The following is a 285,526-nucleotide window of genomic DNA, read 5'->3' as shown; positions in this document are numbered from 1 at the left end:
TTTTGTGCAATGCCTTCAAGGCCTACAGAAACGTACCCACAATTTGTGGACCGCCTAACTACAGTGGTTACCAGCGCCAAGGAGCACATTCTCAGGCAGCTGGTATTTTAACAATCAGCATATGAAAATGCAAGTAAAGACTGTAAAAGGGCAATGACCTCTGATCAGAGATTTGGGAGGCATCTGATTTTATGAAGGTGTGTCAAGATGCAGGAAGTACTAGGTCGGTCATGCTCAAGCAATGCTTACGGCTGCATTGAAAGGAACGCTTAGCAGTTAAATGTTTTCATTGTGGAAAAGCAGGATAGACATTTTCAGAAAGAATTTCGAGCTCAATTAAAGAGGAAATCATCCCTAGCAACAGGATCATCTCCAGGACCGAGGCATAACCCTGGTTTGTGTCCTCGATGTCAGAGAGGAAATCACTGGGCTAATCAATATCGGTGTAAGTATCCCCAAAACGGCTCTCCACTAACAACTCTGGTGTCGGGAAACGGGAGTCGGGGCCTGCCCAGCCCCCTCAACCAATGAGGGCATTTGTGGCTCAAACTGATCTTAAGATAGGAAAGCATTGCCAGGAAGAAAGGGGAACATCAGGATTTGGAAGTTCGGGGACTTCTCAGGTCTTTTGGACTCAGGAAGTCACAACGGAAGTCTACAAATAACCATTAAGTTTAACGGAAAAAATATAAGGAGTTTAACAGATACTGGAACTGATGTCTCTTGTTATAATAATTGGCCTCCCACATGGCCTTTAATTACCCCCAAAATGAAGTTGAGGGGATTAGGAGTTAAGACTGACTACAGTCCAAAGTCAGCAGATGCTTTCCTGGGTGGACCAGGAGGAAAAATAGGTTATTTTAAACCTTACGTTGCTGATATACCCTATACCTGTCACTTTATGGGGAAGAGACCTCCTGCCTGCTGTTTGAGACTTAAATGGACAACTGAGGATGTCTGTAGTGGCGATTCTAATGATTCTTCCCCTGGATGGAAAACTAATGAAAAAAATTGGATACCAAAAACAGGTTTAGGAAAAAATAATCGAGGCATAAAAGAACCTAGAAACTTGCCCATTAAGCTTGGTAAACATGGAATGGGTTCGATGAGGACTTTTAATAGAGGCCATTGAAAATTCTCGCTAGCCCAGGCACATCCTATACAGTGAATTAATGATCCAATTTGGATAGATCAGTGGCCCATAACTCAGGAGAAATTGACTAAAATACATGAGCTAATAGCTCAGCAATTGCAAAGCAGGACATATTGAGGAAAGTAATAGCCCATGGAATACTCCTGTTTTTATTCTTCCTAAAAAATCAGGTAAATGGAGACTCTTACGTGATTTAAGAGAAATAAAGCAATGTACGCTATGGGAGCCTTACAACCAGGCTTGCCTTCTCCTACTGCAATTCCCTTAGATTGGGCCGGCCTTGTTATAGATTTAAGACTTTTTTCACCATACCATGAGCCCCTCTAGATAAATGTTGATTTGCTTTCTGTTTCTGCTTTAAATAACGAGGGGCCTATGAAACATATCAATGGAAAGTATTGCCACGAGGCATGAACAACAGCCCTATCACGTGCCAAAACTTTGTGGACTGAGCCCCAATTCCTGTTAGACTTAAACATCCTGAAGCACCTATTTTTCATTACATGGATATTCTCTCTGCTCCAAAAGAACAAGTTTTTAACGTCTTGCTAGATCCTGAAGTGTACCTTAAAGGGGCTCATTATAGCCCCAGATAAAAATCAAAAGACCCATTTCAATATTTAGGAACTTTGATAGAAGACCCTACTTTCAGCCACAGAAAAATGCAAGTTTGCAGGGACCAACTGAATACATTAAATGACTTTCAAAAACTATTGGGAGATATTAATTCGCTACCACCTTATTTAGGAATTACTACGAGTCAATTAACTCACCTTTTAGAAACACTGAAGGGCAATCCTGACCTTACCTCCCCCACAAGAGTATTAAGACAAGCTTCGCTTACTTTAAATGTTTTCACCTGCAATGAATAAGGAATAACGCCCATGGAACGCCATGGCCAGTGTATTCCTGGTACCTCGCCATTAGTATACTGGAAACATCTGAGGAAAATATATGGCAAGGCCCTGGTCCTTTAATAACTTAGGAAGAGGTTATGCTTGTATCTTTCCAGAAACAGAGGGAGGCTACACCTTTTTGGATTCCCAGCAGGTGAGTGAAACAGTGGCACGGAGAAGACCAACTGTCACACACGACTTCTGACGAAGGACCCTGGGAGTCTGGGGTCGACATGCTGTTACATTAGACATTCTGGCTTTACAAAAGGATGCGTCATTATCGCAGTCCAGTTTATAAGCTAGGTTTCCCCCAATAAATGAAAACCACAAAAATTAGAACAGGGCCCACAAACTCCATTCCCTCATCTTACTTGGCCTTTAATGTCTCAGGGAAGAGGCTTCTTTTACACAGTTGTACCTTAAGTTTGTTTCTGAAGCGGATTGTTGGAATATCTACAGGTAATATCAGATGTCCCATGATAACCAGGAAGTGTATATATATACACTCTGGAAAAGTATTTAAAGGGTTGTCTCCAGCCTAGATAAAAAGTTTCTTATCAGGAGTTCTTAAGCACCATATGAAGCAGTGAAGAAAATTAACTCTTAAGTTTATATTTCTCACTTAAGGGCCTCTGTATTGGACTGGTCTAGAGAGAGAACTACTGAACTTATAACTCGCCCTAAAACAAGGCTCTAATAAGAAAAACACCAATGCATGGACAAAAAGACAACATCAGAAGTAGTCCACTGTCCCAAGATTGTCACACCTGAACTCGTATGGTTACTTGTTTTACTTCTGATTTACCCTGGTGGGTTTCTCCCCTGCAAGGCTGCTCCTATTGTTGACATTACTAGGTGGGGTCCGTCCCCTCACCTGGCTAATACCTGCTCTGATCTGGACCAAAGATACATTTCCATCTAATGTTAACGGGATGAAAGCTCTTAAATTTTTAATTATGAGCTTACTAATACTGCTATCTATATTTTATTCGGTTTGCACAAAATTGCTATTTCTTGCATTGCTGAATGGCTGATAAAATGATACACAGTCCCATCTGAGGTTCCATAGGATCTCCAGATATGGGAAAATGCAACAAGAGGGAATATTTTCCTGGACCATAAGACTACAAAGACGTGGTGCAGAGACTTTTGATCACCGCTACTAAGGTCTAGTCCAGTAACAGCCACATTGAGCTGCCTATCAGCAAAATCTTTGCCAGATCCAGGAATATCCATTCCTAGGGCCGTGGGACAAAATGGTCGAGTATATGACCATGGGCAAGCACTATGAACTGAAGTTGGCACTTGGCCTCAGCCTCTGCATGGAGTCAAACATGAGCCACTGCAGCTGCCGACCCGCAGAGCCCCAAGTGGGAACTCAGGGTGGAAACCAGGAGTGAGACGCTCTGGAAACACTGACGGAACAGGCCTTCAGAGTTATATACAGGAAATACATTCTATACAATATTCTATAAACAGCTGCACTATGTCCTAAGGATACCCCCCCATATCACCTAGAGGATAACCGCATTATTGCCCATGCCTGTTCCTGCCCACGAATCTCGTCACCTTCCTTAATCCCACTAATCTCATTACCTTTCTTAATAAAAACCACATGGGCTAAAGTCTAGGCCCTTTGTTCTATGGAACAGAGTGCCTCCTGGTCCCCCAGTTTCTAAATGTCAGAGTCCTCTGTGTTTTGTGATGCCGCACCGTCCCTCTCCCAGGATTCCATTTCCCTGCCACGCTGGATGCGACATTGGGGAGCGTTTGATAAAATTGGAATCAGAGGAGATTGTTCTCGATACTTACACATATGGCAGTAAACATAGTGTTATGTATCTAAAAATGTTCCTAGTAAGAGAACTCACTTTTTGTCACACAATCACCAGAGGGAATAAAGCAGTTTCTATGGTTCATTCCTTGCGTTAGCTGGAAGCAGGTCAGAAATGGGGGCACAGCAGCACTTATATTTTCCTTCAAAGGACAGTCTAGTTCGAAAGCCCACAATGGTCAAAGCGGACATAGCTCACAGGCATTTTCTAAGGATGGCTTTGGCTTTTTTTTTCCTTTAATACCATGGAGTATATCCACAGTACATGAACAGCAAAACTGAATTGCCTGACAATTCAGACAAGGTGGCTATTTTGTCAAATCCACTCACTGCCCCTTAGCAGTGATCAATTTCAAAATTCATGATAGATGAAAACCATGATGCTTAATCAAGCCCTTTGTTGTTATATCCAAAGGGCTTCATGCCAACTGAGTGAAGGGAGAAGATCTACATCCATCATTGAAGTTCATTCAGAAAGTCCGGCCACTTAGAGGACCCCGAGAGCATGGTTAAGCTGCAGGTTTGCTTTAACCGCCCCACCACCCAAAGGCTCCAGCCCAGCCTACAGCAGTGCTGCCACTTGACTAGAGACCAGCAGGGGACGCTTGAGACAAGTTCGGGTCCTCTGGCCACGCCTATAGACTCCTTTCCTCTGGGAGAGCAAGGGGCTCGATCCTCTTGGCCAACAGCTCCCTCCAGCCGGAGAACCTCACATGAGGACCAGCACCCACTTCTCTGCAAGCTCAGACTGCACTTTACAAGCAAGAATCAGTCTAGAAGAGTGAGCTCAGACTCAAAAGGGGGCGATAACACCTTGGAGATGCTCTGGGCTCCGGGAGGGGCACAAGCCCAGGGGTTAAGGATGCTCCCCATTTAGTGCTAGGGTGGAGGGGGGGCCGTTGGCAGTGCACCCCTGCCCCATTCTGCACGGCCACTCAGGTGAGCACACAGCTTGTACTGGAGGCTGACCTTCGAAGGGCAGGATTGGATGTCCAACTTCCCCCTTACCAGCAGGTGCTCCAGACACTTGTACCAAGTTATCAGAAATGCCCCCCCCCCCCGGCTCATACAGCCCTTTCTGGGTACAGGTCCAACCACAGGTGGCCACTCATGACACTGAGACCCAGTCACTCCAGGGCAGGACACCCCCACCAGTGCAGACACTGCTATGCTTTCATATCCTTGCACTTTTAATAAATTGAAGGTTTAATAAATTGAAGGTGCATTTTAATAAATTGAAGGTTTTGACAACCCTGTGCAAACCTATCACATTGTTCCAACAATGTGCACTCACTGCATGTCACACAATCCTCGCAATATTTCCAACTTTTCCATTTTTGCATTTGCCGCGGCGATGTGTGGTCAGCGAGCTTTGGTGTTGCTATAGTAACTGCTGGGGGCATGAACCACACCCATATAAACAAATGCATGACTGCTTCACCAACTGGCCCTTCTACCCTCCTTCCCCACCTCGTGCCTCCTTCTCTGAGACAACACTGAAATTAAGCCAGTCAATAACCCTAGGCTGTCCTCTAAGTGGTCAGTGAAAGCAAGAGTCACATGTCTCACTTTCAGTCAAAAGCTAGCTAGAAATTAAGCTTCGTGAGGAAGGCAGGTTGAAAGCCGAGACAGGTGGAAAACAAGACCTGCAGCTGTTAAGTTGTAAGTAGAGTAAAAGCTCTCAAAAGTGCTACACAAACACACCAAGTTCAACAGCCTCACACTGAGGACACAGAGCGCTTTAGTGTCTGGATGGGAAGGTCAACCAGCCACGAACACTCCCCTTCAGCCAAAGCCTAATCCAGAGCAAGGCTGCAACTCTCTCCAATATCAAGTTGGAGAGGTGAGAAAGCAGCATAAAGAAGTTTGAACCAAAAGGCAGAGGGTATTTCGTGCAGGTTAAGGAAAGAGCCGTCTCCATTACCCAAGGGCAGGGGGAGGGAAGGTGCCGAGGGGCAGGCTGCAGCACATCACTCAGAAAATCAAGGTAGGATGATGGCTAATGGAGGGGCCACACTGAACGTGCAGAGAACAGCCCCACACTGGAGACTCATAGCTGAACACAAGCCAACGCCCAGCTTCAAAGGACAGGCTGAGAGTCTTGCTCCCTAGCTGCTTTAGCCTCGGGACAAGGTCAGTTACACCAATCTCAAATTCCTAGCCCCTGAATTAGGCTACACTGATTCTGCCTGTTCTCCATAAACAGCAAAAGCTCTAACGACAGCACATGAACAAGCTTTCCTGGGTTGATTGTAAACTTACTGTTGAGGTTTCTTGCTCAGAAAGATTCAAGAGATTCTTGCCCACTGAATGCACCTGGTCACTCTGGGGCTCTGACGAAGATGTCCAGAGACTCAGGTTGTTCCCATGCCTAACCCATCAGCCATTCGGTAGCCATGGATCAAGAAGAAGTCACCTTCACTTTCAAGACATTTCAGAGGGCTCTAGCTGCCAGGGAGCCATTCATCTGGATCTGGGCCAAGTGAATTCAAACTTTCTGGAAAGGAGTCACCTTTCTAGATGCCATGAAGAACATTGCTGTTCATGGGAAGAGGCCAAAAATTCCAATCCTCAGATGACTGAAGGGTTTCAAGACTTTGTAGAGGAAGTAACTACAGATGTGATAGAAATGGGGAGAGAAGCAGGGGGAGAGGTGGAGCCTGCAGACATGGCCAAGCTGCTGCAATTGCCTGATAAAACTAATGCATGAGGTGGTGCTTCTTGGGGATGAGCAGAGATCCACCCCCAGCGGAGATGCCATGAAAACTACAGAAATTCAGTTAATGCAGCAGCAGGGTTTCAGAGGATGTTCAGAGTTCTGTGGGCAATAAACCTATCAGACAGCTTTGCACCTTACAGAGACAGAGTGAAAAGTCAAGCACAGTGGCAAACTTCATTGTCTTGGAGACACAGCCGCAGCCACCCCAACCTTCAGCGACCACCACTCATCACGGAGGAAAAGACCTTCCAACCAGCAGATTACAACTCACTGAAGGATCAGGCGAAGGTCAGCAGTGTTTAGCAATGAGGTATTGATGGCACCTGCCATGTAGACCTGCCATTGCACAGACTACAGTGTAACCTCGAACTTTTATATGCTTTGGGAAACCAAAAAAATTCATGCGACACTAATTTGCTTTACTTTAGTGATCTGAATGGAACCTGCAGAATCTCTGGGTATGACTGATGCTTTAGAACTGGCCCCCCTCCCAGGATTCCTAGAAGAATGGAAACAAGTTCCCTGGTAGTCCAGAAGTTAGGACTCGGGGGCTTTCACCACTGCAGCCCCAGTTCAACCCCTGTTCTGGGAGCCGGGATCCAACATCAAGCTGTTCCACGCTATAGCTTAAAAAAGTAAACAGCAGTCAGTCCAAAGAACTCCTACAAGCATGATAAAAGCACTTAAGTCTTGATTCTGAAAGGTGGGATCAAAACTTAATATTTCTATTCTTACTGATCACTAGACAGACCCCTCTAACCCCAGTGATTTAAGACGCCTAGAGAGATGCCGGAATCCAAGGGTAAGCACATGGCGAACCAGCCAATGCTCAGGGCTGCCTGCCTAAGCAAGGTGGGCACATTCCTAAGGGCTGTGACACACAGGAAATCTCGTGAGACAAGATGCTCCCAGAGAGATCCTACATACTTGGTTCTCTGCCAAAACGTCACTGGCTTCAAGATCTGAGATTACTTTAGAGCTGATCTGCCTGTTATGAGTTCATATTTGAGGAAAGATGATTGAGCCTTCTGTTCTGTTGACTTAACAGCCAATGACTGACAACCCACGCAGAAAGGCTCTCAACCGTCAGAATGGGCAGTGGCACTTCCTGATCCAGATGGTAATGAAGCAGATGCGACTTCCCAGGTGCTCGGGTTCAAGTATGAAACTGCAAGGAGTTGACTTTGTCCTCTAGTGGCGGGGGGGGTATTCCCCAAGGACCTCAGGAAAACATAGAACCACTTCAGACCTGACAGTTATTCAGAGCCCTAAACACATGATTACCCTTTGACCCAGCAATTCCTGTGAAACTGCTTAAATCCATCCATGTTACAGGGTCTCATAACTACACCACCTTTCGCCGCTAATATTCACAAAAGCAAGATCCATCAAAAGGTAGAGAAATAAGACCTGCTGACATGCAAGCAATGGTCTGTTAGGAGAAATGAATGAATGTGACATTGTCACAACGTGCTAAAATTTGAAGTTATTCTAAGAGAAATAAGCCAACGAGACAAATGCTTCACAATCAAATTACATGAAATAAGAACAGGCAAGTCAGGGACAAAAAACATTAGAGGTTGCCAGAGGCTGGGGAAGGGGCATTGGGAGTCATCGCTTCATCGTGGCAGAGCTTAAGTTATGAACAAGTTCTCAAATTACACTGGCACTACTGTCACCAATCCTACACTTAAGGAGTGGTCCAGATGGCAAATTTTATATGTATTTGACCACTCAAGCTTTTAGGGGAAAGAAACAGCAGCTCGCCACTCCAAGATGAGATTGGATTGTTAAAAAAGCTCTCCTGTTACAAGACCTAATGCTTCTGTCCCCCTCAAGTTCATAGGTTGAATCCCTAAACCCTCAGTGTGATAGCATTTGGAGGTGCAGCCTCAGGGAGGGAGGCTTCGATGAAGTCATGAAGGCAGAGCCCCATGATGGGATCGGTGCCCTTTTGAGGTGAAGGAGGGGCCAGGGTTCATGCTCTTCACCAGGCAAGGGCACAGAACGGAGGCTGCTGTCTGAGCTCAAGAAAGGGCCCTTCAAACACCCACCAAACCTGCTGGCCCCTGGACTCCCAAGCCTCCGGAATTGAGAAACAGGTCTGTTTCAGCCACCCAGTTCAAAATATACAGGAAAGCTAAGAAATTTCCCCAGGAGTTAGGCTCTGACATGTAAAGAGCTTGGAAGTCACCTCATCCATCATAGCAAGAAGGAGCATTGAACGAACTGCAAATAAGTTCGATCCAAAGATCAGGTCACAGGCCCAACCACTGGCAGAATGCTGACTTCAATTACAGGGGACATTCAGAAGAATCAAAAGGAAACTAAGTGTCCTCAACAGACACAACAGAAAGCAAGGGGTGCCAAGCGTACACCATGTCTTTTTCAGGCACTGGAAAGGAGGAATGTTGACACATTCAGCAACGTGGGCAAATCTCCACGTGAAGCAGACCCAAGGACCCACGGGGTCTTGGCTCCACTTGTGCCAGAACCGGCGAGCACCCGCCGTCGCCGTGTTGCTCTTTTGTATGTCCTTACAGTCACGCATCCCACCACGAGGACATAGGTCCAGGAGCTCAAGAGGCAGCAAGGGCCCAGCCATCTAGAAAGCGCTGTCAGCTAACAGCTCAAAAGGCATCTCCCTGGTAAGCCAAGGTAGCCAGTTAGCATCATTGAACTAGAACTTGTTTCACAGACTGAGCTGCCTTCACTGATCAAGCTCACAACATACACGTCCTTCCAGCATCACATAGCCTGAGTAACTAGAGACCCCCCTTTTACCACCCTGATAAAGCACCTGACACTGGACTCTTTAGGATATGGGCCCAAGATGTCTTACAAGAACTTGGGGTCAACTAGTTGACTAATTCAAGCTCCCGCCAGTTAAGACTGGCTGCTAGGACCATCAGCACTCTAAACTGGGCATGCCTGAGTGTCCAAAGGATGGCTTTTTGATGTCAGGGCCAAAACCTCCTTCAGATCAATCCAGCTACCATTTTCCAAACACAGGCCCCATGAAGCAGCCTGCAGCTTAGCTGTGGCTCCGCAGAGCCGCGATTGCCTATTTCCAACCATTCCCTACACTGCCCAGGCCTCAGGCCACCCTGCTTCTTTATCCCATAAATACCCTGAGCTGCTTCCCCCTTGGGGTGGGGGGGATTTAAAGAATTCCTGGGCTCAGCTGCTTCATGAGTAACCCTTTCTCTGCTGTAAAGGTCTGCATTTCAGCGTTTGGCTTGCTGGGTGTCAGGCTGAGGAACCCGCTTGGTAACACCTGTGTATCAGGCCCCGAGTCCCCATCTGAAGCAGCTTCCTGCCCCCCCTCTTCTCAGTAACTCCCACCCTCCATTTAACAAGGGGGCCACATTCCCCTCAAAAATACCTGGAAAGCTGAGGGAACTGGACCCTTGACCAACGTGCTTCTGACAGACGAGAGGCACTTGTTTCTGGCACACAGGGGCCCCGGGGGCAGTCCTGCCCAACAAGGGGCCTAACGAGCCCATCCCCCCACTGCCAGCACAAGCACAGTCCTGCCTGAACACCTCAGGTTAGGCTGCTCGCTCCAGTGTTTGGTGGGAGAGGAAGGAGCTGCAAAAACCCCGTTCCCTGAGTCATCCTTGGTGAGCTCACAAGATGGCAGCTAAGGTCCAGAGTCATCCTGAAGCAACAGAACCCCTGGAACCACCAAGTCCGTGAAAGCCAGGCAGATACAAAACCCTCTGGCAAGCAAGCCCCATTTGCTCCCCAGGCAACATCCAGAAACTTCTCAGGTGAGGCCGCCACCCTGTCCACAGCCTGAACAATGACTCAAGGCCACCAATAGCCTAAGGTCTGGCATGTGAACGAAGAAACTCCTGTGGACATCTAGAGACCACTGCTGTCTCCCCAAAGTGACTAATCCTGCAGCTGGTAAGGGCGAGACAGGGTTTAGGCATCTCCACAAAGGAGGCGGGAACGTCAGCACCTCCGAGGATGCGCAGAGGTCAGGGGAAAGCAAACAATGAACACAAAGCCTAGTGGGCCGAGTCACAGGCGCCAACAGAACTAAGCACCCTCGAAGGTCACATGGCAAAATAGTCAGTGAAGGACCACTCACTGATGACAATAAAAATGCAGCTGTCACCAAAAAGATGACATTCCCCCTCCTAAACCCGAGAGCTCACTGAGGCAGCCCAGCAAGGGAAGTGATACCTGCTGAGTCCCAAACCACCCGTGGATCCAGGACTATCTGATTACAGGTTGAGCCATTTGGCCCCTCTGAGGACTGGATCTACCACGCCCTTTTCCCCACCTCTCATCTGTCACAGCATCTCAAGGGAGGACGACGACAGAGTCTACATCCATCAAGAACAGAAGTTGGGTCAGGGAGGGTCACGAATCCAGCAGCAACCAAGCCAGACACTAGGTGGTCACCCACAAACCAGCAGCTCCATTCCACTCACGGCGACTCCACCCACCTCAGCCTTCAAGTGCCCCAGGGTCAAGCACATTTCACCCATCCTCAAGGGTTAACATGCATGTTGATTTGATCAGAGGAACAAGGACCCCCCCCCCCGCTAGTGACATTAATCATTGGCTTTAGTCGCCTTGGCACAAGGTAAGGTTCAAGAACAAGATGGCACAGTAGTGAACGGGCTCAGGCTCACCTCTCACGAAAATGCCATAAGCCACAACTGCTGCTCAACCAAAGACTGGAAACTACCAGAGAAAATATTCCACACCCAAAGAAGCCACATCAAGACAGGAGGAGCTGCGCTTTCGCCATATAAGCAACCCCACGCCTGCCAGGTGGGAGACCCACAGACTGGAAAAGTATCAGAGGCTCTCCCACGGGAGTGACAATTCCTAACCCCAGGTCAGGTTCCCCAGCCTGGGGCTGGCATTAGGAGGAGCTGCCCCCGGTGCATTTGCTATTGAAGTTCCAGCAGGGCTTCAGCTCCGTGGGACTGGGGGAACCAGACTCTTCTCTTGGAGGGCGCACACACACTGGGGCCCAGGGCAAAGCAGGACTCACGCCTATAGAATCTGGGCCGGACCTCCATGCAGGTCTTAGAGGGTCTCCTGGGGAGGCTGTGGGCTCACTGTGGGGTCGGCACACGGGAGGCAGAGACCCCAGGGAACAAACATCGGTGTGAGCGCCCCCCACCCCCCTTCACAGCCTGCAGGCTCCAGTACTTAGAAGCCAGACAGCAAGGCGGGAACATGGCCCCCTCTAAACACACCCCTTGACACAACCCAGCTCCACCCACCAGAAGGCAGGCCCCTCCCATCAGGAAGCCTGATCAAACCCCTAGGATTCACTTCACCCAACAAGAAGCAGGTAGAAGCAAGAGGGGCTACAAGCCTACAGCCTAGAGAAAGGAGACCAGACACAGAAGGCTGGAAAAAAGTGAAACGGCAGAGAAATATGCTCCAGCCAAAGGAACACGACAAAATCCCAGAGTAAGAGGCGACAGACAGGTAGCCCCCATGAAAGACCTCAGAGTAATAATGATAGTAAAGGTTGACTCAAGACCCTGGAGAACGCAGGCATCGGGCACAGAGAAGAGCCAGCTTACAGAGGCAACATTATCCAAACACCCAACAGCCCTGAAACTCAACATTACACACGAAGGGAAACTTCATGTCGTCTACACAGCAGAAACACTGCTATCAGTGCACCGTCCCAGCCCTCACAAGGCTTCCCGTCCGGCAGGGACTACAGCTGAGTAGGGCCAACTTAGACATCAGGTGACCAACAGCAAGTCCTACAAGTTCAAGTCATGTCTGTCATCCAAGTGCAGATCACCAGCTCCAGGGAGGGCCCTACGTCCCCAGGGCCCCCACCGCAGCCCCCTCCCCTGGATCCTGGCTGTATGCCAACCTTTCTCCAAGCCCCACCCCCAGGTTTGCTTCGTACCCAAAGTTGGGAAAAAAGACCTATGAAATTCCGAAAGACTAAAAGGTCATTGGGTACCACATCATGGCAACGAAGAGGCAGAGGCATTCAGAGTGACGTCATCGGATTCCCACGTCAGGCCTTGACTCCCGTCACCTGGTTTCCTCCCCCAGGGCGGGCGTTCTCTGCCTCCTGAGGGCTTTGCTGGGAGCCTTTTGTGGTTGGTAGGAAAAGCCAGACCCCACTTACAAACATCTTCAGCAAGCTGGCCGCTTCCTCACATCTTCCTGGGAGAGACCAGCTCAGCCTGGACCACAAGGGGGGCCCGGTCAGGACCCCAACCTCTGCATGCCCAGGGCAAAGGCTTCTGGGTTTAAAAAGATAAGATTCCCCCGTTCAAGCGGTCCCCTTTGTCTTAACTGACCTCACGTTCCAAGGTCCTGAAGAGAAGACGGTGGTAGGGGGTGAAGAATTTCATCACCAGGTGACTGCCACCAACACCACCCTATTACCCTGAGTACCTCTACCCAAGAAGGTGCCCGAGGTCCCCATATAAGTCCCAAGTCAGGACTGCCATGCATGAGGGCAATCACCACCAAAAGCCTCATGAACTTACAACCCCCATTTTTCTAGGTGGTCCAGGAAGCCCCCCCACCCCCGCCCCGACTGCAGCCCGTTCCCAGCTCCAGGGCAAGGCCGCTGGAATTTGCGAGCATCTTGCTTGGTACGTTCCAAGGCTGAGCTGTGTCATTTTGGCCTGCCAGGCACCTAGAGGACACCGTTTGTCCTGGGATCGGGTTCCCAGGGCACATAAGATGAAGAGCTGAGAAGGCCACGCCTGAGTCTCCTCCCCACTTTCAGCCTGTTACCAGGTGGTCAGCAGGATTCAGACCTTCCCTCTGGTCTGTTTAAGGGGAAACAGGGCAACCCCCGCCATAGCCCAGAACCAAGCAAACACGTTTAGCGAATCCCCTCCCCATCCACCCGCTGTGCAAACCCCAGCACAGGCTCACAGCTCCAGCCTCCGCCTCATCCCCAGGGACTACTCAGACATGGGCACCACCCCCAGGGCTCCTGTGCCCACCTGCCTTCAGTCAGGCTGTATCCTCACCCCCACCTACTCTCAAGCCTCTTTAGACCCCAGCAAGGAAACCCTGCTCTGATCTTGAGCTCTGCTTTGTGCAGGCAGTGTGGGTAAGGAAGGTAAAGCCCTGTTTCACACCTAGCTGGAGCCTTGCCCCTCAGGACTCCAAAGCCCCAGCTGTTCTGAGCCCACATATCCCAGAAGGTCAAAGCCAGCCATTGCGTGAGATGCTGACTTCAGCCAACACAGGCACCAGTCCTCCTGCCTCTGCAGCAAAGGAAGACAGCAGAGGACACCAGTTCACAGCCACCCAGGAAGCACGTTCTTACCCAGACTGGCCTCCAGCTTCAATGAATCAGTAGACCCCAAGCACTTGGTGGAAGACTCCATACCAGCCTGGGGCCTGAGCGTTTTCTGCTGAGCTTTGCCATTACAAGGCGGGTTCCTCTAGATTTCAATAGCTTCCTAAGGGCCCTGCCCTCCAGAAACCGCAGGGACAAGGGGTGAAGGTGGGACTCAGGCACCAACGCTCCACCGCATGACAGGAAAAGCCCCGACTACGCAAGGTGACAGGAGCAGCATTCCTAGGCCAGCCAGGGATCCAACACCAAAGCAAGCTAGAGCCGGAAGCCAGGGACAGCCCTCAAGCAGTAGTCTGGGGAGTGTTCCCTGCCCATTAAGCCTCAAAAGATTTGCTTGCCTCCATCTGCAGGCCTTGACTCCTAAAGCACTCTGCACTCCAAAGCCACCCCCACCACCTCCCGGGAATCTTGACAGGTGCCAGTTCGTGGGGAGCCACACGCCTCCCCTGAACTCAAGACTCTTCCAGCGGTTACAGACCAACTCTTCCCCTGACCACGCCCCCCCCGCCCCCATTGAGTACTCCCGTCTCATCACAAACCCTTGCCAGCGTGGAGTCCGTCTCCAACACCAGGCCCTAGCAGTCCTTATTACAGTTTAGAGGAATCAGCCTTTTAGCCGAGAGCTCTTGGGCACACAGCCGTGTCTGGAACGTAGTAAAGATGTAATGGATTCAGAGTCAACATCGATTTTGCCACATACCTGAAGAGCAATCTGACAGTAGATAAACATGCTTTATAAACCTCACCTGAGTCTCAAAACACTCATCTACCACTTATGTTAGATAGTTGGCGAGCAAGGTGAGAAACTAGCTAGCAAGACCTTGTGTCACCGCACATCCGTGAGGCTGAAGCTCGTTTGTGTTCCACACTCAATAACGGGTGCATCGGAAGCAGACAGAGCAGCCTCCTATCCAGAGCCACTTGAAAGCCAGGTACCTCAATTCTTTTGAGCTAACCTAGAACTGAATAGGCAAAACCAAGTCTACCTCCACTGAGCTGCGGGCACAAGTAATTTAGAGCAACTACTGACTGATTCAAAGCAGTTGATTCTTGACACTCTTCCTCGCTATTATGTCAAAGTAACTTTAGTCCTGTTAGCGATCTGATTCCCATCGCGGGGCAATTTTTTTTTTTTTTTTTTTAAAACAGACAAGTTCCCCACTTCCCTTAAGTCTGAGCTCATCTACTGACACTCAAGTTTCTCACTTCCGATCCCCCCCAGCACTATTAGCTCAAGCCAGTTCCCTTTATACTGAGCCTGACTTGGTTCATCATCATTAATGACTCAGCCGTAGAGAGCTGATTTGCTACCTCATCAGCTTTACAGGAGGTTAACTTCGGGACTCCGAGTCCTCTTTAAGGTTAAAGATAGTTCGTCTTATCCAGGTTGAGATGTTAAGATGGCTGGACCTTCTAAATTCAGACTGTTTGAATCAAGTGAGGACAATGCAAGACGATACATTTATTCTCAGAACCATATCCAGGGCCCACCCCTCAGGGCACCCAAGAACCGGTTCTTCCAGCTGCTGGGACTTGTGTCTAAGACCACAGACCTGCGTGGTGCCCCCAACAACATTGCAACCCTGAAAAATTATCCGTGTCAGGACCCTGGACCCACACATACATCCCCCCACCATAGCTGGGGCTCCTACCCAGACCCAAGGGACAAAAATCTTTGTCACGGTAGAATGGAAGACGCTGCATGACGTCACCTACCCCCGTGCAAGTCACCGCCCAACTGCAACTCGAAGAAAGTCACCGTGTTTAACATGTGGTATTTTAGCTAAGTTTTAAGCATTACCAAAAGACACCCGCAAGCTGTTCTACTCCTGTTGTACGCAGGGGCCCTGAGGGCTCAGTCTGCACCTGCAAAGCATGCAGTCAGAGCAACCTTCTGGTGGCCTAGCTTGTCAGTGACTAGCCCTACCCCCCAGTTGTCTAGAAACTGGATGCCCCCAGACTCCTTCCCTCATCCCACATTCCATGATTTCTTCAAGGACCCTGCCTCAGACTGTAGCCTGGTTGGGGGTCTTCCAAGGTAAGACATTCCCGAGTGGGTGGCAAACAGTGTAAATGCTACTGTCACCATCAGTGGCATCTGCAAGCTTCAATCCTTCCTTCCAGGGGGGTCTCAGGGCTGGGAGGATGACAGGCCCAAGTCTTATACCTACTGTCATGGATGCCACCATCACACATTCAGGTCCTGACCCCCAGGAACCATAGGTTAAGACCGACCCTATTTGAAAAAAAGGGCCACTGCCAATGTAGTTAGTGACCAGCCAAGCAAGCTTCCAGGAGCTGGGAGAGGCATGGAACAGCCACAGCCTTCAGAAGGATCAACTCTGTCAAATGCTTTGATCTTAGACTTATAGCCTCCAAGACAACTGTTTAAGCCATTCACAGTTTGTGGTACACCATTACAGCAGCCCCAGCAAACAAATGCACCCTTTCTGGCCACACACACCTGGATAGCACCAGGGTCCTTGGTTTGGAATAAGGGGGAGTCATCTGGCCAATCGGAGGAACAGAAACCACCAGTTCTCAGTACACAGGCAGAACCCAAGGGCTCAGCTAGGGCTGACCAGTGCCCTGGGCTGATGTACCAGTCACTCCTCTCCCACCTGTGAGGATGGAGAAAACTGCTCAGCTCATCCCTCTCCCACAGATGCAAAAGGGCAAGAAGAGCCCTCTGGGCCAAGACACCCCTGGCATCCATCCTGTTTTCTGTGTTTTGGGAAAGGAGCTCTGCCTTGTCACATCTTGAGAGGCTGACTAGAGAGAAGACCAATATGGCAAGAAGTAGGTTTGGGATGGTCAGTAGTGATACCCCTGAGAAGTCAGGGGCCCTAGTCTGGAGTAGGCACCAGCAGAAGCCAGGATGGATTTCTAGAATGAATGCTTCAAGCACTGGGAGACCCTCGATTATCCAGCAGCTGAAGCTAGTTCTGCAGAGCAGGGCCTTGAACACCCCCATACTCAATTGCGGAGATCCAGGATTCTCCCACACCCGGCCAAACTAGAGTACGAGCCAAGCCCCCTTGACCCAAGACTCCATGTCATCAGCATGACCCCTCAGACTGGACACTCCACAGTAAACCTAAGACATTAAGAGATCATGCAGCCAAGTGCCCTCTGCTGGGGGCAGCCAGGACACACCCGTGCCTGGAGCCCAGGTCACACCTGACAGCCAGAGATCACCAGGTCCATCTTCAGAAGCATCAGGAGTGAGGCAGAAGCACTACAGTTCTGGCTATTAGTGCTTTAACTGAAGTGAAACTGACATCCTTGAACTTGCCCAAGAGTTCCTAGATTCTTCCATTTCCTGGAATAAGAAGTAACTGCCCATTCAAGAACTACGAAGATTGACAGACATTGGTCTGCCTTTCCCATCCATGTGTCAAGAGTACCAGCTTGGGCTCTGGAGAAGGGAGACGGAGCTTGATTTCAAAATCACAGAAAGTGCCTAAGCGCAAGGGCAGACGCCCGCTGTTGTAGAAACGGAACCAGGGAGGCTTGAAGTGAAGGCAGGTGACCCACACCATGCTAGGTCTCAGGCGACAGAGAAAGGCAAGACAAGTGCCTGCATTGGTTCTATGTGACTCATGGCAATTTTGCGCAAAAGCAAGAGGGGCTGGGGAATCAATCAAGTGACCATCACCCTGGAAAAGAGCAAGTGAAGCAGGACATAGGTTAACCCTCACCTGGACCTTAGAAGGATCAGATAATGGAAGCTGCCTATGAAGTAATGGCTTAAATATGACAGGTCAGTAAACTCGAGAGAGGGTAACTTCTCTCAACAATGTTTTCATTAAGTCTCGTCCGAAGCTATGGTGACACCAAGTTCTTAGAGGGGTATCCACTGGGCAGAACCTCACAGGGGGAAAGTCACTGATACCCAAGGCTCCACAGCTTGCAAGAACTGAAAACGTATAGCACGGGTCACAGGCGTTAAGATAGTCATCTGTTTGCAAAGCCCCGAGCCCGTGAAATACCGTGTGTTTTCAATTGAGCAGCCCGAGGAGGGACCCACTGAAAAGCTCGCGTACAGGGTTTGAGATAATTTTCATGTTCTTGCCTTGAGAACCCATTTTTAACACGTACAGGTTTAGGATGGCAGGTCCAAGATTGTGCCTTCATCTTCTGACAAAGGCGTAGAGGACGAAAGCAGGGCTTTGGCTGTGACAGCCCAGCCCTCAAGAGTTCCCCCTTCTCGGGGAGCAGGCCAACATTGCGCCCTGGGTTTCCAAGACAGGAGGTGGGTACCTTGTGGTTAAGTCTGCCCCACGTGCTGTTTCCCACCCCCATTCACAGCTAATTGGGCTACAGATGTGAAACCGAGAATTAGATCCAGTAAATTCTAACTGGCTTGCCTAATAAATAGTAAATAACTTCAACCTGTCTTCATGGATTAAGCTTGCTCAATTGTTGTTGCAAATTCATCTCCCTCCAAGCTTCACGAGGCTTATGAGATTCCATTAACTGCCCCTCTGGAAATAACACATAGGTCACTCCAATAAAGAACTGCTTAGGTTCTTTTTCAGAACTTGGATTCGTTCCTGCCGCCTAGCTCAAAACCAGCCAAGACCACCGACCATTCAAAACTGGGCCTCCATGAGACAACAGAGAGCCCCAAAACACCAACCTTTAAGGTCACACACGTTGCTGCCATTTCCCCAGGAAGCATGTGCTCAGATACATGCCCAACAGTGACCACCTCAGCTTTTCCTGCCTCCAATCACCCTATACTCTTCACCCTAAACATCCCAAGGCCCTCGCCCTTCAAGGAGTTCAATTTGAGACTTGTCCTGTCTTCGCACCCGCTGCCTCCTGAATAAGCTTTTTCTCTACAACAAACGTCGGCATTTCAGCATTTGGCTGGTTGGGCACAACAAGCCAGTGAGAACGGGTTTCCAACACATGGACTCTCAATGCAACCCTGGGATCAATTTTCTGGGCATTTGGAGATGAGGGTCTGTGCAGACTGGAGGTGAGGGCAGCAAGGCTGCCTTAAGGGAGGAGAGAGAGCGGGGAACACTTTTAGAGATGCTTCTTGAGTGGGGCTTGAGGACCCACAGGGAAGGACCCAGAAAAGAGAAGGTTGCTCGAGGGAGCAGCACCAGTGACGGGGAGGGAGGTCCCCCACCCCACATCTCCCCCCCGCCCCAAAGGGGTGAGCTAGTCCAACCCTGAGTTCCTGGAGGGTGAGGGCCCACTTCGCCCCGCCGCTCACTTCAGCACCTGGCCCAGTACTCACTCCACCAGGACAGAGACCCCTGTCCTCGGAGCCTGGACATGAGAACATGAGGGTAGAAAAAGTAGGAAGCTCAGCACACTTGTTCTAATTGTGCCCATTTCTACCCAAAGCTACTGAGAACAGAGCCTCATGTGCTGCGTACACCCCCAGTTTTTATGGAAGAGGCAGGGAGGGCTTCCCACAGGGCCACACACACCTCTGGAGCCCTCGTTTCCCCCACCATCCTGTCGGCAGAACCGGAGGCGCAGAGGTTAAGGCTTTGTCTGCACACCCAGAGCCTAAGGGTTTCCTCCGAGTTACACGATTCAAGTCAGAGGCCCGTTGCCCCCAAAAGTACTTGCTATGGCCACACCTGCGGCACAGGAGGTTCCCCAGCTAGGGGTCGAATCGGAGCTACAGCTGCCGGCCTACACCACAGTCACAGCCCCGCAGGATCCGAGCCGCGTCTGCAACCTACACCACAGCTCACAGCAACACCGGATCTTTTTACCCACTGAGCGAGGCCAAGGATCGAACCCGCATTTTCACAGATACTAGTCGGATTCATTACCCCTGAGCCACAAAAGGGAACTTCCAAGCGTATGTCTTTAAGAGGCTCTATCTTACATGCTGTGGCCTTCAGAGCACAGGCAGGTGCTGCTCCTGGGGCTCATTCTCCCCAGAACGCAGATCAGCTTGCCGTAGCTTGTCTGGCGGGTCCTTCACTCAGTATTGAAAAAACATGGTCCCTGTTCACACTTTCAGTGGGGGCAGGGGAAGCAAGCAGGATTAATCCAGCAGGCGTAGCAGTGGACATTAAGTACTGCCTTTGGAGAGTTTAAGCCTTCAGGATAAGTCCTGGGGTATCAGGGAAGACCCGGAAATACGCAGGTGCCCAAGGCAGGCACTGGGCAGAGTTGAAAGACCCCAAGAAAAAGCAGCCTGATGAGGCCTGCGGAGGATGTTCGTCTCCATCTTAATAGCAGCGCGTGAGGGGCGGGGGGGCGGGTCCCAGATTTGGTGGAAGATTCAGTGTGGGGGGGGTGCATCCAGGTCACTGTGGGAAGAGACACCGCAGGGGAAGGGAAGGCCTGGCATTTGGTCTCAAGTCTGGCTTTTTTGTCCCAGTAGGCATCTCTGGGACATTCCCAAGGTTCCCAGAGGCAGTTACAGAAGTGTGTGGGGCTCAGAAATGGGTGAGCTGACATAGCAGTGAGTCTCCGGGGTGCGGTGTTTTCAGGGTCCCCACCAGAGACCAAGGGCAGCTGTTACGCGGTTATATTAACAAAGGTGTGGGTGGGGAGGAGAACCCGAGGAAAGCGAGAAAACAGCCCATCACAGCTGACACTGCTCAAGCATCACTGAGCCTTTACAGCTGAGACAAACCAGTGGTCACTCTAAAGATAAGCACATTTAACGCCCGCCCAAACTCCCCAGCCAAGGTCATGTCCGCAGACACAGTCATTTTTCTAGGAAAGGCCAGCCTCCCCACCTAAACTCTTAAGCCCCTAGACCAACAGAACTTTCTCCTATGCTAAGAGAGCCTAGCACCCTTGGAACTTGGTGGGTGAAAAGTTTTTCATCTTCAAGGAGTCCAAGTCTTCTCTACCCAGAACCACAGGGTTACCAGCTTATAAGGGCTTGAGGCCGATTCCTTAGTGTTATTTCCAAGCCAGTGCTCCCACTGCATAAATGCCTTAGGGGGGGTGAACTTAAGTCATCACACCTGTTCGTTCTTAATTTTTCCCCAAAAGGGCATTAAATTCCGGCATCTCAGAATAGATACAGCCCCCACCTGTTGTAGACCACTCGTTTTGCGTTTTTTTGGAATTCTCATCCTTACGTACACTTATTTTTAGGGTCCTTCAGTTCATAAAGTTACCTTCACATCTGTTGTTTCTCAACTAAAGGTCACACAGGAGATAGGGGGTTGACTTATTGGAGCGCTGACCCTGTGCTGGGGACAGTCTTGACAAAGGAGACTCAGGAATGCACTTGCAAGGGAGAGGGGATTACAATTAATTTAAAATAAGGTGGCTCAGGATGGGGAGACTTTCACTGAAAGAGGGATGCGAACATTTAAATGCTTTTTAAGAGAAAACGCCAGCTAGTGAGCAGGTCAGAGGCGCCCTGGGGCACCCCTGGTGTATCAAGGAAGTCAGGGAGGAAGAGTTGAAAGCAGAGCAGTCTCCACGGAATCCTGAGACCTACCCACATAGGCCATTTTTATGACTTTCGCTTGAACTTTGAGATGCTTTAAGCTGAGAAACATCTTTCAATGGTTTTTTTAAAAAAGACACTCAAAGACTGCAGTCTGGAGAGCAAACTGCAGTGAAGGGGGAGGGGCAGACACAAAAGCCTAGAGACCAGATGGGAGACACCTGTGTTAACTCAGGTGCGAGTTCAGGGTGCGGCAGGACCATTAAGCAGAGGATTTGGAAATAGAATTTAGAGGATTTTTTAGTAGAGAAAAAAGCCAAGATTCACCCAGAGGTTTTCGAGCTTGGGCCTCGGGTCCTTTACAGTTTGAAGATAGAAGGATGCAGTTTGAGAACAGAGCCCAGAAGTATTTCCCAGTAATTACAGAAACAAAGCCAAAGGTCCGCCCGAAGTTTTCTAGCTTGGGCATTTTATCCCCTTCCCCAGAGACAGGCACTACCTCTTCCCACTGAAGAGTGGGTCTAAAACAACGTCTCAAAACCCTTGTTTTTTTCTCCCCTTCAACAAATAAGCCGCTGCCTCCATCTCACAAGCGCAAGTTCCCTTTTTTTCTGCTCTCACTAGGAAACAAGCCCTAGTTTTCTTAGGACCCACATCCTTTTTGCTCTTCTTGGATTCCTGGCTTTCTAAAATTAAGTTTTAAGAGTTTGGGCCCAGTTTGGCCCATTCCTAAAGTTCCTCCGGCCCGTTGCTTTTTTCAAGGAAGCGCGACTCCCAACTAGGCAAGCTTTGAAAAGAGAAGAAAAAAAAGCACGCCCCTATGTTCGCAAAAAACCCCAAGTGGGCACCTCGCAGAGGCAGCAAAGGGCAGGCGTTCACTAGGCCCAAAGGCCGGGGGGCTCTAAGAACGCCCGCTACGCAAACACAGGCAAAAAAAAAAACGATTAGGAGCTCCGCTGCTTTCACCGTCGCCAAAAAAGTTCAGCACGGAGTGCCTTCAAGCAGCCCCCTTCCCAGAGCAGCCCACCCTTCCACCCTTACTTCCCACTCCTCCCAACCCAAGAAGCACTTCCCCAGCCCACCCATTCCCGGGAGCATTCTGACGCCAAGCCCGGCCCGCGCCGCTTTTTCACGGGATTGTGAGCCTACGTCACTTCCGGAGGCGGGGCGTCCTGGGCGGGGCCCGAGCGGGGGGAGGGGCGCGGCCAGGTCCGCGCAGGCTCGCCGGGGCCGCAGCCGCAGAGCTGAGCGCTTGACTATATATGGTCAAAGCTGGGGGCGAGCCGCGCGCGGGGCCGCGCTTCCGGGTTCGGCGCGTCCGCAGCGGCAGCGCGCAGGGCAGGGCGCGAGCCGGCCTCTGAGCCCCGGCCTCGGACCGCCCCCTCCGCGCCCGGCACGCCCGGCGCCGCCTTTCGGCCCCTGTCCCCGGCTCGGCCTCTGCCAGGTCTGACTCGCGGCGCGCGCGGCCCGGAGGCTCTCGGCGAGCGCGGCGCGGTAACAAGTGGGCAAGGATGCCGTACGAGATCAGTAAGTGCGGCGGCCCGGTGCCCCCGGGTGGGCGCCCGCCCTGCCTGGCCCCTTTGGCCATCCGCGCGGCGCGGGGCGCGGGCAGCCTGGCGGGGTCCCCGGGCGCGGGGGAGGGGTGGGCGCTCAGGCCGGTGAGCGCCCCGCCGCCCTCGGGGGCTCGGGGCCGCGATCCCCCGCCGGGGGGACGCCCCAAAGTTGGCGATGCGGTCCGGGCCCGGCCAACCCCCGCACCCCTGAAAGGGCCTGGTGGGGAGTGCGGACCAGGAAGTCGCGCCGTCTCTGCACTCCTTCAAAGTGGCGGCTGCCCCTCTGGGTGGAGGCAACAGGTGACCGGCTGAGACCGGTCCGGGGCCCCTCTCCTTCTCCCCCATCCCTCCCTCCCCTCCGTCCTCAGCCCGGCGGGCGGCCGAGGCCGGGGCTGCCCCTCATGTGCCCTGCTGTGTGTGTGTGTCTCCGCAGAGAAGGTGTTCGCCAGCCTCCCCCAGGTGGAGAGGGGTGTCTCCAAAATCATCGGCGGCGACCCCAAGGGCAACAATTTTCTTTACACCAATGGAAAGTGCGTCATCCTAAGGAACATCGACGTGAGTGCCTACCCCCTTCCCCCCACCGGGCGCCGGTTCCTTCCCTGGGCGCAGCTCTCTGGTTAAGGTTAATTCCCCTTCCCCTTCCCCCCCTCACCTCCGCCCAGTGGCCTGGGGAGAGGACGCCACGCCCCCTCGGCCTTGGGACCACACCTCGGAAGCCCAGGAAGGCAATTTCACGTTTCTCCGGGGTCCTTTCTTCGCTGGGGATGCTGAGGCTCAGATCAGTTCAGTTTATGAGAATAGGGGCTCTGGTTGTAAGGGTCAGGCAGACCCGGGCAGCTGCTGCTTGACCTTGGGGTGGTTGGCGCCTTGGGCCTCTGAGGCTCAGTTTCCTCATCTGTTAAATGGAGATGGGGGATGAGCCCCCCGCCCCCACTTTCCCTGGGCCCCCCTGAGTGAGAGGATGCGACCCTCCAGCCCAGCAGGGCTGGCTCACTCCCACCACTTGGTAAATGGCACTTAGGTTTAATCATTTAACATCTAAGGCCTCCCCTTGTGGGGGAGCCCAGACTCACACGGAGGCCTCTGCACTCCAGCCTGATCGTCCCCCTGCAGATGTGAGCCCCCAGGGCAAAAATCAGGAAGTAGTTTATTCCCCTGAATCATTTGCATGTACCCAGGCAGAGAATGCTTCTAGAACCCATTCCCTGGGAACTCCTCGAAAATTTCCGTTACTTCTCTGTAATTATTGAAATGACCCAGTCTGCTTGTCCGTCTCTCTGCGGCTGGAATTGCACACTGCAATCTTTCTTTCGCCTCAGCCTGAGTGGAGTGGGGGATGGATGCGGGAGGTGCCTGCATGACTGGGAGTGGGGGGGGGGGTTCCTGCACTCGGGGTGGGGCCTTGTGCACAGTGTGTGGGTGGATGATTTGACTGGTGATGCAGCTAAGGAGTGTCAACTGAAATTCAGGAGTGTTGGGTGAGTTTACCCTGGGAGCGGGGGTTGGGGGTGTCGCTTTTGAGACATCTTGCTCTCGGGAGGGAGTGAGGGTGCCCTGGGGCCTTGGTTTCCTTGTCTGAGAAGAGAGGCCTCTGTGTGGTCCTGGGTGTTGCTGGCTCTGCCCGGTCTCGGGTTCTGCCAGCCGGTCCCCCGGGAGCCGGAGCTGCGGCTGGCCGTTTCTGCCCTGCTTGGGATCCTGGGCACCTCACTTGATGGGGTGGGTGGGTGTGAATGTACTTTGAAGGTGCTAAGCGCGCCTCTGCTCGACAGGGATTCCTAGAAAGCTGATCCTGCCCTGCTCAGAACTGGGGGAAACACCGCTGGGAACTTCGATCATAAAAATCTGAAGGCCTCCAGAGAGGCTCTGAGATCATGAGAAAATAAAAGTGGAGGGGGTCCAGGCAGACACTCACTTGCAGTTTGTCGAGTAAAATGGGCAAGAGCATCAGCGGGATGGATACCTGGGTTTGCCCCTAAAGAGGCGCGCGGGTCCCGGCGGGCTACACTCACAGGTGGGAGACTGCACATGAAGACCCACTGTGTGTGTGGTACCCTGAAAGGTTCTTAACAGCCAGCATCTCCTTCCACCCCACAGTGGGCCCGTTGCTCAGAACGGGGGTCAGTGAGGTGAAGGCGGCCAGTGACTGGAGCTGCTTCCGGTGGAGACGCTGTTTACAGCCGCAGACAAGCACCCTCTTTGCAGGAGGTGTTCCCTGACTTGTGGCACCCATTCTCCCTGTTCTTCTGAGCTTCTCATTTTTATGGGCACCCCAGAGTTTTCCATTCTCTTCTGAGGCCCTTTCCCATGTATTTGTAAGTTTCCGCGGGGCCAGGACGGCCCGGGGATGCGGCTCGTGCCTTCCTCCCTGTTCTGCGCGCACATCGGGCCTTTGGGCTTCTGTTTGATGGGGGGGACCTTGAGTGGGGGTGATTTTTATTAGGGCAGCGTGCGCCTGGGAAGAAGACAGGGATTTCGGGGGCGCTGAGGAAACAGGAAGGGAGGTGTTCTGGTGGGTCAGGGGCTAGAGAAGAGAGGGAGGTGGGGACCAGCTCCCAGGATGTCCGCCAGATGTCTGCTTGGCAGCTCGTACTGAACGTGCCCGAGCCGCGTTGGGGGGTCCCCACGTGGTCTTCCCCAGAGGTGCCGCGGCGCCACCGTTGCCCCTGCTGTGCAGGCCCCAGCCTGGAACTTCTTCCTCCCCTTCTCCTCCGCCCCGGGTTAGTTCTTCCGTAAACCCTGCTGGTCGTGTTGGGAGACCTCAGAATCAGATTTTCACCACTTTCTACCCTCCTCCACGCTGCCCTGCACTCTCGCCTGGGTGGCAAAGACACAATGCCCAGCGGCTCTTCCTACTTCCACCCTGGGCTCCTCGGTCTGCCCCGCACCGAGGCTGGGCTGGTTATGTTAAAATAGGAGACGGCGTGGCGCCTACACTCCCCCGACAAGGCCCACGGGCCTCCCCGTCCAGCCTTGCAGCCCCAACCTCCCCCGCTGCCCGCCTTCTCCCACCGGCTCCAGGCACCCTTGCTTGCGTGCTCTCCGCACCGCATTGGGGTCTCAGGACGCAGGAATTGCTGTGGCCTTTTCTGGATATTTTTTCCTCAACTAACTGCATGGCTCGCTACCCTTTTGGCTTTAGGTTTCTGTGGCGATGTGGTCGAGGGGCAGGGCCCCCCTAAATGGTGCTCCATCCTGGCCTCGTCTCCCCCTCGGTGCGGACCCTGTGTGGGGAGCCGGCCGGCCGGCAGCCACTGCAACCTGCGCCCGGGCCTAGCACAGCGTCTGGTACATAGTAGGTGCTCAGGACGTCACTTGTGGATTGAAAAGCCTTGAAAGCCTCCAGGCTGTGTGCATGGAGATCACAGGCAGCCACTGAGGGCTTTTCTGTGTGGAGTAAGAAAGCCTCAGCCCCGTTCAGGCTTCTGGACCTAAATTTTGTTTGGTCCACGTCTTTTCACCCCGAGCAGGCATCAGACCTTGCTGACGTCCCACGGCTGTCATTCCTTTTGTTGCTTTTAAAGTTGTTTTGTGCACGCAGCATAAGGGCACTCAAGCTTGTAGCCAAGAGTGTTTCTTATCATTTTTTTTTTTTTCAACACATCCAATTGCCACACCTCGGAGAGGAAGTCCTCTGCGGTGATGGGGCCTCCAGAAAGGAGTGTTCCAGAGAGGGGACCTGATACACTCCTACCTCGAGGCCTGCATCGCCCTGCCCTCCGCCCGCTGTGGGGTCTGGAAAGGTTACCCCGTGGATGTGAAGGAGCCTCTTAGGATTCTAAACTGCCCGGGGTCACCTCCCTGTAACACAGCCTTGGCCGGTGAGCCTCCCGGCAGAGGCCCCTCCGCTTCCAGAAGCAGCCGACAGATTGGCTACAAGGGCAGGTTTGGGGCTTGCTTTTTATCATATCCAGGCCCTAGGTTCCAGAACTAAAATAGGTATATTTGAAAAAATATATATACATATATAAAGTTAGATTCCAGGGAGTGCAGTGTTTGTAGCAGGTTGACACTGCTGTGCGTCCAAGCACAGGGTCAGGGGACTCATCTTGAACGGGCTGTGGACCAGGTCGGGGAATGTTGAACTTGAGTGCGGGCGATCTGCCGCCAGTCAGGCGCAGCAGGGCCACCTGCGCATCCCCTCCATGTGGGGGTGGGGGTGTGTATGGGAAGGGACAGATGGCCGGAGAAGGACTGACCTTGTCCCTTCTGTCCTATCGCATGTGCCTCCGATTCTCGTGTGCCTGGGATGGCCACCGGCCCTGCAGGGAACACAGACACAGGCCCTGCCTTGAGTGGGAGGGAAACGGGCGCCAGGGTGGCAGAAGGAAGTGGAGTGTCCCATCACTGCCTGGACGGAGAACAAGCAGGCAGCACAGGCATGGGGTCCAGGGCCAGGAAGGACCTGGGGTCTGACCCTTGCCACGTGAGATGCTGGGTCTCTGAAGGCCCCAGAGTTGCACAGGGCCCTGGTCCTGGGGACTGGCCTGTCACGTGGCTGTCAGTCCAGTGACCCTTAGGTGCTTTGGCTGTGACATCAGTGTCCCCACCGTTAACAATCATAGAGGGCATCCCCTGATGTCAGGGAAGGTGACACTCGGACATGACTGTTGTTGAGAAGAAGAGACGTGTCATTACCCTGAGGGGTGGGTGGTGCTGATTGCCTGGGGCCCAGGGAAGAGACCAGTCAGATGCAGCCAGGGTTGCGAGAGGGTCCTGCACGGGTGGTGAAGTTTCCAGGCTGGAGCATTGGGGTGGGGGCAGGGTCAGGGCTTGGGTGCCGGGGATCAGGCAGCCCTGTGACAGCCTGGCCCTGTCCTGGGGCCACCTGAGCCATGTAAAGGTTCAGCCGATGTGGTCAGGTCAGCAGAGAAGCTGTTCCGTGTCTGCGGTGTGAGGCAGGAGATCAGTTCGGAAGCTGCTCAAAGATTGATGCATCATCAGCAGGTACAAGCAGCCCTCCCATCTTGGCATTTCCCACATGCATTCCCGGTCTTGCCGAGCCCTGCTTGTCCCCGTGGTGCCAAGATTAAATCAGTGGTTCTCTGTGAGGCGGTTTTGCCCCCACCCCCACCCTCACCCTGCTGAGGGATGTTTGGCAATGTCTGAAGACATTTTTGTGCTACTGGTATCTAGTGGGTAGAGGTCAGAGATGTTGCCAAACATCCCACAATGCACAGGACTGTCCAGCAGCAGAGAGTTTCCCAGCCCCCAATGTCACTGAAGAACCCAGTCGGTAGCCTTCTAACACACCAGGTCAGTGCTTTGAGTGGAGAGAGTCTTGAGTGCTTTGGGAACGAGAAGGAGGAACCGGCTGTGCTGCAGAGCCACAGGGAAGGCTTCTGGAGAAAGGGCACTTTTGAGTGGGGTTTTGGAGGGTGAGTAAGAGTTCTTCAGGAAGAGGATTGAGATTGCAGAGATGGTCAGACTCTAGACAGGGAATACACGTGCCCAGAGCTGAAAGTTCAGCTCGTGTCCTCTTAGCTCTGGACTCAGTGTCCTTTTGGAACATTCCTTCCCCTCCTGGGGGCAGGATAGCAAAGCTGTCTTTGAGGGGAAAGAAGAAGAGGTCGCAGCCTCATGCTTGGGCCCAGGGGCGAGGTGGGCCTGTTCCTGGTCACACTGCAAGCTGCCCCAGCCTCCTGATCCCTGCCCGGTTCCCCGCCCCGCGCTTTTTTACTGGTGGTACGTAGACCCCTGTGTTGGAAAGGCCTTCAAACTTGTTCTCCAGAGTCTGGGGTGGCACCTCCCTGGCCGTGGTTAGTGATGCGCCCGTGGACCTGGGTCCCCAGCTTTGGTCGGCATGCTCATAGCTTCACCCACAGGCCTTAGCTCTGCCCTCTGGAGTCTTACCCTGAAGGGTGGCCCCTCTGCCCCAGACTCACGTGCACATCCCGGGCCTGCATCCCGGGAGCGCCCCTGCTCCCTCGTCAGCGCGCGGCCCTGGGCCCTGCCTCTAGCAGCTGGGCTGGCCTTGGCCGAGCACATTTTGCGTGGGCCTGTACTGGCCTCCTTTGGTTCACTTCCCACATCTGTAAGGATGGAGAGAGTCGGGGGCTGGTCAGCGTGAACCAGTTCACAAGTGTCTGTAGAGGGTCGCCCGGGCCGTGACAATTTCTGTGCCGCCTCCGCCGTCACGACCGCCCTGTTGGGCGGATACTCTCTCTTTTTAGCGACAAGGACCCCAACGCCCCGAGGGGTGTTGGGATTTGAACCTGAGTGGTCACCACCACTGTCTCCTCTCACGACTCCTCAGAAGGGCCTGGGCAGCCCTGGGCAGGCAGAGGGAAGAGGGCACACAGGAAGGGAGGCGGCCGGGTCCTGGGTGCGGGGGCGCTGGTGTGCCCAGCGTCATGTGGGGAGCCCCGCAGACCCCTGTTCTAGGGCTTGGTTTGCTTGGGGGCGGGGGGAGCTAAGCTGGGAGACAGGTGCAGAGTCGTTCTGGGAGTGGCCTCTCCTGCCACCACGGTTGAACCCCTGGCCCCACCTGGTTCCCAGGCAGGTAGCTGTGGCAAACCTCTGTTCCCTGAGTTAAGGACTCGGGCTACCAAGGCTACCAGTCGTAGCAAGAGAGTAAAACTGAGAATAAAGGCTCTTAGCTGAGTCCAGGTCCCAGCCCCGCCACGTACCAGCCGGGTGGCCTTGGGCACGTCACCCCGTGTCTCTGCCCCATTTCTTCGCCTGTACAGTGGGGTGCTGAGGTTATCTTTAGGGGCTGTCGTGAGGTTTCAGAGCGAATCAACAGACGCCGCCCGCAGGGTGACTGAGAGTGGTCGTCAGCATCTATGGTTGTGCCTCCATAATCGGCCGCCAGGGTCCCCCATGCCCTGGTCCTTTGGGGTGTTCAGGGGCTGCTGTGGCGAATCAGACCTGGGCCCTGCCCTCTGTGGGGTCTACTTAGTGAGAAGCTTAGTGGGCAAAAGAATGACACGCAGTCCCAGGCAGGGAGTACTAAGGGCCGTGGGGTGGGAGGTTAGGGAAGGTAGCGTGGGCTTTCTGGGCCAGGAGGGATCTCTTCCGGGTTGGGGCATCAGGGAAGGCTTCTTGGAGGAGGTGGCCTTTTGCCGGAGTGATAGAGGTAATGAGGAGAAGGTTATCTGGGACGGAGGCCAGTAAGGGAAGAATGTCACAGCTAGTGCTTTGGTGGAGGAGGGACCGGGCGGAATGAAGTGGCCTTTGGATCAGAGGTTAGGGCTGCGTCCCTCTGGGTGAGAGGGCACCTTGAAGGGCAGAGCTCACCTGTTCCCGCCTGGGTGGCTGATTGCCCGGAATGGATGCGGGGAGGTTTTTGGAGGACTGAATGGACTGTACTTGGGGCCACCTCACTGTCCCCTGAGGCAGGGTGATCAGGCTTAGCCTCTGGGTTCCGGCCTGCAGGTCTGGGAACTAGAGGTTTTGAGGTTTGTGGGGCTGCTTTGCAGCCGGGTGACTCTGCAGTCCCCTGATTTGGGCCCTAGTCGCCAGTGTCCAGAGGGCCCTGCAGGTTGCATTTGCTCTGTGGGCCCAGCCACCAGCGCCTGCTTCCAGGAACTGGGTATGTGTGGGAAGCCAGTGCTCCGGACACCTAATCGTCCCGAAGGTCATGCTCGCTTCGCCTGAAGTTTGGAGGCAGCCCAGCGCCTTCTGGAGGCTGCAGGGGACCGCGGGGGCCTCCCGCAGTGCGTGTCCCGCAGCCACACTGGGCGGGCGGCCTTCCCCACCACCCCACATGACCCTCGGGTTCTCAGGGGCCAGGCCTGCCTTGGCAAAGCTGCCCAGCCCTGTAACCTCACCTGTACAGTGCGGTGGTGACCTCTGACCCCCTCTGCCCCAGTACCTGAGCCTGGGAGGACAAAGGAATGTGAAAGAGTCGGGGAGGGGGGTCACCCCCTTCTGTGTGGTAGCCTGTTTTGAGAGGGGGGAGAGCAGAAAGCTGTCCAGGGAGGTCACTTAGTTCCCTGGTCTGGGGAGGGGGCTTCACACACATGGGGGAGCTGGGGACGCCGCCTCCATGGGCCCTGGGCACCTGCAGTGCTGGGCCCTGAGCAGGCCTCTGAACGATGCCGTCAGACCTGCGACCTGAGACGGTGGATCCACGGGAGGCAGAGGGATCAGCTCAGATGATAGTGTCACAGTCCAGGAAGAGCTGGAAGGAGTCTGGCCGGGAGCAAAAAGGTGGGGTTGGGAGCTACTTGAGAAGACAGGACAGGGTGGGACAAGCCTGGGGTCACAGGTGGGGGGCAGGGCTGGGATAGGCCTGGGGTTGCAGGTGGGGGCAGGGCTGGGACAGGCCTGGGGTTGCAGGTGGGGGCAGGGCTGGGACAGGCCTGGGGTTGCAGGTGGGGGTAGGGCTGGGACAGGCCTGGGGTCACGGGTGGGGGCAGGGCTGGGACAGGCCAGGGTAGAGAGTGACAGGCAGGGTGGCATGAGCCCCAGGTCTCAGAAAGACAACGGGAGGTTTTTGCGAGCCCTCTTAGCCTCTGCCCACATCCGCTAGGCGCCCACAGGCCTCGAATGCCAGGGCTTCCTCCTGATTTCTGCCTGAAGTCCCTTGTTCCCTGCTGGAGGCTGGGCAGGAAGGAAGTCCTGGGAGGGGCTCCCCAGCTTCACACCCTCGGCCGGACCTCCCAGCCCCTTTTGAAGGTCTCCCCGCTGTGCCCGGAGTTGGCTTCCTTCCTTTCTGTCTCGTTCCCCTTCCTGATAAACCTCACACCCCACCTGTTCTCTGGAGACCACAGGAGCGGGAGGGGGCAGTGGGAGAGCTGCCGCCTGCTGGAGGGTCTCAGTGCCTGTGCTGAGCCTGGCCTGCACGGGCTCAGTGGGGACGGGGCGGTGTCATTTCTGTGCGGAGCAGTGGGCGGATGGATGTGTTCTGTTCATTGTGTTCAGCCTGGAGCACCTGCCCTCAGCTGTGTTGCGGGTACGGACCGGTGCTGTGTGACCTGCCCAGGAGCCGCGGGGACGAGCCCTGGGCTTCACTCACCCCGATCTTTTAGGGCAGAACCTCCTCCCTGTGCCACTGCTTGTTCATCTTCCAACCCCCACCCTTCATCCCACTCCCAACCGGCCAGGGCCCAGGGAGCCCACCCTTTCAGGGCAGTGCCAGCTGTACATCCAGCCTGGGCATTAGTTGCGCTCCAGATGGCTCTCTTGTCCATGGTCCCCTCAGTCAGCCTTGCTGTAGATGCCTGGACACGGGCCTTGGCGGCCGTGGCCTGGCCACCACCGCTTTTACCAGCTTCTTTGCACGAGGCTGGTCTGTGTTAGAACATCTGGATGCGAAGGACCAGCCTGGGACGGAACGGGTCAGATGAGGTGCGTGTTAGTGGACACCGGGCAGTGCTGTTTCGCGGAGGGGTCATTGAGACACGAGGACATCTACTTAAGTGCACAACTGGAGTTTTGACACACATACGCCATCCCGTGACCACCACGGGAAATCACACGACAGAACATTCCATTCCGGTCCTTCCCAGAGCGCCCTCTAGACCACTCGCGGTCCAGGGGCTTCTCCACTGCCCCGGGCCCTGGCGGCCCGACCTGCTCCCTGTGCCTGTGGGCTCGCCTCTCTAGGCTCATCACAGAGGACCCCTGCGGATCGGTCTCTGGCGACTCGGCGTAAGGCTTCTGAGGCTCCCGCCTGGGCTCGAGTCGTATCCACCAGTCCAACAGCACGGTTTGTTTCTCCAGGCAAGGGGCGGGGTGGACTTGTGGGGGCTGTCTGAACCTTCATGCTTGTGTGCCCTTTTGTGGACACGCGCCTTTATTTCTCTTGGGCAAATACCTAGGAGTGGGTAGCTGGGTTTGTGTATATGTTTGACTTTATAAATAAGCAGCCAAACTAGTTTCCGGCTCTGTCGTCGTGGTAAGCATTGCACACTGTACCCCACCCCCCGTCCTTGCCAACCCTTGATGCTCTAGGCCTTTAATTGTATCAGGTCTAGTGGGGATGTGGTGGTTTCCGTCGTGGTCCTGATTGGCATTTCCCAAAGGCTAATGACACTGAGCGCCTTTTCATGTGCTCGTTTGCCATTCACAGTTTCTTTAGATGCTTGATACGTTTCTAATTTCATTTAGCGAATGTTTATTCCGCCGTGGATTGATTGATGTGTTAGGTCCTAGGGGCAAGAGGACCGTGTGAACTTTTTAGTTCCCCCCAAAACATTTATTGAGCATCTGTTATTTGCTAACCATTGTGATGGCCAGAGAGATAAATGCACCTGAAGCAGGTCAAAGGAAAGTTGGAGGAGAGGGACAAAAAGGTCAGGGACGGAGTTCCCTTGTGGTGCAGCAGGTTAAGGATCCCACCTTGTCACTGCAGCTGCTCAGGTTGCTGCTATGGCGCAGGTTCCATCCCTGGCCTGGGAACTTTCACATGCCACAGGCCTGGCCAAAAAAGGAAGAAGGCCGGGGAGTACGGTGTGTGTCATAACTGCCTTGGGGACGTGTTAAATGCTTTGGAAGCGCAGGAGAGAGCCGTGGCCATCACGGGCGGCTTGGCGCAGATGGCCCGGTTAGGCCTGCTAAGTGGGTGTTAGCAGCAGAGAGAGGTGTTGCTGGCGAGGGCACAGCACTGCCGGAGACAGGGGGCTTCCAGGAGTGGCGGGAGGGTAGCTGACCGGCTAGAACTTAGGGCGCTTCTCTGGGCTTAGTGTGGTGGGATGGGGGGGGTGGCCTGTAGGCTGAGAAGCATCCATCTGACCTTGTCGAGGGGTGTAGGGAAGCAGGGAGGGGAGACCCAGGGTGGCTGGAAGAGCAGGGGCTGTACGAGTCGGGTAGATGTGCCTAGAGCAGCCTCTCTGGGACCTGCGGTGTGCACAGCTGCCTCTTTGCAGAGGGCTCCTGTTCCCTGCAAAGCAGGGATGAGGCGGCCGGGTCTCCCCTCCCTCCTGGAGGAAGGCTTAGCCTCGGAGACAGATCCAGAGCTTCTCGGCGTGTGCTTCGGGTTGTGTGTGTGTGTGGGAGGTGCGAGTGGGGGAGCACCAGGATCTGCTTTGAGTACGTTAGCCGTGAAAACGTAATTGCTGGGGAGTAAAGTGCTCCCAGACAGATGCCGGCCCCGTTCTTGCTGCAGAGTCCAGCCAGCCCTGGAGCCGCGCCACGGGAGGGAGTTTCCCAAACCAGGGATTTCAGCGAGGAGGCTCCCCCCTGCCGGCCCCCCTCTGTTCTCGCACCTCCAGCCCAGAGGCTCTGGTTAAGGTCAGACAGTGCCTGGTAGCCTGGGGTAGGGCTGGCTCTGAGCAGGGGGACTGGCTCTGGGGACCTGGGAATTGATGGCTCTGAGAATGCCGCAGCAACTGGCAGCTTCCCACAGTGCAAGAAAGTCATAGGTTTTTTTTTTCCTAATGAAACTTTAATTTCCTATATCTCTGACACAAATGCTTGCTTGTGCTCTGGCAAGTACAGAAAAGCAGACGAAAGAAAATGAGCTCAGATTTTACAAAAGAGTTAAAATTATCTAGGATTCTGTCACCCAGGCAGGTATGTGGACCTCTGGGATTGTCTTTCTGGAGCTCTTGACCTCAGTGTGTGTGTGTGTGTATGATTTTCCCACTGCGACCCGTGACTCCGGGAGCAGGAAGTAGCGTGACTGCCCCAGTCGATTGGCGCGCCCTGTGTTCACTGCGCTCTCCTCCCGCAGAACCCGGCCGTGGCTGACATCTACACGGAGCACGCCCATCAGGTGGTGGTGGCCAAGTACGCGCCCAGCGGCTTCTACATCGCCTCTGGAGGTACCCTCTGCTCGCTGGTTCCTGGGTGCGGGTGGTGAGGCCCCACCCCCCAGTGCTGGAGCCCAGCTGGGTGCCTGGCTTGGGGTGGGGAGGGAGGAGGGAGGAAGAGGGTCAGGGAGGATGGGGTGGCAGGTGGAAACCAGTGTGGCGAGTTTCAGTTGGGGCAGACCAGGAAAGTAGAAGCCACCAAAAAGCCACTTTCCAGACCTCTGTACCTGGCAGTGTCCCAGCTGGTTCCACCTGGGAGGTCAGCAGACCTGCTCCTATGACGTTGACCAGAGGCCTCTGCTGGTGGCTGGATCATGATGCATAGTATCCCGGTGTGTGTGTGTGTGTGTGTCTCTGTCTGTGTCTGACTTGCAGCTGTCTTCTGTCACCTTTCTTGCTCTCCTTTCCCTGTACCACGCCCAATGCCAGCCTCGGGCAAGCTCTGGCCCTGCTCCAGCCAGCCAGCTTTCCTGTGGCTCAGTGGGAGGCAGGGCAGCAGGAGGAGGTGGAGATCTTCGTGTTGATTCGTCTCATTCTTTGAGGTGGATCTTCTACTGTTTACAGATGAGAGAGGGAGGCACAGAAGTGAGTGGCTCACCCCATGCCTCCCACTCATTCATTCATACACTCAGCCCATGCCTGTTGGCTGCCTCGCCCGCACCCAGCCTGGTCTCGGCCCCAGCAAGAGCCAGGTGGATGCGGACGAGCTGCTGTGGGCTGTCAGCCACCCTGGAGAGTGACCGAAATGAGCCAGTTGCTGGAGGGACTACCGGCCAGTGGGGGGTGGGGCCCCCTCACACAGGTGGCCATTCGTCCACACTGCCCTGGCTTCCTGCGTGGCAGGCACGCAGGCCTGTCCCTAAAAGGGTCACCCCCGACTAGCTGTGCAGCCCTCCTTCAGTAACTTACCTTCCTAGGCCTTCAGTTTCTTTTCTGTAAACTGGGGCTGCTCGTACCTACCGAATGGTGTGGGCAGAACCCAGGGCAGCAGTGCGTGTAAAGTGCCTGGGGCGGCCCTGGCACTGGGGCACCCCAGGGCACGCGGTGTCTGTCACAGTGCCTGAGCACACCGGGCCACAGGCATGCGAGCTGACGGCTGAGGCCGGCTGCCTGCAGTTGTGTGCAGAGGACTCGGCCAGGAGCCGGCACGTCATGGGCACTTAATGATTTTTAAGTTTAAACCTGCTCTGACTCCATGTGTATATATCTTGTGATTTATTTCAGCCCCAGGATTCCCCCACTCCTGCCCCCCTCAAAAGGCCTCTTACTTAAAGCCCTACAATCTGGCCCTGCTGCCTTTTTAAACCTGTGTCTCTTCAGGAGAGAAATGTGGTTGGCGCAGCTTCCCTGCCTGGCGCTTTGAGCCGCCGCCCAGCTGCTGAATCATTCTCGGGCCCAGGCCTGCCCTCCAGTCCCCGGAGGTCGTTAACCAGACAGGCCTCAGCGGTCTTCAGACTCTGATGCAGAATCAATGCAGAGGGCTGGCGCAGAGACCGTTGCAAAGGACGGTCACATACGGAAAGGACCCGTCTGACGTGTCCCCCTCTACACTGAGGGAGGTTTGGGCTGCAGGCAGGGCCGTGGGCGGTGTGTTTTATGTTTCTAGCAAGCTGGTCCTTTGAATGGAGTGAAGACAACAAGAGATTGACTGCAGAGATTAGGGCCTTGGGCTAGAAATGGAAATAGTTTGGTGTGTAGGGTCTGGGGCGGAGCAGGTGCCGTCCTCTCTGGCTAAGTGGGTTACCTGGCACTCGGGCTGACGGCGTGAGGGTGGGGTTCCAGGACCTGGGGAAGCCTGCACCCCCTCCTAGAGCTGCAGGTATCAGATCCCTGTAGGTCTGGCTGGTCCACGTTCTGCTAAATGATGGAACCTTCCAGAAGGCCCGGGTAAGGAGCCCACGCCCCAGACAGAACGATAGTCTCTGCCCTCAGAGACCCTCCGTCCTGTGTGATGGTTTTGGGGAGCCATTTCCCTCCCGATCTCTAGCTTTCTAGGGGATCTCCCCAGGCCGTGGGGTGGGGGTTCCTGGGTAGGGGCTCCTGTGCCCCGAGGACAAGGCTGTGGGCTTGCTCAGGTGGGGAACGTGGGAGCAGAGCAGGTGTGAGCAGAGGCCTCCAAGGCACCAAAAGGCCCGCTGGCTCCCCGACCCCCGCACCCAGGAAGCTGGTGTGCGCTGGGCACCAAGGTGTGGGGGCAGGCTCACCACGACGGCCGTTGCCCTGATGCAGCTCACCGTCTGTGGAAGGGGGGACGTGTGTTCCCCGTGTGGAAGGGGGTCTTGCGGGGGGAGAGAGCTCCTTCCCACTGTCACATCTGTCCCCTTGCACTGTCCTACTGTGGTACTTTTCATCATGGTCCTGTGTCCACCAAGTGCATGGGTGTGGGTGTGTGTGTGTGAGCGAGCCCTGGCAGATGCCTGGTCTGTGCTGCACCCCCAGCACCTGGCACGGGGCCTGTTATCCAGGGGCACGTGATCAGGGCTGCCCACATCAGATGGGACCTGAGTGCCCAGTCCCCAGCCCCGCTGTCACTTTCCAACTCCTGGTCCCCAGCCCCGCTGTCTCTTTCCCCAGCCGGGCCAATGGGAGGAGGCTGAGGGTCTGGGCAGGCGGCGGTGGGAGAATGAGACTGTGATGCCAGGCCTGGAGCAGGGCCTGTGTCAAGGGAGGGGCAGGCAGGTCTCCTGCTGAGCCCAGGGAATCGGGCAGTGGCCCCTCTGGGCTGTGGGGTGGGTGTCACACTGGCCTTGTGCCGCAGATGCTGTTTTCTCTATGACTCTGGGCAGCGCCCTGGGCTGGCCTTAGCCCGGGACCATGCAGCCCAGCGTGTGTGTGCGTGTGAGCACACACACGGGGGCTCAAGGGTCCTTCCTGCCCACGCACGGCTCCTTTTCCAGCTCCAGCCTTGGCCACTTCCTCTTCCTTCCTGCTGGGCCATTGGTTCAGCCAAGGAGCTTCACTAGCTCGGGGGTCCACTTTGGAACCCGCCTCAGGCCACGTGCCAGGCGGTCTGGCTGGACCTTGTCCAGAGACCAGGCCCTGGGACCCCCCTCTTGTGTGCCATTCAGAGGGAGGCTAGTGTCCCCCTCATCTGGCCATAGCTGGATACGAACCCGCGTGGTTGCCCACAGGGAAGGGCCTCTGCAGAGGTTGAGGTAACTCATTGACTAGTTAAAACTAACTCACTGCAAGTATGTAGGTGTCCCAGGGGCTTGTCTGAGACTTTGCATGTTGACTCATTTTGCCATCACAACGGCCCTCTGGTGGCCGGGCAGCCCCCCCGTTGCAGAGGTGTCGTCAGTGGTGTTTGAGGCCCGGAGGCCCTGGCTGCAGCTGGGCCTGAACGGGAGGAGAAAGCTGTTCCCTCTGGAACAGGCTATGGTGCTGTAGTTTGCGTTCAGTGCCCAGGCGGCGGGGTCCTGGAAACCACGTGAGCTTTGCTGTGGGGGACTTGCCCCGACCCACGCCTCGAGCGTTGGTGTGAAATGGTCCACTCTCCTGCTCATTTGGGAAGGGGTGTGCTGGGCTTGGAGCTGGGAAGTTAGGGACAGGATGGTGGCAGGGAGGAAGGGGGTGTTACCTAATCACTGTCCCGCTGCAGAGGCTGCAGTGACAGCAGGCCTGGCATCAAGCTCTGTCTGTCGAATGACTCCTTCCAAAACCCACCTGTCTCCCAACTCCCTGTCAGGGCTGCTGACTGCCTGAGACGTGGAGGGGGAGTCTGGCGGGGGCACGGGGCCTGCAGACCCCGGTGGGGCAGCTGTGCAGGGCACAGGCTGCCCAGGTGCCCACGTTTCTGCGGGTTACTGCAGCCCCTGTCCCCTACGGCACCGCTAGTGTTGTCACACTTTGCAAATGAAGACCAAGTGTTTGGGAAGCTGCCCGGGGCCATTCGATCCCCTCCCAGGAAAGGAACACCACATCGTAAAGCAAACCACTTCCTGGGAGCTCGCCACCTCGTGTCCGTGGGCTTCGAGACACCCCGGGGTGGGGGGTGTGTCATCCCTGTGACGGCTGGGCAGCTGCACAGGCCCCGACTGGTCCTCACGACGCCGCAGACTGGTTGACAGCAGCTGGCTGTGGTCTACGACGGATGCACACGCTGCCTCCTACAGCCGGGCCGGCTCCAGGGCCTGGGGACCCCGGGCGGTGCCCCGTGGGTGTGCCTTGTGCCCACGCGGCCCCAGCCTGGTAGTGAACGCGGCTCTCACAGCCCCGCTGCGTCCGCAGATGTATCTGGGAAGCTGAGGATCTGGGACACCACGCAGAAGGAGCACCTCTTGAAGTACGAGTACCAGCCTTTCGCTGGGAAGATCAAGGACATTGCTTGGACGGAAGACAGTAAGAGGATCGCAGTGGTCGGGGAAGGACGGGAGAAGTGAGTCTGGCCTCGGCCCCTCCCGCCCGTGTCCCTTGCTTTGCTGGCTTTGCTGTTCCTGGGCACCCCGGTGGGAGGGCGCGGTGACAGCGGTGCGGCTTGGACTGGTGTGTGTGCTGGGCCTCCTTCATGCTTGGCTTCAGCGACACGCGTGCCAGCCCCCCAGGGTTTGTGTCCCGGCCTGGGCACCTCCTCTGATCTGACACCCTTGACCCTTTGTCCCCTGGAGCCCCAGCCACGTGCCCACATTCCAGGCAGCAGGAAAGGGAGGAGGTGAAGGCGACGGGGGTCCTAAGAGCATTTTTGGAGTCCCTCCCAGCATCTATCTACCCTGTGGCCACACCTGTCACAAGGGAGGCTGGACACACCCCACAGTCACCTTACTAAGGAGGAGGGGGAGGAGAGGCGGCCCTCAGGGGCTGCTGCACTCAGGGGCCCAGTGACCCGCAGGGTCAGTACCACAACCCGGGTGTCTTAGTCCAAGTGCAGTCCGAGTTCCCTCCCTATCACCTCTGCTACCATCAAGCACTTGAACTTGGCCGGCGCTGTCTTGGGCTCCCTTATGCAGAAGCTCCTCTTCGTGGGTGTTCTGATGGGTGTTCCTTCCGCCAAAGCCTTCCAAGTCACTCCTGTTGGTCTTAATTCCTTTTTCATTCAATCACAAGTAGTAACTCAAACAAATACCTTTGCACTGACTGCCAGCTGAGAGCAAGGCAGCGTCTGCTTTCTAGCAGCTGGTGTGTTTCCTGGTCCCTCCACCCCGGTAAGACTGTTGCAGAATTAATAAAGCCTTGGAGCTGCCCCCCGGCGGCTGCTCTCAAGGCACCTTCACGTGGGGGGCTCGTCAGGCCCGGGCGCAAGGCACAGACCTCCAGTTCCTTCCCAGAGGCACTTGCGGCCACTCCTGCTTGTCCTCCGACCCTTTAGAGGAGTCCTGGGTGCCGCCTGTGGTCTGTTCCCTCGGGGGGCGTGTAAGAAGCACCGCTGTGAGCGTGCCGCCGTCCCGCGCCGCTGCCCTCTGAGCGCCGGCCCCGCAGCTGCCCGTCTCGGGGCCCCTCGGGACTGATGTTTCCTCCCTGACTCCTCTCTCCCGGGAAGGTTCGGCGCCGTCTTCCTGTGGGACAGCGGCTCCTCTGTGGGCGAGATCACGGGGCACAACAAAGTCATCAACAGCGTGGACATCAAGCAGAGCCGGCCATACCGCCTGGCGACTGGCAGCGACGACAACTGCGCCGCGTTCTTTGAGGGGCCACCGTTCAAGTTCAAGTTCACAATTGGAGTAAGTGGGCTTAGCTCTGGAGGGTGGTGTTTGGTTTATATGTGAAGCCAGCGGCGTCTAGACCTGCTAGATGCTGGTGGCACATAGCGTTAATGCCGGCATGGTTGGGTTCCAGGTTCCAGTACGCAGCGAAAGGGGAGGGTGCCTCTCACGCTGTGTGATCAGGCGAGCGTCCTGGCTAGAGGTGCCTTGTATGAAAGGGAAGCCCAGGCCCAACGGCAGCCTGCCCTCTGGCTGTGCCAGCTTGAGACCTGCGGAGCCACCAGGGTGGCAGAGGAAGTGGGCTTGCAGAGCTGTCTGGATTTGTCCCCTCTGCCGCCACCCCAGGCGAGGTGGTAAAGGCGGGGTCTCTCCTGTGACATGGCACACAGTGAGAAGAACTAGGTGCTTTGCCTGTGGGTGTGTGCTCTGAATGCCCCCTTGGGATGTCTCAGGCCTTCGGGACATGAGTCCCAGCCCTGCCTGTGCTCCCTGACTGGAACAAGGGCCTGAGCCTCTAAGCCTCACTTCCCATCTGCAGGGTGGGCACGAGAGCCTGCGAACCGAGGCTTTGAGCCACACAGTCGGGATGCTCATTACCTGCCCCAAAGGCCTGAGGCTGGAGGGTGCCTGGCAGGGGACGGCCTTGGGAGGGGGGTCCTGAGCCTGCTCCTCCCAGTTCCTCTTGTGGGAACACTGGAAAGGCAGCTGGCGGTGGAAGAGGAGGAGGTGGCCATGGCCGCGCTGGGCTGCAGTACGGAGAGCACACGGCGCTTTACGGCTGGCCTTGTCCTCTGGAGGTGGCTGAGCTGGGATTGCCCGAGGTCTGGGGATGTGTCCTCAGAGCCCGAGTGGCTCTCTGAAGAGTCCTGTTACCTTTGATGACTACGCTGAGTCATAAAGAGCAGGCGGGGCGTAGCTGGAGGGGCAGCAACGGTCCTCGGCGGGTCCCCAGGGACAGGCCTTGGGCAGTGGAAGCATTTGGAGACACATCTCTCTGCTCGGGTACAGAGCTGGCTGGGTACAGAGCTGGCTGGCAAGAGGCTTCTGCGCCCCAGGGGTGGGCGGGGGTTACAGCCTGGGGTCCTCCTGACGCCCTGCCCCTCCCAGAGGCCGGCTCCCCGGGGAGGTGGTGGCAGCGCTTTGTTGGAGGCTGTGGTTTTCTAGTGGGATGAGATACCACGGGCCTGGGGTGAGTCACACTGAGTCAGATCACCTCCCTGCTGCGCTGCGCCCAGGGAGGAAGGGGGGAGGTTTCCGTGGCAGCAGGAAGCTGTCCTGGCTCATCTCCATGCTCTGTCCCCACTCCCCGTGTCCCCATACATGTTCTTATGGTGTCACTGGGCCGTGACCTGGGCTGTGGATGGGCAGGGTTCCTCTCCCTGGCCCGGGAGCATCGCTTGCTCTTTGCAGCTGTGGGTTAAACCCCGGAGCAGCTCGGGGGTGGGAGAGCGGAGCCAAGACTCGGTCCAGAGTTGGCTCCACCCTATGCTCTACCACCTGCCAGCCTTCCCCATGTGCCTGCTCGGGGACTCGGCCCAAGATTCTTCCTCTTTCCATGTTCCTTTCTATCCTGAGAGCGCTGTCCTCACCCTGCGGCCCATCCGGCACCCATCTCCAGACTGGGCCCATGGCTCGTCCAGGCCTTCCAGTGTAAAGACGTAACAAAGATCAGAAGGGACTGAGGACCAGGAATGGGGACATTGGGTGGCAGCCCGGCACTGCAGCTGGCTCCTGGCACCTCTGGGACCCCTGGGAAACAGGACAAGGATGCCCTCGCAGCCCCTCAGAGTGAGAGGACAGGAGAGGTGCTGGCGGACGCATGAGGGCTGCTGTTGGAAAAGATTCTAACAGACTCGGGTGGCCTCCAGCAGGAAGGACAGGGGAACAACTGTGGATCTCTCACACCCACTTAAATGCCTTGTAAGGCGGTGACAACCTGAGGTCAGCTGTGACTGTTCCGTCTGTATCTGCCCTCAGCCCTCACGGCCCCAGAGGAGGCTGTAACGGGCAGGGCTGCCCACCCCGTCTGGGTTCCAGCTCCTGCCACCTTCCTCTTGACCACCTTATCAAGGGCCCTGGGGTCAGGAGCACAGAGGGGTCAAGTTCAAGTTGCTGCTCGAAAAGGAGTAAGTTGTGTCCTGAATTTCAGTACACGCTGGAACAACTCCGAAGAAGCCCGGAGCCCCGTGGAAGGAAAGTGCTATCGCAGACCCGATGTGTGGTCGTCCATATGCAGGTTGGGCTGTACGTGCCCCCTGCTGTCCTGAGTGCGGGGGTCCCATCGCTTTTCCTTTTGTTCGTGAGTTACTCGTTTAAACCAGCTTCTCATGTTGGCAGAGCAAGTGTGTAGGCAAAGCTGAGTCATGGCCCAGCTTTGGCCAGGCTGTCCTGGTTCCCACCCGGGTCCTTGGTCCAGCTTGGGTCCTTGTTTGCCTGAACTTGAAATGGGCTGAGAGGCTTTGGGAACACGGGGTGGAGGAAGCTTTCCCCTGGTATCGCCCCAGCCCACCCAGGGAAGCGACTCCAGGGCCGGGGGGCTGGGCTGTGGAGCAGAGGCTGCAGGCAGCAGGGTCCACAGTGTTCTGTGCCCAGGGGTTTGGGTTCCCCTTTGAGGCCCAAAGGGAGCAGGTGAGACCTGGCCTGTTCCTGCCTCTCCCGCTTCCTGCCGAGCACATCCCTGTGCACGAGACATCAGATGTGTGGTGACAGGCCCCATTAAGCGCCTACAGCTTACCTATCTGTCTGCACCTGGTCATGGCCTTGGACAAGCTTCCATGCCTCTCCAGCCTCTGCTTCCTCCTCTGTCCAGTGAGCAGGTTGGTTGCCCGGACAACCATGGACACTCCTGCCGGCACCTCAGGGCAGTGACTGCTGTCCGTCAGAGAGTGTGTGTCCCCAGTGTAATGACTGCTCAGAGCAGCAAGTGCCAGGGCCTCGTTCATCCCAGGCCTGTGTCCACTGTCCAGGGGAGAGTGTGTCTCCAGCGTAATGACTGCTCAGAGCAGCAAGTGCCAGGGCCTCATTCACCTGTTTGTCAGGCTATGGCCGTGTGATCTGGAAACTGCCTGCCACCTCTCCCCAAGCCTCTGAGAGCAGGTGAGCACACCTGGCCTTCCCTCCATCCAGCTATGCTGCGTGGTGTGGCACCTGTGTGTCTCACATCACCCTAAAGGGGGGAGGGAGCTCATCTGGAGATCTGCCTTCGCTGTTACTACAAGTATCGCCTTCCTAGAACAGTAAAATTCAAGCTCTAGTTCATATGCAAGGATTTCTGGTTTTTTCCTGTTTCCTATTTCCTTACTCATGCCGGGGCAGAAAGCAGAAGCTTGAGGTCACGTCTGTATCAGGTGCCCACCTTGTCCTGGCCGCAGGCTGCCACACAGATGGCCTGGCCTCGTCCTTAGCCACCTTCCCCCACCATGTCAGCTGTTCCGAGAGCCGTGCAGGTCAGCACCGCAGGTAGGGGTGGTGGTGCAGGAAGTCAGTAGCGAGGGGCACCATCCCTGTTTACTCCTGAGCCGATGGCAGCAGAGTGACCTGGCTGAGCTCAGCGGATGCTCCGCGGACCGAGGAGGCTAGAAGAAGCCTGTTATCCCTCCATCAGGTCCTCTTTCTCTGGAGGAAAGTGCTGGACAGATGTGTCCAGAGTGATGGGGGCGGGGGGGTCCTTAGTGCTTCCTGCCGGGCGGGAGTGCTGCCCCTCCAGGCGCTTTGCGGGAGGACCTCACAGAGTGAGGGGGTGGTGTGGACTGAAGGGGGCGAGGCCAGGTTTCGGGTCAAGGTGGAAACCCGCTTCGGGAGCGCTGGCCGTGGAGGCCCTGCTGCCCTCAGGGGGCGGGGTGGGCACGCTCCCTGAACCAGGTTCCCCTGCGAGCCCGTGAGGAGGGAAGCAGGCAGGTGGGCTCAGGGCGTTTCAGCCGAGGGTGGGGATCCCGCACGCAGGGCGCAGCGGAGCTCCTGGAGCAGCGGGGGCCTTCGGGGACACCTGAGCCGGCCGGCTGGCTGGCCAGGCCACGGAGCCCAGTGGCTCTCTGTCCCTGCGGGAGACGGACTCGGGTGCATTACCTGATTATTAGCTAATTGCTCCCTTCTCAGATTTCTCAGTGGTGAGGGGATGTGATGGGAGCGTCATGGTGATGATGGGTCGTGGTGGGAGGAAATGACAGGGTGGGGGAGGTGGTGACCCTGAGAGGTTCCAGGAAGGTGCCCTGACGCCATCCCCGCCAGAGCTGCTTCCCGCCAGAGCTGTGGGGCATGTTAGCTGTGACAGGCCAGACCCGGGGGGCCCGGTGGGAGCAGCGCTCAGACCCACAGCGTGGTGCTGCCCTCCGAGGTGGCTGGGAGGGAGGGGGCGGGAGCCCCGCGTAGTCATCTGAACCCCCAGACCCGCTCCTCCTCTGTACTCTGGCCTCTCTCTCCCTGCGGAGTGGGCTATTTTTAGCCCTCACTTTTTTGGTTAATGGGCTGCTCCTGGTTCCTCCCTTTAAATGGGCTATTTCAAGAGCAGACATCAGCCTCCTGCTCACTTGGGCTCCTGGCTCGAGTTGCAGGACAAGTTGGCAGGGAGGATCTTCTAAAGCCATGGCGCCCGGTGCCCGGGGGTGTCTGCCCATCCAGCCTGCACCCCGTTGTTCCAGGCCTGGGGAGGGGCACCTTCACCCAGCGGGGAGACAGACTACACGTCCACACGTGTGATGCCACCTGGAGCGTCAGTGGGATGGCTCCGGCCGCAGAGATGGGGGCCTGGTGTCTGTGCTGCCTCTGCCCCCCACCGCTGGGTCCATGCCTGTTCTCTCAGGCAGCCACTTAGCTGGGGCTCGAGTTGAGCGCAGGGTGGCCAAGGGGCTCTGGTTCACAGCGTGTTCCTCGCACCCCCACCAGAGCCAGCTCTTCCGCCCTGTCATCTGCTCCGCTGCGCCGAGCTCCTGGCATCCTGGTTCCTGGGGGGCCTGGCCGGGGCTCGGTCAGTCCCAGGGGCCCCCGGGGGGAGCCAGCCCCAGCCCTCGCCTCGCCCTCCTCACTGCAGAGGAGACCAGAGCAGCAGGGACCGGTGAGTGGTAGAGGTCAGGACAAGAGGACCAGGCCTTCGGGCAGATGTCTGGGACTTGAGCCAGGGTTTTGTCACCTAAGAGCTCTTCCTTTGACCTCATCTGGGAGCCGTGCTGGCTTGCCCGTCCTCCCCTCCCCACAGAGCAGTTCTGGGGGATAGAGAGGGGCCCTTCCACCACCAGCTCTGAACCCCAGCAGGGCCCTCAGTGTGCAGCTGGCCCCTGACAGCCATGGGGACGGCAGGACAGCGGCAGTGGCCTGAGGAGTTAAGGATCTGACCTCCGGGAGGCTCCCTGGCCAGCCTGCCTGCTTCCTGTCCAGGCCCACAGCCAGCAGGGTCCGGGCAGCTCCGGGCGAGAAACTGGAGCCCTGGGTTCTCACGAGCCAGCCGCTCTGGGCCTGCTTGTCTCCTGGGGCGGGGGGTGGAGGGGTTGCTGGGGGCTCCCGGGGCCTTGGAGAGGGAGGATGACAGGGGAGCGGCAGCCATGGAGGGGAGGAGTCGGGGGCGGGGGGGGGGGGGCTGAGAGACCCCGGTTTGGAAAGTTGTTTGGCATCACTTTGGTTCACTTGGGCGGACTGCGCGCCTGCTGGACACGGCCGTCCTCCTCCTCCGCGGACCTGGAAACAGCAGAGCCTTAGAGGAGGATGGGGAAGGTCCCGTGTGGGCCAGTGGTTAGGGCTCGGTGCTTTCACTGCTGCAGCCCGAGTTCAATCCCTGGCCTGGGAACTGAGCCACTTCAAGCCGCTGCAGCTCTCCACCAAAAAAGAAAAAAGAAAGAAAAGGAAGCCGAGGATGAGGGCACACAGGACACTGAAAAGGCAAAGCCAGTCCTTCCTTCGCGCTGGAGCGTAACCAGCCTCTGCGTCTGCCGAGTCCACACCGCCCTCTTCCCACAGGGACACCGGTGGGCTTGGGGCAGGGCCCTCCCTCGGGACCCCCTCTTAGCCTGACTACCCCTGCAATGACCCTCTTGCCAAACAAGGTCACGTTCACAGGTCCCCAGGATTTCAGCCTATCTTTTCAGGGCACAGTTCAGCCTCTTAACGTTACACAGTCAGACATGTGCAGCTGCTTCTGCCCCAGCAGCTCGTGTTTTAAGCTGGTCAGTGATACCAGGGCGGGGGGTGGGCGCAGGTGATAGCACCCAGCGGAAGGGCTTTCCCTGCAGGTCGGTCCCACTCAGTTCACCCCGCCCCCAGAAGAGTTGAGAGGTAAATGCCTGCCGGCAGGTGGGATAGGACAGGGGCTGGGCTTCGTGTTGGTGGCTTGTGGGGTTTTCACAGGATCATGCTCTGATGCAAAGCCTTGTTGACTGAGGAAGGAATGGGTTCGTTTACTTCTCAGGTGATGGAATCACCCTGGAGGTCATGTCTCCTCGTTCACTCAGACCCTTACTCCCCAAAGGTCATGGCCACTGTGTGATTTCTTTAAAATCTCAGTTCAGGGAGTTCCCGTTGTGGATCAGTGGTAATGAGCCCAGCTAGTATCCATGAGGATGCGGGTTCAGTCCCTGGCCTTGCTCAGTGGGTTAAGGATCCGGCGTTGCTTTGAGCCGTGGTGTAGGTCGAAGACTCGGCTGGGATCCGGTGTTGCTGTGTCATAGGCCGGCAGCTCCGATTCGACCCCTAGCCTGGGGACTTCCTTATGCCACGGCTGTGGCCCTAAAAAAGAAAACAGAAAACTTCAGGTCATTCAGCAAATGCCCACTGAGTGCCTTCTGTGTGCTGGGCCCAGGCCAGGACTCAGGGACGAGGCCTCACGGTCCCAGCCTCGCTAAGCATAAGGGTTCTGGGCTGGAGCCCCTCCGGGTCCAGAGGGAGGCGGGGGCCGTCCGTGTCTGTGGAGATCATGGCGCACGTCACAGCGGAGGGAGGCCTTCCCGGCCGAACCAGACCTCCCAGTGAGTCTCCCTGGGGCTCGTCCTAAGCCCTGAAGTCTTCCGAGGATGGGTGTCCACACCAGTCGTGGTCGTGGGCTGCCTGGTTCACAGCATGTGCCTAAACCACCTGTCATCAGTGGGTAACTGTCCGCTTCCCACAGGACCACAGCCGCTTCGTCAACTGTGTGCGATTCTCTCCTGACGGGAACAGATTTGCCACGGCCAGCGCCGACGGCCAGGTGAGGGCTGGGGCCGGGCGGGGGCCGTGGAGGTGGGGGCCCAGCTCGTCCTCGGCCACTGCTCAGAACAGACTCCCTGAGGCTGGGCTCCATCCGCAGGATGTAGAAATCTTTCTCCTTCGCCTTCCCCAGATGCACCTGTTCATGGGCTGTGTCATCAAAGCACCAGGCCCGTCTCAGTCTCTCTCCTTTTCGAGGAGCTCAAAACGCAGTCTCTTCGCACCTTTTTAGATGAGTTCTTTTTGCGAGAGTGCTGGTTGCCAGCCCTCTTGATGGAGCAGGGGTGGTAGGACGAGCTTGTTCATTGCGCCGACTGCTGAGAGTGCCCTCACGCACACGTGGTGCACATCTGTGTGTATTTCTTGAAAGATCTACATCTATGACGGGAAGACGGGAGAGAAGGTGTGCTCGCTGGGAGGAAGCAAGGCTCACGACGGCGGCATCTATGCTGTGAGTATGGATCTGCCACACGTGCGCGGGCTACGCTTGGAAGCTTGAGCTGTGAGGGCTTAGACGTCGGGGGCAGCGAGCGCTTCAAGTCCACGTGGAACAGGGCGACATGGTCTGGGCTGGCCGGTGGCCAGGACACTCAGCCTGTCCTTGCCCTGGCATCTCCCACCCACTGCTCAGAAATGGGGGCCGTGGACAGGCTGCTTTTGGGGTCTCTTTCCCCTCTGGGGTGCTCTGACACGTGCTTGCCTCTTCACTTGCTTAGATCAGCTGGAGTCCTGATAGCACTCACTTGCTCTCCGCTTCCGGAGACAAAACCTCTAAAGTTTGGGACGTCAATGTCAACTCTGTGGTCAACACGTTTACCATGGGCTCCAACGTCCTGGACCAGCAGCTGGGCTGCTTGTGGCAGAAGGACCACCTCCTCAGCATCTCCCTGTCCGGCTACATCAATTACCTGGACAAGAACAACCCCAGCAAACCCCTGCGGGTCATCAAGGTAAGGCCGTGCTGCCCAGCGGCTCTGCCTGCAGGGGTGGCCGGAAGAGAGGCATGCGCCCTGCCGGGAGGGGGGGAAGCCGAGGTGAGGCCAGGCCCGCTGGAACAGCAGGATGCTGATGGCTTTGGGGATGTGGCTTTAGCAGAGGTGGGAGGCCAGGTGCCAAGTTCCCCTTAAGCGGCTGTAAAAGCTGGACAGTCAGGCCTGGGGTTCAGACCAGTGGGCCTCGCCCCTGCCTTCAGGGTCACTTGTCCCAAGGGGATCGGTCTCCTTCTGTTAGGAGCCCATGACAGGCTGTGTCTGCTCATGAGGCAGGACCAGGAAGATGCTGAGCCCCAAGCTGGAGCATGTGGTTGGACCTCACTGCAGACGTGGGGGCCAGCAGGCCTTGGAGCTGGGCCTTCCTGTGTGAGGAATGGGCGGCAGGGAGGCTCTGGTTCTGTGTGGTTAGGTCGCGAGGCATCAGGGAGCGGTGGGGAGTGGGAGGAAATGAACTTGCAGAAGTAGGTGGAGCCTGAGCAGCAGAGGCCTGAGATTTGCACAGCAGGAAGTGGTTGGAGGGCTAGGACCCCGCCCCTGCCTCTTGTCCGTGTCCCCAGCATGGCTCACTCAAGCCAGCTGAGCACCAGGGTCTGTCCTGAGTGTCCCCTCCAGATGGGGGTCAACCCTCCTTCGGCCCTAGGATGTGGGTGTCTCACGAAGTTGCAGCCAGACCAGGATCCTTTGTCATGGGGCCCTGCCCTGGCATCGTCCATTACAGACCTTCTGGGGGATGGTCAGAAGTGGGGGGTGGTATGGGCCTCACCTGCCCTGGCACTTCCCGTTGCAGACCTGCAGGGGATGGGGTGGGGGGAGCCTGGGATGGGCCTTACCTGCCCTGGCGCCCTGGGCGGGTGACTCTCTCCACGGACTCTGAGCCATGCTTTCAAGGCAGGGGTTTCCAAAGCTGGGCTCCATCCCGCACCCCACTCTGAGCCCCCTGGGACCAAACCCGCAAGCTGCTCACTCAGCTGCTTCAGGGCTGTGCAGACCCCACAGGCGGGTGTGGAGCCGGAGCTCTGGGTAGAGGACCCACTGTCGGCAGCACCCGGGACTCTGGACCTCTAGTGGCTAGTCCCCTCCCTGCTTCTGTGAACCGTGGGCCCCTGAGCCTGACCCCGCGACCCTGCTTCACCCCCAGGTGGGGGCTCGCCCTTCGTGGGAGGCCTGAGTGGCGTTTCCTCCTTGGGCGGCCTTGGCTTGGACCGGGCGCTCTGCGGGGGTTCCAGAGGGTGCCTTGGAGGGAGGGGCGCAAAGGTCAAGGGTTTGTCAGGGCTGAGTCAGCAGGGGGTGGTGTCTCAGGCACCTCAGGCTGCGCGGCCTTGAAGGCTCTGCCTCTCCATCCCAGGGCCGCGGGGCTGGAGAGAGCGGTTGACGGTCCCAGGCAGGGTGGCGCGTCCTCAGTTCACCTGCCCGCCTGTCTCCCGCAGGGTCACAGCAAATCCATCCAGTGCCTGACGGTGCATAAAAACGGCGGCAAGTCGTACATCTACTCTGGGAGCCACGACGGACACATTAATATCCTTTGACTCACGGCGCTGGCACCAGGGCCCCTGGCAGGAGAGGCGGGAGTTTCCTGTTCCCACGGTGCCAAAGGCAAGGCCAGCCAGGCGGCAGCTGCGGGGCCTTGGACCAGACCGACCTGACCACTGAGAGGTGCCCAGTCCACCCTCAGCTCCAGGCTGCGGCCTTGACCCCGTGGGGTCACTTCTTGGTGTGCGGCCTAGAGCGGCGGCTGAAATTCCCTGAACTTGAGCTGCTTCTCCCTGTATGTGACCTAGGCTACGCTTGTCCCTGTCAGGCGCAGCAGAAGTGACGTGTTAGAGTCCCCTTGATTTAAAAACGGGAAAAGAGAAGTTCAGGTGGCAGCAGAGCTGGGCAGGAACTAAGCCTCCCTCCCTCCCCCAGTGAGGAACCTTGCCGTCCCTTCCCAGAGGTCCCGGCAGCCCTCACAGCCCCTTCTGGTGTGTGTTGGAGGCCTGCGGCCAGTGGCCCCTCCTCCCAGTCTGAGGGTCCCCGCAGGTGGCCTGGCTGCCTCTGCCCCTGAGGACACTGGTGCAGGCGAGGCCTGCCCTGCAGACTGGCTCCTGGTCTACTGGCTGCCAGGCCTCCGGGAGGCTCCCTCAGACCCTGTGCTTCTCCTGCCCCTGCAGGCCCACCTTCTGTCCACAGGGCTTGGTCCCTGGGAAGTGTCCCCCCCACGCCCCAAGGGAGGAGCACAGATGAGGCGCCCTCGCCCCATTAAATGGAAGCAGGTGGAGGGCACAGCAGGGGTCTTGCCTGGCCCCACTCCCTCCTCCCCGCTCGTCCCCAGCCGGGTGTCAGTGCACCACAGCCTTAGCCTGCTAGGGTATCGACGGCTGGGGCTTCTTCACCAGACGGCGGGAGGTACACGGGGCTTCCCCCAGCACAGCAGCCCTCGTTGGAAATGAGATTCGCGTTTGTTGGTGAAAAAGGAGAGTCTCTTAACTTAAAACACACCTCACCCCTGAGTGGCCACAAACCGGCCCCGTGCAGGCTGGTCAGCTCTGGGCCACTTACCTAGTGGCACCTGGGTGACCATCGGCTGGGCACCAGGGCACAGCCAGCCTCTTACAGACGGTCGTGGGCTAGAAAGCGTGGGGGGCGCAGGGAGCCCTGGCTCGAGTGTGGTCCTGGAAGATGCGGCCTCCTGAGCTGACACCCCCAGAGGTGTCGCTCCACAGTTGCAGGTCAGCACGGTCCTGTGATGGGCCCAGTTGGGCAGGTGGACTGTCCCTGACTGGGCGTGTGGGGCTGTCCATGGCCCGCCAGCTTGTGTCAGCCTCTTGCTGGTTCCACAGAATGTCTGCTCCCTAGAGCTCAGACTTAGACGTGCGTGAGGAGCCCCTCAGGCCCAGTGGCCACTTCCTGCCCCCAGTGCGTGGCCCGGGTCGAGGGGCTGGCCATGGCCTCCCCGGGGTCCCCCACCGCCTCCAGGACGCCAGGCTCTTCCTTAACCCCTGCCCACATTACTGGGATTCGGAGACGGGGGAGAACGACTCCTTCGCCGGGAAGGGCCACACGAACCAGGTGTCCAGGATGACCGTGGACGAGTCGGGGCAGCTGGTGAGCTGCAGCATGGACGACACAGTGCGGTACACCAGCCTCTCGCTGCGGGACTACAGGTGAGCTGCGGGCCGGGGCCAGCCGCGCCTGCCCTGTCGCCTTCCTGCTCGCCACCGACGGCCTCCTCCGGGCTCCTCTCCACCCACCCCTTTCCCTGAGCGCTCACCCCCCACACCAGGCCCTAGGCGGGGAGCTGGGCTCCAGGCGGCCTGCACGGCCCTGGGGCTGACCTCACCCCCTCCTCATCTCTGTTCCCGGTGGGGAAGGCAGGGCCGGCGGGGCCGTGGCAGGTGCTCTGCACAGCAGACTGATGCACATGGCTGTTCGGGGTGGGGTGCAGCTGAGTAAAGGCGGTGCCATCATGATGGGCTCTTGGGCCCTGGACCCACGTTGCTGGAGCTGGGACAGTACCCGTGTCTTCAGCACTGGGCGCGGTGGAGACGGACGAGTCCTGAGTGGTGGATGTTCTTAGCACCTGCCGTACCTCGCACACCCCGCCTCCCTCTGCTCTGTATAGACACCCCCACATCCCGCCGGCCGTCTCACTGGACGCCCTGGGCTCCTGGAGGACACCTTGGGGACCCTCATGCTTGGTCATCTGTGGGCCTCACCTACTCCATGTAGCCTAGGTGTTGGAAGGTCAGCCTCGCCATAAGTGCACGAGCCGCCCCAGAACCAGGTGTCTGGGCACTGGCCTCTTCCTTTTTTTTTTTCTTTTTTTTTTGTCTTTTCTGTCCTTTTAGGGCTGCATCCATGGCATATGGAGGTTCCCTAGGGGTCAAATCAGCTGTAGCCGCCGGCCTACGCCACAGGCACAGCAACACCCAGTCCAAGCCGAGTCTGCGGACTACACCACAGATCCTTAACCCACTGAGCAAGGCCAGGGATCGAACCCGCAACTTCATGGTTCCTAGGTCAGATAACGTTTCTGTTGCACCACAATGGATGCCGTTTTTGTAGTGTTTTGTTGTTTTGTTTTGTTTTTTTTTTGTGGGTGCCAACATCTTAATGCAGCCCTGCAATGACGCCCTGGCGTTAGCACCCCAGGGGCTGGACCTGCCCTGAGGCCTGGCCGATGAGAGGACCCACAGCCTGGTCACTCTGTCACAGGAGCCCAGTCACTCAGGATTTTCCCCATTTTACCATTTTCAAGAAGTGTTTTTTGCATGTGCACATTTTTCTAGATGTGTTTTCACAGTTTTAGCCAAAAGTGAACACAGCACAATCTTCACCCTTTAAAAGTATTGAATTTTTTTTTAAATTTCCCTGCGGAGAAAACTGGTTGTGTCCGTGGGAGGGTGGAGCCAGAGCCAGTCCTGCCTGTACCTGGGGATGCCAGGGTCTGGCCACGCACATGCAGACAGACGGCCAGGCAGGATGGTGCTGGAGGCGGTCCCGTCCCGGATGCGTGGGGACGCGAAGGGCTCCCTTCCCTTCCTCTCGCCACCTCCCTCCCCTCGTCCCAGCCCCCGTTGGACCCCTCATCTCTCTCTCCCAGGGTCCCGGGTCCGTCTTCACCCATCCCGTGTTTGAGCAGAGGCTCCTTCTGTAGATAATGCGGCAGGGTTGCCTTCCATGGCCCGAGTCGCAGTGGTTCTGAGTGTCTGCTCCGCCCTCCTCCCCTGCAGCCTGAAATAACGGCTCCCTTCTCTCCACAGCGGGCAGGGGGTCGTGAAACTGGAGGTTCAGCCGAAGTGCGTGGCCGTGGGGCCCGGGGGCTACACCGTGGTCGTGTGCATCGGGCAGGTACGACTGGGTTTGGAGGAAACGGGGCGGTGGGGGGGAGCAGGTGCGAGCCGACACTGCGCAGCCTCTGGCCCCCACGCCCCTCAACCCCCTTCCTACTGAGCCCTGTTGGCACGCTGCCAGGGGAGTCACACATGGGCACTGCATCCTCAACTGTCCTATCAGTCAGGCATGAGTCCTCCCCCAACACCTGGCAGGTGAGGAAGCTGAGGCACAGAGAGCAAGATGCCCGGGGTCTCTGCCTGGGGAAGAATGGAGCTGGGATTTGAACCTGGGCCAGATGCCTGCATGTCCCTAACCCCTGAGGCCCACAAGAGGCACAGCCACGGCGGCTGTGTCCTCACTCAAGTGAAATCCCAGTCCTGCAGCCTCGGAGCTGTGTGGCTTCAGGCATGTTCCTCACCCTCTCTGAGTGAGGACAGTTTTCTCACCGCAGCTCACAGGGAGGATCATGAGGGCGTGTGTGTCGAGCCCCTCGTGCCGTCTCCACGAGCAAGGGGGCTGAGGGCGACCCTGCCGCCACGTGGCGACGGGGAGGGCAGCACCCAGGCCGGGAGGGGCTTTGCTGTTCCGGCTCTGCACCCGGGTCCCCTTCATGGCAGGGAGGTCTCTATACACTGACCCTGGCATTTCTGGAACAAAGCGCCCCGACTGAGACCCAAGCCTGACCCACTTTATCCAGGATCCTGCTCTGACGCCACCTGTCAGCGGGCCCGGCGTCCCAGCCTGCAGATCTGGGGAGGCCCCTGTCAGCCCGAGTGACAGACCCGCCACAGAGAGCTGTCATTTGGCTCCACTGCCTGCCCCCCCCCCATTCCCTGAGCTTAATTGCTTCAGGGAGAGTGATTCCTGTGTGTCCCAGATAACGCAGACTTCTTGCCAAGCAATTACCACGGGCGGCCTGGATGGTCAGCGGGGTGCACGAGCAGTCGGGCTGGCAGACCCCAGTGAGGGGCGGGGCCGCATGGAAGCCCATCTTCTAGCAGGACAGGCAGGGGTGCCGCTGCTCCGTGGGGTGGGCCTGCCTGAGCACCTGGCCTCTGTAGGCGAGACAGAGCCTGGGCCCCGCGGCCCTGGCTCCGCCTCCTCCCGGCCGCAGGCATGGGTTTGCTGTCTGGATCTGTGTGGGGACAGGCCTTCCTCGAGGCTCACGCCCAGGGCTCCACCCAGGACGAATGGGCAAGTACAGCTCCCCAGGAGTCGGGGGCCCTCGGGGCGGGATGTGACCGCTCTTCTGTGATGTGCTGTCACTCCCCGGGTTCTCTAGGGCATCCTGACCCCCACTCCAGGTAGGGGCTTTGGTTGCACTCCCCATTGCTGCTCTTAGGGCCCGCAGAACATGCTAGAAGGGGTCAGAGAGCAGCCACATCCAAGTCTTACCTCCTGGGCAAGTTTGGACAAAGGCCCTCAGCCTTTCCCGCCCGCCAGGTGTAGGGGCCGAGTGCACTTCCTGAATCGGGCAGTGATGAAGCAAAACCTTCCTTGGGGTGTTTTCAGTGAGGGGGGCCACTGCCCACCCATCGGGTGCCCTTCTGCCTCCCCCACCCGTGGCACTCCCCCAGGGTGGGGGAGGGGCTGCCTACCCTTGGTGGGACAGCTGGTGACTTGTGCAGGGATGTGACAGATGAAGCCAGAGCTGTCACAGAGGGGGCCACGCTTCTGGGGTCAGTCCAGCGGTTAGACCCAGGAGGGGCTGCGACGTGAGGGTGGCATGGGGGAGGGTCTCCCTGGACTGTGCGCCAGAGGGCGGAAGGCACAGTGTGGTGACCAGGACAGGGGTTTGGGGTCCCGTGGCTCAGGCCTGAGTCCTCGCTTAACTGCTCAGAGCTGTGAGGCTTTGGGCTCGTGGATGACCCTTCGCACCTCTTTGCCTCCCGTAGGCTGGGAGGTGACCCTGCCACCCCAGGGACATACCACACTTAGCAGGACTCACGTGCGCTGAACCCTAGCTGCTGCTGTGTTTGCTTCCATTAGGCCAACTGTGTACCTGCAGCCCTGAGCCGGCTTCAGGAAGTCTGGCCACGGCCAGGTTCTTAACCCCGGGAGGCTCAGGACAGCTCATCCACTATGTGTGTCCTTCCTGTCCCCTCCCCATCACCCCGCCCCCACCCTGGGCCAGCAGGTGGCTGAGTCAGGACCAAGCCCTGTCTGTCACCAGAGCCCTTCAGCAGGGCCTGGCCACCCAGGTGCTCGGCCCCGCCTGAGGACACTGTCCTTCCCAGCCAAGTGGGAGGGAGTCAAGGCTGGTGCTGGGGTGGGGCGCAGGGGAGGGGCAGTGGGTCCCTCCCGGCCACTTTGCTCTGCGTCATCTTGTCCTGAGCTCAGGCGGAGGCTGGCAGGGAGCAGGGAGCCCCGGTGCCACATGTACCTCTGGAGTCTGGGCCAGGTTTTCTCTAGATGGGGCACGAGCACTGTCTCCCCGGGCTTTGGGGACTCACATTGACTTCATTAGCTGTTTGACTCACTGTGGGTCAGAGTTGCAAAGGGTGTTTCTTTGCACCTGAGAAGCCAGAACTTAGAAGTGTAGCCTGTCCTGTTTGTTTCTCGTGTCAGCTCCAAGCCTCGTCACTTCCAGGTGTTGTGGCTCCTTGACGCGGTGAGAGCTCTGCTCAGCGGGGCTCGTTGGTTGCGCGTGCCGTGTAGCTGGAGGGACTCAAGTCCAGGTGTCAGCTTCCCGAGAATCCGCGCTGGTTGTGACAGCGGCACCATTGGTGGAGCGATGACAGTGACGGTGATGCTCACGGCCCGTGCTCGTGGCAGCACCGTGAAGAGGAAGGCCACTGTCCCTGTCGATTGATGAGGGACGAAACACCATAGGGTCTCAGGCCAGGGCCAACCCCACTAAGTGTGGCTGGAGCCCTGCCAGGCCTGGCACTGGCCCTCCGCCGGAAGGTCGAGGACAGCACAGGGCCTCTGCCGCTCTAACGGGTGTCGTGTGCCCTAGATCGTCCTGCTGAAGGACCAGAGGAAGTGCTTCAGTATCGACAACCCCGGCTACGAGCCCGAAGTGGTGGCGGTGCACCCCGGTGGCGAGACGGTGGCTGTTGGGGGCGCAGTAAGTTCTTGTCCCCACACCTTCTGCCTGGGGGATCTGGGAAATTTGGGAGATGCTCTGAGGGTGCAGGGCTGCCCCCCGGGCAGGAGGGAGGTGGGAACAATGGAGCCCACCCCTCCCCCAGGCTGCTGGTCCCTGGTGACACAGCAGCGTCCTGGCACCGGAGGGTACAGGGCAGGGAGGTGTTGGCACTGTGGGCCGTTGGGGGGCCCAGGGGTGCAACACGTAAGAAAGGAGCTGTGTTCCAAGCTGGGCTCATCCTGAGTAGGTGGGGGGCTGGAGAGTCCTCACACCCAACCAAAGGGGTTCATGGTTTCCCTTGGGGTGCCTGGGTCCTGGGCGGCTCCTCTGTCATCTGCTCTTCCTGGCCCCTGAGGAGAGGGGCCTGGACACCACGAGAATGGGACGTTTGCCAGGATATGGGCTGGACGGAGCAGGAGAGGAGCCTGTGCCTTTGGGGACCTGCTGGTCGGGGGAGGGCTGTGGGGCCAGGGGACGGTCCGATCAGGGGCCCCCACTGAAGACGAGCTTGTGTACAGGTGCTTCTCCGAGTTTGGCCTGTCGTCACCTACAGCGGAACCTTCTGGAATATTTGTGGAAAAGGCAGACTCCCGAGCACCCCATCATGCAGTCAGAACTGGGGGTGCCAGGGATCCCACGTTTTTATTGCAGTTAACTCTCATGTGCTTTTAGAGTAATTAAGGTGACTTAATGTAATTCTTCCCACTGCCAAGGCAGCCAGGAGAGCTGCTGCAGGCTTGTCGCAGGTGCCCTCCGCTGCCGTGGGGACGAGGCAGCAGCTCTCCTGGCACAGGGACCAGCATGTGGACAGAGGGCCGAGGTGGGGCAGCCGCTGGGGGAAATGCACTGCTTCTTCCTGATACCCTGGCCCGTCTCGAGAGAGAAGGGAGTCAGGAGTGTGTGTCTGCATGCGTGTGTGCGCGTGCACGCATGCGCATGCAAGCCCTTGTGTACACGTGTGTGCCGGGGGTGACCCGCTGCCCCCTGTCCTCCTGCAGGACGGGAACGTCCGCCTCTACTCCATCCTGGGCTCCACGCTGAAGGACGAGGGCAAGCTCCTGGAGGCCAAGGGCCCCGTGACCGACGTGGCCTATTCCCACGACGGCGCCTTCCTCGCCGTGTGTGACGCCAGCAAAGTGGTCACGGTTTTCAGCGTTGCTGACGGCTACTCGGTGAGTGGGCGGCCGCCTTCTGTCCCCACGCCGGGCAGAAGAGCAGAGGGTGCGAGGGGCCCTGGCCGCTCCCCTTGTCATCACTGACCGGGCGGATACACAAGACACGTGGCTTTGGTGCTCCCAGAGCAAGAAATGTGACTTCTTCCCGCTCAGAGGGCTTAGTTAGGCGGGACCTTTTTTTCCTTGAGTCTCATGGCCATTTAAAGTCCTGTAAAGTGTGAGCACCAGTGGCCTTATGCTCGGGGGTGGGGGGTGGGGGGGTGCATTGCCAAGCCCCTGGACACCCATGCCACTCCGGCAGGACAGCTGAGGACACTAGCATGTGAGGTGAGAGGGTGTCCTGTTTGTCACCAGCAAACTGCCCTGTTTCACAAGTGAGACTGCGCTTTGGAGGGATTCAGTCACCTGCTGGGTGTGAGGAGCTGGTGTGACTGGACCTCAGGGCAAAGGGAGGGTCGTCCAGCCCCGGCTCCCACCGAGCCGGCCTGCCCGCCCCACTTCCGACACTGCGGATGGTTTGGACGTCTGCAGCGGAGGCGAGAACCTGTCACCTGGACTGTACCCTTACCATTCCACTGTGTCCTGCTCATCTCCTGAGCCCATGTTTTGTGCATTTAAGGTACATTACAGGCATCTGTGCATTTCCCCAGGAAGTCCTCAGCTTACATGTTATTAGCTAGTTGAGTAGTTTCTCAGTTTTATCTTTGACTGTAAAATTTACATATAGGAGTTCCAGCTGTGGCTCAGCAGGAACAAATCTGACGAGAACCCATGAGGACGCAGGTTCGATCCTTGGCCTCGCTCAGTGGGTTAAGGTCTGGTGTTGCCAAAAGCTGTGATGTAGGTCGCAGACACGGCTCGGATCTGGTGTGGCTGTGGCGTAGGCCAGCAGCTACAGCTGATTGGACCCCTAGCCTGGGAACCTCCATATGCCACAGTGCCGCCCTAAAAAGCCAAAAAAAAAAAAAGTACATATAATGAAAAATAAAGGTGAATGTACTTGCACTGCGCTCATGCCTGCAGCCCACACCTCCCTCGTCATAAAAAACTACCTCCCGGGAGGTGGTTCCCTTCCACCTCGGTACCGCATTTATCAAAGTCTCTTTATCACATTTTAAGTAATTTCATTTGCACGTAGCAAGTCGTGTTCACAGTGTGCTAAATCATCTGCAGAGTAGGATCAACAAGAGGTGCAAGAGGCAAACATGAAAAAGAAAGTCACGGTCAACCTCCAGATGCAGATGGGGTGCCCTGAAGTAAAAGCATCGCTAAGGCCCACCTGCCTGCAGGCCCCCTGCCCGGCGGCAGCCCTCCTCCCCCAGCACCGCACCGAGCGCCTTCCCCGCCTGCATCTCTGTCTGTCCCCTCGCCAGGCCGAGAGCCATGCGCAGGCAAGGGCACATCTAGCCCGTGTGATACCCGCGAGGAGGGCAGCCCCCGGCCCGGGTCCTGGGGGCGTGGTGGCTGCTGCTTGATCTTGGGCTGCACCTTTCTGTGCCTTGGAGCAGCGGGCACCCAGGGGGTGTTTCGAGGAGTCAGAGAGCTGGTGAGAGTTTCAGAAGCCTGGCAGAGAGACGGCGATGCCTGAGCACCGGCCCTTTCCTGTCACCGTGACGGTTGGGTGAGGTGCCGCCCGCTGACTCCGCCCTGAACCCTGACCTGCCACCTGTTTTCAATCTGCACCCAGGAGAACAACGTCTTCTATGGACACCACGCCAAGATCGTCTGCCTGGCCTGGTCCCCAGACAACGAGCACTTTGCCTCGGGCGGCATGGACATGATGGTGTACGTGTGGACCCTCAGTGACCCCGAGACCAGGGTCAAGATCCAAGGTGACTGGCGCCCCTGCCTCGGCTCCCCAGACAGCGTGGGGCGGGAGTGACCCTTGGAGGCCTGGCTCTCCAGCAGACATTGGCTCTGCTGGGCCCCGTGGACGTGCAGAGGGCGGCCCGTGTGCCCAGAGTGAGAGCTGGTGGGCTGCATGGTGGGGGGCGAACACCGAGAGGAGGGGTTTTCCTGGCAACTCCTTCATCTTAGCTGTTTCCGGCTCTACCCCACAACGCCCCAGACCAGGCAGCCCCTAAAGCGCAGGAATCTGCTCACAGTTCTCAGGCTGAAGTCCAGGATCGGTGCCAGCATGGCCGCGGGAGGGTCGTCCCCTTGCAGGTCACAGACACTCATCGGGTGTCCTCACGTGATGGCAGGGGCCACTTGTCTCAGAGCACTAAGCTAGGCTTGGGACCTAGGCTCCTCCCAGAGCCCCCCCCCCTTACCCATCGCCTTGGACATTAGACTTCAAGCTTAGGAATTTCGGGGAACACAAACATTCAGACCACGGCACCTGCCTTCCCCACCCACCCCACCCCCTTCAGTCTAAACTCATGACCAGGTTCTTGCTCCAGGACCACGGTGTCCAGTAGAAGTGTAACGTGACCCACATGTGGACTGGACACTGTGCTAGCGTTTAAAACAAATGGAAAATTGTTCTTAGTAATACATGTTATTTAACCCGGCGTATTTGCACATGTGGCAGTAGCTCACTTCAGGGGCTCTGTAGGTGACTCATGACCCTGGGTGGGATCACGCCCATCCGGGGTGGATCTCAGCTCCTCCCGTCCCTGTGTCACCACCTGCCACCACCTCACCTGGGCACAGGTCCCTTCTCCTGAGTTCTCTCCCAGCAGGCAGCCTTTTGTGTTGAATACGAATTTAACAATAGCTCTCTGTCGGGCCCCCCAGAACTTGTTCCCTTGTTTTGGGGGTGGGGACCAGCAAGCTGAGGATGCAGCAGGAGCTCCACAGATGGGATGAGAGTCCAGGTCCCTGTCTAGGCTCTGGGGTCACAGGTCACTGGATGTCACAAGCAAGCCTTAGGTTGGGCTGTTGTGTGCACAGGCCCCCAGCCTGGTCTTTCTCACCCTTTTATTCATTGTCGCCCCATTAATACCACAGATATACGGGGTACTGTTTGTGGGTTGTCAGTAGGTTGCTTTATGGGTAGAAAAAAAGAGTTTCACACACACACGCAACCCGGGAGGGGGCGGCTGTGGTCGTCAGGGCTGCTGGTACCTGGCAGCTGCAGCCAGGATGCTGCTAATGGCTGAGTGTCGCTTGAGGGGCGGGGGGCGAGAACAACTGCTCCCCCTCCATCGCCCGGACTCTCGCCTCTAAGAAGAAGGAAGGGGGTCTGGCTGACCAGGATCCCGGTGGGATTCCCCGGGCCCTGCGGATGCTCTTGAGCCGGGTTTCGTCTCCTGGGAAGGTGGGGTTTGCTCAGAGCGCCTGCTTTCTCCCCAGATGCGCACCGGCTCCACCACGTGAGCAGCCTGGCCTGGCTGGACGAGCACACGCTGGTCACGACCTCCCACGACGCCTCTGTCAAAGAGTGGACAATCTCCTACTGAGGAGCCCTCCTCGGAGGACCCAATCAGGGACTCGGTTGATCGCAGCTCAGTCACTCCTCTCTCTCTCTGCCCCGCCCCGCCCCGCCCCTGGGGGAGGGGCCTCACCTCGTGGCCGCCCCGGTCCCGCCCCCGGGGGAGGGGTCTCACCTCGTGGCTGCTTCGGCCCCGCCCCCGGAGGGAGGCCCGCCTCCTGCCCGCCCTGGCCCGCAGGGTGACCCAGTCTGTACACGTCCTTCTGAAAGCTTTAGACGGTGACAGTTTGCACATGGAAAATAAAGTGAGCACTTCAACAACGTGTGGCGCGTGACTCAAACCCACTGCCCGGCCCGCGCGGAACATTCCAGAGGCAGAGCCTCCAAAGCACACAGACCCGCCGGTGGCTCCGGGAGGTCGTCCCAGCCGCCCTCCCCACCTGCAGGGCCTTTCTGGTTCCGTACCTGCGAAGAGAGGGGCCGGCAGGGCAGAGCTGTAGCGCAGGCGGCGCCTGGTTCCGGGCTGATGGGCGCCCGGAACCCATGTTTCACTGTCAGTTTTTGTGCTTGATTTTAAGAATGGATTCGTGGGATTTGTGTTTTGTTGTTGGTCTTTTTCCTAAATGTATCCCAACTGATGCCTGTGAGTGTTTACGGCGCTGCCTCCGGGCCTTTAGATCCCTCGCTAGCCAGTCAGGGAGGCGTCCCCATCACCATTTTGCCCTCCTGCCTTGATGTTTTCCTGTCTTTTTTTTCCCCCCCTCTGCCCCCAAGAGCAAAGATTAATTTAAAGGCAAAGATGGAATCACTGTAAACTAACCTGTCCTCATATATACCTTCCTTTTCTTTTCCAGTGCAGAAATTAAAAGTAAGTATAAAGCTCGGTGTTTTGGAGTTTCTTTGCATGTGTCGGAATCACTGGTTATGCTGGCTGAGAGCAGCCACTCCCCTTGCACTTGTGAATACACTTCAAGCACTTTAAGACATTAGATGGAGAAGTGTTAAGAATCTTTTCACTGTGGGTCTCTGACTTTGTGTGATGGGAACACGTGGAGGGTGGGCCCCTGAGGCTTGGGTTTCTCCCCAGCCTGCAGCCTCGGAGGATGTTTGGGGAAGGCAGGGGACTCCAGAATCCCCCCAAATCCCGGCCCTAATCACTGTGTGACCTCGGCCACCTCTCTTCTCTTCTCTGCTCACTCCTACCTTTGTAAACTGAAAACATTGGACCAGGTGAGATCTAGCTCCAGCCTGACTCTCAAGTTTCTGTGTGGCAGCTTGTGTGACCTGGCAGAGACTGCCTTCAAAAGTGAGGTGTAGCGTGCATTTCAGTGTGGAAAAACTCAATTCCCAAGCAACCAAATCAATAACAGAAAGATGAACTTTTTCTCGGCCAGAAGGACAGCATCCATCATAAAGATTCTGTAAATTTTCAGTCCTAATAAAACGTCTTCCCCTTCTGTTCTCATGATTCTTCTACGTTTCATGTATAAAAAGGAGCTGGAAAAGGAAAGAATTGCCTGTCACTCCGTAATAACTAAAACTCAGGCCACCATAGGACACAAAGTTCCTAGGTGTGCTCCGACTGGGGACAGGCACCTTTCACATCAGTAAGGAAATAATTCCGTAAACTGGATAAAAGTGGGTCACACTCTGAAAGCGTAGGATTGCCTGCCTTGTCGTTACACCAAATCCAAGATCTAAAAGTAGATCCACGTTTGGAATTTTAAACCATGTTGCATATAGACAGAAAACACGCAAGCTCATGATAGTCAAGCAGTGTAAGAAGCAGAAATGTCAAGGAGAAAATACTGGTACACTGGACTTGTGAAATCTGCCTTGAAGAGGGAAAATTAACCCACCAAAACATTGAAAACATGGCAAATGGCACCAGTACTTTTAACATAGGTTCGATGCTTGGTGAATTACATGTCCACACATGGGGACGTTTTCAAAAGAGATGACCAAAAACTACAAATGAGGCATGTAGACTGACCTGAGTGAGGACAAAAGGCACCAGGCTCAGAAGTTAAAACGAGGCTTTCTTTAGCAGAAGGAGGGGAGGGGAGTGCCCGCCAGCCAGGTGGGGCCACCTTTTTACAACAGACCTTGAGTACAGCCAAGACCCCACTGACTGAAGGAGGGAGACGTTTGGACTTCAACAAGAAATCTGAACGTGAAAATAAAAAGCCAGAGGTGGGTGCAGTTTGTTGGCCACCCGTGTTCACAGCCTAAGCCCAAGATCAGGTTTCTCGTTTGGGGAGGAGGAGAAGCTGCACCTGCAGGTGTGCCCCACCCGGGGCCTGGCCTCAGGGCTCCACATATGGCAGGGGTGATAGATTCGTGCACCAGTGTCATCTCTTGCAGACCAGCTCTGGTCGTCACTGTGTTAGAAGGACTCCAGGGAGTTCCCGTCGTGGCACAGTGGTTAACGAATCCGACTAGGAACCATGAGGTTGCGGGTTCGATCCCTGGTCTTGCTCGGTGGGTTAAGGATCCGGCATTGCCGTGAGCTGTGGTGGAGGTTGCAGACGCAGCTCGGATCCCACGTTGCTGTGGCTCTGGTGTAGGCCAGTGGCTACAGCTCCGATTGGACCCCTGGCCTGGGAACCTCCATATGCAACAGGAGCGGCCCTAGAAAAGGCCAAAAAAAAAAAAAAAAAAAGGACTCCAGGACTTTGCTAGGCTGCCCTGGAACTGCCTTGATCGGAAGTGGATCAGCAATGCCCGGCAAAGACCATGCCCAGGCGGGGGGCACACACCTTTCCTGCTCCCTGCCAGCTCGAGGCTGAGCAGACTTGTCCTCGACCCTAGAGAGGCAAGGTGGGGAGAAGCTGGGCTAAGTCAGCATCTGGGATTCTGCCCGGCTCGGCCAATTGACCCTGGGACCTCAGGGCAGGTCACCATCCTCGCCACGCCTCCCTCTTAGTTGGAAAGATGAAGTTCCACTCAAAGACCGTTGGCTCCCTTGGGCCTCTGTTTCCATCGGAGCACGGCCCTGCTTAAAGGACCGTGTAGGCAACATGTGTCTGAAAAATAGGATCCGTTTTTGGAAAGTGCATGCATGTGGCTCCACGTGCTGACTGAGGATGTGCTGGAACCGAGTCTCTGCTGAAGGTTACTTCCAAGGTTACTGCCCATCACTGGTCTCTGCTTTAATACCATCATACTGATCACCAAACCAACCGGCTGCTGGGCATGAAAATACTTCTCGAGATGACTCCTGCACCAGAAAAGGGATCTCTCGGGTCCCACCTTAAATGAACATGTCGTGTGTGTGTGTGTGTGTGTGTGTGTGTGTGTGTGTGTGAAAGAGAGAGACCCTGAGCCTATCAGAGCTTCATGTTTCTCCCTGGAATCTCAGCCCTGGGTGGCCCCTTGTGATATAAGCCAGAGCAGTGACAAGAGTCTCTTAACACTCTTGAAAATTATTAAAGATCCCAAAGAGGATTTGGTTATGTGAATTGTATCCATCAATAATACGTACTATTCTAAAAATTGAAAACCAAGGGGAAAAATTGTTTTTAATGTATGTATCTGAAATTAACGATTATAAACCCATTATATGTGAGTACATCTTTAAAGAAAATAATTATATTTTCTGAAACCTAAAAATAAAAATAGTAGGAGTGACATTGCTTTTGCTGTTTTTTTTTTTTTTACTTTCCCCAGGGCTGCACCCACAAGCATATGCAAGTTCCTAGGCTAGGGGTTAAGTCGGAGCTGCAGCTGTCAGCCTACATCACAGCCACAGCAACTCGGGATCTGAGCTGCATCTGCAACCTACACCACAGCTCACAGCAACACCAGACCCTTTAACCCACTGAGCAGGGCCAGGGATTGAACCCGCATCCTCATGGATACTAGTCAGTTCTGCTGAGCCACAGCAGGAACTCAGTAAATCGAATGATTTTTAAAAGTAATAATTTCACATTTTATTACAGAATAAAAACAAACATCAAATTTCCCCAGATTATTTAAGTCCAGAAATACAACTTCTAATTTTTAACTTTCAACTTCTTTTTTGAGAGGAAAAAGTTTCCCCAGGAAGAAAAGTAACACTTTTCTGATCTAATCCACAGCATTGAAAAAGCAATTTAATAAAACTAAAATTGGAGTTCCCGTTATGGCTCAGTGGTAAAGAACCCGACTAGCATCCGTGAGGATGTGGGTTCAATCCCTGGCCTCACTCAGTGGGTTAAGGATCCAGCGTTGACGTGCACTGCAGTGCAGGCTGCAGATGTGGCTCAGATCCTGCTTTGCTGTGACCGTGGTGCAGGCCGGCAGCCACAGCTCTGACTCGACCCCTAGCCTGGGAACTTCCATGTGCCACAAGTGGGGCCCTAAAAAGACAAAAATAAATAAACAAATAAAATAGAGTAGCAACGATGTACGTGCCTTTTCTTTTTTTAATTTTATGGGAGTTTCGTTGACATACACTGTCGTGTTGGTTTCAGGTGTACAAGTGAATCAGTTACACATATACCTACATCCACTCCTTTTCAGATTCTGTTCCCCTATAGGTTATCACACCGTACTGAGGAGAGTTCCCTGCGCTATAGAGTAGGGCCTCATTTCTTGCGATTTTATATATGGTAGTGTGTATACGTCATTGCCAACTGCCTTTATTCCCCCCACCCCGCCCCCACATTTCCCCTCTGGTAACCATTAGCTTGGTTTCAAAACCTTTGAGTCTGTTTCTGTTTCAACATACGTGACTTTTACTTATTGAGGTGTAAGTGGGGGGCCACCCAATTAGCATCCTGCTCTTACCTGACGAGGTCAAGTCCTTGTCACCAAACGTGTTCTTGCTAAGGGACTCCCAATGTATTCGTTCAGTGTCAATTCATTCTTTCTTTCTTTTTTTTTTTTTTTTTTTTTGTCTTTTTGCCCGCTGCCACAGCATATGGAGGTTCCCAGGCTAGGGGTCGAATCAGAGCTGTCGTCACTGGCCTATGCCAGAGCCACAGCAACACGGGATCCGAGCTGCATCTGGGCCTACACCACAGCTCACGGCAACGCTAGATCCTTAACCCACTGAGCAAGGCCAGGGATCGAACCTGCAACCTCAGGGTTCCTAGTCGGATTCGTTAACCACTGAGCCATGACGGGAACTCCCATTCTTTCTTTATCATCATATCAATAACGAAAACCAGTGCTTTTGTTAATTATTATTATTCATAAAAATTAATCCAGATCATATGATTGATTCTTAATTATTAGTCAACTAATGAATTTTGAAAGGAAAACAAGAACTTTGGAAGCAATTGGTGGAATAGATCCTGAGACTTAAGACACCCTGTGCCAAGGAGAGAGCCAGGTACGAGGAGCCAGGGAGCCAGGACTAGCCCAGTGACCCTAAATCAGGCCTTTTAATTCAGCTTCTGTAGCAGCATTTTGCTGTTGTATATATGAAGCTCATACAATGATCATTCTGTTCCCTGACTTATAAAGAGAGAGAGGAGTTCCCATCGTGGCACAGCGGAAACGAATCCGACTAGGAACCATGAGGTTGCAGGTTCAATCCCTGGCCTCGCTCAGTGGATTAAGGATTCAGCATTGCCGTGAGCTGCTGTGGTGTAGATTGCAGACTCGGCTCAGATCTGGCGTTGCTGTGGCTCTGGTGTAGGCCGACAGCTGTAGCTCCAATTTGACCCCTGGCCTGGGAACCTCCATATTCTGTGGGTGTGACCCTAAAAAAAAAAAATCTAAAAATAAATTAAAAATACAAGGAGAGGGAGAGGAAGATGAGAACGTCTTTGCCCATCACGCGAGGGTCTGACACGTGAGGAGCCATCACGATCCTGACAGAGGACGCTCGATGGTCCTCACAGGCCCAGTGGGTGGGTCGGCGTTATCCTTCCAGGTGGGGAGGCAGTGATGGGCATCTAGGTTTGAAGGGACTCATAACGCAGAGTGATGGAGGCGGTGGCTGTGTTCCCTGCTGGGCATCCCCGAGGGCGAGGGCGGCTCTCACTACTCCTGCCCGAGGCAGGACTGACGTCAAAGGGTCCCCCAGTCGGCAGACGGAAGGGACCTCGGACCTTGCCTTGAGGGGCTTGGGGGACCACAGTTGGACAAATGAAGCTTGAAGCCAGCAGATAAGGGCTGAGCTTCTCACCCCAATGTCATTTGTGGTTCATGAAGTCAGGTCAAGCAGTGCGCCCCAAATAACCTAAGCTTTTGACGGAGGTTCCCAGGCTAGGGGTTGAATTGGAGCTGCAGCTGTCAGCCTACACCACAGCCACAGCAACTGGGGTTCCGAGCCTCGTCTGCTGTGTCCTTAACCCTCTGCGCAAGGCCAGGAATCAAACCCACGTCCTCATGGATCCTAGTTGGGTTTGTTACCGCTGAGCCACGACAGGAACTAGTGATGATTCTTTAATTTCTCCCTCCCCCACCTTCTTTCCTTTCCATCGGAGCATCCAGTTCATTTATGGAAACAGCATCGACAATATTTGAAAATTGCAAAAACGCCTCATCCCAATGAACTCAGTACTTGGTTTTGGCCAAATTAAATGGCCACCAACCACAGGCTTGGGCCTGAGAGGAAAGTTGCCTTTATCTCTGTCTCAGCCACAGCACGTGACTGACTTTGGTTGGCCCGTCCTAGAGAAACGCCATCCGTTTCTTCACTTTCTGACAAACAGATGTGCCCATTATTTGGCTTTGGTTGAATAACTTGCAAAAATCTCCTCTAAGTGGCACCTGTCCATTTCCGGTTTTCAGACCCGCTTTTCACCAGAATGAATTTGTAGCAGGCACGTCAGCACCAGCCCCCCCCCTCCCCCCGGGGGTGGGGGTGGGACACGTCCTCCCTGGACTCCGTCAGCTTTAGCACCAAGAACAACTGGCACAGGGCCAGTCTTCCGCTTCATGGCCGTGATCTATTCTGCGCATCACGGGAGGCTTGGCAGCGTCCCTGGCCTCTGCACACCAGATGCCAGGCACAGCCCGGCCCCAGGTGAGAAGCCAAAGTGTCTCCAGACATGCCAGATTCAGACAAGAGGGTCCCTTTTTGTTTTGGAAGAGCTGGGGTTTGCGGCTACGTAAAAGAGCTGGCCAACGCTGTGACCTTAAAAAGAACATGCGTCAGATGTATGGTTTCCTCGCTTCATTCTTTCAAAGTCCACGCCTGCCCTCGTTTCCTCACCCCTGTATTCACCTGCCTAGTCACTGATCGTCTGCGACGTACCAGGCAACACACTCAGCCTTGAGATAAGACAGATGCGGTTTGTTTTGTTTCGCTGCATTTGCAGAGTGGATCGAGGTGGGAAGTCAAGGGGGCAGAATTTAAACTAGCAAATCCAGGGCGGGAGGGACCTGAGACCCAGCTGGGGTGGGTGGGGTGGGCGGGGAATCTAGCCCACCCTTCAGGCTTCAGGAAATTCTGAATCTACAAAAGCTTAGTTCCTTTCCCGACATCTCCCAGCCTTTCTCCCTGCTCTTGCTGGTCTAGGAGCCCATGGCTGTAGTGCTTGGCTCAGAACAGCAGAGAGCAGCTTGAGCTCATGGCTGGCGGAGGCGGAGCCTGGAGGCCCAGGACCAGGGGAAGGAAAGCTGGCTCCTGGCAAAGGGACCCTGGAAGTTGAGCCTGACCAACGCTCCATCACCACCCGCCTTCCAGCCTCCGCCAGCAGGAAGCCCCAATTCCTGGCCTCCTGACCTCAGAGGAGCTGTGTTGAAATGGCCGGAATTGATCCAAAAGGATGGTGGGCATTTGTTACCAGACCCAACCCATTTGGTCCCAGCAAGAGGAATACTGTCTCTTTCTTTTCTTTTTTGTTTTTTGTCTTTTTAGGGCCATGCCCGTGGCATATGGAGGCTCCCAGGCTAAGGGTCGAATCAGAGTTGCAGTTGCCAGCCACAGCCACAGCCACGCCAGATCCGAGCCCTGTGTGTGAAGGACACCACAGCTCATGGCAACCCGTGAGCAAGACCAGGGATTGAACCTGTATCCTCATGGATACCAGTCTAGTCAGATTCGTTACCGCTGGTCCACAACGGGAACTCCTTTCTTTTTTCTCTTTTTTTTATGGCCATATCCACAGCATATGAGATTCCTAGGCTAGGGATCGAATCGGAGCTGCAGCTGTCAGCCTACACCACAGCCACAGCAATGCCAGATCCAAGCCACATCTGCGAACTACACCACAGCTCATGGCAACGCGGGATCCTTAACCCACTGAGAACGGCCAGGGATCAAACCTGCGTCCTCGTGAATGCTGGTCAGATTTGTTTCTGCTGAGCCACAATGGGAACTCCAAGAATGCCATCTCTTTCATCTCCTGCAAATTATTCCTTTTTTTTTTTTCTTTTTAATGGCTGCAGTGACTTGAGCCACTGCATAGACAACATCAGATCATTAACCTGCTGCACCACAGTGGAAACTCCAAGCCTTTCCCTTATCAAAAGTATGGACTGGCTGCCAGGAGGGAGGAAACCCGCTTGCAGTTTTCTTGTTGAAGATGAGAGAAGAGACGGGCACCGCCCCGGGCACTGCCCTGGGCACAATCAGGGTCCCAAGCTGATCATCCCCTTTTACCAGCAAAAGAGTGGACGTGATTCTAGCGCCTGGTTGGAGGGTGGGGCTTGGTTGATGAGTTAGAGTGATGGCCTCTCACCTTCCCAACCCCATCAAGACTTCCTTGTTCTCAGCTTCTTTCTCCAGAGCAAAAGAGTAAATTGCAAAGATTTGTCCCCAAGTGGTGCTCAGGAATGGTGTTAATTTATTTAATTTCTCAGGCTGCCCTCCTCCCCGAATCACGTGGCTGCCATCTCAATGTAAGCAAGCTCATCCCGGCTTGTAACCCAAGGAAGGGAGAGCTAAAGGGAATAGGTTTGCTTGCAAGATGGGGCTTTCAGCGAAGACGTTTTTCTCAAAATGTGATCCACCAGCTGCATCGAGAACTCCTTATAGGAGTTCGCATGGTAGCTCAGCGGTAACGAACCCAACTGGTAAAACATGAGGTTGCAGGCTTGATCCCTGGCCTCATTCAGTGGGCTAAGGATCCGGCATTGCCATGAGGTGTGGTGTGGGTTGAAGACGCGGCTCAGATGCCTCATTGCTGTGGCTGTGGTGTAGGCTGGCAGGTTCAGCTCCAATTTGACCCCTAGCCTGGAAACGTCCATCTACCACGGGTGTGGCCCTAAAAAGACGAAAAAAGAAAAAAGAAATTCCGTATAAAAGTATGGGTTCCGGAGTTCCTGTCATGGCTCAGTGGTTAACAAATCCGACTAGGAACCATGAGGTTGTGGGTTCGATCCCTGGCCTCGCTTAGTGGGTTAAGGATCTGGCATTGCCGTGAGCTGTGGTGTGGGTTGCAGACGCGGCTCGGATCCTGCGTTGCTGTGGCTCTGGCATAGGTCGGCGTCTTCAGCTCTGATTCGACCCCTAGCCTGGGAACCTCCATATGCCAAGGAAGCAGCCCCAGAAAAGGCAAAAAGACAAAAAAAAAAAAAAAAAAAAAAAGAAAGAAAAGTATGGGTTCCACTGCGTGGCAGTGTCTACCAGAATTAAGCACATACCTACCCTGCAGCCTGCAATCCCAAACCCAAGTTCATACAAGAGAAAAGAGCATGCGTGTCCAACAAGAACATTTGAGCAGCGCTAGTCAAGGAGCCCCAAACTGGGATCAACTCAGAGGCCCATCAACAGGATAAACCGTGGGTCACAGACACAGCTGGAATCTTGCGTTGCTGTGGCTGTGATGTAGGCCAGCAGCTACAGCTCTGATTCAACCCCTAGCCTGGGAACCTCCAAATGCAGTGGGTGCAGCCTTAAAAAGAAAAAGAAAAAAAAAAAAAAGATTAACAGGATACATTGTGGTCTATCCATATTCAGCAATAAAAGTCAACACACTCCCAATACAGACGACAATGTGGGATTCATCTCTTAAAATGATGCTGAAACAGGAAAATCTTAGATGCAAAAGAGCAAATCCTATGTGGTTCCCTTTATAGGAAGTTCAAACGCAGACTGATCTGTGCTGATGGAAGTTAGAACAATGGTTACCTGCCATGGAGGTGGTGGTTACTGATTGGAAAAGGGCATTGGGGTACGGAATCTGTTCCGTATCTTGATATGAATAGTGGTTATACAGGTATGTGTGTATATATATATAGGTACACACACACACACTCACATATGTACCTAGATGGAGTTTATATACGGCAGGCTATGGTGCACACATTCACCACATGCACATACGTATATACATATGCATTGACCCTTATGCTTAAGACTTACACAATTTATTATGTTTCTCACACATACACACACACACACACACACACACATTTCCAGCCTCATTCCAGATCTCAGAATCTCTCAGTATGGGTGCCTAGGAATCTGCATTTTGCATCCGTGGTGGTATTGGTGCCCACTGAAGATTGGCTGCCAGTGGTGTAGCGAAAGTAGGGGAGGTGCCTTGTCCCCCAAAGGCCACCCCAGCCCATTTCCCACCTGCACTGGAACTTTAGATTTTTACTGTCACTAGGGAGTAAGATCGGGCCCTTGGAGCCTGTAAACAAGACTGTCACTGTCTCTACGCCAGACAGAAGCTGCCCTTTCCTAGAAGTTCAGACAGTCAACCCTTCTCTACTTTTTCTAAAATTCAAAATTAAAACCTCTGCTTCCATCCTTCTACTTCTAAGTGGACAAATATAAATATGTATTTTGGAGTTCCCGTCGTGGCGCAGTGGTTAACGAATCCGACTAGGAACCACGAGGTTGTGGGTTCGATCCGAAGTGGCTCGGATCCGGCGTTGCTGTGTCTCTGGTGTAGGCCGGCAGCTCCAGCTCCGATTGGACCCCTAGCCTGGGAATGTCCATATGCTGCAGATGCGGCCCAAGAAATGGCAAAAAGACAAAAAAAAAAAAAAAAAAAAGAAGAAGATGGAACCCCAGTAGACCAGCGAGCTGGACCCAGCACTTGGAGGCGGTCCCGCCCCCATCCTCCACTGTTCCCTCCCCTTGTCCTTGGAATGTCTGCTCTGTTGCCTTCCCTGATCCCAGAAGCGGCTCCAAGCCCACAGCCTTGCAGTAGAAATGTGGAGCTGAGCTTATCCAAACTGCGTGTGCGACTGAATCCGGTTCAGGCCTCTTTGTAAACTTTTAAGATTCTAGCTGGCAGGTACAGAAATCTATTCATCTTGTAGCCACCCGAGACAAGCCCCCTAAGTACATTTCCCCGCTAATAAGGACATAAGTACATTTTCCTGCTAATAATACACCTGCCACCTATCCATCTGAGTGACCTGCTTCTTTCTTAGGCCTCTCCCTGTCCTCCGCGTTTGGCGGGTATTTCAGACCCCATCTTCTCACCAGAGCAAATGTCTTGATGAACCTGCTTTAACATCAGCCTTTGCATTGAGGACGGTTCCTCTGGGTAGATGATTTAAAATGAACAACCAGAACAAAGACCATGCCCCCTTTTAAGGCACAGGATCCATCTGGCCAAACTGATCTCCCAAAACATTCCATTCATTTACGTTCCTCTCTGCCATGAGCAAGGGCCGTCTCATTCCGCTCTTGCCAACTTTGGGTACCATAACTGGTCCTGACTCCAGAACCAACTGGGCCAGTGAGGCACCACAATTCAACTGGCATCAGGGAGGATGATCCCTTTTTTTTTTTTTTTTTTTTTTTTGCTTTTTAGGGCGACACCTGCGGCATACGGAGGTTCCTAGGCTGGGGTGGAATCCCATTAAGCAGCTGGCCTACACCACAGCCACAGCAACACAGGATCCGAGTCGCATCTGTGACCTACACCACAACTCACGGCAACGCCAAACCCTTAACCCACTGAGTGAGGCCAGGGATCAAACCCACAGCCTCATGGTTCCTAGTCAGAGCTGTTTCCTCTGCGCCACAACAGAAACTCCTTCTTCTTTTTTTTAAATCATTTTTAATCTATTGATTCCTTTAGTTTTTCCATCTAATTTCTTAGTCTTGGAAATGTCAGTGTGAGCTCTTGGTGTGTATTAAGAAGCTGTTTTACATTTTGCCATATCCCATGTGTCTAGAGGTAGGTCACAGGTTCTATCCACTTCACATAAACACATAAAAGCCAGATCATGGGGCTTCCTTAAGAGTCTGCCCAGGTGGTCACATGGGTGCTCATTCAGTTATTTTTTTAATTGTATGTGTATAGAGACAGATATAATTGTGCATGTGTGTGTGTATATAAAAGATACATAGGGAGAAGATATTTCTAAAACTACTCTTCACAATTATAAAGACTTTTTTAGGGAGTTCCCGTTGTGGCTCAGCAGGTTAAAAATCTGGCTAGAGTCCATGAGGACTTGGGTTTGATTCTTGGCCTTGCTCAGTGGCCTTGCTTAAGTTGCAGACCTGGCTAGGCTCTGGCATTGCTGTGGCTGTGGTGCAGGCCGGCGACTATGGCTCCTATTCGACCCCTAGCCTGGGAACTTCCATATGCCACAGGCTCTGCCCTAAAAAGAAAATAAAAAAAAAAAACCTTTTTTTTTTTAAACTTTGAAGCAATGTTTCCTTATAAATTAGTTTGGATCTGAGCATGCCCAGGTACAGGCAAGCAAAAAGCATCTCACTGCTTAGGTGGCTGCATCTGAAATGAAATCTGAAACTCACTCAAGGACCCTGGAAGACTGAGTCCTTATTTCTGAGATTTAAGAAGGCACTTTATGTATTGCACTCTGAAACTTGAATTTGTTTAGAAATGATTTCGACGCCGAATTTTGATGTGAAAAAAGGAAGGAATGGTCTTTAAAAATAAAACCAATTTGCAAAAAATGGACATTTTTACACCTACCATCTGCACAGACCGTCTCAGCAAAGGCTAAATGAATGTTCTTTCATCGCCTCGATAAAGTCTGGTAGTGGTGAGCATACAGGCACCTCACCTTTCTTACCAGATGTGTTCCTAGGTATTCCATGTTTTCTTCCTGTGGTGAACGGGCCCTTTGTTTTTATATGTGATTTTCACTGACCGTTGCAATTCACCAGGAACATACCTGGGTTTTGGATAAGCCCCACGTCCTTGCCCAACAACCACATTAATTCTGAGAATTTGAAGTTCCATCTTCTTAGGTGTTCCAGGGTACACAATGGGGACGTGTGGAACCTGGCATTTTTTGTTTCCTTCTTCCCTGTGGCCGTAACCCTGATTCACATCTTTTGAAGCAAGTTCCTTGAAAGCTTGAACCTTCTGAGTCAGATAAATCTCGGAGGATTTGCTTCTGCCTGGGGAGAGCTGCTCAAGCGCTTGCCACCCTGTGATTCTTTTGCTCCTTTGAAACCTGGTACCACCACCAAATCGTCTTCCTAGGCCTGCCGTGAAGATTAGAGAATGCCTGCTTGCGTCCCGGAGGCCGAGACGTGTTCACCAGAGCATGAGGATCATTGCTGTCTTTTATAGCGTAGCGGGAACTTAACAATGACACAGCGGGGACACCCAGGTTGTTAATACCAAGCTGGGTGATGAGAGCAACATATACTGGCGTATGACACAGGTTACCGCCTCTGGAGACTGTGCTGGGTGTTTTCCAAGCATCTTCTTACTTAACCAACAGCCTCGGGGAGGTAAAGCGACCATACCAGCTCCTTATAACAAATTCCCTTGAAGGGAAGCAGGACTCAAACCCAGTGCACCCTGCCACAAAGCCTGCGCTCATCTCCGCTGGACCATCCTGGAACAGTGTGTGTGTGTGTGTGTGTGTGTGTGTACAGATCAGACATTCATTCAGCCCAGAGCCCCCAACCCTTGGTTGCACATTAGGAATATCAGGATTTCTAACAACACATCGATGGCTGAGCCCCACCTGGGACCAACCGGATTGGACTTTCCAAGGGCAGTTCTGACATCAGCATCTTCTCAAGGCTCTGCAGGTGATGTAATGGCCAGGGCTGAGGACCACCGACAGCCCCAAATCGCAGATAACACGGACACTTCAAGCAGTAATTGTGGAAGCCTGGCTGCCATTTCCGGGTGCACTAAAGTGTATCTTTCCTCTCTTTGCCGTGAATGAATTCATCCACTGCTGCCTCTTATGATTAACTTTTTGTGTCAAATTGGCTGGACCTCAAGTGCCCAGATATTCGGTCAAACATTATTTGGGGAGTTCCTGTTGTGGTGTGGCGGAAACGAATCCGACTAGTATTCATGAGGACGCGGGTTCGATCCCTGGCCTCGCTCAGTGGGTTAAGAATCTGGCGTTGCCAGGAGCTGTGGTGTAGGTCGCAGATGCAGCTTGGATCCTGTGTTGCTGTGGCTGTGGTGTAGGCCAGTGACCGTAGCTCTGATTCAACCCCTAGCCTGGGAACTTCCATATGCCATGGGTGTAGCCCTAAAAAAGAAAAAAAAAATTATCCTTGATTTTTCTGGAGGTAAGATGAACATTTAAAGCATCGGACTTTGAGTAAACTTACCCCTCTGTCATATGGGTGACCCGTAAGAAAGAAAAGACTGGCCCCTCTGTGTAAGAGGGAATTCTGCAGCAGGCTGCCTTGGAACTTAGACGGCAGATCTGCCCTGGTCTCCAGCCTGCCCTGTGCACTCGGATTTATACCCCACGGACCACAGGAGCCCATGCCTTCTGCACATACACACGTCCTGTTGGTTCTGCTTTCCTGGGGTGTCCAGATACGCCATCATGATGAAAATTGGCCTCCTATTCAACACAACCGTAAATAAAGCATCTCACTTCCCTTCTTCTCTGGAAAACCATAACCAGAGGGTGAGAGTTAGAGAAGCAAAGAATTTTCAGCCTGAGGCAGAATAATTCAGATTGCTTGGTTTCAATCTCAATAAAGTCACAGAGATGAAAATAGCCCTGGGGTGATTGATTTTGCCCCACAGGGGACATTTAAGATTGTCTGGGGACAATTTTGGTTGTCATAACGGGATGGGGGGTGAGGGATTGAGATGGGGTTCAAGGTTGCTCCTGGCATCAAGTGGGCAGAGGAGCCAGGGAGGCTGCTAAACACCCAACAATGCACAGAATGATCCAGCCTAAAATTTACCAGCGCCGAGGCTGAGAAACGCTGGGTTAGGATGGCTCAACACATGGTCATTAAGGAAATTAACTTTTCCCCCCAAGCAAAGGAGGAGGACGGCCCTCAAATCAGGAAGGAGCCCTAAGGGGGCAATGGGAATCTCTTGACAGACGGGAAAAACAGGCTGTGGGAAAATATTACCCAAAAGCCGAAGGCACATAGGGAAAATTCTGAAGAGCCAGCTCCACCTCGGAGGTAGGACAAAGAAGCCAGCCTGAGGGAACGTCACAGGCGTGATGTGTGGCTTGAAGTGGTCCTAAGGCATCATGAACCCAGAAGGTCTCGCTCGGGAAGATCTGGCACCTAGTCCTCGCGTGAGACCAGAGGGGGTGAGTACCTGTCTTGCGTTTGGGGGCTGCAGCTGCTGTTGTTCTAAATATCAGAAGCAATCTGTTAAGCATGCCAGGGGGCCCCAGGGGGGAGAGCTCGGATGCCAGATTTGCCGTCTCTCTTCTGCCAAAAGCCATCTTTGGTACTGACTGTGAGATGCGCGTGACTTCAATTTTAAGTTCTCCGAACGGAGGCTACATCCAGAGGGCGACAGCAGGGTGTGATGTCCTGCCCACAAGGCCAGATAGAGTCAGTTCATGCCTAAGTGGGAAAGGCAAACGAGGTAACAAACAAATGGGATTTCAGTCTGTACAACGAGGGCATCAGAACATTGAAGGTTGTGTGAATCCAGGGGGGGTGACATGGTCACATCGCCAAAAGAGGTTAAGGGTCCTTTAAAAACTCCAGCTGTTCTGCCCTCCTGCATGCCTTACATCCCAAAGGATGTTTCCAGGACGACGGTAAAAAAACAAAGAAAACCATGGCTCAGCAGAAATCAATCCGACTAGGAAACATGAGGTTGCCAGTTCGATTCCAGGCCTTGCTCAGTGGGTTAGGGATCTGGCGTTGCCGTGAGCTGTGGTGTAGGTCGAAGATGCGGCTCGGATCCAGGGTTGCTGTGGCTGTGGTGGAGGCCGGCAGCTGTATCTCCTATTCGACCCCTAGCCCGGGAACCTCCATATGCCGCGGGTGCAGCCCAAACAGAAAAAAAAAAAAAAAAAAAAAAAAAAAACACACAAAAAAGCAAAAAACAAAGCAAAACAGAAAGGCAGGGCTGTGTTGAGACAAATGTATCTTAACCTCAGGGAAACAAACATGCACGTGACTGAGGCGGAGAAGCTGGTTGGATGACACTGGTGGGGCGGTGAATATCCCCATGGGGTCTTTAATGAGACTCGCGGGTCCCCTGGGCATAGGAATAGAGGGCACGGAAGAGGAGAGTTGCTCTGCTCCATCGGACGGACATGAATCAAGCCTGGGCAGCCAGTCCTCAGACAGACCCAGAGAAACTGCAGGGACCGGGAATCAGAGGGACTTCAGATGCTGTTCACTTAAACTTTAATTCATTCAGCCAATAGCCATGAGTCCTCTATTTCCCACGGCTGTGGTAACAGATTATCATAAACTTGGTGGCTTAAACACCAACTTAGCTGATAATTTTGGAGGTCAGAAGTCTGACACCTGTGTCTTGGGCTACAATTAGGATGAGAGCAGGGTTGCGTGCCTTTCTTTCTTTTCTTTTTTTTATTAATTAATTAATTTATTTATTTTGTCTTTTTGCTATTTCTTTGGGCCGCTCCCGCGGCTGCGTGCCTTTCTAAAGTCTCTAGGGGGAAATGGGAAATCCACGCCTTGCCTTTTGTTGTTGTTGTTGTTGTTGTTTGTTTTTCAGGACCGCACCTATGGCATATGGAAGTCCCCAAGCTGGGGTCAAATCCGAGCGAGCTATAGCTGCCGGCCTACACCACAGCCACAGCAACGCCGGGTCCCCAGTCCACTGAGCAAGGCCAGGGATTGTACCCGCATCCTCATGGATACTAGTGGGATTCATTTACCCTGTGCCACAACGGAAACTCCAATTTTTTTTTCTTTTTCAGCCACACCCTAGGCATATGGATATTCCCAAGCTAGAGATTAAATCCAAAGCACAGCTTCAGCCTGTGCCATAATTATAGCAATGCTGGATCCTTAACCCACTGTACCACAGAGGGCACTCCCATTCCTTGCCTTTTATGGCTCCTTAAGGTCGCCGGCACACCTTGGCTCATGGCCTCTTCAGCATCTTCAGAGCCAGCAATGGTGGGTCAAACCCACCTCCTCTCTCTGATGCTCCCTCTTCTATTTCCCTTTTCCACTTTTAAGGACCTTTGTGATTCCATCAGGACCACCTTAGATGATCCAAGATACTCTTATTTTAAGATCACTTTTTAGCCGCATTCGTTCCATCTACAACCTTAATTGCCCTGTGCCATGTGACTTAACATAGTCACAGATTCAGGGGCTCACAAATAGATGTCAGTGGTGGGGAGAGAATTACTGTTCGTCTCACCAGTTCCTAGGCTGTGCTTGGTACTGTGCTAAATGTAGCTGGGACAAATCAGAAGTGTCTCTGAAAGTATAGCATCCGAGCTGAGACCTGAGCGTTGGGGAGGAAGCTCCAATCTGGGGCCAAGTTCCAGGTGGAGGGGAATCAAGTGCAGAGGCCCTGAGGCACATTCAGGGAATGGGGAGAAGCCAGCCGTGCTGCTGGAGAAGGGTGGAAACAGGAAGAGCAGAGGGAGAGGAGGTTGAAGACAAAGGCAGTTCTACCACTGGAACATGACAATGGTTTGGGTTTAATTACAAGCAAAATGGGAAACCACTGGAGGGCTTGAGGCAGAGTACCAGCGTGCTCTGATGGACATGCTAAATGATCAATCTGTTGAAGGCAACTGGATTGCAGGGGAGAGAGGCTGAGGCATGAGCAGCCACTGGGGAGATACTGCAGGGATGCGGGCAAGAGGTGGTGATGGCTCCATGAGGGGGAGGGATGAGAACGGGCAGCTGTGCGGTCCGTTTCTGCAGTAGAGCCCATAGGGTAGATCAGGTGTCAGGTGAGAGAGATAAGGGATCATGGGAGGCTGGGCTTGTAAGCTTCTGTGGTCCCGTCTGCACCACCGACTGGGATTGATGGTGAGGCTGGAGGAGAATGCGTTTGGGGAAAAAAAAAAAAAAACGCAAAAAACAATGACATGTTTTGGCCACAAGTTCTCTTTAAAGGAAGGGGGCTAATGATCTCATTTGTGCCAATATTTTAGATTCCACGTATGAGTGATAACATATAGTATTTGTCTTTCTCTTTCTGACTTCACTTAGTGTGAGAATCTCTAGTTCCATCACGTAGCTGCAAATGGTATTATTTTGTTCTTTTTTTATGGCTGCTTAGTATTCTACTAGTATTCTTTTTATGAGATAGTAGATAACTATCTCATAAAAAGCTATTTTTAAAATAAGTTAATTTCATTACTTAGTATTGAAAAGTATTGACAGTAGTTAATTAAGTAAAAGTATTTCAAGTCACGTGTTAGCAGAGCACATCTGAACACATGACCCCGAATGAAACTATCCGCATGGTTTCCATAAGATTATCTGGCAAAGAGTATAGGCTGCTTTGCATAACATCAGGAGACAATTCAAAAGTGGCAAATCACTGTAAGCACTTATTTTCAAATAAAATTTAATTTCCAATCTCACATGTTTCCATGATTTAAAAAACTCAAAGGAGAAAAAAATAGAAAATGAGGAGGAAACAAAACCAACACATTCCTGGAAAGTATTATTGTGACTATTTTCCCATATATTCTACCTAAATTTGTCAGGGATGGTTTATAACTTCGGGTTTATTTATCAAGCACCTTGGCTGCACCCCCTGAGTAAAATGGATCCCCTCACTGCAAACCACAGCATCCATCCGTCACAGTCACTCCCCTGCAGAAACTGATGAAGGGAAGACTCCATTCTTGGCCCAGAAGAAAAGGGCACGTCGCTAATGGCTTTTATTCAAATTATTCAGACATCTGTAACTTCTACGATCCTCTGCCCGCCTTCCCCACTGGCCTGCGTCTCCTGGGTCTTGACGAACTTCTCTCTGCCTCTTTTTTGACGTCCTTGGGAGCCAAGCAAAGGGAAGGCTTGTATTTGGAACAATTTGTCTGGTTTACAGTTCTAGCAGAGGTTTCACCAACGACTCAGGGTGGAAGCATTGGGTTAGTTGATTTCTCTTGGTCTAAAAAAAGCCAAAAACTGAGTCATGGTGGGAAGCAGAGGATCTAAGGGGCTGACACCTCACCAAAGGGAGAAAGCATCAGTGCTGCTTTGATCCTGCGGCGCACTCGAAAACCTGGGTCCTAGCACAGGGAGCCGTTTCCAAACCCTTGGGACAGACCACGACGGAAGAGAACATGAGAAAATGGCTCACTTTGCTGTACAGTGGAAAGTGGCACAACATTGTAAATCAACTGTAATTTTTAAAAAATTTTAAAGAGAGAACACAGAGAAAAAGAAAAGGAAAAACATGGGTCGGTGATGCCATGAAGTCAAGGTTTCACTCCTAAGCTCTGTCTTGGAGGAGGGACTTAAGGCACAAAGGAAGGACAAATTGAAGTCCATTTCACCTCTGGAAAGGACGTACTGAACTGAGATTTGTCCGTGGCCACCAGCCACCGTCAGATACTGGATGTCAAGCAGCCTACGGCTTAAAATGCTTTCCGGAGGCTCCTAACCAACACCACGCAATCCATCCCAGGGGGTCGGAGCCTGGCAACCATCTTCCTCTCTGGATTCTTCCAACTCTGAATATCCGAAAGGCCAGAAAGACAGCAGGAGGTGGCTGGCCTAGGAGAACCTTCCTGACCCCTGCTTCTATAAAATTCAGAGGGGAGTGTGGCTCTGCAGTGTCACCACCGTGATGGAGCAAGAGTATAGCAACTGTCCTTTAGTTTCTCTCAGATCTGGGGGCAGCCTGGGCTGGCGCGAGATTGAAGACAAGCCGTGCCGATTCCCAGCTGTGCGACCTCAGACGAGTGATGTGACTTCTCTGAGTCCACTTCCCTCCACCATAACCTGGGAATGACAGTGCTGCTGTGTCCTAGGAGTACAGGACACGACACTGAAAGAACTTGTCCAGAGAGGACAAGTATTTAAAGGTCTCTCTTCTGCCTCAGGGAGTGAGCAGGAACCCTGGAAATCGGGTTAGGGTGAGGTGCTGTTTCTCTCTGTCTCTTCACCTGGCACTTGGTACTGATGGGCTTACTCAAGGATCGATTTTGAAGAGGCGTGAAAACAAACAAATAATTACCATAAAATCCTGATCAGTGTCAGTTCTCCAAAAGAGAAGCTGATTGCATCGACTCATCCCAGTCCGTTGGCTGGGTGTCCACTCTGGGAGTGAAGCCTCCTCGAGTCCAGGGGGAAAGTGAACTCGCCTGAAGCTGCCCCTGAAGGCAGCATATTGGATAATTTGGATCTGCGGCAAATCCGAAAACAATGCATGTCCACCGGTCAGGTGAAGAGAGTGGGCGAAGGGCACGCCTGGCTGGGAGAGGCGGGTGAAGAGTGTGGGCAGGAATGCCACAGCTTCCTGTGTCATGGGAATGGCGGTGGGGGTGGGGAGAATGAGAAAACAGAGGGCGTGCTGGCCCAGTGCTGCCAGGACCGCCTCTCCTGAAGGCGCGTCCTTCTTTCCTCCCTTCCTCCCTCCCTCCTTTCCTCCTCTCTCTCCTTCTTGCCTTACTGTCTTCCTCTAAATAGAGACGTAATCTAGAGGCAGCTGAGAGCCATCGAAGGCTGTTGAGCAGAGACAAGCTGATGCCGTTTGCTTCCGAGAAAGATTACCCTGGAGGATACCGCAGAGACTCAGATGGGAGGCTGGAGACTGTCGATGGGACAGCCGGGCAGCAGGCTGATGTCCAGGAGAGGACAGGGAGAGGGCATGGCACAGAAGAATGGCAGCAGAGATGCAGAAAGCCCAGGTAGAGTCATCTTCAGAGGTGGGCCCCCTCGATGTGGGGACCCAGGAGACGGAGGAAGGCAGGTTAGCTAGCTCTTATCCAGCTGGAACAGCAGGGTGTTTGATACTTTATTCGTGGAGACAGAGGTGGAGGAGGAGAAAGTGTCATCTTCATGGTACTGCCTTTGCGTCCCTCCCAGTTCCACCTGCCCTTGCCCTTGGCTGTTGATCACTGATGGACAATCATCCATTCATTCCCTCATTCAGCCACGCGCCCCCTGCCCTTCCCCAAAGCTGTCATTGCTCGGGGAGGAGGGTGCTCTATGAGTGACCCTTGCAGTTGTCTGGGGAAGGTTCGTAGGAAAATACACCTGCTGAGAACCATTCAGAGGGACGTTCCAGGCAGTTGCTGCTCTGGGCATTACGTCAGAGATCTCATGAGCCCACAAGAACCTTCGAGAACAGGGGCAGCACACTCTGAGCCACAGGCTAAATCTGGCCCACCACCCGTCTTTGTAAATAAAGTTTTATTGTAACACAGGCACGCTCATCTGTGTCCGTATTCATCATCTCAGGCTGCTCTCATGCTGCAATGGTAGAGCTAAAGGGTAGCAGCCCATTACACAGTCAACGAAGCTGAACACCCTCTGATCCCACAGAGACAGCATTCCTCAGCCAGGCTCCTCTCTCTGGTGCCATGAAGGGGTGTTTCATAGTGAGTGGGCGCCCTGGGGCTTCTTTGCCTAAAAGCCCCCTGGGCCTAAGAATAAAAGTCAGCATTCTTAGCATGTCCACCAAGCCTTTCTTTGGAGAGAGACATCCTCCAGTTATTTGGGTGAAACACGCATGGGAAACATCAACAGACATCAAGAGAAGCTCCTTAAGTCTATGCTAAGGGAAGACTCCAGATGATGGAGGAATCCTTTGCTCCTTGCCTGGCGGCACACCCTCCTCTGGGCTCTTTATGTGACGTGCGGTCACCCCTCACACACACTCCACAAATAGACAACCACGCAAGGGACTGACCAGGGGTTATTAAAGGTTTAGGGAGAAGAATGAAAGCAGAGAAAGCGGCCCCAGGTCCCAAGGGCTGTTTTTCAGAGGATATGGCTGGAAAACCTTGTCAGGATCTGACCTACACCTGTAAAACCCCCTCCCTCCCCTCTCCCTTCCCTCCCCTCCCCCTCCCTCCCCCATCTTGCCTTTGTTTAAAATGCTTTTTTGTCCATTGCGGAGGGGTTTTTTTTGCATTCATTTTGACTTTTAGAAGTATTGAATTCAATATATTTCTCTTGATGCCTGAGGTTTTCAGTAGATCCTACGCGTTCGCTCCCAGGGCATGTGCCTCACTTTCCTTCCCCTGGTTCCAGCTCTGGGAGAAGGAACCTCAAGGAGGCTGGTGGGGAAGACTTGGAAGCCACAGGAGAAGGTTTATCAAGAAGCAGCTCATACTACGGGATGAACGTCAAAAATGCCGTGATAGGGATTTCCCGTGGTGGCGAAGGGGAAACAAATCCAACTAGGATCCATGAGGATGCGAGTTCGATCCCTGGCCTGGCTCAGTGGGTCGGGGATCCGCCACTGCCATGAGCTATGGTGTGGGTCACAGATGCGGCTCAGATCCCACGTTGCTGTGGCTGTGGTATAGGCCAGCAGCGGCAGCTCCGATTCAACTCCTACCCTGGGAACTTCAATATGCTGCAGGTGCCGCTCTAAAAAGAAAAAAAAAATGCCATGAGAAGTGAAAGAAGCCAGATTCAAAAGGTCATGAACTGTGTGAACCCGTTTATATGGAACTTCCAGAAAAGGCAAATCTGTACTCTGTCGAGACAGCTTAGATTAGAGGCTGGCGGGGCTGGGGAACGGATGTGAAGAGGTGGGGCCTGTAAGTGGCCACGAGGATTCTTTTCGGGCGTGATGGTATATTCCAGAATTACACTGTGGCTGCAGAACCTGAACACTATGTAATCATACTTTTTTTTTTTTTTTTTTTTGGTCTTTTTGCCATTTCTTGAGCCGCTCCCACAGCATATGGAGGTTCCCAGGCTAGGGGTCGAATCGGAGCTGTAGCCACTTGCCTACGCCAGAGCCACAGCAACGCGGGATCCGAGCCACTTCTGCAACCTACACCACAGCTCACGGCAAGGCCGGATCCTTAACCCACTGAACAAGGCCAGGGACTGAACCTGCAACCTCATGGTTCCTAGTCGGATTCGTTAACCACTGATCCAAGACGGGAACTCCTCCAATCATACATTTTTTTAAAAAAGTACATTTTGGGGTACCTAAATTACATTGCGACAAATTTGTTTTTTTCTTTTTTATTAAAGTATATTTGATTTACAATGTTGTGTCAATTTCACAAAGCTCTTTTTTTAAAGGGGAAAAAGAGGCCAAATAACATGAAAATCAAGAATTAAGCATTGAATGAATAAATGAATGATTGAATGGCTCCACGGATAGGCAGGGTCCCTAAAGTAGAGAATGCCAGGATGCAGGAGCAGAACTGAGTTAGGAGGCTCAGGTGCTTCCTTAAGTCAGAGGAGGGAGTTGTGTGTATGCAACCTCGTAAACAGCCCCGGGAGTGAGTGTAAACTGGTTTCAACTTTCTGGAACCTGAAACATCAGTGTTCATTAGGAGACCTAAAAATATGCCTTGTCGTCTGTTCTTGTGTGTTGCACTTTAATCCCATTTCTTGACATCTATTTTCAGCAAAGAATCCCAATGATAGAGGAACGATTTGCCCACATAGGTCTATTCCAGAGCTGTTTGTAATATTGAAAAAAGGAAATCACCCACCCTACACGATCAGCTGGTTAAAGGACTTATGGGCACTGAAAAACAGATAATTATACAGCCTACAAAAGATGTTAATGATGAAGGGAATACTCTGGAATGAAGGGAATATTCTGGAATGAAGGGAATATTCTGGATGTAGGGAATATTCTGGAATGAAGGGAATATTCTGGATGTAGGGAATATTCTGGAATGAAGGGAATATTTTGGAATGTAAACTGGCGAAGCAGGATGACAGTGTAAACAGAGTATGAAAACAACCCCGTGGAATTAAATGTACAAAATATTAACAGAGTAACAGTGACGACCTGGTTCATGGGTCCTTCTCCCTCTGGGTCAACACGGGGAGAAGACATTTTCATAAAGTATCTTTTGTAATCTTGACACAAAGCTTGTGAGTTCGGTAGCACTTTTCAGTTTTACAGGTGGAGGAAGACATTAAGCCCGAGGTTGAAGGAAACATCTACAGGGTCATGCAATTTGCAAGGGGTGGAACCCAAATTTGCCAGCTCTCGTCCCTGTGCTCCTAAGAGCACAATTTATTATAAAAATTGTAAAAAGGGAAACGTGCAGATTCGCTGGGATGTCTGGTCTGGTAGTAGCAGCTAGCAGTTATCCCCGGTGTTGTCCCAAGATCATGCCTAAGACTGTCACAGGGAGAGTCTTCCAGAGAAGGCAGGAATCCCTCCCAGCAGGCGAGGCGGGGTTCGCTGTTGTTAGTCCCATTTCACAGCGGCAGACACTGAGGTCTGGAAAGGAACAAGGATGGTTCAGGGCCAGGAGGGGGCTGGGACACCAGGCTGGGGGCTGGGCGGACCCCGGGCTGAACTCCTGACAGCTCACACTCCCCAGGAGGGTGGGGATGTGCTAAGGCAGGTGTGCGAAGGACGTAGCTGGGCCGCAGGTCGAGTCGCGAGAGAGGCGGTGCACGGGCTCAAAGCCCCGCGACTTGGTGGCACAGCAGAGAAAGCCCAGCCCGGGGCGAGGATACGGTTCAGAGGGTCAGTCACCTCTCAGAGGGGCCGGGCCTTGGACCTCAGAAATCTGCTCACCAGCAGTGTTCTTCAGGGGGTGAGGCCCAGGTGATAAAAAGCAGATGATAAATAGCAGGAAAAGGGCCTGCACGGGCCCCGGGTTCAGGAATTCAGGGATGCGTTGGTTGGTTTTAGTGCTGAGGCTGATGGTGGAGTCCGTCCAAATCCGAGCCCTCCCAGGTCCCTATAGGTCAAAGGTCAGCAGCAACCTTGGCGCTTCCCTTGGTCCTGACCCCAAGTCCAGGTACAAAGAAACCCCTCTTCTGAGAACGAGTGGCTGTAACCCGCTAAAAGCTGGCTTGGTGGAGGGAGCTGGCTCAGGCGCACTCTGTGTCTTTCCTGCTGTGTGACCTTGGGCTGGCAGCCTCCCCTCTCTGGGCCTCGATTTCCCTGCCTGTGATTGAGTATGTCTGGTGGCAGATGCTATGGCACGTGCTGTGCTCATACCGGCTCAATCCTCATCACACTCCTGTGAGGCTTGTCTTCATCCCTGTTTACGGATCAGCAGGCTGAAGCCCCAGGAGATTTGTCTGAAGTCATAGGCAGCAGGGAGAGAGGCGGGATCGGCGTGGGCCGTCAGGTCCCCCCCCAGTCCTGGGCTCGGGCTGCTCCTGGACTGAGGCTGCGGGCTCGTGACAATGAAGGCGCCAAAATGGCCAGGTGACTGGCCCTGGCCATGTTCTCCCACCACCGAAGGCAAAAGTCAGGCAGTTTCACTGGGTCTGGGCTGCACCCAGGAGACACTACCCTGCCAGGGGTATGGAATGTTCCAGTTCATCGGACAGAAGGGAACCAGCGACTCCTGTGGATATGTTTCACTTAAAAATGTTATTTAATCAAATGGCTTAAACTTGGAAAAAATACGCTAAATATATATATATTCCAGTGGGTTCATCACTGCCCCTCTCTCTTGTGAGTCCATGACTCCTGCAGTTTGTCATCCTTCCTGCCTGTGTGTCCCCAGGGGGACCAGGAGAAAGCCTGGGGAGTGTCAGGACTGGCCGCAACGGGGCAGATGGGGGCTGAGCAAGGGGTACGCGGTGGAAGACATCCTTGGGCAGCGGAGGGGGGGGGATCAGGGAAGAGAATGAGATCCCAGGGATGGAGCAGGAGAGAGCCATGGGGAGGGGGCCTGAGGAGGGAGGGGGGCTCTGTAGGGAGGCAGGGCTTGGGGGGATGTGGGCCCTCAGGTTCAAGAACAGGAGGTTCCTGCAGCTCTTCCAGGGAATCGCTTGGATTTCAGATGGCAGCACAGGGGCGGCAGCCTCGAGAGAGCAGGGGCAGTTAGCTAGACCAGCCCAGGTCGGCTGGCACGCGGGAGGTGTCGGTGTTGATGGATGGACTGATTGACCACTTGAGTAGAGGGCATAGGACAGAGGCGTTGACAGTTCCAGCAGAGAAGGGCCGTCTTTGGATGACCCACAAGGAAGACTCGGCCGCTCCGAGACAGAGAAGGATCTGACCATCTAGGGGCTTTTCCAAACGCATATTTTAAGAATGACAAATTTTTAGAGGAACCCAGAGCCAGCCTTGGGAATACTTGGTCCAGAAGCATGCCCCAAATAAAACCTAACTCCTGTTTATAATTTCCCTTTTCAGTTCTCATCACTGCTCCCTTGTGATTAAAAAAATGAATCAGGAGTTCCTGTCGTGGCTCAGTGGTTAACGAATCCGACTAGTATCCATGAGGATTCGGGTTCTATCTCTGGCCTCACTCAGTGGGTTAAGGATTCAGTGTTGCCATGAGCTGTGGTGTAGGTCGCAGACACGGCTCAGATCCCACATTGCTATGGCTGTGGTGGGTGTAGGCTGCCAGTTGTGGGCTCCGATTAGACCCCTCGCCTGGGAACCTCCATGTGCCGCGGGTGAGGCCCTAAAAAGACAAAAGACAAAAAAATAAAAAATAAAAAGAATCAACGCTCACCATTTTGAATTCCTCCCTGAGTCACCAGGCTCAAGCAGGCTTGGGGCCAGCTGCCCAGACAGAGTCCGAGGGAGAGGAAGGTCATTAATGCTACTGGGTCGCCGTGAACCAACTTAGGATGGAGGCAGCTTTGGGCAGTGGTGCAGGTAGATGGCAGGGGAGCTGGGCAAGTGCATGCAGGCCTGGGGTCTGTGGCAGCAGCTGGTGCGAGCAGGCGGCACGGTGTTTCCCACCAAGCGCCTGGGTCCCACTGAATGTTGTAGCATTGTACTGTTGTGGTATCATGTTATCGTATTGTGCTATTTTGTGTGTTGTGTTGTAATATTGCATGTGTTATGCTGTGGTATTATACTTGTGGTACTATATCCGCAAGCTCGCTGGGTTTACTGAGGGTTTCTTGGAGAAGGCGAGAACTGGGTTGAGTTGAGAGATGAGTGTGGAGCAGGAGGCAAGCATGGTTTGCAAGCACACAGCATCTTCTGGGAAGCAGGCCGAGGCGGGGGGAGCAGTCCGGGGCTGGGTGGATGGGTCTCTGGCAGCGCTAGCTTGGGGCGGAGTGCCAGGACTGGTGGACAGGGCGGGCTGACACAACAAAACATCTAACTTGCTTGTCCCACCTGTCGCGAAACAAACCATCTTCGTTCATTCCAGTTATATCTCCTAACATCACAGACTCAAGGCACCACCACAAGCCACGGAAAGCAGAAATTGGGTTTTCACGGAGAAAGGACAAGACGAGGAGGCTGAGTTAGCCATTCAGAGGCTCTTTGGCCCTCGAAGGGGGTGGAGAGAGAAATACGCGTGATAGAAAACGAAGGGAAGGGGCTGGGTTTGGCTGGCTGCCGGTCCCTCCACGCCTGCCCTCACCGCATCGCCTCTCACTGTAGCCCTCGACCTGCAAACAGGTTCCCCTTCCCTTTCTGGAAACGAAGGTCATTGATCAGCAGGGTTACATAACTTGCCCAGGGTCACACAGCTAAGTCGTCAGGATCCGAGCTGCTCCGTGTACCTCTGAAGCCAAAGGCGCTGTGTTCCATTGTCTTCCTGGTGACTTGCTGGGAGCGTGAAGGAGGGTGGCTGGTGCCTGTCCAGCACCATCTGAGGGCAGGACAGGCTTCAGCGGTGACAGCAGCTAAGCCAGGTCTCCTGCTTCCATGTGCCACGCCGTGTGCTTGGGATTCGGCACCAGTGGTCTCCTCTGGTCCCCGGAACCACTTCACAAGTGGTCCACCACTCCTCGCCTCACCCTGGCCCAAGCCTCCATCGCCTCTTGCATGGACCAAAGTGGGTCTTCCTGCTTCGGCTTGGTCACGATCCTCCCATCGTCCCCTGGCACTAAGAGCCCAGCTCCATGCGGCTGCCCGGGAGGCTTTGTAAAGAGCCGGCTTCATCCTCCTCCTTAGCCCCCACCCAGATTTAGAAACCTTCCAGACTGGTCATCGGATGTAACCTTGACTCCCTAACCCCAACCCCCCGGCTCCAGCTCCAGCCACACTGGTCTCTCAATGCCCCCACACAAGCCCCTTCCTGCCTGATGCTTCTTTCGCCTGGATCCACCTGCTAACCACACGTCCACACACATCCAGTTAATTCCCACGCTTCTGTCTGGGTCAGAATCCCCCCACACTGTCTCTCATGCCACCCTCACCACTCTCTTAAGTTTTCCATATTTGTACCTAAACACCCATCCAAGAGCACAGCTGTCTCATGCCTGAGTCATCGCTATGTCGAAGGGCCAAGAGGGCAGGGATTTTCTCGGCCGTGTTCAGCTCTGGGTCCATGATGCTTTGAACAGGGTGGGCCTGATGTGGGGTTAGTTGCTCAGTACATGGTATTGAATGAATGAATGAATGAATGTGTGAATTAATGAATGCAAGATTGAGTACCTCAAAAAACCACACCTCCTCTCTGGCGCCCTGTTCTGCCTGGGTTAGAGAATGCTGGAACATTCCATCCATGTCTGTGACCCCCTCCCCCATCCACAGCAAGGTCCTAGGAGACTGGTGCTAAGCCTTATTGATCACAGCATCCGCTGTGCTCAGAATCTCGAATGACATCAGCCTCGGGACACGTGGCCTCGTCCGCCTCTGCCTCTGCCAACCAGCCATGTCCCTCTGAGCCCTTTCTGTCCTCCTTTCTCCAAGGAAATTCTGCACTGTGATTCCTCTGATCCCACCCCGGCTGGGACTGATGTGCTAGGATTTCACAATCAGAAGCATTCTCTGTTGTTTTTAGGGGGAAAAAACACATTAATTTGGAAAATCCCTTTCAGCTGCCACCTATGCCCATCAACACGGGGCTTGCCCGCCCCCTGGAAGAGTCAGTTGTCAATACAGCTGCCGGGGTCTGCCCTCCTCACCCGCCTTGGGGAACACGAAACACATCTCATTGCTCTTGAGCTGATGAGGGGATGTGGAACTAATTAGACTGGATCAGTAAACAAGGCAGCCTGTTTTCAAACTGAGCACAGTTTCCTGTAATTAGGCTTTGCTAGGACTAAAGGGCAGACACCAGCCCAAGAGCCACGCAAACAACGGAAATGAAGACAAATCTAATCTTTCTGAGACTGATTCAAGCTTGGCTTCTCTGATAGGAGTGAACACTTGATTCCTTTTTGCTAATCGTCTAACAAACCAGAGGGACTTCATGATGCTGCACGCTGCGGTGGAGGTCGCAGACGCGGCTCGGATCCAGTGTTGCTGTGGCTGTGGTGTAGGCTGGCAGCTGCAGCTCTGATTTGACCCCCTAACCTGGGAACTTCCATTTGCCCCAGGTACAGCCCTAAAAAGAAAAAACAAGGGTTCTTGCTGGCTGATCAGAAGGATGAAACTCGAGAGTTTGTGGGTCTAGCACAGAACAGATCCCTAATAACAGCAAGCGGTGGCTTGTCATAGGGGTGGCTTGTCGTGGGGCAAACATAGTGCATCCTGACCTTGGCTTGTGCACCAGCGTCCAGCGTTGCCATGGAACCCAGGCCCCTCCACTTCAGTCACCCTCTTCCGTGCCTTTATCACCATCCTTTCAAGTCAGTTCAGCTTTCCTTCACACCCAGAGAGCTTGCCCTCTGGGCGCCCAGGGGAGTTAAACTCTTGTGTCTTTGGTGTTTTTGTGTGTGTGTGTGTGTGTGTGTCTTTTTAGGGCCACACCTGCAGCATATGGAAGTTCCCAGGCTAGAGGTCAAAGTGGAGCTGCAGCTGCCAGCCTACACCACAGCCACAGCCATATGGGATCCAAGCTGCATCTACAACCTACACCACAGCTCATGGCAACACCGGATCCCTGACACACTGAGCAAGGCCAGGGATCAAACCTGCATCTGCATGGGTACTAGTCGGGTTCACGACTGCTGAGCCACAATGGAAACTTCCAGTGTGTGTGTGTGTGTGTGTGTGTGTGTGTGTGTGATTATAACACACAGCCCTGTCCTCCACCTGGCTGGACCTCTCCTTCCCTTCAGGTCTTGGCTCAGATGTCACTTTTGCAGTGATGCCTTTTTAAAAGTTGCTATCTTGTCATCCCCCCATGACACTTCCATCTCTCTTCTTTTATTTTTCAATTTTTTATTTTTTGTCTTTTGTCTTCTTAGGGCCACACCTGCAGCACATGGAGGTTCACAGCCTAGGAGTCTAATTGGAGCTGTAACTGCTGGCCTCTGCCACAGCCACAGCAACACCAGATCTGAGCCATGTCTTCGACCTACTCCACAGCTCATGGCAATGCGGGATCCTCAACCCACCGAGTGAGGCCCAGGATCAAACCGGCAACCTCATGGTTCCCAGTTGGATTCATTTCCGCTGTGCCACAACAGGAATTCCCCACCTCCCTTCTTTAATTTTTTCCATAGCATCTATCACTTTCCAGTATCCTGCATCACTAACTTAGGGGTTTTAATTACGATCTGTCGCCCTCTCTGGATGGCAGCTCCATAAGGACAGGAGTTTTTGCTGTGTTTTTTCATTGCTCCGCCCCAGTGCCTGGCCTGGTGCCTGGACCAAAGAGCATACCGGGTGCATGTTGGCCAAATGCATGGACAGACGGACAGGTTCCGCACTGTTCCACCACCTGCTGCGTGTCTATCTCCCTCCCGTGAGTGCCAGACGCCCCAGAGGGACGCCATCTGATTCATTTCCTTATCTCCAGTGACTCACGAAGGGCCTGGGTTTTTGAGTCTTGGGAAATGAATGAATGAGTGGACAGGTGGATGTCTTTGCCAGAGGAGAGCTTGCTTGGCGACACGCAGTGAGTAAGTGTCCACGTGGAACCTCACCTGTGCTGCTCTGGAGGGAAGAAGCCCCGCCCCCGCCCTCCAGAGGCGACAGGATGTTTCCAGCCCAGGAGCAAGCTCAGGCTGTAAAATTGGGGCAGAGTGTTCCAGCCCCAGGCCTGAGCCCAACAGTGACTGGTCGTGGGGGCGGGGGGTCAGCCTTGATTCTGCCCCTCCCCCCAGGAGCTCTTGGCTTCCCTGGACCTTGTCACCTCCGTCCCACGGAGGACGTGTCTCGGTTCCGCTTGTGAAACCATCCTCAGCGGGCACGTCTCAGCAAACAGAGAGGGGAAGGGCTCCCACGTCTGCTCCCCGCTCCCCGCACCTTCTTGGTGCAGCGGCACTTGGATCTGCTGTTCTGTTTCTTCCTCCCCTGTCCCCGTGCCCTGGCCCAAGCTTTGCAGATGCGGAAAGGCAGCCACCCGCCTTGGAAGCTTAAGGTGTAGGGGGCTCGCCCTCCCACATCCGCTGCTGGTTCTCCACACTTGGAATTGTCACAAAGCCACAGAAGTGACCTCCCGCTGGCTGGCAGCGGGGCGAACGAGGAAGGAGCTGGTGCTCACAGCTGAGGCTCTTGCTCAGCGAGGAGGCCCCGACCCCACCACTGGCTGGAAAGCCCCCCAGCATCCTCTCCCCTGGTACAGGGCCTTGGGTCCTGGCGACTTTTCTTTTCTTTCTTTCTTTTTTTTTTTTTTTTTTTTTTTTTGTCTTTTTGCTATTTCTTTGGGCCGCTCCTGTGGCATATGGAGGTTCCCAGGCTAGGGGTCGAATCGGAGCTGTAGCCACTGGCCTATGCCAGAGCCACAGCAATGCGGCATCCGAGCCGTGTGTGCACCCTACACCACAGCTCACGGCAACGCCGGATCCTTAACCCACTGAGCAAGGGCAGGGACTGAACCTGCAACCTCATGGTTCCTAGTCGGATTCGTTAACCACTGCGCCACGACGGGAACTCCTGGCGACTTTTCTTGAGACAGAAGAAAAGGCCGGGAAGGCGGGGCCAGCAGCTGGGGCTCCAAGGTCAAGGGACTCCAGGCATCTGTCTGGAAGGAAGATCCAGTGACCTTAACCTCCGTGGTAAGATCCCATGGAGGAGACAGGCTCAGCGCTCTGCTGACACACAATTCAGAGGAAGCCAGGGATTCTGGTCGCTTTTATTTTCCTGCCCATTTCTGCTTCCATGAAAGTTGACTTCACCCATTCAAGGAAACAAAATGATTTGCTCCATCTGTTTATCCATTCATTCTTTTCAGGACCCTAGCGAGCGCTGTCCTTCCATTCATTCTTCTGCTAATGAATTCATTAGCGAGTTCATTAATGAAGAATGTTCACTGAGCCCCCACCCACCCTCTGTGCTCCGAACACTACTCTAAACGCTGGACACATCAGCAAATGCCAAGGCTGGCAGGGCTAGGGTTTCAGGAGGAAACAGATCCACCCCAGATGGCAAAGGGAGGACTTCAGAGAGACGTGGGCAGAGGGGAAGAACAAACAGGCATGCCCAGGCTCCCCGTGGCAGCGGGGTGCCGTTACGGTTATCTGGAGCTGGGGGCAGGGGAGGGGCAGTGTTCGGGGGCAGGGGAGCTGCTTAGAAGCCCCGGAGGCGGGGGAGGGGGCGGGGGGGCTGTAATGGGGAGGATGCAGCTGTCCCCAGAGCCTTTGAATCAGGGGTAGCAGGGAAGAAACGCCCACCCCTTTCTCTTCCCACCCCTTCTCTCCTGCTGGGCTGGGAGGCATTGCAAGAGAGCAAGCTAGCATTGTCCTCCAGGGCCAGCCTCTCAGGGCGGGAGCAGAGAAGGTGGCGGACGGGAGCTGGGGGGCAAGGAGAGTGACCAGTACCAAGACGAAACCCCAGCTCTCCGGGCTATAGGTTCTAGCTGGAGGTCATGGACCCACCACCAGGTAAATAGTCATCAGGAGGTGATGGGTGCCGTTCCCAAGGTAAATGGGTGGGATGGATGGAACTGACTGTGTTGATTAGCTATGGGGGTTGCATTTAATATCAGAAAGTAGGGGTCTGCTCCAGGGGGTCCTATTTGACTAGAGACCAAAGGGAAGTGAGGAGTGAGACCGCTGGGTGTCTGAAGGGGGATGTTTTGAGCAGAGAAACAGCAGGTGCCAAGGCAAGCAAGCCCTAGACTTGCTTGAGGACACCGAGGGTCCAGGCAGACATCGTGGCGGGGTGAAGGGGAAGAAAGAATGGGGCAGGGGTCAGGTATGAGTCAGTCAGTGTCCAGGCTGGTGGACCCTGTAAAGAGCTGAGGACATGACTCTGAGAGGGTCAGGAGGTGATGAGAGAAGTGGTCAGACGCTGGAGAGATCTCAGGGGCAAGGTGGCATGTGAACAGCAGGTGGAATGGTGGTGCCATTTACCTGGAAGGGGAGACTGTAGGGGAGCAGGTGCAGAAGGACAGAGTGAGTTTGAGATGCGGCTTATTCATTCAAATGGAGAAGCCGAGTGCAGCCCAGGGCTTCATTTGGTCACCTTGAGGCTGAGGTTCCACTTGGTATCCAAGCGGTAATGTCACGTGTTCTGGATGGGAACATGTGACACAGGTCAAGGCTGCAGATGTAAAACCTGGGAATCGCTAGTATAGAGGTGGGATGGGAGACGCCTGGGGGGCAGAAGCAGAGAGAAAAGGGCAAGGAGGAAGTGGAGGCCCCAGAGAAGCATGTGGGGGGCGGCCAGTGAGGTGGGAAGAACCCGGAAAGCTCAGGGACGGGGCTCAGCGACGCTCTGCAGGTCTCAGGGGGAGCCGAGCTGACTGTTTCTGGTCCACAGCCCTTCCTTTGCCGTCTAAACATCTGCTGCATCTCCTGAGAGTCACAAAGTCATTAAGACATGCTCAGGGTCACCAAAGGCTGCTACTTTCTTGGTCAAACCTGGTCATGCAGAATAAGAAACTGTGAGAATCAATATTTATCTTGGACCCTCTCAATTTCATGAATGATGGACCTAATAGATGTTAAAAAATAGGTACCCTTTACGAGTCTCTGCTAAGTATTGCGTGTTATGTCCACACACTGCCGTTGATCCCTACACGTGTTGTTACAGGACATGCTTTCTATGGTACAGATAAGAAGGCTGAGCTCAGAGAGGTTAATCAAGTTGCTTCAGGTCACACAGCTGGTTGGCAGCAGAGTCAGGGCTTGAAGCTGGGTCACTGTGGATGCCAAAGCCTTGGCCTTCCAGCTCGAACCAAACTGATGAGCAGAGGGGAGAGTCTGAATGTAGAACATTCTACCCCGCTTAAAAAAAGGCAGGTTGAAATTTTAAATTTATTTCAAAACAGTAACTAAACTAAGGCATAGGTCTGACCATGCAGCCCTTCTGAAGGGCTTCTGAGGGTTAGAGCAATAGCGCCAGGAGGGCTCCCATCAGACCCAAAATGATGCCAACTGAACTTGTGATGGGCAGAGATAGTCTCTTAATTTTCATGTTATTTAAAAATTTTATTGAAGCATAGTTGATTTACAATGTGTTAATTTCTGCTCTATAGCAAAGTGGGATTTGTCTATACATATACATATATATATATATATATATACATATATATATATAATTTCTTTCATATTCTTTTCCATTATGGTTTATCACAGGATTCTGAGTATAGTTCCCTGTGCTATGTAGGACCTTGTTGTTTGTACAACTTACATGTAATAGTTTGTATCTGCTAATCCGAAACTCCCAGTCCTTCCCACCCCCCTCCCTCCCCCTTGGCGACTACAAGTCTGTCCTCTGTGTCTGTGAGCCTGTTTCTGTTGCATAAATAGGTTCATTTGTGTCATATTTTAGATTCCACATGTGAGTGATATCACACGGTGTCTCTGTCTGGCTTACTTTACTTGCTATTGATAGGGATGCAGTGGGATAGTTACACAGGCAGTTGTAGGTGTCCCAACAAGGGACCGTCGATGCAGAGGGAAACCCAGGGAACTTGGGGGCATCACTGTAAGTTGATAACTGCTCAAGAGGACCATCAGAACGAGGCAGGCTTGCTCGACTCGTGGAGGCTGAGATCGGCCTCATTGGGTGGGGGATGGGGTGGGGCTGCGTTCAAGTTCAGACCAAGGGCAGGAGTTTGAGGACCACCCTTCTGCTGACTTCAATAAGCCCCTTGACAGTCCTAATTGGACCTTATGGGATCAAATACTCTCTCACTGGATACCAAGGAGGAGCTACTACTCGAGGAAAGAGGAAGAGGAGGGAGTTCCCACTGTGGCGCAGTGGTTAACGAATCCGACTAGGAACCATGAGGTGGAGGGTTCGATCCCTGGCCTTGCTCAGGGGGTTAAGGATCCGGCGTTGCCGTGAGCTACGGTGTAGGTTGCAGACGCGGCTTGGATCCCGAGTTGCCGTGGCTCTGGCGTAGGCTGGCAGCTACAGCTCTGATTAAACCCCTAGCCTGGGAACTTTCATATGCCGTGGGAGAAAAGGCAAAAAGACAAAAAAAAGAAAAAAAAAAGAAGAGGTGGTCTTTTCCCACCCCACCTCCCCTTGGATGATAAAACTAGCCCACCTGATCCTAAGAGCTGAGCCTCCTTACCTGCCCGCTTGCATCTCTCACAAGCTTCTATCTTAAATCTACTTCTCGTCTATCGCTTTATCTCTCACTGAATAACTGCTGCGTGGAGGCATAAAGAACCCGAACCCCAGTAAGTCCGGATACCAGCTGAATGAGCCTAATTTAAAAATTGTGGGTTCAAGTCCCAGGCTGGGTTCGGGCTGGGTTCAGGCTGTGAGCAGTCGGCTTCACTGTGACCATCTCTAGGTCCAGCCACGTCGCTGCAAATGGCATTATTTCCTTTTAAAAAAATGACTAATCATCCATTTTTCTTTATCCTTTCATATTTACCACCTTTTCTTTATCCTTTCATCTTACACAGCCTCTTTAAACCTTGCTGATTTTTTTTTTAAACATTCTTTAACCTAATTTCTGGATTTTATAAAAAGCAAGAAGCAGGAGGAACAAAGAAGGCATGGTCAGGGCATCAGAGGGAAAAAAAGGGGAAAACAAGCCACCGTGTTGGCAGGAAGACGGGAAGGGGGAGTTTCTAGAAGGACTCAGAAGGAAAAGGAGTGGTCCCCTTCACCAAAGCTGCTGGCAGGTTACAGGAAAATGACTACTGACTTTGGATGATTAAGAGGTGCGGCGGATCAAATACCCCGCGGCAAGAACTGGGGCGAGAAGGGGAAGTGTGGGAGAGCATTTCTGTAACAGGACCTCAGCACCTCGGAAAGGGGCTGCGAGCAGGAGGTCATGGGGTCAAAGGGAGGTTTTTCATTTTTATGTTTTTTCAACTGGGATGAAATTCACTTCACATAAAATGAACCATTTTAAAGTGAACATTTCAGTGGTGTTTATTACATTCTCAATATTGCACAGCTGCCACGTCTATCTAGATCGATCCAAAACATTTTCATCACCCCCAAAGCAGCCCCCTGACCCATGAACCGTTGCTCCCCCGACACCTCCTCCCCCAGCCCCTGGAAACCACTAATCTGCTTCTGTCTCTATGGATTCGCTACTTCTGACCATTTCATTGAAGTGGAATCAGCTTTTTTTTCACTTAGCAGAAGGGCTTCAAGGTTCTACATTGTAACATATATCCGAACTTCATTTCTTTCTTGGAATAACATCCCATTGTATGGAGAGACCACAATTGCTTCTCCCTTCAGTTGCTGATGGATATTTAGACTGTTGCCACCTTTGAGCTATTGTGACTAGCTCTGCTGTGAGCATTCCCCTTTCAAGGTGCCTTTAAGCACCTGTTTCCGATTCTTTGGGGGACAGACCCAGGCTTGGAATTGCTGGGTCATAGGTCAATTCTGTTTACTTTTTTGAGAAACTGTCAAACCATTTTCCACCAAGGCTAAATCAGTTTGCATTCCCACCAGCCACGTAGGGGGGCTCCGATTTCTTCGCATCCTTGCCAACACTTAGCTTTGGTTTTGGTTTTTAATTGGTGATATTAAGACATTTTTGGTACATGGCCTGCAGGGGCCTAAGAGAGGGGAGAAATTGATGCTGAAATGGGGTAACTGCTGCAAGGAAGGAGATCCTTGAGAAGGTGAGAGGGATGTGCCCACAAGACCCACGGGGGCGGGGGGAGGGGCGGTCCTCCCAGTGAGAGGTCTGTCTGGATCCCCGCCTCCCAAAAAGAAAAGAGAGAAAGGTGTGTGACATCAAGGCCCCAGACCCCGCCTGACGGCCTTGCCCACAGCCCAGCAGTGAACCGTGTCCAGGCAGACAGAAGGGGTGGTCTCACTTTAAAAGCCTCAGTTCTTGGAGTTCCCGCTGAGGCACAGTGGTAACTAACCTGACTAGTGTCCATGAGGACTCGGGCTCAATCCCTGGCCTCAATCAGTGAGTTAAGGACCTGGCGTTGCCACGAGCTGTGGGGTAGTTCTCAGACTCAGCTCAGATCTGGTGCTGCGGTGGCTCTGGTGTAGGCCGGCAGCTGCAGCTCCGATTCGACACTCAGCCTGGGAAGTTCCATGTGCCACGGGTGCAGCCCTAAAAAGAAAAGAACAGAAAAAAGTCTCAATTCTCATGCCCAAGCCCCAGGGCTTTGGGCAGGTGGGGTGACCTCTGCAACCCCAGCACACTCAGCCATAGAATGGAGGTGACAAGATCAAGATAACCTGCCTTAGGGTTTGATGAGGTTGTACATAACCAGAGGCCGGCACATAGTAGGTGCTTTACTAAAAGTAGCTCCCTTCCAGGGGCTCATCTTTCTGACTAGACTGTGAATTAGCTGATAGGGTTCCCCTTCTTTGCAGCCTTCTCAGTACCTAGCACGGTGTTGGCCCCACAGTAGATGCTCCACAAACATTTATAAAAAAATAAAGGAAGGATCGAGAATGGAATGAGCAATACAGAGATTTCTCCGCAGTAACAGCAACAGCAAATATTTACCAGGGGCTCACCCCATGGCCGGCCATTCCAAAGGCATATACCAGGGAGGGGCCAGTGGCAATGGAAATGGGTTTGGCCACCGTGGAAAACAGTGTGACAAGTCTCGAAAAAATAAACCTAGAATTACCATTGGCACAGTACTTCCACTCTGAGGCATACCCCCGGATGTCGCATTAGATCTGCATGTGACCTTGAGATGTGCATTCTCTTATCCCCACTTTGCAGAGGAGTGACCTGTCCCCCGAGGCATGGGATTTGAGGTCTGACCTCAAATCCCGGGATCTTAGTCACCGTCTTATGCTGTCATCACGTAGACACTGCTGAGCCAGTGGTGGGATAATCCTGACTCCCAGGAATGATTTATAGCAATGAAAAAAGACATCAAAAAATGTCTGGGGACATCAAGGGAGTTGGGGGGGGGAGTTCTTTGGGGGAAGGGGGGTGGGTGCCAGCTGGGTAATTGAAAAGCCTGGGAAGCATTCCCACTGCTCCGAGACAGCCTCCCGCTGTTACCATAAACATTCTGTGATGCCAGTCTGGGCAAACGGTGGGCGATCAACATCGTGTTATTGATGGCAAGCTCAGCTTATTAAAAATATGCCCAGGAGTCCCCGTCGTGGCTCAGCGGTAAAGAACCCGACTAGTACTCATCAAGATGTGGGTTCGATCCCTGGCCTTGCTCCGTGGGTTAAGGATCTGGCGTTGCTGTGAGCTGTGGTGTAGGTCACAGATGAGGCTTGGATCCCGTGTTGCTGTGGCTGTGGCAGGCACCTACAGCTCCAATTCAATCCCTAGGGGACATCTGTATACCACGGATGTGGCCCTAAAAAGACCAAAAAAAAAAAAGCCCAGCTGTGGGTCAGCAAGTTCTGGCCAGAAAGTCAAAGGCAGGGGTGCCCTGGCTGAGCCCCTGGGTGGCGGCTCCCTTCAAGCAAATAGCTTAGGACCAACCTTCCCTGGAGAGCCGCATGTCCCAAAGCACAGCAGAAGCCACCCAGGCACAGAAATGTCACCTTTCTAGCCTGCAGGCTGTGGGGCCATCGAAGGTCAGGAGGACAGCGTGGCCATTCATGTAACAGCAATGACCATGACCTTGTGCATGGCATTTCCCGACAGACGGCTCTCGTGTACTTCTCAACGGGGCGATTTTATTCCACCATCGACAGAGCAGCAAGCATTAACCCCTCATCCTGCCCCTCCGGGCTTCGGACTCAATCGGCCTGCATCCGTCTGTGTTTTGTGTCTGTCCTGACTCCTGCATGTCAGACGCTGACCGTCCTCACGGCCGCCGGGGGCAGGTGGGTCCTACGCTCTTTGCTTGAAGGCAGCTGACACCCAGGGGCTTGGCCAGGGCACCCCTGCCTTCGACTCCCGGGCCAGCACTTGCTGACCCACCTCTTGGCATGTTTTTAATACGCCAAGCCAGTCATCAATAGCCTGATGTTAATCATTCATCGCTGGTCAATCAGGCAAAACGGAGTATATACGGTCACACCTGGATGCCGTTTCATTATTACCCCTGTTTTATTTCCCAATTTCCCAGGCTTCTATCTGATTGTATCAGGAGGAGTTCTATTTATGAAGCACCTTCTGTTGGCTCTTTAGACAGGAAAGGCCGAGGAAGCTCCAGAGATGCAGGTAAAATCACATTTGCAGACTTGGGTCGGCTTGGGGACCATTGCAGGAGTTACCGAGACTTGCAGAGCAGCTGGGAGCAAGGGATTTGAAAATTGAGGGATGTGAAAATGAATTTGGTGAGGATTAAATGAGCAAATGCACGTGGCATGATTAGCATGGCATCTGACAGATGTTTATATAAAAAGGCAATTGATTATGAGTGATTATGTCTGCAGTTATTGCTCCGACGGCTGCTAATACGCTTTCTCCCTTCCTCCTTCTCGCCCTCCTTTTCTTTCTCTTTCTTTCTCTATCTTCCCTCCTTCTTTTCTCTCTCTTTCTTTCTTTCCTTCCTTCTTTCGTTCTCAGTTTCTATCTTTCTAGCTACCCTGTTCTCCACATTCCTTTTCAATATCTGGCGTTAAGTCGGCTTTAGCCCCATGCCAAAGTCAGTAGAGAATTAACCTTGAAAATTAAGAATAAATTTACTACCGAATGGTGGTCAGAGAACTGGGGCCAGGGCATGGGTGGCATTTCCTGCTCCGAGCTTTCAGCCAGCGACTTTCTGGGCCCCCCAGACTTTGCTCAGTGGGGCCACATCTCAGAGTGGACAGGACACAAAGCTGTGGCTCTAGACAGTTCAGGGAGGTGGTCTCTGCTTGCGGGAGCCAGTTTGGGAGAAGACGTCTACCTTCGCCTTTGCCGAACTTTGTGTTGCGTCCTTCCACCCCACGCAGGCTCACAAGCCTGGGACTGACCTCAAGAAGTCTGGGCTAGCTCAGATCCAACTTCTGTGACAGGTTGGGTGGGAGAAGATCCTTCTCTGAGCCCTGAGTGCTGTACTTGTAACTTGGCCAGTTATAGCATCCGACACATGGTACCTGTGAAGGTTTTATTATAAGAAGCAGCAGCAGTAGCACAGAGGAGGTGATTTTAAAACATTTACTCTCAGCTACAGCGTAAGTGGGCTACTCTGATTGTCAAGAGCAGAGTCCTGCTGCTTGTGGCACGTGAGCCCCTGGGGCCTTGGGATGTGGCTATTCTCCATTGGCAACAGCAGCAATCTGACCTTTTCAGCCACATGGGGGCCCCCTAGTGAAGTGTTAGATTTGAATATTAGTATCGTTACCCCAGGTCAAAAAGACAGGAGCCAGCATTTTTTAGAACTCATGCATCATGCTTGTAGTTATGTTGTTTATTATTTTACGTAAGACTTGGGAATTATTTTGAGGCAGTGTGCTTCTCAAGCCAAACACCAAATGAATCCTCTTCCTTCCTCCTGTGAACCAGTTCTAAGATACCATCCATTCCATGAGGCCCTTACAGAGAAGAGGCGCCTTCTCTGTGCTTTGCAGAGGCCGCTGCCCAGGAGTCTGTGGTGAGGCCCCTGGCTCTGATTCTTTAGCATTTACAATGTGCTTTGCATATATCGACTCATTTAACCCTTACAACAGCTCTACGAGGCAGGTCCTGTTAACATTCCCAACTTGATCTAAAGAAAGAGGGGTCCGGGAGTTCCCATTGTGGCACAGCGGTAACGAACCTGACTGGTATCCATGAGGATGTGCGTTCAATCCCCGGCCTTGCTCAGTGGGTTAAGGATCCGGCATTGCCGTGACCTGTGGTATGGGTCACAGATGCAGCTTGGATTGGGCGTTGCTGTGGCTGTGGTGTAGGCTGGCAGCTGTAGCTCTGATTTGATCCCTAGCCTGAGAACTTCCCTATTTTGCAGGTGTGTCCCTAAAAAAAAGAGAGAGAGAGAGAGAGGCCCAGAGAGGTTAAGGAGGTTAAGTAACTTTTCCCCAGTCACACAGCTAGTGAGCTCTAGAGCTGGGATTTGAACACATAACTCCTTGATGCCTGGGGTGCAAACCATTTGCACTTGGCTTTGCACTGCACGGGGGCAGCTTCTCCCGTGACGGGATGTCTCAGGGGCGTGAGGACATTCTCAGCTCCGTGGTGGGCTCCGCAGGAGCGGATCACAGTCTCAGGCCACCGCGCCCCTGGGCAGTGGGTCCTGATGGACGGACAGTAGAAGGTCAGATCTGGCTGTGACCGGGAAAGCCGCACACCTTACATCCACACGCATCCTCCAGGGACCAGCAATAGTCCCCATTCACGACCCCTGGGAAGAAAGCACACGTATCTCCTCATTCTTGGTCTTGGGCACAACCCACTTCTCTCAACACAGAGGATTTATTCAACCCTCCTTTTGGGTCTGTTCTCCCACCCTGTGTCCCTGTCCCCTCCCCTTAGCTGTGTCCCACAGGAGTATTTAACACATGGCACGATGAGTTAATGTCCTCTTCTACCACCGGAGACTGTCCTTGATCCTTGCTCCTCGTCCGGGACGGTCCATCAACTCTGACCTTGAGTTCTAGGTGGTTCCTGCTTTGGATAGGCAACGCTCATCCTCAAACGGCAGCCCTCTGACCATGGCTTGAATCCCGTCCTCTCCCGGCTGTTCTGCCTTCTAAGCCCCCAGTGGCAGCTTACAGTCTCTCTCCACTGCCTCATCACACCCGACACTCACCCTCTGTCCCTCCCTTTGCACACCCAGAGCTCTGTCCCCCGCTGGTGTCTGAGCCCATCTCCTGCTGCTCCCGGCCAGTCCTGGGCCAGGCCGGTCATAGGCCCTGGGAGTGGCCTGTGTGCTCTTCCCAATTTGTCCCTCCTCCCAGAATGTGGGCTCCATGAGGGCAGGGCAAGAGATTGCACCCCCACAACGTAGACACTAGGCCCTTATAAATAATTGTAATTGTTGACTAAATAATTTAAAGTATGGACATGTTATTTTTCATTTAATTTTAAGTTAAAAAAACACATGGATGGGATTCCCGTTGTGGCTCAGCGGTAGCAAACCCAGTGAGTATCCATGAGGACACGGGTTCGATCCTTGGCCTCACTCAGTGGGTTAAGGATCCGGCATTACCGTGAGCTGTGGTGTAGGTCGCAGATGCGGCTCAGATCCTAAGTTGCTGTGGCTGTGGTGCAGGCTGGCAGCTACAGCTCCGATTCGACCCCTAGCCTGGGAACCTCCATATGACCTGGGTATGACCCTAAAAAGACAAAAAAAAAAAAAAGCCCCATGGTTGGAGTTCCTTCTCTGATGTAGTGGGTTTAGAATCCAGTTGTAGCAGCTCGGATTGCTGTTGGAGCTGTGAGTTCAATCCTCAGCACAGTGGGTTAAAGGATCCAGTGCTGCCACAGCTGTGGCATAGGTCTCATAAGCTGCGGCTCGAATTCAACCTTTGGCCAGAAAAAAAACACACAAAACAAAAAACACATGGACGGGAGTTCCCTTTATGGCTCAGCGATTAACGAACCCGACCAGTATCCATGAGGTTGCAGGTTCGATCCCTGGCCTTGCTCAGTGGGTTAAGGATCCGGCATTGCCGTGAGCTGTGGTGTAGGTCACAGACGTGGCTCGGATCCTGCATTGCTGTGGCTGTGGCGTAAGCCAGCAGCTGTAGCTCCCATTTGACCCTGAGCCTGGGAACTTCCATATGCCACAGGTGTGGCCCTAAAAAAAGCAAAAAAAAAAAAAAACCCAAAAACCTCCGAGGGAGGTGGTGTTGAGGTGAGGAGGGGCCGAGAAGGAGCCGAGGCTAGAAGCCGAGGTGCATGGGAAGGGGCCTGTGAAGGTGACGTGTGTATGGTGAGGCACCGGCGGCTGATGGTGACATTGGTTGATGATGACACTGTCTAGGGTGACCTTCCAGACTTGACGGGGGGGGGGAGGGGGGTCTCCATTCCAAAGGTCATTTCTCAACAAAGAGGCATTGATGCCGAAGGTGATAATGTCACTGACCTTCAGGCCACACTGAAACCCATCTCCCATTACACCTGCCCCCTCCTCCAGGAAGTCCTCCGCACCTGGAAAGCCTCTCTCCTTCCTCGGGGCTCCCTGGACCCCGCTCTTTAAACCACATCCCAAACCCATAGCCAGACAGCGCCTGCCCTGTGCCAGACCTCACATGGGTCTCTCGTTTGCTTCTGGCTACACCATAGTGGAGATAGCATCACGCCCATTTTACAGGTCAGGAACGGAGGCTCCAAGAAGGCCGAACCCATGTGTCCAAGGCTACATAGCCAGTTTGCAGTGCAGCCCATCCCACACCTTGGCCCATCCGTGCCTCATCTCCCATGATGGGTGTGGAGGCAACCAGGACTCGGAAGACACGTCCGTGTTGGTAGCACACCCGTGCTTGGCAGGACAAAGCTCAACACACCTGTACCTACAGATTCCCGGGGGGAATGGGAGGTGGCAGGCTGAGCGTCACCGTCTCCATCTCACAGGTGTGAAATGGAGGTCCAGGGAGGCCCGGCCACCTGCCACCCCAGGGACACGGCAGAACGAGGCAGCGGTTCCCCCCAGTGGACACAGCATCTTATTCTTGGTGCTCGTACTAGGCTGAGTCAGGGCTCCACTGTCTAGGCACCCGGTGTGATGAAGAGAGGCTGTCGTCATTGCAGACTTTCTTCCCAAATGAACTGCCCTTTTTTCTGACCCTTTCCTGGTAGAAGATTCTCATCTTGGAGTTCGGGTTGTGGCTCAGCCGGTTACGAACCTGATTAGCATCCATGAGGATGTGGGTTCGATCCCTGGCCCCGATCAGGGGGTTAAGGATCTGGTGCTGCCGTGAGCTGTGGTGTGGGTGGCAGACGCAGCTTGGATCCCACATTGCTGTGGCTGTGGCTGTGGCTGTGGCATAGGTCCACAGCCATAACTCCAGCTTGACACTTAGCCTGGAAACTTCCACATGCCGTGGGTGCGGCCCCAAAAAGGGAAAGAGAGAAAGAAGGGAAGGAGGGGAGGAGGGAGGGAGGAAGAAAGAAGGAAAAAAAGAAAGTTAGTTTGATTCTCATCTGTCCACTCTGACCTCGTGGTCTCAGAACGTCACTCAGAGGCGATTCTGAGTTCAGTTCCAGAAGCAGCTACTGGGCCCTTTCCCAGAGCCAGGCCCTGGGGATTCGAAACGGCTTGGGACACAGCCTCTGGGCTGCTCGGTCAGTGGAGGCTGGGGGCGGATTGGCAGGCAGCCAGCTCCACCAGTAAGAGGAACCCCTCAGGCCAGGCTGCCTCCAGGCTGCAGGACAGAAAGGGAAGTTGACGTCGCACAAGTTTCGCTCTGCTGCCCTGTGTCCAGTCCTGGGTGCTGGCAGAGCCCCGGGACCAGGGCAGCTGCTGGCAGTCTGTCCCCACCCCCCACCCCAGCCTCCAGTCTACACCCGCCCTGCCTTCTGCCCTCAGAGCCCAGATGATTCAGCAGGACTTGGGTCAGGGAAGTGGGGGCGGGAGGAACAGCCAGGGGCAGCTCGGACAGGGCCTCAAGTTCATGCTCAGTGTCCGCTACGTGCCCCGAGGCCACGCTGGGCTGGGGGGCAGGGCCTTTAGCGCTTTTTGACTTGGGGTCCCTGCAGCTCAGGGCGGCCCCAGACGCCCGGGACCCCCCTGCCTGCAGCTGCACATTTGCGTGGACCGCCTGGGCCCTGGCACCTTTTGAGTTTTCAAGCTCAGTGGGGAACATGGAACCATTTTATTTTTTTTAATAATGGTTTTTATTTTTTCCATTATAGCTGGTTTACAGTGTTCTGTCAATTTTCTGCTGCACAGCAAGCTGACCCAGTAGCACATACACACATATATTCTTTTTTCTCACATCATCAAGCTCCATCCCAAGTGACCAGATATAGTTCCCAGCGCTACACAGCAGGATCCCATTGCTTATCCATTTCAAAGGCAATAGTTTGCATCCATTAACCCCAAATTCCCAGTCCCTCCCCCTCCTTCCCCCTCCCCCTTAGCAACCACAAGTCTGTTCTCCAAGTCCACGAGTTTTCTTTTCTGTGGAAAGATTCATTTGTGCCCTGTATTAGATTCCAGATACAAGTGATATCATATGGTATTTGTCCTTCTCTTTCTGATTTACTTCATTTAGTTTGAGAGTCTCTAGTTCCATCCATGCTGCTGCAAATGGCATTCTTTCATTCTTTTTTATGGCCGAGTAGTATTCCATTGTGTATGTGGCCCACATCTTCTTAATCCAGCCATCTGTCGAGGACATTTAGGTTGTTTCCAGGGAACATGGGACAATTTTAAATGAGGGGGACAGGTCGCCTCATCAACTGTGAGCTTTAGCAAGATCGAGGGAGACCAGGTACATGCATGGAAGGGCCTGGGACACGGAGTGGGTGGAGCAAGAAATGAGACGAGGGGGGCTCACTCCCCCTCCGCTGCCCCTCCCACACTTTAGGCTCCAACCTACTCAGTTACTTTGCATCCTCACACACCCCAGGGTGTCCATGCCTGCGCCCTCCTCTGCCTGCATATTCTCCAGACTTAGTCCCCTCCTAAGAGTTTGCACAGGAATCGCCTCCTCCAGAAAGTCTTCCGGGATCAGCCCCAGGTTGGCTCCGTGCCTCCTCTGGGTTCCCCCAGGAATCCTCAGCCACCACATGTGATGTTGTAATCAAGACCTTCCTCGTTACAATTCTGCTCCAGACCCGCCTCTGTGTAGCACGCTGGCCAACTGGCTGCAAATTGTTTCCAGAAACAGCCAATTCTCTAAGCTGCCTCCCGGCATGATTAATATGCAGAAGGAGTATTGCTCTGAGTGATTCATGTACTTGGTAAATAACTAGCCTAATTATTCAGGCTTGACTTTTTCTCTTGGAAGTGCTGGGTCCCCTCTGAGCAGCTACCTCTCCCTGTTGTGCGTCAGGGGACTGCTTCTCGTTTGATAATCCACGATCCCAGCGCTTCTGCTGTCATCTGCAGCTTTTATTTCAACATGCGCTTCCCCTTAAAGTCAGGGTGCTGGTTCCCGGTCTCTTTTATGTGAACCTGAGGCCGCCCCAGCCTTCTAGGGTTCCCGCATCTCCCAGGCACGCCTTTGCTCTGCCAGCCTCTGCACCTGCTCTCTGCCTCCGGAGGGCAAGTGGCCAAAGCAACCTGTCCTAGACCTGAGTTAAGGCTTCTCCAACATCCGGGCCATTCGGCCAGGCAGCGAGTTAATCCTCACGGTGTGTGTGAGGGGGTCTCACCCCTTATTGCTCTCCCTGAGCCAGCCTGGCTGAATGAGCAGGGCAGAGGAATGACCAGCGGCAGATTCATTTTCTTCCAAACCCACCTCTTTCCACTGGTTCTAGCGCTGCAGGGCATCTGTGCCCCTGCCAACATGCTGCCCGGGCTGAGCATTTTCTATGCAAGCCTCAGAATAAGCTGGCAAGACAATCTGGGTGGGCTCAATCTCCCATTTTGCACTTGTAAACGTGGTAGCTCAGAGAAGCAAAGTGATTTGCCTAAGGACACACAGCTAAAAAGGGGTGGAGTCAGGGTCGGAGCCCCGCCAGGCTTCTCCTGGACTCAGTAGCCTTTCTGTCTGTCCCAGTCCTGAGGGACAGTTGCCCTAGGTTCATGCCAGCTGCTCCCCTCCCAGCACACTGGCCTTAAGAGGGAAGATAAAAAGTAGCCAAAGGAAGAATCCATACTCAGGGCAGGGATTCCTGAGAATTCCAGTTGCTGTGATGACTTGGAAATGGGAAGAAATGCCTCGCCTGTTTCCTGTTCAGACAAGACAAAATTGCCACATTTCCTGTTTCGGGTGCCCGCCCACCCGGGGACTCTGCCTCCTCATTCAGGGAGCTGTGCCAGCAGAGCCCGGGCTGGAGGTGCCGCTGACCCCACCAGCCGCAGGGAGGGCCAGCAGGCAGGTCGCCAGGACACAGGATATGGACTCCCGGGAACTGAGCTCAGCTCTCCTTATGCATGGCCTGAGCCACCCCAGGCCACCTGAGGGTCGCCGCCACCGCCGGAGCAGCAGGTCGCCGGGTGTGAGGAGAAGAAAGGTAAAAACGGGCCTCTATCCCTGCTAAGGAGGGCTCTCTATCCCGCCAGAAAGGCCTCTGGTGCTGAGTCCTGGCGCTGTCCCTGTGACGCTTTAACTCAAGCCGCTGCGTCCCGGGCAGGACAGCATCTTCTGGCCTCACACCTGTGCCCCTGCAACAGGGCCACCGCACAGAACTGCTTGCCCTGGCCGGGTGGTGTCCCCTCCTTCCCCGCCCCCACTAAGAGACACCCTCTGCCCTTGGGACAGCTGTGAGAGGTGGCGGGCACAGGTGGGCCACGGGGAGCGGGGGCTCTGGCGAGACGGCCCCCACCTGCTCTTCTCTGCCCTCTGATGGGCACAGACAAGGGAAGAGTCACCGGGGCCGGGAGCGTGGGAAGCACAGGGGACGAGCACCTCCCGGGGTCAGGAGGAGGGACTCTCAGCCAAGTCCCAGAGCATGAGAATAAAGACACAGGGTGATGGAGAGTGGGCATTTTGCCCAAAATGTGATTCAGTGCCATCGACGCATCGCATTTAGTTCAAACTCCTCTTACTGCAGAAACACATTCTGACCCCACACCAGCCCGCCTCCACCTCCATGGCCTATAATCCCTCCCTCTGGCCTCCACCCTGTCACAGCATTCCCCAAGCACCTCCTCAGCAAGCAGGCTGGGTGCCTGGAGGCCAGGTACCCCCCTCCTAAAAAAGTAAGATCTGTGCCCTCTGCCCAGCTTCTGCAGCTGACACGCACGGGCACCTGCTCCAGGACAGGTGAGGACCTTACCTGCTCTAACTCCTGTCCTCTGCAGAATAGCCTATGAGGTGGGTCCATTCTCATCCCCATTTCACAGATGAGGCCACTGAGTCACAGAGCAGCTAGTAATTGGTCTAAGGTTACACAGTCCTAAGGGGCGAAGCTGGGGGTCAGGGAGTTGAATCAAGGGCAGAAAAGTAAAAATGAGGAGGTGAGACTTTGAGGGAGGTTTTCAGTGGGTCTTAGGGACCAAGGTCTCCAGACGGGAGGATTTCAGGGGTGCCGTCAATGGGGGGGGTGGCGAGAGAGACCTTGGCACGTAGCGTAGGCCACGGCCATTCTGCACATCAGGGTCAGAGGGAACAGATAGAACAAGGTGGGTAAACAGCCCTCCACATGGCCCAGCCAGCGACTGATCCCCAACAGCTTATGTAGCTGGGGCTACAATTTCTTTATTTTTGTTCTTTTGTCTTTTTAGGGCCACACCTGCAGCATATGGAGGTTCCCAGGCTAGGGGTCCAATCAGAACTATAGTTGCCAGCCTACACCATAGCCCCAGCAATGTGGGATCCAAGCCGCATCTGCGACCTACACCGCAGCTCATGGCAATGCCGGATCCTTAACCCACTGAGCAAGGCGGGGGATCGAACCCACATCCTCATGGATACTAGTTGGGTTCATTACTGCTGAGCCACAACAGGAGCTCCTGGGGCTACAATTCAGATCCCATTTTACAGCTGGGCAAGCCGAGGCCCAGGAAGATGAAGATGCTGGGCGGGTCCCATGGCTGAATGGCAGAGCCTCCAGCACTGGAGCCTGGGCCAGAGGAGGCTGCCAAGATGTCGAACGGGGACTTGGCCATGGAGTCTGGCTTCGCCTTCCAGCCAGAGTGCCACCCATTCAGTTCCCTCACCGTGGACCTCACCTGTCGTGTTTGCTGCTGAGCTTTGCCAGGGCCTGGCACCTAGAACACACACACACACACACACACACACACACACACACACACACGATAATGAAGGCTGAGAAAATACCTTCCAAGAGCACCTGCGTCCCCCCAGCTGCTGAGTGGCCCTCCCCTGGCCAGACTCCGAAGGCGGCTCCTCCTGCCTCTGAACAGCCTCTGCCATGGGGCCCAGATGTTTCTGCTCCAGGTCCTACCGTGGCTGGGGCCAGCCTTGGGTGGGGCCACGGGGCAGGGTTACATGGAGACAGATGCTCGGATCTCCCGGCCAAGACCCGAATCTCTCTGTCTGGAGGTCCTGGTCCCCTGCTGCTCACACTGGCCTGTAAGTGGACAGCTCAGCCTGGAACCGAGTGTGTGTGTGTGGGGGGGGCGTGTGTCTGGGTGGCCAGCTGCAGCATCAGGCCCCAGACACTGCACCCAGACCAAGAGGCAGAGAAGGGCGGTGTGGTGCAGTGGGGACTGCTCTGGCCGAAGCCAGACCACCCAGACAGTACCAGGGACAGCCCCATGCCTCCATTTCCTCACCTGTAAAATCAAGATAAACGAGTGGTGATCTGAGGATACCATGAGAAAATACCCAGAAAGTGCTTATTAGAGATGACTGGCTCCTAACTCTTAATAAGGAGCAGCTGCCACTGCGGGCAGCTTAGCCTGGCTTTGCTTTTTGCTTCTATGTGGGTCAGAGAGTGACCAGATTCAGCCAAATAACAGTGTGAGGCTGCTAACAGCACCTGGGAAGGGCGCTGGGTCTGTGCTTCCCAGATCTTGCAGCTGGACGAGGCGGGCAGTGGTCTGGCTGGGGACAGAGGCAAAGGGAGCTCCCGGGCTGAGCACGCCCACCACCTGCGCCTGGCCTGGGAATCCTCTGGCACGTCTTTCCCCGCTAAAAGGGCGCCCCAAGTGCATCGTGTGGGCCCCGGCCCTGAACCCGAGGGCCAAAGTCTGATGTGCTTTCCTCTCCTTTCCCAGAACTGGTCCTGCTCGCTCATCGTGGCCTCTGTCGTGGGCGCCTTCGGCTCCTCCTTCCTCTACGGGTACAACCTCTCGGTGGTGAACGCCCCGACTCGGGTGAGTGCCCCGCGGCAGCGGGATGCGCCCGGCAGAGGGCGCTGCGGCAACGCGGAAAACCGGGTGTGACCACCTCGCCCTCGCTGGTACCCGGTTCTGCAAGCTGCAGGCCGGTTCTGGGCCAGACCCTTGCTGGACACTGCCGGGAGGGGAGGGACCGAGGGAGTGAGGCCAGCCCCCACCCTCGAGGTGGAGGTGGGAGATACAGAAACAGAGCAGGATGATGCGTGGAGTCAGCTCCTTGCCCTGGAACATCCTGGGAGAGTGTAGGGGGAGGAGAGGGGTCTTTGGAGGTCGCAGGGGCCAGATCCTAAGGGTCTTATTCCAGGGCAGGGAGCACCGAATCTGAGGAGCTATGGCGGGATCCGAGGCATGGAAACTTTTCCTGATCTGTTCTTTCTGTGTTGATGGCTTTAAATCACAGCTAGAGGTCACTTGAGTTTCTCTTGGTTTAAGATCCATTGCTAGCCTTTGTTTTCTTCTGAAATGAGGCCATTGGATGCAAGTCCTTAGGCCCTCCTAGTACCACTCTGCTGGTTTGCAGATGAGGGTTTGTTCTCACCCACCTAGGCTTAGGTGCCACCCATTCCCCAGGAGGAGCTGGTTTCTGCCTGACCTACCTCCACCCCTAGGGGAAAATAGTGGGCTGAGGGTGGTGTGTGGGAAGACTTCCTGGAGGAGGTGACGCCAGGGCTGCATCTGAAGGTGGAGCAAAGGAGTACAAGCCTGAGATATGCAACATTTGCAGAAATGCAGGTCGGATGTGGTTGGAGCCCAGGGTGTGTTTTGGAGAACATGAGCTAAAGATGCGGACAGAAGCCGGGCTGTGGACCTTCCCCGATGCTTTTAAGATTTCCTCTTGATGTTCCTTTTGTGGTGAAGCAGAAACAAATCTGACGAGTGTCCATGAGGATGTGGGCTCGATCCCTGGCCTTGCTCAGTGGGTTAAGGATGCTGCATTGCTGTGGCTGTGGTGTAGGCCGGCAGCTGCAGCTCTGACTCAACCCCTAGCCTGGGAACTTCCATATGCCTTGGGTGTGGCCCTAAAAAGCAAAAAAAAAAAAAAAAGATTTCTTCTTATTTGGGGGCCCAGCACACTGTATGCAAAATGCAAAACGCGGGTGGAGGATGCAGGGATCCAGACTTCATTTGTGGCAGGACAGCTCTGTTTTTCACTCTCTCAGCTCTTTTACATTTGTGGTCTCTGTAAGTTCATTGGAAAAAGTGATTCTGGTGCTAAAAACAATTTGAAAACCAGGGGACCGCGATGGGTTCTCCGAGTGCTTGCATCAGTCAGTGACTTTGATTCTGCCATTGTGATGCCATCCTGCAGTGGGATCTGAATTGTCTATGCTTGTCTTTGAGAGGACTGGGAATTGGAACCGGTAGCTACAGCTCTGATTCAAGCCCTAACCTGGGAACTTCCATATGTTGTGGGCGCGGCCCTGATAAAGAAATGTTTTTGCTTAAAATCTTTCTATTTAAGAGCAGTTTTAGGTTCGGGGTGAAAGTGTTTGGAAAGGCACAGAATTTCCGTATGCTCTCTGCCCCCACACGTGGACAGCTTCCCCCTCCAGTGACATCCTGCCCCAAAGCGGTGCCTTCATTATAACTGATGAGCCCACCTCGAGACCTCGTTATCACCCAAAGCCCACAGCTTATGCCCAGGTTCACTCTTGGCGCTGTGCACTCTGTGGATTTTAACAAATATGGAATGACTTGTACCCACCACGGTATCTTACACAACAGCTTCCCTGCCCGAAACCTGTGCTCTGTCTGTGCAACCCCCCCACCCCCCGCAGCCACCGACCTTGTTACTGTCTCCCGCGGCCGCACCTTGTTTTATTGCATGTTGCTTCATTGCAGATACTGCAGATTTTCCAAATTGAGGGTTTGCACAACGGCATCCGCTCACTCGGTGCCTTGGTGTCACATTTGGATAACCCTCACAATGTTTTAAACTTTTTCATTATGCGTATGGTGATCTGTGAGCTGTGATCTTTGACGTGGCTCTTGTTGGGGGGCTTCATGAACTGCGCCCCCGTAAGACAGTGAACTGAATGGATAAATATTGTGTGTGTTCTGACGGCTCCACCCACAGGCCACTCCCCCATCTCTCCCTCTCCCTCTCCCTCTCTCTCTCATTCTCTCTCCTTGGGCCTCCCTGTTCCCTGAGACACAACAACATTGAAATGAGGTCAGTGAATAACCCTGCAGTGGCCTCTGAGTGTTCAAGTGAAGGGAAGAATTGCATGTCTCCCCCTTTAAATCAAAAGCTAGAAACGATGGGGGAGTTCCTGTTGTGGCGCAGTGGTTAGCGAATCCGACTAGGAACCATGAGGTTGTGGGTTCGATCCCTGGCCTCGCTCAGTGGGTTAAGGATCCGGCATTGCTGTGGCTGTGGTGTAGGCTGGTGGCTACAGCTCCGATTCAACCCCTAGCCTGGGAACCTCATATGCCATGCAAGTAGCCCTAGAAAAAAGGCAAAAAGACCAAAAAAAAAAAAAAAAAAAGCTAGAAATGACGAACCTAGTAGAGAAGGTATGTGAAAAGCTGAGCTAGGTGGAGAGTGAGGCCTCTTGGGGCAGTCAGCCAAATTGTGAAAACAGAGGAAAATTCTCGAAGGAAATTGAAAGTGCTGCTCCAGTGAACACACGAAGTTCCACAGCCTTACTGCCGATGTGGGAGAGTGTTCGCGTCTGGACAGAGGGGCTGTAACATTTCCTGTACGGTCAAAACCTAAGCCCAGAAAGGCACTAGCTCTCTTTAGTTTACGGAGGCTGGGGGTTAAGGAAGCTGCAGAGAAAACTGGAAGCGAGCAGAGGTTGAGTTGCGAGGTCCCAGGAAAGACGTCGTCCCTCTAACATCAAAGTCAAGCAGCAAATGCGGATGCAGAAGCTGCAGCACGTTATCCAGAAGATCAGGCTCGGTTAATCCATGAAGGGGGCTACACCAAACAACAGGTTGGCAGTGTAGATGAAACGGACGTCTGTTGGAAGATGCCACCCAGGACTCGAGAGCCCAAGAGGAGATGTCGGTGCCTGGCTTCAAAGGACAAGCGGGCTCTCTTGTGAGCGGCTGACTCGAGGCTGAAGTCGGCCGTCATTTACTATTCCAGAAATCCCAGGCTCTTCAGAATTAAACTGCATCGCCTCTGTGCTCTACACGTAGACCCATCAATCTGGGCACAGCACATCTGTTTACAGCTTGGCTCACTGAATATTTTAAGCCCACCGTTGAGACCTGCTGCTCAGAAAAAAAAAAAAAAAAAAAAAAAGATTTCTTTCAAAATATGAGTGCTCTGTGACAGTGCATCCAGCCACCCAGGAGTTTGCATGGAGATGTATGTGAGATCCACGTTTTCAGCCCTGCTAACACACCACCCATTCGGCAGCCTGTGGGTGGAGGAGTAATTCTGACTTGTCATGTCTTAACTAAGATGTACATTTCAGGCATTCCCTGGTGGCTCAGCGGGTTAAGGATCTGGCATTGTCACTGCTGTGGCTCTGGTTACAGCTGTCGTGTGGCTTCAATTCCTGGCCCAGGAACTCTCACATGCCATGGATGCAGAAGAAAGAAAGAAAGAAAGAAAGAGAGAGAGAGAGAGAGAGAGAGAGAAGGAAGGAAGGAAGGAAGGAAGGAAGGAAGGAAGGAAGGAAGGAAGGAAGGAAAGAAAAAGAAAGAAAGAGGAAGGAAGGAAAGAGATTTCAAAATGCTATATCTGGCACAGATAATGTGGCTCTGGGCAAAGAAGATCAAAATATTAACCAGAGTTTGGAAGAAGTTGATTTTATCCTTCATTGATGACTTCGAGGAGTTCAAGTCTTCAGGACCAGAAGTAACTGAAGATGTGGTGAAAACAGCAAGAGAACTCGAGTTAGAAATGGCACCTCAAGTCCTGCTGTATATCATAGGGAACTATGTGCAGTCTCCTGTGGTAGACCTTGATGGAAGGTAAGAAGAAATACATACTATTTTATATATGTACTATATAGTTTATATATCAGTATGGGTGCCTCACTGTGCTCTACAGCAGAAATTGACACCACATTGTAAATCAACTCTACTTAAATTTTAAAAATTAAAAAATAAATTTAAAAACAAACAGGAGTTCCTGTCGTGGCTCAGTGGTTAATGAATCTTACTAGGAACCATGAGGTTGCAGGTTCGATCCCTGGCCTTGCTCAGTGGGTTAAGGATCCAGTGTTGCCATGAGCTGTGGTGTAGGTTGCAGACTCGGCTCGGATCCCGCGTTGCTGTGGCTCTGGCGTAGGCCGGTGGCTACAGCTCCGATTCGACCCCTAGCCTGGGAACCTCCATATGCCGCAGCAGCGGCCCAAGAAATGGCAAAAAGACAAAAAAGAAAAAAAAAGAATGTCATATAGCTGGGCTCATACAGTAAGTAACCTTTCCAGGTTGGCCTCTTCCACTTAGGAATGTGCACTTAAGCTTCCTCCGTGTCTCTTCATGGCTTGAAACCTCATCTGTTTTTGGCTCTGAATAATAGTCCATGGTCTGGATGTGACAGTTTTTTAGCCCCTCACCTACGGAAGAACATCTTTCTAAAACAATTTTAAAAGAGTTGATTTACAGTATCGTGTTAGTTTCTGCTGTATAGCAAAGCGACTCGGTTATACACACTCATGTATGTATATATTCTTTTTCACCTTCTTTTCCGTTACGGTTTATCACGGGCGATTGAGTAAAGGTCCCTGTGTTACACAGCAGGACCTTGTTGTGTATCCATCCTATGGATTCCCGTCTGCATCCGCGAATCCCAAACCAAAGGACACGTTGGGAGTTCCCGCTGTGGCGCAGCGGAAACACATCCAACGAGTATCCATGAGGTTGCGGGTTTGATCCCTGGCCTTGCTCAGTGGGTTAAGGATCTGGCGTTGCCGTGAGCTGTGGTGTAGGCCGGCCGCTGTAGCTCCCATTTGACCCCTAGCCTGGAAACTTCCATGCGCTGTGGGTGCAGCCTTCAAAAACCAAACCCGAAGGACATCTTGATTGCATCCGAGTTTGGGCAATGACAAATAAGTGTGTGGATGCGAGTGTTGAGTTCATCTGAGTTAATGCCTAGAAGCACAATTTCTGAGTCATATGGTAGGAGTATGATTAGTTTTGTAAGAAATTGACAAAGTGGCTTCCAAAGTGGCCGCACCGCTTTGCATTCTCACCAGCAGTGGCCTGAAGTTCCTGTTGCTCCACACTCTCGCCAATATTTGCTGTTGTTACTGTGTTGGATTCTGGATGTGCTCAGAGATGTGTCATGCTAGCTCATTGTTTTAGTTCGTACTTTCCTGATGACATGTGGCGTTGAATGTCTTGTCATATCCTTACTTGCCATCTGCATATCTTCTTTGGTGAGGTGTCTCTTTGGCGTTTTGCCTGTTTTTTAATCAGAGTGTTTGTGTTGTCATTATTGAGTTTTAGGAATTCTCAGAGTCCCGTTGCAGCTCAGGGATCATGAACCTGACTGACATTCATGAGGATTTGGGTTTGATCCCTGGCCTCGCTTAGTGGCTTAAGGATCCATCGTTGCTGTGAGCGTGGTGTAGGTCGCAGACACAACTTGGATCCCTCATTGCTGATCGCTGTGGCTGTGGTGTAGACCGGCAACTGCAGCTCCAATTTGCCCCCTAGCCTGGGAACCTCCATATGCTGCAGGTTTGACATTAAAAACAGAAAGAGAGAGAGAGAGAAGAAAGAAAGAAAGAAAAGAAAGAAAGAAAGAAAGAAAGAAAGAAAGAAAGAAAGAAAGAAAGAAAGAAAGAAAGAAGGAAGGAAGGAAGGAAGGAAGTTAGTTCTTTCCTATTTTGGGTAACAGGTCTTTATCGGATGTTTCTTTTGAAAATTTTTCTCCCAGCCCGTGGTTTGTCTGCTTATTCTCTTAACATTAAATTGTAATGAAGTCCTGCTGATCCACCAAATCATAGGAAGCTGCAGCTGTGGCTGGAATGCAATCCTTGGCCCTCGAACCTCCAAATACCGTGGGTGTGGCCATCAAAAGAATAAATAAATGGAACGTCATCACCATCCCCAAGGTCATCTAGATTTTCTCTTATGTTATCTTAAAACTTTTAGGCATTTTCTATTTTCGCATGTTACATGTGGGGCTGTGATCCATTCCCAGTTACTTTTTAATGAAGGGTATAAGGTCTGTGTCTAGATTCCTTTTTTTCTTTTGCATGTCTATTGTTCCAGCTCTATTTGATGAAAGACGCTCTTTGCTGCACGATATTGCTTTTGCTCCTCTGTTAAAGATCCGTTGACCAGATGCAGGTCTATTTCTGGTCCATTGATCTGCTTGTCTATTTTTTTTTTTTTAACCAGTTCCACACTGTCTGGACGACTGTACTTTATAGTAAGTCTTGAATCCGGGTAATGTCTTATTCTCCCTCAGTGCTGAGTTGGTTATTCTGGGTCTTGCAGACTTGCCCACCATCACACAGTAACAGATGCCAGAGGGCAACCCTGGGCACTCTGGCTGCAGGGCCCATGCTTTTGGCCACTGCCAGTAGCCAGCTTTAGGTAAAAATGTCCATTTTCCTGGTCAGCAGACACATTTGTAGCCATTTTAATCAGGTTTCTTTCTGTGTCGGCCAGTGTTACACCATGGACGTCTGGTCCAGAAAGTTAAGGCTGTGCTGTTGCGGCCATGTGCCCATGAAATTATTCAGTCCTTGTTACAGAGTGAAGCGTTTTAGCCTGCATCCCTAGGCTTGGGGACAGGTGTTTATTACGCACATTTTAGAAGGGCCCAGAGCCCAGTCTGCCTAATGGGGGTGGGGTGGGGCTGGAGGGGTGCTGGGGGGTCAGCCCTACCTGGGCAGCCGCTCTTTGGGGTGTCCTCTCCATCACAGGAGGAGGACCACGGGTTTCCATCGGGCCAGTCACCCCGCCACCAAATGCTGCCTGCCCTGCAGGTTTCATGCTCATAGAAATGCTGAGACCTGTGAGGATTCATCTGATCAGGCTGCCACAGCAAAAGACCCCTGGGAGGGGGCTTACATGGCACACATTTATTGCTACAGTTCTGGAGGCTAGAAGCCCCAGATCCGGTTCCTGGTGCGGCCTCCCCTCCTGGCCTGAACACAGCCACCTTCTCACTGTGTCCCACGTGGCAGATAGTAGACCAGTTGGTTCTCTGTTTGGTGTCTCCTCATACAAGGGCACTAACCCCACCATCGGGGCCCCACCCTTGGGGCTCCCTTCAACTCTCATCACCTCCTCAAGGCCTCACCTCCAAGTACCATCACCCCGGGGCTTATGTCTTCAACCATGGATTTGGGGGTACACTTCAGGCCATAACGGATACTATTTCCCTTCCATGGATGAGGGAACAGAGGCTCAGAGTTTAAGCAACTTGCTAGGAGGTGGCAGCTGGGATTCGAATTCAGACTGATTTGTATCCACAACCCATGATCTTTCTGCCTGGTCACGAACCACCCGCTGGACCCCAAATCCCAGTGCTGGGGAGGCTTGGCGTGGTCGGCTAAGGCGGCGAGTGATGCCAGGGAGGCAGGGAGCATCTACAACAAGTCAAGTGAGCCGTTTACCTGCATCACCCACCCCCAAAAACGGCTGCCCTGGGCTTTGCTTAGAGAAGCCCTAGGGGTTCAGGGGCAAAAGCTCTGACTTGTTGGGATGGTGTCACGATGGGGTCCCTGGATTGCCTGGTCCCTGCCCCTAAGGCTTGCTTCGCAGGGGTCTCATTGGAAGGAGATCCCCCCCGATGGGCACGAGCTGAAAGAGAAACAGGGGACCACTTTCTAGTTAGCTGCCCAGCCCCTCAAACTCCCCCTCCTGCTCCGTGTTCTGTGAAAGGTGCATCTCGGGCCCTAATGCATCGTGTCTGCTCATGTTGCTACACAGCCAGGGGAAGGCAGACGGCCAGGAGCCCTCCGCTGCGCGTGGGCCTTGCATGTGTCACGTGGTTGGATGCTGCGGTACAAGGCGCACAGGACACATATCCCCGTCCTCCAGGCGCCCCCTGATGCTCAGCTAGTGAAGAATGGAGACAGGCAGGGGTGACCAGACTGTGAGACCCAAAGGGCAGGAGGGGCAGGAGGCAGGGAAGGGGGCCAGGCCCAGCTTGAGGGGGGTCACGGGCCCCAGAACCGGAGTAGGAGCCAGCACAACACTGCCCAGCCTGCGAGCTCCGGGGGCGGCCTAGGGGCCAGGGCTCACCCTGGGAGCTCCTCCCAGGGTGGCAACCAGCTTGTGCCGGAGGAGCCAGAGCCAGGCAGGCCCGCAGGGAACCCCAGCTCCCCTATGGGTGCCTCTGCAGAAGGGGGAGGTGACAGATCCCTGGTGAAGGGGCGGGGAGGATGAAAGGGAGCCTGAGGCTGGAGGGCTCCGCCCAAGACCAGACATCACTGAGAAATCTCTTCTCTTGGCTGAGGGCCCCAGGGTGCCAAGCGAGGCAGGACAGGGTCCAGGACGGGAGCAGAGACCCCGGGGAGTGGGATGCAATGTGGGCGCGAAGGGCCCACGCCCCGTGGTGGGCTTTTGTGTAGGAGCCGGACCTCACCTGGGCTCTTCAGACCCAGGTGATACAGATACAGGGGCCTAGATGTGTCGGTCCCCAGAGATGATGCTGCCGCTGGGGTGCTGATGAGAATAAGTCACACCAAGGATGCTGACCCATCAGAAGGGATGCTGGTTTAGTGATGGCGCGGGGTCCCAAGGTCCCTGCCAACCAGTGTCACCTCTTGCGTGGTGGCCTAAAAGGAGCCAGGCAGCGGCTGGGGGAGCAGAGGGGCTACAGACCGTGCTGACTGCCCTCAGGTGAGGCAGAATTTCGGAACTTGACCAATCCAGGCAGTACCAGACGCTGGTCCTGGTCGCCACCCAGGGGCATCTCACAAATGCCAGGTGTTTCTCTCACCTCAGCTATTTGGGAACTTTCTGGAATGCCGACAATGAAAATAATGCCCGCTGTGGGCACACACCGTGCCAGCCCTTTAGGGCCAGTTTGTGGGTGGTCAGATTTCGTTCTTACTCCAGACCCCAAGTTACCCCCTTTACAGCTGGGGAAACTGAGGCCTGGGGAGCTTACTGTGTCCACATTCCTAGGGTGTATTGGGGGGCCCTCAGTCCCCCCAGTCCCTAAATTCCCACTTGTTTCTCTTCAGCATAGTCACCCTAAATGAGCATAGGTCCTGTCCACCCTGCTTTCAAAGAGCCCCCAGAATCTGACTGCCCATCACGCCCCGTTTGGAAGAGGACGCCCGGTGCCTTGGGCATCAGTGCACAGCCCTTGACCAACTTTGCCAATGGGATGTACGAAGAAGTGGTTTTAAGCCACTTGAGGTCTGGCCCTTGAAGACATTCCAGAAGGTTCTTCAGTTCTTTCTTCCCGCCTCTGGCAGAGAGCTGGCTGGCTTTATGAACTATTGATCCATGAGGGGTGAATTTTCCTGCAGATGTTACATCCTTGGTATTTTTCTTTTGTCCATTTATTGCTGCATGTCTAAGTTTTTGTCTTTTCTGTTTCCAATGACTAATTCTAATTGGCATAGTTGTATCTTTCTATCCAGTCTATCTAGCTATCTACCTATCATCTACCTATCATCTATCCTATCCATCCATCTATCCATCCATCCATCTATCCATCCATTTATCCATTCATCCATCCATCCATCTATCCATCTATCCATCTGTCTATCCATCCAGCTATCCATCCATCTATCCATCTATCCATCTGTCTATCCATCCATCCATCCATCCATCTATCCATCCATCCATCTATCCATCCATCCATCCACCCATCTATCCATCCATTTATCCATTCATCCATCCATCCATCCATTCATCCATCTGTCCATCCATCTATCCATCCATCCATCTGTCTATCCATCCATCTATCCATCCATCCATCCATCCATCCATCCATCCATCCATCTATCCATCCATCCATCCATCCATCTATCCATCCATCCATCTATCCATCCATCCATCCATCCATCCATCCATCCATCCATCCATCCATCTATCCATCCATCTATCCATCCATCCATCTATCCATTCATCCATCTATCCATTCATCCATCTATCTATCTATCCATCTGCCTTTCCATCCATCTCCTTCTCCATTTATCTTTCAACGTGTCCATCTCTATTTTACCTATTTATCTACTTACTTATCTCTCTAAAGCACTCTGAGCCCTTGTAAAAGGCTCTGAAAAATTTAGAGCTGATTTACATACCAATCAAACAAAACACGATAATTGCCTGAATTTTCAAACAGTCATGCATGCAGGCTAAAGGGACTCCTCTGACACCTGGCAAGTGGCCTCGTATTTAAGCCATTTTAAGCCTCGACGTTTAGCAGAAGGCTGCCCTCCTGGCCTCTGCTCCATCAGTGCCGCTACAATAACCTGAAGCAGCCAGAGCCGTCATGGGAGATATGCCCTTGCTGCCCGAGGGCCCAGGTCTAGTTCTCACCTGAGAGGCCCACGGGGCTGGATGGAAGCATCACACTGATTCTGGGGCTGTTGTCTAGGAGCCAAGGTGAATGCTCGTTCTCAGGCCGATACAGTTTGGGTCAGGTGATGTGTCAAACTAGAGCATGAATCAACATTCCTCTTGCTCATGGACGATGTCTGGAGAGCCTAGAGGAAAATTCTGGAAGCAGTGTTCTAAAGAAATTCAAGGTCCAAGCTGAGTGGACGATATGGAGCCCAGACTCCCATCCCCACAAAGATAAGGCTGGGACGCCAGGGGACAGGGCTCAGATGCAACTGGCCACAAGGAGCCTGGGTGGGGAGTGGTGGGCCTGTGTGCAGGACCAGCCCGCAGGCACAGAGCAAGGGCTGAGAGAGCGGCCAGCTTTCAGCAGGGTGACCCAGGGACAGACACTAAGAAGAGTCATCCTGGGAGTTCCTGTTGTGTCGAAGCAGAATCCGATTAGTATCCATGAGGGAGCGGGTTCAATCCCTGGCCTCGTTCAGTGAGTTTAGGATCCGGCATTGCCGTGAGCTGTGGTGTAGGTCGCAGACTCGGGTGGGATCTGGTGTTGCTGTGGCTGTGGTGTAGGCCGGCAGCTGCAGCTCCGATTAGACCCCTAGCCTGGGAACCTCCATATGCCTCGGGTGTGGCCCTAAAAAGACAAAAGACAAAAAAAAAAAAAAAAAGGACAATGAGGTCCTGCTGTACAGCACGGGGAACTGTGTCTAATCACTTGTGATGGAACATGATGGAGGATAATGTGAGAAAAAGAACGTGTATATACACGCATGTCTGGGTCACTGTGCTTGAGCAGCAGAAACTGACAGGAAAAGGACATAATAAAAAAATCAACTATAATAAAATTTTTTTTAAAAAAGTAATTGGAACGTAAACCAGGAACTCTGTGGCTGGGAGATCAGACAGGAAGGTGTGTGGGAGGGTAAGTTTAGGGCTGAGTCCAAAAATACAGAGTGAACACCTGGAGCCTGTCTTGAGGTTTAGCAAAAACACTGCAGACAGGATACTGTAGGTCAAAGCGTCCTTCCAAACATCGGTGGTCGTTGTTTCCCGGTCCCCCAGCAGAGTGCTCAGCAAAGGTTTGCAATGACTTCAGACATTGACTTCCCAGAGGCAGGCCAAGTTCATAGGCTATGGGCACAGTCTCCTAAAGTGTCTGCCCCCGCCTCCGACACCACCTGCAAGCCTGGGGATTCCAGGACGGCCCACAACTCAGACCATTGGGTTACAGATCTGGGGGCTCCCACTAGCCCCTCAGGCTTGATCATTTGCTAGACCTCAGAAAACCTCAGGAAACCACTGCACTTCCATTTATGGTTTGATTATTACAGAAAGGATATGAATCAAAAGCAGACAGAAGAAGAGACGCGTACAGCGAAGATGGTTCCAAACATGAAACTGCAGGTGTTCTCTCCCCTTAGTGTCAAGACATGTTGCCCTGCCAGTGCCTTGACATGTGACAATACTCAGAGCACAGTCCATGAGGGATGCTCACCTGTGCTCCATGACCAGTGCTTTGTTGGCGTTCATTACATAGGCAGGGCTGATCAAATTCATCCATTGCCTGCCCCCCTTGGAGGTAAGGCTGGCATCACTAAGATCAAAACCCCAACCCCCTGACCCCATGGTCTTTCTGGCATGGCCAGCGCCCAACCTGAGTCACCTCATTTGCCTTAAGCCTCAGGTGAGGTCTGAAAGCACCCACTCCCACCATGAATAACAAAGACACCCCTATCATCCAGGAAACCCCAAAGGCTTCGATGACACTTCCACGAACCAGGAAGCAAGGCTAGCCACATTCTTTTTCTACAGCTGTATATGGCAAATATACCCTGTAGCTCATACAAAAGTATGTTCGATACGTAAAAATACCAGGAACAAAAAATCTGTTAAGTGAATGAGTGAATGAGAGAAGGGAGGAGTGAGACGTAAAGAAAGAATGGAAACTTCGTTGTGGGGGGGCTGTCTAACTTACTGTCCCCACTCCCAAGCCCCATGAACTTGTACTTCCTTGAAACAAAGCCAGCATCCACAGGAGGGGTTTGGCTGTTACAATGAGTGACTCCCCTTTCCAGCAATTTCTGTGTTGCCAACATTTGTTCTTCACTCGGGAGGGGAGCAGAATCTTAGTATTTAAGCCCAGGGCTTCCGCAGAGCAATTCATTTGACTCCTCATAAACTTCCCAGCAGAAGTGGTATAATTGATCATTTCCCCCTTCTGGTCCTTCCCTCAGGGCGGGTAAACACATGGTGATAAGGCATTAAATCATCCTCTCAGTTCTACAAGAGTAGGGCTGTCCCGCTTAGGGGCAGATGTTCAGTGCTGGCCAAAGGGAAGGTTCCAACGAGCCAGCAGACAGAGAACCAGAAGAGAGTTCTAGTCTTTTCAATTAATGCCACGCTGCACTGCCATCTCAGCAAGTGTTCTGGAGGCCTCTGTGCTCTCAGAGAAGCAGGGCGCAGGGCCAGGTGCCCTGGGTGGCCTGAGACCTGTTAGAGGGAACATTAGGGGGATGATGAGGGCAGAGGTGTCATAGACCTCGGCACTGGGTGGGTGGGCAGGTGGGCAGTGGGGGAGGGGCACAGTGGGGGAGGGGCATGGCGGATTCTGAAAGCCAGGGCTGATTACAGGAGAAGCCAGTGCACCTTGTTGTTGCAGAAACAACTGGCTGTGATTTTGATGAGGCGGGCATCTCTGGTCAATTTCAGCCTGGACCGGGACTGCCTCTGACTTGCAAACCTCAGGGTCGCTCTCGATCTTTCCTTTCTTCTCTCTCCCTTCCGCCTCTTCCTTTGTCTCACTGGTTATAAAAGCAAAACAGGCTGCGATTAGCAAAAGCAGACAGCACACATTTAATCATGTAATGATAAAACTCCTGCTACAAATCCCCTTCTAGGAAACAGGAACTGTATCTCACATTGGGGTACCAGCCCGCATGCAGATATTGTGACAATAATCCCACCTTGCAGGTAGAGGAACCTGGGGGCAGGAAGGTTAACTGGCTCAAAGCCAATCAGCCAATGGGGAGTCACAACCTCGGCCCCACCCAGAGGCCACTTTTAAGGATTTTTCTGAATCTACTTTTTTTTTCCTTCCTGATATCATCCATATATGCCATTAAATTTTTTTTTAAAGAATATATATATGTGTGTGTATGTGTGACTGGGCCACCTTGCTGTACAGCAGAAAACACAGAACGCTGTAAATCAGCTATGATGGAAAAAATAAAAATCATTTAAAAAGTAAATAAAAATGAAAACAAATTTTTTTTCATTTTTATGTTTTCCTTTCTTGGCTGCCCTGGAGTTCCCGGGCCAGGGGTAAGATCCGAGCCACAGTCGTGACCTAAGCCGCAGCCTCAGCAAGATCCTTAACCCACTGTGCAGGGCCAGGGATCGAACCTGCGACCCAGTGCTCCCAAGACGCTGCCAATCCCGTTGTGCCACAGTGGGGGCTCCCATATATGCCATTTTATGTCCTCTTTTTTTGGCTTTATGTTTCTACTGAGAGCATTTTTCCACATCCCTGAATACCCTCCATCCCCAGGCCTTCTGACAGCTGTGCACTGCCGTCCCACGTGGGCGCCCCATCTTCCTAACATGGGCCTCTTAGGTTGTTCTCAGCTGCTCTCACTGTAAGACGCTGTCACATTGTTTACATTGGGAGCTGTGAGTCATCGTTGGTTGGGTTGGGTTTTAATCAGAGCAGGCAGAGCTGCTGGCTGACAGGAGGAGGAGGAGGGCTTTTCCAGCCCCTGGTGTGGGTGTCTGGGGGTTCCAGAGGGTGGGTGCCACCCCTACCTCTTTCTGGGGCCCCCAGCGTTTTGGAGCTGAGACGCCTGCCTCTTTGATTCAGAATTTTCTCATTGCATACAATTCCTCCGGAAAAATGCCTCTGTTGAATTTAAAGGGGAAAGAACCCCATTCCCATTAGGGCTCAGGGCAGCTCTGCTGAGAGGAGTGGGGGCCGCAGCTGCTGTGGTCAGACAGCGGTCGGTACCCGGGAATGGCCAGCCCAGTGGCGCAGGCCGTCAGGAAAAGTGGGATGGAGGAGGTTGGATGGCACTGCTAGTATGAACAGCCCCAGGCAAATAAAACTGGAGACGTCCTGTTTCCGACCCACGGGAGAAAGATACTGAGATTTCCTGAGCACTGACTATATGTGGGACATCATGCCAGGGGCTCATCCCACCCGATCCTCCCAGCGGCCCCACCTGCAAGGGAGGGTTGTTATTCCTGTTCTACAAGTGATTGCATCATTGGCGTGCAAAACCATCGCCCTGAACTTGGATTCGATCAGACGCCCTTGGAAAGGCCCTGCTACCTCAAGACGGATTTTTCGCTGCTGGAAGCCATCTCAACAGTAATGAGAACCCTCACCCTTTTCACTCCGGGCACGCAGAGGGCATGCAGAAGGGAGTGGGCCGTGCCATCACAGAGCGGAGAACAGGTCCGTGTGAACGCACCGTCCTTTTGCACACACAACCGTGCAATCTCGCAAAAGAACGTTCCAGCAAGAGTGAAGCTCCAGATCGATTTTCTTTTAATAAGAAGGATATTTACGCGTACACGCGCTCCTCTCTGCTCTTGCCTGGGGCCACAGAGAAAATGAAACTTTCTTTTCTTCATGTTCTATATAATTAAACCCAGGAGTCAAGACAACGTTCCTCCTTGCAAAGGCAGTTGAGGAGGGAACCCAGAAAACTCTGGAAGCCTTAACTCTCTGAGGATTGCTCACAACCGAGGCATCATTTTCATCGTGTTCAGTTTTTATTCTAAAAGCCAGCTGAGCGAGTGGAATGTGCTCGGGTTCCTGGAAGTACAGAGGCCTCTTTCTCATGCCTCAGTTACCCAAATTCCTCCAGGGGAATCACGTGGTAGGAAGAAAACAAGCCACCACAGACCTGCAGACCGAATAGCAAATCAAGATGGATCTGGACATTTTCCGAACGACCAGGGGGGTGGGCGAGGGTCCCCAAGACCACCCAGGTTTGTGCATTCCCCAGGAAGATTCACAGGACTCAGCATGCAGGCGTCCTTGTGACTGTGATTTAGTCTTTTTATTTATTTCTTTATTTTACCGTGTATCTTTTTAGGGCCACACTTGCGGCACAGGGAGGTTCCCAGGCTAGGGGTCCAATCGAAGTACAGCTGCTGGGCTACACCACAGCCACAGCCACACAGGATCCGAGCTGTGTGTGCAACCTACACCAAAGCTCACAGCATCGCAGATCCTTAACCCACTGAGCGAGGCCAGGAATTGAACCCGCATCCTCCTGGATCCTGGTTGAGTTCGTTATTGCTGAGCCACAACAGGAACTCCATGACTGTGACTTATTACAGCGGGAGAAAACAAAGAAACACCAGCCAAGAGAAAAGGTGCCTGGGGAGAAATGCAGAGGAGAGCAGGCCCTCTCCCCAGAGAAGCACGGGCAGGATGCACTTAACTGTCCCAGCAGCAGCTGGGACACTGACATGAGATGTTGTCCCCCAGGGAAGCTCATCAGAGACTCAGAGGTCAGGGTTTTTATTAGGGGTTGGTCACACAGGCACCTCCTCTTTGGCACATACACAATTCCCAACTCCCAGAGAAGAAGCGGGTGTTGAGACCAAACCACACTGTTTGCAGAGTTTGAGCCTCAGGAGCCTCTCTTCTCAGTTCTGAGAACAGCAAGGCTCCTCCCCAAATCCAAGTTCCCTGACACCAGCCCAGGGCCAGCCTTCCAGGCAGATCTTTAGAGGCTAGAAGTCTTGGGCCAGGAGGCCTTAGCTCTGCTACTCGGGTGATGTTAGTGGCACTGCTAGACTTGTGGAATTTTCTTTTTTTTTTCTTTTTACGGCTGCACTTGTGGCCTAAAGAAGTTCCCAGGCTAGGCATCCAATCAGAGCTACAGCCGCAGGCCTACACCACTGCCACTGCCACAGCAACGCAGGATCCAAGCTACATCTGTGACCTAGGCCACAGCTTGCAGCAATGCTGGATCCCTAACCTGCTGAGTGAGACCAGGGATTGAACCCTCATCCTCATGGACACTATGCCAGGTTCTCAACCTGCTGGGCCACAGTGGCAACTCCTAGGCTTGTGAAAGTTTGTCTTGTGTGGTCCTTACTTCGAAAAGCCTGGTTTGGTGGCCAGCACGTTCAGTGGTGGGGACTGACTGTCTCTACAAATTAATTCCTGAGGCTTTACGGGCACGCCTTGCTCTGTTAGGCACTGGTGCCTGTACTCTGGCCCATCCACATTCTATGTTTGAGGATTATTATCACACTCTTGAGAATAATTGGAGATGGATTCATGACGGGCTCTGTGAGAATCAGTAGAGAACTTTCATACTGTAAGACAAGCTACCAGGTCATTTGCGTCCCGTTGCCTGGCAACTTCCTGTCATCCTTTGGTGGTATCCTATGCCAGTCCTCCTGGCTGGGAATTACATGATTCAATTTGCTGCCAGAAGCTTGGCCCCCCATGTTGTTGGCTGGGGAGATGGTGGTAAATTATTCAGGGATTCATAGACCTGAGAAATAAACACGTCTAGAACACTTATTTCAAGAGACAGAAATTGTATTGACGCCACCGCCAGCCACCCCAGCTTCTGAATTGTATTGTGTGTTTCCTGCAGATCCAGCACTGGGCTTTATGTTCATTCCCACCTTTTGTCCTCACACTAACTCTTTAGGGAGGAAAAGGATTTCACAGAGGAGAAACCTGAAGCACAGAGAGGTTAAGTAACTTACTCAAGATCACCCAGCAGAGAAGTAGCCCAGCTGAGAGCTGAATAAAATGGACTCTGGGGCCCTTAACCACGGAGAAGCCTGCCGTCAGAGGCAGAGCCACTTGCTGGAGGTCACAGGACTCAGCGGTGCCAGCGATTCCTGACCCCAAGACCCTCAGCGCTGTGTCGAGTCTCCTTTCTCTTAACCATATGGGGCCTCTATTTATTTCTTTGCAGTTTGGGCTCGAGTCAGTACTAGTATTTATTGTAGTATAAATTCTCTTCAATGAGTACATCAAACATTTCTATAAGACTTGGGAGTTCCTGTCGTGGCTCAGAGGTAATGAACTTGACTAGTATCCATGAGAATGTGGGTTCCAAACCTGGCCTCTCTCAGTGGGTCAGGGATCTGGCATTGCCGTGAGCTGTGGTGTAGGTCAAAGACTTGGCCCAGATCCCGCATTGCTGCGGCTGTGGTGTGGGCTGACAGCTGCAGCTTCGATTCTACCCATAGCCTGGGAACTTCCATATACCGCAGCTGCAGCCCTAAAAAGAAAAAGAAGTTTTCCCAAAGACTCATCACGCCCTACCCATCCAGGAGCCTCCAGACTGGTCCAGCATCCCCAGGTGAAACTTCCTAAAAGAGCCTCACACTGCACCTATACTGAATGCTCTGAAACACTGATTAGAATCTCAATTCTGTGCTGCTCAAACCCTCCAGTTTCAACCCAAAGCCCATGGGATTAAGTGTGGACTCCTTAGACTGGCAGTCAGGGCCAGTTCCGAGCAGCCCCTGTCTAGTTCCCCAACCTTTCTCCAGCTTCAAGGCCACCCTCTGACCCCATTGACTCATTTACAGTGTCTCTATGTCATCACCCATGTTATTAGCTTCTCTGCCTTTGAGAACTTTTGTCTCCGATTGTCCAACCCAAGCCCACTCACCTGCCCGTGTTGCATACAGGACCTGGGTTACCTGGCTGAGTGTCGGCAGCCTTTCTCAGCTCCCTGGTACCACAGCTCTTTTCACTCCATGTTGTAAGTGCATATTAATTCAGCTCTTGTCTCCACAATAGATCTTGAGCTCCTTGAAGGCAAGGGACCACAGAACGTGTCTCTAGAAGACAGGATGGGAACCTGGCCCCTGGTGGTGAGGAAGTAGGTTTGAAGAGCCAGATAGAAAGACGCAAGATTGGGTTTCTCAGAAGTAGGCTCAATGGAAAAGTAAATTGTGGAACCCATGAATGAGATGGCCCAAAGCGGGCTAGAGATTAGCTAGCACAGTGACTATAAACCTCTATTTTATTGGACAGTCAAATGGAGTCTTACGAGTCCCCCCAAATGTAAAAGGAATCTTGATTCTGTGCTCATATCTCAAACCTACACATCCTTCAAATCATCCCTCTTTCTTAAAACTTCCTACCATGATCATTGTCCTGGCATGGGGCTTGGGGGAGTCAAGTTGATTGTGTTCAGTTGTTTAGCCACCCCTAATTCTCAGTGGCTTAACACAATGAAAGTTCATTTCTCACCCATGTCGCCACCCAAAGCAGGCGAGCTCTGCTCCATGCAGTCATCCAGGGGCCCAGGCTGCTTCTGCTGAGTGGCTCCACCATTCCCCAGGGCTTCAAAGCTCTCTGCTCGTCCTCTGTGAATGACCAGGCTACAAGAAAAGGGAGTGAGGAGAAGGCGCACCACTCGATGGAGGTGACACACATCCACTCACACTCCTTTGGTGAGAAGCAGTCCTGTGACCTGCACCCTCCCCACCCCCAGATGCAAGGGACCAAGAAGTGTGGCCCAGAGGAGGAGGAGGGCAAGAATGCTGTGAGCGTGAGTGGATTCTGCATCTGTAGCTTTCAGATGCCTTGCTCAGCTCCAGAGTTTTCAACTCTAATGAAATGTCACAGGATGGCTGCAAGCGTGGGCTGAGGGGAGCTGTGCAGATGTCCTATACACACGTAGCCCTCAGCCAAGGCTGATTCTGTGTCTCCTCTTCTCCCCTAATTCAGTCTTTCCACACACAGCGGAGGAATTGAGGGGATCATATTTTTATTTCCTCTACTAAGAACTGGAACGGAGTTGTGATTAAGAGCTGGGCTCTGGAGTCCAACTGCCTGGGTTTGAGTCCTGACGACCTTGTCACGTGCCAGTGAGGTGACCTTGGGGGAGCCCTGCAGCTCCGTGTCTCAGTTTCCTTCATCTGCTCAAGAGAGAAGTCAAAACACAGCCCCTAGCTCATAGGGCTGTAGAGCAGGTGAATTCACGTGTGCCCAGTTCTTAGAACAGTGCATGGCCCATGGTGCATGTGGTGTCTGGGTTACCTGTTTTTATTATACTAGATGATGCTAATAGCCTGTAGCTGAAACTCAGTGTAAGACACAGACATTGATTTAGCCCTGTTCTGTACCAGGCACGACAAGCCAGTGCTGACATAGACCAGCCCCATGAATCTCAAACTCAGAGAATGAGTCCGTGCAATGAATTAGCTGAACAGCACTCATTACCTGGCTTCTGCTGTCACATCCGCTGTGGGGCTGCCTTTCATCTCCGCCTTTGCTGAATTCACACCGGAAGACAAACACTTTAATTGCTCAAGGCATCACTTTGAAACCAGCTTCTAGGGACTGTTTGAGATGTGTTTCTGCAGGGGGGCAGCTCTTCCAGGCTCCTCCAGCCCTCTGCACATGCTGCCATTCGCCACTTTCCCCAAATTGAAACAACAAGTCTCTGCAGAGACTCACAAAACGAAGCCTAGCAGTGCGTGATGCGAAAGCCGCCTCTCTCCCCACCAGGCTCCCGGTGGATTGGAAAGGAAAAGAGACAATTTCCTCCCAAATAATATCCTTTTCGTTTTTTCACATTAACTCAGGAAACTGGTCATTGCTGCCAGCGTGGGAATAAGAGGCTCTCTAGGGCAGGCAGCCGCAGGATGCCTCCCAACGCAGCTGCAAATGATTGAGTCCGTGCAGGATGGCAGCAGGGACCCAGTCACATCTGAGAATGACCTTCAGTGCATGGGGGTGTCCTGAGTATTGGGCAGGAGGCTTGGGAAGTTCAAGGTACTCACTTCAGCTCCTCCCGGAGGGTCCCAACCTTATAGTACGTGCTGTAGTCGTCCGGGATCCTATATCCCCTGCCTTCCTGTGGCCCCTCCATCCCTTCGGCTTGGCCATTACCACACTGTTTCTCGCCCTATACTCTGCTCTTTGGTGGTTACATACCCCGTTAAGATCGGAATAAGGGCCTAATCTATCAGGACCTTTAAATCAATAAATGTCCTATTGGATTTAGCTTCTTCACTTTCACACCATCCTCATGAGATGAGGAGTCGCAGGGTGGGGTGTTTCTCCTGGCTCTGAAAGGAGATCTGGCGCAAATTCTCCTTCACCACTTACTGGCCACTGTCTGTGGGTGAATTAGGTTATTCCTGATTCCCTCATCTGTAAAGAAGAGTGTCTACCTAGGGTTGACATGAGGATCAAACAGGGTTATTTATGTGTTTCGGTAGCGTTTCCGTAGTCCCACACAACGACAATTTTGTCTGATCCAAGCTAAAAAAGAATTTGCCGAAAAAATAATGAGCGGCTCCCAGGATTGGTGGGTGGGCTGGTGAGCTAGGACTGGAAGCTCCTCAGCCGGGCTAACACCCCAAATCACACCTAGAACTGGCTGGGGTGGAGGGGGGAGGCTCCTCCCACTTCCCCCAAGTCCAGTCTTCTGGAGCGCCCTCTGCTGCCAAAGAATTCCCACCGGGCTTTCTTAGCCTCCCGCCCGCGTGCAAACCCAGGCTTCTGATTGGCCAAGCCTTGGTCACATGACCACTCCGTCGCTGCAGCGATGCGGGGAAAGCACAGGTCCGGCAATTTCAATGTCGAGTGCAAAGTGGGCTCTGTTTGTCACAGGGCTCGTAAAAGGCAGGAAGTTTTCCCAAAAGAGAAGGGGAGCCTCTGGTGCTGGGCAGCCAGAAGGGCAACAGGCGGCCACTGGAATACTTGAGAACGGAGAGCCAATTTTTATATGTAAGAATTCAGCCGCTGACAGAGAGCGTGGTACCCAGTCCAGGAGGCTGCACGTGGCGACTTGGTGAGCGTCCATGGCTGTAGGCTGTTCTGGGAGCCCTGGGTGAGCCGATGGTGGCTTGGGCTGGGTTCAGGGGTGAGAGAAGGAGAAGTGGGGGTGAGACAGTGTATCCATTTGCTAGGGTTGCCAAAACAAAGTACCACAGACTAGGGGGCTTAAACAACAGAAATTTTATTCTCTCACAATCCTAGAGGCTAGAAGTCACAGGTCAAAGTGTGAGCAGGGTTGGTTGCTTCCAAGACCTGTGAGGGGAGGTTCTCTTCCAGGCCTTTCTCCTTAGCTTGTAGATGGCCATCTTCTGTGTCTCTTCGTGTCATCTCTCTGTGCATCTCTGGGTTCAGACGCACTTTTTTATAAGTACATTAGTCTTATTGGGTTAGAGTCCATGCCAATGACCTCACTATGACTTGACTACCTCGTAAAGGCACTGTCTCCATATAAGGTCACAAGCTGGGGTTAGGATGTCAACATATGCATTGTTGGGGGTGGACACAATTCAACCCGTGCCAGACAGGGAGGAGGCTGGATGGATCAAGGGCAAGGTTAAGGATGAAGTCGTGAATTTGAGCAAATGGAGAACAGTGGTGTGATTTAATAAAGCGGCAAGGAGGAGATAAAAAAATGGGATTCAGGGCCAGAGATGCAGGTGGCAGTTGCCGTTCCACTTGCCAGTGATTGGCTTAGTAGGGGGCCTGGGCCCCAACCAGGGTCGATAGGACATAGTGACAGATGCACTGGTGGCGTCTAGGAAAGTTCCTCTGAGCACCAGGAGGTCTCTGAGAGGCCAGGATTACTCTCTCCATTCAAACACGAGTGGGAAAGCATGGGATCAAAACTGCTACTAGGACTCAGCCTGTCATTTTGAGTGGGTGCAGCTTGGGATGAGGTCACATCTATGGCCAGCCGAAGGAAGTAAAAGGGAGCAGCTGGATTCGAGGTCCTGCTACGGAGCCTCCAGATCAATAGTCCCAGGGAATGTCCCTGTTGCTAAGCAGTTTAAGTTGGGATATCCTGTTTCCTGCAGCCAAGAGCATCCTTAAATGATACAATGCATGATCAGCTCCAGTGAACTAGATCTTTGAGACGGGGGTGGGGGGGGGGCTGTTTGGTTTATCTCTGTGTTCAGCTCAGGCCCCAGTATCAGCACTGGTTTTCTGAGCGAATCACTGGATGATGGCAGATAGGAGTGTCTTGTGTATTAATACATGGAAGCCTCATTGTCATTAGAAATTTCCCTAGGTGTTGATGATATATTCTGGCCTCCCTCCATACTCTGAGCAGGACAGTTATGGAGCCAGAAAGAGAGAGAAAATGGGGGGAGAATAGAGATCTGGCAGGGAGAAAGTGGGACCCCCCCATCTCCTGCCATCATTACCTTGGCTTAAGCGCCAGACACCTGGCAGTCTGCTACATTCCTCTTTCACCTTCAGCAGCAGCACCCTCCCCAGACTCGGAGCCAATCACCCAGTTAGTCATGTCCATTCCACATTCAAAACATACCTCAAATTCACCCTCTGCTTTCATCTCCATCACTCGGTCCAGGCCACCATGACATTGGACAACTGCAAAGCCTCCCAAGAGGGTGCCAGCCTCCTCCCCAGCCCTGCTCTGATCCACTCGATGCTCTCAAGCCACAAGCTTCTCCTGAAAATGCCAGCCACACCATGTCTTCACCTTGCTTAAAATCCTCCAATAGTTTCCCACTCCATTCCCCCCCCAACTAAAAAAAAAAATCCAAGTAACAAGCCAAGTCATTACCATGACCTCTGTGGTCCCACATAACCTGACCTTCTCAGCCCCTTCAACTCCATGCAGCCTCCGTATCCTTACTGTGCCATCCCATGCCCACCCCACCCCGGCCCCAGCCTCTTCGACGGTCTGTGAACCCGCCAGGCTTTCCTCAGCCTTCTTTTTTTTTTTTTTTTTTTTTTTTGTTGTTGTTGTTGTTGCTATTTCTTGGGCCGCTCCTGCGGCATATGGAGGTTCCCAGGCCAGGGGTTGAATCGGAGCTGTAGCCACCGGCCTACGCCAGAGCCACAGCAACGCGGAATCCGAGCCGCGTCTGCAACCTACACCACAGCTCACGGCAACGCCGGATCATTAACCCACTGAGCAAGGGCAGGGACCGAACCCGCAACCTCATGGTTCCTAGTCGGATTCCTTAACCACTGCGCCATGATGGGAACTCCCCCTCAGCCTTCTTGACACATGCTTGTCCCTCTGCCTGGAAGACTTTCCCACCATTAAAAAAAAAAGGTTACAAGTGGGAAGACACATTATCCTTACAAAAAAGTGTACAACATGCCCACGTGCACACGTGTACACACATCATTGAAAGAAAATGGTTATAAAACTAGTGTCTGCATGAGAACAGGTGATTGAGACGGAAGACCCTGCCAACACCTCCCTCCAATCATTTCTTCCACCATCTCCCAGAGGTGGCCGCTGACCTGACATTTGACATGCCTATTTCCTGGGAGGTCCTGCTGTGGCTCAGCAGTATCAAACCTGACTGGCATCCCTGGGGACGTGGGTTCCATCCCTGGCCTCCCTCAGTGGGTTCAGGATCCTGCATTGCCATGAACTGTGGTGTAGGTCGAAGACGTGGCTCAGATCTGGCGTTGCTCTGGTTGTAGCATAGGCTGGCAGCTGCAGCTCCAAATCAGCCCCTAGCCGGGGAACTTCCATATGCTGTGGAAGTTGCTTTTTAGGTGTGGCCCTAAAAAGACAAGAAAAAAAAAATCATTTCTCTGCGTCTTTTTGCAGTTTTATAATCTACATGTAATCCCCCCCCCAAATCCTTTTAATTTTGCATGTGTTTGAAGGTTATATATAAACTCATACTGTATGCATCCTTTTGTTTCTGGCTTCTTTTGTTCACATTTATTTGATTTTATTTTTTGAGATTTTATTTTGTGTGTTGGGTACATAGCTGTTGTTCATTCGTGTGTGTGGCTGTCGTGTTTCACATTATAACTATTCCACGATTTGTTTATCCATTCTACCGTCAGTGGACATCTTGGTTGCTTCCTGTTGGGAACTGTTGTAAGCAATGCCGCCATGCATGTTTGGACAGGTGTATCCTAGGGCAGATGGGAAAGAGGAGCTTTCGAGAGGAATTTTCTAGAAAGGGATTTGCTGGGTCATAGGTTAGGATCATCTTCAGCTTTACCAGATGATGCCAAACAGTTTGCGAAGATTATTGTGCAAATTAAACTCCCACCGTCAGAGTACAAGAGTACACTGGCTTTTCCACCCACTCCCCCCAGCCCCGAGTGTCCCCCCTCCCCGAGTGCCACTCTGAGCTCCTGGCTCCTGCTAAGCTGCTGCCGTGGTCATCTCCCTCCAGCCGCCCTCATGATCATCTACCAGGACCTCATCAGCCACAATGAGATGTTCTCCAGCATCTACAAGATCCAAGAGATCGCGGACGGGCTGTGTCTGGAGACGGAGGGGAAGATGGTCAGTAGGACAGAGGGCGACATAGATGACTCGCTCCTTGGTGGAAATGCCTCTGCTGAAGGGCCCGAGGGCAAAGGTACCCAAAGCCCAGTAATCACTGGGGTCGATGTTGTTAGGAAACCATCACCTGCAGGAAACCAGCTTCACGAAGGAAGCCGAGAAGAAAAACATCAGAGATGACATGAAGTCAATCAAAGGGAAACGTGAAGAAAGGGACCAGAAAGAGTAAAACCTTTTATGGCAGGTGCTGCAGAGCAAATCCAGCACATCCTTGCTGACTTCAAAAAGGATCAGTTCTTCATTGGTAAAAGCATGAATGCAGACGGCATGGTTGCTCTGCTGGACTAGCGTGAGGATCGCGTGACTCCATGTGTGACTTTCTTTAAGGATGGCTTAGAGATGGAAAACGTTAACAAATTTGGCTGCTACTTCGGATCTATCACCTGTCGTCAAAACTGGCTGGCCGATGCTTTTCATTCACAAAACACCAGGACTTAGACAAATGGGACTGATGGCAGGCAGGCATCTTGAGCTCATTTTGACATTGATGTTTTTTTTTTTTTTTTTTTTTTTTTTTTGGAGTGGAGGCATTGGTTTTGAGGGGGAAAAAAAAACATGTCATGGAGGTTGTCTAAAAATAAAAATCATTTAAACTCAAAAAAAAAAAAAAGTACACACTGCTGGTCACTACTCACTCTTACCAGACCTGTTAATCTTTAACTTTCCTGGGGATTGTGTGAGCTCCATGCACGTACTAGGCACTGCTCCAAGTTTTCATATGACCTTCACAACAGCCCTGAGACATCAGTGTCATTGTTCTCATCTTGCAGACAAAGGTATCAAGGTCCAGCTGGTTTAAACCTTTAGCTAATCATCGTCCTGAGATTCAAGTCCAGGTCTGTGTGACCTGAACCTGTGCTTTTTCTGCCATGTCACACGCTGGCTCCTATAGGCCTTTATTGGTAACGATGAGGATCTTGGGGATGAAACTCTCTTGAGGGGGTGCATAGTACGTGACCTCAGTCTCTGGAACACAGGGAATCCCTCAGTCCCGTCTCAAACCCACCGAATCAGAATTGACAGCAGTAGGGGTCTAGTGACTATGAAGTGGGCATCTCATTGTGGCTTTCATTTGCATTTCCCTGTTGATGAATGGCGTGGAACGTGATATCATTAGCTTCCTGGTCCCTTGAATTTTTTGGAGTCTGTTCAAGTCTTTCACTCATTTCTGATTGGGTTGTCTTCTTATTGATTTATTAGAACTCTTTACATATTATGACTACAAATCCTCTGTAGTTATATGTGTTGCAAATGTGTGAGCTCAGTTTGCAGCTTGTCTTTTCAGGTTTCATGATCTCTTCCGAAGAGCAGAATGCTTTGATCTTGTTGAAATTCAAATGAGCATTTTGTTTTTCTTTTATGGTTAGCATTTTTGTTGTCTTAAATCTTTACCCATGCCAAGGTGGCAGATATTTTCTCTTAGTTTAGATAGATATATACATTTCAAACCCATTTCTGAGGTATTCTGCTGTGCCTCAAAGCTGGAGAAGCCCAGGTAGGACGGTTCCCCGAGGTTCAGAGTCAGATCTGAATTCGACTCCCGGGCTCTGCCACTGAGCTGAGCAAGTGTCTCTGAGCCTCAGTTTCCCTATCTGCAAAATGAGGTAAAGATACAGCCCGTCCATAAAAGGTGTGAGAAGGATTCAATGAAATAAAGCTCAAACAGAGCCTAGCATAGAGAGTGCTCCGCAGACGCTGTTTCACTTGTACGCTGGCTGGCTTGGAGCAGCAGGATGGGGCAGGAGGAATCACACGGTGTGTTGTTTGTTTGCAGTACATCAAGGCCTTTTACAACGAGTCGTGGGAAAGAAGGTACGGACGTGCCATAGACCCGGACACCCTGACCCTGCTCTGGTCTGTGACCGTGTCCATCTTCGCCGTCGGGGGACTCGTGGGGACGCTGATGGTGAAGCTCATCGGAAAGGTTCTTGGGAGGTCAGTGGGAGCTGTCTGTTTGGGGGCGCCCTCCGGAGCACCCCTAATATGTCTGTACCAGGGTCAGGATCCCAGCAGTCGACAGAGTCCCATTGGGTCCAACTGGGGAGATGCTAATGCCGGGAGAGCAAGGAGCAGAAATTGGGTACCAGAGGCCAAGGAGAAGTGAGTCCATGGATGATGGGCTGACAGGCAGGAGGTGAGGTTGAGGAGGCGCTGGGCTATGTCAGACCCCTACTGTCCAACCAGGAAGAGCGGGAAGAAGCATCCCGGCTTCTCTCTCCTCCAGTGTTCCCGGCCACTGCTGGTGCCTCTCGTTGGTCAAACCAAGTGGAAGCCGGTAAAACCAGGAGTCTTGTGGGTGCAGTTCCAGAGGGCCAGCTCCTGGGCACAGAGCAAGGCAGGGAGACAGGAGGTGGGTCTGGGTGTCAGAGCAAATGAACAAGTCAGCACAGTGTCTAGAGGTTGTTCCACACAAGTCCATAGAGATCTACTTCTCCAAAGATCAGTTCCTTAGGAGTTCCCGCTCTGGTGCAACTGAATCAGCAGCATCTCTGCAACGCTAGGACACAGGTTCGATCCCCAGCCCAGCACAGTGGGTTAAAGGATTCGGCATTGTTGTAGCTGCAGTGTAGGTCGAAATGGAGGCTCAGAACTGAGCCCTGGCTCAGGAGCTCCAGGTGCTGCAGAGCGGCCAAAAAAGAAAAAGAAAAAAAAATCCGTTGCTTAAACAGCCTTCCGTTGTAGGTGTCGACCAAAAAAAATATATGCATCACCTAAAAGTTGAGAGGTCTGTTTTATTCAGTGGACAAAACTGAGGACTTAAGCCCGGGAGGCAGCATCTCCAGTAACCTTGAGAAAACGGCTCTGGGGAGGTGAGTGGGGAGCTAGGATCTAGAGGAGTTTTGCAACAAAAGGCAGGGAGTAGGAACAAAAGATTACTGTTAATAACAGAAAACCAGACATCTCAAGTTAAGGAATTTGGTGCCTTTTTTTTTTTTTGGCTTTTCAGGGCCACACCCACGGCACATGGAGGTTCCCAGCCTAGGGGTCTAATCAAAGCTACAGCTGCCAGCCTACACCACAGCCACAGCAACACCAGATCCGAGCCACATCTGCAACCTACACCACAGCTCACAGCAACGTCAAATCCTTAACCCACTGAGTGAGGCCAGGGATTGAACCCAGAACTTCATGGTTCCTAGTCGGATTTGTTTCCACTGCACCACGATGGGGACTCCCCCCCCCCAAACTTTTTCTCTGTGTCTCTGCTTATAGCGACTTCCAGGGGAATCTCGAGATATCAGTGGAAAGAATAGTCTCTGGAGCATGAGTGTGTGAATGTGAATCCCGAATCTTTGACTTCCCAGCTGTGGGGCTTTAGCCAAGTCAGCTCATGTATGTGAACCTCAGTTCCCTCCTTTATGTAAGAGAACAACAGTTCCCATCCTGCAGGGGAGGACGGAAGGGCTGGAGAAAATTAATGCAGGGAGAATGGCCCATTAGCAGGAGCTCAATAAAAGGACACTGTTATTTTCTGCCATATTATTTACTCATCATCACCTTGGCACCCACGCATAGTAGGTGCTCAACAAACGTGCATGTTCACTGACCTGAATTGGCAAAGAGCTTCATCAGACCCCAGGCAGCTCCCCCCAGGCCTTGGGACTATGAAGCACTGTTAGCAATGGTGGTACCCACTGCCGTTATGGACGGTGGTACCCACCGCCGTTAGTGATGGTGGTACCCACCGCTGTTAGGTGGTACCCACTGCCGTTAGGGACGGTGGTACCCACTGCCGTTAGCAATGGTGGTACCCACTGCTGTTAGGTGGTACCCACTGCCGTTAGGGACAGTGGTACCCACTGCCGTTAGCAATGGTGGTACCCACTGCTGTTAGGTGGTACCCACCACCGTAAGGGACGGCGGTACCCACTGCTTTACATTTGTCCTCACGTCCACGACATGGAGCAAAAGAGAACGGATGACCCCAGGGAGACAGATTTCCAAAGTCTCAAACAAAGGGAATGGGCACACCGGAAATACGGAGCTTCTCTGGCACAAGCTGTTCCTGCATCATCAGCTGGTCTGGTGGGTGCGGCCCGTGTGGTACGGTAGACGCATGAGCTGGAAAAGGACAGGTGAAGGTCACATCAAGGGTTTACTCCAGCTCCCCACTGCCCACCACACATCTTCCAGGACCAAATGCGGGCCTCCTCTGAGCATGCATAGGACTTAGCATCCCCTTTTACATCATTTATCCTTTGGGGTGATGATAATTTAATTACATTTCATTTCTTCTCTTGAAAGGGGAGCTCCTCATTGTAAGAGCCACGTCTGTATATGAGCCCCAGCACATGGCACAGAAGCTTGAATACAATGCGTTGGGTGCAGTAAACTTTGTTGGATGGAATGGAAGGACAGATGGAAAAAGGCTCCATGCTTGAGTTTTTTCTGTACCGTAATTCTCCAAAGTGGCCATCATTCTCCTGTGTGTTTACTTTTTTTTGCTCATACGTTTATTTTCTCAGCAAATATTTATGGAGCATTTGCTATGTGCCAAGCACTTGGCAGTGAAAATTTTGACAAAGTCCCTGGGGTAACAGCTCTTGGGGAAGCAGGAACAGCAAGTACAAAGGTCCTGGGGAAGGAAGGGGCTCAGCTTCTTTGAAAATAAGGCAGGAGGTCAGTGTGGCAGAAGCTGAGTCAGTGAGTAGAAAATGAAGCTGGAGGCGTCCCTGGAGCCAGACCCTGGGGACACCGTGGGACAGGACTGGGATCTTAGCTTTGACTCAGAATAAGATGGGAGTTTTTGACTTGCTGTTATCAGGGGATCAGGGGAGGCTGGTTATCTTGCAATAAGCCAGGCGAGGTGAGTTGGTTTGTAATGAGACAGAGGGAGAGGTAGGGAGAATTGTTTGAGTTCTGGACACGGTTTGGGAGCAGAGAAAACAAGCCTTGCTCGTGGATGATGTGAGAAGTGAGAGCAGGAAATAAAAAAATAAAATGCTAACACTTTTGGCCTCAACAACCACCATCAGTTAAAGTACGACAGCGTGGAAGGCAGCTCGCACACTGGCCCTGAGCCTTATCCTGTCTGGGCTAAATGTTCTCAGGCCTTTTGACCATTTCTCAAGGACATGGTCTCCTGTCTTTATCTTATCATTCTTCCTTGAACTTGACGCCGTCTGCTGAGAGCTGATGATCTGGGAAGATCCTGCACTACGGGAGACAGGGACTCAGGTGTCCACGGTGGGTTCCTGGGGGTCGCTGGAGTCCTGTGTTAAGAAACAGCGCGGTGCTGATCCCTCGTCCTCTTGCATGTTCATCCCTGGAAAAAAAATGGAAGCACACTGATTAAAACCCCCGTCTCTGAGACCTTGTGAGTCAGCTTAGTGAATTATTTACAGATAAGTTTCTATTTATCCTCCTTGGGACGCTGTCGTGCTGGGGGTTATTTTGGGGAAGGAATATATTAATATGATGAACTTGCTTAGAGGATGTGCAGCCCAATTTGCAATTGTTTCAGGTCAGACGCGAATGTGATTTTAACAGCCCCTGCCTAGCGCAAAATGCACCATCCCGTCCAATGCCAGAGCTCAGGCCAAAGCTTTGGAGGGTATCCTTGGCTCCTCTCTCTCCACCACTATCCGATTTATCAGTATTTTGGGTTCTGAACATCAATTTCCAAGATGTATGTGTGGAACGGGGGTAGAGTGGTTCCCTTACCCCATCAAGCGATTCTCTGGACACCAGCTGAGTGTCCTATACTTCAATCAGTTCTGACACCTACTGAGAAATTGCGTCAGGTTACAAGATGGAAGACTCAGTCCTACCAGCCTGTCCCGTCCCCTCGTTCAGATGCCAATTACAAGCCCAGGCTGTCACCTGTGATTATGCCATAAATGGCAGAATGGCCATAAATCAGAGGGCATTCCACTGACCCCCCCCAAGCTTAATTAATTTCCTAGAGAAGCTCACAGAACCCAGAGGGATATTTTCCTTGCCATCCTAAGACCTTTACATAAATCATTCTTAGAAAAGGCTTACGATAGACATTATGTCCATTTTACAGGGGAGTAAATCAAGGTTAAGAGAGTAAGAAACCTCCCCAAGATTGTTTCATTAGTATGTAACTGGGCTGCCCGAGCAGAAACATTATTGCAGGTGGGGTCAGGGTCACTGCCCTGTTGTGGAGCTGGACCACTGTCCTGTTTGGGTCTGGACCACTGCCCTGTTGTGGGGCTGGATCACTGCCATATTGTATGATTGGGAATGGATCTTGGAAGTAGTATAGATAGGACTCAGTGATGAATGTATATGGGTCATGAAGAAAATAAAATATGTATTATTCCCAGATTTTTTCTTAAGGCACTAGGAAGACAGTGGCTTTGTTTACTCAGGTGGGGAAGATTGTGGAAAGAGGGATTTGGAATGGGGAGAGGGGCTTTAGTAGCAGGAATTCAAGAATCCTATTTTAGTTATGCTTGGTTTGAGATGCTTATTAAATATGCAAGTGGGCCTGCCTTGGATAGTTGCGTATTTAAGTTGAGAGGAGAGTCTGGGCCATGGATTAGAATGATGATCTGGATAGAATCACCCAAGGAGGGAGAGTAGAGAGAAGCGAGACCAGGAGAGAGATGAGCCAGAGCTCCGGGCGCCCCAAGTTTCTGGGCTCAGGGAGGTGAGGACCAACTCGCTTAGAGACTGAGACGGGGATGCTGGTGGGGAGAAAGCAGAAGGGTGAGATCCCAGGTGTCCAGGACATCAGGCCTCTCATTGGCCGATCTTCCCAGGAAGCCGGAAGCAAGGGAGCCTGGGAAATGTAGTTCTCTCTGAACTACAGAGCAGGGAAAGGAGGAGCAGGCTGAGTACAAAGGGGGCGGGGGCCTCCACGTCCTGCCTTGAGTGACCAGTAATGGAATTTCCTCCCTTCAGGCTCAGCTTTCTTGAATCCTGAGTCTGTGACCTTCTGCATCCGAATAGGACGGTTACTCTAGATTCGGGGTTCTAAGTCACACCCCCCCATCATAAGGCCTATTTAGATTAATCTTTTGAGAGTGGAATTTTTTTTTTTTTTTTTTTTTTTTTGCTTTTTTGCCCCTTTTTTTAGGGCCTTACCCGCGGCATATGGAAGTTCCCAGGCTAGGAGTTGAATAGGGGCTACCACTGCCGGCCTACATCACAGCCACAGCAACTCAGGACCTGAGCCTCATCTGCAACCTACACCACAGCTCGAGACAACGCCAGATCCCCGCCCCGCAGAACGAGGCCGGGAATCAAACCCGCATCCTCATGGATACTAGTCGGGTTCGTTTCCACTGCGCCACAACGGGAACTCTTGTGTTTTTTAAAATAACTAAGACATTCATATGGCTTAACTTTCAAGAGTACCAATTAAATATAAAGTCAAAAGTTTTATTTTTATTTCTGCAGCATTACCAGTTTTTGCGTGTTTTTTCCAAGGTCTGTGACAATCTCTACTCTCTCTGTGTGTATATATATATATATATATATATATATATATATATATATATATACACATTCATCAGTTGTTGCTTACTTTACATAAAGTTCTGTACCTTGTTCTTTGCACTCAGCGACGTATCTTGGAGATCTCGCCTCATCAGAATACAGAAAACTACCTCTACCTCTGTTTTAATGTCTGCATTATGTGCCACTTTATAGAGGTATAATAATTTATTTAAATAGTCCCTTATTAATGGACACTTTGGTTGTTTCCATCGTTTGCTCTTATAGAAGAAGTTGCAAGGAGCAGTTTTTATACCACCATAGTTAAGCTTCAATAGTCACTAAGTTTGGGGTTCTCCAAGAAGCTGTAGAAAAGGGAAAAAATTTAAGGAACAATTTGAGACGTCAGCAATAGTAGAAAGAACTTTGGCTTGGAAATTAAGAGATCTAACTCCTAAACTTAATAAGGAAGTGCCCTTTCAAAGCCCTAGCTTCTTACAGTTTACAAAACAATTTCGTATCTGTTAAATCATTGAGACTTTAGGGGGGAAAATATCTTGCGAGAGGCTAAGATGTTTCCCTAGCTATCTGACTCATTAGTTGTATGCCCTAAAGCAAGGTAGCAATTTGTCTGTGTCCTGGTTTAGAGCAGAGATAATAACAGTCCCTACCTACCTAACAGGGTCGTTTTGAGCAATATATGAGCTATTCATGTAAAATGCTTAGAAGAAGGTCTGTTACATAGAGTTCAGTAACTGTGAGCTATTAGCATCATTTTGCAGGTGAGGAAAGGAAAACACAGAGCAATGAAGTACAAAGTCCTCTGGGTCATAAAAGATAGAGCTGGTGCAGATGCCCAGGTCCCCAGGCTTCTAAACAAGTCATGCTTCTCAACCATGAGATCTTGGGAATATGTTCATAAAGTAGCAGTAGTGGTCCTGACACCATGCAATTAAGAGGAAGGCTTGTCGTAGGAATTTGGCGGACCTTGTTTTAGGGGATTCGTTCAGTCTCACGCCTCATGCTATAGTTTATCAAATCAAAAGTGCCATTGGGTATAAGAAGCACTTTTATATGAACTGCAGAGAAAGAAAAGAGGAAGGAAGGAAAGAAGGAAGGAAGGGAGGGAGGAAGAAAGGAAATCTCTGCCAACTAAAGTCCTCGGAGGCTGTGCTGGTCCACAAGCTATTGCCGCCTGTCTGGCTCTGCTCTGAGATGCAGGAGCTGAGACCTGCATCCCCACCTGCCCTCTGCCACGTGGACACTAGAGGAGGAGGGACAAGGGACTTGCTCCTGTTGGTTTACCTGCATTTCCCGCCAGTCCCAGCAGTGACCTTGGCAATTGACTCCCATTCCCAGCTTTGCCCACTTCCCAGAACTAGACCCACTATGGACCGGTCCCAGCGGAAAAGATCCCCCCCCCCACAGATTGGCACCAGATCTTGGGGGCTCCCATCAAAGCCCCAGAGATGTCAGCACCACCAGACAGCACCCCCTCTAAGAGGTCCCCCTTTTTGGCATCTCAGTCCTCTGAAAACTGCTTAACCAAGCCCCTGTGTTAAATTCTCTCTGTTAAACTAACTAGAGTGGTTTTCATTGTCCTGCCTACATCTGGCTCGTGGATTATAAGACACATTTTGACCTTGTAATGTTAAATGAAGGCTTTGGAACTGATGAACTGAAATACTGCAACAGGGAAATTCATGTCATGTTAGGGTTGGCAGTGCTTTCGAGGGGACTCAGTCAACCCCAGTGGTGAACCCAGGGGACAGAAGTGGCTTGCTCATGGTCACACGGCCAAAGGTGGCCGTGGGAGGTGTGGACCCTGCTCCTGGGGGTAGACAGCCCAGGGGGGGGCCTCGCGGTGGAGCCGCCCCATCAAACCCCTCCTTTTCTTCCAGGAAATGCGCTCTGCTGGTCAACAATGGGTTCGCCATTTCCGCCGCGCTGCTGATGGCCTGTTCCCTGCGGGCGGGAGCCTTGGAAATGCTCATTGTGGGACGTTTCCTCATGGGCGTGGATGGAGGTGAGCCTTCACCAGACAGCGGAGGGGCAGTAACACGTTCCGGGGGCGGGGGGTTCAAAATGCAAGGGGTATTTGTGGCGGTCACTTGACTGGGCAGCTACTGCTGTTGCAGATAACAACAGCTGCTTTAAGGGGTTGTTAAAAGGGTGACATGAATATATGTGTGTGTGTGTATCTATATACATGTGTGTGTATATATACACGTATGTATATATGTATATACACCCTGCCTAATGCTGCTGGAACCCAGTATAAGCTTGTTAAGGGCTAGTTTCCTCTGTCCATCTCTTATACGCCAAGGGTACCAGATGCTAGGAGTGATGTGAACGATGAAAGGGCAGGTGAGCAGGAGAGGAAGGGGCCAGAGAGAAGGTCAGGGAGGGAGAAACCTCATTTATCTTCATGGCTCTGCTGGTGGCAAATAATTCAGGGGTTTTGGTGATAACCCAAATTCTCACTCCCCGGTCTTGGGATGCAAGTAGAAGGGAGAGGCCTGCAGATTCTTTCGAATCTGGGGGAATAATGGCTGGTCTTTGTGTAGAATTTTCGACTTGACCAATCACGTTTATGTATTTCATCTCCGTTGCTCTCCTACTAACCCTGAAAGGCTGTTATTTTTTTTTTTCCCCCAGCAGCCAGGGTTGACTCAGCACAGTGGGCCAAAGGCTGCGCATAAAACAAGCCTCAAGAAATTTGAAAAGATTGAAATCATAGACATATGTTCTCTGACCACAACAGAATTAAATTGGAAGTCACAAACAATACCTAGGAAACCCCTCTAAGTTTGGAGAATAATAAAAATGCATTTGTAAATATTACATGAGTCGAAGAGGAAGTTGCGAGGGAAATTAAAAATATTCGTAATGGAATGATAATGAAAATACAGCATATCAAAATTTGTTGGATACAATTAGAGGAAAAGGTGTGACTTTTCATGTTTATATTAGAAAAGAACAGGATTTGGTAAACCATGTCTCTTGGGACAAAATTGGTCTGTAGACTGATTTTTACGGCCTGTGAGGGTATTATGCTAAATGAATTAAGTCAGGCAGAGAAAGACAAATACTGCGTGTTTTCACTTATATGTGGACTCAAAACAAATGAACAAACAGAACAAAACAGAAACAGACTCATCGATACAGAGAAAAAAGGGTGGCTGCCAGCCAGGAGGGGAGGCGGGGGCGTTGGGCGAGACAGATGATGGAGATTAAGAGGCACAAACCTGCAGCTATAAAGTAAGTAAGTCATGCGACCTGAGGTACAGCACAGGTTATACAGCCAATGCTACCGTAACAACTTTGTGGGATGACAGATGATAAATAGACTTAGTGGTGATAAGTCTGTACCACATAAAAATACCTAATGATTATGAGATACCCTGGAAACTAGTCTAATATTGTAAGTCAGCTCTACTTCACGAGAGGCTATGTTGTTGTCACTTTCTCTATAGGACCCTGAGACTCAGAGGGGTGACACAGCATAGCGGTTCAGGGTGAGGGCCATGGGTTAAGATGGCCTGGGTTCTGCCACGTGCCAAGGTTAATTTCATCGCCTTGTCTGTATCAGTTTAGTTTTACTGTGTTGAAAAACAGAACAAAACAAAGACCTTAATGGCTCAAGGCAGGCAATAACTGTTTTGCTGAGCTCACCGTTCTGAGGGTCGGTGGGGCAGTTCTGACCTAGGCCAGCCCTGCTGGGCTCTGCTGGGCCCTGTCCTATGGCTGAGGGTGGCTGCGGGCCAGTCAGTGGCTGGATGACCTTGGATGTTTGGTTGCAGGCAGGTGGGCTACCACTACCACAGTTGTCATTACCACTGCCACCCCCGTCACCATCACCACCACTGCCAATATCACTATCCTCAGCTATTTCCTCTCCTGAAACCCACCCCCAGCCGTACTTCACGGATTCCATGTTATATCTATCAAAATGCTGGCAGGTGTGCCGGGTGCCGGGACCGGTGCTATGGCTACAGTGCTCTCTTCGTCAAGGGCAAGACACAGGGAGGGCCCAGACCAGTCTTCCCTGGGGAAGCCCGTCTCTCACCGCTGCCACGCTTCTTCGCAGGCATCGCCCTCAGCGCACTCCCCATGTACCTGAGCGAGATCTCGCCCAAGGAGATCCGGGGCTCCCTGGGGCAGGTGACTGCCATCTTCATCTGCGTTGGCGTGTTCACCGGGCAGCTGCTGGGCCTCCCTGAGCTGCTGGGAAAGGTAAGGGTGGCTCCCCAGCCAACCATGTTTATTCTCACGTCACACCACCGTCTCAGCATCCCAGGTTTCTTGCTGGATGCAGGGAGTCAGAGGGGACCCCTTCCTTCAAAAGCTTGTCCTTATGTCCTGGAATTCCTGAGCATTCAAGCCTAAGGCTTATTATTGGAGAAAAGCTGTTGTTGAGTTCCTTTGATTGGGTTTGATTTTTTTGTTGTTTAGAATACATAAATTCAAATCATACAGAGTGTTCAAATCCACTCACCTAATAGCTACCATTAACAGGCCCATTAGTATTCATTTAAGCTTTTTCTTTGCTTATATAAATGTATATAAACAGAGACAGTTTGGAGTTCCCGTCGTGGCACAGTGGTTAACGAATCCAACTAGGAACCATGAGGTTACGGGTTTGATCCCTGGCCTTGCTCAGCGGGTTAAGGATCCGGCGTTGTCGTGAGCTGTGGTGTAGGTTGCAGACGCGGCTCGGATCCTACGTTGCTGCGGCTCTGGTGTAGGCTGGCAGCTACAGCTCCGATTGGACCCCTAGCCTGGGAACCTCCATATGCCGCGGGAAGTGGCCCTAGAAAAGGCAAAAAGACAAAAAATAATAATAATAATAAAAAAATAAACAGAAACAGTTTTTAAGAGGATCATGTCACATACGTTGTCCTGCTGCTAGCAAGTCCGTTTAACATAATTGGGGGGCATCTTTCAGGATGTTTGACTTAACTCTGTTTCCCTCTTGAGCCTTTCTTTCCCACATTACTGTGTAATCGCGCAGTCTTCTGTTGTAGGCTTTCTGTTTTGGAAACAAGAGGGCCTGACTTTTAAAACCCAATACAGCAGTTCCTGTTGTGGCTCAGCGGTTAACAAATCCCACTAGTATCCATAAGGACGTGGGTTCGATCCCTGGCCTTGCTCAATAGGTTAAGGATCTAGCGTTGCTGTGAGCTGTGGTGTAGGTTGCAGATGCAGCTCGGATCCTGCATTGCTATGGCCGGCGACTGTAACTCTGATTGGATCCCTAACCTGGGAACCTCCATATGCCGAGGGTGCTGCCCTAAAAAGACAAAATAAAATAAAATAGAAGAGAAGAGAAGACAAATAGTAGAATAGAAAGAACAGAATAGAACCGAACTGAACCCAGGACAGCCATGTACTTACTGTGTGGCCTTGGCCAGGAGGAGCAGCTCGCCCAGGTCGGGGTATGGAGGGCTGAGATCAAGGGAGGCTTCTAGGAAGAGGTGGCCTCTAAGTTGAGCCTAAAGCTTGAGCGAGCATCAGTTAAGCAGATGATGATGGGGTTTGGAGAGAAGACCCTGCCAAGAAAGGGGATAACTAAAGAAACAGTCCAGAGGTTCGAGCAGACCTGTGAAAGACCTGGGCGTGGCTTGAGGGCTGAGGGAGGAGCCTGCGTGGGGAGCGTGAGACGTTAAGGACCCTTGGGCTCTGAGCCCCGTAGACTTCCTTCTGGCGGAATAGGGAGCCGTGGGTGACACAGGAGCCGGGGAGTGACATGAGTTAGAAGGTGGCTCTGGGGAGGTGGGGAGCAGGCGTGGACCAGGGTGGGAAGGGGGAGAAGGGAGGTAGAGGAACCACGGAGACTTGTGCGTGGGAGTGGAGGGCGACGCGGGGACTGAGGCAGCGGCGCAGGGGAGAGGGAAGGGGCGGTGGCATCCACAGGCCTTGCTGCCTGAGAATCCACGAGGAGGAGGGAAGGAGAAGGGCCAGGATGCCTCCCAGGGCTGCGGAAGCCCCTTCCACCTACACAAGAGGACCGGCGGTGGAGGCAGGAGATGAAGCCACTCAGGAAGGTCAGATGTCCAATATCCACCACTTCCGGGCACTTGACCAGCGCACAGGTGACAAACCCCCGGCCTGGGGGCTGTGTCACACGAGGCAGGAAGCAGGCAACAGAAACAAACTAACAGGCTCATATCATGGTGCTCGTTTCAAGCACGTGCTTGATGCCATTCACACCTGCAAGGCTCCTTTGTGAGCAGCTCGTATCCATGGGCATAGAAACCCGAGCCGAGAGGTGAGAAATAGAACTGACTCATAAAAAAATATCCGAGCTGAAAGCACAACCCAAGCCTGTCCTCTCAAAGACTCACATGTGGGCGGGGTCTTAGCGCGAGTGGGACCCTCGGTTCCCTGGGATCGTGAGCAGGACTCTGACGCCGTCGTGTGGGATCTTTCCCACATCCAGCAATCCCCCCACTCCAGCTGGGAGTCCTACAGTTCAGCTCAGTTCTGACACTGTCCACCCGGCACATCGCGTCAGATGCCACAGGTTAAGGGCTCAGTCCCAAAAGATACCTCGGCTTCAGATGCCCATCTAAAGTCCGGGCCGTTCCCTGTGCTTCTGACCTATGGGCTGTAAATCAGAGCTGGACCCCTCCTTGGGTTCACTTCATTTGCCAGAGTGGCTCATGGAACTCAGGAAGCAGTTTACTTATTTGACCACTGATTTACTATAAAAGGATGTAAGTCGTGAAAGGCCAGATGGAGGAGCCGCCCAGGGCAAAGTGTGGAGAGAAGGGGCGGAGCTTCCGTGCTTTAAAATGTGCTCACCAACCAGGAAGCTCTGCAGACCCCATCCTTTGGGGTTTCAATGGAGGCTTCATTCCATAGGCATGATTGATTAAACATTGGCCCTTGGTGATTGAGCGTAATCCCAGCCCCATTCCCCTCCCTGGATATCAGGAAGATGGGACCAAAAGGTGTACTGAAAAGTATCTCCAGAGAGAGACGCTGGCTGTCCTGGGAGCATGGATTAGAGTGATGGCTGTGGGCACAGAGCGGGTGGCCGAGACTGCTTAGTGAGTGATGGGATGCAGTGCCTGACGAGGCAGGAGTCAGAGCTTACACCTGGCAGCTGGCACATCAGCCAGGTAGGTGGCAGTAGCGGCTGGTAAAATAGGGAGCCCTGGAGGAGAGGCGGCTTTGCAGCCATGAAATGACAAGGTCCCTGAAGTGAATCACCCTCCTTGAAGGCAGAACTGATTCAAGAACACAGGTACCCCAATTCCCCAGCGGGGGTCCTCTCTCCTAGCAGCAAGCAGGCTTATGAGTGTGAGGCTGGCCAAAGGGCATAGCGCCTTGCCCACCTTCTGACCCCCAGCCGACTGAGAAGGGGTGCCATTGTCCTTGCAGGCTGTCTTTTCCCATCATTTTGGGGATTTGTTCCAGATGGTCTAGGGCTTGGCTACGAGGGTGTGTGAGTAACTCAGTGAATGTCTCTTATTCAAATTCATGCTCAGGGAAGATGGATTGGGGTCTCTGGTCCGGTGAAGAATGTCCGTTGGGACGTTCATCCCTTTAGAGGCTTGTGATACCCCAGCCAAGCAAGTTAGTTCACTAAGAGGCAGCATTTCATTTTCTCTATTTTAATTGTATTTCACTTACCTTCCAAGACAGAGGCAGCTGGGCTTCTAAAACAGAATTAAAGAGAGAAAGACTGTGCTTCAGTGCAGGCAATTGCTTTGAAATGCCAAGGCGGGGGGAAGGGGCAAGAAGGCTTTGAGAACAGGCGCCAGAAGGCAAGAGAAGGAATTCGGTGTAGGAAGCAGTGCTGGCGCCGTGAATTCAATCAAAGCTGCAGCGTAAAACACTGTGGGGGTTCAACATTTATATGACATTTTCTCTTTCCAGAGAATATTTTGAAAACCAAATTAATTAGCTCTTTCTCCTGCAATGATGGAGAAGAAAGGAACTGAGATAAAAAGTGCAGGCAGAAGTGTGAGAAGACCTGGTAACAACCTGAGGCCACAAGGGGTGGTTCCGCAAAGGACCCTCTCTGGGTGAGAATCAGGCCCGGAAGCGGGGAGCCGAGTTCATAGCTGCTCTGGTGGGGACACACTTCACACACAACTTATGTCCAGTTTGTTCCTTTATACAAATATTTAGTGCTCAGCTTGGAACACATGGGAAATATAAAAAGGAAGTGAATATTTTTGGTCTATTACTGTCTACATTTCTATACATCTGTCATGCAATAGAGATGATACTGTGCTTAGCTTTGTGTTTTGTCTTTAAAAAAATCACTTAGCATCCTATCAAAGTCCTCTTTTTTAAAATGTTTTATTTTTGTCTTTTTAGGGGCTGTGCCTGCAGCATATGGAGGTTCCCAGCCTAGGGGTTGAATCAGAACTGCAGCTGCTGGCCTACTCCACAGCCACAGCAATGCAGGATCTGAGCCACATCTGCGACCTGCACCATAGTTCATGGCAACACTGGATCCTTAACCCACTGAGCGAGGCCAGGGATCAAACCTGCATCCTCATGGATACTAGTCAGGGTCATTTCTGCTGAGCCACAATGGGAACTCCTATAAACACATTTTAAAACACGTGTAGGAGTTAACGTTGTGGCACAGCAGAAACGAATCTGACTGGGAACCATGAAATTGTGGGTTCGATCCCTGGTCCTGCTCAGTGGGTTAAGGATCCAGAATTGCCATGAGTTGTGGTGTAGACCACAGATGCGGCTCAGATCCCGCATTGCTGTGGCTGGGGCGTAGGCCGGCAGCTACAGCTCTGATTCAACCCCAAGCCTGGAAACCTTCATATGCCGCAGGTGCGGCCCTAGAAAAATACAAAAAAAAACCCAAAAAACCATGAAACAACAACAACAAAAAAACCATTAAAATGCCTAGATCTCACCATTTCTGGATAAACACTTTAACAATTTTAAAAACTTCTTTCCATTACTTTTTTGTAGTCTCCACCGTCTCCATCATTTATTGACATTCGTGTTTTATCAGATGTTCACATCATTATTTTTTAATCGTATAAACTTAACACACACACACCCCCCACATTTGCTCCATTAAATTTATAACTTTTATATGCTGATTATTTTGCAAGACTATTTGTGCATAGGTCATTAAAATTATTTGCCATGATAATTTTAGTAATTGCACATTCTTCTATTTTGTGACTCACTGTAATTTGTTTCATTGTTCTTTTATTTGCTGGACATTTGGATTGTGTTTGTTATTGAAGCACTGGATTTGCAAACCTAGGCTGAACAATCTTTTGCATAAATCATTATTCGAATCTCTGTTCATGTGGTTTAGCATCCTATAAATGAAAACAATAGGTCAGGGAATATAAATTTTATTTGAGGCTTTCATACATAGCAATGCTTTCTCCAGAGAGGCTGCCTCAATTTACTTCCCCTCCAGCAGTGAACAAGAGCACAGCGTGTCACTATGCCTTTGGCATCCGTAAGCATTTAAATAACTCTTTGAGGAGTTCCTGTCATGGCACAGTTAGTTAAGAACCTCACATAATGTCCGTGAGAATGCAGGTTCGATCCCCGGCCTTGCTCAGTGGGTTAAGAATCCGGCGTTGCCCGAAGCTGCAGCATAGGTAGACAAGGCGGCTTGGATCTGGTGTTGCTGTGGCTGTGGCACATGCTGCCCGCTGCAGCTCCAATTTGACCCCAGCTGAAGAACTTCCATATGCTGCAGGTGTGGCCATAAAAAGACAGAAACAAACAAACAAAAAAACAAAACAAAACAAACCCTCTTTGGTATTTGATAGGCAAAATTAATATGGTATTATCTTAGAATATTATTTTGCATTTCCTTGTTATTAGTAAGATTAGGTATTTCATGAGCGCTTTAGTTTCCTGTTAGTGCTATAACAAAGCAACAACGCAAGGGGCAGTTCCTGCTGTGGTTCGGAGGGTTACCAATCCGACTACTACCCAGGAGGAGGGGGACTCGATCCCTGGCCTCACTCAGTGGATTAAGGATCCAGTGTTGCCACAAGCTGCTGCGTAGGTCAGATGAGGCTCAGATCTGATGTTGGTGTGGCTGTGGCACAGAACTTCCATATGCAACAGGTGCGGTCCAAAAAAGAAAAGCCTAAAACAAATTAACACAGAAGAGACTGAAATTTATTCTCTCATAGTTGTGGAGCCCAAAAGTTCAAAGCCAGTTTCACAGGGACAAAGTCAAGGTGTCAGAAGGGCAATGCCCCCCACCCCGAAGGCCCTGGAGCAGGTGCCGTACCCAGCCTCTTCTGGCCTCTGGTGGCGGCCGGCATCCCTGGGCTTGTGGCCACGCTGTTCCAATGCCTGCCCCATAGTCACGTTGCTTCTTGCTCTTCTTTTTTCAGCGAGCATTCCCTTTGCTTCCCTCTTGTACAAACACCTGTGATTGCGTGTAGGGCCCACTCGGTCCAGGATAATCTTCTCAACTGGAGATCTTTAACTGCAAAAACATTTTTTGCAACATAATTTAATACTTGTATTAGAATACGATGTCTTTGAGGAAGTCATTACTGAACCTACCACACTAAGTGAGTTCCTTCTCAAACATTTCTGTAAAGGGTCTATTTATGTCCTCAGCTTATGTGTCTCATGGGAAGATAATGACTCTCTTAGGAATTTTTTTATCATCTCTTTTTCTTTTAAGGATATTAACCCTCTGATATATCTGTGGCAAATATTTTTATTGCTTGGGTTTTTTTCGCTTTTTAATTTCCTTTTTGTTTTCACTGTGTGGGTTATTAAAAATATTTTTCCTGTAGCAAAGTCTTTCTTTTCCTTTGAGATTTCTTCCACTGGTTTTTAGCTTAGAAATTTCTTCCCCTCTCAGGAATACCGTGAATCTTCATCTGTATTCATTTGTGAGTTGTCTCTTTAATTCTTTTCCCAAACCATTCTTTAATCCACACAACCTTTCCCCTATTGATTTTTGAGGTTTCCTTACCTCACATTAAATTCACAATATTCGTGAGTTTCTGCTTCTGAGCCATCCTCTTTGTTCCTTTTATACTTCCAGTCTAGTGCCCACACTGTGCTGTTTTCATCATTGTAGCTTTATTATATGTTTAATCCTTTACCCACTTGTGTTCAGTTTCAAAACTAAGCCAGAAACATTCACTTGTATATTCTACTGTGGGAACTTCAAAACTGTTTCCTCATTTTTCAATACAAAAATGTCATTGAAGATTTGATTGGAATGGTGTTGAAATGATTCATAGTTTGAAGCCAGATAAGACTGCTTTTGCTATTTCATTATTTCCATTGAGAAACATATCGTGGCTCCCTCTTCATCTAGATTTTCTTCTGTGTCACTCAGTTCTTTTTATTGCTCTTGCATTTCTAAGCAGTAGAAACTTGTTTTCTTATCAATTATAGTTATTTTTCTACCTTGTTGCTCTACTGGAGTTTTTTTTTTTCCATTACATTTTTGGTTGTCAACAAAATATGGCAAAGCGACTGATTAATCTGTTAATCTGGAACTCTCTTTTGCTTTCTGAGAGTTTTTGTCTATCTGTTTGTTTATCTAGACAATTTAAATGAGTGACTTGATGAAATCTGCAAAGAGTGGTAATTCTGTCCCCTCCTTTCTCGTAGTTATGCCTCTTCTTTCTTTTTGCTGACATTCATGTCTTATTGCATTGGCTGGGGTGTGGGCATCGTTTTTCCTGGTTTATTCAGAACACCTATTCTGTTTTACTATTAATTTAGGTATACTAATTCTTATCAATTTAAAATGGGTATTATTTATGTTGGTAAGGAATTATCTATCTCATCTTAGTTTTTATAGACAAGCAGTAATGTGGAAAATATCATCCGATTTTTTTTTCTTTAGGGCTGCACCTGTGGCATATGGAGGTTCCCAGGCTAGGGTCAAACTGGAGCTGCAGCTGCCAGCCTATACCACAGCCACTGCAATGCCAGATCTGAGCCACATCTGCTACCTACACTACAGCTCATGGAAATGCTGGATCCTTAACCCACTGAGTGGGGCCAGGGATTGAACCTGCATCCTCATGGAGCTAGCCAGATTCGTTTCCATTGAGCCATGATGGGAACTCCTTGTCTGATTTTTGTTAAGCTCTTGACACTTTTTTTGTTACTTGACAATCAATTGGGTGTCTTATTAGAATGCCTTGTATTAAACCATCCTTACATTCCAGAGATCTATCTTTATTTCTCACTGTGGAATAGTCTTTTCATATATTTTACATTTGATTCATTAGTACATTCTTTAGATTTATATGCATATATTGAAATTTGTCTAGAGTTTTTAATTTTTATCTCCTTTCGTCTTTGACTCATTCTAGAAGATACCATATAACATTAGTTGGTAATTAAAGTATCAAAAGCCCTCACTAGTAAAACCATTTCAACCTAGTCTTTTCAGGAGAAAATCCTTTGAGGAAATTTTATCAGTTTCTCCTTTAATTGACAATTTAATCTATTTTCTTTGGGGTCAATTTTTTTAAATGTCTGCCTTTTCAATAAAATCACTCATTTCATTGAAACATTCAAATATGTATTCAGTTATACATACGACTATATGTTTTCATGTCCTCAAATCTATTCTTTATATTTTCTCTTAATTTAATTTTATTTATTTGATTTTGCTTTCTCTCTTTCCAGATGGTTGCTGCTAATTTTGTTATTTGAAAGACTAAATTCTGCTATCCATTTTATTGCTTTCTGATTTTATTAATTTCTGTTTTGTCATTATTATCCATGCATTTTTTTTTCCCATTGAAGGAAAAAACAGACTTTCCAACACTCCCAAAATTTTAGTATGCCACCTTTTCAACGTTATTGCTTGTAAATAATCCATCCTTTTGATTTCACATTCAGAACAATAGCTTATTTAGAATAATGTTTTCAGCGCCCATGTAGATGTGCCCTTATTCTTGTCATTCACTACCAGTTGTATTTTTGCTGTGGAATGAGAAAATAATCCACAAACCTCTCCTTTAGGGTATAAGCTAAGGTTCCTCTGTGGCCAATTGGAGATCAGCTTTTGTCAATATTCCATGTTTGCTTAAGGACGTGACTCTTCCTTGGCACATTACAACACAGAAACCTGGTGTTACAAAATGATCGTGACGTCATCACAATAATTATTGTTATCCTACAACATACTAAGGATCTCACACCAGAAAAAAATCCACACGTGAATGAAAAGGGGTGAGAAAAAGCTATTCTATGCTAGAAGAATGAACTCCGCAGGGCAGGGCACGGGGTAGCTGCAGGGATGGGTCCTCGCAGCCCCACCACCCTCATGCTGTGCTGGGGGACTTGGAGTACATCTCCCAGCCTCTCTTAGCCTGTTTCCTTCCCCGTTCAATGAGATTATAATGGCATCTGTTTCACGAGGCTTTTGAAAGGCTCAAAGAAGGAACGATACATCAAGCCCTTGAAACAGTACCTGGGGCTGGTGCTCACTAGATGTCAGCCAATATCTCACTGAAATCGTGCAGCAGCCCTTGGGAATAAATATAACTACTTTGTATTTTAGAGATTAAAAGCGCCGTCTCAGAGAAGTTTAATCCCTACCCCAGTGACAACAGCAAGAAGCCTTGGGAATGTGGCTGAAGTCTGACTCCCTGGCTCTGAAGCCATGACCTCTGATGGGGAGCAGAGGGAAACACCCCCAAAGTTTAGAGTCCTGGCGTGGAGAGCCAGGCAGGCCAGTCCTTTCCAGGCTCATGTTTTTCCCACGTGGTCCCAGCCCCCGGGTGCGTGAAAGTGCTTGTTGTCGGCGAGCTTTTGATCTAGAGCTCCTTGTCCTTCATTCAAGCCCAGAAGGAAAAGACTTATAACAATAGAAGAAGATCTGCGTTCAGGCCCCTTCAAGTGGATCCAAACAACCCAACAACATTTTCACCTGGTGAGAATCTCCTTTATTCTCCAGTGACTTCGAAATCACATTTCTGCTCTTGGAAGATGAAGACTCTTATTTGGGGGGCACAACCCAGATGTTTTCTGTAGCCAGAGAAAACATTCCAGCGAGACAGGAGCAGCCGTTCCGTGCATTTGCTTTGATGGGAAGTGGGAAGAAAGAAAATGGAAGCCCTTAGGCTCTGCGTCCTTCCTGCCTCTTCGGAGCTGCTCTCAGGGCAACGTCCAGTCTCCTTTGGACGACCTTGCGAGCTCCGAATTCTCTCCTTTAGATAATGCAGGCTTTCAGAGGGAGGCTGTACGAGTCCCGTTAGGCGACAATGCAGTCGTCCTCCCCACCAGTAGGAGAAAGAAGTCTGTCCCCCCTGCCGTTTGTCCAGTGTTCCAATGGATGCTGGAAAATTGCGATGATTTAAGGTTTTTGGAGTGGCCGCTCCCAGCTGCCGGGGTGGGGGGAGCCTCAAAGTGTGATCGTACCCAACCCCCAGCCAATTCCTGCTGAATCTGAAACTCCAGGGGCACAGTTTAGCAACCTGTGTCTTAACAAGCTCCCCCCACCCACCGCCGCCGCCCCCAGGGGGGAATCTGATGCCTCCTCAACTCTGAGAACTCCTGGGAGCGTGAGTCACAGCAGAGGACCCGGGACCGAATCTGGGGTAGGATCCTGGCGCTACTATCTACTAGCTCTGTGGCCGCGGGCAGGGTCCTTTACCTCCGTGTATCTTTGTTGGTAAAACTGAGTGGTGAGAAATAGACGCAGGGGTCCACAGGCCGTGCTTGGCGCTCCCTCTAAATATTAGCTCCGTTTGGCTTCACCCCAGGCACGGCAGACGCTAGACCTCACCAGCATCACCTCTTCCCCATGACCTCTGAGACTCAGCTGGTCCCACTCCAGTTTTCCCCAGACTCCTCTCTTGGGGTCTTGCTTTGCTCTGTTACGGAGCCAAGTGCCACCCATGTGATGGTCTTTGCCAGGAACTGAGGTCACAGCTTTCTTGCCTGTATCTCCAGAGGTCTGTCGGTGGCATCTGTGACAAGGGGATGCTCCCTAAATGCGGAAGGAATGCCCGAGCCCTCCTTGACCTGGGAATGATGAAGAATACCCCAAATGCGGTGAACTTGCACGTGCTTCTTTGCTCCTCAGAACACAGACCCACGCTGGTGCTCATCTGCTGTGACGGGTGTGGGCCAGAGTCAGGCCACGGAGGACCGAGTGTGGCTTTGGGCAGGGCCCTCTCCTGACCCCAAGCTCCTCGTCATCCAAAGGAGGGGCCTGCGTCGAAGTCCCTCTGAGGCTCTTGTCTGCTCCAGCAGCTGTGTGACAGCCAATGACCCCGTGGTGACCCGCGCCCCTGGGCTGGGCACGCTTCAGCTCCTGGTGAGCTCAGCGGGTATCTCAGTCTGCAGGCAAGGAAGGCCGAAGGGCTGCAAAGATCAATCTAATAGGTCTTGAAACCATGTCGTCCGGAATTTTAAAGGCAGGCTTTGAAGCGTGCCTGAACTTTGCTGGCCTGTCTTCAAGACAGCTTCGGGGGCAAACGATTCGCCCTGCCGCCCTCTGAGTGGGTGGTCTGGAGTGGGCGTTGGGAGGGAGAGAGACTCTCTGCGGCCCACAGAGGGAAAGCTGGGCGGCTCTGGAGGCGGCTTGATCGTAGCCTCCTGCCCGGTGACTCTCGCAGCCCTGAGCCAGGCTGCTCTGCCCGGGAGGGAAACCCCAAGGCAGACCAATTCGACCAAGGTCAGGCAGCGAGCTGGGTCATCGCATCATCAGACCCAGGCCCCGGGCTCGTTCCATGCGTTAACTCGTGGAAGAATCCGTGCGGCCACCCTCCAGATGCGGTACCATCCCCATCATACCCATCTCGCAGATGAGAACACCGCGGCACAGGCTGACAGATCCGTCTGTGGCAAGTTGCAGAGCTGGGTTTTGAATGTAGGGTGCTCGAATGAATCCCTGCTGTGTCGGCCTTGGCCTTTCTCAGCCAGAGCCCAGCTCAACAGAAGCCCTTATAGCCAAATGCTCCCTACCCAAGGCCGGCTCTTGCTGTTGTCAACTTAAAAAAACAGATGCATGACTTAAAAGTTGAGAGTAAAGTTTTACTGGGGGCAAAATGAGGACTGTTGGGTGGGAGGCAGCATTTCAGAGAGCTCCAAGATCTTGCTCCGGAGGGGTGGGCATGGGTCTGTATATGTGCGATTTTGCTGAAGGGGGAGGTACATGCAGCCAAGCACACATTTTGCAGAAGGTCACTGCTGGTCTCGTGAAGGTCACTGCTAGTCATGAGGAGCAGACGGCACCATGATGAATTTTAGTGTTTTTCTAGATACGAGGAAATGCAAGAATTGGGCTCATAAATATCTTCTTCTGAAAACATCTGTCTGAAGACCTGCTCTGCCAGTTGTCCCAGAGCAGAGAGTCCCCACGCCTGGTCTCCACCCTGAGCTCTTTCAGGGGGTGTTGAAGGTCGGGTGGCAGTGGCTCATGATGCAGTTCCTGCAGAGACAGATGGCAAGAGCCGATCCAGTTCACACTATCTGGTTGGTCTGGTTGTTACACGTTCTCATCAACAAATGCTTCTGAACAGCAAAGGTGCACCCTCATCAGCTCCAGGAGGTTGGCCATTTTATCATCGTCCTAGTCTCGTGGGGCTGTCAGAAAGCCAGGAAGAGGATGGATCTGAAATGCCTTGTGATCTGCACATGGCTGGACATGTGTGCAACAGGCTTATGTCACCTGCAGCCTCCATGACTCTTTGTGCCATGGCTCATCCTCCCCGGGGGTGGTAACATCATTAGACCCAGTTCTCAGATGAGGAGGGCAAGTCTCAGAGATATTCAGCGCCTGAACTCTAAGCCACGTGGCTGCTGAAGAGGTTGGTACCCCCCGCCCCTGGCCACCAGGGCCAGCCCCATCCCCGGCACGCTGTAGCAGCCACTCTCTTGGAAATAGGTCCTGAGCCATCTCATGCTGGTCCCACACCACCCTGGGATGGGGGGGAAGCCTTAGAGGTGAGATCTGAGGGGCTCCAGGAGGCTGAGCCCCCACGATGGCCAGATCCATCCCATCCCGACTTGCCCGACGGCCTTGCACAAGTCACGTGGCGCCTCCGGACCCCAGCCCCCCATTTGGAGACTGGAGGAACCGGCCTTCATCCACTCCGAGGAGGAGGCAGTGAGAAGTAAAGGTAGGAGGACAGATTTTGCAAACTGCTTACCTGGTGCCAAGCGGTGGCCTCCGTTTGTATCATCTCGCCTCAACTTTCCCTCAACCTGCGAAGGAGGTTCTAGCATCGCCCCATTTTACAGGTGGGAAAATGGAGACTCAGAGGGGAAACCTTGCCCGGAGTTACCTGGCCGGTGATCTCGGACGTGATTGGAACCTGGCTAGGCATCCCGAATGCGCTATCACACGGGAGACCCCCAAGCGCCATGCCCTTGCTTTCTTCTCCATCAGGACAGGCGTGTCCAGTTCACTTCCCATACTCTGATCATGTGCCCTTTGCCCAGAGGCCTCGCGAAGGTGCTGCTGACTAAGCGAGTAAAACTCCTCCCCCATTTTCCGAGGAGTTGTCCTGTTTCGGGAGCCCTGCTACGCTCTTTGCTGGCGTTGTCTGATGTGATTTTCCCCACAGCCCATAATAACCCTGTAGGACGTGACTGCCATTACTGCACCCATTTTGCAGATGAACAAACCAGGTCCCCTAGGAAGCTGGAGAATTTGCTCATGGCCACCTACTGGCAGGGGTCCCAGGCCGTCTGGCCCAGACCCTGGCTTGTATCACCCTCCCTGTCTATTACCAAGGCTGCCCAGCCCAGGACTCTCACTTTATGGGAGCCGCTGCCCAAGACCCAGGGCACAGAATTTGGGGCACGCAGGTGCTTCCCCTGGATCCAGCCTGTGGTCGTGCGCCCTCTAGTGTCTGCAGCCCGCAGGCGCCCAAATCCCCATTTGGACTTGGTCTATTGATGACATAGTCATTCACTAGACAGACGTTTATTGAGCGCCTACTGCGTGCCTGGCACTGTCCTAGGCTCTACCCAGCAGTGAACAAAAGAGGCAAAGACCCCTGCCCTCATGAACCTTGCGTTTTGGTGGAGGACACAGACGAGAGACAAATAAGCGTTTGAAGTCAGGCAGTGATGAGTGCAGTGAAGCAGAACAAAGCAGGAAGGAGGGGGAAGGGCAGTGAGGGAGGCTATTTTAGACAGATTTTAGGCAGGTTCGGGGAGGCCTCTGGGGCTGAGATGCAGATGAAGCAATGGGAGCGGAGAGGGGGCCAGCAGAGTGGAAGATGCTCCACGTGGCATCCTGCCTCTGCTGCTTTCTACAGCATAACGTGGACAAGTTACTGCAATTCTTCGAGTCTCCTTTCTCTGTCTACAAAATGGGTGTAATAATGCATACTCCGTGGGGTTAAAGTACTCATGAGAAGAGTGACTGCATGCAACACTGTTTATCACTGCATTTATAAATAGTTGCCATCTGGCTATGCAGGGGGTCCTGTATCCACCAAATGGAGCCAGATTCCTCCGTCTGGCATTCAAGGCCCTGGCATTGGGGCCCAGTCTCCCATTCTAATCCATCTAACCTCTAACGCCATTCAATTACCCATATTTCTGAATACCCTCCTGCGCCCCCCCCCCCATCCCATAGATCCTCCTGCTGGTCCCTCGGCCTGGATTCATTCGCTCTCGTCTCACCTCTCTCCATCCCCATCCCTCAGCCTTCCAGAAAGAGCCAGCTCAACTCTAAACTCCAGAAAAGAAATGTCATTTAACGGCCCTTCTGAAAATAGAAAGAAGCGAAACATCACTTGAGCTTGGCCTCATGCTCCCAACAAAAGCTTTCGCTCGCTCTGTCGGATTCTCATAATAGCCGTTTTCTGTGCCATTGGTCTGCGAGGGTGAGCTCGGGCCATGCCTTTCTTCGAGCTCCTGCTGATTTCACCCTGCCTGGAACCCACTGGGGCTGGACCCCTCTCCATCCAGCACTGCCAGGTGTAGGGCAGAGGATGCTAACTGGCTGAAGAAGCATTTCGTCAGCGAGGTTACGCACCTCTTTCATTGGCTTGCTGGGGTGGAGGGCTCTCTCTCAGGCCAGTGAAGGCAGAGCTTCTTTTCTTCCAGGCAAAAGAGCCTATTTTGTTTCCTCCATGCTGGGCGGTGCCTTTGATGGCATCTGAGAGCGGGGTCCTGGGAGGTGCCAACCCGGACACTGTATTCCCATCATTGCCTGAGGCGGAGGCTGCTTCTGGTGGATTTCAAGCCTCCGTGTTTGGAGCAATGAGACTCCTCTCACGTGGACCTTGATCTCTTGGCTTTCCGAGCAGCACCTGCCGATAACAATTCCTTTCTGTGCTTTAAACACTGGGGGAGGCCATCACCCAGCTAGCCTGGGTCCCTGCCCAGAAGGGCTTGGTGTTGACCGTTTCAGTGATTTGATTGAAATCACTCCCCTCATCCTGCACACACACCCATCAATCAGACCAGGGACATGCCTCAGCCCTTCCCCAGAGCCAGAACATTCGGGGCGGGTACCTCAGGCCCGGACCAGCTCTGGTTTTGTGGCGGAATCGCAGAAAACAGAACTGAGCCGTAGAGCAGGGATTCACCTGCTGGAGTTTGAAGGGAGTGTGTGTAATTCCAGAAAAGGATCTCAACTAAAAATCATTCTTGTCTCAACTTCACATTGGATTTGAAGCAAATTTTAGATGATCTTCGTCAAAACAATGCATGCAAGCGGTTAACAAAAATCAGTCCTACTCAGAGGCTCGTAGGGAATGTAATAGAGACTAGAGGTCCATTTCTTTACCCCCTGAAGACTCTTACAACTCATTTCACAGTTCTCCCATATTTTAAAATAATTTGAGGAGTTCCAGTTGTGGTGCAGCAGGCTGATCATCTGCTGTCTCTGTGGAGGCACCAGTTCGATCCCCGGCCTGGCTCAGTGGGCTAAGGATCTGGTGTGGCCGCAGCTGTGGTGTAGGTTGCAGTTGCGGCTCAGATTCAGTCCCTGCCCTAGGAACGTCCATATGCCACAGGGGCAGCAGAAAAAAAGAAAAAATAATAAAATAATTTGAGCCAGTTGCTTATAATAAAGCTCCATATATTTATCTGTACCGATGTATGAATAATTTGTTGCAGCACTCCCCTTTTGGATTCATTCATTTCAATGGTCTCATTGATATCCTATTGTAATTAAGGTCTAAGCACCCTTAGCACACCCTTCCCTCCTCTCTCTATCCTGTCGATATAGTTATAGCACAATTTCTTTTTTTTTTTAATGTCTTTTTTTTTAGGGCCGCACCTGCAGCATATGGAGGTTCCCAGGCTAGGGGTCAAATTGGAGCTATAGCCGCCAGCCTACACCACGCCACAGTAACGCCAGATCTGAGCTAATTCTTCGACCTACACCACAGCTCACGGCAATGCCAGATCCTTAACCCACTGATAGAGGCCATGGATCAAACCTGCATCCTCTGGATGCTAGTCAGATTCGTTTCTGCTGAGCCACGATGGGAACTCCAGCACAATTTCTCATACCTCATTGGTTAATATTTATATTATTATGATCATGTACCCTGATGCCTTTCTCTTCTCAAGCAACTTTTTCCTGATGTTAATGATTCCTTTGTGATTACTTCTCGGTTGCTTGGTTTTCTATGTATCTACTGTTGATTTTTTTTTTTCCAAATGCTCTTAGCATGAAACATTTGGCCATGTTTGCAAAATGCTTAAATATAGCGCTGGCCGGCAGTGACCTCTTATATAACCAGCTTCTTGACAAAGCTGGACTGCACGGTGTGCAAAGCGGGCACAAAGAAAATATTGACCCAATGCCACGTTAAAGGGCTGCGTAGAAACACATGCCAAAGAGCACTTCTGAGTCCTTTCACTTTGCCTGTGGGGTCAGGGCAGGACCCACAGGGAGGTGACACATGAGCAAGTTTTAAAGGAAGAAGTTGGAGTTCCTGTTGTGGCTCAGTGGTTAAAAAATCCGACTAGGAACCATGAGGTTGCGGGTTCAATCCCTGGCCTTGCTCAGTGGGTTAAGGATCCGGTGTTGCCATGAGCTGTGGTGTGGGTCGCAGACTCGGCTCGGATCCCTCATTGCTGTGGCTGTGGTGTAGCCAGTGGCTTCAGCTCCGATTCGACCCCTAGCCTGGGAACCTCCGTATGCCATGGGAGTGGCCCAAGAAAATGGCAGAAAGACAAAAAATAAAAAAATAAAATAAAAAATGAAGAAGTAAGAGCTTGCCAGGCAGGCTACAGGAAGTCAAAAGTTTTCCCAGCAGAGGGAACAGCATGTGCAAAGACTCAGAGGCGTCAGAGAACAGGAGTTCTTTAAAACAGCTTGAAACCACCAGGGATGGGAAACCTCCAAGGCTATAGTCGTGGCCACGTGAAATACCTTGAATGCCAAGGTAAAGAGCATGAGCTTAATTCAGGCAGTTTCTTTGCATGACAAGGTGTGGCCTCTCCTTCTTAGCCTCCTGGACACGGGCCATGCCCATGCTGCTGGGGGTCCTCACCTGCCCAACCAGCCTTTTCTCTCAGGCCCCTCCCCCTCTGCACCTGCCCAGTGACTCCTACACAGCCTGGAACGAGGGACCCCGTGCTGAGTGGCTCGTGACAAGAAGCAGCCCCAGAAAACAGTCCTCCATTTGAAACCTCAGCACTTTCTTTGACTTCGGTCTCCTCCTGACCTTTTAAGGTCTTTCAAAGGCAAGAAGAAGAGGTGAGATGCTGAAAAAGTCCCTTCTTCAGGAAAAACGATGAGGCCAAGTGGAACCTCTGCCTGTGAGAGTGTGGCAGGTGCCTGGCAACTAGGACTCACCCCCCCCCCACACACACATACAGCTGCAGAAAGGGGGCACGAGAAAGCTGATGCTGGAGACTGCTTGGAAAAAGCTAAAACAGGGCCCAGGGCTGCAGGCCCGCCCATCACCCCATGCATGGCTCTGCTTCTGTTCTTACTGCCCTCATACCTGCCCAGGTGTGAGCACTGAATGAATGAGTTAAGGAAATAAGATATTAGCATCCTTTTGAAAATCCAGCCCCATACCCTACATGTACAAAGAATGAAGGGAGAGGGGTGGGGGCGGGGGTGGGAGCGTGCACCTGGGTGCAGCCTAGCATCTTACAGACCAGGGGGCAGTGCCAGAGAGGGAGGGGTCCCGTGCTTGTGAGCCCAGCAAAGAGCCACCAGGAGTGTCCACGTCCAAGACAAGGGGACCAGATAGCTGCCTGAGACCCCAAGGCAGAGAGAGCATCCAGGAGGGGGGAGCAGTGGCTGATGAAATCAGAGGGGAGCCTGAGAGTGGGTGGGCTACCCTTCAACTCCCAGACTTCCTGCTCAGGTCTGAGAGGTGAGTTTCCTACACGGAACCCAGATCCAATGTCATAGCCTCAGGGGCAGCTGTTCTGACCTCACACACGTTCTTCAGTCGGGATGAGACCCTTCTGTTGGCTCAGGACCAAGGGGAAAAAGAAGCAGCATCTCATGGCTCCCAGTCATGTCCCAGGCCAATGCTGGGGTTATTGCCACCATCAGTCTCAAGGCAACCCTGCAAAATAAGTGTTAATTACTCTCCTCATGAGATCCCAGAGGGAGTAAGTAATTTGCTCAAGGCCTCAGTGCTAGTAAGTGGAAGAACCAGAATTTGAACTTGGATCTTACTCTGGAGCTGCGTGGGGCTGTGAAAGGCTGACGCTGTGATCCAAGGTCCCTGAGCTCATTGGTAACCAGGCTGGTCCCTGACCACTGGCAGTCATACTTCCTTTATCTCCAGAATCAAGGTCATCTGGGAGAGTCCAAACCTTAGGGCATCCTTGGGCTTCTGGGGCCCTTAGAACGAACCACACTTCATTGTCTGTCCTGAGCTCCGTTTCGAGGACACCGTGGTTTGAGTGGGTCTCAGTGAGACCCAGACCCCAGGATAATTCAGCCAGACACAGAAGGCTGACAGTGGGATTCGTGATGGGCTTTAAGTTCAGGGCTTTAAGTTCAGGGAGCCTTATTTAGAAAGGAGAGCTGCTTACCTAAGTCCCTCGGGACAGAGGAGGGCCAGCTCCATAAATAGTCAGGAAATTGGGCTGTACAGGGGTGAAGGGTGCAGAGCTGGGCACCACGCTTCCTGGAGCAGCTGTGCCACCCAGCCTTTTGTGAGATGCATGGCTGTGAGTGCACTACCTGCCTTCCTGGTGCCTCGGTTTTGTCATCTGTCAGGTGGGCGAAGGAAGGGCCGTCGTGAGGGTGTAACCGAGTTACTGTGAATGCAGCACTCAGCAAATTCTCCTGTGCTCAGGGCCAGCCTGTCCCTTAGGCTGGCCAGGGAGGGACCCTGCAGGTCAACGAGCTTTAAACATCGCATGACTCTCTCTCTAAAATGAGCACAGGACAAAGCCGATGTCATGGACGATTTTGCTGCCGGACTTTCAACCCGTCTCCCCACCTCTCAGCCTCAGTTTCCTTGTCTGCAAAATGGGAAGAATAACTTCAGCCCCTACTTTCCTGTTAGATTGCTTAAGAACCGAGTGAGGCAGAGGACACGCAAACCCTTCAAAAGCAGGAACATGTGGTAGGAAGGGGGAGGGAGCCAGCATTTCTTGAAAGGTAGCCCTGGACAGGTCACTGCACTTGCATCTCTTACTTGGGACAGCTTTCCGGGAGGCGAGGATCATGCTGTTGGAGGGTAATTTCAGTATTATTTCTAAGGCAGGAAAGTGTGAGGGTGATCATGCAGCCATGCTCTTGACTCTCTTGTTGTCAAAATAGGAGTCAGACAGGGGGTTCCCTGGTGGTCTAGTGGTTAGGATTCGGCACTTTCACTCCTGCAGCCCGGGTTCGGTCCATGGTCTATGAACTGAGATCCCACCTCAAGATGCTGCACCCTGGAGAGGAAAGAGAGAAAGAAAGAAAAAGAAAGAAAAAAAAAGAAGAAGAAGAAGAGTTCCCGTTGTGGTTCAGTGGTTAACAAATCTGACTAGGAACCATGAGGTTGTAGGTTCGATCCCTGGCCTCACTCAGTGGGTTAAGGATCTGGCACTGCTGTGAGCTGCGGTGTAGGTCGAAGATGCGGCTTGGGTCCTGCATTGCTGTGGCTGTGGTGTAGGCTGGCAGCAACAGCTCCGATTCGACCCCTAGCCTGGGAACCTCCCTATGCTGCGGGTGCGGCCCTAGAAAATACAAAAATACAAAAAAAAAAGAAAAAGAAAAGAAAGAAAGAAAAGGAGGGAGGAAGGAAAAAAGAAAAAAAAAGAAGGAAGGAAGGAAAAGAAAAGAAAGAGGGAAAGTTCTCAGTGTGGCTAGCTGGTAACAAATCCAACTAGTATCCATGAGGATGCAGCTTCATTCCCTGGCCCTGCTCATGGGTTAAGGTTCTGGCGTTGCCGTGAGCTGTGGCATAGGTCGCAGACGTGGCTCAAATCCCAAGTTGCTGTGGCTGTGGTGTAGGCCAGCAGCTGTAGCTCCAATTAGACCCCTAGCCTGGGAACCTCCACATGCCTCGAGTGTGGCCCTAAAAAGACAAAAGACAAAAAAAAAAAAAGTAGAACCTGACTCGGGTCAGATCAATGATTCCAACTCTACTTGAAAGTTTTTGCTATCTCATCACGGTCCAGGAGGTTTTATTTATGGAAAGGGCCAAGGTCACCTGTAGCTCATGAGAAACATGACCTAGAGTCTGTGTTGAAAAAGGAAGCTTTGTGGGTGGAAGAGCAAGATAACTGAGCTATTGCAAGACCCACTCACCTTACCTGAGCTGTCATCTCGGCCGATTGATCCTCCGGAGCAATATAAGCAAGCGTATGAACTGACCTCCTGCCCACTGCACACATCAGGTTCCGTAAATCCGGCACCCATAACACTCATCCGGACCCTCTGTAGCACCTACTGGCCCGGCGTTAGCCGGTCGTACGTGTTTTTTTAAACATGCCCTTCTGGGAGTTCCTGTCGTGGCACAGTAGTTAACGAATCCGACTAGGAACCATGAGGTTGAAGGTTCGATCGATCCCTGCCCTTGCTCAGTGGGTCAAGGAACCGGCGTTGCTGTGAGCTGTGGTGTAGGTCGCAGATGCGGCTCGGATCCCAAGTTGCTGTGGCTCTGATGTAGGCTAGCAGCTACAGCTCTGATGCGACCCCTAGCCTGGGAACCTCCATATGCCCCGGGAAGCAGCCCTAGAAAAGGAAAAAGACAAAAAATAAATAAATAAATAAAATGATCTTAAAAAAATATATATGCTCTTTTGCTTGACCGGCTCCCTAGAAAGAGGTGCACGTGGCAGGGCCCTTTGTGTCAGAGATGATGAGTGAGAAGGCCCTTCCCAGGAGCCAGTATTTATTGAACAGCTGCTATGTGCTGGGAGTGGCCTGTGCTCTCAGGCTGTGAGGAGTCTATCCCGTAACTGGAAAAGCATCAGCTGAGCTGGTCCCTGGTCACCGAGGCCCCTGTGGCCAAGCTCCATGGATCAAAACTCAGGTTCTGGGATGGCAGACTGGCTCTCATTCGGGCCTCTGGGACCAGGTTGTGGCTTCAAGGGCCCCTTAATTTATTTACTTACTTATTTTTACACAAAGATGTTTATTGCATCACAAGGACATTACTTTGTAACACTTTACTTTTTTTTAAAATGGACTTAACTTATTTATTTATTTATTTATCAACGAGCCCTTTGACCTCTCGGCGCTGCAGTGACTGTTTCTGTCAAGTGGGCACGATAAGGGGCCCCCTCTTGGTGGGCCTCTCTGCAGCATCAGGGACCTCATCCATGTGCTGCTCTTCTCCTAGCATTTGATAGTAAAAACCGTTCCTTCCTGCGGGCCCACTGTGTGTGGAGCCCTATGCCAAGCACTTTATGTATCTGTGGGCTCATTTAACACTCCCGCCTACCTGGAACTAAGCGTGAATATTATCCCCATTTTATAGATGAGAAAACTGAGGCTTGGGCAGTGAGGTCACTTGCCCAAGGTCACAGAGAGTGGGAGAGACAAGAGCTGCGCCCAGTGAGCCACGCTGTTTGCAGGGCCTCTAAATGCCAGTTGCGTGATGCAAGCCCGGCTTGCTCTTCCTGCTGGTGGGAGGTGGAAAGTTCCACCGGCTCAGCAGGGAGCTGCGCCCACAGCCCCCGTCCCCCCTTGGGTGGGGAACATGGGAAAATTCCAGCTGCCCCTCACTGGCAGGCGCTGGGTGGTCAGATATCCTGGGCCTGAGAGGTGTCTGGCTGGGGCACCAACATGGCAGTGGCTTCCTCTGTGCACCTACTGTGCGCCAGCCCCACAGTCAAAGCATGATTTCAGCCAGTTGTCAAACTCAGTTTCACCTGCTCGCTGCTCAAAAGCCAGTAACTGGAGAGGCAGCTATCCATAGAAAGGAAAAGCACTTTACTCAGAAAAGCAGGCAATCTGGGATAAGGTGGACTCGTGTCCAGAGACCACCCTGAGGAGTCTGCTCAGCCGTGACAGTTTTTAAAGGGAAAATGGGGGAGGAAGGTCTGCGAATCTCCAAAGCAGGAGGCTGGAGCCCGCATCGTGCCGCCTCCGCCACAGCCACAGCAACCCCAGACCCAAGCTGCATCTGCGACCTGCACCGTGGCTCACGGCAGCGCCAGATCCTCAACCCACTGAGTGAGGCCAGGGATGGAACCCACAACCTCACGGTTCCTAGTCGGATTCATTTCCCCTGCACCACAACGGGAACTCCTTTTTTTTTTTTTAACTGCTTAATTCTTCATTCTTACCTCTTTTTATTTAGGAAAAGAAGCAACAGGTTAGGCCAGACATGGGGTGCATCCAGGAGAGCGAAAGTCAGGAATCAAGTTAAGGGAGTTCCTGTCGTGGCTCAGCAGAAACGAATCCAACTAGGAACCATGAGGATGCGGGTTCGATCCCTGGCCTCACTCAGTGGGTTAAGGATCTGGTGTTGCCATGAGCTGTGGTGTAGGTCACAGACGCGGCTTGGATCTGGTGTTCTGTGGCTGTGGTGGAGGCCGGCAGCTACAGCTCTGATTCTACCCCTAGCCTGGGAGATGCCGTGGGTACGGCTCTAAAAAAGACAAAAAACAAAAAACAAAAAAAACAAACAAACAAAAAAAAAAACAGGAGTCAGGTTAAATGACCTAGTGGTCCCATTCCTGTAATAAGGTTCTTTTAAGGTCAGAGGAGGACACAAAAGGGCAAACAGGAAGGGGGCAAAGGGGCTGCTTTCAGCACCAACATGGCAGCGGCTTCCTCTGCGCACCTGCTGGGGGCCAGCCCCACGTTGGAGCATGATCCGATCCCCTCTCACTGCCTAAGAGGCGGCCGTGGCTGTGCCCGTTCCCCAGATGGGGAGAAGCGGATTCCGAGGCGCCACAAGGATGGTCTCTAAGGCCACACAACCAGGAAATAGTGGAGGGAAAATAGCCCTCAGGACCGGAGTCCGCCAGGCCTTGGCCTCCCCGACGTCCCGCTTCTCCGAGTCACCCCACAGGGTACCACCTCACAGGTGCCTCCAAGGATCCATCCACCCCGTGCATGGAGATGCGAGACACTTGGGCCTGGTGCTAAACCAGTGTCCCCTCCGTCCCCAGCCTTTGTTCTAAGGGGTTCACATCAAGCAGAGGGACCCTGCACAGAGAACAGGAGCAGGGGCCTGGCCCCCAAATACTGACCGAAGGCCTCATCATTCACCAGGCTTCTCTTCTGCCCCAGGAGAGCGCCTGGCCCTACCTGTTTGGAGTGATGGCCGTTCCTGCCCTGACCCAGCTGGGGAGCCTGCCCTTTCTCCCCGAGAGCCCACGCTACCTGCTCTTTGAGAAGCATGACCAGGAGGGAGCTGAGAAAGGTAGGGACCCCTCGCCTGGCCCACACGCTCCAGCCTCGTCGCGGGGGTCACGCTGCAAGGTGTGCTGGGTGCCATCCTTCCATCCTCCCGACAGCCTGCTGGGGGGACCTGGGGAGAGGCCGCAGAGCACAGCGTCAACTGAAAAAAAAAAAAAAAAAAAAAAAAAAAAAAAGGCACAGCAGGAGAGCTGTGAGTTGAGTTTGCTTTGGGCAAAATGAGGACTATGGCCCGGAAGCCAGCACCTTAGAGAGCTCAGAGGAGCAGTTCTAAAGAGATGGGGTCCATGTATTTGTGATCTTAGTGACAGGGGACGTATGCAGTCAGGTGCCCAGTTTGGCCAAGGCTTGCTGCTGGCACAAGAAGGTTGCTGCCAGTCAGGAGGAGCAGGTGTCTCTGTTCATGGCTTCAGGGCTTTTCTAGATGTGAGAAAATGCAAGAAATTGGGCTCGTGAAACCTTCTCCTGAAAATATCTATCCGAAGGCTTCTTCTGCCAGTTTCCCCAGAGCACAGAGGGCCCCCCACCTCCTGACCCCACCCCCCACCCCCTAACTCTTTTCAGGGTATGTTGAAGGTCAGTGACTGCATGGCTAGTGACTTCATTCTGGGAGAATCAGATGACAGTGACAGTTTTTCATCGAGCAATGGGGAGCCTGGAAAAGCCAGGGCAGCGCAGGGTAAGACCCAGGTCTGCTTCCTTCCATGCGGTGTCTCTTCATTGCCATCTCTCAGGAGGTCCTGTTGCCAAAACTCAGCCTCTGTCCACCGGTGCCAAATTGGAACATGGAGACAGAGTTTGGGACGAAGGAGGAAAAAAATGGCTTTATCGCTCTGCCAGGCAAAGGGGGCCACCGCAGGCTAATGCCCTAAGGACTGAGCCCTCCCTCAGGAGGGAAGAGGAAGTAGTTTAATAGTTTGGGGAGTGGAAAATCGGGTCGCAGAGAAGGTTCAGGGTAGATGCAGGCTTTCATTCTTCAAAGCGGGTGTTTAGTGGCCCCAGGACTGGTCTTGCCTGCTCCTCCCTGGTCTCTGCATCCCACCCCCCTCCCCCCCCACCCTTGAACCTGCCCCTTAGACTTCCGGGACGGTCACAGGAGGCTGAAGCTCATTTCCTAAAAACAAGAAATGGGGGACATACACAGGCTTGTGCCCAGGAGCCCCCCAGGGCCCTGCGGTTTCATTCCCCATGGCAGAGATGCCACGAACACAGACCTCGCAGTGCCTTGGGTCTATCTCAGGCCGTCCTCTTCCCTCTGCTTCCTCCCTGGCCAGCTCCCTGGTCTGAACATTCACACGCAGAGAAAGGGGACATACAGAGACAGAAGGAGCCCTCCCATCACACCAGCCCTGGGCCTCTGCACCGAGACCCACTGGCATGTTGCGGCCAGCCCTGCAAGGGAGCAGAGATACCCCCGTTTTGCTGGAGGGACTCGCGAGGGCCGCATGGAGCTTGGTGGTCATCGTAGGTAGCTTTCCGTCAACTCCCTGAGCGCAGAGGGGCTGGGCCAGATCCCAAGCATCGCATTTCTCCAGAGCCCAGAAAAGGCAACATCATCTTGCCTAGACACAGGCAACATGGAATGAGCAGGAGCCTCCTCGTTCTGTGGGTTTTATAAAAAGGAGACACGGTGGATAGCATTGGGGTTCAGCTCGAGGGCTGGGAATAACCTGCTGCCTTCACAGCCCCGCTCTGCAGGCCGGCCTCCGCCACCTCCTTCCACCTTTCCGATTCTGGGAGCCCTCCGCTGCAGAAAGGAAATGCATAAAGCGTGTACAGTTTGTGTTGGAGTTCATCTGAGCATCACCAGAGCATCTCCTGCTGTCGTCATTACCCCAGACTCTGTCCGTTCTCTTATTATCCTGTCCTCTGCTCTAAATTTCCCTAACGTCCACACCCAGGAAACAAACTGACCATTAGCTGTAGCCTTTGATTTAAAATACCATCTGTGACATCTGTTAAAATCCAAACAGCCTAGGCATTTTCTGAGCTGATGAATGTCATATGAAATATTAATAATTGCCTACGTCTGCCTAGCAGTGTGTGGTTCGGATCCGTTTCCTCACTGACATCAGTTCTGTGACATGGAATCGGAGGGCCTTATCATGGCCTTCATTTTTTGGCTGAAGACACAGAGGCACATGGGGGTGAAGCTGACTCACCCAAGGCTCTGGTGAAATGGTTTTTGGCTTCCAGAGGCCTTTCAAAATCGATGGAGAGGACAGATCTTTCCTCGATGGAGTGCCCACGTACACGGGATCTGTGGAGTGTGTTGATGGGGATGAGAGGTGTGCCCGCCCCTCCTGAAGCCCACAGGGGGGCCTGGCTAGTAACCCCTCCCCCATCCCACAGCCAGGAGGTGACAAAAGAAGCATTGGAACCTGAGAGTGCGTTCCCTCCCAGCCCCCTCATACATAGAGGGGCACCCGTGGGTAGTGGTCCAGGGAGCTTCCCATGGGGCTTGTGGGGAGGCAGACCACCCAAACGTCGGGCTTCGGGGAAGGAGGCTGATGGTCAGACGGGGGAGGCTCTGGAGTCAAAAGACAGCAGCAGAGGAGGAACCCGTGGGATCTGATTCCCCAGAACAACTGAATTAAGGTGGTTGGAGGACAGCACCCCCTCCAGCTTGACCCCCCACCCCACCGGCCTGCAAGGATGCTCACCCACTTGTCTGGCTCCGCTATTGGGGGGAGCCTTGGGAACCGCTCCAGTGAGGTTCGGTCAGAAGAGGCAGGGCATGCAAATGCCAGACAGCGAAGCAGGCTTAGAAGATTTACTCCCTGGCACAGCAGGGAGTGAGAGGGAAGGCCAGTTGTAAAAAATGATACATATTACATGTGCACTTTATAGAAAGAACAGAGATACTGGTCTGAGGTTGAAATAGAATATCGAAATCTGCCTCTGTACTAATAAAAGTGCTAATTTCACTCCAGGCATTCTGCAAATAAGGGCTACTTGCTGGGCTGGGTGGTTCTGCCAGGCGATGGGGGGAGGGGACCATAAGATGCCCTCCAGCCGTCCAGGAGGTGAGGGGGCGTCTCGTTAAAGGAGACAGCCACCCTCCTCATTAATAGCTCATCTGCCCTGAGGACTGTTTCATCCCGAGCACTTGACGTGTGTTAGATCGTTAATCCCTCCCAAGAACCATGGAAAGTAGATCACATTGTTATTTTTTCCACTTTAAGACAAAAATAACCCAGGCCAAGATAACTGAACCAAGGACACAAAGCTAGCAAGTGGCAGCCCAGGGATGTGAACTCTGATTATCTTGCTCTGGAACCTATGAGCATAAATAAAACACACTCTATTAATCTAGCACCTTGTTGACATAACGGGAGATACACCTTGGCCAGTCCATCGGTAATGTGGTGGAAAGTGCCCTGTCGCAGTTAGCTATCGCCATGATAATACTGTGTAACAAACCACCTTGGACCTCGTTGGCTTAAGACAATGGCAGCTATTGGTCCCAAGTCTCTAGCCCAGCTGCAGGGTTCTGGTCATCTTGATAGAGCCGCCCTTGCAACTCTTCTTGTCTCAGCAGAAGCTCCCTCGCCTGTCTGGTGGTCAGCCGGCTGATGCAGGATGGCTCATCCTGTTCCATGCCTCTCATCCTCTAGCAGGCTACCTCAGGCATAGTCTCATGGCGAGCACAGAGGTCCCAGAGGGGAAGCAAAAAACACAGCAATTTTTCAAGCTCAAATCGGCAAAATACTCTTGGCCAAAGTAAGTCACAGGCTCAAGCCCCAGAGTCAGAGTGGAGTTACATAGTTACAGAGCAATGGGCAGAGGCATGGGAGGCTTTGAATGGGGGCCCTCAATGCCAATGATCCATCCCACACGCCCCTTTCTGGCTTTCCCATCCCTCCCCACCCCCACTTGAGAGTGCAAGGGATGAAGTCAGGGTCGGTCTTATTTATTTGTTGAGGAGACGTCCCACACCTAAAAAATAAGGGAAAGAGCCCAAACTTTCCTCAGATAGATAAAAAAGCAGTTCTTTTTGTTGCTGTTGTTTTGTGGATGAGAGGAAGTATGTTTCTGTGGCACTTAGAAGCCAATTACTGGCTAGAACCCTGACCTGAATAGCAAAAAGAAGACTGTCCATTATTGGTGCCATCATCATTTTGGTTGACACCATGAACAGGGCAAGTGTGATTCTTTCGGTTTTGGGGGGAGAGAAAGGTACACATGTCAGGATTAATGACAGCCACCTTATGATAGAAAACCTAAATGATAGTGTCTTAAGACAGAAGTTTGTGTCTTCCTCTTAGATAAGAAAAGGGTGAAGGTAGGGAGCCTAAGGCTGTTACGGTTCTTCTTGGTGTCGGGGCCCTTGTTGCTTTCATCCCTCCATCTTCCTTGAATCCTTCACCTCTGCTCAGAGGTTGCCTCATGGCCCAAAGTGGCTGCCATCACATCTGCGTTCCAGCCAAGAGGAGGAGGATGAATAGGAGGGATTACTCACCCTTCTTCTTTAATAAGTCTCCTTGAAGGCTGTGTCTCTTTGATCCAAATAGGAGCACATGTTCTGCCAAGGAGCTGGCAATGTAGTCCTTTAGAGCCCCGTTGTCCCCAAAAGTCAAGACCTGATCCCAAGGAGGAAGGGAGAATGAGTAATAATAGCATCTGACCACCAGTGGGAGCTGTCACAGTCTGGAAAGAGCAACTTGAGTGTCCACTGGCTGGGACCAGCAAGACTGAGGTATTTTGGGTGTTCCAAAGGCTAATAACTCATGGCTTCTTCCAAATGGCACTGCTTAGCCAGCTATTTGATGCATATTTAGAGTGAGGCCAAGTGAGCTCCTGTAAAGAGCTACCGGCACTCCTTGAGCTGAGCGAAAGCCCTGAAATTAGTGGGAACTGCCTTCATTTGTCATTCCTGAGCCTCCCCGCGCTAGTCTGACTCCCACCCAACGAGGATGGTCAACTGCATTCGGGTAAAATCAACTTTCTGCATGATCATTGCATTTCTGATGCCGCCTTCGTGCCTTGGGAGTGCCAGGCTGCCTGTTATCCCGGGATGCTCCAGGCAACTGCCTTGGTGCCTTGAGCTGATTAGGAAATTTCTCTGAAGTTCAGAGATGGCCAGAAACACCCAGGAGGCAGGGCCATATGCCAGGTGGACAGAAATGGGTCTCAGCAATGGCCTTTATTGGAGACAGCCGACTTCCTGCCCTTTGGTGTTAGGGGCTAAAGTATGTTACCTGGGTTACCAGGAGTCCAGTTTTTTATTGGGGCAAGAAGAAAGTATATTCAAGTGGATTCAAGCTGGAGATGGATTAAACATATTCAAGCTTTCCCCAAACCATTGCAACGCTGGTCTCCCAAAGAGTAGAGAACCCCCAGGGTGGCCAGGTCAGAGGTCCAGGCCCTTGGACCTGCCTGGACCCTCCACGCGGTGGCAGAGCCAGGGTAGCACAGGCTAGGGGCTCAAGTCTCTGCCCTAAATGGCTCACCCTGATGGGGCCTCTCCCTTTCTCCCTGTTGTTCCTGCAGTCTCCTCACCCCATAGTCTCCCCTCTGCTCTTGGCCCAAGGTATCTGCCTCCAGGCTCCGAAGTGCCATCTAAGGAAGAGAAGACTCAGGGGCAGGACCAAACCATCGACAAACGATGGAGGGGAAGAGAGAGCAGCCTTATTTAGAGGGATAGGTTGGGAACCAGATGGGAGAAGCCACAGCAAGGGATATTTTGTTTGTCTCCTTTCTCTGCAAGAGAGGAGATGCACGGATGGAACAGGCTGTACAGCAGAAATTGGCACAACACTGGAAATTAATTACACTCTAATTTTTTTTAAATGAATAAAAAAAGAATGGGAAGTTCCCATCGTGGCTCAGTGGTTAACGAATCCAACTAGGAACCATGAGGTTGCAGGTTTGATCCCTGGCCTCGCTCAGTGGGTTAAGGATCTGGCGTGGCCGTGAGCTGTGGTGTAGATCGCAGACTCAGCTCGGATCCCATGCTGCTGTGGCTCTGGTGTAGGCCGGCAGCTACAGCTCCAATTAGACCCCTAGCCTGGGAACCTCCATATGCCATGGGTACAGCCTTAGAAAAAAAGACCAAAAAAAAAAAGAGAGAATGGGATAGGCTGCTTACAGAGGTGGGGAGTTTGCATTTCTGCAGGTATCTGAGCACTGGGCAGGCATGGGAAGACCCACTAGAAAAGACCAGAAAGTCCAGCTCCATCAAGAGCCTACTCTCCTGGGCACCAACCTCCTCTAAGCTTTGGTTTTCCGATTCCTAAGCAAGGAAACATCACAGCTGTCTTGCCTCTGCGTGACGTCAGCAAGTTCGTGTCCGGTGGTGTTGGTGAGAGGTGGGCTTTGCAAACTGTAAAGGGCTGTGCACTGAAAAAGGAGACTCTCTGCTTTTGCCACATGAGTTTCTGCGTGACCTTGCATTTGAAGGAAAAGATTCTCTGGCTAAAGTGAGTTTGAAATCTTTTGGTCTGAGAATAGAGACGATGTGTCATGTTGGGGGACGAATCACCCACAACTCTCTTGCAACTCGATTATCATTTATACTTGAACTCGTTGGGTCCTTTTCCACATGTTTCCATCATCTCTATGGTGGGGGGAGGGGCGGGGGGGGAGGCAGGGAATCACGTGACTTTATGAAGCTGCTTTTATCCATCCCCCCCCTCATGTTTGTGCCCTATGCATGTTTCCTTATTACAGTTTGTATATTAGCCTGTGCGATCAGAAGAATAATGGCCTCCAAGCATGCCCACAGGCTCATTTTCAGAACCTGTGAATGTCACCTTGCACAGCAAGAGGGGCTCTGCTGATGTGATGAAGGGTCTTAGGGTAGGGACTGTCTTTTGGGATTATATGAATGAACCCAGTAATCACAAGGCTCCTTACAAGTGAAAGGAGGAGGAGAGCCAGAGTGAGAGAAGGAGATGTGACAACAGAAGCAGGTGTCAGTGTCAGAGGGAGACCGAAGGTCCCAAGCTGTTGGCTTTGAAGGTGGAGGAGGGGCTGGGAGCCAAGGAGATGCCAGCAGCATCTGGGAGCTGGAAAAGATAGGGAATGGATTTTCCTCTGGAGCCTCCAGGAGGAGCAGAGCCCTGCTGATCCCTTGATCTTAGCCTGTGTTGGACCTCTGACCTCCAGGACTGTCAGATAAGTTTGTATTATCTTCAGCCTAGGGGCAGTGGATTAGAGCAGCACAGGAAACCCCAAAATCATGTTAAACAGTGAAGAAAATCAGTTCTGGTTGAACTATGACTTTGCCTTCATTTTACATATTGTCTAAACATTTTTTTTTTTTTTTTGCCTTTTTGTCTTTTGTTGTTGTTGTTGCTATTTCTTGGGCCGCTCCCGCGGCATATGGAGGTTCCCAGGCTAGGGGTTGAATCGGAGCTGTAGCCACCGGCCTACACCACAGACACAGCAACACAGGATCCGAGCCGCATCTGCAACCTACACCACAGCTCACGGCAACGCCGGATCCTTAACCCACTGAGCAAGGGCAGGGACCGAACCCGCAACCTCATGGTTCCTAGTCGGATTCGTTAACCACTGCGCCACGACGGGAACTCCCGTCTAAACATTTTTTAACTGCTTTGAATTCTCAAAACTGCTGGACATTCTGATTCTTTCTAATTTGTATTTATAACGAAGAACTAGTAGAAGTTCCCATTATGGCTCATCGGTAAAACCCGAAGAGTATCCATGAGGACGAGGGTTCCATGCCCGGCCCCGATCAGTGGGTTGAGCATCGGGCGTTGCCCTGAGCTGCGATGTAGACTGGCAGCTGCAGCTCCGATTCAACCCCTAGCCTGGGAATGACCATGTGCCACAGGTACGGCCCTAAAAAGCAAAAAAGCAAACAAACGAACAAAAAACTAATTGGAAGGTCTTTGTGCATGAAGTTTTTAAAGCTTTTGTCTTCCCAAAACACCATTTTCTTGCTGTAAGAGGGCCTTCTCCACGCCAGATGCTTTGCTTCCATTGTCTCCAATATAAACCGACACTCAGAAAGCGAGCCCCTTGCCTGCGGTCCCAGGACTAGTAGAGACAGAAATAAGGTTCAAACTCAGTTTGCCTCCATTCCAGTCCTGAGTTACTATAGGGCGGAGTGCTGCCTTAAGTGTGTGTTTAAGTGTATTTATAATTATAAGACACAGTGTGGGAGTTCCAGTCGTGGCTCAGTGGTAACAAACCCGACTAGTATCCATGAGGATGTGGGTTTGATCCCTGGCCTCTCTCAGTGGGTTAAGGATCCGGTATTGCCGTGAGCTGTGGTGTAGATTGCAGATGAAGCTCAGGTCCTACATTGCTGTGGCTGTGGTGTAGGCAGGCAGCTGCAGCGCCAGTTCAACCCCTAACTAGCCTGGAAACTTCCATATGGCTCTGGGGCAGCCCTAAAAAGACCAAAAAAAAAAATGACATAGAGTGTACTTAGACACAAATATATTATCAAAAGATAATTGATCGACTGGTTACTAGGTTTAAGGCCCAGGAAATGTCCACTGCAATATTGCGATTTTTCTATATTTGAGCCAGGAGTGAACTCCAGATATGCATCTATTGCCCCAAAGAAAAGTCGGTATTCTGCACATCTGTATTCAAAACTAAAAATCCTATCCCCAAGCCAGCTTGATTCACTTAGGGAACAAACAATTATAAGGCAATTGCTGCATCATGAAAGCATGCTTAGTACAGCATGCTCGGTGGGGAGACAAACAGAGCATCAAACAAATCCCTGTGATCACAGAGGTGTGGAAATAGTAGGAATAAGTAGGCCAGGACGGGAAGAAGGCAGGCCTGGGTGGAGGTGTGCAGGACCTCTGTGCTCCATACTGCTGCCTCCCCCCATAAGGAAGGATGTAGAGGTGACCTGGTCTTTGTCACGGTCTGTGCACGCGGGTCGGGAAAAAGAATTTTCCAGCCTAGTGAGAAAGAAAGAGTTCATTGAGATAAGAGACAGACAACTTCCAGACGATCAGAGAGAGCCGACCCTGGCCAAGTGGTCGTGTCTGTTTTTACAGCCCAGGGAGAGGAGAGGTCTCAGGATTCACCTGCTGACCTGCTGATTGGTTGGGGAAAGAAGAATCTTACGATACACCTGCTGGTTGGTTGGGGGAGTATAAGGCTGCCATAGAGGCGGGGTGAGGAGTGGGCTGCATACCTTTCTGAGCAGGAACAGGAAGGAAGAGGCCAGGTTGCTCAAGGTGGGGGGGGGCAATTACAATGAGAGGGTGGGGCGATGATCAGGGTCTGGTATTTCTTGTCTTGGCGTTGAGTTCTGTCTCCTTGAAGGAGCCTTGAAGCCCAACAGTCCTCTTGTCCCTCAAATGCCACCATCAAAACCCAAGCCCAGGACGCCGGGGAGGGCATCCTGGGTCCTCAGCCCCTCCCAGCCCTGCTCTCGCTTGGAGGCTCCTGGCAAACCATGACACCTAGAGACCCAGGAGAGGGGGGCAGGTCAGTGCCCTGGGCTCCCACCTGTCAGCAACAAAGATGAGCCATCTCCTGACCCCGGCGGCGGGACCTGGCAGGAGGAGGGGGAGGAGACATAGACCCTCTGAGGGCTGATCTCTGCCCCCATCAGCCCAGCCACCTGCTCTGGGAAGATGGAGGCCCTGCCCTCCTGGTTGTCGCTCTGCTTTCACTTCCAGTGTAGCTGTGACAAGTGACCTTGGGCACCTCCCCACTTTACCCCGGAACAGCTGTCTCCCAGGGTGCCCTGTTCCTGGTGAAACGGGGTGCAGAGCAAAGGACCCACAGCCCAGGGAAGCAAGCAGCTTCCTAGAGAATCCCCACGGGTCCACAGCGGGCAGCAAGACACAGCTCAGAAACCACCCCGTAAAAGCCCTGTCGACTAAAAAAATAGGCACCGTCTGAAAGGAGAGAGTTACATTTTACTGGGTGGGCAAAGCTGAGGGCTTAAGCCCGGGAGGCAGCACGTCAAGTGACCTTGAGAAAACTGGAGGCGAGTGGGGAGCTAGGATCTATAGTTTTGCAAAAAGGGAAGGTAGTAGGAACAGAAGATTATTGTTAATTAAAGAAAACCAGACATCTCGAGCTAAAGCATTGAGCGCTTTTCTATGTGTGCAAAGATGCTAGGTCTGGGCTCCCTGCAATGGTTCCTTCCCTGTGGTCTGGGCCAGTGTCCAGTGTTTTCACATGCTGAGTTTCCTGCAAGTCTCAGTCACCAGAGGAGAAGCCGTCTGATGGCTGCTGGATGGTGGGTGTTCTTTGTCTCCTTCCTGACTTCCCTCAGGGCTTACCGGCTCACCCCTGGAGGCAGTTGCCATCCTTGGTGTCTGTGACATCTTTTGTTTACTGGTAAGGCAGGTGATATCTTATGTCTCAGCCCCAGGCTCCCAAAGCGGAAAGGCACGTCTTCATTCCAAAAAGCAAGTGACTGAGAATTGGCGACGACACAGTCTTTTTTTTTTTTTTTTAATGTCTTGCATAGATTATTTATAAAAATTTTATTCCGTTTTCAAAGGCTACACTCCGTTAAAAGTTGTTTCAAAATAGTATCTATTCTCCCTGCGTTATTCCCTGTGTGGTACCATATATCCTTGAACGTGTCTTATACTTCCCCTCCCCCATTTGCCCCTCCCCCATTTGCCCCTCCCCCCGTTTTGTCCCCCCCCCCCACTGGTAACCACTAGTTTGTCCTCTGTCTGTGAGTCTGCTTCTTTTTTGTTATATCCACTAGGATGCTGTATTTTCTAGATTCCACGTATAAGCGATAACATACAGAGTTTGTCTTTCTCTCTCTGACATTTCACTTGGCGTAATGCCCTCCAGGTCCATCCACAATGCTACACATGGCAATGTTTTGTCCTCTTTATGGCGGAGGAGCATTCCCTTGTGTGTATGCACCACATCTCCTTTATCCCTTCATCTGTCACTGGGGACTTAGGGTGCTTCCCTATCTAGGCAGTTGTAAACAACGCCGCTATCAGTATTGAGATACATGCATCTTTTCAAATTTGTGTTTTGGCGTTTTTTGGATATATTCCTAGGAGTGGGACTGCCGGGTCCTGTGTCAGTTCGAGTTGTAGTTTTTGAGGAACCTCTATATGGTTCTCCGTAGTGGCTGCACCAGTTGACACTCCCACCAGCAGGGGATGCGGGTTCCCTTTGCCCCACGTCCTCGCCAACATCTGTTGCTTTACAGTCACTTTAAAGTTAGAGAATCGCAGAGGGTCCAGCAGCGCAGGATGTTTTCAACATTGTGCCCATGGTCAGTGCCTGCCATCCTTGGTAGCCCCCAGGTGGGCTGGGGCTCTCCGAGCCCCGCAGAGCTGGGAGGAATTTCCTGTACCCCGATTCCACAGTTCGGGGATGTCCAACACCGTCTTCATAGGTCTCTGAAGTCCTGAGGTTGTGGGCTTCGAGCCTTTTTGGACACCAGCATCCTTGCCTGCTGCTTTGTCTTATAGCATAATAACTCCAACGTGAACTTCAGCACCTACGTGGTTTCCTCCAACAGCGACAGCAGTCACGCGCACTGAATCACAGAAGGGTTTCAATACCATATAGGAGGCCTCAGGAGAGGCCCGACTCCCTGCCTCTCGCCAGCCTTGTTTTCCCCTCTCAAGTTCCTCTCAAGGCCCAGGACCTCTGTGCGTGACCTTGAGGTCCTAGCTGGGCCCAGGATGCCAGGGGGCCTCTACAGGGAGCTGTCCTCTTCTTCTCCTGGACGGCTTGATAGACCATAAGTGTTTGTCGAGTGACTCACACACCCAGCTGGTTCCCTCTGTCTTCCCAGAGGGCGCCTGGGCTCCAGTGTCGTCTCCTTCTAGTGTGGGGGGCAGCTTCCCTTCCTTCCGAAGCTGCAACCAGCTGACATGCAGACACGCAGCAAACCATCTTTCTCCAGGCACTTATCAAAATATTTTTCTCAGCCAAGACAGTTCTTCTCTTGAGAGACGTTCTGGTGTCAGCCGTTTCCTTTGCACACTTTTCTTTCTTTCTTTATACCAGCAGCATCTCTGCTGCTATTTTTGCTCCCGGGTCCTCTGGAAGTCACGGAGTGTGGGCTCAAGGGGGTGGGGTGTGTTCCAGCCTCTGCTTCTCCACACAGTAGCCCCACAGGCCCAGGCAAGTTGCCTGTCATCTCAGATGAGGCTCAGTTTTCCCCTCTGTGAAATGGGAAGAGCACAAATGCCCAGCTCCTGGGACCAGAAGGGTGATCACAGAAGATCAGGGATGTGCAGCCGCTTTGCGGTGGCAAAAAGCACGGGAGCAACGTCCGCTGCAGTGATTATGATCAGGTGGCCCCCTTAGTCAATCAACAAACACTTGGGGTCTATCAAGGACGTCCTTGTCCAGGAGAAGGAGAGGACAGCTCCCTGTAGAGGCCCCCGGCATCCTGGGCCCAGGCAGGACCTCAAGGTCACGCAGAAAGGTCCTGGGCCTTGAGAGGAATTTCCCATCATCCTGTAATTCCAGGTCTGTCTCCAAGGGCTGTCGGAAAGCCCAGAGATGGTCGCCTGGTTAAAGACACCTGTCCTTCCTTCTCGCCCAGCTTATGGCTACTCGCTCTGGGAGGCTCAGTGCCTCTCCAGTGGCCCCCGACTTCCGTTTCTGGGCTGCTGGCCATGCAGTCAGGGTCCTCTAAGAGGCGAACACCGGGTGGAGCCACGGCTAGAGACTTCTTGGAATGAGTGTCTCTGAAGGGCACGTGGAGGGACCAGGGAGGTGGAGGGACAGACGTGGGACCAGGCCACTCCCCAGAGGAGAAGAGAGGGGTCCTAGGTGCTGCACAGGACCAGGAAGGTTCGACAAGGCCCTGACACATCCTTCAGTCAGTGTCAGCCCCAGCATAGCCCTGTGTCCTGGAACAGGATGCCTTGGTGTCCTGGCCATGCTCAGCCACTGGTTGTGAGCGGTCCCCTAAAGCCTGGCCTGCACATCCGGGTGGGGAATTGTCAGGGTGCAGTGACAGTGGCCCTTGGTCAGACCCAGCCCTGTAATCAGGGATCTGTGGCCACATCTTTCTGGCGGCCACAACGAGGGAGGCCACATGTGCATTCAGGACAGCGTGCTTAGTGAAGGAGGGAGATGGGGCAAGTGACTTCTCCCCTGAGGTCCCAGGCTGGGTCAGGATGGTCCCTGTACCCATCAGGGCTCCCCGGAGAAATGGGTATGGAGAGTATGTGTGTGTGTGTGTATGTGTGTAGGAAAAGAGGCTGAGAGTGAGGTTTAGTTTAAGGAATTGGCTTCTGCCTGCAAGTCCACAATCTTCAGGGCAGGCTGGAGACCCAGGGAAGAGCTGCTGCTGCAGCAGGAGCCTGGGGACCATCTCCCGGCTGAGCTCCCTCTTCCTTGGGGGCCTCCGTCATTTCTGCTTAAGGCCTTCACCTGATCAGGTGAGGCCCACCCTCATTACAGAGGGCCTGCTTGACTCCATCTCTACCTATGTGAAAGTTACTCCCAGCTAAAAACCACCCTCACTGTGACATCTAGACTAGGATTTGACCAGATAGCTGCTTTCTGTGGCCCCTCAAGTTGACACACAACACTGACCATCGCAGCCCCCCACCCCCACCCCCGGTCATCTCGCCCTGGTACTGGTGCCACTGTGGTGCCACTGCCTGTTTCTGTCCCTCTCCCAGACAGGGACTGCATCTGCTTGAGTGCTGTGCCCCCTCCCACTGACCCCCTCCCCCCCAACCAGCATCCAACACAGATTTGGACTTGGCTGTGTGCTAAACAGATAAGAAAAAAATCAGGATCTTGAAAGTGGTCCAGGCTGTGAAGACTAGCCACCTGTGAAAGGCATTAAAAATAGTGAGTCTCGCCGAATTCCTGGGCAGGGAGAAGGCAGGGCTCCCCTTCCCACGGCCAAGCACCCCTCAACCCAGAGGGGTTTGGGAACTCACCATCACCACCCGCCTCCGACCGCTCATGGAGCAGGAGCTCGAAGCAGGGCCCCTGACTCCCAGAGGGAGATTCTTGCTGGTTACCTCTCACCCGGCATCTCATGGAGTCCTGATGCTGACAGTGCTGGGAGACTCGCCCCGTTTTCTGGGAGGGGCCGCAGGCGACATTACCCCCTCTCTTGACTCAGAGATGAAGAACCTGCCAGAATTCATGAACACACCTAGTGGGTAGAGAGCATATCCCGAAACGGCTCCCCAAATACCCCAAATACTCCCAATACCCCAAATACCCCAGAATGCCTTCTTCATACTCTGGGCTTTTAATGAAACAGCAGCAATACCCTTTTTAATATTTTACAAACTGTGGAGCTCCCCACCAGAAAGAGCAGCATAGAGACTTTTCGGTCCCCCATGACCGGGACCCTGGGACTCATCGGCTTCAGCTGGACAGCTACAGGGGACGTGCAGCTGGGAGCGGTCCGCCACGGAACACACCTGCAACAACAGGTGCATCTTACAAGCATCTTTGCTAAGCATCTCTCAGCCATCGGTCTTGTAGCCCTTTCAGACAGCAGGTCCTGAGAGACCCCAGAATCTGGTGTGACACACTGCCTGGCACCAGGGGCCCCGGTCCTGCAGTGCTGCCCCTCCTCATAGCTGTGTAACCAAGATGGACGGGATGCTGTCTAGAAGCTGGACCAGCTGCAGGTCCTGCAGTCAGAACCTGGCACATTGGGGCAGGAGCTCGCCGTGTTGGGCCCAGGGCTCCTGGAAGCAGGTGCTTAAGGTCTGCTGTCACCCGCAGGTTCACACGAGGGGTAGCTGCAAATGTCGTTGCTGGAGTGTCCTGTTCCCCATCCAAGGCACAGTGAGATGGCAGAAAACAAAGTGGGCTCAAAACCCTTTCTATCATTTGAGTTTCTATTGTGCATCAGTGGGGAGGGAAGACTAATGATCCCATCCCCCACCTCCCAAAGCGCCCACTTCCTGCTTCTCAGGACCTGTGTGCAGGTCAGATTCTGTGACAAAGGAACCAAGAATGCAGGTGGAATGAAGGTTGCTAATAAACTGACTTTGAGATGGAGAGATTATCCTGGATGATTCAAGCGGGCACCCAGGAAGTGATGGGGTCGGTGTCTGAACCTAAGCTTGTCCTGCACCAAAGCTCGGCTCTTTGCCTATAAAAGCCCAGAATCCAGGATGTACATGTGTGACCCAAAGACAGGAGGACAAAGTTTGGCTCGAATGGAATGAATCTGGAGAAGCGTAGCTGGTGTGGAGTCTCCACTGTGAGCAAACTAGATCACCACTCATTCGATGCCCACGTATTGGTGCAGTTTTTACAGTGTATCAGGTACAGTACTAAGCCCCGAGGATAAAACCCAGACCAAACCCAGGCAGGAGCCCTGAGTCCTGAAGCAGGCAGTCAGTGAGCGAGCCCACCAGGAGCCAGCCCCCCAAGATGAGGGCTCCCCCGTCTGTTCAGTGCTGTCAGAACGCTGAGGTTGCAGGGGTTCTGTAAGGCTTCTGCAGGCTCCCCATCCATCACTGTCCGCCTGGAGTGACAGTAAGTTGTGTTCTGGTTCCCACTTGAGAGAACTCCTTCCAGCAGACACCGTGCCTTTTTCTTTCCTTAACAAGGCAGACCTTTGCACCGCGGCACACGGCAAGCTCTCAGAAGCCGCAGGTTAATTGCAATGAACTGAATTGGGTTCCGGGAGCTTCTCAGCTCCACAGTTGCTTTCATTCCCCTTTGAGGGGTGTGGGAAGAAAGATCAGACAGCTCCAGGCAGGAAGGCTGACTCCTTCTGTTTCTGTCTGGGTTTTCCGGCATCTACCCTCAATTTTCTGAGGCTCAGGGGACCCACCAATGCTAGGAATGGCAGCAAAGTCTGAGATGCTGAGCCCAGAGTCTGGCACGCAGTAGGCACACAATAAATGTTGGCTTCCTCGCCCACTTGGTGTCCTGAGTCCCCTTGAATAAAGGCAGGTCTAACTGGTACAAGACCTAGTTATCTAACAGCTCCCTTTCCCAACCCTGGGAGCTGACCTGATGGCCAGAGGGGTTTCTTTCCAGTGGGAAGCGCAAATTCTCATTTCTCTTTCCAGTTCTTTGGAGTTAGTGCTCAGGTCAGAGCCAGGAATATGAGAAAGCTGTGAGCCACGGGAAGGAGGCTGGAGGCTAAGCCGAGGGGAGGCCCTGGGGAGATGGGATGGGCGGGGTCGGAGGCTTAGAGATGCAAGAGGACGGACTTCTCTGGGCAGGTTTTCTTCCATCGCAAATGTCCTGAAACAGGTTCATAGACGATGTTTCCGAAGCCCCTCCCCACCCACCTCCAGTGATGCCCCACCCCCTCCTCTCCCAGTCTCCCATGGAACCTGGCCGCTTCTGGGGTTCTGCCCTTGCTTTAGAGACCGTGTCCATCTTCCCGTTTAATGTCTGGGTTCCTCCCACAACATTTCCGGGGGGTAGTTATCAGGCCTCTCCTTACATACCTCCAGGGATGGGGAGCTCACTGCTCGAGAGACCGCCCAGCCCACCCTGAACACATCGTCAGAGTCCTTCCTCTAATTGTTTTTGTGTGTGTGTGTGCACGTTTGTGTGTCTTTTTGCCTTTTCTAGGGCCTCTCCCGCAGCATATGGAGGTTCCCAGGCTAGGGGTCGAATCGGAGCTGTAGCCACCGGCCTACACCACAGCCACAGCAACACGGGATCCAAGCCGCATCTGCAACCTACACCACAGCTCACAGCAACACTGGATCCTTAACCCACTGAGCAAGGCCAGGGATCCAACCTGCAACCTCATGGTTCCTAGTCGGATTCGTTAACCACTGAGCCACGACGGGAACTCCCAGAGAGTCCTTTCTTGTCGTGGGCTGGCATCACAGCTGCTGCCCTTGACCCTTGTCTGGCTCAGGACCAAGGAGATCAAGACCAACCCCACCCACATCCAAGCTGCTCCCAGAGCTAAACATCAGCGAATATGAGTGGGTCCAGTTACCTTCATCAATATGGTGTGAGCACCCACTGCATACCAGGCTCTGAATATGACCCAGCCTCTGGCATGATGCATCATAAGCCTCACACCAGCCCGAGCACTTGCCCGGAGCTGGCAGGACTGTGGTGATGACAGAGGCAGCAGGACACCCCCGACACCACACTACAGGCTCTGTCCCCCGACACAGCTTCCTGCCCCTTCGTGAGCAGAGGCTGATTCCTAAAGACTGGGGAGGAGGGAGTGTATGAATCACGGGCTGTGGGTGAAGAAAGGATGCGAGCGTCCACACAGGCCGTTCCCCCTGAGCTTCCAAAGTGCGGTGAGATCGATCCCCGCTCAATTTAGAACCTAGACGTTCGCCTTAACGCTGATGAAAGTGGGGGGGCAAACGGGGGTTGAGTTAAAGCTGGAGATGCTTCTGGTTTTTCTGCAGGAATTCAGGAGGTGGAATGAAATTTAGGAAGGGGGGGAAGGGAAGGAAGAGAGGGAGGGGGAGAGGAAGAGAGAGAAAGAGAGAGAGGGAGGAAGGAAAGGAGGGAAGGAAGGAACAAATGAATACGAACGAACTTCAAAGGTCGGAAAGCTCCAGTCCTGAGTCCCAGGGCACATAACTGAGCGTCGGGAGCCCCTGCTTGGCTTCTGATCGCAGCTACTCCATCATCAGCGGGTGACAGTAGCGGCCTCCTCGGGTGCCCGGTCCCATCACCCCAGGGCCCACCCTGACTTCAGCCCAGCTGTGGGGGACAGTCTGGTGTGAGCACAGATGCAGGCTGCTGGTTCCCAACCTCCAGCACACACAGGCCTTCACCATAGCTGGGACACCACTCAGCCCGTCACGACGTGGGAGGGTTCAGGTCCCTGGGGTCAGTTCTGGGAGATGGCTGCTCAGAGGCCAGCAGAATTGACCCCCTTCTGTCCACGGAAGCCTCCTCCCTCAGGCTTCATGAAGCTCTTCCTCCTCTGCCTCATGCCCCGACTCCCCTCACCCCTGCTTTCTGCAACCATCGTTGTATCGATTTGCTGCACCCAGTCCTTGTCTCAGGCTCTGCTCTCTGGGCTCCTAGGGCCCCTGATGTGGGCAAGTTTCTTCCCTCTTTTCACCAGCAAAAGGGGAAAGCTAACAGCATGGATATAGGAGAGGTAAGTAAAGGCACAGGACGCGTGTAGAACTGTGGCTGGCACCTAAGTGCCCCGGAAAACTACCATGATTTCAGCATTGCCCTTGATGGCGATGACAGCTCAACGAGCACCTCAAATGCTGCAGATCCAAGTGGAAGACGGCGACGAGGCTGGCTGAGCCCAGCGCATCGGGATGCGTCCTGCAGCCCCAGCCACGAGGAGTGACGCGTCCTGGAGGAGGAGGTGCAGCGGGTACATTTCCATCGTTGGTTGTCAATCAGTCCTTCCTGCAACATCATAGGAGAATGTTGCCTTTTTATATTTTAACAACCAATATTTAGCAAAACCTTCCTGTTGGAATATGTTCAAACAGGAATCTTTTTTAAACAGTCGGCGAGATGTTTTTAATATGCAGATTTGAGGGTCTGTACTGGTCACCCGTATTCATCGCTTTGATGTCCAAGCCACACGGTGGTAGAAACGGTTCCAAACACCTTTTTTCATAGCATAATGTCTCTCAGAAAATTGCTACTTTCTCTCTCTTGTTAAAAATGTCCCCTTACCCTGAAGAGATAGATGCTTATGTCTTAACTCATAGAACCTCTGCTAGGCAGCCTCCCTTCGCAGTCACTGGAGGTGACAACAGGCTCGTCCCTGGAGTCGAGGTGGCAGGTCTGCTGTTCCATCGCAGTGCTGACTCTGTTAGCTTTGTCTTCAATCTGTGGTTTCTTTGAAGGATCCTTTATTAGCTCCTGTCCATTTGTCGGGGTTGATTCCATTAAAACCAAACGCTACCGTCTCCAAATCTGCTAACTGGTAAATTGCACATGTAACTGCAATATATCACTCTACGCAGAAAGCAAAGACAGATAAAGGGCTCCCCGGGGGCTCCTGTGCTCTGTGCAGCCCCACGTCCCCCTCGCGTGGCCATGTGAAATGCAGTAAAACCACAAACATGAATTCCAGTATCTTTTACTGCCCCCTCCTGACATCCCCTCTTTGGTTCCTACTGCTCTCAGTCATAAAAAGGAACCAGGAGTTCCCGTAGTGGCTCAGTGGGTTAAGAACCTGACATAGTGTTCAATCCCTGGCCTCGATCAGCGGCCTAAGGATCCAGCGTTGCCGTGGCTTCAGTGTAGGCTGGCAGCTACAGCTCCAAGTGGACCCCCTAGCCTGGAACTTCCCTATGCTGCAGGTGAGGCCCTAAAAAGAAAAAAAAATTACTGCAAACTTAGTGGCTTCAAACATAAACTTCTCCTCTTACAGTTCCAGAGGTCAAAACTCCAAGATAGGACCCGTGGGCTCAAGTCAAGGTGCATCAGGGCTGTGTCCCTTTCCAGAGGCTGTGGGGAGAACCATTCCTGGCCCTTTCCAGCCTGCAGAGGCCACCTGCACTCCTGGGCTCCTGGCCCTTTCCTCCTGCTTTAAAGTGCATCCCTCCAACCTCTGCTACCATGGCGTCATATTTCTCACTTCCGCCCCCTGCCTCCCGCCTCCCTCTTGTAAGGACCCTCATGATGACATTGGACCCAACCAGATAATCCAAGAGAACCTCCCCTTTGCAAGGTCCTTACCTTAATCACATCTGCAGAGTTCCTTTGGCTTTGAACACCGACGCACGCACAGGTCCTGGGGACTAGAACGTGGGGTTACTTGTGTGGTCATTATCCGGCCTGTCACAGGCCCCTTCTGCTCTTCAAGGAGCCTCCTACAAGGCAAAGATGGCAAGTAACCAGTGATGTTTGCCTCCCTCCTCTGCTCAGTGCCGTCCATGGGACCCCCTCCTGGCTCCTAGGACATCCCGGACTCACGCCTTCTGTGACACAGGCCACAGAAAGTTAGAAGCACTCTTTCTAATGGACTTCTGCAAGTCAGGAGTAGGTGCTCCAGCAAATATATCTGGGAAATGTGGAGTGAAGCAAAATTAGGTGGTGTCTTTCCTGCGGGACTTATCAGAACCTTTACTATTCTACTGTGAAGTTTTATCCACCAAGAGACAGAGCATTCATGCAGTGACACTAAACTTGGATCAGGGAATCTTGTTTCCATGGAGGCTCTCCCTGGGTTGGAATTCCACAAAAGCTCGTTAGGTCTATCAACCAGCCCTGAGATCCTTCCCTTAAAAGGCCAGTCTGTCCCCACCAAGGATTCTGTGTCCCTGAAAACTGGTTGGAGATGGTGAGATGCCTGGGGCACCTGAAACTTAAGTATCCGCTAATCAGCAGGGCCAGGCAAAGCCAAACCATCTCCCCTCAAACATACCAGAGTGCAATCGGGGGCTGAGCCTCAAGGCTGAGGCAGAGCATGCAAAGCCATGTCCCCCCTTGACCGCAGGACTTGGCCGCAGGGAAAACAGAGCATTAGAATTCGCCCCAGGAAGCCGCTCACCGCCTTCCTGGCCCCTAGGACTCAGTCCACGCAGGCACCATGGGAAGGCTTTGAGCCAAGCAAGCTCTTTCTTAACAGTGGCAGATGTCCACTGGGGTCTTCCGCCTGAGAGGGGACTCCCACCAGGGTGGAGCCTCTCTGACGCCCCTGCTTGACACCCTCTCTTGGCAGCTGTCAAAGAGCCGACACGGTGTGATCAACTATGGTCAGCAGGCTGTACGTGATGACATTCCCAGGATGATGTATCTTTTAACTGGAGTCTGTACCTTCCGACCCTCCTCCCCCATTTCACCCCCCTCCCACCGCCTTCCTCTGTTGTCTGCATCCGTGAGCTTGGCTTGGGGTGCGGGGCGGGGTAGAGTCCACGTCTAAGTGAGATCATACAGTCTTTGCCTTTGTTTGACTTATTTCACTTAACATGATGCCCTCAGAGTCCACCCGTGTTGTTGTTCATGGAGGGTTTTTCTTCTTTTTAAAGGCTGAATAATATTCCACTGTGTGTATATGCGTGTGTGTGTGTGTGTGTGTGTGTGTGTGTGTGTGTGTGTGTGTGTACACATTCATCCATCAGCAGACATTTGGGTTGTTCCTTGTCTTGGCTGTTTTAAATAATGCTTGAAAACATGGGACTTCCCATTATGGCTCAGCGGTTATTGAACCCGACTAATATCCATGAGGACACGGGTTTGATCCCTCGCCCCAGGCAGTGGGTTAAGGATCTGGCATTGCTGTGAGCTGTGGTGTAGGTCGCAGACATGGCTTGGATCCCACATTGCTGTGGCTGTGCTGTAGGCCGGTGGCTATAGCTCCAATTCGACCCCTGTCCTGGGAACCAACATAGGCCATGGGTGCGGCCCTAAAAAGACAAAAAAGAGAGAGAGAAATAATGCTTGAAAACATTTTTGATGGTCACAACTGAGAGTTTGCTGCTAAACATCTTATGGTGCCCAGGACAGCCCTCACCACCAAGAGTATCCAGTCCCAAACAGCAATAGTGACCAGGTGGGAAATGCTGCTTTCAAGGGAGGGAGCAGATTGGCCAGCTGGGTTGGGTCAGCTGAGATCAACAAGCATGAACTTGGTACCTGTTCCCTACCAGGCACCAGGATCTGGGCCTCAAGATGCTCACAGCAGATGGACGGGAGGTGCCAGGGACAGTGTAGGGAGAAAGCGCTGAAGGAGGAAAGAAAGCCCAGGGCTCTGGCATCTGGGAGGGAGAAGAAGTTAGCCAGGTGAGGAAAGGTGGGAAGAGCATCTTCTGCAGGGGGAAGGGCATGGCCAACTGCAGAGAGCCAAGAAGCACAGCTTTGTAGGAAAGATGAGCAATTTGCACATCCAAGAAAGATGCATGCAAAAGATGCGTGGCCTTTTAGAAGCCAATGCAGTGGTGAGACAGGTGCTGAGGCGGCAGCGTGCAGAAGAGGTTTATGGGTGGAGCGCCACAGGGCCTGAGAAGACGGGACCCAGGAGAGCAGTTCTGGGCTATTGAAATAGTCCAGGGGAAGGCATGAGAACCAAAGCCGCTCAGCGCCTCCGGGGCTGGACAGAGGGCCAAGCTGATTGATGCTTTGCCCTGTCGAGGAAGTCCTTGCTGCAGGTGGGCTTCTCTAGGAAGCAGAGGCTCAGAAGGAGTTAGGAGTGCAGACATTTCACTGGGGCATCACATCCGGGCAGGGAAAGGGCAGAGGAGGAGGGAACAAGGGGCACGTCAGACCCCCAGGCAACCTGGCAGGACATCTGCAAGCCCCGGGGGAGCCCTGGAGCCACGCCTGTGTAGTACAGGAGTCCAGGTGTCCCACCCAGCAGGAATGGCTGGGCCCTGTACCACCGCCATGCTCAGCTGTAGGCTGGGGCCACTATAAGTACAGCAGTCCCTGGGCTTCAAAGTCAAGGTGGATGCCCATGAAGCTGAGAGCTGGGGGCTGTCCTCTAACCACACTCCCCACAGCTCAGCAGCCAAGCCCCTTCCTGAAGGGGACCTGACTGGTGCGTCGCCATGTCCGCCACGCCATTCGCATGAGGTGGTCCTCCTGACTCAGTCATGGGAACCACAGAAGAAGGGGTGGGGAACAAGAGAAACAAACTCTGTGTGTGTGTGTGTGTGTGTGTGTGTGTGTGTGTGTGTGTGTGTGTGTGTGTATTTTGTCTTTTTAGGGCCACACCAGTAGCATATGGAGGTTCCCAGGCTAGAAGTCGAATCAGAGCTGTCGCCGCCGGCCGACACCACAGCAACACGAGATCAAGCCGAGCTTGTGACCTATACCTCATGGCAGTGCTGGAACCTTAACCCACTGAGTGAGGCCAGGGATCAAACCTGCATCCTCACGGACACTAGTCAGATTCGTTTCCACTGAGCCACGACGGGAACTCCAAAACAATTTTTATGAACACACGTACAAGAAAATTAAATTGATGCTTTAAAAAGAGAAGGGGATTAGGAGTTCCTGTTGTGGCTCAGCAGGTGAAGAATCTGACTAGTATCCATGAGGATGTGGGTTTGATCCCTGGCCTCGCTCAGTGAGTTGTGCATTGCTGCAAGCTGTGACTTGGATCCAGCGTTGCTGTGGCTGTGGTATAAGCCGGCAGCTGTAGCTGGTTCGACCCCTAGCCTGGGAACTCCCATTATGCCATGGGTGCAGCCCTAAAGAGAAAAAAAAAAAAAAAAAAAAGGTAAAAATTTTTTAAAAAAAAAAGAAGAAGAGAATCAGAATTTTTAAGAAGGAAAGTTTGTTCAGAGCTAAACGTTGAATTTACCTGAGAGCTTCCTGGCAGCCAAGGGGAAAAGGGTTCTAAAGTTCTCCTTATTTTATGTGGAAAGCATATATGTCAGATAGGGAGAGAGAAATATTTTCTTGCCCTAAAACCCTAGGAGTACTTTGTCACATGAATGTTGCATATGTGAACCTTGAGAAATACTATGGTTTAGTGCATGGCTGCAGAAACATTACTCATTCAGCTGTTTCTTCCACTTGGTTTTAACAACTGCTAGGAAAGTAATAAATTAGAGCTTACAAAAGAGACATTCTGAAGCAGTGTTTAATATACTACTGGAAATAACACCCAAAGCCTTTGTGGACTTGCTTCTTGGGGATTCTGGAGAAGTTTAACAGCTTGTTTTTTCTTTTGTCCTCAAGAAGAGCAGTTTCACATGGCCTGTGGTGCAGAACAGTGTTTTTAAGGATGATGCCCACTGTGTCTGGAATGGACTGTCCCCAGGAGCCCTCACCATGGCCACCTTCCCTGTAGAAAGAGCTCTCGTGGCTGAATTTTTAAATCCACATTCTAAAAGCATCTCCCGTGATTGTGTCTTCAGAGGTCTACGCAGTCAGCCCACCTTCACGCATATAACCGTAGAGGTTTACACAGTTAAGGGCTTGGTTTAAAAAAACAAGTTCACGGAGGGTGGACATTTGCAGTGTTCTGCCTGGAACAGTCCTGAGTCACGTGGGTGAGACTGGTTCCTAGGACGATGGGCTCTTTGAGAGCACTTCCAGCCCAGGTTGCTGTATCTCAAAGGGGCATGTGGAGAGGGCCCCGGAGATTGTTCAGTTCCATCCTCCTTCTGATGGTAGAATGGACCCCTGGGCATCCAGGTCCCGTGGTCATCCGACGCCTAACTGGACACCTCCAATGAGAACTGATCGCACAGGGCCAGGCAAACAGGAGATGCTCGATAAATATTCATCAAGCTAGGGTTTAGCATGAATTACATCACCCAGGCATTACAGGAGCTGTGCAAGGCATGGGCCACTCTTCATTCACCCAGTGGTGGAGACAGGATTTGAACCCTGGGCGTGCTCGGCTTTGCTGGAGGGGCAATCAGGAGACCCTGGTTCTCTCTTGGCTCTTTTCCTGGTCAACGCCATGACCTTGGGCAAGTGGGTGCATTTCTCTGGGCCTCTGTTTTCCTAGCTTTAAACAAGGGCTTGGCACTCATGGTTTCAAAGGTCCCTGCCAGCTCCATCCTTGACAAGGAGGGTGTCGGGGTGGTGGGATCGACCCTCCCAGCATCCGACATCCTCATTCCTGCTGAAATACACACTTGTCCCCATTGGCAGCCTTCCGGACGTTCCTGGGCAAGGAAGACGTCTCCCGAGAGGTGGAGGAGGTCCTGGCAGAGAGCCGCGTGCAAAGGAACCTCCCCCTGCTGTCGGTGCAGGAGCTGCTCAGAAGCCCCTTCGTCCGCTGGCAGGTCGTCACCGTGGTCATCACCATGGCCTGCTACCAGCTCTGCGGCCTCAACGCGGTGAGTCTTCCTGCGCAAATGGGGGCGCCGGAGGGAGGCATGGGCTGGGGGCAACTCAGGGCTTGGGCCCTGGGTGCCTGGGCTCCAGCCCCAGCTCTGCGCCTTTGGGCAACACATAACTGGAGCTTCCGTTTCCACATCTGTCAAACGGGATAACGTAATACTGAAAGAGAAGATGCATGCAAGGAGGTCCCTTGTGGCGCAGTGGGTTAAGGATCTGGAATTGTCACTGCAACAGCCTGAATAGCTGCGAAGGTGCGGGTTTGATCCCTGGTGCGGGAACTTCCAAGTGGTGTTCAGTGAAGCAGCCAGCCCAGAATTACCCCAGGATAAACACTGCCTAGTATTATATTTCCTTATCCCTAGAAATACTTAAAAGTCATATTTCTTAATCAAATGGATATTAAGGAGTTCCCATCATGGTACAGAGGAAACGAATCCGACTAGGAACCATGAGGTTGCAGGTTCGATCCCTGGCCTCGCTCGGTGGGTTAAGGATCCGGCGTTGCTCTGAGCTGTGATGTAGGTTACAGACATGGCTCAGATCCCGCGCTGCTGTGGCTGTGGTGTAGGCCGGCAGCTGTAGCTTCAATTCGACCCCTAGCCTAGGAACCTCCATATGCCATGGGTGCGGCCCCCTCCAAAAAAAAAGGCAAAAAAAGATGGATATTAGGAAGGTGTCAGTGAGCAACATTGAGGTGATTTAAATAAAAGTACTCTTAGCTGGGCTGGCCAGAGAAGACCTCAAAGCTTTAAGGAAAGTTTCTCGGAGCCCGAGTTGACGTGGGCAGGAAAACCAGCGGGGGTTGGGGGGCCTTTAAGGGGACCCCTAACCCCCCAGTGGGGGCTCCAGAAGGTAGAATTCAGGAGTCTGAGGAGTAGGGGGGCAAACTTAGGATCATCACGGTTATTGTTGCTTCTGGCAAACAGGGGTGGTGAGTTCCCCGTTCGTGAAAGTGTGCAAGCCACCTGACAGGGATGCTTAAAGAAGATGCTGGCACTGAAGCATAAACACCCTCTGAGGCCCTTAGGAAGCTCAGGACAAGTGTGTCTGAGCAGAGGGAGCCAGAAGGGACCTCTGCAGGAGCCCAGATAAAATAGTTGCTCTGCGTGTAGGAGCCTGGCATCTCCCTGGCAGGGAGAGTGTTTGTGGGTGTGTAGGGGAGGTGACATGAAAGGAGTCGTTCCAGTCCGGAGGGGGAGGGTGGCAGTGTTGAAAGTTACACCCCCAGCGCTCTGCCCCATTTCCTCAGCTCTTGACTCTCGGGGAAACACTGGGGTGAACGGAAATATCTTGCTACTTACTTGTTTAAGCTTCGTCTGGTTGGAGTCAGCAGAACGAGTCCATGACCTTGGACTAGTCCTGGTGTTTCCTCCTCTTTGGAAGACCAAGGTCGTGCTAGACACCCTCAAGGGCACCCTCCTCGTTCTGAGAAAGCAGAGAGAGAACGTATCTAAGTTAACACTTGGAGTCGTAACACCACACATGGAATCTATTTAATGAGGCATTTCGCTTGAGAACCATGACGTTTCTAAACAGCGTGCTCTCCTCTGCTGGGACATAATTTGTCGATTTGCATCCCCTGGATAACTTTACACATTCCACGTGGGTGTGTCTGTAAGCCCCAGCGCATAAGCATGGACGGAAAATAACCATTCCCCAATCCATCGCAGAGCCAGCAGTGCAAAGATCTCAGCCCCAGAGTCTGCCATGCTCTGCTTTCTGTCTCTTGTCGTTGTGAGAATATGTAGGCTTCCACCTGCCCTCCTTAACAAGTGTTTTAAGTGCCCAAGACAGCGCTATTCTCGGCACCGTATGGCAGCCCAGCTCTAGCGTTCCTTCATCTTGCTTGGCTGAGACGTCACACCTGTGGACCAGCAATGCCCATTTCCCCTCCCCCAGCCCCTGGCAACCACCGCGTGACTCCCCGCTTCTATGAGTCTGACAATTTGGGGTGCCTCTCATATCAGCGGGATTGTACAGTTTGTCCTCTGCAATTGGCTCGTCTCATGAGGCACAATGTCCTCCAGATTCGGTTATGTTGTCACATCATGAAGGATTTTGTTTTAAAAGGCCAATGAATATTCCATCATATGAATAGGTCACATTTTCTTTTTTTTTTCTTTTTTGTCTTTTTGCCTTTTCTAGAGCTGCTCTCGCAGCATATGGAGGTTCCCAGGCTAGGGGTCGAATCGGAGCTGTAGCTGCCCGCCTCCACCACAGCCATAACAACTCGGGATCCGAGCCACATCTGCGACCTACACCACAGCTCACGGCAACGCCGGATCCTTAACCCACTGAGCAAGGGCAGGGATCCAACCTGCAACCTCATGGTTCCTAGTCGGATTCGTTTTCGCTGCGCCGCGACAGGAACCTCAGGTCGCATTTTCTTTAGCCATCCATCCATCCAGCAACCAACATTTAGGTTATTCCCACGTCTTGGCTGTTGTGAGTAGCGCTGCACTGAACACAGCAGTGCTAATATCTCTTGAGGATGCTGCTTTCAACTCTTTGGGATAAATAACCCAGAAGTGGGACTGCTGGGTTGTATGGCAGCTCTATTTTCAGCTGTTTTAGGAGCCTCCGTACTGCTTTCCACCGAGGCTGCGTCAGTTCACACTCCCACCAGCAGTGCCCCACTAAGCTCCCATGCTCCCCATGTCTTCACCAGCTCTTATTATTACTGTTACCTGTAATAAAAGCCATCCTAACAAGTGTGGGGTGCCACCATGGGGTTTTGATTTGCGTTTCTCTGATGATTAATGATGCTGAGCCTCTTTGCATATACTTGTTGGCTATTTGCATGTGTTCTTTGAAGAAATGTCCGTTGAAGTCTCTGCCCATTTGTTAATGGGGTTATTTAGAGGGGTTGGGGGGGAGTTTTGCATTTTTCCTTTTGTTTTTGTTTATTTTTATTTTTTACTATTAAAATATGAGTTCTGTGTATATGTTGGATATTAGCCCCTTATCAGACACACATGGTTTGCTAATATTTTCTCTCATTCTGCAGTCGCTTTTGCACACGGTTGATGGTGTCCTTTGCTATGCAGAAGGTTTTTAGTTTGATGTAGTCGCACTTGTCTGATTTTGCCTTCGGTGTCACACTCAAGACGTCATTGCCAAGATCAATGTTATGAAGTTTCCCCCTCTGTTTTCTTCCAGAAGTTTTGCAGCTCCGAGTTTTTGTTTAAGTCTGTAATCCATTCGGAGTGAAGACAGGGTCCAGTTTCACTCTTTCGTATGTGGATGTCTAGTTTTTCCTACACAGTTTGTCAAAAGGACTCTCTTTTCCTCCTTGAATGTGCTTGGCACTCTTGTCAGAAATCGCTTGACCATTTATGCACCAGTTTATTTCTGGGTGCTCTCTCTTCTGTTTCATTCATCTGTATGTCTGTCTTTCTGCCCGTCCCATACTATTTAGGTGACTCTAAATCAACTATACTGGAAAAAATAAAAAGCACAAAAAAGTGGAGTTCCCGTCGTGGCGCAGTGGTTAACGAATCCGACTAGGAACCATGAGGTTGCAGGTTGGATCCCTGGCCTTGCTCAGTGGGTTAAGGATCCTGCATTGCTGTGGCTGTGTCATAGGCCAGCAGCTACAGCTCCAATTGGACCCCTAGCCTGGGAACCTCCATATGCCTAGGGAGCAGCCCCAGAAAAGGCAAAAAGACAAAAAAAAAAAATCACAAAAAAAAAAGAAACCAAAAAAAAAAAATTACGATGGCTTTGTAATGTGATTTAAAATCAGAAAGCACAATGCCTCTAGTTTTTATTTTACTCAAGATTATTTTGGTTATTCATAGTCTTCTGTGGCTCCTTATAAATTGTAGGGCTTTTTTTTTCTATGTCTATAAAATATGACATTGGAATTTTGATAGGGATTGCATTGAATCTGTAGATTGATTTGAGTAGTATGGGCATTTTAACTATGAAGTCTCTCTGTATGTAAACATGGACTATCTTCCCAATTATTTCGGTCTTCTTTAATTTCTTCCATCAGTGTTTTGCAGTTTTTGGTATAAAAGTCTTTCGTCTCCACAGTTGACTTTATTCCCAAGTATTTCATTACTTTTGATGCTATTGAAAATGGGATTGTTGGAACTCCTGCTGCGGCGCAGTGAGTTAAGAGTCAAACTGCAGCAGCTTGGGTCGCTGTGGAGGCATGAGTTTGATCCCCAGCCCAGAACAGGGGGATAAAGGATCTGGTGTTGCCGCAGATTCAGTCCCTTGCCCGGGAACTTTCATATACTGCAAATGCGGCCATTAAAAAAAAAAAAAAAAAAAAAAAAAAAAAAAAAAAAGGAGAGAGAGAAGGAAGAAAGAAAGAAAGGAAGGAAGGAATAGAAAAAGGGAATTATTTTCTTACTTTCCTTTTCAGATAGTTCATTGTTAGTGTATCAAAATGCAACTGATTTTTGTATGTTGATCTGTATCCTAAAATTCTACTGAACTTGTTTATTACTCCTAACAATCTATACGTGTGTGTGTGTGTGTGTGTGTGTGTGTGTGTGAGATGTCTTAGGGTTTTCAATGTATAAGAGCATGTCATTTGCAAGCAGTGGTAATTTTACTTCTTCCTTTCTGATTTGGATGCACGTTCTTTCTTTTTCTTGCCTGATTGCTCTGGCTAGGACTTCTAGTGCTAAGATGAATAAAAGCGGCAAGAGTGGGCATCCTCGCCTTGTTTCTGACCTGATGAGAAAAGCTTTCGGTTTTTCGTGGTTGAGTGTAGTCCTAGCTGTGGGCTTATCATATATGCCTTTTGTTACATGCAGGTAATCTCCATTTATTCTTAGTTTGTTGAGGATAATTTTTCATCTTTGAGTCAGGACTAATACTTCCAGCTTGGCACAGAATGTGATGTGGCCTAGAATAAAGAGCTCTGGCCCAAGATCCAGAGGCTTGGCTTTCTGTCTCTCTGTGACCACAAACCTGCTCTTAGAAACCAGGCCATCTGCCTTCCCCGGCCCAGCCTCTCTCTGCTCAGCAGTAATAATAATCAAGCACACACTTTCTTAGCATTTACTGTGAGTCAAGAGCTGTCTCCATGACAGCCCTGTGAGCTCGGCACCACTGTTAGGCACAGAGACCTTGAGATGCTTTTCCCTAGGTCGCACAGCTAGGAATGGTGCAAAGGGGATTTGAGCCCCAGCCACTTGGCCGCAAGGTCTGGGTGGGTGCTTCAGCCCTGAGCAGGGAGGATCTCCAAGGGCCCCTCAGAGCATGCCCATGTGTGTCACTCAGCTGTGTCCCAAGATCATCTCTAGAAAGACAAAGGGACAAGTCCTGCGTCAGTCTTAAATGCAAAAGGACAAACACTTGTTAGCAGCAAATCCCAGCATCGGGGCCCAGTTGTCCTGTGCTTCAGTCCAAGCTCTTCCCTGCACCTGCTACCTTTTTTTTTTGTCTTTTGATGATTGCACTCACAGCAATATATATAGCAATATAGAGGTTCCCAGGCTAGGAGTCGAATTGGAGCTGTAGCCGCTGGCCTACGCCACAGCCACAGCAAAGCCAGATCCAAGCCACATCTGTGACCTACACCACAGCTCAGGGCACCACTGGATCCCCAACCCACTGAGTGAGGCCAGGGATGGAAACTGTGTCCTCATGGATGCCAATCAGATTCATTTCTGCTGAGCCATGACAGGAACTCCCCCGCTGCCTTTTAATCCAAATAATTCATGAGGCCAAGGAAGAGAGCTTCTTCACACAGATGGAAAACTTTGAATGCCCTTTAAAACGTGCTTTACCCCCTTAGTTTTACCAGAAATTATTTGGGGGGACGTGATCTATAGGTTAAGACAGTTATAAATGCCTCTAGGCGTGTCCATTCATCACCGCATGCTGGCCCCAGATGCCTGCAGGGTAAGTAATGCTGTCCCCGTTTTCTAGATGAAGAAACTGAGGCTTGCAGAGAGTCAAGGACTTACTCAAGGTCATAGTGGGTGGTGCCTGTGCTGTCAGATTCACACATCCTGGCACTAGATGCCCTGCCAGGCTGGCCAGCCCGTGTCCAAGACCCCATACCTTGTACTAAACCATGGTCTCTTGGCCTCAGCACTATGTGCATATGAGGCTGGAAAATCCATTGTCACGGGAAGCTGTCCTGTGCACTGGCCTCTACCCACTCGAAGACAGTGGGTGGAACAACCAAAAATGTCTCCAGACGTTGCCAAGTGTCCTCTGGAAGCAAAACTGAGCCCAGCTTTAAGCCCAGTACTTAATAAGCACAGTGGTTCTTCGGCACATTTTTGCTCCAAAGTGTCAATGCACGGTTTCCACACCCATTCGAAGTCAAGCAAAAGTTGGATTTACCGTTTAATCTAAATTCCTTTGCAGGTCGGATTGTTTTCCCCTCCTTCTCATAATAGCTTTCAAGTTCTATGCTCTATAATTAGACCCGTCACTTAAAGGTACTTATTTTATGCAGCTGCCTTCCTCCTGAGCAATTTTTCCTTTGCATAAAAATCAGGCCTCTGTGCAAATGTTCAGTCTCTCGGATGCAGCTCCCCTCCCATAGCCGTCCTTGAGGATGGAGCCCCACCCCCACCCCCGCAGCCCCTGTGTCGCTGCGGCCCCATGACCCATGGAAGGCTCCTGAATGTCTGGGGAAGGAAGAAGTAGGAGGTGAGAGGAACGGGGGCAGGAAGGGCCCTGTTTCTACCAAGTTCTTGGGTTGACAATTGGACCAACTGCCAAACCGGGTGCGAGGAAGCCATGGCTTTCTTGACCCCTCCTGAATCTTCTGGAAGGTCAAGGATGATGATGGCATTCTTAGCAACCTCAAGGTGCCCATCCTTCTTCTGGGTTCCTCCCTTCTTGAACACAGGAGGCCAGTCACACCAACTTCTCTTCTTCTTCTTATTATGAAAAATGGAAATAATGATACTCATTTTTCTTTCACAACTGCCGTGAGGATTATATGAAATTGTGTACATGGACTTGCTCCAGCGGCAACTGCTAAGCTTCTGTTAGGCCTCCCTTCCTCCGGGCTGGTGTCATCAAGACCGTTTCTGGCATTGCTTTCTTCTCTCTCGCCCCCTATTTTCAAACTTTGCTGCTTCCCATATGCACCTCGGTCGGGAAACAAGGCACCCAGGCTTGTTGGAAATAGATGTAACACATGAGCGGACAGGCTCAGAGCACAAGCTGGGAATAAGCCAAGTGGGCCTGGTACCCTCAGTCCCAGATGCTCAGAGGCCTTTTCCTGCCACGATGTTTGTCCACGTGTCCGGGGTCCAAGCATCACAGCGTTCCTGGGTGGCTAGCGTGTCTCTCAAACTCTTTCCCTGAGTGACTGGTGTGTCATACGCTTCCTTTCCCTGCTAGACTAGACCCGGGGGGGCAATCGCATGTGTGTGGTTCCCGACTGCGAGCCCTGTGCCCAGCAGAGCCTCAGACATCCCACACCCTCAACAGACAACTGTATGGAAGGGAGGCGAGACTGGGGAGCGGGTGCTGGAGAGACAGGAAAGCCTGAGATAAGTTTGTAGCCAAACATGACATCAGCCCCCTTGGCCGGCCGGGAACCATGTGAAGAGCCGTCTCACTTGTCTAAGCATCATTAGGAATTCTGAAGCCCAAATCATATTCAGCACAGAACTTCTAATCTCAAGTTCAGAAGCGTTATAAACAGCTTTCTCTTTGAAGTCTCTTCCCAAATACCTTCCTAACTCAACTTAGAAGAATTAAATGTTCTGTTACTTTAATAACCGTGACCTTCTCACTGAAAGAACTTGCTCTGTCCCCGTGGATGGAGAGAAAAAAGCTAAAATGGGGACCTTCCATGTGACACCCCAGTGTGTGATCAAGAGCAGAAGTGTGTTCAGCTCCTGGTATTGAACTTGCAGGTTAGGGGGCCAGTTGGCTGTAAGTGCTCTGTGCCTCAGTTTTCCCAGCTGTAAAGTGAATGAAAGGATGCTTATCAAGCCCCCTGCGTGGGGCTGGTGCATAGGTGGTGCTCGGTAATCTTAGCTATGACTTTGTTTTGAGAGCCCCGCCCAGGGGACACCGGCTGCTGGATTCCAGCCCACCTGCTCCGACCTCCCAGCTGCATAACCCGAGCTACTGCAGGTGCGGAGAGACCCCCACCCCAGGCATGCCCACAGCTGTCCGCGTTCCCCGGGAGCAGTGGCATCTCCAGAGCGAGATGCAGACCCTCCAGAACGACACCCACTAGTTGTTCTGCGTCACTTAGAGAAAAGATGCCTTACTTCATCATTTTAAAAACTTTCACGACACCCCTGAAAGACAGAGTATGACTGATTACGTCCTTTCAGAGAACGGAGATTCAGAGACGTGTCATCATTTGCCTCCAGACCCACAGGGCACAGGAGGCAGCGCTGGAGTTGAAATCCAGCTTTCGGGCCGCCCAGAATTGCCACTCCTTCCACCCCATCACCTGCGTCAGTGGGCAGAGACTGTCAGGCAGCCAGAAAAAGCGTGATTGTGTCAGTCAACACCAATCACGACGGTCCATGGGAGGGGCCACTGCGGGTCATGCGCCAAACTCGCGCTGGTGCATCCGTGTTGCACGATGCCCTCAATCTGCCAGATCCAATGAACCTCAGTGAGAGCAGAGACAGTTACCTTCCTGCTCTGTAAGGAGAGGACGGGGAGACAGCTTCCCATGCCCGCAGAACGAGACCGGCAGCTTGTTGATGTGCAGGTCTTCCCCTGGAGACCGGCCCAGCCCGGCTGGTCCTCCCTGCAGGCCCTGGATGGGGAGAGGGTCGGAAGAGCTGATTTCTGCCCATGATGCAGAAACGCAGTAAGAATAAGATGACTGGAGAGCCACTTATGACTGTGCCCATGAGCATGTAATGCTATGCTCGCTGACTCCTGACTAATGCTTAAACCCATCAGGGATGCCCGAGGCAGTGTTGCTACGAGGGCAATGGGAAGCAGGGAAGAAAGCGGGTTGGAAGGGGTGGGAGGAGCCAAGAAGGAGCATCCCTTGGGAGACTAATCAGAGCCCAGCCTCCACAGGACACACATATCCCATGGAATCAGAGACTGGAAGCCTCTGACATGAGCAGGTCAGGGTGTGAGGTTCAGAGCTGACTGAGGCTGAGACTAACACAAATGTCAGATCCCCCTTTGCAGCAGGGCAGCTGGGAGTGGGAAGGGCCAGAGAGACTCCTGACTGTTGAAAATCCATGAATTTGGGTGAAGATTATCAAATGCAGTTAAACTCTTCTGACCCTGCCCTGAACATGTGCTGGGAATGTAGTCACCTGCAACCGGAGGAGGGATTATGTAAGCACATCCAGGGGAGGCTGAGGCTTTGGGGAGTAACTGCAGCATCTGTCACAGCCCTAGGAGCCTTAGGAAGTAAAGAATTTATCACTAGCCACTTCTTTTTTTTTTTTTTTTTTTTTTTTTTGTCTTTTTAGGGCCACACCCATGGTACATGGAGGTTCCCAGGCTAAGAGTTGAATCAGAGCTGTGGCTGCCAGCCACAGCCACAGCCACAGCAATGCCAGATCCAAGCCACGTCTACGTCCTACACCACAGCTTACCTCCGTCCTCATGGATGCTAGTCAGATTCATTTCTGCTGAGCCCCAGTGGGAACTCCACAAGCCACTTCTGTGCGCTCTGGATGTGACAGCAAAGATGGAGCCTAAAATTCTGCTTTATCAGCTCACTCAAGTGAGAGGCAGACACAAGCAGCAGAACCTTTGTTCTATATGAACATTAAAACCCACTTCTGCCACCAGAGGCATCTGTGCCCACCAGCTCGGAGAAATAGGTGCATTAGTTTTTACCAGAGTCTCTAGGTGTGCCTATAACTTTGAAGAATCACTGGTTCATTAAAAAATAAACTGCCGGGAGTTCCCACTGTGGCTCAGCATGTTAAGAACCCTACTAGTATCCGTGAGGATGCGGGCCTCGCTCAGTGGGATAAGGATCTGGTGTTGCCACAAGCTGTCACAGATGCAGCTCGGATCTCGCGTTACTGTTGCTATGATGCGGTCCGGCAGCTGCAGCTCTGATTCATCCCTCAGCCTGGGAACTTCTATATGCCACAGGTGTGCCCCCACCCCCGCAAAAAAAAAAAATTCTGCCACCAGATGCATCAGCGCCCACATGCTCAGAGAAATTTGTGCAGTCGTTTTTACTGTACTCTCTCTCAGTGTGCCTATAACTTCATCAGGAATTACTGATTCACTACAAAATAAACTGTCAACTGAAAAAAAAAAAAAAAAAAAGCACAACATGAGAGCCGTGCGTTCAGGTTTATTGGGGGCTTACTAGGACGATAGCCCAGGAGAGCTCCGAGGACCTGCTCTGAGAGGCGGTATATATGATTGTGATAAAAGGGTACATGCAGTTGTTTTGGCAGAGGCTTGCTGCTGGCCATGAGAAGCAGGTGTCTCTGTTAATGATTTTAGTGCTTTCCTAGGTATGAGAAGAGGTAATCATTGGGTTCATAAAATCTTCTCCTGAAAACATCTAATTCTCCGGAGGCTTGTTCTGCCCGTTTCTTCCGGAGCACAGAGCGTCTCCTTCGTGACGGCCATCCCGAGCTCCTCTTCGGGGCTGCTGAAGGGCAGTGGCTGCCGTGGCTCCTGGCCTCATCCTGGTACAGCTGGATGGTGAGCCACATCCTGCAGTTGGCAAAACCATCTGCAGATGTGAGTAGGTCCAGCGTTATATCTTCTCCAAGGCTTGACAAAATGTTGCCACGCAAATGCTGGTGAAAAGGCAGATCTGTAGAAACAAGAACTTTCTGTAGAAACAAAGACCCAAATGCAGAGAGCATGCCTATAGTCCCGCCCAGCTCGTTACAAGCCATAAGCTCTAATGCTTCTGCTTAATGATGATCAGTTTATAGACACTTCCAAGGCAGCAGGTTTCCTTGTCAGATTTCACATATCGAGATGGCACCAGAGTTCCCGTCGTAGCTCAGTGGTTAACGAACCCATCTAGCATCCATGAAGATGAGGGATTCGATCCCTGGTCTCACTCTGTGGGTTAAGGATCTGGTGTTGCTGTGAGCTGTGGTGTAGGTCACAGACATGGCTCAGATCTGGCATTGCTGTGGCTGTGGCGTAGGCTGACAGCTGCAGTTCAGATTGGACCCCTAGCTTGGGAACCTGCATATGATGCAGGTGCAGCCCTAAAAAGACAAAAAGCGCCCCCCCCCCAAAAAAAGATTGCATGTTTTTTTTTCTTCCTTTCTTTTGGTCTTTTTGTCTTTTTAGGGCTGCATCTGTGGCATATGGAGGTTCCCAGGCTACAGGTCTAATCAGAGCTGTTGCTGCTGGCCTATGCCAGAGCCACAACAATGACAGATCTGTGCCATGTCTGCAACCTACATCATGGCTTATGGCAATGCTGGATCCTTAACCCACTGGGCGAGGCCAGGGATCGAACCTGCGTCCTCATGGATACTAGTCAGATTCATTTCCATTGAGCCACGATAGGAACTCCTACATGGATTTCTTATTATTTAGCAAACTCTTGTTTTTCAAGGAAATGGCTGGATTAGGAGAACACAAATAACTTGTGTCCGGGCTAAAACTTTAAACAGTGAACAGTGGCAGTCCTTCCCCCGTTCCTGACATCTCCCAGGAAAGGCACAGTTATCCTCTCTTGACCAAGGAGGAGAAAGAATCTCACCAGGGTAGAGTGAATTGCCTGAGGTCACACAGGTAGTTCCAGATGGAGTCGGGTCTTCGAACTTCAAAACAGTGATTGTCTGATGCCTTGTAGGTATCTATCTGTCAGGGTTAGGTTTGTCCTCGTGTGGCAGACACCTCAACAAAAGTTGTCTTCTCTCGCACATGAAGGAAATTGGAAGGGCGCCCCCAGGACCACACACCCTGGTTTGCACAGACAGTCTCAATTTATGCCTCTTATCCTGGAATAATTAGTAACACTCTCAAAAGTGCCCAGGTTTGAGAGTTCCCATCGTGGCTCAGTGGAAACAAATCCGACTAGGAACCATGAGGTTTCAGGTTCGATCCCTGGCTTTGCTCAGTGGGTTAAGGATTCGGCGTTACCGTGATCTGTGGTGTGGGTCAAAGATACAGCTCGGATCTGGTGTTGCTGTGGCTGTGGCATAGGCCAGCAGCAACAGCTCCGATTAGACCCCTAGCCTTGGAACCTCCATATGCCACAGGTGTGGCCCTAAAAGGACAAAAGACAAAAAAAAAAAAAGTGCCCAGGTTTGGATACTAAATTGTAGAATCACTCTAGTAAATAAGGACACAGACAGCTTCTAACTTCCTGCTCCAGCACCTGAGCAGGTGGCTTCCATCCCATTAGGGTTCTCAGTAGAATCATGCAGCTCTCAGGAGCTTCACTCACACCGTACCCATTAAAGATTTATTACAATTTTCCAGTGTGATAGTAAAGTATTTTGTGGATCAGAGACTGTTTCTAATTCTCACAAAATTACCATGAGAACTAAAAGCAGTGTGGTCCTAGGTCACCTCATGTCCCAAGAGGGCTGCTGAAGCTCCAGCCATTACACTCACCATCCTGACAGCAGAAAGGAGGAAGGACCAAAATGGGATCACACCTCCTGGATGAAAACCTTTTAAGGAGAATTCCTAGAAGCCCCACCAACATTTCTGTTCACATCTCATTGCCACACTTAGCGGAGCATACGCTGCTCCCAGCAAGGAAGGTTTTCTGCTAGTGATGGAGACAGAGAAACGTGGGAGAAGGGAGAGAGGAAGTGGTCGGCCACCCCACATAGCTCCACCTTGTACCTCTGGATTTAACACTGAATCTCAGACACCCTCTTGGGCCTGAATTTAATTCAGGAAATAGATGCCTCTCACTGACCCCCTTGCCTTCTTTTTCTTTCCTGCTTTGCAGATTTGGTTCTACACCAACAGTATCTTTGAAAAAGCCGGAATCACTCCAGAAAAGATCCCATACATCACCTTGAGCACAGGTGGCATCGAGATTCTGGCTGCCATCTTCTCTGTAAGTAACCTGGGGTTATTCCTGAGAGCATCATGGTGGGTTAAACAACACTGCGGGGACCCCCAGGTAACAACCTGGCAGGCCTTTAAAGGAAGGTATCTGAATCTTAGGAGTTTATCAGGCAGTTGATCACTGACGTTTCACTCACCTAGAGAATATTCTTATGCACATTTGTTTCCCTGCTGTCTTATTTTTATTCATTTATTTATTTTCTTTTTAGGACTGCACCTGCAGCATATGGAAGTTCCCAGGCTAGGAGTCGAATTGGAGCTGCAACTGCCGGACCTCTCCACCGCCACAACAACACCGAATCTGAGCTGTGTCTGTGACTATACTGCAGCTTGCAGCAACACCAGATCATTAACCCACTGAGTGAGGCCAGGGATCGAATCTGCATCCTTATGGATACTCTTGCAGTTCCTGAACCACAACAGGCACTCTGAACTACCCTGTTGTCTTATTTTTAATAAATAGCACCTAGAGTTCCAGGGTGGCCCCGTGGGACAAGGATCTGGTGTTGACACTGCTGTGGCTCAGGGTGCTGCTATGGTGTGGGTTCAATCCCCAGCTCAGGAACTTCCACATGCCATGGGCACAGTCAAAAGAAAGAAACAGTTCCTTTCTGTGAACTCTCACCTAGTCCCAAATGACACATTGCAATGAGCACCCTGTGGAGAGGACCCTAAGAGTCCAGATCAGAGTCCATGGGAGACTAAGTCCTGTTGCAGTGACTTTCAAACCATCAGTTGTCATCACCACCCCAAACGTATAGGAGTTTGCAAGGCAAAGAAAAGGAGAAAGGACACTCCAGTCCATCGAGAGGGTTGCTTTAAAAAGAAGCAACAATGGGAGTTCCCGTCGTGGCGCGGTGGTTAACAAATCCGACTAGGAACCATGAGCTTGAGGGTTTGATCCCTGGCCTTGCTCAGTGGATTAAGGAATCGGCGTTGCCGTGAGCTGTGGTGTAGGTTGCAGATGCAGTTCAGACGAGTGGCTGTGGCTCTGGCGTAGGCTGGCAGCTACAGCTCCGATTAGACCCCTAGCCTGGGAACCTCCATATGCCTCGGGAGCGGCCCAAGAAATGGCAAAAAGAAAAAAAAAAAAAAAAAGAAGAAGCAACAATGCCCCAATGAGGAAAGTCAGAGAGCCCATCACTCCTTCCCAACCTCCAATGTGTAAAATAAACACAGAGGGGGAATAAAACATTAGGAAATTCCAGAATCTAGCAGAAATTGCCGAGGTTTTGCAATCAAACTTGAATCAGATTTGAATCCTGGATCTGGAACCTCTTGACTGTGTGATGTTGGGCAATGCACTCAGCCTCTCTGATCTTTGTTCCCCCCTTTTGAGCTATTCCTGTCTCTTCTACCTTGACCTTGATAGAGTAGCTAATTTATTTCCACTCTTGCTTACTGATTTGCACTGACAAGACTGATGCCAGTGCGAACAGGCAGAGAGTTCCTGTTGTATTTCTGAGGCATTTTTGAAAGAACACTTTACTTTGCTCCTTCCTCTAAATGAAGTATCTGTCCTAACAAGATGCTTTTAAAAACGGATGTCGGAGTTCCCATCATGGCTCAGTGGAAATGAATCTGCCCAGAAACCATGAGGTTGCAGGTTCGATCCCTGGCCTTGCTCAGTGGGTTAAGGATCCTGCGTTGCCGGGAGCTGTGGTGTAGGTTGTAGATGTGGCTCGGATCCCACATTGCTGTGGCTATGGTGTAGGCTGGCAGCTACAGCTCTGATTGGACCCCTAGCCTGGGAACCTCCATATGCCGTGGGTGCGGCCCTAAAAAGACAAAAAAACAGGTATCGGAAAAGCATCCATACCTGATGTTGCAGCCTCTTCTTCCACTCACAGTCTTTTATTAGAGGGAAAATATCTTGATGGTTCACAATCTGGAAGTTGCTCAAAATTCTGGTCTCAACTCACAGACGCTGCCCAATTGTTACCCTTCATTTTTACATCCATCAGCAGGAAAGTACAGTCTGGAATGAAAGTGATGGGAAAATGACAGGCTTTGTTTTTTGCGTTTTCCTTTTTTGTTATAAGAAATCAACATGAGCTCATTAGGGGAAATTCATAAACTACAGAAATTAGAAGCAAAGTAGAAATCACCCGTGATCCCACTACTCACAAACGTTTGGCAAAATCTCCCCAAGTGTTTTCTAAACATCAATGGCTGTTTTAATCTTACTCAGTGTAATCCTATCTATAGACTAATTTTAACTCGGCTTTTACTCACATAAACTTATGACAGAGTGGGAGTTCCTGTGGTGACGGGTTAGGAACCAGACATGTGGATTCGATCCCTGGCCCCACTCAGTGGGTTAAGTAGCCCATGTTGCTGTGAGCTGTGGTGTAGGCTGGCAGTTGCAGCTCCGATTCAACCCCTAGCCTGGGAACATCCATATGCTGCAGGGGCGGCCCTAAAAAAGGAAAAAAAAAAACCTTATGTAGGAATGATTTCTATTGAAGTCTAACATATATGCAGAAAAGTATGTAGATTGCCGCCCCCTCTGAATTAACCCGGGATGTGAAAGCTGTGTGATTCTTTAAGAACTGGCTTTGCAGGTTGCCGAGGGGGGAGGGGGAGGGAGTGGGATGGACGGGAAGTTCGGGGTTAATAGATGCAAACTATTCTATTTAGAATGGATAAGCAATGAGGTCCTGCAGCACAGCACAGGGAACCATATCTGATCACTTGTGATGGAACATGATGGAAGATAATGTGAGAAAAAGAATATATATATGTATATTCGGGTCATTTTGCTGTACAGCAGAAATTGACAGAACACTGTAAATCAACTATAATAAAAAAAAAAAATTTGAACGTGCCCATCGTGGTACCGCAGAAACGAATCTGACACCGCAGAAACAATCTGACTAGGGTCCATGAGGACACGGTGTCAATCCCCGGCCTCTCTCAGTGGGTTAAGGATCCTGCGTTGCCCTGAGCAGCTACAGCTCTGATTCGACCCCTAGCCTGGGAACTTCCTTATGCCATGAGTGTGGCCCTAAAAAGCAAAAACAAAATAAAACAAACAAAAAACCCTGGCTGTGCAGCAGTCACCTTAACCGTTGTGTGCGGGGCTGAGTTGAGTCTCCCTTCTTGGAGGCTGGATGGCAGAGCCGCGCTGCCTGGAATCTGATCCCAGCTCCATCCCTTTGGAGCTGCATCACCCCAGTACGTTTTGCAAGAGCGCCGTGTGACTCGCTTCCTCGTTTCTATAAGGACCCTGTTCCTGCCTCACAGGGATGGCAGGAGGCTCAAACAGGTGGTGCACATTCAGTGATGCCAGCAGTGCCTGGGACATGATGTGACTTGGTGAGTGGTCACTATTCTCGTTCTATCTAGGTAGGTTCCCATTATTTATTGTTTCATTATTTTTTTATTAAAATACAGTTGATATTTAGCGTTGTGCCAATTTCTGCTGCACAGCAAAGTGACCCCGGCACACACATATATATGTTCTTTTTCTCATACTATTTTCCATCACGCTCTATCCCAAGAGACAGAGGGCTGTGCCATGACGGGAACTTCGACAAGACCTATTTTAGACTCGGGGCCTCCAGAACTGTGAGAGAATAAATATGTGCTTCTTTAAGCCACAAAGTTTGTGGTAATTTGTTAGAGCAGTCCAGGAAACCAATGCACCACCTGACAAAATTTGTCATGGAAACAAAACTCAAAGTGTATGAAGGGCCACTGGGCTGTCCCGACAGTCACAGGGGTCCATTGCCACTTCCAACGCTGTCTTTACCTTGAAATATGTGTCTGCTCTTTCATGCAGCCCTGTGAGGTAATTGCCTGTCAAAAAGGACTTGCCGAGGTGTTTTTTTTTGTTTTTTTTGTTTTTCTTTTCTTACTGAGATTTTGACAATCTTTTTTTTTTTTTTTTTTTTAGTCTTTGCTAGGGTGGCTCCCACGGCATATGGAGGTTCCCAGGCCAGGGGTCCAATCGGAGCCACAGCAACGCAGGATCCGAGCCCCATCTACAACCTACACCACAGCTCATGGCAACGCCGGATCCTTAACCCACTGAGCGAGGCCAGGGATGGAACCCGCAACCTCATGGTTCCTAGTCGGATTTGTTAACCACTGAGCCACAGCGGGACTCCTTGACAATCTATTAAAATGGCTTTGGCCCTAATAAAATTGGGAAAGACATTTTGGCTCATTTGATCTGGGATTAATTTTGGCTCCTGGCTCTGCCATCAGCTTGGACAGCCATAAGTAATTGTCATCTTGCAGAAAGAGCTGGTTTTCCAAACGGATGTTCTTGGTGCAGCATTAACTCTGATGAGCCACCATCCGTGGAGTGTCACTCTGGCCTCAGGAGCCGTAGGTTCCACTGCCACATGGAGTAGCCACCTGGGGAACATGAGGCTCATTCTGGTAAGAAGCAGGGACACTGTGGTTTTTTACCTGAGACGAAATGGAACTCATATAAGTCACTCTTGTTGCTGAAACTGTGCACCATCGCCCAATTGAAGGAGGAGAGTAGAATAGCTTTTTCTTCTTTTTTTTTTTTAAGGCTGCACCTGCAGCATACGACAGTTCCCAGGCTAGGGGTCAAATTGGAGCGCAGCTGCCCGTCTATGCCACAGCCATAGCAAGGCTGGATCTGAGCTGCACCCATCCAGCACCTATACGTATCTTGTGGCAATGCCGGATCCTTAACCCACTGAGCAAGGCCAGGGGTTGAACCTGCATCCTCACGGATACTAGTCAGCTTCATTTCCACTGAATCGCAAGAAGAACTCAGAAGATAGAATAGCTTTATTGTTTTGCCAGGCAAAGGGGGAGGCAGCAGCCTCATGCCTCAAACACTGTCCTCACTGAGAGGATTTGGAGAGTTTTATAGTCACGGTTCGAGGGCAGGTTGCTGATAAGGATCAGGGTGAGTGCAGGGCCTACATTTCTTTAATCTGGCCTCAGGGGGCCTCTTGATGAACTTCTGTGGTTCTCAGGGTTATCGTGCTGTGACCGCTCTGGACCAAAGAATGCTTCGTCAGGTAGCTAACATCTTCCCTCTGTGGGGGCTTAGGCTCCAAGATAGTGCTAGGTGTACCCCTTGAGACAGAACCAGGATCTGCTCCCAGGCTCCCTATTGTTTCTTGATTTCTCCTCCCCCGTCTCCGCATCCCCTCCCTCCCCTGAGGAGCCGCTGTTTAAACTTGCGTTGGAAGGTTTTGGAACTCAAGGAGGGTCATGGAGGCGGAAGCCTATCCCCTACAGACCGGAAATGGGCACCCAGAAGGGCTTGTGCCCAGAAGCCCCACAGGGTCAGTGAGGTTTTGCAGGTGTCAGGAAGGGACTGTGCCGGGGAACCGAAGTTAAACAAAAAACCTACTGGTTTCTGTCTGTGAATGTGGGTCAGAAGAAGGATTTCCAGCCTAGTGAGGTGAAGGAGAAGGGTAAGTTTACTGTGATGGGAGACGGATGCCTTCCCGATGATGAGGGAGACCGACGAGGAGCGTCTGTTTGTATAGCCCAGGGAGCGAGGAGAGGCTTTGCGGTGATACACCTGCTGACCTGCTGATTGGTGGGGAAGAGGGGTCTTAGGATACACTTGCTGGTTGGTTGGGGGCTGGTTGGGGTTTAGGAGCAGGGTGAGGAATGGGCCACATACCTTTCCCAGGAGGGGTAGGAAGGAGTAGGCGGGGTCGCCCAAGGTTGGGGGGGGGCATGACAGTGAGATGGGTGGGGCGATGATAACAGCCTGGTGATTCTCGTCTTGGCCAGAGGCTTTGAGTTCTATCTCTTTGAAGAGATCTTGAAGTCCCACACTGAGTTTACATCATCCTCCGAGAAGCGCTTGCGTAATCTGTTGCCTTGGGGAAAAGTCTGCCTGGGGATTGAGGACTGTCTTGATTCCGAAGGCTCTTCATCAGGGAAAGGGGGTTCAAGGGGAGCAAGGAAGGGGGATGCAGTGTCAGGGCCCTGGGTCCCCAAGCAGACAGGGGTCCATTTCCCCGCAGTCCCCACTCCTGACCCTGATAAAACCTTTCATCAATTGGTTCCATAATGAGTTCAGCCAAGGATGCATCCTGCAGCCCACCCCGTGGCTCCCAGGATGTGTGCTTAATGCTTTATTTCCCACTAAGCATCTTCTGATTTCCTCCCCATCTCTCCAGAAACTACCTTGGGCCCCTCTGTATCTGGGCTGCCCCACAGCTTCCCCCAGGACGGGGGCTGGGCATTGATCCCAAGTCAGCCAGCCACTCTCTTTCTCAACACTTTTCTTTAAGAGCTTAATTTTTTTCCCATCTTCCCAAAGCTGAGAATGGCTTAAATTATGGCATAAACCTCTTAAGATCTTTCTTTTCTTTAGAGGGCCAGGAGGGTGGAGTGTATTCCCCTTAGAAGCTGCAGAAGCTCTGGCCTTAAGCCATTTCTACAGTGACCTGAGAGGAAAAAGTTCCCCCAGGACTAGAAAACCTGGAGAAGCCAGTCTGTTGGCAGACTTTCCTGCAACTCCAGTGGGTCCTGACCCATGTCTGATTTGGCACCTTGGTTGAAATGTGTCAAGGAATTCCTGTTGTGGCTCAGTGGTAATGAACCTGACTAACATCTATGAGGAGGCAGGTTTGATCCCTGGCCTAGCTCAGTGGGTTAAGGATCCGGGGTTGCCATGAGCTGTAGCATAGGTCGCAGACACGGCTCGGAACCCCTAGCCTGGGAACCTCCATATGCCGAGGGTGCGGCCCTAAAAAGATAAAAGAAAAGAAACGTCTCAAGACCATTTTAATTTCTTATATTTAGGGTTCACAGACCATCCTGAAATATTAAAACTCACTCAAAACATTACTTTTTACATTTCTCATAACTTTGGCCCAGACAGGTATACAGGTCTCACACACGTTCATCTTTTAAATAGAAATTTCCAAACCAAGTTTATATTTCAGTGAATTCTTTTTTGCTTTTTACTTTTTAGGGCCTCACTTGCAGCATAGGAAGGTTCCCAGGCTAGGGGTCGAATTGGAGCCACAGCTGCCAGCCTACGCCACGGCCACAGCAACACCAGATCTGAGCCACATCTGTGCCACATTGAAAACTCCTGTCTTTCTCTTTCTGACTTACTTAGTATGATAATCTCTAGGTCCATCCATGTTTCTGCAAGTGGCATTATTTCATTCCTTTTGATGGCTGAGTAATATTCCATTGTGAGATATAGGTATATATACACCCCCCCACACACACCTATCTTCTTTATCCACTCATCTGTTGATGAACATTTAGGTGTCTTGACTTGAAAATAGAGCTGCTGTGAACATTGGGCCTCATGGACCTTTTTGAATTAGAATTTTATCTACATACACGCCCAGGCGTGGGATAGCTGGATCACATGGCAACTTTATTTTTAACTTTTTGAGGAATCTCCCTGCTGTTCTCCATAGTGGCTGTACCAACGAACAGTCCCACAGGCAGCGTAGGAAGGTAACGGAACCTACTTTATAAAGTTGTGGTGACAGTTAAATGAATTGACACGTAGAATGTTTAATGAAATGCCTGACACATAACAGTGGGTGGCAAACGTTCATCAGCTGTGATCACCCAAACTAACCCGCCAACCTCAGAAAAGGGGAGTCTTGAAAACAGAAGCATGGATTGACTTGCTGAAGGTCACAGGGCCAAGTGGAGGCTCCTGGGCCCAGACCCCAGACCACACTTTTTTTTTTTTTTTCTTTCTTTTCAGGGCCGCACCCACCACACGTGGAGGTTCCCAGGCTAGGGGTCGAATCGGAGCTATAGCTGCCAGCCTACACCACAGCCACAGTCATGCCAGGTCCGAGCCACGTCTGCAACCTACACCACAGCTCATGGCAACGCCGGATCCTTAACCCACTGAGCGAGGCCAGGGATCGAACCTGCGTCCTCATGGATGCTAGTCAGATTGGTTTCCACTGAGCCACGACGGGAACTCCCCCAGACCTTATCTGGACCACAAGACTTGCTCCTGCAAATCTTCTCCCCTGGCTCCTTTTGGGCCCTTGGCCGGAAATGTCTGTTCTTCAGGAGCCCACCGCAGGCGCTGTGAGTTCCCGCCTCTAATCTCACAGCCTCGCTGCCCAGGCGGGATTATCATTTCACTCCCAAGTGAGGAAACGGGCTTAGAGAAGCAGGAGCTCAGCTGTCCTGGGGGCAGGGACCCTGTGGGGCAGAGTTAGGACTCGAACCCAGGTCTGCCCACATCAGGCCCCTGAGCCTCTGAACACCACCTGTGCTCTGCTCTGTTGGGCCAGGTGTCAAGGAGGCCAAGTTTGGACACAGGAGTCTGCCCTGCCTCCCTGGGCGGCAGAGGGAAAGCCTTGCGGGGGGGAAAGTCAAGGATGTTTTTTGAACTGTGTAGCTGTCAGCCAGGCTTGCTGTCCTTCCCAGCCCCTCTGAGCCCACTGAGCCCCCAGTGCCCTCAGCACTGCAGGAAGCCGTCCAGGCTGGGCTCGGGGACGGCATGCCCAGGTGGCTTCTTGTCACCTGCCCTTGCTGGAGCAGCGCATGAGGAAGAGGCGGGGACTCTAGGTTTCCCGCAGCCAGACTCCTTTAGCGAGAGACCCCAAGGCTTTGGGCCAGGACCGCGACTGTTCGTCTCTGTGTTCTGGCTTCTGAACCATCATCTGAAGCTGGCGGACGGGAGGGCACAGCTCTGGCTTCATGGTCCTCGGCAGTGTCACTGGTTCCCCGTGTCCAAGCCAGATCACTCACTTGCCCAGGGCTTTCCAGCCCGCAAGCCTTTGCTCCCGCTAACCCTTCTGCCTGGCAAGCTCGCTCCCTGCCTCTCTTCCTTTCTCATAAAGGTCACTCCTCTGACTGTTGTCCTGGAGAAAGGGGCCGGGTGTCTCCAGGTCACAGCTATCCTTTAACCGTGACCCCAGCAGGGTGCACAGACCGCGGTCCCCTTTGCTCCCAGAGGAAGCATAATAACTGTGTCTCTGCCCCTGACCTAGGGCTTGGTCATTGAGCGCCTGGGCCGGAGACCCCTCCTCATCGGCGGCTTTGGGCTGATGACCCTCTTCTTTGGGATCCTCACTGCCACGCTGACGCTGCAGGTGAGGAGACCTGCCTGTCATGCCCCGAGGGGGGTCAGCACGGGCGTGGCTTCGGCTTCAGTGCTCTGGGGTCATGGGCTTGGCAAGTCCCGTACAGCCTACAGACGACGCTTGTAATGCCGAGTTCCCAAGGGCGTCTCCTGAAGCTGCTGGGTGCCCTCGGGGAGGGGGGCTTAGTAATGGGTCCTTGGACCAGGGGGGAGGGAGATGAGAGACCTGACTCGTGGTCCTGTCACTGCAACTGATGAGCTGTGCAACCTCAGGCAAGATACATCCCCTCCTGAGCCTCAGTTTGCCCATCTGTGGAAGAGAGGAGGTCGCGCTAGATGACTCCTAAGATGCCTCCTGAAGCTACCAGGTTCCAGCTCCGGGTGGCGGGCACTGCGGTACGAGGCACCTGCACAATTGTCACATCGTTGCCTGTAGGGACCGGAGGGGCTCTGGAGCGCACCGCCTACTGGGAATCCTAGCTCCCCACTTACTCTCCATGAGGTGACCTCTGGCAAGTCACTTAACCTCTCTGCTCCTTGGGGCCCCACATCTAAAATGGGACCCATGTCCGATACTCAGGGGCATCTTGAGGATTAAATGAGCAAATGCACTTCGAGTACTTGGAACCTAAGAATCACTCAGTGAATGAATGTTTGGGGGTGGATGGCGCTGTCACTGATCAAGTGATATTTTTCCCTTAATGGGACAGGGAACTGAGGCATAAACCTAAATGAATGAGCTGCCCAAGGTTTCTCAGCTGGTAAATGGCAGAGCTGGGATTAGATCCCAAGATCTCAGGGTCTCCTTCTGGCCCCTGTCCTGCTCAGGGGTCGCCTCATTGACTGAGTACATACTTGGTGCCTCGGATGCATCTTACTGGTCCGGGAAGCATGAAGCAATGTCACAGTGATCGTGAAAAGTTTGCATTTTTTGAAAATCCCTAAATGGAACGTTACACACGTTTGTCATCCACCAGAGTTCTTAATGTCCCTCATGTCTTTAGAAAAAGGCAGTATTAGCGTGCTGGTGTCTGATGGGCACTAGCGCATCATTAGGAAAGAAGGTGCCCCTGGGCACACTGACCAGGCAGGAGGCGGAAACCCCTCCCTTCGGGGCGTGTGCTGGCAGGGACCCGCCTTCCCAATCACCTGACAGGGTTGTCCCAGCAGGAAGCCCCACCGGCTCCTCGGATTGACCGAGCTGGGTGCTCTGGGACAGTGTCTTTCTGCAGCGTGTGTCATATTTAGAAGGGCCACCTGGAGAGTGTGAGCCCCTCTAGGCCTTGTCTCACAAGGTTGCAAAGCTCTTCCTGCTTGGCTGCCCTCATCCACTAGCTTCTCTGGCTACCCAGACTCAGGAAAGCCTGGCTACCTCTTGGATGCCTCCTCCTCCAGGAAGCCTTTCTTATCCCATATCTGAATGAGGCGCCCTCCTCTGTCTTTCCTGGGACTCCAGAGGCAAAGCTGCACCATCACTTATCACACAGCCTTGACTTTCACTATTGACCCACCTCTCTCTCCCAGTGGACAATGAGTTTCTACATTCCCTCCTCCCAGCCTAATTCATAGCACCCAGGAGGAATTTGGAACAGTCTGCCTCGTGGATGGATGCATGCATGATGGATGGATGGATAGATGGATGGATGGATGGGTGGATGATGGATGGATGGATGGATGGGTGGATAGATGGGTAGATGGATGGGTGGATGGGCGGATGAGTGGATGGATGGATGGATGGATGGGTGGGTGGATGATGGATGGATGGGTGGATGGGTGGATGAGTCAATGGATGGATGGGTGGATGGGCGGATGAGTGGATGGATGGATGGATGGATGAATGGGTGGATGGATGGATGGATGGATGGATGGGTGGATAGATGGGTAGATGGATGGGTGGATGAATGGGTGGATGGATGGATGGATGGATGGGTGGGTGGATGATGGATGGATGGGTGGATGAGTGAATGGATGGATGGGTGGATGATGGATGGATAGGTGGATGGGTGGATGAGTGAATGGATGGGTGGATGGATGGATGGATGAGTGGATGGATGGATGGATGGATTTTGGGTGAATTGATGAGTAGATGGATGGATGGATAGATGGGTGGATGATGGATGGGTGGATGAATGAATGAATGATTCCTCAGTGCAGCAGAGAGCCATACAGTACAGAGCCTATGAGGCTCTTCCCAACGCTAGACCCACACCCCTGCAGCAGGACTAGGCTGGAAGGGCCACCCTCTCCCCTCTCCCCTCTTCCCTCTCCCACTGCCCTATGTGCCTTTGTCCATGGGGAGCTCCCTCCTGGAACACCTCCCTTTCCTTTTCCTCTTGGCTGATTTTAACTCAGCCTTCAAAGGTGAGAGCAGATGCCTCCCCCCCTGAGTCTCTCTAGACTGTTTTCAGGTGCCCTGGCACCTCCACACATGTCCCAGCACTGGTGACACCACGTTCTAATCATCAACCATCCAGTCTGCTAGAGCAGAAGCAACTTCCCAAACATCTTCCTACACCCAGCATGAGGCCACCCCCACCCACCAGACAAGTGACAGCCCCTCCAAGCATATGTAATAGCATGCATTAACTCATCTCATACCTTGTCAATAGGGCAGGAGGAGAAATACAGTGTTTTATATGATGATGGAGACTGACTCAGAAAAAATTTTGTATGTGATAATGCCTATAAAAATTTCTCATATTGCGCGCTTCAAACTAGACTCTCAATCAATGTTAATTATTGATTTACCACCTACTGTATGCCGAGGCTATGCTAAACTTTTCACAGGCCATCTCATTTCACTCTCAATTCTGTAAAATAGACAGATGGGATGGCTTCAGAGTTATCATTATCCCTACTTTGTGGCCACTGAAACTGGGGCTCAGGGATGTGAAGGTCACCCAGATGGGTCGAGGAGGAGCTGGGGTGGGAACCCAGGTGCTGCCTGCATGGCTGCCTCATCTCCTGTCCTCACCGGCTGCTCTCTCACAGGACCATGCCCCCTGGATTCCTTACCTGAGTATCCTGTGCATTCTGGCCATCATCGCTGCCTTCTGCAGTGGACCAGGTAAGGTGGCCCCCTTCCTCACTGGCCAGCCCAGGAACTCACCTGGGGGGAGCTTGCTGTCTGGGGGGGGGGTAAAGCCCACTGGGAGTGGGGGGGAAAGAGAGTCCTCATCTATCCAAATGCAGTGGCTGCCTTGGTTTCCATCCACCTCAAAGATGCACGGACGAGGGAGTTCCCATTGTGGTTCGGCAGGTTATAAACCCAACTAATAACCACGAGGATGCGGGTTCGATCCCCAGTCTCGCTCAGTGGGTTAAGGATCCGGTGTTGCTGTAAGCTGCAGTATAGGCAGCACGAATCTGGCATTGCTGTGGTTTAGACAAAAGCATTGTAGACATGGCTCGGATCTGGCGTTGCTATGGCTGAGATGTAGGCCTGAGGCTACAGCTCTGATTTGACCCCTAGCCTGGAAACTTCCATATGCTGCAGGTGCAGCCCTAAAAAGCAGAAAAAAAATGCATAGATGGAACATATAGCACACACCGCAACCTAGCAACCATCAACAGATGAAAAAGATGTGAGCCAGAGACACTAGCTTGAGATAAATCAAAGAGACCGAAGCTACAGTCTGTGCCCACAGAGAAGCTACAGTTTGGTATGGAAGATACAATAATAATAATAGCATCTAAGATTTATTGATTACTGATTACGTGCTCCATTTGCCAGGCACTTGATGTGTTTTGACTTATTCAAGGCTAGAGACAGCTCTAGAGAAGGCAGAGCTGGGGAGCTCCTTGCATAGATGGAGCAGTGATGGCATTGCCTAACCCCAGCCCCCCAACCACCTTACACTGAACCTGCATGACCGTGGAGTCTGGAGTCTTCTGAGCCTCAGTTTACCCAGGACCCCCTTCCAGCCCCAGCTCTGTCATTTCCCCAGTGGGCAAGTCCTCTGCTCTCCCAGAGCCTCAGTTTCTCCATCTATCAAATGGGCAGGATGGATGAAGCTGAGGGCCCTGCAGCCCTGGCTCGGGCCCCACAGGGGCTGCGTTGGACCGGGAAGCCCACGGTGGGGTCGGGGAGGTGATTCAGGGCAGGTCTCTCAGGAGGTGCTGCTGGGGTTCTTCTTTGTTTTGGTTTCTGCATTGATAAAAACCACACTAAGTTTCTATCAGAACAAACGGAGCCAAATTTCTCTTTCTCCCTTTGCACTGCTGATTTTCATGGGCCATCGTGTTCCGTGTCCTGTCACATTTGTCCCCACCTGGAACAACAGAAGGTTGTAATGAGTTGATGGGATGGGCCATGGAGTGACTGGGGGAGGGCATCAGGCACGCACATGTGTGTGCACACGCATCCAGGTGCGCAGATGCTCGCACACGCACACGCACTCACACTCACATGCTGTGCTGCAATGATGAGATGGCTGGAGGAAGAAGGGGCACCTTGCAGGGGGCAGCCAGTGACCAGAGGACCAGTGAGGAGCCCATGTTGCAGTTAGAGGAGAGTCGGGAAGGGAATGAGTCCAGTCCCGCGGGGCCTCCACTCCTCCGGCTCCACGGGCAGCGTTCATGCCCAGGCCCTGGATGTGGGCAGCCGGTGGCCCCGTGCAAGGCCTGGGAACACTAAGACCCAAACCCAGGACTTATCGCCAGCGTGGCCATGTCACTTGGGATGTCACCTGCCCAGTGAGGCCTGTCCTACCGCTTAATTTAAAATCAGCACACACACATACACACACACACACACATGCTCACATACATACACACACACACAAGTATACACACGCATAAGTAAACACACGCACACAGATACACGTATATACACACATGTGCACACACATCCTTGATCACATCACCCAAGTTTACTCCCTTCCCAGCATCTTTCGTTGGCTCCTCTGTTCACTGTGTCCTCATCTGTTCAGTACAGGGGTTGGCAAACTTTTTCTGTAAGGGTCCAGATGGTAAATATTCTGCGAGCCATGCTGCCTCCGTGGCCTCTGGGCAGCCTGGCAGTGGCAGTGCCACTGCGGCCACAAACAGCATGTAAGTGAAGGACAGCACGGCCAGGTTCTACTGAAACTGTACTCGCGGAGCGCCCGCCGTGGCTCAGTGGTAACGAACCTGACTGGTATCCATGAGGACGCGAGTTCAGCCCCTGGCCTCGCTCAGTGGGTTAACGATCTGGCATTGACATGAGCTATGGTGCAGGTCACACACTCGACTCAGTTCCCACGTCGCTGTGGCTGTGGCGTGGGCCGGCAGTTGCAACTCCAATTAGACCCCTAGCCTGGAAACTTCCATATGCTGCAGATGTGGCCCTAAAAAGACAAAAAAAAACCGTACTCATGAGAGCAGGTGGCAGGCTGGACAGGCCTGTGGGCTGTCGTCTGCTGATGCCTGGTTTAGTGTGTCTCACCCCCAACTGCAAAATGAGCTCCGTGAAGGGGCCTCATTTGGGGTTCATTATCTTATCCCGAGAACACAGAAAGTGTTCCAGAAATGCTTGTTAACGAATGAATGAAATAACTGACGAAAGACCCAGGAAGGGTGGATGCGTGTCCGTGAGCTGCTGTCACATGGAGCCTCAGCTGCAGCCAAGCTCCCGAAATGGTTCTTGAAAGCGAGAAAACCACCCCAATCTCAGAGCAGCCGTCGGCCCCTCCCCACTGCTCCCCAACCCCCCCCACCCCCGCCTGGTTCCCCAGCAGCTGGGCCTGGCCCCCTCCAGCTACTGCAGCCTCGAGATGGACCAGAGCTTGAGGCTTCACTCGGATTGACACTGACAGCGCAACAGCTTAAGCCCCGGGGGAAATTACCTGTTCAGATGGAGCTGCCACTGGGTTGTGGGATCATCCTGCATCCCCCTAAGTGGACAAGAAGGAGCAGATCCCAGGAGGAGCCCCCCCCCCAAAAGCACGGCTCAGAGACACTAGGAAATAAATGGTCCAAGGGCCTCCCCCCAACCCCAGGATTTGATGAGATGCTGTAACTTTGCCCAAGGCAGCGTCTGTGGTGAGCAGATCAATTGAAGGAGACTTGACAGGGAGCTGAAATGAAGGAAAAGAAAGAGAACAAGAAAGCCGGTTTCCTGCTACATATTTTATTTGTGGACATAACTCCAAGGCAGTGGCCGGGAAGCCTAAGAAAGGAGGAGCCATCCAAGTGCTTTAGCTTTGAGGGGAAGGAGGTCACCCCCAAAGCTTGTCAATTACAGTCTGAAAATTCTTATTACATATGACTCTGTGCCTGGCACCAAGCTCGGTCCTGTGCGGGCCTGTGGGGAGGGTGGATGTACCCTGGACTAGGCTGCAAGGTGGGGTTGGATCATGGCTCTTAGAAAGGAGCACATTAGCCTCATCCGAGCGCTCCAGAAGGTTCCAGCAGAACTGAGGGGGCAGAGAAGCACACGCCCAGCTTGAAAAGGGGACACCGTTGTCTACCACTTTGATGGAATCTGGAAAGCTTTCCCGCGTGTACTAACCCTGAGGGGTGCATAAGGATCTCCTCCCTGCCCGCCCTTCTCCCCCAGCACCCCCCTCCACCCCCACACACTCTCCGGGCTTCTCAGCCACACAGAGCTGCGTGCAGCTACCCCACCGCCACCCATGCTGACATGATTTTACACATCTGCTCCCCCGCCTAGAACCCTACCCCCACCCCTCCACTCGAGGAATTGATTTTGGAGAGACCGTGCTAAGTGATGGCTTGAAGCGAGATCTTAATTCTCTGCTCCGGAATTGAACCTGGGCAGCCTGGGTGCAAACCAGGAATCCCTGCCACTGGACTAGCTAGAGGCTAAAAGCGGAATTGCCCTGATTCTTGTGCCCTGTTGAAAGCAAGACTATTGCAAGGAGGCAGAGACTATGAAAACAGGTATCCGGCTTATTTTTAGAAACACAGTACAGCATTTGGGAGAGCACAGGGAGAATTTGTCTATTTAGCTAAGGCTGAAGCAAAGCAGGAACTCACACCCAAAGGAGCGTGGGCGTGGGCATCCCCCTGATTGAGGAGCGTACCAGAGAGCTGATAAAACCACTTATATGGGGCGGCTCTTCCTGGTCTGTGTCTGTGTCTGTGGTCTGTGTCTTCCTCTGGCCAATTATCTTGTTTTACCTTTCACACCCGACCAGACCCAGGGCCCTCCCTGATCTGCGGGAGCATCTTTGGGCCGAGATGGATTCCGAAGCAAAGCACGGTGGGAAGGTCGTCTAGACTTACTATGGTCTGGCACCCCCTCCCTTTCTGACCTGGAAGTGCCTCTCTGCACATGTGTGGTTGGGGTCTCCCTGACCCTGAGGATGGGGAGATGACCTCTTGGTCTTTTGTCCAGGCAGGGCTCAGCCCCTCTTTTGATCCTGTCATTACCCTTATTAACAAATTCACAGAGACAAATACCAGTTACTCGCCGTGTGCCTGTCGTTGCTTCCATCCTAAAGTATGGACAGGTGGCTGGTTGTAAATGTCCATCCCAGAGCCCCTCTCTCCTGCCTCGGGAAGCGTAAACAAGAGGCTAACTGTAAATGTCTATCCTGGAGCCCTTCCAGCTCCTGCCTCAGAATGGCTTCTCGTCTTTAAGAAATCCGTGCACACGGACCCTTCATCCTTTCTGAGAAGTGGACAGCCCCTGCTCTGTGCGCCCCCAGGCCCCCAGATTTGCTGCTGATCTCACCCACTCCACCCCGTATGACAACGGCCGAGGCTTCTCAGGGTCCTCTGATATCTGGGAATGTTGCGAAGGCAGGGACCTCGTTTCCATCCCTTCCATGCTCCAGGCACCAAACACAGAGCCTGGCCGCTGGCTGGCCCTCAGTGACAGGCTGGATGTTTCACACCGTCACTCAGCACTCCTTCGTGGAATTCCTACTGTGTTTGCTCACACCGCTTCTGACACCAAATGGGTCATTTTTTTCCCCACACCCACTCTGCAATTCTCTAATACCAGCTGGGTGTCCAGCAAGCCAATTCCGACACTCCCTACCCAGAGCAAGCAGAGACCCCACAAAGTGAGCGGTCCCCCAAGCCTTCCCTACTTTAGACACTAGCTGCAGTCGGAGGCCCCAGGTGACTGTATTTCTGCCCCAGGGACTACAGTGCAGGGGGGGCCCAAGACCTACGCCCTCAAGTTCAATTGTTTTCTGGAATGATCCCCAGAACTCAGGAACACTTACACGAGTACAGCTTACTTGAAAGAGGTGTACAGGGCAAGGTTTGGGGGAGTGGGTGTGGAGCTGCCGTGCCCTGCGGGGGGAAGGGCACCCCCATCCCAGTCCCTCCAGGTGTCCAGTTAAAGAAAATGCACAGGAGTTCCCATCCTGGCTCAGTGGTAACGAACCAGACTACGATCCATGAGGATGCAGGTTCAATCCCTGGCCTCGCTCAGTGGGTTGAGGATCCAGCATTGCCATGAGCTATGGTGTAGGTCGCAGACACGGCTCAGATCTGGCATTGCTGGGGCTATGGCATAGGCTGGTACCTATAGCTCCAATTGGACCCCTAGCCTGGAAAAACTTCCATATGCCAAACCTGGCCCTAAAAAGCACAGCCTGACATTTGAGAGTTAAGTTTTATTTGGGTCACAATTAGGATTTAAGCCTGGGAGACAGTGTCTCAGGTAGCCCTGAGAAAACTGCTCCCAGGAGGTGAGGGAGAAGCTAGGATATATCAGAGCTTTTTCAACAAAGGGCAGGGAGCAGGAATGATAAATGTACAGAAAACCAGGTATCTCAAGTTAAGGGCTTTGGAGCATTTCTAAGGGAAGATGCAAAGGTCAGGGCTTCCTGGAACCTCTCCTTTGATGTGCACCCCAGCTATGGGCCAGTCTTCTTCGTTTCTTCCCTGAGCTCCCTCTGGCTCACAGCTCACCCTTGGGAGTGGCCGCACTCACAAATGACTGTGACATCTTTTTGTTTTGTCAACTTAACTGCAACCAGGGAGGCGGCATTTCAGACAGCTCTGAAATACTGCCCCAAAGAGGAAAGGGGGGAATGTCAGTTTATGATAAGGGTGAAGGGGAGGTGCCTGCAGCCAGGCACACATTTTACAAAAGTTTGCTGCTGGTCTCGTGAAGGTGACTACTAGTCCCAAGGAGCAGGCATGAAGGATTTTAGGGTTTTTCTAGATAGGAGGAGATGCAAGAAGTGGGCTCAACAAATCTTCTTCTAAAAAGTCTCACTCAATTAAACAACCATGTAGTGTATGTACCGGGTGCTTGTTATGGGCCAGCCCTTTGCCTCGCAGAACATGTGCCAACCGGGGCTGTAGAAATGTGGTATGACCACCACCGTCACCATTTCTGCAAACCTCCGGACACACACACACACACACACACACACACACACACTGAACACTGGATCAAGATGCCTCCCAGACTGAGGCCAGCACCCAAGGATCCCAAACAGTTGTCCTGGATCTTGGCATTTTGTGGACGATGGGATCCCCGAGGAGCAATTAGGAATGCTCCAGGCAGAAACTCTGGACTCTTTGTCTGTTGGTAAGGAAGTGTTCCAGGCCAAAGGCTCGCTCTTGTGCAGCCTAGTGGAGTTGAAAGACTTCATGCAAGATAGTACCTTTCCCAGCACCACCATCACCACCACCATCGTCACCAAATCACCATGACCACCACCATCATTACCAAATTGTCATGGCCACCACCATCACCACCATTATCACCATATCACCATGACCACCACTATCATCATCAGCATCAGCATCATTGCCATATCACCATCACCATATCACCATGACCACCACCACCATCATCACCATCATCATCACCATATCACCATGACCATCACTGCCATCACCACCATCATCACCACTGTCATCATCACCAATATCATCGCCGTATCACCAAGACCACCACCACCATCACCATATCACCATGACCACCACTATCATCATCAGCATCAGCATCATTGCCATATCACCATCACCATATCACCATGACCACCACCACCATCACCACCGTGATCATCATGACCACTCCCACCACCATCATCAACACCATCACCACCACCACCATCATCACCATATCACCAAGACCACCACCATCATTACCACATTGTCACGGCCACGACCATCACCACCATTGTCACCATATCACCATGACCACCACCAACATCACCAACATCATCACCATATCACCATGACCACCACCACCATCATCATCGCCAAGGCCATTTATTGAGCACCTACTGAGGCCAGGCACAGTGCTAAGGACATTAGACGCATCATCTCCTTTTGTAAGAAACTCAAGTATTAGTTGAGAAAGATGGTGGGGCAGCCTCTCCCTTTGCCTCTGCTGCCATCAGTAACCCATGTGGATGCAGAGACTGCAGGTTGGGACAGGTGGTGGAAACAGGTCATGAAGGAAATGCCACATTCACCTTCAGATTTTCCTTTATGGTTTCAACGACCAAACTCTTGTGGGGGCCAGAGGAACATGCGCTAACCTTGTTTTAATTTGTATTTTTCCAAATGAGATGCAATTACATGATAATGATCACGTCTCTGAAAGATCAAAAATAAACAGCTAAAGTGGGAAAGTGGCCCATCACATTCATACCCCGCGCATTGTTTTTCTGTTAATCTGAGGGAAGGCAGGTTTCACGCTGATAAAAGTACTTAAAGGATGTCTGTCCGTTTCCCCACATAAGGCACATTCAGAGGAGATTTTAAGCACCATAAACTGACTCTTAAGGAGCAAAAGATGCTGTTTCCCAGAGAGGCAACGTGAAGGGGGAAGGACCCTGGGCTCCAAGGCCCGCCCACCACACTACCTCCAATGTGGGCTTGGTCTTTTCCACCCTCTCTTGCCTTGGTTTTCCAGTGTGCAAGATGCGTCACGGGTGTTGTGAGAGTTAAATACACGACACACAGGAAGCAAGTGTAGACATGGCCCATGTGCTGGCACATGGGGCGCATTCATCAGGCGTGTGCCTGTGCGTGGAGGGGCTTCCCTCGTGCTGGCTGCCACTCCCTTCTCCCAGCGCCCGCCTTAGGACAAGACATGGGACCCAGCATCATCGCCATATCCAAGGATGTGCCATTGTGCCTGACACCGGGGTCTCAGCTCCTGGCTTCCTTCAATTCTCAGGCTGTCACTGATCTGAGCCACCCCAGCTCCCTCTGTGGCCGAGGACAGGGAAATGACAAGGACAGGGAAAGGACAAACTACTTCGGTCCTTTTCTTTTTTGAAAGATTTGTATCTGTTTTGTTCATTTCTGTATTGTTAGCATCTCTACATGAGGACCTCCTCTGTACCCAACTGTGTCCTAGATGTTGGGATAAATAAGCATCTAGAAGAGCCCCCACGGAGCTTACTCTTCCAGGGAGGGAGTCGGGCTCAGCCAAAGAATATACGAAGTGAAGCCAGGCCATCCTAAGTCCCACAGCAGGAGCAAGACAGGGAATAAAGGGTGACAGACAGTAAGAGATGCGGTTTAACCAAGGTCGTTAGCAAAGACCTCCCCGGCAGGTCAAGTGCAAAGATCTACTCAAGTCAGGAACTGAGCCTTGCAGACGCCTAAAGGGAAACTCTCCCAGGCAGAGGCATGGCGTGTTCTAGAACAGCGCTGCCCAAAGACACACAGTTAAAACCTCACGTGTAATTTTAGCCACATGGAAACAAAGTAAAAAGGAAGCAGGTGAAAGTCCTCTTAATAACATTATATTCAGCTCCATTTTTCAAAACCTTACCGTTTCTGCATGTCATCATTTTATGTCTTTTAAATTTCTTTTTTTTCATAGTCTTTGCAAATTGGGGTGTATTTTACATTTTCAGCACACTTTGATTCAAACTGGCTACACTCTAAGTGTGTTCCATAATCACACGGGGCTAGGGGCTATGTGTCAGGCAGTGCTGATCTGGAAAGAGTAAGGCAGTGTGTGTGCCTGGAGTGGAATAAACAGGATGCAGGTGACGAGAGGTGAAGCCAAAAGTAGAAAGACATCCAGCACCATGGCCCTGGTTAGGGTGGCTCTTGGACTCCCAGGGCAGTGGGGAACTTCTGGAGGGTCTGACTCCGAGGGCTGACTTCACCTGATTTCTGTCTCGAACGCTCACTTTGGCTGCCGTGTGGGTTACAGCTTGGAGGACCTGCTCCCAATAAGCTCAGAGAACTGCTCTGAGGCGAGTCTTTCACTAATAACAGTAGCAACAGCAGTGGTTCCTGTAGTAATAATAACCCAGCACCAATGATAATAATTAAGGTTTGAAAGGTCACCGGCCATTTTCACACGCATCCCTCTATTGGCTCAGTGTCTGCCTATACAGGTAAGGAAACGGGGGTTCAGAGAGGCAGAAACTGGCCCCACACAGCACAGCTAGTGTCAGAACCAGGACTGGGGCCCTTTCCCTGTACCGCGGGTCCCTCTGGCACCCTCCTGAGTCCCTAGCTAGAGGCAGATGGGTCCCAGGCGAGGCTCTGGCCATGCCTCGTTTCTCTACATTGCATCCTTTCATCCAGGAGCCATGAGCTTTGAAATGCTCTGTTTGCTTAGATGGCAAATCATGGGCCCTGGAGCCAGATTCCGCAAAACCAGCGCTACTGCAGGGAGCTTGGGCTGTCTCATCAATGCAGGGGTGGCAGATCTTCAAAGACCATCAGGCACCTTACCAGCTCCCACACATTCCTCTCTATTCTGTTCAGGAAAGCGTAGGAAACGCGCCCCAGGCACATGGCGCCAAGGGAGAGGCAGGGATGGAGGTCACATCACCCCTCGGACTTCTGTGACATCCTTGGAAAGCCACATAACTTCCTTTAGCTTCATTTTGCAGGTCCCCCCACTGGCAGAATGAAACTCGGCAGCCTTCACGTTGAGATGCAATAAGAACAGTTTAGTGATATGTACCGTGCCAGGCACATAGAAGGTGCTTGATGAGCTTTAATTTCCTTTCTTTCTTTCCTTCCTTTATTAAGGCAGATTTAAATACATTCTGTAACAGCACAGATTATAAATTCAGAATTCAAGAAAGAGAGGATAAATGGTTTGATAGAAATTTGGGGAAATTCCTTCGTGGCGCAGCAGTTTAAGAACCTGGTGTCACTTCATCGCCTTGGGTCGCTGTCACAAATTTGATCCCTGGCCTGGAAACTTCCACATGCCATGGGTGTGGCCAAAAGTAAACAAAAGTTTAAAAAATTTTTAAAGTTAAAAAAAAAATTTTTTTAAAAGAAATTTAGCTTCTTGAAGTTCCCTGCAGGCTCATTGGTTTAAGGATCTGGTGTTGGTCACTGCTGTGGTGACGGTTTGATCCCTGGCCTGGGAATTTCCACCTGCCATGGGTGCAGCCAAAAAACAAAAAACAAAAAACAAAAAAAAAAGGAAAGAAAAGAAAAGAAAAGAAATTAGGTTTCTTCACAAGCTCCCCTCCCCCACAGATGAGGCACACATGGGAACTTGATGCCATTATTACAGGACTTGGAGAACAGTCTAGAACAAGGTTTCTCAACCTCAGCACTACTGGCATTTGGGGCCAGATAATCCTTTGCTGTGGGGGCCAATCTGTGCATTGACGATGTTGAGCAGCGCCCTGGCCTCGACTCCCTAGCTGCCAACGGCATCTCTTTTCAGCTGTGATCACCAAAAATGTCTTCAGATGTTGCTAAAAAAATGTTCCCTGGGCAGAATCGCCCCTGGTTGAGAACCACTGTTGTAACTTGGTGCTTTAGCATAAGCACCAGCTCAAGACTCGGCTCCGCTTGGCTCCCTCTTTTATTTGCTATGCGATTTGGGGCAAGTCTCTCTCTCTCTCTCTCTCCCACTCCCTGTCCTCTTCCTTATTTCATCACCTCTGATTCTCACCAACAGCCTATGATGAATACCCATTTTACAGATGGAGAAACTGAGGCACAGAGAGACCAGGTGCTCACCCAGGCCACACAGCTATTAACAGGCAGGCCAGGTTTCACATCGGGGCAATTGAGCTTCCTAATCCATGCTCTTTGTCACCCTGGGCTCCTGGCCTCCGGAAATGCCCACAAGACAGCGGGTGGGAGATTTCAATAAGAGGAACTACCCCACCCTCCTAGAATTGGGCCTGGCACATAGTCATTGCTCATTAAACACTACTTCCCTCGCTAAATTGATTTCAATCAAGAAGCCCCTTCGGGGCCTGCATTCCATGGTTGCATCTCCAAGGGCTGGCCCTGGAATAGGAAAGAAGCCGAAAATCTCCTGGCGAATGTTCTCTTCTCTAGGATATTACACCTGGAGGGCTTGACCCCCTCAATAGGAAAGGACACTGAAGCCGCAAGGACGGCGCCAATGCGATGCCCACCTGCTCCGAAGAGGAGGAGCTCTTGGTCTTCCAACCATCTCTCGGCTTCAAGCTGAGGCCTCACTAAGGCGCCATGTCTGCAGGAATGGAGCATCTTTTAGAATCTGCACCCCTTTCCTATCGCTGTTGTAACCAATCATCACAAACAACACTAATTTGTTATCTTACGGTTCTGAGCCTAGAAGTCCAATGTGAGTCCCCAAGGCCACATTCCTTCTGGAAGCTCCAGGGGCAATTTTATTTCTTCCTTTCCCAGCCTCCGAGGTCACCTGCATCCCTTTCCTCGTGGTCGCTTCCTCCTTCTTCAAACCTCTGCCTCCTCTGTCCTAACATCTCTTTTTCAAACTTTGACCTTCTTATCTCCTCTTTTAAGGACCCTTATTTTAAGGACATGGAGCCCAGCTGGACAAGGCAGGATAACTTTCCCCATCTCAAGATTCTTAACTTAATTCCATCTGTGAAGTCCTCTGGCCATCAAAGGTGAGGACTTCGAAGGTGACATTTTCACAGGTTCTGAGGATTCACAGATGGACTCGTTTGGGGGACATTGTTCTGTCCATCACAGCATCCCTTATGCTCCAAGTTTGCATGAAGGAAAGAAAAACACCCGGAAAATGAAATGGCATTTCCTCTGTATTATCTTTTCCACGGGCAGCTTGATGCCGTTGAGAAACTATGGGCTTCATCTTCTTCCAGCCTTGGGCCAGGACCCCGTTTACCGGCTGTGTGACTTTGGGCACATTAGCTCAGCTCTCTGATCTAGTCCCATCTGTTCCATGATGATGACACATACGAGAAAGCTGTGGTCTGAGTGCGACAGAAAACCTCTGCCAAGTGGCTAAAAAAAATTCCAACTCCCAGAACGCTCTTGAGAAATCGGGGCTATTACACGGATTTCCTAAGCCACAGGTCAGCATCCTGTGCTTCAGAAAACTGTCCCGTCTGGGTCCCCTCTTGTCAGCAGAAGCCAGCCCCCTCCCCTTGGCTCTGCTGTTCTGGAGGTCAAGCTTTGGAGACCTGGCAGTCTTCACTAAATCAAACAAGCCTCGGAGAGAGAACTGTTTCAGAGGGGACGTCAAGCCACACAAGAGGGGGCTTATTTTTCTAAGACGGTGGCATCGCTAAGGGAAAGTCGGAAACTCGTTTATCCCCGCCAGGGGGCAACGCTGATGCACTCACCTTACTGCTTCACCCCTGAGGTGCTTCCCTGTGCACCCAGCTCCTTTGTTTCAATAAAATAGTGAAAACAGAAAATCAAGCTTGTTAGAATTCAGTCTAAAAAGGGCCCCCAGGGGCTTGCTTTATAAGGAAACTAACACATGCGCTTTAGCACACAGATTTTCTAACTTGTCATTGGCTGTTGACAGTACTTTTTTTTTTTTTTTTTTTGCTCTTTTTTCTAGTCGCAGTTATGTCCCAATTCATTCATGCAATAAAATACTCTGAACTCACACTGTGTGCTGGGCACTGCATTCTGTGCTGAAGATGCAGAAACCAAGTCAGAGACATTTTCTGTCTCCGTGAGGTCCATAATCCTGACAGACATTCCAGTAACTACAGCCTAAAATAATGAGACGTAATTATAAATTATAAAACGTGATACATAATTATAAATTACAACCTGACAAACTGAAAAATAGCCCGGGAAGTGCAAATCCCGTGGGCGCAACTGGCTGCGTGAGGTCAAGAGTGAAGTGCAGTTATTAATTTGAAAGTATTTAGGAAGCACTGCTTAGGTTGACCTGGTACCCAAGACACCCTGGTGAATGACACAGGGACTTGGTCTTTACTCTTGAATTTACATCCCGGAGGGGAAGGAGCAGGAGGGGGGTGCTCAGATCCCAAGCTGCACCCCCCCACACACACATACATGCATATTCATGGAACCTTGCCCAGGGAACTAATAAATATTTAGGGTGGGTGACTTGAACTAAGAAGGAATAAATAGAGTAAGGTCTTGAGTGATGGGGAAAGGGCTGCTTTTGCGGGGCGGACAGGAGGGGCTTCTGTGCACATTGGAGGCAAGCCTGGGATGCTAAGAAGGTCACAGCCCTGGAGGATCTTGGGAAAGAAAGTGCAAAGGTCCTGAGGCAGGAATTTGCTTGAGAGCTTCAGGGAAGGCTGGAGCATTGTTAGCAAGGGAAAGAGGTGACATCAGAGGTGACGTTGAAGGGCGAGCAAGGGCCGGGGAACAGAGGCGCTCGTATCTCTTTGGTGAGAAGTCAGGAACTTATTTTCAATGCAGTGGGAGCAGTGGGAACCTACCGGAAGTTTGAAGCAGAGGAGGATCTGATCAAGCCTCCAAATGTGAGCGCTGTGGCTACAGCATCAATCATTCATTCAACAAGTAGCTATTGATCACCTGCTGTGTATGTCTGCCCCCACCCTAGGAGCAGGGGAGGCAAAGATGGGTAAGACTCACTTAGTGGGGAAACAGTCGGTGGCGCTCACACGTTCTTGCATTCCTCCACTCACCAGTGTTTACTGAGCTCTCATATGCTGTGCCTGAGACTGTTCTAGAACTTTAGGCAGAGCAAGGAACAAAACAGACAAGACGTCTGCCCTCCAGGACTGACATTCTATCGGAGGAGGCTTATAGTAAACCCATTAAAGTATAAATATAAAAAAATAAAATAAATAAAAATATAAATATCAAATAAAGATATATGGTAGTGATGAGTGCTCCAAAGAAAAGTCATGCAGAATGAGAGGAAGGAGCATGGTGGGGGACGGGGCACAGAAGGCCCCTCGGGAGGTGATAATGGAGCTGAGATACAGGCATCTGGAGACAGCAAATCCAGGCAGAGGGAACAGCCAGTGCTCATGTAATTTAGGCTGAGAGGGGAGCTCGGCGGAAGCTGATCCAGGTCCTGAGATGCACCAGTGAGTGACAGGGACTCGGGCTTTTCACGTGCCGCCTCAGGGAGGACCTCCTGGGAAAGGAGTAATGCTGAAACTGGGGCCTGAGAGGTGATCAAGATTCAGATTTAAGCTCCATCAAACAGCTAGACCCTTTCTTTCACAAGGAGTGAGCTCCCCATCACTTGAGGTATACACGGAACTGAGTTGATGGGATTCCATAGAAAGAAGCCAGGCTGGGAGTTCCCACTGTGGCACAGTGGGTTAAGGACCTGGCATTGCTGCAGCTGCAGCATAGGTTGTCGCTTGTGGCTCGGGTTTGATTCCTAGCCCAGGAACTTCCATATGCCTCGGGTGCAGTTGGGGAGGGGGAGGAGCCAGGCTGACCTGTAGTCCAGCCCCGGCTGAGAGGGGCACTGTCCCCACCTTCACCCCACACCCAGCAGGAAGGTTTTTGCTCCCCCGCCCCCAGGAGCCAGGGCTGATCAGACCCCACCTTTTGATCTGGGGATGGTTGAGCTGTGCCAGCACATCACAGCCAAGACCTGGTAAAAACGCAGCCAGGGCCACTGCTTCTGCAAAGACCTCACTCCCCGACTTCCAGTGGAAGCTTTTATCTCAGCCTGAACATCTGCTGTGGCCGAGGGCCATGCGGACTTGAGGAAGAAACTTGGAAAAGAAGAATAAGCTCTCCTTCCTAAAGAGGAAAGCCCTCAAGGCCTGACAAGGTCATGTGCTCACGGAGGACTTACTCTTGACACAGGGGTATTGCAGCTTCCCTTGGGCTCCCTGTTAATTATCTAAATGAAGGCTTCTTACTTTGTGCTCCCGACTGGGGCTCAGAGTTGGCTGGGTGGGAAGACCATGCCTTGAATCATACCTCTGGCACGTATTAGGTGAATGACCTTGGGCAAGTCGCCTCCCCTTTCTGAGGCTCAGTCTTCTCAGCTGTAAACTGGGGAGAATACCGCCAACCTAGAAAGAGTCTTAGTCAATTAGAATTCACGACCGTAACCCTGCACAGGTGGCCACAGCACATGTAGATATTATTACTTAAGTTGTTTCCCTTGAGTGAGAGGACTCCAGGGAGGGTCCTGTAGACCTGGGTTTGAATCCCGCCTCCGTCACTGCCTTACCACCCCTAGGACCTCAACTGAGTTTTCACCTTGGACCTGAGTCCCTCATCGGTTGTTTGCCGGGGACAGTCTGAGCTGGCCCCAGATGTCCTGATGTCACTATCAATAGCAGCCCGAGGAGTTCCCAATACGGCTCAGTGGTTAATGAATCAGACTAGGAACCATGAGATTGTGGGTTTGATCCCTGGCCTCACTCAGTGGGTTAAGGATCCAGCGTTGCCGTGAGCTGTGGTATAGGTCGTAGACACAGCTCGGATCTGGCGTTGCAGTGGCTCTCGCGTAGGCCGGTGGTAACAGCTCCGATTGGACCCCTAGCCTGGGAACCTCCACATGCCATGCCGCAAGCGCGGCCCTAGAAAAGACAGAAAGACCAAAAAAAAAGAAAAAAGGCAGCCCGAATCTCTGAAAACACATCCATCAGTTGGGCAAGACACCGCCACTCTCAAGAATTTGTGGGAGGGGGAGTTCCCGTCGTGGCGCAGTGGTTAACGAATCCGACTAGGAACCATGAGGTTGCGGGTTCGGTCCCTGCCCTTGCTCAGTGGGTTAACGATCCGGCGTTGCCGTGAGCTGTGGTGTAGGTTGCAGACGCGGCTCGGATCCCGCGTTGCTGTGGCTCTGGCGTAGGCTGGCAGCTACAGCTCCGATTTGACCCCTAGCCTGGGAACCTCCATATGCCGCAGAAGAGGCCCAAAGAAATAGCAAAAAAAAAAAAAAAAAAAAAGAATTTGTGGGAGGATGAACAAAGGATGCAGAGAAACACTCATGATGTTGAAAATGCCCCCCCCATCAGCCCGCCTCGGCAGCCTCATTTACAGAAACATCAGTTTGACGGCCAAGAAGAAGCAGCAATTTAAATTCCACCACAGCCCGTCCCGAGGCGGGCGGCAGGATTTTCTGAAAACTTCATTCTCCATCTCTCTTGATCACAGCATCACTTAATGTATTGAGTCGCCCCAGGCCAGCCCTGCCGCCTCTAAGCTCACATTGGAAGCTCTGTCTCTTCTCCTGCTGTTCAGTTCTTCCCTAAGTAGATCAGTTTGGTCTGTCCAGAAACATTTATAACGTGATATAGTCTCTTTCGGCACCCTCATCGCATAAACACAACAAACCCCGTTAAGCCATCAGGAAATAAGTCGAGATACCACTGGGGAAACCAACCACCCCAGGGGTTCCTGTGACGCGGGATGTTCTGTTTGTAACACCAGGACGGGTGGGTCACCCCGGATGCCCCAGGAGTCTAGATTATAATCAGTAGGTGGGAGTTCCTGCTGTAGCTCAATGGGATCATGGCGTCTGGGGAGCGCTGGGTCGAAGGTTTGATCCCTGGCCCCGCACAGTGGGTTAAGGATCTGGTATTGCTGCGGTGGTGACTTGGGTGGCAACTGAGGCTGGCATCTGATCCCTGGCCCCCAAATTCCATATGCTGTGGGGCAGCCAAAAAAAAAAAAAAAGCTAAAACAGAAATAAATCCATCAATAGGTATTCAGAAAAGGGCAGACTGGTGTGGGCTTCCGTCTTGGGTAACGCAGGACTTTGAAAAACTAGACCGAGTTTCCCCAGAAAGAGACTCTAAGCCAAGGACTCAAGGAACACAGTTTATTTGGGGGATGATCCTGGGAAGTGCAGGGAAATAGGCAATTATGGAACCAATTACTGCCGCAAGCGACCACGGCAGAATTCTGCCCAAAGAGTCTGAAAAGCTGTAGGAAATACATGTCTCAGAGTCATCCCCCAGGAAGTATTTAACCAGCTCCCTGCAGCCAGTCTGGGGAGAAAGAGGTGTTGACTCCGCAGCCCTCTGGCTTGTGGGAAGCCAGACAAAGCCCTGTGTGGGGAATGGAGCCAGCAGGTGCATGTGGGACTAGCTGCACTGAGATGGGAGTGGGGCAGATTTAGGGGTTGACCACCAACCTCATCGGCTTCAGCATTCTAGGATCTTGGGCCAGCTGGCATCGTGAACCCAGGATCTAAGATGCCACCCAGCCCAGGAACCATGGCTCCAGCAGAAACATATCCCCAGTGTCCAGCACAGCCTCAGCCCAGAGCAAGAACTCAGTCATTTGTGCTCACTGAGTGAGTATACAAACCCATTCTGCCAAAACCCAGGCTGAGGCTGTGACTGCCTGGAGTGGCAGGTCCCAGGCTGTGTCCCCCGGGTGCTCGACTGTACCCTAGGCTGCCTAATAACCACAGCACCCATACCAAAGACCCGGCCTGATCCAGACACCCTCGCTGGTCTGCTTCAACAGCCCCTATTGCACTGCACTCGACCAGATAAGGAAGAACTTTAGAGAGTGACCTCTGACTTCTGGCTTTATTGAAATGTAAACTCCTGATCAAGCTTAGTAACAGGGTCTGAGGGTGGCCCACCCCCCAAGGTGAGCACAAGCCATGAGTTTGTCCTCACGGACTTGAACTGTGTTTTCCTACCTGCTAATTAGCTGTCTGCACTCATTAGCATGTGATGGCTCCTCATTTTTCATTTGAATGAACAGTGTTAGTTTGGCGTTAACTGGCAGGTTGCCTCCCAAGACTCATCAAAAACATCCCCGCCCCTAGCAGCTCCAGGGTGGAGGCCTTCAAACAGAAGAATTTTGACCTAAAAATCCAGATTAAAGAAATTCCCCTAGAATAAAGCCTTTGTCAAAACATACGAACTGGGGAGTTCCCGTCATGGCTCAGTGGTTAACGAATCCGACTAGGAACCTGAGGTTGCGGGTTTGATCCCTAGCCTCGCTCAGTGGGTTAAGGATCTGGCATTGCCATGAGCTGTGGCATAGGTCACAGATGTGGCTTGGGTTCCATGTGGCTGTGGCTGTGGCGTAGGCCGGAATCTGCAGCTCCAGTTTAACCCCTAGCCTGGGAACTGCCATATGCCGCAGGTGTGGCCCTAAAAAGAAAAAAAATAAAATAGCAATACCTGATGCTGTATCCGTATGGAGTTTATCACTCCTGTTCTGAAATAATTTAAACCTCCATGAAGGGAAAACTTTTGCAGAGCCTGGCACACGGGAAGTACTCGATGCATTAACTTTTTATTATTATAATTGCCCAGAAGAGACGTGGTCCGGGAATGTTAATCTTGTGATGGGTTTGGCTTGCTTGACTCCGTGGATCCCAGGTGCTGGAAAGCGGAAGTCGAGTCTGCTTCTTGCTCTGACTTCCCTGCACAGCACCCGGCTGGCACTGATGCTCCTTGCACATGTATTAAGTGAATGAACGGTGAGAAGAGATTTAGCAGTTGATGCAACTGAGCTTTGCTAGGCATTGAACAATTGCCAAACTCTGCCTCATTTAATCCCCAAACGATGCTAAGAGGTAGGAGCTACCTATGGCTCTATCCTCATTTTATAGATGAGAACATTGAGAGCTGTCCATGTCACCTGCCTGTGATCACACAGGCTGTCATTGGAGAGTTTACCTGACTCCAAAGCCAGGCTCTTGGCGTCGCCAAAACCGACCTCTGTCCACTGGTATCGGTTCAGTCTCGGAGACAGAGTGCTGGGTGGAAACAGAAAGAACAGCTTTAGCGCCGCTTTGCCAGGCCAAGGAGGCCACAGCCGGCTAACGCCTCAAATCTGCGTCCTGCCTTGAGAGGGGAGCGTAAGAGGTGTGTAAATTTAGCTCGGAAGACAGGGTTGTTGTGAAGGGGTCTACGTTATTCTCCCTCCACAGGTCATTTCAGAGGCATCAGGGCCCGGTGATGGTTTCTGGTTGTCTTCGGGGTTATCGTTCCTTGATCTTCTCTCTGGGATAAGATTGCTCGCAGGGCAGGGCTGTTGGGGGGTGTTCCAATTACAAAAGAAAGCAGTAGGTGCAACAGAGCTCCAACGAGAAGTCACCATGAGTAATAAGTTAGTGGGCTAAGGTGGGGTATAACCTAATGGAGACTATTGTAACTGGTTTTAGCTGTAACAATGTTTCCTGATCATTAGCTCCTTTTTTGTTTTGTTTTTTTGTTTTTCAGTGCCGCACTCACAGCCAATGGAAGTTCCCAGGCTAGGGATCAGGAATTAGAGCTGTAGCTACCACAGGCTAGGGATCAGGAATTAGAGCTGTAGCTACCAGCCTACAGCACAGCCACAGAACTCTGAGCCAGGTCCCCAACCCACTGAGAGGGGTCAGGGATTGAACCTGCATCCACTTGGATACTAGTCGGATTCGCTTCCACTGCACCGCAGCGGGAACTTCCTCATCATTAACTCTTGAGTCAGCCTTTTGAGACTGAGGGGAGGCCTGAGAGGCTAAAGGAAAAGCCTCTTACTTCAAAACACAAGGACTTAGGAGCTGGCACACGGTTTCATTGGCCACCAGCCTGGGCATCTCAGCATGGTCATAATTAATGTGTGCCAAGCAAACCAACTTTACCTAGATTTGAATAGTTCATCAAGCGCTCAGGTGAGGAAACTGAGGCTTAGGGAAGGACCTCAGCCTCCCACCTTACTGTCTGCAGAGCCACTGGGAGTCAGGAGGGGAGAGCCTGCAAGGGCTCCAAGGAGATGGCCATCTGAGCTCCTTTGAGACAGGAGGTCAGACCCACCTCTTCCGTCTGGCTGAATAGACATGCTCCAAGGTAAGGAGCTTCCCAAACAAGCAGCCCCTCGGACACTGCTCCCCTTGCTGCGCCAGCTGAGTTCTGGCACCAGCTCCCCTGCAGGCTGCAGGCTCTGATTGCTGATTGCTGGCACTGCCATCATAAAACAAATCTATTCAGAATTCCTGCCTTTCTTCTCTCTGTTAATATCTCGTGGGGAAAGAGTCATGGTCTGTGCATGCAGGTCAGAAAGAAGAGTTTTCTGAATTCAAGGCAAGGTGAAGAAAAAAAAGACAAGTTTCTTGAGATGCTGTTAACACAGCAGGCCAACTTGCAAATAAATGATCAGGGAGAACCAACCCTGGGCATGTGGTCGTGTCTGTTTGATAGAGGAGAGAGGAGAAGTCTCGGGATACACCTGCTGACCTGCTGATTGGCTGGGGAAAGAGGATTCTTGCGATACACTTGCTGGTGGGTTGGGGGCCTATAAGGCCCCTATGGGGGAGGGGGGAGGAGTGGGCCACATACCCTTCTTAGTAGCGGGGCAGGAAGGAACAGGCCAGGTTGCCGGGGGAGTGTGGGAGAGGCACGGCAATGAGAGCGGTAGGGCCATGATGAGGGTCTGGTAACTCTTGTCTTGGCTGGAGGCTTTGAGTTCTATCTCCTTTGGAGGGGCCTTGAAGGAGGAAGGCAGAGACAGTCTTTTCCATGGACCAGAAGATTTTGGTTTGCAGGTCAGGTCTCTCGTTTACAGCTTGTGCTGCCTGGAGCAAGTCATTCTGCTGCTCGGTGCCTTGGTTTCCTCTCCTGCCCAGTGAGGGTTCAAATACTACCTCCTAAAATGGTCCATCCTGTGGTAGATTCTGAAAACACTCAGCCCAGGACCTGGCATGTAAATGTTGGATGAAAATGGGTGAAGGAATGGCCAAACAAGATTAAGTCTAGTGAAATAAATAAATGCAGCAAAATGTCCACAAGGAATTTTCAAAATGATTATACTTGATTTTAAAAATTTTAATAGGCTATTTTTCAAAGCTAGTTCTTAAGGGGAAAATGTCTTTAAAGGATTACGTGACTTATGGACACACGGAGATTTTTTAAAGGAATTTCTAGGCATGTGAAAGGACTTTTGAAATTGAAGATAGTGGGTCCGTGAAAGAATTCTGATAAACGTGAATTATAGAAAGTTTGGACAGTTGCCCTTTATTTCTTTTATAAACAAATGAGATTTTCCTCAGGTACCTGGCAAGAGCTAGAAAATAGCAGAGGAGTAGGAAGAGAGCTAAAGAAAATATGAAGGGAAAGTTGCAGCAGGACTAAAACACAGGCCCGTGTTTCCTGGGATACAGCAGATGCACTGTAATTGCTACGAGTACTGCATTTGATCCTCAAAACAATGCTAAGAGGTAGGAACTAGTGTTATCTTTATTCATAGATGAGAAAACTGAGAGCCATAGATGTCTTTACCTGGGGTCACAGAGCCAGCAGATGTGGGAATTTAAATCATGTTTATCTCCTGGAGAAGGTTGAGACAATAGACCCAGTGTCAGATGGATGGCTCCTCATGGTGGACACCAGAGGGTGCAGTTGTCCAGTACAGCTTGGTTGTTATCCCAGCTGAGCCAGAAATAAAGGAGCTAAATGCCATACCTGCCCCCCTGCTCTTAACCACTGTTACAGCCCACAGCCCATCCCATGCTCTTAACCAGTGTTATACCCCACCGATGCACTACCCTGGGAGCAGTCCTCCATCAGTGATTGACAGGTTTGATAGGTGAATACCCAACTCTCTTGCCTCTCGATGGATGATTCTGAGATTTGTTTTCCACATGCGTTCCCAAGGGTTCCCAGTTGGAGTAAGCTCTGGTTACCAATAGTGGCAACTTGTTGATGACATATCCTTTAGTCTTTTCCTCCAGTTACACTTTTACTAGGATCAACCCACACAAAAGCTACTTGCCAGGGTCCACTTCTGGGAGAATCCAGAATAAGGTAGCCAAATAAAATAACAAATAAGAGCCAAGTGAGATAACAAGATATGTTGACCAACACTGCTGTGCAGCAGAAATTGACACAACATGGTAAATCAACTATACCTCAAATGTTTTTAAAGTTAAGAAGAAAAAAAAAAAAGATATTGACCAAGAGACATAATTATTTGAGGCTTATTTACAACATTTAAGTTTGTATGATTAGACAATAGGTATTGAGTGCCATAATATATTTTATTTCCACCCTGTATCCAGGCACAGGGAAGAAACAATAGCACAAATCCATTCTCATCTTTCTGTCCTTTTTAATTGAAAGTTGTAGTCAAAATAATGCAGGGTTTGCAGCCAGAATCCAACTCTGTCCATGGATTAGTAACTTGGGTAAGACCCTTCATCTTCTGGAGTCTTAGTTTCTGACTCTGTAATAACAATTCATAACTCTATAGTTTGGTCATGAATGAGATCAGGCACTCAAATCTTTTTGTAAATAATAATGTCCACAAAATAAAATGCCCCAAACCAGATAATTTTAAAGAAGTCATTCCCTTTCCAAAATCCTTTACAAGAAAGCATTGTTTTCAACTGTGCCTTAATTTTGAAGCATATCATTTTAAGGTGATCAGCATCTACACACCTACCAAAAGGAACACTGATACTTTGTGTTTTTTTAAGGAAAAAAAACTAATTATAAAGAGATTTCAAGTAAATATAGCCATGGATAGCCTGGTTATAGGATCTTCCTTCCACAATATCTAACTAAGCAGTGGAAAAAAAGGTTTTTTGTTTTAAAAATAATGACAACCAAATGAACCTTTACACAGAAAAGAAAAAATTGGCCATCAATCAAACCAACAATCATACCATAGACTTTAAACATTGGTACCAATGAAGGATAATTCTAGCATGGTGCTAGAATTCAGTCTCCACGCCTCAGAAACATCACAGACCATAGAATTCAAAAATGCCTACGAATTCTCACTAACATCCTGACCTGTGGGGAAATAGAGTGAAGATGTGAGTCAGCAATCCTGGGGAAAGAGAAAAAGATTTTTGTCCCACAACCCAACTCCCACCTTTTATAGAAAAGTACTGGAAGATAGTACTCACACCTCAAACTGTGACTTGAAAGACAAGATAACCCAGAAGAAGATAAAGGAAAAGGTGCCAGAAATGAATGACCTGCCAGTTCAGAGCAGATGGAAATCTGGATGGAGCCGCTCCCTCTATCTATGGGAAAGAAGAGCAGTGACACAGGGAAAGCACCCACATGGGGCATGGAGGAAAGGAAAGGACAAGGGGAGGAGAGGAGAGACTGCCCAGCATGTGTGCAATCTATGCAGAAAACCAGAGAACAAAATCATTCTAGAGACCATCTATACAGACGGTAGAGAGACAACACTGATCCGACATAAGGATAGCAAGTGTCTCTGGTGTAGAGAATCCAACACAGAACAGAAGAAGTTTTCAAAAGTGTACTGTAGAAATGAAGAGTGGAGCTGTGGTCCAAAGGGACACACAGTGTTCTAAGAGAGATTGTGACCAAGAGATCAACATCAGACCCATTAATGTAGTTGATGAACTTCAAAGATAAGGAAAGATTTCTTCAGCACTTCAGGTCAAAAAAGCCAATCACTAAAGCAGAAATAGCAGACTTGGTCTAGGCTTCTTTATCGCAATGTTCAGTTTGCCAAGAACCAAAATACAAATGGGGACCATCCCCGGGTGGAAGGTTTAAGGACAACTCCTGTTTCCTTTTTACGCTTTTCTATATTGCATGCTTTCTTTAATTGTTTAAAATGGGCAGATATTACCCATGATGATCAGAAAAAATAATAAAATTATTTTTTATTTTGAAAAGCAAAACAAAGCTAAAGGACCCACAAGAAATCCATTCTATTTCCACATCAAACCCCATTCTTTCTCATTTTAACTTGGATTTGAAGAAACAGATCATACACAAGAGACACGTAGAAAATCAGGCCACCAGTGCCTTTCAGCAAAAGCAAAACAAGTGAACTCAGGACTTGGGAGAATATTCAAATAAAACCATGAAGACTGCTTTCACACATTTTAAAGATAGTTAGTGTTCATGTCTTAGACTGGCTTTCACCACAATGGAGTCATTAAGACTCATACTTGGAAGTCACCTGGCCTTGAGTTTGAGTCCCACTGGTGATGTGACTTGGGGAAATTATGTAACTTTCTTAGTCCTAAGTTACTTTATATGTTAAATGGGGAAAATAGTGATAATTACCACATGGAAGTGATAATTAAATGAAATAAGCTGTCAGATGCTTTTCACAGTGCCTGCCACTTAGCTACCACCAGCATCTTTTGCAGCTACAGCAGCACCATCATTTCTACTGTCATCATTACCACCATCATTTTCATTTCTATCATCATCACCATCACTGTCCTCACTAGCATCATCAACCCCAACACCACCGTCATCGTCACTAGCATCACTGTTATCATCAGCAGCAGCAGCAGCACTTTAATCACCACCACCATCACCAACATCATCACTAGCCTCATCATCACCACCACCATCATCACTAGCATCATCATCATCACCATCACCACCATCACCATCATCATCATCATCACCACCATCACCAACATCATCACTAGCATCATCACCACCATCACCATCATCATCACTAGCATCATCATCACCACCATCATCATCATCACTAGCATCATCATCATCATCACCATCACCAACATCATCACCACCACCATCATCATCATCACCACCACCATCATCATCACTAGCATCATCATCACCACCATCACCATCATCATCATCACCATCACCATCATCATCACTAGCATCATCATCATCACCATCACCATCATCATCACTAGCATCATCATCACCACCATCACCATCATCATCATCACCATCACCATCATCATCACTAGCATCATCATCATCACCACCATCACCAACATCATCACTAGCCTCATCATCATCATTACCATCACCATCATCATCACCACCATCACCAACATCATCACCACCACCATCATCATCATCACCACCACCATCATCATCACTAGCATCATCATCACCACCATCACCATCATCATCATCACCATCACCATCATCATCACTAGCATCATCATCATCACCACCATCACCAACATCATCACTAGCCTCATCATCGCCACCATCACCATCATCACTAGCATCATCATCATCATTACCATCACCATCATCATCACCACCATCACCAACATCATCACTAGCATCATCATCACCACCATCACCATCATCATCACTAGCATCATCAGCATCACCACCATCACCAACATCATCACTAGCATCATCATCACCATCACCATCACTAGCATCATTATCATCATCATCACCATCACCATCATCATCACTAGCATCATCATCATCACCACCATCATCACTATCGCCATCACTAACACCACCATTGTCACCATCATCACTCCTTGTTAAGAGACCTTGGGCTTTTCACACTCTATCTCTGGGCTTCAATGCAAAGGACTTTAAAATTATTTGATAGTCACTAACAGTTATTGAGTAGCTAACACTGAATGCCTCTCATGTGGCTGACCTATATTAAGAGCTTGTGTACAGTAGTTCATTTACTCCTCACACTGCCCCCCCAAGTAAGTCCCTGATAAAATACTTCGCATGGGAGAGACCTGAATTCTAAAGGGATCTGGTAGAGCCAGGACTTCAGCCTGTTCTTACTGACACCAGAGTCCACGCCCTAGCCCACTCTGCTTCACCACCTTCTCTCGTTGTGAGGTTAAAGGAAATAATGGAAAGGAAACCCAGTTGGCATAGTGGGCTGCTCAGGAACCCCACGGTTGCTTGCATTTGTCCTCAGGCTGGCCTGAAGTCCTGATGAAGGAAAGAAAGAGGAAATCTGGTGTAGATGTCTTGTATCTCCAGGATGTCTTGATCATTCCTGCCCTGATCCTGCAAATCTTTTTTGTTGTTGTTGTTGTTTTTTGTCTTTTTGCTATTTCTTGGGCCACTCCTGCGGCATATAGAGGTCCCCAGGCTAGGTTTCCAATCAGAGCTGTAGCCACCGGCCTATGCTAGAGCCACAGCAACGTGGGATCCGAGCCACGTCTGCAACCTACACCACAGCTCACAGCAACGCCAGATCCTTAACCCACTGAGCAAGGCCAGGGACTGAACCCGCAGCCTCATGATTCCTAGTCGGATTCCTTAACCACTGCGCCATGACGGGAACTCCTGATCCTGCAAATCTTTATACAGCCCCTGGTATGTGTGTCCTAGGTGCTGTGATGGGAGGAGGGGCCGTAACCAGTAAACAGTTGCAGCCTCAGCCCTGAAGCAAGTGCAGGGAGTCAGGTGTGTTGATGGTCTCCTCGTCCGCAAGCTGATGCAGCAACATAGGGAAGTGTCAACCGAGTTATCCACAGATTCTTCCAAAACACACCTAGGGGAGTCAGGAAGGTGAAACATCAGCCCTCAACTCTGTTCAGGCTTCTGAATAGCTTGGTTTGCCCCCAGGGGTATACCGCTAGGCTCAGGGCAGTGTTAGCTGCAGGACCGGCTGGTCGTGTGACACAAACACGTTCCGACAACGCACTATTACGGGCTCTGCAGATCTAAGGCTGGTTTTAGCACATTTCAAGCCATTGCACAGCCACTGATCTTGCACACGGTGACAGATACCTTTAAGATAAAGAGGGACCCCTTTTTTATGGTAAACAGCATACCAAATCTTTTCAAAATCAAATTTTGAGCATTGAATTCAAGTAAGTAAATATTCATCACATGTCTATTGTCTGTCAAAGAAGCCAGGCAAATGGAGATGCTCCCTGCCCTGGAGGGCTCACAGTCTAGTGCAGGATGAAGGGGATGGTCCATTCTGAATCTGTTTGGTTTTTTGTTTGTTTGTTTGTTTGTTTTGTTTTGTTGTTGTTTTGCTTTTTAAGGCTGCACTTGCCACATATGGAAGTTTCAGGCTAGGGATGGAATCCGAGCTGTAACTGCCGGCCTACACCACAGCCACAGCAACACAGCATCCAAGCCACATCTGTGACCTACACCACAGCTCATGGCAACACCAGATCCTTAGTTCACTGAGCGAGGCCAGGGATCGAACCCACATCCTCATGGATACTAGTCAGGTCGTTACCACTAAGCCACAATGGGAACTGATTCCGGGGTCGTTTTGGATGTGTGGAGTCCAAGGCTGGCTGGCAGCATGCTGGGGTGATCATTGTGAAAGCTCGGGAGAGACACAGACTTGAGCTGGTCCTGGCTCTGTGACCTTGGGTTGCTTGGTTGAACTGGATGATGAGTTTGGTGGTGGTGTGCTGTGCTCACCCAGAAGGCTTTGCCTCCTTGAGATGGAGAATCCCCAAATTCGGCCCCTTCCTCCTGTCCTCAGCACCACCATCAAAACCCTCTAGACAACCATCGCCTCCTTCCTGCACTGCCCAATAGCCTCCAATATCCACCCAACATCCTCCAGTCTTTTCTCCAAACTGCAGTCATCTCTACAAAATGCGAATTAATCACAGCCACCCCTCCCTTAGAACCCTCATCAGTTTCCTTCATGGAAAACCCCTCTCCTTGATTCTACAGAGGTTGCTTCCATGGCCCTGCTCACTTTTGCCACCTCATCTCATTCCTCTCTACCCTCCTGCAGGTGTCCCGATGGGCTGGCCTCGGTTCTAGACTTTGACCCAACCCTTTTCACCCCTCGGGGTCTCTGCCCTCCCATCCCTCCATCACCATGATCTTCCCCTCATCTTCACAAGGTGTATCTCCTCCTTCAAGCCACATCTCCACGTCACCTCCCCAGAGAGCCCCACCACCCCACTGCTGCTAACGGAGGTCCCCACGCCCTCCTTTGCCCTGATCATCCCCTCCAGGGCTTATCACATGCCGTGATGATTTCTTGTTCCCTCACTTCTTTTTAATAAATAAGTCCTCTTTTCTCTCTCATCTCCCCACCAGAAGAGGGAGTCCCAGGAGGGCAGGGGCACTGCCACTCTCCTCCAGGACTGTGGGACCAGCCCCAGCGCAGCCACTAAGCACTCCGTCTTGATGGAATGAATGATTCCAGCCTAGTGGTTTCCAAACGGAGCTGGGCGAAGGTCCCGCAGGGCTTCCCATCTACTCCCCATCCTTTCTTGTCTGTGGACCTCCAAGTTAGGTCTGATCAGAGTGGGGACTCCTGTTGAAGATAGAGGGCTGCACATAGGTCCTCGGTGGTCAATCTGGGCATGGGCACAGTGCCGCAGGTCCTGTGTGTGAGCACAGTGCCCAACCAATCCTGAGTCTCACTGAGCAGAACAGTTGGGAAGGGAAGGGTACAGACCTCAGAGGATCTCAGCCACATGTGGTACCCAGAGGGCACTGGGAAATGTGAAGAAGCCTTTTGGTTGCCATGGTGATGAGGGCACTCCTGGCTTTAGGAGGCAAGGGGTGAAAAACATTCTGTGACTGCATCGGACAGCGTCTCCAAAGAAAGAATTGTCCTTCCTATGACGGTGATGTTTCCGCTAGCATCCCACTGCTGGGGCGACTTGGGTTTCTGGGGCCACCACGCAGTTCATCCAGAGGAGAAAAGGAGGACCCATAGAGTGAGGAGGCGGAACTTCCCTCTCAAGGATTAGCAAGGATCAGCAGAAAAACCCTGAGATTTGGAGGGTCGAGTCCCAATCCTAGACAGGCTCTGCTGCTCAGGAGTTGGGTGACCTTGGCTGAGTAAAATCGCCTCAACGAGCTTCAGTTTTCTCTTCCAGAGAATATGGTAGCCAATACCTGCCTGACTCTGTTATTCTTTTTGGTTTTTTTTTTGTCTTTTTTTTTTTTTTTTTTTTAGGGTGACTCCTGCGGTGTATGGAAATTCCCAGGCTAGGGGTCTAATCAGAGCTGTAGCCACCGGCCCACACCAGAGCCACAGCAGCACCAGATCCAAGCTGCCTCTGCAACCTACACCACAGCTCACAGCCACGCCAGATCCTTAACCCACAGAGCAAGGCCAGGGATCGAACCCACAACCTCATGGTTCCTAGTCAAGCTCATTAACTACTGAGCCACGACAGGAACTCCCTGACTCCATTATTCTGAAGCTAAACTAACCATTCCTCACACCATATATTCAGTTAACATCAGTTGCCTTGTAAATCAAACTGATACATATATTCAATTTGTGGTGGAGCCCAGCTTGCTGCAGAGGGCATCTGGAGAGCCAGGAGGACGAAACATCTCTTGTCTGGGTGGACCAGCTCAGAGACATGGTTTACGTGCCTTTAGGGGTTACGGGCTGTAACTCCAGCACCGGCTCTCGAAGGCATCGCTGTCCCAGGCAGAGCCGGCTTTACCGGGAGGGCTCCCCTGTCCTGCGGAGCCAGGTCCTAGCAGCCTGACCTTCCGGGGAAATTAACCCGCACCCTGGCTCTGATTGCAGGCGGCATCCCCTTCATCCTGACCGGCGAGCTCTTCCAGCAGTCGCAGCGGCCGGCCGCCTTCACCGTGGCGGGCACCGTCAACTGGCTGTCCAACTTCACCGTCGGGCTCCTCTTCCCGTTCATTCAGGTACGACTGGCCGGGGTGCCTTGCCCATGAAATCCCCTCCAAGTGATGGATGATTCACACGGCAAAAGCGGATCCTCTCTCCGCTGGAAATTCACACTATGGGCCTAAGGATGGAAGAAATGTGCTTTGATCCCAAGCCTTACTCTTTCTCCCTCCTGCACCTTTTGGGAGCTGCCCCTGGATGCTAAGGACTGTCTCAGAGCAGGTGGCCTTCCCTTCGCTGAGGGTCCGCAGGGAAACCCCAGCAAGAATCTCAAACCCGCATCTTGCTAAGTGCTCCTTCCAGTATGAGACACAGTCCGTGTCCTAGTCCAGTGCACGCTGCCACTCTGCTGTGCATCTCGCGTCCTTATTGTCCTCAGCATCGCCGCTGCTAACGGGGTCATTGTCCCAAAGGGGACCACCATGGACAGGAGCATAATAACTCCAGGAACAGAGATACAAGTTCTTTTGTGTAAAGAATCTATTCATTCACTTGCTCATTCATTCAACGCTTATTTATTGAGTCCCTACCTTGTGCCTGGCACGATTTCAGGCAGTGAGGATAGAGGGGGGACAAAAGCCAATGTCCCCTGGCCTGCTCAAAGGATGCAACATCAGAGCAGAGACCTGTGTGAAATGAGGGAACAGCCTGGAAACAGAGACATCCCGGCAGAGAAACAGCAAGTGCAAAGGCCCTGTGGCAGGGCCATGCTCGACCTGTGTAAGGAACAGCAAAGAGGCTGGAACAGAAGGGGCGAGGGAGACAGGAGAGGCAGGAAATGATATCAGAGAGTCCTCCAGGGCCACGAACCCCAAAGGCAGGAACTTTAGAGGTGTCTGCACAGAGCAAGGGGCCCAGCTGCATTCCAGGAAGGACGGTGGACCTTCCCTGCTCTAAGGCCCACCAGGCTCCCTGCTGCCCAGGGAACAGGTGACATCACTGGTGAAGGTGAGAATCCATCAGGATGCTTCTGAGAAAGAACTCCCCCATCTATTTTCAGGGCCTATTTCTTTTTGTTGTTGTTTGGTGGTTTTGTTTGTTTTTTGGGGAGTGGGGGGTATTTTTTTATTACAGGTGATTTACACTGTTCTGTCAGTTTCTGCTGTATAGCAAAGTGACCCCGTCCTACACATAGGTACAGTCTTTTTCTATTATCTTCTATCACGTTCTATCACAATGATTGGATATATTCAGGGCTTATTTCAACCCTCCCCTGCCCCTTCCTTAATAGTCTGCCAGTTCATTAACTAGCCCTGAGCCCAGCACATTCCAGAGACCCTGCTGCACGCTGGGCTGGGGGAAGGTCACTGAGGCTGCTCCTGCACTCACGCTCTAGAACATTCCTCCACACCAGCCCCCCGCTCGTGGCTTTACATGGTCACCTCACCCTGGTACGGCCCTGAGCTGGGCATTCCCATTCTCTCCACCCTGTGGAGAAGCCGAGGCTCAGGGAGTAGACAGGTCAGCCCAAGGCCCTGGTCCAGGCAGAGGTTCTGCCCCCCCCACCACCACCATCAACGGCGTCCCATCTGCTCATCCATCTCCCCAGTCTCGAGGTCAGGGGCTGACACACCACGGAACTTTGAAAGCATCCTGACTTCGTTATAGCCATCACGTCTCTGAAACAGAAGTGCCTCTGGGAGGCCACGGCCCAGGGCATTAGAGGCGGTTCCATGTCCATTTGCTCCATCCTCAGGGCTCCCTCGCTGGTTGTGCTCAGAACATAGCAAGTTGTCTTTTCAATTGACTTCAAACCCTAAATGGCTTTTTCCAGTTTGGTTCAAAGCCAGCAGAGCAGGGGGGTTGGTAAAATATTCATGATAGTGGGGAAAATTCACTTCAAATCGCTTCTCTGTCAATGCACCTCTCCCTACCATCTTGACAAATTAAATGGGGAAATTCCAGAGCCTTCACACGGCCCACAACTAAGCTGTATATGTCCAGGAAGTAGGCCACTGTCTTCTGAGTGAGGGGGGAAGGGGCCGGAGAGACCTCATCGACCCACAGATCAAAAACGCCCTCTTGGGAATTCCCGTCATGGCTCAGTAGCAACGAGCCTGACCAGGATCCATGAAGATACAGGTTCGATCCCTGGCCTCGCTCAGTGGGTTGAGGATCTGGCGTTGCCGTGAGCTGCGGTGTAGGTCAAAGACATGCTTCAGATCCGGCATTGCTGTGGCTATGGTGTAGGCTGGCAGCTGCAGCTTCAATTTGACCCCTAGCCTGGGAACTTCCATGTGCCGTGGGTACAACCCTAAAAAAATAAATAAAAATAAAATGCCATCTCACTTTCCCACTCTCCACGTCCCAAACTGCACGCTCCCACTGCAGTTTGGGAGGTGACAGCACTGACCTGCCATGAATGCTAGTGTTTCCTTAGCACTGTTCAACCCTGTCGATGCCAGAAGGTAGGGCCTGTCTTTCTCCTTTTAAAGATCGAGAGACTGGAGCTCAGAGAGATGGTCAGAGAAGTGACAGGGCCAGGTGCGAACCCCGTCTCTCACCCTCACCTGGACGATGGGAGGAAAGGAGCCCTTGGTTCTAAGCATACGACTCCATCCTAAAAGTCCATTTGACCCAGGGTTGAGGAATTTATCTTTAAACGCACACAGGCACACATACCCCTAAGAGGTCTCCAGCTGAAACTGGGTCCATCTGACCTTTACCTATTTGTTTATTGCATTTTTGCTTTTTAGGGCCACAAGCGCAGCATATAGAAGTTCTCAGTCTAGGGGTCCAATAGGGGCTGCAGCTGCTGGCCTACACCAGAGCCACAGCAACACAGGATCCAAGCCGCATCTGAACCTACACCACATATCACAGCAATGCCAGATCCTTAACCCATTGAGCAAGGCCAGGGATCAAACCTGTGTCCTCATGGATCCTAGTCGGGTTCACTACCACTGAGCTATGATGGGAACTCCCATCTGACCTTTATCATTTGGCAAACCCTGCCTCACCCACACCATCTTCCAAATAGAAATTCAGTACTACTTTTATCTGGAGATGCTTTCCTAGTCTGGTAGGTCTGGCCCAGGGTTAGGCTCAGTTCCATGCTCAGAACATGCTGGCCTGGCCTTCTCAGCTGGATTCTGTGTCAAGGAAAGGGTGGAGGAGGGGACAGGATACAACTGGGCACCACTCTGTGCCAGGCCCCACATGTAGTCACACTACCTCGTGGAGGGTCTTTTTTTTTTTGCTCTTTAGGGCTGCACCTGCAGCACATGGAAGTTTCCAGGCTAGGGGTCCAATCAGACCTACAGCTGCCAGCCTATGCCACAGCCACAGCAACATCAGATCTGAGCCATATCCATGGCTCACAGCAACGCTGGGTCCTTAGCCCACTGAGCGAGGCCAGGGATCAAATCTACAACCTCACAATTCCCAGTCAGATTTGTTTCCACTGCACCACGACAGGAACTCCCACATGGAAAGTCTTATTACTTCCAAGTATCAGTCAGGATGAGCTGGGGCTCGCTGCAGGAGGAAACAGCCTCCAATCTCAGTCATGTTAAGCCACCTGGGATTATGTCTCACTAACAGCCTCCAATCTCAGTCATGTTAAACCACCTGGGATTATGTCTCACTAGCGAGCTGGGGCTCGCTGCAGGAGGAAACAGCCTCCAATCTCAGTCATGTTAAACCACCTGGGATTATGTCATTGCAGGGATGACAAGAGATCCTGCCCAGAGCTTCCTGGCTCAGGGATGCTGGCTGGCAGGGCCTCTTCCCTCTGAAATAACCATCCCCATGGCAGGTGGAGGGATCAAGGCAGGTCTCACACTTGCCCGTTAAGACCTTGGTGCGATGGTGTCCTGTCGAATTCCCACGAGTGAAAGTCACACAGCCAGGCCTTACTTAAGGGGAAATTCAGGCTGCCTTGTCTGCCCCCTGATGAGGGCCTCACCTCGCTTTTCAAGGAGGAAGACGGGGCTCAGCAGGCTTGGGAGATGTGCTGGGGTCCCGGAGCTGGTGCAGGTGGGAACCTGGTCATGCCCACAGACTTGGTTCTTCCTCGGCCCACACGGGTCTCATGTTCCTTTCATGGTGACCCAGTTTCTGATGGTTTCAATGAAGTGTTGGTGGGAGCTGGAGTGTCACCATCATTCCACTTGGCTCACGGAACTCTTGGGAGCCTGAGAGGTCCCTGGGGTCATGGCTCATGCTGGGTCATCCTGTGTGACGAGCCAGAGTCTCTGAGGGTAAAGTGGGACCAGGACAGCGAGTGTTATAATGTTTCTCCTGCAGGAGCCTCGTGCTGAGACCGTCACCCCATGTAGACATGCGTCCACACACCATCAGGGTGATTTCACAGAGAAGTCAGCTCCAGAGATGCTGAGAGCCTGGCTGGGTGCAGGGGAATAAGGCCAGTGGGGGCTCAGCCTGGTTTAAGGGCTCAGGGCCAGGAGGCCGTCCACACAGCTGAGGTCCCACCAGGCACCAGTGACACGTCTGGTGCCCCCCTGTCTGAGAACATCCAGAGCAACTGTTTCCTCTCAGACGTATCAGGGCACCAGTGTCATGAGAGGGGCAGGGGCACCCCTCTTTATAGCCTTGGGTTTGGGGATTCGGGACAATGCAGGGAGAAGTATGGGCGTGACAAAAAGACAAGTGGCCAAAAAGGCATAGAAGGCAGGTCTCAGATCCCTTCCCTGGGAGTCACAGGGTTCAGATTATGGGGCGAGGGCTGGAGAGAGACATGGGTCCCATGTCAGAGAGGGACCTCTTGACCTTGATCTTGACCTTGACCTTGCCTGGCAATGTCTGCGGTCGTAGAAGGGATGTAGGCAGGTAGCCTGGAGGAGCCAGGGGAATTCCAACTGCAGAGCGCCCTCTACTGGAGCACTCTGGGTTAACAGAGCACATCCCCAAAAGCCAGCGGGATCTCATGGGGGGTGAAGTATTAGCAGTGATGGCTACTAAGCAGGGAAAGGGGGGCTGGGTTTGTGTGTGGGGAAGACCCTTCTGGCTGCTTGGAGACTGGACTCGGGGAGACCAGCTGTGGGCAGGGAGAGCTGGTAGCTGGGGCTGTGTGTCACCTGCAGGAGAAAGGATGCTTGGGCTTGGATTAGGATGATGGCCAAGGAGGGGCAGCAGTCAGAAACAGAGTGAATCCACTTTGCAGAGTTGGGGGAAGGATCTCTCATGAGACAGCCGAGGGCCGGACACATCATCCCAGCTGGGCAGACAGCCAAGCTGGTGACAGCCACCTTGCTGTCAGGGCAGCACACACACCCTTGGTCTTCATCACCTGTGGTTATAGACCAGTGTCAGCCAATCAGCAGTGCTGCCTTCAAAGTTGAACTCATGGCACAGGTACCTCTGAACTGGTCCACAGAAGAATTCCACAATTTAACCAGGCCACTGGCATCATCAAGAGGAGAAAGATTTCATTCGTAAGAGCAGGGCTCCATGGGACACCCACTTGATGGCCTTATTTCCTCCTTGAACTTGACCTTCAGCCCAGGTCTTTGCTTTCCTTTCCCAGTTGCAGCGCTAATGGACAGCCAGTTTGTTCCCAGGAAGGATAGCCATGGATGTGACATGGGCTTCACCGTTCAGAAGTTCAGCAGTACAGAGCCTTTCAAAAATATCCAGTCCCTTCTTCCTTCCTATGTATATGGCGGGCATGTTATAGGTTGGCAACTTTTAATAGTTTTACCCATTGAACCCTCTGTGTAAGCAAAAACTTTCAAACTTAAAAAGGAATAGGGACTAAACAGATAAAAATGTATAAGATGGTTCTGATGGATTCATGAAGGAAATGTGAAAAGTAAAACTAGAAATCAAACAGAAGGTGAAGTAGGAAGGTATCTCTGTGACCCAGGCTGGGAAAAAATAAGACCCTTAAAAGCATAGACAGTGGGGAGAGAAGGGACGGACCCAGCTGTGTCAAAATGAAGGGCTTCTTCCCAATGAGAAACAGCAAAGTCAAGGGTGCTGCAGACAACAGGGTGAGATAAGCCAAGCGTAACCTCTCAAACTGATCAGGGATTAACACCCAAGCAGCAAGAGCCTCCTGTGAGTCAATGATAAAAAGACAAGAGTCCCTCTAGGAACCAGGAATAAGAAGGGGCCGTTCCCAGAACAGGAAGCCTAACTGGTAACACAGGGACGCAAGGCTTTAAACTTCCTTTCCTCCAAGTATGTGTAATTTTTCATATCTATAAAAATTAGAACCACTTTTTCTGTTTTGCATGTTGCCTCTCTTCCCTGCACGAGATTAGGAGCATTTCCTCATGCCCGTGGGCATTTTTAAGGCAGATTCCCTCTGGAAGGCGAGTTCCTGCCCACTGGGGCACCCCCAGGGTCTCTGGGTTTTTAGACACCCTGGGGGTGCCCCACCCCCGCATTCTCACATGGTTGAGAGGAACGTTGAAGATACGACTGTTGACAGGTGTCTCCCTGATGGAGACACCTGTCAGGTGGTCACATTTAGACTTGGGGAAATGTCAGCCTCCTGACTCAAGCCAGGGAACGCATGATGGTTCAATTTCCTTTCTGGATGGGAGCTTGCCAGGGGAGAGGGCCAGGCTCCTGGGGCTGGGGCTGGCAGTGATGAAGGCCTTAGAGAAGGGTGGGCAGGACTTCTAGGTTCCAAGTGGCATCCTTCACCCCTGGGATCAGCTTCTGCTTGCTGTAGACCCTGTAAATGAAGGACTTCCATGCTACAGCCCTTCTGGACATCATCTCAGCCACAGTCAAGAGCCCCTGTATTCCTCTCCTAGGGTTCCCATGACGAAGTACCACAGACCAGAGAGCTTAAACAAAAGAAATGTGTTTTCTCACAATTCTGGAGGCTGAAAGTCTGACAAAGCTCTTGGCTGGTGGTCTCCTCGTATGCGTGTCTGGCCCTAGCCGCCTCCTCTTACAAGAAAACACATCATCTTGGGTAAGGGCCCACCCAGATGACCTCGTTTTACCCTGTCACCTCTTCGAAGACCCTCTCTCCAAATACAGCGCCTCTGAGATACTGGGGGTTCGGGTGTCAACGTATGACTCTTGCACAGTTCAGCCCATAATAGCCACCCAACCACTGTTGCTCAAGCATCTTTTTGGTCCTTTCTCTTATTCCAAAATGTGTCCGTGGCAAATGCCACCCAATCCCAAACAGGCCTGCAAGGAGCCTGAACGTCTTCAGAAAGGAGAACTGTCCCTCTGGGCCAACAAGGCTGTGAACATGGCATAGGCATCAAATCCGCACTGTATCCCCCTCATGAGCAGAGGGGCCCGGGCTGCCTTCCTAAGCTCTCCAAGCCTCAGTTTTCTCATCTGTTGGAAGATAAGCCCCGGCTCCCTCCTTCTTGCATGTGTGGGGGCAACTCTGCAGTGTCCCCTCTCCCAGAGGAAGAGGCCCGAGCTCCAGTTGGACGCATCTCCTTCAGTCTTGGTTTCCTAGAGTTACCATAACACAGCCCCACAAACCTAGCGGCTTAGAACAATAGAAGCACATCCTCTCACAGTTCTGGAGGCTAGGAGTACAAAGTCAAGGTCAGCACACTGGTCCCTTCTGAAGGCTGTGAGGAAGGATTCGTTCCATGGCCTTCTCTTGGTTCTGGGTGGTTCCTTGGCTGGCGGCTCTATCACTCCATTTGCTTCTTCCATCATGCTATGGCCTTCCTCCTGGCTGTGAGTCCAGGTCTCTTTTCATAAGGAGACCTGTGAGTAGATTTAATGGCCTCATCTTAACTTGACTCTATCTGCAAAGACTCTTTCCAGATGATGCCAGATTCACAGGTGCCCCGGGGGACCTCCACATATCTTTTGGGAAGAATATGCTTCTACCCACCACACTGTTCCTATCCGGGAGATCAGTCATCCCAGTTTGCCTAGGACTGGCCCTGGAAGTCCCACATCCCAGAAAACCCCTTGGTCCAGGGCAGCCTGGGACAGGTGGTCACCATAACCCCACCTCAATCACTCCCCCACCAGTGCTCCCAGGATCACCTCCCAGATAAGCTACGTGCACTCACACCCCTGTCTGCATGCAAATGTATGCCCGCTTGATTCCACTGGAGTCATAAAACTCCTTTGGAATTCAGCAAAATCTAGAAGGGAGAAGATGAGTCTTCTCAACGTGAAAACGTTTGGGTCACATCCCCAATGCCTATGCAAAGGGAGAGGGCAGGCTGACGCAGATCTGGGGTGGTGGCTCTAAAAGCAAGCAAAACCGCCCTCGCTCGCCTCTCTGGATGGGCCGGGTGATCCTCCGAGGAAGAGCGCCTCTTTCACCTGCTCCGTCTCTGGTGATGCCAGCGTGGTGCTGGGCCCAGGAGATGAGACAGTGAACAAAAGACACAACCTGCCCTCACATCTCAGGAAGAACAGACACGACTCTCGTGGGACAGGTGTGGTTTGTTTTTCGGGCAAGGAAGTGAATGGCGGACCAGTACAGGGACCTTCTAAGCTGAGATGGAGGAAGTACCTGCATGGGGTGGGGGTGGAGGCGAGGCCTGGCAGGGAGACAGAAGATGCTGGCAAAAGCCCTGAGCAGGTGCAGAGCAGGCATCCAAGGACTGAGAGAACTGCAGGTCATCGGGCCAGAGGACAGTGAGCCGAGGCCCCATCCCTCCGGGCATTGAAGCCATGATAGGAACTTGGGGTTTTATCAGAGGGACTCCGGGAAGCCACTGCATGATTTTAAGACTTGATCCGCATTGTGCTTTTAAAAGACCTCCTTAGCTGCCTGGCGGGACCTAGATACAGGACTGGGGCTGGAAAAATGGATGCTAAGGTGACAGAAACCAGAAGGGTGGTTAATTCTGTGTGTGTTGGGGGCAGAGTGGGGAGTGTTGACTAGAAAAATGGTACAAAGAACTTTCTGGAGTGGTGGAAATATTCCACACCTTAATAGAGGTGTTCGTTACACAGGGTATGCTTTTCTCCAACTCCACTGGACTCTTCACTTAAGACCTGTAAGTTACTCTACACCTAAGATCTGGCAAGTTACTGCACGCAGATGCCTCCTTGATAAAAAGTTGCGTATCTTCTAAAAAAAAGTTTTAGGGTGAAGTCTGTCGCAAAGACAGAGAGGGAGAAAGTTTTTCGGGCGAGGTGACTTCGGGAGTTTCTGTTGTGGCTCAGCAAGTTAAGAACCCAACTAGTATCCATGAGGATGTGGGTTCAATCCCTGGCCTTGCTCACTGGGTTAAGGATCTGGTGTTGCCATTAGATCACAGATGCATCTTGGATCCACTGTGGCTGTGGCTAGGCAGGGAGCTGAAACACGGATTCAACCCCTAGCCTGGGAACTTGCGTTAAGTGTGGCCCTAAAAAGGCAAAAGAAAAAAGAAAAGTATCTATGCCAGATACTGTGGTGAGTTCTTGGGAGCCAGAGAGGGTGACACGTGCACCTATCCCCAGGGGACGAGAGCTGGGAGGTCACTGACTCAGCTGACTCGCAGACAGTGACTTGCACAGGATAGATCAGATCGTGGACCTGCTTGGACCTAGTATGAAAGGTAAGGAGGCGGCGGCAGGTCCTGAGGAAAGTCAGCAGGAGAACTTCTGCCAGTTCTTCTGGGGAACGTGGCCACTACGGCAGGCATCATTCATTCCAACTCAGAAGGCTTTCTGCGGTTGATAATCTGATTGAATGGCTACTTCTAAATCAAACCCAGAATTGCAGCAGGCTGTAACTTTGTTACTCCTGGAGCGTGTGGCTTTTCGTGATGTAACTTTGTTACCTCCAGAGCCTGTGGCTTTTTGTGACTTCTAGGCAGTCCCCGTGCCCCTCCCCCCTTAAGGCTGGCACGCGCGGGAACCCAGGACTGATCTGTCAGAACGCACAGCTTCAGCTTCCTCCCGGGCACAGTACTTCAGGGAAGCTGGCAGCTCCAAAGAGCGGCTGTGTTTCCGCCTAATTCTGATAAACGGGAGCCGAAGAAAGCTGAGATTTCTCTTTCACATCAAAGACTTTCTCCTAAAAGTGGCGCTTTGCCAAAACTTGCTTATCTTTGTAGCAGAACTTGGTGGCACAGTAGACTCTCAAAAGAAAATTTGTTCTCTGCGTGAGAGACTGTGGAGCATGTGCGTGATCCTTCTAGGAGCACAAAGGGGGTGTTTTTGGAAAAAGGCCGCAACTGTGGCTTAGAGCAGTTACTAAATTGGAGAAGGAAGTTTACTGGATGAGCGGGCCCGACACCTGCATCTGATGGCACATCTGCTGCTGCTTCTTAGGGCTGCACCTGCGGCCTATGGAGGTTCCCAGGCTGGCGGTCGAATCAGGGCTATGGCTCCTGGCCTACACCACAGCCACAGCAATGCGGGATCCAAGCCGCATCCGCAACCTACACCACAGCTTTTGGCAAGGCCGGATCCTTAATCCACGGAGCAAGGCCAGGTGTTGAACCCGCAACCTCATGGATACTAGTCAGGTTCATTACAGCTGAGCCACGACGGGAACTCCGTCTCTACTACTTCTGTTCCCCCTGAGGCTCCCAGGAGACCCTCAGCACCCCAGGGTCCTGCCTTCACTTCCACACAGGGCCTCAGCCGAACCACCTGGGAGCTGATCCCTGTGTCCTGGAAGATTTTTTTTTCTTTTAACTAAAGTTCTTATATTTGACGCCAACTTCAGAGCTTTCTATTCATAAAACTCCTTAGGATTCTTGTTCACCCTGAGTGAATTACTCTTTGGGTTTAGGGTCTTTCATTTATACTATTAAACAGATATTTATAGGAGTTCCCTACTGGCCTAGCAGGTTAAGGATCCGGCATTGTCACTGCTGTGGCGGGGGTTTGATCCCTGGCCTGGGAACTTCTGCATGCCATGGGCATAGCCAAAAAAATAAATATTAAATATAAATATATTAAAATTATTACATTTATTAAATTTAATGTTTTACACTTGTTATATATAAATAAATATTTATATACATAAATATATTTTCCATATGTATAACACATCATATGCAAAAGAGTATGAACTGCATTATATTTACAAAGAGAATAATTTTGCTATTACAATTATAGGATGCATTATATATAAAAGCAGTGGGGAAAAATTAGTGTACTTAGCCATCTCAAGCCATTGCAATCAATGCCCCAGGCACCTCTTCCTGATCCCTAGCAGGGACTTTTGTGCTAATCCTTCTCTTGGTTTTCTTTATGATTTGACCCCTGTATGAATGCCTTTCTTAAAAAAAAACAAACTGGAGTTCCCGCCGTGGCTCAGTGTACATGTACAGATGCTCTTTGCCAAATCAAATAATAGCATGGGATTGACTAAAATCAAGATATTATTTCTTGGGAGGTAGCATTCAAAAACAGTGTCTCCTTGGAGTTCCCGTTGTGGCGCAGTGGTTAACAAATCCGACTAGGAACCATGAGGTTTCGGGTTCGATCCCTGGCCTTGCTCAGTGGGTTAAGGATCCGGCGTTGCCGTGAGCTGTGGTGTGGGTCATAGACGCAGCTCGGATCCTGAGTTGCTGTGCCTCTGGTGTAGGCCGGTGGCTACAGCTCCAATTAGATCCCTAGCCTGGGAACCTCCATATGCCTCAGGAGCGGCTCAAGAAAAAGGTAAAAAGACCAAAAAAAAAAAAAAAAAAAAAGTGTCTCCTTATCTTTGAATCAGTAATTGTTTGTTGAATGAAAAAGGCACAGCCTTGACAGCTGGAACCTATAAAGTCTTCTACTTGACAGATGTTTATTGAGTAACTACTATGATCCAGGCATTGGACAGGACAGGAGGTACAGAGGTGACAGAATCACAGAGAAGCTCAAGGTCAGGTACAGTCAGCAGAGGCATTCTAGTCTAGGCACACGGTGCTATAATTAGGATGCATAAAATAGAGTGATTGTATTCAACGTTATTCTCTTTTCTAGTCTCTCTTATGTGTATGAAACTGCATCAGAGCTGCAATCAGTGACTTACATCTTTTGCATATTAGAAAAAAATGGTGTCATCTTGACTTAGTCTATGCTCCGTATTTTTCTTCGGCACTGGGGAATTTCACTTCCCTTTTGGCATCACACTTTTCTCATGTGTACCTTGTGGGCAAGGGAGAATGTGATTAATGGTATGAAATAGGACCTTTGGATAATACTCAGCAAGTAGTGAATTCTGCTTTTACGATGATTCGTTTTTATACACCTACTTTTCAAAATAAATAAGACTGATGTTTCCTCCTCTTCACCAAGGCTTGAAGCTGATTTATCTGTGCCTCATGTAGGATCATTTCATGAAGACTTTCTTTTTTTTTTTTGTCTTTTTGCTATTTCTTTGGGTCGCTCCCGCGGCATATGGAGGTTCCCAGGCTAGGGGTCGAATCAGAGCTGTAGCCACCGGCCTACGCCAGAGCCACAGCAACTCGGGATCCAAGCCACGTCTGCAACCTACACTACAGCTCACGGCGACGCCGGATTAAACCCACTTAGCAAGGGCAGGGACCGAACCCGCAACCTCATGGTTCCTAGTCAGATTCGCTAACCACTGCGCCATGACGGGAACTCCCATGAAGACATTTTTAAGTCACTTTGGCCTGTATCAAGCCAGCCTCACAATGCTGTGTTTTGTCCAGGAATATTGATCTATGAGTGGGAAATGTTTTGTTTTGTTTTGTTTTGTTTTTCAGGGCCGCACCCATGGCATATGGAGGTTCCCAAGCAGGGAGTCTAATCAGACCTGTAGCCATCAGCCTACACCACAGCCACAGCAATGCAGGATCCCAGCCGCGTCTGCGATCTACACCGCAGCTTACGGCAACGCTGGATCCCCAACCCACTGAGCGAGGCCAGGGATCGAACCTGCATCCTCATGGATACTAGTCGGATTCATTTCTGCTGTGCCACAATGGGAAGTCCTGGGAAACTAATTTTTAAAAAATCTCCCCAGAGATGGTTCACAGCCTGTGTAGTGATTGTCTTTCTGATGGTTTTGGTCTCTGCCTCCCCACAGAAAAGTCTGGACACCTACAGTTTCCTCGTCTTTGCTGCAGTCTGCTTTGCAGGTGCCGTCTATTTTTATTTTGTCCTGCCCGAGACCCAAAACAGAACCCATGCAGAAATCAGCCAGGCATTTGCCAAAAGGAACAAGGCCTACCCGCCAGAGGAGAAAACTGGCTCCACTGTAACTGATGATAAAAGGAACGGAAGGCCTGAAGCGGACTCCTCTTCCACGCTGGAGAACTGTATCCAAAACAGGATTGTCTGAATGGATGATCCTGTCATTTTAGGAAACCAAAGATTCCCCTGCAAGTTTAACGTTATTAAGTATTGAAACGTAGACCTTTGCTAATCTACCGTGGCAGCCATCTGGGGTTAAGTCACTGCAGAATCCCCCCAACTCTTCTGGAAGCTGGAGAGGATCACTAGATGGTTCAGGGGACCCAGCATTCTGCAGACACCATGGCCTGCCTCCTTCATGACTCAGCCGTGGTTTCAAAGTGAAACTGGGGAGAAAGCATTTGAATGCTTTCTTTTTTTTTTTTCTTCCTTTTAAAATGTTGTTATTATTATTATTTTTCTTTTTACAGCTGCACCTGCGGCCTATGAAAGTTCCTGGGCTAGGGGTTGAATCAGAACTGCAGCTGCTGGCCTACACCACAGCCACAGCAGCGCCAGATCCGAGCCAAAACTGTGACCTACACACAGCTTGCAGCAACACTGGATCCTTAACCCACTGAGCAAGGCCTGGGATCGAACCTGTGTCCTCGTGGCCACTATCGGGTCCTTAACCCACTGAGCCACAACAGGAACTCCTTGAATGCTTTCTCAAAGGACTGGTCTGAGAGAGGAGTCAATGGACTGGAAATCCAGACTGAGGTTCCCAACCCCAGCTCCCCCAGAAGCAGTCTTGAGCTGCCCTCAACCTGGATCCTGAAGCCTCCAAGGACCCTCGGCTTTGGTCCTGGGTGCAGGTTTTCACAGCTCCTAATAAATGTCTATTTCCAATCTTTGGCTCTGCCTTGTGGGTTGCAGGCTCAGGAGAAGCTGATACCAGCAGATACCCGCCTCCCTCCAGGCACAGTCTCTCCCAGGCTGTCCCCCCCATGGAGCCCAGGAAACATCTTCACCTCTGCGTGAAGATCAGCGGTGCTCAGCGGGTGTAGAAAGGGGATCGGCATGTGGAAGACCCAGAGAGGCAGATGTAAGGAGCACTTTCCCAGGAGCTGAGGCAGAGCCCACAAACTGAACTCCGTGTAACAAAAAACAAACAAGCAAAAGGATGTTAAGAATGATTCTGGGAGTTCCCTGGTGGTCTAGCAGTTAAAGAGTCAGTGTTGTCACTGCTGTAGCTCATGTTCCATCCCTGGCCTGGGAATTTCCGCATGCCAGAGGCACAGCCAAAAAAAACCGAAATGAGTCTGAAGCTAAGAGAAAGAATGTTGTGATTGATTAGTGATGTCTGGCACGGGTGTAGGAGTGAGAGTATCGCATATGCTTTATGTTTGCCAATCCTAGAGGAGATTTATCTGAAAGATAAAGTACCAGGTTTCTCCAGGGGAACAGGAAAATTTCATATACACATGAAATCATATATGCATATATATCCATGCTGAGACCAGCTCAGCAGGTGAGGGCTAAAGAACGGGTGCTGTGAAACTTAAGAGAAAGTTAACATAAAACAAGACACAGAGACATTTATCTTAAGTAAAGGTGGGAACCAGGGGACGCAAGGTCTCAGGAACCAAGAGCACTGCCTCAAGAAACCACACTGCTTTTATTGTGCTCTTTAGGTTTACATCAAGTGAAGAGGGGGCTGTAGGTGCAGAATAGTTTTTTATCATTTTAAAAGCCACATAGTAGATAGCTGGTTAAGCTTTTATTCTGACCTTTAGCATTGAGGAAGCTTGGCATCAGCTATCTATGCATAGCATCTAGAGAATCATCGTTGTGCTTCTGCAGACTGTGTGCCTATCTGCAGCAACCCTGGTGTGCCTAGGTTTGCACCTCGGTTCTCCCTGCTAATGCATTTCCTGCTAACGACCCCTCATAAACCCCTTGGGGCCATGAGGCTCATCTTCCTCTTATTCTTTAGAGGACATATCATGCTTGTGCAAAGGGCGTGCCAATCTGCGCAGGTCCTGGGTGCCTAGACCAACGCATTCCGTCCTCATTCAGCTGACCCCATGAATAACTTATGCCTTTAGGTCTTTGTGCTTAAGCTGAAGTCCTTCACCAGCACTGTGACTGTTTTCCAAGCAGGAAGATGGGATAAAGTAAAGTAGGAGAAGATGAACTTTTCAGCATAGAAAATAGAAGCAAAAAGGCTAAGAAAAGATTGTAGAAACGTGTCTCCTGACATATCCATACACATATCTATCTATATGTATGTATAGAAATATGTACACTTTATATATAAATAATATATATATGATTTATCATGAGAAATTGATTCACACAACTATGGAAGCTGAGAAATCCCACAACCTTCCATCTGCAGCCCGGAGACCCAAGAAAGCCAAAGGCTTGAGAACCAGGAGGACCAGTGGTGTGAGTTCTACTGCAGGTCTGAAGGCCTGAGAACAGGAGCACTGATGGCGTGGGTGGGCTCCAGGCCAAGGACAGGAGCCCCGTGTCCCAGGCCAGCAGTCAGGCCGGGAGCAAACCTCCCTTCCTCTGCCTTTCAGCTCTCTTGGGACGCCCACCCCCACTGGGGAGGGCAGGAGGCTTTACTCAATCTACCACTTCAGGGGCAGAAGTACCCTCACAGATACACCCAGACTTAATGTTTAACCAGCAAGCTGGGCACCCCATGATCCAGGCAAATTCACTCACAAAATCAAGCATTGCAAATCCACCCCTTATCAACCTGACACCCATATGCATCTCTTTAAATTGCACTCAAACCCCAAAGAGACAATAACATGGTCATAATGCTACCTAACCTGATACAACGATCCTGTGTACCACCAATAACTCACTAGCCCCTTTCCCAGGAGAGGAGGTAAAATCTGAGTGATGTTTACTCTTCTCCTTGACCCCATAACTTAAATGCTATGATGTGAAGCCAACACTACTTAAATACTATGTTACAAAGCTGATACATTTGGTGTTCCATGGTAAGGATATAAGAGGAGACAGAAAACAAAGATGCTGTTAGATCAATAGAGAGAAACACAATCGTGCTCATAACAAAGTGAGGAAATACTCGTGATAACTACAGTGTACATTCTGCGACTGGTCATGTTGTCATAGCCCGATAAATGTCAACAGAAAAAGCTCGAAGAGAAACCCTCTCTATCTGGCCAGAGGCACAGGAGTGGTGACAACAAGGGGAAAAGAATGCAGTGGACTTTAAAAAAGTAAAAATCCCTCCCTGTGTGTGTGTGTGTGTGTGTGTGTGTGTGTGTGTGTGTGTGCGCCAATATAAGCCTCAGCCATGAAGCTTTGATGGGGGCAGTAGTAGTGGCTACATAAATACACACAAAAAAAAAATCAAAGAAAAACTATTCTCTCTGGTAAGAGGAACTGGCAGAATGAGTCTCTGTGGACAGAAGATCGTGGGGGAAGTACCCATTGTATTTTCTTTCTGTTTTTTCTGCTATGTTTTGCCCCAAATACAAGTCCAGTAGTGAAGCTCACACTGGGGAAGCTAAATCCTTACATTTCTAGCCAAAATATCAGAAGTGGCAACTGGAAACTGGTTATTATAGGGGAATCACAATGAGGAGCCAGCTGAAGACAGGGATACTCTGAATCTCAGTATGGCCTCACCCCGACCTCCACATCAGGAAACTGAGCGGAACAATAGAGAAAAAAAAGCTGAGAACTGCAGTGCAAGATAGACCACCATGTGGGTCCAGACTGGTCATGGGTGGAGCAAATAGCACACAAAGGCTTTGAAAACTAAACTGAAATTGAAAACACTGTCCACAGACTGTGGGTCTGGACTTGCAGTCTGAACATAACCAGGTTGATTGACTAGTTTAAGAAAATTATCCAGAAAGCTTTACTAGGACACAGAGCTTCATAGCATAATATTCAAAATGTCCAAGATATAATTCAAAATTACTTGACATGCGAGGAGCCAGGAAAACCTTGACAGCACTCAAGGGAAATAACAATCAACAGATGTCAACTCACAAATGACCCAGATTTTATGTAGCTCCTTTAAAATAACTGTTATAGACATGTTCTGTGAAGGGAGAGAAAACACTCTAGAAATGAATAAAAAGATAGTTCTCAGCAAATAAACCAATTTCCAGAAATTAAAAATTTAGAACTGAAAAAAATGCAATAACTGAAATTTAAAATTTACTATAGAGCATTACTAGCAGAATACAGCTGACAAAAGAAAGGAACAGTGAACTTATGGATAGACCGATAGAAATTACTCAATCCAAATAACAGAAAAAAAAAAAGTGAAAGAATGAACACTACCGAGAACTGGCAAGTTTGCAGAGCAGGTGGAACTCCCCTGCATCATTGGTAGGAATGAAAAACAGGTACAGCCACTCTGGAACGGCGATCAAATTATCATCTGTTACCAACTGAGGCTGTACTGGAGCAAACATCTAAGGCACATTTCCTAAGACAGAGCTATTGAGCTAAACGTGTGCACCAAGCACTACAGGCTTCTTACCAACCCCCACCCACCACACACTCTCAATTCGTCCCCCCACATACTCATAGGAGGCAGGGCATTAAACACATAGACAGAGGTGGTGTAGGTCGTGTGCTAAGTCAGTTCCTGAGGCAGAGGAAACAGTGACACTGATAAAGTTTCCCTTCTTGACCCAACTATAGTCCGTCTATTCTGAGTGCTCTTAAACAGACCTTGTCTTTGGCCTGTTGACCCCAGTTTTAGCAAGAATCTTTCTAAGCCAGGTTAGTGAGAATACCTCCACTTTAGAGTTGGCTGCCCCCATTTTATTCAAGTTGAGCTCAATTTCTCTCCCCTATTTAATAGTCTTAACTACTAGAGCAGTGGTCTTGAATAATGTTTTCCTTGCCTGATTAACTCTATCTGGTACAATGTTTCTTTGACAATAATCACAGCTTTAAACCCATACATTTAACCTAATCAGAAAAGCTGAACTGGGAGTTCCTGCTGTGGCTCAGCGGGTTAAGAACTTGACTAGTATCAGTGAGGATGTGGAGTCTATTCCTGGCCTCGATGAGTTAAGGACCTGGCATTCCCAGAAGCTGCAGCATAGGTCACAGATGCAGCTTGGATACGGTGTTGCTGTGGCTGTGGCGTAGGCTGGCAGCTGCAGCTCTGATTTGACCCTTAGCCTGGAAACTTCTATATGCCAAAGGTGCAGCCTTAAAAAAAATTTTTTTTAATTTTTAAAGAAAGAAAATCTGAGCCAGTGAACGTCATGTTCTCTATCTCCTCAGTCTGAGAAAACCAGTTCTCCCCCCTTGTGGGAGGTGTATGTAAAAAGGACAAAAGAAGACAAGTTCCTATTTAAGTGGCTCAAGAAAAAAAAATAATATCTGGCCCCATACACAGGGCCAGATGGTGATGAAAGTCCTGGAAAAGATACCTTCTCAGTACAGCTGGAGTCACTCATGATCCAGCTTCTATCTCTGGAACAAAGACAAGAAAGAGCACTCAAGGCACTGGACCTCTGAGAACGAGGTGGCAAGTGAACCTAGAATTCTCAACTCCTGCCGGCCCTACAGTTTGGGAAACTTTATAAATACAGCAGCACTGGAAGTCTGCCAAGCAAAAACAGCAAAAACTCTAGCCAGGTATTCATTGGTCAGTCCACCAGCCAATCACCAGCAAGCAAGAAAGGTGAGGCAGTCAGTGACTGACCAGGCTTGTCTTCCCACAACAGAGATTGTCTGCTCTTACAGCACTGGCTAGATCCACTCACGGGCCCTTTGGAGATTAGGCAGCTTTAGAGATTAAGTATCTAGAAGCATCAAATTTAAGGAAACAAAAATCTCCCTGCAGAGTTCCCACTGTGGCTCAGTGGGTTAATAACCCAACAGAGTATCCATGAGGATGCAGATTTGATCCCTGGCCTTGCTGAGTGGGTTGGATCAGGTGTTGCCACAAGCTGCAGCGTAGGTCACAGATGTGGCTCAGATCCCACATTGCTGTGGCTTTGGGGTAGGCTAGCATCTTCAGTTCCTATTGAACTCCCAGCCTGGGAACGTCTATATGCTATGGCAAGGAAGGAAGGAAGGAAGGAAGGAAGGAAGGAAGGAAGGAAGGAAGGAAGGAAGGAAGAAAAAGAAAAAGAAAGAAAGGGAGAGAGAAAGAGAGAGAGAAAGAGAGAAAGGAAAGAAAAAAGCAATCTCCCTGCTTTTCATTGTCTAGTGAGACTGAAGTAGAAGTGTTTGCACTGAGCATTAGGGATGTTTTCCTTATAAAGAGGGTCCACTCATACAAGAAGAGGTCACAAGTTGGGCATTCCATCCTAAACATTTATAGTCACAAGGGTGCTTGTACTGAAGTGATTATGAAAGTGAGTGAGTACATGTGTTTGTTTTAAACATATGAAACCTTCTTCTCATGTTATTACATATGTCCATATGTAATAACTCTGGGCATTATCACCTGGTGCTCATCCAGAAGAATGAAGCACTGCTCCAGGAGAGATGGGGCCATGTCTGTTTGACTTTACACTGTAACCAGCTAACATAGTATCTGGCACATAGCAGGTGTACAATAAATACTGGATTAATAAATCCAGTTGAATTAATAAATGAATGAATGGGTAGTGTAGTAGGCAGAAAAAATAGCCCCCCAAGATAACCAGGGCCTCATCCCCAGAACCTGTGAATATGTTACCTTGCATGGCAAAAGAGACTTTGCTGGTGTGATGAACTCAGGATTTAAGATGGGGAAATTCATGTGAATTACTCAGCCAATCCAATCACAATAGTCTTTATGAGAGAGAGGCAGGAGGGTCAGAGCCAGAGAAGATGTGGTGGTAGAAGCAGGGAGTGGGGGGAGGGAGATTGGTTGAAAGATGCTACACTGTTGGTCTTGCAAGAGGAAGAAGGAGTCCTGAGCCAAGAAGTGCAGACGCTGGAAAAGCAAAAGAACCTGATTGTCCCCCACAGACTCAAAAGGAATGTGGCCCCCTAACATTTGATTTTACAATCTCTAACCTTCAGAATTATAATAAATTTGTGTTATTTTAAGACACTAAGTTTGCAGTCATTTGTTGCAATGACAACAGGAAACCAATACAGGTAGCCTAGAGCAGTTGTCTTCCCAGTGAGATGTAAGCAGCGCACAAGATGATTCACTGGGATCTGAGAAGAAAATATTAGAAAGGCTTTTATGTTCATCTCTCATCTTGAAGTAAATAACACTAGATTTATTTCACATGATTCGAACACCATGCCAAACCCAGACTGGCCGTTACTCAGATTATACATCTTGGCTGCTCCTCCTCACAGATGTTTTAAGGAGCTTCTCTCTTCCTTTTCTCATAATTCTAATGCTTGACGTTTAATTTGACATATGTAATGCCCTTTAGTACAGTTCTGGTACACAGCAGGCACCAGAAGAATTGAATTTATTGGAGGCAGGAGCAATTGAAAGAGTATAGATGACAGTGACAGGAGCACTGGCCATCCACCCTTGATCATGAGGTTGAAGGTCACGCCCTAAGGATACAGGGCAGTGAGCAGTAAGAACCCTGGGTCTGGACTTCACAGATCAGAGCTGCTTGAACAGCCCTGAACTGCTTAGCAACAATCTTTGCTTGTGAGAGTCAAAACTTCCATCTTGTGTAAGTTACTCTTATTTTTGTTTTCTTTTCCTCATGACTAAACCTAAACTCAATTCATACAGGTCATGACAGGAACGAGCCCAAGGCAAATGAGAATATATGAAGCAAATCCAATTATTTAGACACTCAGCATGTTGTTTCTCTAGGGCACAGGTGCCTCCTGGTTAAGGAAGCATGGATTCATGTTTAGGTTATCTAGTTTCTGCAGCTCTGCTGTAGTCTTGGAGCTGTCTGTGGTGCTGACCTGGGTTTTCTGCCCAACAGTACTAATTTCTTTCCAAGTTTGCAAAGTTCTTTTACATTATCGTTTATGAGACTGGATATAACCTGTGAAGTAAGTATTATTGGATTCACTTCATTTGATTTAAACCACGTGCTTCCAGCTTCAAGCCCAGCCAAGCTTAGTGCTTCTATCACTGCCTCAGAAATTTGGTCCCACTCCCTTGTCTCCAGAATGATGACTCGGATGAGCATCCTTATCTGTATGGACCATACCTGTATATTGACCCCTTCCAGTGTAACAATCTGACACCTGTTGTCCTGTGGTGGATTGCGGCATTAACAGTTTTGATGAATCATACTTCCTGTTGTGCATGCTTTTGTGAAATTCCCTACAGCATTGAGTGGGGACTCGGCCATGAGCAAATTTCTTTGGCCACTGAGGCATCAGAAAATGTGACACAAGCAGAAACTTGGCAAGCATTATCCCTTTTAGAGTGCTAACATAATCATGTGTAGAAGCCTGGTCTAGCCTCCTTAAGGATGAAGGATCATATAAACGGAGAGGTCGGCTGCCTCCATTGTCCCCGCCAAGCCCAGATCCAGTGACCCTCAAGCCAAATGTAGCAGGACACATGAGTCCAGGAGAAGACAGCAGAAGAATCATTCAACCAATTCACAGAATTGCAAGAAATAAGAAATTCATGCTGCTTTAAACTACCAAGTTTTGGCACCTTTTTTTTTTTTTTTTTTTTTTTGGTCTTTTTAGGGCCACACCCACAGCACATGGAAGTTCCCAGGGTAGAGGTTGAATCAGAGCTACAGCTGCCGGTCTACACAACAGCCACAGCAATGTCAGATCCAAGCCTCATCTGTGACCTACACCACAGCTCACGGCAATGCCAGATCCTTAACCCACTGAGCGAGACCAGGGATCATACCAACATCCTCATGGACACTAGATGGGTTCGTTACCGCTGAGCCACAACAGGAACTCCTGGCATGGTTTGTTAAACAGCAATAGTAGCTGATTCAGACGCATTATTTTGGTCACATTTTCTAACTATTTATTTAGGGTTGCTTAGACCCCCCCAAATAATACCAGAATTCACACTCTCTGGAGTAACATCTCATTCATTCCTCCCCCAAATATTGCCTCTGCATCTTTCCTACATAATGGAGATACAAATATGGGTGAAATCAATCTCTACATTCAAGAGATTGAGAAAATATCAGGGGAGACAAACCACTGATAGTCAGCACAGGACTGGTTCCTCTATGTGGATTGACTTTCTCCTTCTCTCTACTTGGGTAACTTCTAATCATCCTTCGAGATGATCCTACCTCTAGAATTCTTTGTATGATTTCCCAGTCATGGGTTCTTTCCATTTTCTTTACTCCCAAGTCCACCTTTCTTGAGGGATTTATCACTGCATTGGAACTGAGGTGATCTTTTTTACTTGACTGTCTCCCCTATTGGACTCTGAGGTCTACAAGAAAATGACTGATTCATCTCAGGTCCCCATGTTCCTAGTAAGAGCTCATTACATATTATATGACTGGACAAATATGCCATGACACAGATAAGAAGAGGATGTGATGGGTGCTCTGAGGACAGAATAATTGTGGGTCGGGGTTATTAGCAGGTGCTTCTGAATGGAAGCATGTGAGCTGCATCTCAGATGAGGATTAGGATTTCATCAGACTGAGAAGAGGGGGAGGAGGAATTTGAAACAAACAAACAAAAAAAAAGCCAATGGCATATTCAACCAAACATTGGTGTGGCTAAACATGGGGCTGTGAGGGTAAGAGTGGATGAGGCTGACCAGTGGTTTGGTCTAGACTGAAAAATCATGACTCTAAACACTTCCTAAATGTGCCTTGCACCAAGCCCTCCCCAACAGCTTCCATCCATGGCTGGACATAGATCTACGCAGAAAGCACTCCATTCTGATACTACTTCTTAATTGAAAAAATGATGGCACTCAGGGAGTTCAGATGATAATAATCAGACTTCCACTGGACTTTCATTAGCTGGCCGTGCACCCCCAAAGGATGGAGGTCACGTTGAATGACAGGGACTCAGCTGCTGCTCACAGTTTCAAACATTTGCAGTAATTTACACTAAGATGTGGATGTAATTATCCTTATCAGAATCACTTCCCCTGGCAAATTTGTACATTAAATCAAGTAAATTTCCTCTCATTAAATCACAGCATTTGGGGACTGTGGTTTGTCTCAGCCGAGAACTAGAACTTGGAAGTAACAAAGGCAAGGGGGTGGGGGGGGGAGATGGGGGTTCATAGCAGGAAGTGTGGGTGGTGAAGACAGAGGCAGTATTTCAGAAGTGTGTTGGAAGCCCAGACCCCCGGCAGTTCCAGGACTATATGGCTCTTGAATCTAGAGCAGGCACGTCTCAGCTACTCACTACCCCACTATCTGGCAAATTGAGAGTGTCGCATTCCAAGTAAGATTTAGAAAAGAACATTGAAATGAAGGTATTTTCAGTGACGGGATCAGATACTTCAGAAATAGGCTTGTAGTTTTATCCCATGCGTGAAAATAAGAATAAATATTTTTAAGAGTTCCTGTCACAGCTCAGTGGTTAACGAACCTGACTAGTATCCACGAGGATGAGGGTTCGATCCCTAGCCTCGCTCAGTGGGTTAAGGATCTGGCATTGCCATGAGCTGTGGTGTAGGTCACCGACATGGCTCGGATCCCACGTGACTGTGGCGTAGACTGGCGCTACAGCTCTGATTCAACCCCTAGCCTGGGAACCTCCATATGCTGCAGGTGCTGCCCTAAAGAGACAAAAGAAAAAAAATATATTTTAATGTGGAATGATTTTAGGTTTTGTCACACACATGGTCCCCTTTGGTTTTCACAAGACTGTCGGGTAGCTTTACACATGCTTGTAAGGTCCATTTATTTTCTTCTGAGATTTAACACAGTTCTAATGAGATAACCTGAAGTGGAGACTAGGGACAACAGATATGCCATATGACCTGCTAAATCCCTAGCGTGGGGTCCCTCGAGTCTCCTTCCTCTCTAAGCATTCCGGCAGCATCCTTTGCTGACCTAAGCTCTTCCCACTCTTACTGAGGGTCCACCTTCAGCCTTCATCCCATCTCACATTCAAATGCTGTCCCTGAACAGTTTCTCTCACTCCCATGGTTTCAACAACCCAACCAGCTGGAGACTGACAGATACCACCTCCCGCCAGAACGCTCTTCCCAGAGGCAGCTTTGGTCTACATACCTGCTGGACAGTGCCACTTGGACACCTGTCAGGTGCTACAAATGAGCCCATCCACCTCCTTCTGCAACACACCTATCCCTCCTTCTGTCGCCCTGACTCAGGGAACAGCAGCATCTCCCCATCTGCCCAGGCTGTAATGTGAGGTCCATGCAGGCTGTGCTCTCCTCCCCACACATGCAGTCAGCACCTCGGTCCTGATAAAGTTAAAGCCTATTTCTCTTTCCTCTCCACCTTCCCCCTGTCCTCTGTCCAGAGCTTCATCACTGCCCAGCTGCATCATTGCAATGCCTCTGAAACTGCTCTCTCTCCAACCACTGTCCCCACTGCCACAGAGGGACCACCTAAAGCACAGATGTGTCATGTCACATCCCTCTCAAAACTTCTGTGATTTTCCACTGCAGTCCCCTTGCATGACCCACAGGGCCCTTCACACTGTGGCCTGGGTCTGCTTCCCCCACACTCCTTGAATCCTTGGCTCTGGTTCCACTCACCATTCCTGCCCATACGTCATTCCTTTACCGTGCTAAGATTTTGCAGATGCTCTTCCCTCTGTCTTGAATGCCTTTCCATGTCTTTCACTCCTAGCTATCCTCCAAGTCTTATCTTAAGGGACACCTGCCCTTGGCAGGCCCTCCAGGGCAGCCTCAGAAACTCTTCCTCCCAGGCTCATAGCCCCACTGATCCTCAGTGTTCTCACATGGAAAACCATAGTCCCTACATCAACCATCAACTCATCAACTTATGCTTAAGCATAAAAAGTAGAGTAGCATTCCCTAGAGTAGCTGCTTTGATCCCCCCACGAGATTGACCAAGCCCAGTCCCTCAATAGAGACCCCCCCCCAACCCATCACCCTGAAGACTGACCAGCTCCCACTGAGGCTGGTGTAGGCAGAGAGCCACCAGAAGCCCCAAATTTGTATGCTTTTTTTTTTTTTTTTTTTTTTTTTTTGTCTTTTTAGGGCCACACCCAAGGCATATGGAGATTCCCAGGCTAGGGGTCAAATCAGAGCTGTAGCTGCTATAGCTGCCAGCCTACACCACAGCCCCAGCCACTCGGGATCTGAGCCACATCTACAACCTACACCACAGCTCATGGCAATGGAGATCCTTAACCCACTGGGCAAGGCCAGGGATCAAACCTGTGTCCTCATGGATGCTAGTCGGATTTGTTTCTGCTGAGCCATGATGGGAACTCCCAAATCTGTGCTTTAAAATTTGAATGTGATCAAAGGCTCCTGAAAGACAGGTGTGTAGATGCCAACTGCCAAGGACACCAGGATGGACCGGTGCTGGCCCCAGGCTGCCGAGATCCTCATCAAAATGGAAATAGGTTGTTGAGAAAAGTCTGGCCTGGGGTGAAGGGAAGCTATGCACAGCTGCTTGAGAAGGAGTGAGTGCAGGCCCAAGGGTCCACCTGGACACCATGACAGGCAGCTGCCCCCTGGCTGAGGGCGGAGCCATGGAGCCAGAGCATCTCCCGGAGAGGGTGGTCATTCTCCTTGCTTCTGTCCTGGCTTGGAGCTGACCCAGCTGCCAGGGGGCAAGCATGGTGGGATCGAGGGGGAAATGAACGAGGCTTGGGCAGATTAAGCCAGGGGCTCACAGAAGCCCATAGCGTCTAACCTCACTCTGCTATGACTTCAGCCCAGAGCCTAGAGCCCAGAGATTCACAAGAGGACACACAGGACCAGCCTTTCTGCAGATCTCCTTAGAGAAACTGCCCTGGCCACTGGAAGCTGGCCAAGGATTTGTGTGGTTGATCCTGGATTCTGGTCAAATATTCCATCAGACCAAGGTTGATTTGAGACAACCTGTCCCCTGCACCCCAGTGAGCTAAATACGACTCCTGCAAGTCAACATTGGTTATTTGAGCTTATGGCATCTCAGTGATCAATCTTTTATTTGATCAGTATCCATCACACAGACGCTACGCTCTAAGAATGCAAGGGAGCAAAGGGCATGGTCCCTGCCTGCGGTAGAGGAGCTCAGTCCAGTGCGGGAGGAAGCTGATAAAAGGACAAGGTAACAAGGGGTCAGGATGGGATATAGGTTCTAACAGGAGGCAGCTGACCCAGAATTATAGAAGGTGATGGAGATCAGGGGTGGCTTCCTGGAGGAGACGACATCTCAGCTAAACCTTGAAAGACCGTAGGAATGTGTAAGATAGAGAAAGGAGATAGAGCATTCTAGAAGAAATAAAGTCAGCAAAGCCATGGGAACATGAAACAGCATGATGTGTTCTGGGGACTCGGGACTTGGATACAGCTGCAGCCTCGAGCGAGAGGAGGAGAGTGGCAGGTGGCCGAGGACAGAGGGATGCAAGGGCCAAGGGCAGCGGGGAGAGGACCTCAGCTGAAACTGTCCCTTGTAAAGGAGCCACCTCCTCTTTTCCTGAGTCAGGATATTTCTCCTCTCTGTCCATACAACAAAAGCCCACTGAAAGCTGGGATTAGTTTACGAAACATGGTCAATTTTTCTGTTCCCAGACCGACCCCAGCACTGAAGCCCAAACTGCACATAACCACCTGCCCAAGCCAGGTAAGTGGGTATCTGATGGGTGAAGAAACATGGACTGAGAAGGCAGCTCAAGAAGAAATTCGCATTTGGTCTCTTCCAGTCTTCAAGTCTTAAAAGCCCATCAAATGCTTTTCCAGCCAGTACAAGCATCTCCCCCAAAGCTACTTGGAGTCAAGCACATCCTCCTCAGCCCCTCTGAGCAGAGAGCCATTTTTCCAACTTTTAAGAGCAGTATCATGATGAGATGAGAAAACTCTTCTTCCCAGGTCACTGCGAAGCTGAGCTCCCTACCTCATACCTTCCTCCAAACTTTATCCCAATACGGAAACAGTCTATGTTGGCGCCTGTTGTATCCATAGGATCTAACACATCCACTAGCACACTGAAGCTATTTCATACGTGCGCCATTCATTCATTTATCCAACACACACTTATTGAGAGCCTGCTGTGTGTCTGCTGAGTTCTAGGAACTGGGGACAGCACCGATAAACAGCAGTCAAGAACACTGTCCTCCCAGCTGACGTTCTGTGAGCCAGACAGATCACAGGCATAGAACTTAACGTCAAATAAAAGCAATGGCTACTAAGAAGACCTGATCAAAGTACGTGTTCAGAGCGGGATGGAGAGTGTTTCTGCAGGGCAGGTGAAGATTTTCCCAGTCTCTCTTGATGGACAGTGAATTGTTACCCTTTTGGTGATAATGAGATTCCAGGCTGGGATTGGATCCCGACTTTGCTGTTTACTGGCTTTGGGGTGCGGACAAAGTAACATAAATTCCTTGAGCCTCAGTTTTCTCAACTGTAAAATGGGCAGACTGTTGCCTATGTTAAGGGTTAGTTTTAAAGATTAAAATAGATACTGTATAGAAAGTATTTGGGAGTTCCCATCGTGGCTCAGCGGAAATGAATCCAACTAGGGACCATGAGGTTACGGGTTCGATCCCTGGCCTTGCTCAGTGGGTTAAGGATCCAGCGTTGCCGTGAGCTGTGGTGTAGGTTGCAGACGCAGCTCAGATCCCACATTGCTGTGGCTGTGATGTAGGCCGGCGGCTACACCTCTGATTGGGTTCCTAGCCTGGGAACCTCCATATGCCGCGGAAGCAAGTCTGGCAAAAAGACAGGAGAAAAAAAAAAAAAAAAAAGGTATTTAGCCTAGTTTGTGGTAGAGACACAATAAAAAAAATGACAATATTACAAATGATGTAGCAAAATTACAAACACAGGACAACATTATCATCATCACTGTTGTCATCACAGTAACGGCCCGTAGCTCACAGTCTGCACCAGGCTGCACTGAGCGTTTTCCATGCACTTGTACTTAACCTTCAAGCAACCCAACTACTATTAAACCTATCGTATAGATGAGAAAACAAAAGAGTTGGTCAGATTGAAACCTACAGAGCATAGGTGGTTTGCCCAGATCAAAGAGCAAGAGAGTGCCAAGCCAGGTGCCAGAGCTTCTGATCCCCAGGCCAAGTCTCCTCCCATAATACACACTAAGCAAGTCTGGTCTCCTCTGGGACCATGTACCTGTCAAGAAAATGGGTTTGGAACAAGTATCTGAAGTTTGGTGTCTGCAAGTCTTTCTGAAGAAGTTATTTGAGGTCCTCCAATAAATCTTCTGTGATCAAACACCTTTGGGAGATCTGAGTTAGGGAAAAATAGGGAGCTCTCCTTACCGCCCATCCTCTGAGGAGATGAAGCACTAAAGAGCATCACAAGTGCCCCAAGAGGAGAATGTCCTGTCCCATCCTCCATGCGTGTGCCTCCCACAGAGCCCTTCTCTCCCACACAGGATGCTGGCTCTTCCCTGAACGTGCTGGGGAAGTGTTGCCAGGGTCAGCCCCCCAGCTCAGCATATTTTCCACTCTTTCAGGATCCACAGACTGCCGCATCTTTGGAATTCATTTCTTCTTATTTTGAATTCTTGCTCTAAAAAAGAAGAAAATTAGGTGCAGGAAATATTTCTCCTCAAACCTTTAATCTGTAAATCTCCCAACTCTACTCAAATACATACACACATATTCCTCTTCCTCCACTGGAATGGCCATGAAAAGATTTCATCCCTGAGTAAATAAGCCTGGCTAATGAGCATTTATCTCATGCTGATAATCCCTGTCATTACAGAAACAGGAACACGGCCACACTTAGCAAAGCAGACAGCCTCCTCCAATGAACAGTCTTGGGGGAACAGAGATGAGCTCCCCAACTCTGCAGCCCCAGGACAGCTTCCCAATCAGGCTGCTGGGAGTTTGCGCCTGCCCCTCCCCCTTTGCTTGAAATAGTCACCATCAAAGGGTTCCTCCATATTAAATTAAGTATAACCATGGCAACGCATCTCTTTGGCAGTTCACAGAACACTCTCAAATCCCTTCTCATCAGAGAGTCTCGCTACCTGGTACCCATCCTTCATTGCACGGTCCTTGTTATAACTGAGATGCCCCATCTGGAATAGATGCCATCAGTGCCCACCCACATCCTCTCAGCCCACCTCTGACTTCAGCCGCTGCAAGGATGGACAGTTCCCAAGCGCCCTGATGGCTTCTCATCACAAGGGCTGTGTGGTCACTCAACTTTTCTACAGCAAGGCTTTCTCTGAAGCTATGGAAGCTGGCTCATTCCCATAGCCCAGAAGTTCAGGAGAGTGAGTGCCCATGGGAACAGCTTTCAACAATAAAGAATGAGAATCATTGAATAAATAACTAAGCCTCTTGTTCCTCAGAGTTACAATGTTGACATAAAGTATGCATGGCTTCCTACAATATCTCAATGGGGTTGAACCCACAATGGACCACATCCTCAACTGGCCTTTTCCCTGTTAGTTTGCAGTTACCCTCAATTCGCTGTAGCCATAGCTGTAGGAAACTTCACCAGAAATTTATTTAGCTCATGAGTATAGGAGTCAGCAGGAGGAAACCCTGGGTTGATCTTGGCTGGATTTGCTCTTATATCTATAGTCAGATAGTGGATTGTCTAAGAGATGGTTGGTCCAGGATGGCCTCAATCAAATGCCAGGCAGTTGGCTGGCTGACAGCTGGAGCAATAGGAGTGACCAAGCCTTGTGTCTGTGCACATGGCAGAACTGGGGTTTCCAAAAACAGCAGGAAGGCAAACCCCAGTTGGCAAATGCCTTCCAGACCTCTGTCTGTGCCACATCAGAGGAAGCAGCATTCCCAGTGACCCCCAAGTTGGGCACACCGACCAGTGTTCAATAAGGTCCCACTTTGCCCCTGTTCTGTTGAAGTTTTTATTAGTTCCACCTTAGAATGCGTGAGAGTTTGTGTCTGTGTCAGGAGGAGGAGCTGAGTTCTTTATCAGTAAAGGTAGGGGAGAAAAATGTACCATAAGAATGAGCCTCACAGACCCCAATAACAGGAAGTGCACCTGACTGTATTCAATTCTAGGTGTGCTGTGTCAAACACTATAGACCGGGCAACTGAAACAAGAGGAAATTGCTATCTCAGAGTTCTGGGGGCTGGAAGTCCAACATCAAGGTGTCAGTAGGGTAGGCTTCTTCTTCTTGAGGCCCCTTTCCTTCGCTTGCAGATGGCCATCTTTTGAGGGTTCCCCAGAACTGCTATTGAGAAGAGCTTAGGGGCAGCCGTCTCTGTGGGAGGGAACCCTGCAAGCTCCTTTGCAGAGCAAGTCATCAAAGACTGAGAACATGCCAAGGAATGAAGGTCCCAGAGATCGTGGGGGAATATCTATTTTTCCCTCAACCCCACTTTGACCCCTCCTGCTGGTATTTTTTTGTTGGTCCATAGGAGCACAAACTCCCATATGATCCTACGTACTCTGTGTCCACGAAAGATCGAAAGGAGTCGCACTGAGAAGCAGGAACACCGAAGTCTGTTGTGCTGCAATCAGCATGAAGCTGGTTGAAGCCATGTGGGGTGATGGGAAGAGAATGGTAATTCTGGTCCTAACTCTGTTACAGCATCACTGTAGCATCTCCCATAAACCATCTGCTTCTACATGTATCCTTCATCATCACAAAATAGACATCACTCTCTCCACTTTCTGGAAAAGAAAACAAGCCCAGAAACCCTAGGTAACTAGCTCTAAATCATACATGTTGTGAGTGAGTAAGCCTGCATGAGAATTAAAGATGCAGATTTCCAAATCCATGCCCTTTTCCTAACTATCTGACTACAACCACCAACTTAACTTCTTTGATTCTCCAGTTTTTCTATCTGCAACACGGGAGAGTTAGGCTAGAAAACCTCTAAAGCCCCCTTTATCTCTGGGGTTCTTTGTCTCTTAAAGATAAGAGGACTAAAACTCCTCTGCCCTTAGGGCTTTCTCATTCACAAGCCAATTCATTAAGCCTTATCACTGCAGCCAGAAGCCGGATGGGAAATGGAGAGACTGACAGCCTTGGAGGAAGAGAGGAAAACAGCTCTCTTTACATAATGATTCCCACTGTGACTTGGTTATAAATAACCCACGAAGAAAATTAGGCTTCTCCTGCGGGCCCAGTCGTGGTGGGTGCTGGGATACAGGACCGGGCCGTGCAAATGTTCTAGACTGATTGGGGAGGAACGGCTACCCAATCATCTGGGCTGTAGGTGCTTTGCATCAGGGCGGTATCTGGTTGAAGTCAGCTGAGAGGGCACAGTGAACATCAAAGTTACTTTTAGAAGATAAAAGACAAGGGCAACCCACCCCAGTGTTATTGAAATACCCCAGAACCTGAATCTCTGGAGTTCCCGTCGTGGCTCAGTGGTTAACGAATCCGACTAGGAACCATGAGGTTGCGGGTTCGGTCCCTGCCCTTGCTCAGTGGGTTAACGATCCGGCGTTGCCGTGAGCTGTGGTGTAGGTCGCAGACGCGGCTCGGATCCCGCGTTGCTGTGGCTCTGGTGTAGGCCGGTGGCTACAGCTCCGATTCAACCCCTAGCCTGGGAACCTCCATATGCCGCGGGAGCGGCCCAAGAAATAGCAACAACAACAACAAAAGACAAAAGACAAAAAAAAAAAAAAAAAAAAGAACCTGAATCTCAGTGAGTCTAGACACTGGGCGAGTGATTCTAATTTAAACCTGTGGGTTCTAATTTAAACCTCTGGGCTTAGACTGGGTTCGAATCCCGGCACTTGGGCTCAAGTACCAGTCTGGGTTCCGGCTAGGTTCAAGCCATTAGCGCTATCAGTTTCAGGACTGCTGACAACTTTGCAGCCAGCTTCTGTTAGAACAGGAAAGAGGCAATGGGCGAACAAGGTGGGAGTGAGTTTTTAGTAACCTCATCTCAGAGGCAACAGCCATCACTTTTCCATCTTCTGTCCTGAGGGTCAGTCCATACTCAAGAAGAGGGGATGGCACAGGGATGGATAACAGGATGGGGGGTCCCTGGGGCCGTCTCAGAAGCTGCCTGCCTGTCTGTCCTCCAGCTCCCCAGTGATTCGCAGGCTTCCCCCTCCCAAGGTTCCTAAAAGCCTCCCCCCACTTCAGCATCAGCCCAAAGTCCAGAATCTCATGCAGTCAGGTCCGGGGCTGGAGGAAGCTCCTTGGGAATAAGTCCCTGCACACAGCTCCTCAGAACCTATGGGCCCGTGGAACTAAGGAGGTCCTGGTCTCTGGTGTGACAGGCAAAGATATATTGTGATGTTTTTCTCTTTTTTCTAGATTTTTAACAAGTATTCTGATTTTTGTATTTCACTAATTTACCTAATCAGCAAATATTTTTTATCCTAGATTTTTTCTTTTTTTTGCTTTTTAGGGCCACACCCATGGCATTTGGAGATTCCCAGGCTAGGGGTCAAGTCGGAGCAGTTGCTTCCGGCCTACGTCACACCTCCCGGCAATGCCAGATCCCTAACCCACTGAGCGGGGTCAGGGATCAAACCCACAACCTCATGGTTCCTAGTTGGATTTGTTTCCACTGTGCCACGACGGGAACTCCTATCCTAGATTTTTCTTACATTTAATATAAGTAGAATCCACTTAATACCATGGTGTTCAGTGAAAATTTTAATAGCCACTATTTTCTTGGCAGTAATACCTCGAGTGGTTCATCAGAGGCTTTGTGTTTATCTAATTATACTTTGGGGAGTGTTTTGGTTTTGGTTTTGACAATATTTTTTTATTAAAGTATAGATGATTGACAATGTCATGTTAATTTCTGCTGGGTAGCAAAGATGACCCAGGCATACATATATATACATTCTGTTTGTTATGTTATCTTCCAACATGGTCTATCCCAAGAGACAGGATGCATTTCCCTGTGCTGTACAGCAGGACCTCAGGGCTTATCCATTCTGAATGTAGTAGTTTGCATCTGCTATCCCCAAACTCCCTATCCATCCCATTCCCTCCCCCCTCCCCCTTGGCAAACACAAGTTGGTTTTCTATAAGCAACAAATATATAGATTAGGGACTTGCTAAATTCTTCTCCTCTCTGCATCCCATTTACAAATGAGGAATCTGAGAATCAGAGGCAAAATATCACCCCTTGGCCCTCTGGTTTATTTTCCTTCAGTAAAAGAACCCCTACTTTTGAGAATGTTCTGGCCTCACTTGTCTCAAGGTTTGAGTTGGTTTCACTATTTAAATCAGCTTCCACAAAGACTAGCCACTGAGATTCTTTCATGTGGCAGAAAATCTAAGAATAATGCAGGATAATGAGAGATCCAGAGTACGGTCAGATGGAGTCATTGTTAATAAGAACCCATCAAATACCGCAGCAAAAGCGCAACTTAAGGAAGCAAGGGGGGAACAAGGCAGATGCATTCGAAACGTGGCTGAGGATACTATAGACCAGTGGTGCGCCTTAGTAATGGCTACACATTCACACACATTCAGACTTTTTAAAATACCAACTCTTAGGCTCTATCCCTCAGAAATTCTGATTCAGCCATTTGAAGTGAGATTTAGACATTAATATTTTCATCTTCAAGTGGTTCTATGGGTCAGGCAGGATTGAGGACTCCTGGTAGACCCAGAATGGCACGTGCTTAGCACTTACCACAACACACCCCACCTGCCAAGCCCAAAATAGATATCATTTGTCAATCTGGCACCTTTTTTCCACTGACTGGGATGCAGCCTTAGAATCTTTCTCATCACGGGACTTTGGGCAGCCGCTGCCAATGAATTCAAATCAACACGTGAACTAGGATGTATTTGCTGTCCTGGCAAGCCATATTGGACATCTTTCCCAATTCTCGAAATTATCAGGGGTGTGGAAAGAAAGGAGCCTCCCCCCGATGCTGAGCAGACCCAGTGTAATGGTGACAACTGAAGCCCAATTGCCCATTGTTAAGGGGCCATTGGAAGGCACAGAAGAGGGACCAAGATGGAGAGAGAATTTACAACCAGGTCCGATGAGAATTCATTTCACAACCCCAAGATGCTCAGCAAAGAAAAGACCTCTGGGGCAACAAGTATGCAGGAGTGACCCTCCGTCTGAGTCCCTCCCAGGACTGTGTGAGGCCCCAAAGGGGGCCCCTCCAGGAAGCAGACTATGGCCCAGTCTGTACAGAACCCTCTGCAGGAACCAGCCTCCCTTCAAAGCCCACTTTTGTCACCCACTAGAAGTGTGAGCTTAGATCACTGAGCCTCTCTGCATTTTCTTTTCCTGTCTTTCAAATGAAGGTAATGACACCTGCTTCACAAGAATTTTGCGATGATGGCATGAAAAGATGACTACAAACAACTGACACAGAGTAGGTGGCCAGCAAATGCTAGTCATCGGCATTCTGTCACTGTTGGTGGAGTGCCAGATCCCCAGAGGTGTTCTTAGGAGAGAATAGAAAACAATGCACTGGAGTTCCCACTGTGGCTCAGCAAGTTAATGACCCAATATTGTCTCCATGAGGATGCAGGTTCGATCCCTGGCCTCACTCAGTGGGTTAAGAATTGAGCTTGGCCGCAAGCTGCAGTGTAGGTTGCAGATGCGGCTCAGATCCGGTGTTGCTGTGGCTGTGGTATAGGTCTGAAGCTGCGGCTCTGATTCGATACTTAGCCTGAAAATTTCCACCTGCGGTCATTTAAAAAAAAAAAAAAAGAATGTTCTAAATGTTTCCCCTGGGCCCAGCTCTGTGTTAAAACCCTACAAAAGGGATGCACACACCCCCGGGCTGCAAAATGGGACTGTCAGAATGCATCTCCTTAACCGTATAGAAGCAAAGGTCTGATGGCTCTGCCCAGCTTGTGTGAGGGGCACTCATGCCCAGTCCGTGTACGTTCTTCTCCAAAAGGGCCTAGAAATCCAGGGGTCCCATTTGAGCTCAAGAACCTTCTCCTTTTATTTTATTTTATTTTTTTGTCTTTTGTTTTTTCAGGGCCACTCCCGCGGCATATGGAGGTTCCCAGGCTAGGGGTCTAATCGGAGCTGTAGCCGCCGGCCTACACCAGAGCCACAGCAATGCGGGATCCGAGCTGCATCTGCAACCTACACCACAGCTCACGGCAACGCCGGATCCTCAACCCACTGAGCAAGGCCAGGGATCGAACCCGCAACCTCTTGGTTCCTAGTTGGATTCGTTAATCACTGGCCACAACTCCTGAACCTTCTCCTTTTAAACCTCCCCTGGTCTCAATCATTTCTCTCCGTAGCAAGCGTGACATCTTGTCACATTTCTTCTGTTCCGTGTGTCCAAGTCTGGTTTGCTGTTCCACCCCATCCCTCCCCCGATCTTGGCCCCTAAGCTCTTTGTTCCCGCACTATCCCTGAAATGATGCAAAGTGCCACTACATGGACATAAGTGGTCCTGCCTCACACTCTAGGTGTTACCACAACGGCAGAGCTGATAGGTTTTGGATTCTCACTGTGCATATGGCCTCACGCATTCCACCTGCACCATAGCACACTGCCCTGCCGACGCAAGATAGGATAAGTCCCATCATCCCCATTTTAATAAGGAAAAAACCCTGGCAGGTAGCTTGATCTCTTTGACCTCCAGTTCTCATGAACTAGGATGTTACAGAGTCAGGGTTTGGACAGGGGTAATGATTTTAAAATATGTCCACAAGGTGTAGACACAAACTATTACATTTAGAATGGATAAGCAATGAGGTCCTGCTGCACAGCACAGGGAACTCTGTCCAGTCTCCGGGGATGGAACATGATGGAAGATAATATAGGAAAAGGAATACAAGAGTTTCTGTCGTGGCTCAGTGGAAAAGAATCTGACTAGCATCCGTGAGGATGGAGGTTC

The 285,526-nt window shown here is 51.4% G+C and overlaps 2 protein-coding genes and 1 pseudogene across 12 annotated transcripts; all 3 read left to right on the top strand.

Moving 5' to 3' along the window:
• The first annotated feature begins 22,628 nt into the window (after positions 1-22,628).
• Positions 22,629-61,709, top strand: WDR1 (WD repeat domain 1). 2 transcript variants are annotated; one of them, XM_021101012.2, is made up of 15 exons: positions 22,629-22,849; positions 23,309-23,430; positions 34,493-34,583; positions 38,802-38,949; positions 40,048-40,228; positions 47,301-47,378; positions 47,748-47,828; positions 48,094-48,327; positions 49,797-49,884; positions 51,356-51,512; positions 53,112-53,199; positions 56,144-56,254; positions 57,274-57,447; positions 59,138-59,282; positions 60,748-61,709. In XM_021101012.2, the coding sequence occupies exons 1-15, from the start codon at positions 22,834-22,836 to the stop codon at positions 60,852-60,854; spliced, it is 1,821 nt and encodes a 606-aa protein (XP_020956671.1). In that variant the 5' UTR covers positions 22,629-22,833; the 3' UTR covers positions 60,855-61,709. The 2 variants fall into 2 exon arrangements, with proteins under 2 accessions (XP_020956671.1, XP_084829968.1); XM_084973842.1 differs by having other exon boundaries at positions 49,797-49,889; positions 51,361-51,512.
• Positions 61,710-75,968: 14,259 nt separating this feature from the next.
• SLC2A9 (solute carrier family 2 member 9) lies at positions 75,969-280,497 on the top strand. Of its 10 annotated transcripts, none has more exons than XM_084973833.1 (13): positions 97,715-97,769; positions 100,161-100,255; positions 110,757-110,855; positions 137,418-137,578; positions 144,952-145,076; positions 147,141-147,286; positions 170,643-170,775; positions 195,183-195,370; positions 208,207-208,317; positions 217,271-217,372; positions 220,354-220,429; positions 249,619-249,746; positions 262,628-263,900. In XM_084973833.1, exons 2-13 carry the CDS (start codon positions 100,250-100,252, stop codon positions 262,880-262,882), a joined length of 1,530 nt encoding a protein of 509 aa, XP_084829959.1. In that variant the 5' UTR covers positions 97,715-97,769; positions 100,161-100,249; the 3' UTR covers positions 262,883-263,900. The 10 variants fall into 10 exon arrangements, with proteins under 10 accessions (XP_084829958.1, XP_084829965.1, XP_084829959.1 ...); XM_084973835.1 differs by lacking the exons at positions 97,715-97,769; positions 100,161-100,255; positions 262,628-263,900 and adding exons at positions 107,893-108,085; positions 276,341-276,392; positions 280,135-280,497; XM_084973832.1 differs by lacking the exons at positions 97,715-97,769; positions 100,161-100,255 and adding an exon at positions 75,969-76,189.
• Positions 135,463-136,093, top strand: LOC100622261 (translationally-controlled tumor protein-like; annotated as a pseudogene).
• Positions 280,498-285,526: the final 5,029 nt, after the last annotated feature.

Source organism: Sus scrofa, chromosome 8 (assembly GCF_054392235.1).
Source record: "Sus scrofa isolate SSC_HxYL_T2T_F1_AM1 chromosome 8, Sscrofa_HxYL_maternal_Yorkshire_Landrace_v2.0, whole genome shotgun sequence".
Lineage (NCBI taxonomy): Eukaryota > Metazoa > Chordata > Mammalia > Artiodactyla > Suidae > Sus > Sus scrofa.
The sequence above is the reverse complement of the archived record's forward strand: the minus strand, read 5'-3'. Positions and strand labels throughout refer to the sequence as shown.

What these genes read in the sequence shown, in the direction of transcription:
- SLC2A9 (XM_021101011.2), top strand. Translation starts at nt 107,969, where the DNA reads ATGGACTCCCGGGAACTGAGCTCAGCTCTCCTTATGCATGGCCTGAGC. An exon ending in AGCTCTGCGGCCTCAACGCG is followed by an intron (nt 195,371 to 208,206) that starts GTGAGTCTTCCT and finishes CCTGCTTTGCAG; the next exon opens with ATTTGGTTCTACACCAACAG. An exon ending in TCCTCTTCCCGTTCATTCAG is followed by an intron (nt 249,747 to 262,627) that starts GTACGACTGGCC and finishes GCCTCCCCACAG; the next exon opens with AAAAGTCTGGACACCTACAG.
- WDR1 (XM_021101012.2), top strand. An exon ending in ACGACGGCGGCATCTATGCT is followed by an intron (nt 47,829 to 48,093) that starts GTGAGTATGGAT and finishes TCACTTGCTTAG; the next exon opens with ATCAGCTGGAGTCCTGATAG. An exon ending in GAGCCACGACGGACACATTA is followed by an intron (nt 49,885 to 51,355) that starts ATATCCTTTGAC and finishes ACCCCTGCCCAC; the next exon opens with ATTACTGGGATTCGGAGACG.